The sequence below is a fragment of the Callospermophilus lateralis genome (assembly GCF_048772815.1).
Source record: "Callospermophilus lateralis isolate mCalLat2 chromosome 11 unlocalized genomic scaffold, mCalLat2.hap1 SUPER_11_unloc_2, whole genome shotgun sequence".
Lineage (NCBI taxonomy): Eukaryota > Metazoa > Chordata > Mammalia > Rodentia > Sciuridae > Callospermophilus > Callospermophilus lateralis.
In genome coordinates, this window is record NW_027510154.1 from 455,804 (window position 1) to 744,161 (window position 288,358).

At 40.5% G+C, this 288,358-nt stretch overlaps 1 pseudogene; it reads right to left on the bottom strand.

The window, feature by feature from the left end:
• Positions 1–9,420: 9,420 nt before the first annotated feature.
• Positions 9,421–209,823, bottom strand: LOC143388539 (uncharacterized; annotated as a pseudogene).
• Between the last annotated feature and the right edge of the window lie 78,535 nt (positions 209,824–288,358).

Consider the following 288,358-nt stretch of genomic DNA (forward strand, 5'->3'; position numbering starts at 1 on the left):
TTGTTGTCCTGGAGAAGCCACGGTGGGGTGAACCAGTGTATCCCAGGTGAGAGGGAAAGCCCTTGGAGATAGGTGGCCAGTACCTTTGGAAACAAACAACAACCAAAACAAAAAACAAAAAAAAACCCCAGAATATCCTTTGCAGCCCCTCAGACAACTCTGCTGTGGGGAGAAGATGGCGAAGAGCACAAGCCTCAGGAGCAGGGCCTGGCTCACTGGCTCTGCACATCCTGAAGCCTTGGCTCCTTCTTCTGTAGCTTAGATTACAATCTGCTGTATTGAAGGGTCATGTGACACTCCAAGATTCTGGGCAGGAAGTCCCTGGGAGAGCACCCAATTGCTCACCAGTAGAAACTAAGGCCATATCATGGGAATCTTTTTGAACATTTAATCAAAAAAATACTTAAAAAACCCAGCACTAAGCCCCAGTGCTGTTCCTCTGCTCGCCGTCAACACTTTCATGTGCAGCCATCTTGGCTTGGATAGTCACACAACACACCAGGTTGACCATGTTGTATGTCCTATTTCATAATTTGCCCTCCTCTGGGACATCTCTCATGCCGGGGCACACTTTTCATGTTTGGAGTTCTGTGTGGAATTCCACAGACACAGGATGGCCATGGTTTATTTGGCGATTCCCTACTTGGTGAGAAGACAGTTGGTTCCAGTTCTCCTTTATTACAGAGCAGCCTCAAAGATACCCCCCTGTGTACACCCAGGCACACCTGTGTTTCCAGAGCTGAGGTTCCTAGAAGTGAAGAATTGAAGACTTAGAGGGGCACCATTTCATTTCTGCAGCAGGAGAACTGAATGCATCTCCCACACCTCAGCAAGTGGGCCAATGTGGCCAGTGACAGGGATGAGCTCTGTCCCCTGCATTTCCAACCCATGTGCTTTTCTCTTCCTCTTCAGGTATGAAATGATCTGACAAAGCTCAGAGCTGGCCAAGGACATCCTGGAGCCCTCCTATGACCCCAAGAGCAATCACTGTGTGTTTCAAGGGGACCTTCTGCTCTTGAGCTGTGCAGGCGCCCACCCCAGGCACCAGAGGATCTGCCCCTGCTGGGACTTCATCAAAGGCCAAGTGGCCCTCTGTAAAGACTGCCTATAGCAGCTGCCAGCTCAGCCCCACATGAAGTCTGCTGGGGAAGATGGTGGCTCCACTGGGCAGAGACAGGGGGGCAGAAATCATTCAGGGACTCTGGCCAGAGCCTGAATTTTTTGTCTAAGGTTTGGACTTGGGATTGCTTCCGCTGAGGTTAATGCCTCCCCCAGGGAGTTTTCACCAAAACAAACACAAGAGAAGTTGTGAGGCAAGGAGCCTGGCTTCTTGTGGTTCAAGGAACATCCTTCCTATTTTGTGAGGAGCAGCTGTAGGGAGATTGTCAATGAAGGTGCTCCAGGGTGGGGGAAAAAAATCTCATGATTCATTTAAAACAAAAGAGGAGAAATGAGCTGATTAGAAAGAACTTTGGGAACATTCCTAAACCCATTAACTTATTTATTTGGGAGGGAGGGAGGGGGACAGGGAGGGAGGAAGGGGATTGATCACACGTTTCTTCTTTTATTTCCCACTGTTAGTTATTCTCAATACTGCTGTTCCTCTGTCTGCCTCAGGCAGGTACAGTGGGGCCAATGGTGTGCTCAAGGGCAGCTATGGGGACCTGACTTCTGGAAGCAGGTGGCAGCAGAGCAAAAGAAACTGTTGCTTTGAAAACACAGGCAAACTGTCCAGGGCATTGTCATCAAGTGGAGGCATCCTGTGTGTACTTGGCAAATGGCAGCTAAAGGACATTTAACCCCTTTGGTAGGGGGGACATGGCTGTCATGTCCAGAGAACCCAGTCATGGACAGAAGACAGCCAGGGACATCTGCTTTATAGTCAAGAGAGACCCTTTCCTGTGTGTTCCCACCAACCCACCCACCTTGGCCCTAATTGGGCTAGAATGTCCTTAGAAAAGAAATGCAGGATTGTAGAATTTTTGTTAGCTAATTTATGGTAACTTGGCCCTCTCTGATATGCTACTATAAGGAGAGTAGAGGTGTGGGACTCAAAGAACTAAACTACCTTTGGACTTGGAGGGATGGCCTTCTAGCATTCAGACAGCTGAGCTTCGGAAAGAATGAATTCGGCTCTTAAGATTAGTGGAATTATCGAAGAACACCTCACAGGTGTTCTGGTGTTATATTCCTTCTGAAGTCTGATATCACCAAAGTCCAGGGAATGGGGCTCTCAGTGAACATTTGATGTTTGCTGGGAGAGCAGGAACAGCTCAGGATGAGTGCCCTGCACTGCCCTGACCACTCTCCCATTGGTGTCACTTGCAAAGGGTGAAAGTGTTGGGCAGACTTTACTCCAGGCAGAGTTATTCTGAGAGGGCTGAGCAACCCCACTGAATGAGCTCACCAGCAGGCTGGGCAGACATGTTGCAACCACCTTCCACACACCCTGGAGCCCTGTTTTTTTGTGCTCTGTTTTTTTGTAAGTTCCCATATCTGCTGAAGCACTGCTTCCATGCTCTACAAATGTTTGTGGGTTTCTCATGAGGCCCCTGGCACCTCCATGCCTGTGAGAGTGAGCCATCTTCTTTTTCTGTTTAGGAGCTGCCAGCATCATCCACTCAGCTCTGACTGGTGGTTTGGTGTACTGAAAAGCCTGCAGTACACACCAGAAACCGTTTCCTAGCACCCTGCTTGTGGGGGTGAAGCCAGGTGGAGCCTCTGCCAGGTTGAACAGCTGGGCGAGGCTAATGATGGAGTAGGCCTTCAGGAAATGAGGGAAGGGAAAAATTCTGCTTTCGGGGGAGCAGGGAGCCTCTACATCTGGAAAATTGAATTGCCTACTTCTCAGTTTCTACCATGGTGCATAAATAACAACTGCACATGCAACCTTCTTTTTTTTCCCCTTAGACCCTCAGATCACTGCTCAGTGGATCTGAATTTCACCTCCAGTTCCAGAGACAGAGAGAGAGTGGGGAGGGGCAGCCAAGGTCTCCACCCCTCAGGTGTTCCCTGAGCACATCTGCCAGGGAAAGTACCAGTGAGAACACCTCTGCCTAGAGCACTGATGCAGGGGACTTGCTGGAAATAGCCTTTGCCTGGGCCCAGCACCAAGGGTGGAAGTCCAGATAAAACCCAGTTTGCTATGGTAGCTAGTGCACGGGCTTTAAGCTTTGAAATGGCAGTTTCTGCAGTAGGAAGGGGAAGAACTGGCATCCTTACTCTGAGGAAGGACATTTTCCCTGTGAGTGGACCTCTTGGCTGCTCCCTAGCAAGTGGAAGTTTACTTGGGTTACCACACCTGTTATTCTAGGCCAGCTCCGCCCTCTCCTGGGCTCTTCAGGGAATTTCCCAGGCTGCTGATGACCATGTGGTAATCCCACCAGCAGGGGGCGCCTGCAGGCTGAGCTTGCTTTCCCAGGCAGGGCTATGTCAACCACCTTAGCAGACAACTGTTTCAAGAAGCCTGGGAGTTCAGAAAGCAGAAAACCTTGTAAAGCAACATTGTCCCTGGCAGAAGCTTCAAGCATCACTCCCTATCTGTCCCTGGACTCGGGGGGTCTCTTCACCTTTCTGATCCTCTTATCAGGCAGCCCAGAAGAGCACTTTCTCCCATTTAAAAATTCCTCTAACTTCCTAAGTCTAGTCTCAGCTGGAAGTAAACCTAAGTTCCCTGGCTGGGGCTGCTGCTCTTGGGGCCAAGTAACCCATACTCCTGTTGTTAAGGGCATTGTTGATGGAGTTGGTGACACCTGAATGTGTACCAGCCTCGAGACCTCCTATGACTTGTTCCAAGTTGGGTTCTCCAGGGCAAACTGGGGAGGGGTTTCCATTGGCCCAGTGTGGGGTGTGAAGAAGAAAAAGGATGGTGCCTCTGATAGTGTGGGCTGGGCGCCTGCAGCAGTTTTACCATTGCTATTTTTATATGGAAACCTAAACTGATTTGTAATTGATAACCAATCCACAGGGAGAGATCCGAAATCAGGATTGATGTTTTCCTGTGCTATAATCATATCTTGCCTGGCCTTTGGAATTATTTTTCCCATTGTGATCTTGAGACAAAAACTTAAGGGAAAAACATCTAATTTATTAAGAGAAAGCTTTCCTTTGTAAGGTAAATACTTTCCAGAGTAAACACTCCAGAAAGGGAAAATACACTTCTTTGAATGCCAGTAAACACCTCATTAATTTTGTGTATGCAATTTGATTTGCACATGTACAAATGGAGATGCTTTTTGCATTTTTGCTTTGATTGGGTTTTTGTCAGTGCTTATTATAGTTTACTTTTTGTGTTTGCTGTGTGTTTGGAATGTTAGAGTCTGTCACTTGGTGATGTTTATTTTTCTGCTGTGACTTTTCACTTTTCTTTGGGGTTGGTTTTTGGAATCTGGGTGCTGTTGAGGAGTGTTAGGTCCTTGAGTGACTACAGATGTTCCGGCTGTGCACCAGAAATGGCCCCTAGGCCACAGTCTGTGTATCAGGCACATTCACCCCCCCACCCCTGAGGAGGGTATGAAATCATGAGAAGTCCAAGGGAAGGGCTGGCTTCCTCCAGACTGGGCCGCAATGTGGGTATGTCTTGGGACTGCTAGTTACCAAGCTGCCTGCTACCCTGTCACTTGCTGAGATGTGACTGAGGCAGGAGGCCAGCCCAGGGAGGGATTGCATTGAACTCATTGGAAGCAGTAGCCCGGTAATACTTGGGCTAGTTAGTATCACAAAAGGGGAAGACTCTGTGCCCCTCTCCCTCTTTTTTATTTCCTTGGTGGATGAATGAATGATGGATTTAATGAAGGTGAATAATTACTCCTTTGGGAGTACAGCTGCAGTATATTTCACTGGAAGTGCAAGTGTCAATGAAATGGATTTGACTGAAGCTGTAGTTTATAGGTGAGTGTGTGCTTTTTAGATCAGACCAAGGTGGTTTACCTAGACTGTGTATAGTTAGACACCACTACCTTCTCCTATGCCCCTCAATTTTTTTTTAATTAAGTACTGGGGATTGACCTAGAACCTTGTACGTGCTAGGCAAGTGCTCTACCACTGAGCTACATCCCCATTTCCCCCCATCTCTTTTTAATTATTTTTTGAGACAGGGTCTCGCTAAGTTGCCCAGGTCGGCCTTGAACTTGGTGATCTTCCTGCCTCAACCTCCCAAGTAGCTGGGATTACAGGCATGTACCACTATACCCGGCTTCAAAAATTCTTGATTAAAAGAAAAAAAAAAGATATTTTGTTAACGACAGGCCATGTTGTATGTGTTACTATCCCAAGCCTGGATTGTTTTATTTATTTGAAAAGGTTTAATTTCCATATTGGCTTTATTCTAAATCCTATCCTTCCCTATGAGGTTGCAGAGCATCTTCATGTAACTAAGTGGGTGAACATAAATAGATCCATACTCATTTAGGAAGCTGACAGTTCTGTAAAGCTGAGGGTGAGTTCCTTTCATTCTTGTTGGCTTCAACAAAAAATGGAACACCAAGTTTTTACATATAGCAAAAGACCAAATTAGCTGTATAGTCCTGGATGCAGAAAAAAGTTACCCTAGCTTTCTTAGCACTTAGGGTTTTGTGAGGATTCAGTGTTTTAGCACAGTGTCTGGCACCTAGTAAGCCCTAGTAAATGTTAAAATATTGTTATTAGCAATTCATAAAGCCTGAGAAATAAAGAGCTCACTCCCTATCTGTTGATTCAAAATAACACCTACATAAAAATATTATTCCAAGTTGACCAAGTATTGTAGGAATTACTGGTTTAGATTGTCCAAGTTCTGTGCCTACCCTGATAGTTGTAATCATACTGTATTCCTGAATGCACTGATTTGAAAATATGCCAGACTTCAGCTCCCAATGAAACAAGGCTGCAAGACTTTATTAACTGGGATTGAAAAAGGTGAAAGTGACCTTTGGCCACATACTGGACCTCACCCCACTGATGTCTTCTGGAACATTCCAGGGCTTTCTTTGAAGAACTTTTTGAGTTGGAAATTTAAAGGAGATCTCAGATAGATTGTACACTTTGAATTAAAGTTAATCCTATGCCTCTGCAATGCAATAATGGAGACTTTCCTGGGTCATTTAAGAGGAAAGAATGACCAATGAAATTTATACATTCCCCAGAAAATCCCTTTGCTGCCCCCTGCTGGTCAGGGTGGCTCTTAACAGGCTGGTTACCCCATATTTCCACCAAATAAAGGTTAATTCCAGGGCCTGGTCCCAGAGAAAGCCCACCTCCCAGGGAAAGCCACCTGATGCCCAGGGCACAGATTTTGGCCCTTTACAGAACATTCCCCCAGAGGCTACTCTTGGTTTAATGATGTTTTCCCAACTCACTTAAATATCAGTTTTCTGTTTGTTTGGGGGCTGGGGAGTGGATTTAGCCTCTTGCTTCCCTGGTGAATTGTAAGGTTTTATCTCCTGTCTGTCCATGTCGACTCAACTCTGGATAGATTGTGATTATGGAATATGGGGGAATTTTCTGGAGTTTGGTATCTTTTTCAAATTCCTTTGGTTTCTCTTCAACTGATCGGCAGTCTTACAGTTCTATGGTTGCGATGATTGGAATTTACCTCCTTCAAAGCCTCACTATCTAACCAAGATTCTGCCACGCCTTAAGACTGTCCCTCACCCCTTCCCTGACCCCCACAGCAGGAAAGGCATGTGCCCATTTCGCAGGCAGGGTCATTGACTATGGAGGATCGATGGGAGGGGGAGAGTGGTAGTGGGCACTCAGATGCAGTGGTGGGTCAGGAACCTTTCATCTGTCGTGTCTGCCAAAGCTGAGATGGTACAAACGTGAGATGCATCTTGCTCACTGTCCTGCCCAAGTATTAACAGGACCATAGCATAACAATTGATGCCAAAGGAGATGGTGTATCCCTTCTACTGTAGTTGCTGTCACAACCTTGATGTTGTTAGCTAATGGTCATTAGCATCTGTGTCTTCAAACAAATCCTGGTACAACTGTTTTCTACTATTCACTTCTGGGGTTAAGTCGTGCAGGATTCTGCAAATAAGGTGTCACTGTCCAAATGTTACTGTACTGGCATAGAGAGCTCTGCTTTGTTTTCCACTGTTTTAGAGGAAACTAGGGAGAACTTTATTTTTCAATAAACTTTTCTTGTGTGACAGGTGGGAGTGGTGTTTGTGAGAGCTGGCTGGGTACAGGGTCAGCCACAGATGCATGCTGTCCAGCTGCATCTCACAGTTTACAAACTCAAAAAGGCTGATAGAAAAGAAGTTGTGGAGGGAATCGTTTCAGAACTAAGCATTCTCTCCTTTATAGCATATCTACCAATCAGGTCAGACCACTCTTCCTGCCCTGTACTCACTTAGCAAGGAGCTGAATTAGTTAACTGCTAGACTTTTCTTTTCTTTTTCTTTTTTTTTTTTTTGAGACAACTGTCAATCACTGCACCAAACATTTAAAAATCTTTCCAAATGGGCTAGTAAAATGGCCCTAAAAAGACTACCTAAGTGCAAGAACTTGCTGGACCTATACCACATTTCTCCCTTCAAAAACAGCATTGTTTGAACCAGGAATCAGTGGACCTTGAGGGCTTGGTCAGGCAGATGTCTTGGAAGCACAAGGCCACATCAAGGAGCTGGACCTAGCCTGGACTCTAAAACCCAGGCACTGCCTGGTGACTGGCTACAACAGAGAGGCTACACAAATCCTTAAAAAAAAATGCCAAGGAAATACAGAGAACCTCAGTTTGGGGATCGCTACCTCGTCATCTACTTTCCCTAAACTTCTACAATGTGTATTAGCAATTAGCTACAGTGAGAAAATCTACAGAAAAGAAAAATATTAAATCCTGCATCTATCACACTTGCTCACAGAATTTTTCTGTGCTATGTGCAAACATCTCGCAGAAGGCCCATCTGAATGCTGTGTGACTTGGCAGAACAAGCTACAGTTAAGTGTCCCTTAACTGAAATGTTTGGTACAAGTGTTTCAGATTTGAGATTGTGGGATATTTACATGTACATAATGAGACCCCTCCCGGGTGGGACCCAAGTCTGATGAAACTCACTTGTTTCTTGTATATCTTAGACACAGCCTGAGGGTCATTTTGTGCAGTACCTTCAGTGCACTTGTATTTTGCACATGGGGTCAAAAGAAATTCTCTACTTGTGGTATCATATTGGCTCTCGAAGTATTGTGGATTTCAGAGCATTTTGATTCCAGGGTTTATGGATTAGGGGTGCTTAAGCCATACCTTCCTTTAACCAGCCCAGGGGGAGACAGGGCACTGAAGGTTGGAGTGGAGGACCCAGGAATCAGCCATGCTCTGGTCCAGGAAATTGAATGTGCAGTGGTCATGCCTTGTAGAAGCAAAAACAGCAGTTCAAGGTCTCTGCTCTCCCACTAGAAGCAAAAGCAACCATTCCCATATCATCCTTCAGCTGCAACGGAAAACCTGCCCATAATGGCAAGCCCTGATTTTGTTGGTGTCGCATGATGATGACTCTCAAAGATTGCCTCGCCGTGCCGTACAAAACAGGTAAAGATCTTTATTGGGCAGACAGTTCTGTGAGAGGTACAGAACACTGCAGGGTAAAAGGAATGGAGTCTACAGAATCTATACCTAATGTTACATAAACGGAGAACATCTTGTTCCTTACAGAGGAGTAAACCATCTCTCACAGTCTGTAATGTATCATTACCACTTGACACAGCATATAGATATACGCATATACGGATAGATTATATAATTATTTATTACAAATAAACTAGTTTCACATCTCTCAAAAATGGATCCTGTTTTACATGGATGTGCAGGTTCTGAGTGTATGAGAAAGGGTCATGTGCTTATTTACCTCGTCCATGCAATGCTCATACATATGTCACTAAGTACTTTAAAAAATAGAATGGTCTTCTTTAGAACAAATCTGTTTAGATTTAGGATTAGTAAAACAGTATGAAACTAATAAAACACACTGAGAGAAATTAGTGATACACTGATGGTTCTGGTTACGTAAGGGGATGAGGGACTAAAGGGCCCAGTCTTCCATTAAAACCTACCAGGAGAGAAGAATCCTTAGAACTAGGAGGTGGCTGGGGCCACACACAGTCCAGAGGAGAGGGACCTGCTTGCTATCTGTTTCAGGCTTAGAGCACCACAGTTGGGCTTTCTGCCAAGCAGAGATCTTTTCCTACCCCCAAGAACTGTTTTACTCCAGAAAACAGAAAATGTCAGTTCCAGCTTGAGATGGGGAAGTGTGTCCCCTCCTGCAGGCATTGTCCTAAGTGTGTGATGGGGGGCAGCGGAGTGAGGGTACAGGGCAGATGCACCCACTGGGCAGACCTTGTCCTGTGATGACAAACTGTATGAAAGAAGACTTTCCAAAAAAAAGAAACTGATGTTCAGTTAAATATTGGCACAGTCTGCCTATTTGGAAACTTGTCGTCATCCTGAAGGTCTTCATGTGGAGCAGCCCTCCCTGGTTGCCAGGGCCACCTTCACTCAAACATCTCATAGTGACACATCTGCCTCACCCTTGGCACCATGTTGATGAGAAGCCTGCAAAGAGGAAGACAGACACCGTCACCGCAACACCGGGCCCACTGCAATTTGGGGAAGCACAGAAGAGACTCATTTTCTGAGGTCATTCATGTACCATAGGTGTCCAGTCAGTGGTTTCTAATATATCCATGAATTCGTGTAATCATGTCCATTATCTTAATTCCAGAATGTTTTTATCCCAAAAAGAAACCCATTCCCACTAGCAGTCCTTCACCCCATTAGCAACCAATACTCCACTTTGGGCTGAAATATCCAGAGTAGGCAAATCCAAAGAAATCATCATATAGTATATGGCCACCTTTATCTGGCTTCTTTCTTTTGGTATAATGTTTAAAGTTCATCTAAGTCATACTGTGTACCAGTTCTCCATTCCCTTTTAGGTATAAATAATAGCCCCCTGTATTCTTCAGGTAATGGGTGGTTTCTACTTGTGCCCATAATAAAAAACACTGCCATGAACTTTTGGGTACAAGTTCTGGCATGGATTTGGCTTCAGTCTTCCAGAGCACAACCCAAGGAGCAGAATTTCGGGGTCGAGTGATAGCTCTATGTTTAACATTTTGAAGAACTACCAAATTACTCTTCAAAGCAGGCTCACCATTCATGTTCCCATCCTCCCGCTCCTCACCAACACTTGTAACTGCTCCTGGTTTTGAGTATAGAGGTCCTAGTGGGAGCTGGTAAGGGTTTTAACATTTAAAACACAGTGCCTTTCAGAAACAAATGCTGGATCCAGAGTTGGCCATGCCAGTGTGCCACTTCTTCAGTGAGTGCCCTCCATGTGGGTTTTTCCTCAGCATGCACTGACCATCCCTTTTAACAAAGGGTTCTCTAAATCTACAGCCCAGCCTCTGGCCCAATGGTGCTACCTGCCCTCTCCCAACTCATTTAGAGCAGGAGGCTGCATGGGTAAGGAAGCCACCCCAAGATGCTAGCCTGGGCATCAGCATTATAGAGAAAGAAAGTCTCTACTTCCAAGTCATGAAGGACCATAAAGACATCAGACAAAAGCAAAGGAGACCCTTTGTGGTTTTAAACACTTTAATGCTCTTGTTGCGATCTTTGCCTCCTGTGCCAACCCCTAGGAGAACTGATCCCTGGTAGGGGCTTTTCCAACCACTTGACAGTTCAGGATCAGGAGAAGCCTTATCTATCATTTTCTGGCTAGGGAAGCAGGTGGCAAGAGTGGCTCTCCTCCTGGCCACCAGGAAAACAAATATAAAAGAAAAAACATACTTGACCCCGTAGGCAAATATGGTGAGGCCGATCAGCACGCCTATGCTGCCATCCAGGTACCAGACTGCCGCATTGTGCTTGAACACCTCCGCACTCAGAAGAATGGAGAAGCCCATCATACCACCCACGAGGGAGTTAAACCCTGCAAAAGGAGGAGAGATGCTGGATGGTGGTGCTCAGATATCTGTCTTAGCCACTAGCCTGCCTCAATATCCTGGAGTACACGCAGAAAGGATGTGGCCCAGAGCTTTCTCATCACCTAGGACACCAACATGGCTCAAGTCCCTCCTCAATTGTCACCAGGGACCTCCCTGGAGATAACAATCCCCAGTCTCCACCCTTAACCTGCTTTCATCTCTAAGCACTTATGCCCCTATGAGACAGTGAGCAGGGGAGTGGGGCTCAGCATTGGTACCTACTAGAATGCAGACCTCAGGAGAAAAGCAGGAGCTCAGTTCCCTGTTGAATCCAAAGAGCCCAAGACAATGCCTGGCACACAATAGACATTCAAATCCTGGCTTAAACACACATCTGTTGAGTGTATGCTGAGCCAGGTACCCATCTGGGTGTTATAGATACATACAAACTTTGTCAATTTGAGGGTATATATATGCACTTTACTGATGAAATCACTAAGTAAGGGAGGTTCAAGAATTAGACCAAAGTTATCTAGAGCAAGAAGGGAAGGGATGGATTCTATCTGAGGCTGTCTGTTCCCTCCAGCGTCTGCACTAACATCCCAGAAGAGGAATGCAAAGTTTTGAACTGATGACATAACTGAAGAAATGTCAATAAAAACCAGAATGGAAAGAAACACAACTTTTACAACTTGAACATCACACTTCCATTTTACCTATGAGTTGTCACAAGCCACACAGAAAGGGAATGATTTAGGGCAGTTTCTGGAATTTCCCCATGACATAAACCACAAGGGTCCTCACCTGTTTTACCATCATGGTATCCCTGAGAGGAGCTCCAAGCTCCACCTCCTTCCTGGGGTAGCCTCCCCCCAACCCCGTTGTGTAACAGAGCCATGTGTCAAAAGCCCTCATTCTGGCTACAAGTTAGAAAATTGAGATAATACATTCATGCAGTCTGTACTCCTAGGAGAGAGGAGGCAGGTGGGGGACAGGGATGATCTGTGCAAAGCCTGGGTCAGTCCTATTCAGGGGCCCCTAGGACGGACCTCCAGGAGCTGCTCCCCATTCGTGAGAATGAGACAGCTAAACCTGAGGCCTGCGAGGGCTTCTCAAGGACTGGCCTGGGACACAATGCAATGACCTTACCATCACTCAAAGCGTCAGCTGGTGACTCAGCTGAGCACACAGATTTAGACAAGAATACCTCATCTCACCAGCACGAAGCCCGACACTCACCTGGAACAGCAGCTTCTCTGTGCAAGGCCCACCCCCATTCACCTGGGTCACTATAGCTGGGGTGAACCCCATTCATGCCCCCCACCCAACCTCTTCCTTGATTCCCATTTATGTCCTCCTCCTCAACCTCCATGAATTATTGCCCTTTATGAAATCTGCTCAAAGTTGCCTTCTTAAGCCAGTTTCATTTTTGTGCCTCCTATTTTGCTCATAAAACCCTTGCTGAGATCATCCGTGGCTCCATATTTCCTCATAGATAGGTAAGTCCCCCTCCCTCTGTAAACTGACTTCTTCAGCCTCCATCTCCTGGTTTTCCTGCTTCCTCTCCAGCAATTTCTTCTCAGCTTCCTTTTCTGCTCCTCCTCCGCATGCCTACTGGAGTCACTTGGGCTCTTCCTCTGAACTCTCCCTCCATCTAAACTCTCCTCCTATCTCCTAGGCCAGTTCTCTAAAAGTTCTATTTTTTTTAACAACCCTTCCCTTTAGCTACAGACACACATGCTTCTCAAACTGAAAATGCACACATCTCAATTCTTGCCCCTAAACATCTCACCCTCCAACCACCACCTTCTCTGTGTTCAGTGCCACCCTCTTCCCAGGTAAGGAGAACAGAAATTCAAGAGCCCATTCTTGACCTATCCCACACCTAAAGTCCAACCATCAGGTGAGTCTTGCTGTTACCTCCCCAGTGCATTTTCAAATCTCCCCCACCTCTTGCCACCTCCAAACTCATCTGCACCCACTCCCCTCCTGCCCAGAGTTCCCATAAACCATGGTCCTGCCAGCAACCACTTGGAGAAGTGGACAAAGCTAAAACTTTCTAAGGAAAGCCAACCATTACCTATTTCAAATCTCACCCAAACTTTTCACAGCTGACACCACCAGCTCCCTTCTGCCTGTCCCATGCCACCTCTACTGCTCCTCTCTCACTTCACTCTAGCCACCCTGGTCCCCTCAGTGTCTTAGAACTCACTGAGACCCCTTATATTTGGGGCTCCTTCCCAGGTAGCCACTCAGAGCCCCTAAAGTACTTTGTCTACCTACTGTGCCTACTTACCTCTTCACCCATGCCTGGTATTTTCTCATAATCCTTGACCACTTGCTATTTTTGCCATTTTTCTTTTACCATCTTTCTCTCTTCATTAAAAACTAAGCTTAAGGACAGGAAATTTGTCCTTCAAACTTGCTATCTATATTCCAATACAGTCTGGCATTTATCAGAGGTGCAAATGTTAGCTGCATTAATTAAGTATCAGGGAAGGTGTGGAAGATGACGGTAGCTTTGCTGTCCCCTGTGTAGAGGAGACAGCCCTTGCCTAGACCAGTCACCTGTGGTCCTGACAATTTGAACCCCAATGATGCTTAGAAAAGATGCAGAGGCCTGAGGTTCCCCAGATGGCCACTAGATGTCCACTTAGCTCCACCAAGTCAGACCTGCTCTGCCCACCAGGATCAAGAACAGCCCAGGGGCCAGGGTGTGACCACAGGTATCTGATTCATGCTGATGATTTCACCTCCTTTGCCCACATCTTCTAGGAGGGAGCTGCTCTCTGCTCTGTTTGGCCCACTGTTTTGTGATTACAAAGCCTCACATCTTAGGATCCTGCAGGAGAACACTGGGACAGGCACACAGGAACTGGGGACAGATTCCATGTCTGCTGCCACATCCCTTAATCTTGGAGGCTTCCCATTCACCCAAAGGGAAGAGCCTGGGAACCAGCCCTCTCACCAACAGCAGCACACCAGGCTCTAGCAGTCACTCACTTGAGCTTGGCCCTGTCCCCTCAGAGCTGTTTTAAAGAATTCTGCTAATGATGTAGAGTGGCACAAAACAATGGTGGGGACCATCTTGGTTAGAAGCTTTAATAACAAGATCAGAATCTGTAATTAGGCACATTAACTTGATGCAGAATATTCTAATAGTTTTTCATATGCTTGAAAAATTATCAGAGACTCTTGTTAAGAGTTGGAAGAGAACAGTCACTAGAGGCCCCTAGGTCAGAGGGGTTTCCTGCCTTGCCACAACTGCTCCTATGGACAGGACCAAAGCTGGGGCTCTTGTTCAGAGTTTTCCCCCAGGTGCCCACTCACAGTCTTCATCCATCTGATTTGGCTACAAACCCATTTTACTCCTAGTCCTGATAGGCACCATATGCATATTGACTAAATATCAAGCAACAAAAACAGACAAGACCACACAACACAGAGTGAGCTAGTCTGGAACTTACCATGGTCTCCCTCATCCACACCTTGCAGTCCCCTTTCCTTAAAGACCCACTTCCAGGTGTAAGAATGTGTGGGTCACAAAGGACCTGGAAGAGTCAGTCTGACCCAGTTCACACAGCTTCAGCACAGGATCTAGACACCCACCAGGTGACAGGTAAGGGCCACCCTCCCTCTCTCCCTGCAAGGAAAGCAGTTTGCCAACTTGCTTCCCCTGGAGAGAAAGTGCTGGGCTCAGCTCTGACAGGGTAGCAGTCCTGGGGTATGTGTTCCAGACCCATCCTTCAGGGAATACCCAACATTAATGATAGCCATGGCTCCCCACAGCCACCCTGCCCACCTCCCAAAGGGAGGGAAGAACAGAGAGGAGGTAATTAAAGATTGCTCTCCAGTTCTGCTAATCAACAAATGAGTAAAGCCCAGATCCCAGACAATACAATTAGCCAGAGGCTGTAATTACTACTGCATATTTTGCCAGAGACACCTACTCCCACCAAGCTAACCAGGGGGCCCCATCTGGTTAATAGCTTGGACAGCTTCTGGGACAGCACTCATCTCTCTGTATCCTCTCTTGTTAAACCCCCATGGACATTTTTTCCCAAGCCCTACCCATTTTAAACCACTTTCCTCTACCAGGGCCAAGGTCTCATCTCTGCAGAGACTTTCCTGCTTCCATCTCACCTCCTTCAATTGTTCTCCACCACAGACATCCAGAGGGCTCTTTAGAACATGCCAGTGATGTCACGCCCTGTGCCCTAAAGACCTGGACCAGCACTATGTACTTCAGAGAGACATAAAGGGACTGCAACAGAGGCTGGAAAATCCAAACCCAGACATATGGCCACGCCCACTCATTCTTCCACTGGCTCACAAGTCCCTCTGTGCTGTTCCTTCTTAAGAAAAGCGGGACTCTGGAACAGAGGGAGGCATTTTCTTTTTCACATTATAAAACACCAGACCACAAAAATCACCCTTGGGTGAACACTTGACCCAAGTTCTGGATCTGCCCCAGGTAGGAAAGGGCACAGTTCATCCCAGGTCTTATAGGACACTGTATATTAGGGTCAACTTGATACCACTAATGCCATGACGTCTGGGTGGGTGACAGACCTCCTGGGTCTGCTTCTGTCCTTCCCATGAAATGAGAAACATAGGGGTTATTTAACTAGGTTGCAACCCTAGTTGGAGTCCAGGGAAGGACACCTGAAGGGCAGACACCTGAAAGGCATGACTCTGCATGGTGAGCTGGTCTCCCCAGCTCACACAGCACCTAGCACAGCTCCAGACACAAGACACCAGCGTTAATCCTCAGGATCCTCACTTTTTCCCACCCTATCGCTGACGAAGGCAGTATCAGGGGCTCATCTGGGCACAGGGAGAACAAAAGCAAGGCACTGGCAACTCAATGAGATCCTGTCACTAAATAAAATACAAGGGTTAGGAATATGGCTCAGTGGTTGAGTGCCCCCAATGGGTTCAATACCCAGTACCACCCACCCCCCCCAAAAAAAGACAATTTAAATTAATATGAATTTTGAACATATGAAAGATGTTCAAACTCACTTATAAAAGCAATGAAACAATCAAAACTACAATAAGATATCATTTTTTACCTAAACAAAACTATTGTAAGACTATGGAAAACAGGCTCTCATACAACTCTGATGTCAGTGCAAAATGGTTGAATCTATCAGGTAAACAATTTGGTAATTTCTCTGAAAAGTTCAAGTATATCTACCTTTTGACCAAGCCATCCATATTGTGAGTTTATCTTACTACTATTAAAAAGACAATATATACAGCAGCATTCACTGATAGAACTGAAGAGAAAATGAAAAATTTCAAAATTGATTGTTTCACCACTTAGCCACATCAGTGGTAGCATGCTTGCCTCTAGATAGAGATGAAGATTCTAAAGAGTCACTCTGAGTAACTGATGAAGTAAATAAACAGAAAATCAGTAAGCATATAGAAGACTTCAACAACACTGTCAACCAACTTGACATGACAAAGGATCCATCTTCCCTACCAGAGCAAAATACACATTTGTTTCAACAGCACATGGAATATTAATAAATGGAAAACACATTCTGTTCCAGAAAACAGAACACAGCCAATGAAAAAATTCAAATTATATGAAGTATATTCTCTGACAATATTGGAATTAAGCTAGAAATTAGCAACAGAATCATATACCTAATAGCACCATATTCAGAAATATAGAACAAAACAACTCACTTTTTAAAAGCTCATAATTCAAAGAAGGAAGCACCAACTTTCTAGAAAGTTATAAAATATTCTAAAGTAAAAGAAAAAAACAGCATATTAAAATTAGTGGGGCAAAGCAAAAACAATTGGTTTAGAGGGAAGTTTATACTAAATAGTTCATAAGAAAATATTCAAAGGCCTCAAATAAATGATCTAAGCTTTCCCTCTAAGAAAGGATTAAAAGAAAGTCAACTAAATCCCAAAATAAGAGCAGAAATCAATGAAACAGAGCTGAAGGTATAGCTCAATGGTAGACATTTGCTTAGCATGAACAAGACCCTGGATTTGATCCCAGGAAATAAGGAAGGAGAAAAAAGAAATCAATGACACAGAAAATGGGTAAACAATAGAAAAAAATCAATAATACAAAATCTGATACTTTGTAAAGACCAATGTAGAAAAGTTTATTCATAGAGTAATCTGTCATCTTGATCCTTATCTTTGTCCATTCGATTGTTACAACAACATACAAGCTAGGTGGATTATCAACAACAGAAATTTATCGCTCATGGTTCTGGAAACTGGACTGTCCAAGGGGGCAGCAGATTCAGTGTCTGATAAGGGCCCATCTTCTTCTCAGAGACATATGTTCTAGCCGTGTGGTAGAAAGGGCAAGGAGCACTATCCCCCTCACAAGAGCTCTGCCCTCACAACCTAATCACTTCCCAGAGATCCCACCTCTTAGTGACATCATGCTGCAGGTTAGGATTGCAACTGATGAATTTGGGGACATAAGCATTCAGAGGATAGAGAATGCTCAGTAGAAGTTAGGATTCTAAGGTTGCACACCTACCTCAGGAAAAGCTCTTAGGGACAGGGAAAGGAGAGGCCTCACTTGTATCCCAAGATACCAGACAAGAGCTGGGTATGAACATGTCCCTTCCCTCCCCTCTCTGCCAGTCAAGACATGGGCAGACAAGGCTTGACAGCAATAGCCCTCCCCATGCCCATCACAGGGCTGCTGAGCTCCCCATGCCCTTTGTGAACAGCAGCCCAAGGTCCCTGCTAGAGAGTCAAAGCCCAAAATTCATTTCTTAAGCCAGGCTCAGTGGCACACATCTATAATCCCAACTACTCAAGAGACTGGGGCAGGATCATAAGTTTGAGACCAGCATGGGCAACTCGGTAAAAACCCTGTCTCAAAATTGAATTTTGCAAAGGGCTGTATGGCTTAGTGGTAGAGTGCTTGCCTAGCACATGCAAGGACCTGGGTTTAATACCTGGAAGGAAGGAAGGAAGGAAGGAAGGAAGGAAGGAAGGAAGGAACGAAGGAACGAAGAAAGGAAGGAAGGAAGGAAGAAAGGAAGGAAGGACTTCCTATGTTGAAGCCTAATACCCAAGGCAATTTGATACAAGGAGGGAGAGTACCTGAGAGGTGACTAGGTCATGCAGATAAAACCCTGATAAATGCAATTAGAGACCTTCCTTATAAGGTCTCCTTCCCCATGTGAGGACACAGCAAGAAAATGGCCATTTATGAACCAGGAAATTGACCCTCAAAAACACCAAACCCACTGAAGCCTTGACCTTGGACTTCCCCACCTCCAGAACTGTGAGAATGCCTGTTGTTTAGGAGCCCCCTCAGTTTATAGGATTCAGTTACACCTCGAATGCTCTAAGATGGTCCCCCGAACCCAAACATGAGGACATAGAAGTAGCCACCTCACCTATTCCCAATCTGCTTTCTGCTTTACAGATGGCAAGCAACAGGGGCCACTGATAAGTCCACCTATGAACTAATGAAGCTTGGACTCAAATTTCCCAACTTCATTGGTCCATATGAAAAACAACATCCTATTCTGATGGAATAAATTGTTCATAAAGGAATACCAAGAACCTGACAGACCCCAGTGGTAAAAAAAATTTCACATCCCAAAATCTTTGGTCTATGTCAAGAATAATTCTGTCTTACCTTGGAGAATAAGTCACAGAGACACACTTCTGGGACTCTGAATCTGACTACCACCAAACAAGGAAGAGTATAGCTTCTGCATAAACAAAGGGCGATCTTAAAATCACATAAGAAGAGAAATGCAAATCAAAACCACCCTAAGATACCATCTCACTCCAGTAAGATTGCAGCCATTATGAAGTCAAACAACAACAAGTGCTGGAGAGGTTGTGGGGAAAAGGGTACTCTTGTACACTGCTGGTGGGACTGCAAATTGGTGGGGCCAATTTGAAAAGCAGTATGGAGATTCCTTGGAAAGCTGGAAATGGAACCACCATTTGACCCAGCTATTCCGTTTCTTGGACTATTCCCTGAAGACCTTAAAAGAGCATGCTATAGGGACACTGTTACAACAATGTTCATAGCAGCACAATTCACAATAGCTAGACTGTGGAATAACCTAGATGCCCTTCAATAGATGAATGGACAAAAAAAAATGTGGCATTTATACACAATGGAGTATTACTCTGCACTAAAAAATGACAAAATCATGGAATTCGCAGGGAAATGGATGGCACTAGAGCAGATTATGCTTAGTGAAGCTAGCCAATCCCTAAAAAATAAATACCAAATGTCTTCTTTGATATAATGAGAGCAACTAAGAACAGAGCAGGGAGGAATAGCAGGAAGAAAAGATTAACATTAAACAGAGACATGAGGTGGGAGGGAAAGGGAGAGAAAAGGGAAATTGCATGGAAATGGAAGGAGACCCTCAATGTTATACAAAATTACATATTAGAGGTTGTGAGGGGAAGGGGAAAATAAACAAGGAGGGAAATGAATTACAGTAGATGGGGTAGAGAGAGAAGATGGGAGGGGAGGGGAGGGGAGGGGAGGGGGGATAGTAGAGGATAGGAAAGGTAGCAGAATACAACAGTTACTAATAGGGCATTTTGTAAAAATGTGGATGTGTAAATACTGCAATCTGTATTTGGGGTAAAAATGGGAGTTAATAATCCACTTGAATCTAATGTATGAAATATGATATGTCAAGATCTTTGTAATGTTTTGAACAACCAATTAAAAAAATATTAAAGTGGGGAAAAGGCTTAGGAAGCATGTAATTGATGCTTCAATTAGGAAACTAAACCTTTAAAAGAGACCATGTCTCCCCAGAAAGCAAAGAGGTATATGATGGCAGGGCCATATTCCAAGCCAAGGATCCTGTCCTCTCCAGCTCTGCTGTGAAGCCTGACAGTATCCATCCTTTCCAGTTCTCTCAGCCCAGGCTGGAATGTGGTGAGAACCAGAGGCTAATTTTAGAACTCAAAGGCAATTAGGGGAGAGCTGAAAAAACCTGATCTGGGTGAGGATTCTTGTGCTGATGTGTGGTATTTGTTGTTGTAAGCTAGCTCAGGAGACCTTGGTCAGCCAGACCAGGGCCTCTGTCAGCTTTTCTCTTGGAAGATGGAAGACACATGACCTATGCACTTTCCCATATGCAGTCTAGTGAGCTGGTGAAGAGTTCCCATGACCTGTTATACAACAATAGGATGATATATTTTCCAGTTTTTCACAGAATAGTCAAACACAATCAATCTGACTGGATGTCCTTTGTGTCTTATCACTATGCCCTTCATTTATTCTGCTTCAGCTATCCTGGTCTCTTCCCTGATCCTCAATAATGACTGGCATGCTCCTACCTCAGGGCCTTTGCATGTGCTATATTCCCTGTCTCTGGAGTCTCTATACATCTACATGGCTTACTACCTTGCCTCTGCTAACTTTTTCTGCTCAAATATCAGCTTCTCAGGGAGAAGCATAAACCCCCTTCATACCCTGATTTTTAAAAAGTATGATTGAATTTAAAATGAACTAGATGTGTGCTTAAATTTAAAATTAACTAGAATGAAAAATTAATGCAACTGAAAACTCAGTTCCTCATTTGACTAATCACATTCAAATATTTAACATGGCTCTGGGCTATCATGTCAGAGTGCAGTTCTAGAACTTTTCTATTGTCACTGAAGGTCACATTGGATAGTGCTAATACAGAAACAAGCTGGGCTTCCCTCAAAACTTTACATAAAGCAAAGCAGTAAGTACCTAGAGAGAGGTGCAGAAAAGAGCAGGACAGGAGCAGTTAGTGATCATGACCTGGGAAATGGCCAAAAAGTAGCAAACAAGGTAGGTCCTTAAATTCAGCAAACCACAGGGCTAACCTCATCCTGACAGAACAACACCACAGATGGTTCCCTCATTCCTTCTCAGCCTTCTGCAACCACTTTCTGACTTCAATAACCATGGGTTCATTTCTCCAGAAGGTATGTATTAGTTTTCTAAATTTGGCTTCTTTAGGAACATGTTCTGAAATTCATCCATGATGGTGCAGGTATAAATGGTTTGTTCTGTGTGGTCCTGGGGTCTAACTCTAGTGATTTGTTTCACAGCCCTCCCCATGAAAGGCTTCTCATAATTCAATCTAAATGCCTTCTACTGACATTATTTAGGTTCCCAATGGAGTTGGGCAATCACTGATGCCAGGTTCCCAATGGAGTTGGGCAATCACTGATGCCAGGAGCAGAAAATTAAATAGGAGGGAGGCTGATAGGGTCTAATCATTTCCCCTGATTTGGGAGACCATCTGCCTTCAGAAGAGATGTACCTTCAGGTCAAAAGATCAGAGTGAAATGTCAGGAGGTGAAGAATCTTCTAGAACAACCTCCCATCCGGGCCTACAGCAGTCTCTAAAAGGGCCAGTCCAATCACTGAGGAAGACCTCAGCTCTCAGGACATCTCAGTGCAATCCCTCTCCCCTTTCCAACCTGCTCTGCCCATCACTCCCACCCAATGCCCTCTACACCCCAAAATAGGTGGGGGTGTGAGTTAATATCTGTAAAGCTGATTCATCTTCTCATCCATTATCATCCTCATGCAGAGCAGGGGGTCTTTGTTTCCAGCAGTTGTCAGTCTGCATTAGTTTCTAACATAGTAATGCCAAGTTTCTCTGTCCTACTGGCTTCCACTCTCATCTTCCCATACAGCCTCATCTCAAAATATTTGTATTCATGGTATTATTCACTGGAAAATCTTGGATAGATTCCCCCCCCCGATCAGTACCAGTTGTCACCTCCTATGTTGAGCTTAAGTTGCAATTCCAGATCACAATGAACTGTGGCCTCTGACACCAGACAGAGACCAAGAATGAAAAAACAACAGGCCTTTCGTCCACACACCCACATGTTTCTTTTCATAAGCTGTGAGACAGCAGGTGGGTAGTTCAGAGGACTCACTTGCTTATGCCTGCAAAAAGGCATCCTTTACCTTCCTAATGAGAACAAATTTCAAACCATCCTGACACTACATGTGCTTGAGTATCATCCAGGGAAATGCTAGTGCTGGCTGAATAATAAATGAATATTGATTCACAGCCCCAGGTGAAATTAAAACAGTCACTCTCGTCCCCGCATCTTTTCATCACCCCCCTGCCCCACCCCCATCCATGAGAAAAGCTGGCAGATGTAGAGAAAATTATACCAAGCACCAGCCCCCAATTTCCCCTGGTTATTAAATTATATTGACAAATTGCAATGGACTCATATTCAATGACTTCAAAATTTTGAATTAGCATCAGACCATTTGGATGAAGGGGATGGCAAGCACTAATGCTTTGACAAGCAGGTATGCAGACTGGTCACTGGGGGGGGGTGCTAATGGGCATACTGGGGAGCCCCAGCCCCATGTCTCTCCTGGCCAGCTGGCTAACCTGAGAGGTGAGGCCCTGCACAGTGTCAGGAAAGGAGCAGATGCCAGCTCCCCGGGCACCACGAAGCTGAGGTTGATGGTAAGGTCATGGGAAGCCACAAGGAAGGGTGCAGCACTGTCAGCCATGCCCTGACTGGCCAGGGACATGGAGGGCACCTTGAGGCACATGGCTGCTACTCCAAGATGCAGCCTGACTTCTGTCAATTAAGGCATTTGTCAGATTGCTGTTTTCTAATGCAGGACAAGTACTGCAAGAGTCTCTGAGGTGAGTGCTCTGATCCCTGAATGTGGCCAGCAAATCTGAGAAGAGCCACGCTGGTGATCCCACCTTCCTCCCCTTTAAATGACCATAGGTATTTAAAGCAAGTGTTACCTTTGGGGTTCACTGAAACCATGACATCCCCTCAGCAAAGCCCTCATTAACACAGAGGCACTGCCATCCCTGAATAACTCTGCTCTTCGACAAAGTGGAACCTCCTGGCTGTTGGTAGGAACACCACGTGGATGCCCTAGTATCAAACTAGAGAATTCCTTAAATAACAGTAGTAACAAGATAATACCATCTGTTAATTCCCATTACAAATGGGGCTCTTTTCCAAATGCTCAATGCACAATTCAATTTTATTTTTATCTAACCATCGCAAGATCCCTGTTATGTGGAAATGATGGACCTTAAACAGAGTGGTTCAGTAATCTTCTCCAGGGTCAGGTCCCACAGCTATCCAGGGATGTTGAAGGCATTAAAAGCCCTATCTACCCAATCTAAAATCCACTGCTTTTTAAACCTTAAAAAAAAGAATTTTTTTTTTTGCTCTAAAATGGCCATCAGGGCTGAATTTCAGTTTTAGCTAAATAAAAGAAACTCAATCTACAACATTAGAACATTTGAAAGTGCATGTGCATTCAGCTTTTGCAAGTCGATTAAATGATAGCAGTGTTTGTTGTTTGTTTGGTTGGTTGGTTTTGATTTTTTTTTAAGGGATGAACTCACAAGGACAAAGAAAACAAGAGAAGGACAACAGCCACAAAATTATGTGAGGCCGGAAGGTAGATAGCAAGAGTGGTAGCTGCCTTCATGGAGCAGGGCAGAGAGGGGTGGTCAAGAAGCACCATGTCAAAGCATACCCCCAAATTCCCTGAGGCTCAGGAAGAAATGCCACAAGTCATTCCCTAAATGAGGAAGGCACTAAAAGCCAAAGGATTTATTGACAAAATCTTAAGAAGCCCAGACCTGCTCCACCACTACTCAGGGTATATTCATGCTGGTCTCAGTAGAGGAGAGAGTACACTCATCACAGAGAGAAAAAGAAAGACACCCCCACCCTTACCCAGTCCCCTACCCTCTGCTCACACCCCACACAGGACATATTAGGTTCAGCTGAGGGTGGGGTTACTGCCTAGTGTAGAGGGGGACCAGGGGACCTGCTGCCCAGGGGATTCCTCTAACTTGAGAGAACAACAACAAAAAAACAATAATAAAAATAAAAATAACTGAGAGTATAAAATACATAGATTCTCAAAGAAAACCAATTATATTAACATACAGTTAAAAAAACATAAAAAATTGTGCCTTAGTAACTAAGTATTTCTAGATGTGTTAAATTGTAAAATCTAATAGCAGATCTAATAAGTTCATAATTTTGAGTTATAACCAGCACAAACATTTTGAGATATCCACCGAAACTAATTTCAGATGAAGATTCATAATTTATTAGTGACAAATAATAATGCTCTAGTATATTACTGTGTTTTATTGTCTAGTTTTAGGACTGAAGAGATTGCTAAATTTCCAAGAGGTTAAATGAAAGTAAAGACATTTTCTTCTCTATTCAAATTCACATATCTCTAAATTCCATCCAAATCCAAATGCCAGCTTAAAAACCCTGCCCTACAATTAAGATCACATTTAAAAAGCATCACCCATACACACACAATATAATCAAATAATAATATAATCAAAATAATAATCTAAATATTTAAGAGGATGGAATAACACTATATATATATATATATATATATATATATATATATATATATATATATATATACACACACACACACATATATTCATCCATTTCCAATAATTCCTAGAATTTGGGAAGTCATCTAATATGGAAAAAAAAGAGACGAAAACAAATAGAAAAATGTCACTAGGTAAAGTGATATCCAGGAGAAGAAAATGTTTTAAAATATTATCATTAAACATCATCAGATATAGGTGATATTCTAAATATCAGGAAAATTTAAAATATTTTTAATATTATCTTGCAAATACTATTTTAAAAAAGAATAAACACAAAATAAAGTTCTTAGAATTTAAAAAAAAGAAATAAACAATTCAATAAAAGCATCAAAAAAACCAGCTGGGTTTTGTTTTAAATAAAGTATTAGTTATTTAAATAGCATTAGACATCGCTAAAGCCACAGTGGAAATGAAACAACAACATATGAAAGACTTTAAAATTCTAAGAATAAACTCATTTCCATCCAAAATTCTACATAAAATATGAGAACAGAACATTTTCAGATATTCAAAGTTGAATAAAAAAAATTGTTTTCTTATATCTGTTCCCAGGAAGCTACCAGAGGGTATGTTCCTCCAAAACAAGGGAGTAAATCATGAAAGACAAAAACACAGGATTGAGTGAGACACATCCCAAGAGAAAAGTAAAATGAATTCCCAGGATTGAAATGGATGGGATCCCAAGATGACAACCATGGAGTTGATTGGAACATGCTCAGCTCAGGAACACCCATTTATATCACATACTTATTTATTAGTACCAGGAAACACAAAACAGAATGCAAGAAAGGAATAAAAGACTTAAGAGCTCAGCTATGAATAACATTTATAGTCATAATAACAACATTGAATGCTGATATAATCTAAATATACCAGGAGGATGGAATAATTAGGCAATAGCGGTCACCCAGAGTAGATAGTCAATAAATCATGCTTATAACTGAAAAATCAAGAAGCAGAAACATCTACATGTTGCTGAGAAATTCAGAGGTTGAAGGAGCTATGGTTAAAGGCTTAGTGGTAGAGAGCTTGCCTAGCACAGGTGAAGCCCTGAGCTCAATCCCCACTATGGCAAAAATTAAAATAATTTAAAAATTAAAACAAGGGATGTGGAGGTTGAAAGATTTTAAGTGGTTGCCCTGAAGAGGGGGTTGTTTTTTTTTTTTAGTTTTTTTTTAATATGAGCCTTGAAGAACAATCATCTATTTAAATCACATACATGTCAAACAAGGATAAAAATTAAAAGCAAACAAAATACTTCAGGGCAGTAATTTCTGGTATATCTGTCAGGTTCAAGCAGAGAAAAAAAGAATCATGGGAGATATATATATTTATAGCAAGGAAGTGGTTAATGTGATCGTGCGGCTCACCAAGCACAGCTGGATGCTCAAGCCCTAACAAAGGGCAAGGCTAACTTTACCAGGGCTGCTTGCTTCACCCAGCAGAAAGGAGAACTGTCAAACACCCGGCTCCTCAAGGCTGTTTCCTCTTCTAACCTTCCCTGGAGACAACCCACCTCTTTCAAACAGTCAACTTTCCAGAAAATAAAGAGGATGGAGACCCCTCCTCACACAGCTCACCTTCACAAGCACCCACAGCCACCCTGGTTTCCTGTTCAACCTGTACTTGGAAAGGGTCTTGGGGGAAAAGAGGCTGTATTTAGCCATGCTGGTCTCAGAATTTCTTTACCCCCCCCCCAAGGAACCAGAATGATCAAAAAGCTCATTTTAAGAGGATTATTCAAGGCTTAAGAAATTCTACTTGAGTGCCTCAAAACAATATCTCCGAAACATATCCAGTGTTTCCCTATCGACCCAGTAACAAATATTTACATGTTGATCACCAGGCAGAACATTCCAAAGTAACAGAAGAAAGGAGGATGGAGTGCAAGTCACTTATAGGAGGAGCCCTTGTCATGGGGAAGAACCTATTCTCCACCACTCTGCTGTACTAGGATGTATTGTGTGCACCATATACACAGGCATATTTTAGTCTGAGTTTGGGAAATAAAAAAAGCATTCACTATGATTTCTTCACTATCCAAACAATAAACAAAAAGTCTAGAACTATTATGAGGATGGTGTTCTTCATTATATTTAGAGAAGTGAATAAAAAAAAACCATTTACATTAAACTGTTAAATAAATACCCTTTGAAATAATTTCTTTTTCTTCTCTGAAAGAAAGCACTCTCAAAACCTCACACAGAGGGGGAAAAAAGTGCTACGTTAGTTTGTTCTCACATTCCAGATGGGAAAAAAAGTACCAAGAGATTAAAGAAGTTTCCCAAGGTCAAGTACAGAGGTATTTGAATAGCAAAGTACTCAACCTTCATACAGCAACACCCATCTTGGATAAACACTCCTGTCCTTAAATACACAGATGCCCCTAGTATAGGCTGGGGGTGAAGAGAGGGAGCAGAGTGAATATTGTAATGATATTTTCACACCCATGCTTTGTGCAAACTTAGAGGCAGGAGGACAAGACTCCCTCCTCCATTTTGTTCCTCTATTCCTGAAGCCCCCTAAGATGGATCTTCATGGTACCAGCCAAGGCAGAACCACCATAGCTACTGTAAACAGGAGGGTTCAGGGGGCTCATTCCCATAGAGTAGAATGTAGGAAAGTCCTGGGCTTGTAATGTATTCAGAATCTTCTGTGAGACTAAGTGTCTAGGCCATATTTCCTCCATTGGAAAACAGTGGTAAAAGCTTTTCATGAAGGCTCAAATTCTGTGGTAGTACAGGAGGGCAATTTGTAGACCAGAAAGAACCCTCAACTATTTATCAAGAGATCTAATCCCACCTGCCATGTATCTCTGACACTGGTATTATGTAGTCTAGACCGAGATGTTTTCTTTCTTTATCTGAGGATTTGTTTCCTTGTTATAAAATGGCGGTGGGTCTAACGCCTCTGCCTACTTCAGAAACATCATGAAGGTCTAATGGGACATCAAACAAAATGTTTAAAAAAGACACTTTTTTGAGGTGGAAAATACAAAGAGGTATAACAGACAACATATCCTGATTAGAATTCAAGCTTTCTAGACGGAGGAAAAGAACCAATCAATCAGACTCCTGTACAGTCATGTGCTAGGTAGCACTTAACTGATGAACATATTGTACGCAATAGACCAAAAGGATTAACTGCCCAGGCTTCTAGAGGTTTACTAGGGTTAATGGCCTCAGGAGCCTGAACCACCCACAGGCACTTCATGGGTGTTTCTGGCAACTGGGTGGATCAGTCATGTTTTCACAAAAGCTCCTCTTAATATCTGCCTCTGGTGACAGCTATTATATTTAGCCTACTATTTACATTTGCCCCTCTAATTGTACACTTTGTCTTCTTATATTATCTATTTATAATATAACTTAACAGTGCTGTCAACATCCCAGGTACTAAATGTTCAGCTCACACTCAGGAAAATAAAACCTTCCTTCACAGAAAATATAGGACTCTCCACATGATTCCTATCTGGCTTAGCAACATAAGGTTCTTTGGGGCCAGGCACAGCCCCCGGATGTACTTGAACTGAATGTATTTAAAGTGTATGCTTTGATCAACATTAACATATTTTATACCTGTAAAATTATGGCCCAAACCAAATATTTCCATCACTCCTAAAGTATCCTTATGATTCCTTAATAATTCCTCCCTCACTCTACCTATATCCTCAGACAACTGCTTTCTGCTTTCTGTCATACAGATAAACTTGTATCTAAATTTTTTTGCTGGTGCATATTTATCCATACTAGTGAGATTATTATACTATATTCATAATGCAGCTAACTTGTTCACTCTCCTTCCTCAGTGACTTTTCTTTGCTTTCCCCACCCAATTTTTCTACTAATTTGCTTTCTATTATTGTTTTATTCCTTTTTCTTATTCTCTCTCTCTCTCTTTCTCTCTCTCTCTCTCTCTCTCTCTCTCTCTCTCTCTCTCTCATAAGAGGAAACATTCCATCCTTGACTTTCCGAGTCTGGCTTATTTCACTTAGCATGATGTTTTCTAGTTCCATTTACCAGCAGATGACATAATTTCATTCTATTTTATGGCTGAGTAAAATTCCATTGTGTTTACATACCATATTTTGTTTATCCATTCATCTGTTGAAAGGCACCTATGTTGGTTCCACAACTTGGCTCTTGGGAATTGTGCTGATATAAGCATGGGTATGAAGGTATTATTACAGTATTCATTGGGATAAATACCAAGGACTGAGATGGCTGGGAAATACATGGTGGTTCATTCCTAGTCTTCAGAGGAATCTCCATAGTGTTTTCCAGAATGGTTGTACTAATTGGTCCCACCAACAATATATAAATGTACCATTTTTTCTTATACCTTCACCAGCATTTATTATTATTTGTATTCTCAGTGATTGTTATTCTAAATGGAGATGAAATTTCAGTATAGTTTTGATTTGCATTTCCCTGCTAAGGATGTTGAACATTTTTTCATGTTTGTTGGTCATTTGTATTTCTTCTGCTCATTTGCCCAACTATTGATTGGATATTCTGGGATTTTTTTTTTGGTATTAAGTTTTTTGAGTTCTTAATATATTAAGAGTTCTTAATATATTAATCCCCTGTAGGAAGAGTAGTAAAGATTCTCTCTCATTCTATTGTCTTTTTCTTCACTTCCTTATTGTTTCCTTTATTGTGCAGAAGCTTTTAAATTTGATGCCATCCCAGTCACTGAATTTTGGTTTTATTTCTTGAGCTTTAGGGGTTTTGTTAAGGAAGTTGGTGTCTGTGCCAATGTTTTGGAATCTTGACCCTATATTTTCATCTAGCAGTTAGTGTTTTTGGTCAAATTCCTAGGTCTTTGATCCATAGAGTTGACTTTTAGGCAGAGTGAGAGAAAGAGATCTAGTTTCACTCTTCTACATATGAATATCCAGTTTGCCCAGCATATTTGCTAAAAAGGCTATCTTCTCCTACGTATCTTTTTGGCACCCTTGTCAAGGATAAGATGACTGTGCTTATATGGCTTTGTCTCTGTGTCTTCCTTTTTATGCCACTGTCTTTGGGTCTGTGTTTATTCCAGTACCACACTATTTCTGTGACCACAGCTTTGTAGCTTAATTTGAGATTAGGTATTGTGGTGTCCCCAGCATAGTTCTTATTACTCAGGCTTGCTTTGGCTATTCTGGGTTTTTTATTCTTCCATATGAATTTTAGGACTTATTTATGCTAGTTTTGTGAAGAATGACATTGTCATTGGTATTCTGATATTGCATTGATTCTGTAGCTTACTTTTGGTAATACAGCCATTTTGATAATATTAATTCTGCCTATCCAAGAACATGGAAAGTCTTCCCATCTTCTAGTGTCTTCTACAATTTCTTTCTTCATTGTTCTATAATTTTCATTGTAGAGGTCTTTTACCTCTTCAGATTCATTCCCAAATATTTTTGAGATTATTGATAATTGTTTTAAATAAATGGAGTCACATAGTACTTACTTTTTTGCTTGCCTGGATACCCTCATTAATTATTTTGAGATTCACCTGTGCTGATTCATTCAATAGTAGTGCCTTTTTATTGCCAAGTAGCCCATGCTACAGATATACTGCAACTGGCTTGTCCATTCACCTGTTGATAAACCTCTAGGTTGTTTCCAACTTTTGACATAAATAAAACTACAACACACATCTGTGTAGTCTTTGTGCAGATATATTTTCATTTCACTTGCATAAATACCTAAAGATGGGATGACTAGGCTAGGCAGAAAATGGTTAGCTTTTAAAGAAAAATCTGAATTGTTTTCCAAACTGGATGTACCATTTTAATCTCTTATCAGTTTCTGAGAAGTCTAGATGCCCCACACATATTTGGTCTCTGGGAATTTTTGTTTTGTTTTGTTTTAGATATTCTGAATACATTTTTAATTTGTAATTCCATGATGACTAATAATGTTGAACATGTTTATATGGCTTATTAGACATTCATCTGTCTATTCTTATGAACTATTTGTTTACCTATTTTTCTAATTTTCTTATTGGTTAGTTATCTTCTTACAAAGTGGTTCTCCATAGACATATATGTTGTTTGTGCTACCTTGTTATCTTCTTCCTGGTATTTTGGAAGAACAAAGATTTCTGATTTTTAAGAAGCACAATTTTCATTGTTTTGTTTATGTTCATGCTTTGGGGGACATATCTAAGAAACTTTTGCCTACCTCAGTATTGTACCAATTTTCTCTCTTTTTTAATAGATATTTTACAGCTTTAGGTTTTACATTAAGGCTTATACTTTTGTATAAGAGTTAATGTCCTTTTTTGTCCATATGGCTATCCAGTTGGTCCAGGACTATGTGTCAAAGAGACTTTCCTTTCCCCCATTGAGTTACCTTGGCACCTTGCAACAACAATTGACCAGATATGTGTGGGTTTATTTCTGGGCTTTGTGTTCTCCATGAATTAATTCAAAACAATAATGATCTGCCTTTATCAGTGCTCAGTTCTCTTATCTCAGAAGTTTCTTGATTCTTGACACTAAGACAAATAAGAGGCCAATCTTGCTGAGGTGATGGAATTATTCTGTCTGAAGAAACAGGAATGGGATGTTGCTGACATTCTAATACCACAAATTGCTGCCTTTCTTTATGCAGTGATGGAAAGATAGAGGCAGGAGCATGCTAAGGGCCTTATTAAGTAGTAGTTAATACTATTTTTCTTAAGTACTAGTCAATACCACTCCTAAATTCAATTTAGAGTTATGTGCGATAGTATATCATACTGAAAAATAAGTCTCTATTGCTGATGGAAGATCCAGGAATTATAGGTTACTGCACCAGAAAGCATCTATAACATCACCAACCTGGGCTGAAAAGAGCATCAGGGAAGGCATTTCCTGGATGGCTCAATACAGCCTAATCTTGCAGCACTAAAGACATCAAAAAAGGTCAGCCAGTTTTCTTAGAAGCCTCTTCTCTAGCGCAACAATAATATTAGCCAACACTCATTCAATAGTTATATGCTGAGCAAATCCCTGTATCTTTTTAATTTTATTAACAATTGTACCATGAAGGTACCATTATTTGCATTTTACAACAGACAAACTGAGGTAGAGAAAAATCAAACAACCTGCCCAGGTTCCTTAAGGCAGAAAGTGGCTAAGTTGGTATCTGCCTTCCTGCCTTCAGCTCCCACTGGATTAAGAAATCCCAGTGCTATATAGCCTCAGAGCACTCACTTCTTATACAGCCTTTAGAAACTCAATCCAGGGATGAGACACTCGCTTCAGAAAACCCAGGGATGACAAGCTGACTGAGTAGGAAGCAATGCCAGGAAAACACTCACTTTGCCCAAACCTTTACTGCCCTCTACCTCGTTTCCTTTTTTTCTGTTAAATGTTTCCTCTCTCAAAAGGGATGCCATGAAGATCTACTGGCAGGGGCAGGCTGAGGGGAGGCAGAGCTGGAACTAGAAAAGAATGTGAAGACGGGAGTGTCTGCAGATAAACCACTATAAGAGTGGTCAAGGAGCTTGAAAGTCAACACCTAGGTAGGAAGTAGCAAGTAAAAAGTAACTGAAGATAGCAGGAAGAGAATGGATGAGTATAAGAGGGAGATTTCCAAGGACATGGGCAAGGAGAGACCTCAGAAGGCTGACTGTGTGGAGGGGAGAAGCCCTGTGTTCAAGAGATGGACCAGTGGGAGAAAGCAAGTGGAACCTTGCACTAAAGATAGGGGCATGGAAAAGAGGCAGGACAAGCCATTTCCATCCCCCTGCAAGCTGAAGAGTCACTAATAGCCAAGGTAATAATGGCTGAAGAACATGAAAAGAACTCCTACAAACCTGAGTTACAAGCCCAAACACCTGCAAACACAAGAGCCTATAGATCTAAGATTGACTGCCACTTCTACAGACAAGAAGATCCTTGAGGAAAGTTTTTTGACTACGGACTTACAGACCTAAAACACTTTTTACAAGAGTTCCATTTCCTCCTTTGTTCATGAGAGTACAGTCCCATCTCAGAGTCTTCTGGGAGCACATGCATCCCCACTGGAGAGCTCCCCAGTCTTCAAGAGTGGGACACTTCAGCAAGACCTGTTGGACAAGTCACCCCTGATAGAAAACTACTGCCCTGCTAGACACCACCCTCACAGTCTACAGGGCCTGGACACAAACAATATGAAGCTAGTGACAGTTGCCTGTAAGAAAATGAGCAATCAAGGGGCTCCCTGTTATTGCTGGAGTGAAGCTGCTTTGCTCTGGTGGGTGGGATGCATTATTATGCCAAAACAGTGGGGAGACAGACAAAGGGCATCTTGCAGGGCTCCCTTGGTATTCAAGGGAGAAGAAACAAAATTTTGCTAAGGAATTGTTCCTGATTTACAACACAGTTATTAAGCCTCTTGCTTCCTCTTCTTTTCCTTATTTTCCCCTTCTCTCTGTACTTCTTATACTCTGAGGCTCTTGTGTAAACAGAGAACAAAGATATGGGAGAAACAAGAGGTTTACCAGGAACCAGTGGCTCCTGCAGCCATTCTGCCTGGAATGGCCACCACCTCCCCCTCCTCCTGCTCCTGCTCCTTCCTCCCACCCTGCTATCACTGGTCTTGCCAACACCCACTTGTCCACTTGTCCTTCAGAAGAATGGAGATTCTGCCCTCCAGGAAGTTCCCAGCACAGATCCCCGCATCCCAGCTGATACAAAGTCTTCTCTCTGTTCTCATGTGACACTCTATCAAGAGACTTTTCACCTCAAACAGACTATATCAGCTTTTGGGGCTCTCCCCAACTGTGAGCTCCTTGGGAGCAAAAGGCAAGTCTTCTGAGAAGTACTCCACAGAGCAATGTAAAATCTTTAGCCATTACTGCTATTTAACTCTATATCTCCAGTGCCTAGAGATAAAGTGACATTCAAGTAGCAATTATTATTAGTAGCAACATGTGGCCATGTAGGACTACTGTAATTATCATGGGAATCAGCATAATTGACAACATGACCACTTCAGGAGGTTGGGCCCAGACACTGGCCAAGAGCTCAAGGCAAAGAAGTCATGGTCCTCCAAAGGCAGAAGAAGATAACAGGGTGGTCACAGATCAGAACAGTGAGCTCACAAGCAACAACTTGGATTCTAGAGCCTTGGAATCAAATACTACCATCTCCTTCCTGTGCAAAACATGTGACAGTTTATAAGACAATACCACATTCATTATGTCATTTGCTTTCTACAATCTCTGCTGTGATGTTGGTGGTACTATACCTATTTAACAAGTGAGGAAATGATTCTTACAGAGGAGAAATGGTTTCCTAAAAGTCACCCAGCTAAGGAGTGGTTGGTTAGGTTTCACAGTCAGGTATTCTGATAGTGCATTCTATGTTCTGTGAGTGTGGCCCAGAGTTAGCTATGGCCACCTGAAGACTGCAGGAGAGCACTTATCAACCCATCCAGGAAACCACAGCAAAATCCCCAAGGGTCAGGGTTTCACCAAAGTCAAGCATCAGAGTAGCTGCCATTGGGCAGTGTGCGGTCCTGAATAAGAGGAAGACCAGGAGACAAGAAAAAGGGACTGAAAGGCCCAGCCTGAAATTACCACAGATCTCAAAAGTTGGGGTAACTTTGATTAGCAATTCAGAAACCTCAAAAAGCAGAACCTGAAGAGCCAATTACAGAAGAAATGTCTCCCAGTGGCAGTTATTTCTAATTGCTCATCTGATCCTTATTATAAATCTCTAACCTAAGTATTAAGTTAAACACAAGGAAACGAAGGTTCATGGAGGGCATGTGATATGCCTGTGATCATACAGTAAATAGGGGAAAAGCAGAGAGGAAAGTCACAACTAGACAGAGTCTCAGCAGCCATGCTGGCTGTGCCTTCCACAGGGTCCAAGTTTCCTATGTCCCCCTGTTCTCTACTTGTCCTGCTGAATGTTCTAAGACTTCTTGGTTCACCCCAAATGGGTCTTTTAAGAGACAAGGTAGCAGAGGTGCCCTGGTCAGTGGTCTCAGGTGCAGAGGGTGATGCTGTGGGGTAAGGGGCAGGGGTGGCAAGAATAGCCAGAAAGACAGGGAAAGTATAGCTAGGGGCCTAGGCATCCTTCCTGTAGCATAGCCCTTGGCAGCATGGCCCTCTGGGAACATAAGGAGAAAGAGAACAGACAGGAGGACCAGGCCTCAAAAAGTACCAGGAGCCAAGACAGCCCTGGACCAGGGTTCAAATCCAGGCTGCTGCCTCAGAGCCTGTATGCTAGCAAAAAGGAGAAGCATAACCACCTGCCAGTTCTTATGAAAACAAGGCAGTATTGGAGTAAAAACAGAGAGAGCACCATGCTTCTTTTAAAGCAATCCGTATTAGACATCCACAACCTAGACTCATCAAAACAGCTTGTTATGTAACAAGTTTTATTTGTCAATAAATAAATGAAATAAATAAGGTGCAGTAAGTAAGGCAGTCAGAGGGTACCTGCTCATTTTGCTCATTTTTGTTTAGAAGTTGTTCTCTTTCATGCTATAAATAAATAAATAGGAATCCATTAACATAAGGCAAGTATTGACTACTCTATCACAGTACTGCCCAACTTTCGACTTCCAGAAGAACTACAGTCTGGGTATTTTCAGAAGCAGCTCTTTTGGAATCTGTTCCATTAACCAAACAAGGCACTGACTGCAGGCGGTAAGGCTTATCTTACTTGCTTATGAAGGCTCACAGCTGATGCCCCAGAGTCTGGTTTGGGGTTCCCCAGAGAGCCAGGATGACCTGATTCCTCCCCCAGCAAAGCCCTGAGGGGCTGGCATGGCTGTCAACGCCACAGAGGCTCAGAGCCAGCTGACTTCATGGTTGGGTAATTCCCAACTGCACAGCTCTCTTATTCAAAACTGACTCATTCTTCCATTTACTCTCAGAAAATTGTGCAGCTGAATTAAAAAGAAAGCAGCCCAGGGAACAGGGTTATAGGAGGGAAAACATGGCTTCAGACTAAATAGAAATCAAATGTGAAACTACAGCTCCACAGCCGGGGCAAAGGCCACAGGTATAACTGGGAAGGAAGTTCATGACATTAAGGCCCTAAGACCCTGGAGCCTGGTTTCATCCAGATCCTACTTACAGCCTGGCATCCACGAGAATTAGCAAACTCCCTGCATTCAGGCAAGAGCCATGTTTTATTTGACCTGCATGAAAGTATCCTCCCACTCCCAGGCAGGGTTTTCATTTTTATTTTTTTAATTAGTTGCCAATTTATTTCACAGTAGACACAGGTTTCTATTTTTTCCTCAAACCTTGCTGCTTGACCTGGCAACACTGGCTCATATTCTGATATAAAAACTCAGGGGGAGGACAGAAACTTCATATCTCCGGTAGCTACAGATCTGGTTGGCTTCTCCTGTTCTTGTTTGAGGACTGGGTTCTGCAGCATCTGAGTGTATAAATCTTAATTTACATAAAGCATTATGGAATAAATGCTCACTCTGATTTACTGCAGGCCAGAGGTTGGGGGCTTGTTGATAGCCTCTTGACATCCAGAAGCTTCTTGCACAGAGCAAAGAAATCAGAAGACCTGGTATTGAAAAATCTTTGGCCATGACCTGCATTTTATCTGGTCCCTGTGTGCCACTCAAATAGGAGGTCTCCTGCTATGCAGGAGGGAGCTTGTGCAGTTTGAAAGCCCCTTTTTAAACTGTTTATAGTGCTGAAGGATCAAATAAATAAATATAAATGTATATAATATATAAATGAAATAATATATATGTGTATATATACACACATATATATGTATGTATATATATGTATATATAAATGTATATATGTATATATATACATATATATGGATATAAATGTATATATGTATATATACATATATATGTATGTGTGTATATATACATATATATATATGAGACATTTTCATAATGTATAAAACACTGCAGTAAGTATGGGTTCCCCAAGGAAGGATTCGTTTTGGGCACAACCATGGAGCTCTTCACCCCCTGTGAACTCTACCTGGAGCAGGGCATCACGGTAGATATTTCTACCATGACATGGAATTTAAGTTGGTTAGCTTTGCTTAAGAGTACACACATGGGTCTGGCACCGTGGTACATACTTGTAATCCCAGTAGGACAGGAAGCTGAGGCAGGAGGATCACGAGTTCAAAGCCAGCCTCAGCAATAGAAAGGTGCTAAGCAATTCAGTGAGACTCTGTCTCTAACAAAATACAAAATAGGGCTGGGAATGTGGCTCACTGGTTGAGCACCCCATAGTTCAATCCCCAGTACCTGCCCCCCAAAAAGAAGAGTTGTACACATGGGATAATAAGAGAATGTTCCCTGTGAAAAGTGGTTCACCTACCAAGAAAAACACAAGGAGGCTCTCTACAAGAGCTGTGAACACAGTCATCCATCCAACATCAAGTTAGCCCTGCTGGAAATTGACTTTTAATGCCTAAGTAAATGAATGTGCTGACTGGTTAATGCTGAAAATTTCCACTAATAAACATTTCTTAAAGTTGAAGCATATTTTCCTGCCCTGAAAAATGCAAAAATGTTATCAGTCATTCAACATGTAAAGTTATCCTCAGTGACTTCATAACTTAGATTCAGAAAGACTGGAAAATGGGATAGCAAGCTTGATAGAGGAAAAAGATGAAAGAGTCCAAGGCCCTGGGCAACCAGAAGATCAGAGTGAGAGAATTCACTAATTAGGATGTGAAGAGCATAGGAGTATTACACTAATATCTGCTTGAGCCAGCTCTGTTCTGAGAAAGAGTGACTACCCTAAGTGTGCATTCCTACCCTGGCATCCATCTTTCCTCCCTGTCACTGAGTTATTAGAGAATAAGCCTTGGGCCAACTGTGGTAATGATAGTTAAAAGGGATGCTGTTATCTCAGCCTGAGAAGGAGGAAGACAATAACTGAACACAGGCATGTCAGTGTCTCTACTGTATCCAATAGAATTTTCCTGCTTCATTTACACCATCCCCATCAACACACATGTACACACACACACACACACACACACACACACACACACACACACAAATGCAATAGATCACCCCAAGAGGATTAGAATGTTCTTCCAAAAGTGAAATAAATGTCTGTCTGGGCCTCATATAAGATGATATATGTGGCCAAGTTCAAATCAAATCACATCCTGAGGAAAGAGCTGTATTTTGCATTCAAACTGCTTTGAACTTGTACACAGAGAATTATTGTAATGGCAGCATCTTCATCTTCTGGAAACCAAATCAGTTGCCTTCTATGAATATTGCCTGAAACAAGACTCTAAAAATATTTCTTTTCTTAGCATTCAAAAGGGGAAAAGGAAAAAAAAATGTCAAGAGTTTGGGTAATGACTCTCACATAGAGAACAAAGCAGTCAAGACACATTTAAATATGAAATTGTATCCTCCAGTTTCTATATTCAAATATCAGCTGTGCTAGAAAAACTCATGTGAATAGATTTATGCATTGAATTGAAGTGCAAAGGAAAAAATAAATAATTCTTATTACAGAAATCGTTGAATGAATACAGAACAACAGATATAAACAATACAGATTGGATCACTCTGCTACACAAAATAACTCAATTTTTCTTTATTAAAACAAAGACATCTTATTTTAAAACTAATCAGAAGACCTAAGGAGAAGAACATAGACCCAGTACCAGCTCAAATATTTGGAGTTTCTTCCTCCTGCCCAGTGCTTTGCTCTGCCAACTCATTTGCGTCCCCGAAACGAGTTCTTCCAGACCCCCCAAAATGTTGTACGTTCTCTCTGAACCTGCTAACCCCCACCAGTAAATCTGTGGTGAGAGGCAGCACAGGAGCTGGTACTACTGGGAAAGACTGTTAAGGAAGAAGAAGAACCTTACCACTTCTGGGAGCAGCCTAGTTGAGAGGTCATGGATGGCTTTGACCACTATACATATGGATGACAGAAGGAATATCACCCCCAAGATGACACAGGCTCTGAAAAAAACAAAACATTAAGAGTCTTAACTGGGAGAACTCCATACTGCTGAAGAGTTGGCACAGTTGACCACGATGAGCACACCATCTGAAAAGTAAATTTTGCCATAATTCACTGCACCCCCCCAGTCCCAGAATTGAAGCCAAGTTACTCTGGGAGAACACAGTTCAGGATTTTATCAACAAAGGCAACCTCACAGGTAAGGGGTTCACCATCCTACATCACCTTGCAGTACTCCATGAATGCTGGCAATGGAAGGGTCGGCCATAAAAGCGTCATGGAAGCCATCTCCCTTGCCTGGCAAATTTGCTGCTTCAATCCTGCTCAGGCTAAAGGGTGAAGAGTTTAATAACAGAGTGGAGACTGGCATGGGACATCCCAAGCTCGGCCATTTAACTTGTTGCAGGTTCTTGGTCAAGGAACTGAAACTCTTTTTAGCTTGTATTTTCTCACCTTTTGGATAGGAATAATATGTCCTACCTGAAGATGAAATGAAATGATGAAGTAAACCGTTGATGATTATAGCTGAGACAAAGGCAGGCAGCTCCCGATGCCTCTTCTGGATATGACTCAATAAAATACAAACCTTTGGATTTTCCCAGCCAAAAGAAGGAGAAATGATTTGATAATTAGAAAAGACAGAGTGTCTATGGTAAGAGAGAGGAAGGAAAGAAGGACAGGAAGGAGAGGACAGAGAGGATGACAAGAAAGAGAGAAGAAAAAATAGAAGAAAGGATGAGGTCAAGCAAAATACCCAGCCCAGGAGGAGGCAGGAGCCAATGATAAGAGTAGATGATACACAACTGGGAAGGTCAGGGGGAGAGGACTATAAGAAAATCTATGGGGTTCATGACAGAATCTGGCAATCCAGATACAATAAATCTCAGGAGACAGAAAATGAAAGTAAACAAGAGGAAATGCTAATCCTAATACAAGGGTCAAAATACCAAAATGGAGAGGAAGAATACAAGGACAACTACAATTAGTTTTAGATCATTCCTATCTCAACATGGTGCTACCATCATTTGGAAGCCTCTTCCACCAGGTAGCAAATAGAACCAATTTTCAGGGCTGGGGTTGTGGCTCAGTGATAGAGCACTTGCCTAGCATGTGTGAGGCCCTGGGTTCAATTCTCATCATCACATATAGATAAATAAATTAGAAAATCAAGGTCCATTGACAACTAAAAATATATCTTTTAAAAAAATGTTTTTTCATTATTCTTCTTGGATTCCCTCTTTTGACTAACAGCACATTCCCAAACTGTTCACCTAATTTTGAAGTGGAACATATGTACAATCCTAATAAACCCGTGGATAGATACAATCCCCCTAATTTAGAAGTGAGGAATATAAGCAGGTGAACCCACGGCATGGAATGCACTTAGGAGTCTTCTTACCCACCCTCTAGTGGTAGGTTTTATCCTTTCAAAGACACAGAATGAATCATTGCAGGCTGGAGCAAAAACACACAAAAAATGAACACATAGATAGAGGAAAAGGTAATGAATGGGCTAGGATCTTGGTGGAGACTTGAGCAAATGGATGAGTCACCATCAGTGCCATCCATTCTTGTAATGAGCCCCCACGGAAAAACATATGCTCGAGAGGGAGAAAAGAGAATGTGGGCAGTAAAAACACATGGCCATGGCTGACCAGCTCAGTTGAGATGGTGCACCTGGGGCAGGTGACCAAGTGCTCTCAGGCCCTTACTGGAGGGTCCTTTAGTAACTAGGGACTGGAACAAAGGCAGGGATTCCCCGAGTTTCAGGATCAGTTTTAAGCAAATACCAAGCACCTCCTTGGAAGATGGCCAGCTGTACTCAGTGCTTGGAATAACCATTTATACCTGAGAGCAAAGGGACTGGAAGGGGTCCCAGTACAGACAAAAAAATTGAAGTCAATTAGGCCTGCAACATAAGGTTTGTTTGTTTGTTTGCTTTTTTGGGGGGTTACTAGGAAAAGAACCCAGGGCCTTGCACGTGTAAGCTAGTGCTGTACCAATGAGCTACATCAGCAGCCTGCAAAATTTTCATTTGGTTTTCCAAGAGTGAAAAAAAAGTAGGATTTATTCAAGTGAAAAATAGAAACAGAAGTCTTGCAAGAGCAAGAGGTCAGTTTTGCAATGTGGCTTTTTTTTCCTCGATTCACAAAACTCCTGGGTGACTGGAAAAGACTCCTTTTTAGGTAAATTCAATCACAAACTAAGCACCTCCCAGCCACTGCACTCTTCCAGGGAACTTTTTTTTTCTGCCTGACTAACACCCCAGTTCGATATATCAGACTCTAGGGTAAACCTAGACGTCTGCATTTTTTATAAAAGCTTCCAGGCAATTCTAATGTGTACTGGCCTAGTTTAATTTTAATCTAATACTAATGCAAGGCCCAGACCCAAGTGAAGCCCTGTCACCAGGGAGCTCATTCTATGAGGCAAAGTCCATGACTCCCTGGAACAGAGGCAGGGAGAGAGTGGTCACTCAAGCTGGCAAGGAGGGAAAGACTGGTCTCATGGCCTTTCCAGGCCCCAGGCCCCACAGAACATGTGTTTACTGATTCGCTTTTTCTCCCTGAGAAACAAATAGGACAGCTAGACCTTCTCTAGGTAATTTGTCCACTATATCCTCTTCTCTATTCTCCTGGGGGAAAAAGGAAACAAATAGCCTTGGGTTATTCAGGACAGGGAACAGTGATGCACAGGAAATCTACTTCTGTGAGATCACTGCAGGCATGGCTTGATCATGCACAAAAAGTGGGTTTTTATTTTATTAAATTACTTAATATATGTACATTAGTTAAAGCATATGTATATTTTAATTTCATTACATTACTCAAGTACATATGCTTAAGACAAGTTTAAATACAGCAAGAGCCTCGATACATAATTTCTTGCTTACTTATTTTTAATCAAAGCTACACTATAAATTCCTTAGGTCAAAAAAATATTTTAAAATAAAATTTTAAAATGGACATTTAAAAACACATTTTTATTTCCTAATATCTATAGTAGCATGTAGCAGGATGTCTCAAATGTATCTGTAGAGTGGATATAAACATCAATGGATTAATTAATCACTAACTGATCTGTAAATTACTCCCTGTAGATTCTAAGGGGCATCAACTGTTAGGAAGAAAGAGACTCTTAACCCTTCAGTCAAATGCACATGGAGTAGCCCACACTGTAAAGTGATTCTGAAATATAACAAAAGTCAAAAGAAAATGTGTGATCTGGTTTAATAGACTTGAGTTTCACAGAACTTTAATCATTATTTTCTTCACCGAGACACCTGTGAAAATGCCCAAAAATGTTTTAAGAACTCACTATCAATTTCTTTTAAATGTGTTACAAATTCAAAAACCACAGTAACCCCTCCTTCAACACTGCTGGAGCCTGTGTCTTAGGACCCAGCCACTCTGACAGCCCGAAGCAGCTATTAATAGCAGAGTGTGTAATGCTATTTTTATGGCTTATTAATAATATATTGTGTTTACACAGCAGCTTTCTCCTCAGGCACTCAGAGTTCTGCACATCAGCTCACAAATCCCCTGGAGGCAACTCACCAGACCTAGGTTTTTGTTTTTCTCCTATTTTATTAATGAGGAGGAAGAAAGGTATGTTTCATAAATACAAGGAGTCAAAATCGCATGTTGAGGACTAAGAGGCCTACCCAAGGTCACCCAAGGAGTTTGAAGTCTACTCAGAAATAGAACCCAAATCAACTAATGACCTCCCAATGGCCACTCCCAGTCAATCATCCAACCACTGAAAGACTCTGGATGTTCAAATCACATGCTCAAACCAATAAAGATTTAGGTCAGGATCAAACATGGCTGCTTCTGCATCTGTGTGAGCTACTTCCAAGCTTAAGGATGGATGGCAAAGGGTGGAAAAGGATACCTACTCCCCTAGCACATGTGGCCTTCACCTGGATAGGTTGGCAAGACAATAGGACACTGAGGAGCCAGGTCACCAGAAAGCACATCAATATAGTCCCCCGATGAACCCAGACTGAAACTGATCTTAAATTCCCACTGGACCACATCAATGTTTATAGCAGCTCAATTTACAATAGCTAAACTGTGGAACCAATCTAGGTGCTCTTCAACAGATGAATGGATAAAGAAAATGTGGTACATAAACACAATGGAATATTAATCAGCCTTAAAGAAGATCGAAATTATGGCATTTGCCACTAAATGGGTGGAGCTAGAGAATATCATGCTAACGGAAATAAACCAATCCCCCCAAAAACAAAGGCCAAATGTTTTCTCTGATATGTGGATGCTATTTCACAATAAGGGGACTTGGGGCTAGGGAAGAATAGAGGTCCTTTGCATTAGATAGGGGGAGTCAAGGGACAGGATGGGTTATAGGGGTAGGAAAGATAACAGAATGAATCAGACCTTATGACGCTATGTGCATATATGATTACATAAACAGTGTAATCCTACATCATGTACAACAAGAAGAATGAGAAGTTATATTCCATTTATGTATGATGTGTCAAAATGTATTCTATTGTCATATGTAACTAATTAAAATAAATTAAAAAAATTCCCAAGGGACCAGCAGTTATCACAGTGTGAGCCACAGATCAGTAGCATCCACACCACCTATGAACTTGATAGAGAAACAAATTCTGAGTAAATCCTCCCCAGCCCTACTGAAGCAGAAGCTCTAGGATAGGGCCTTCCAGTTGATTCTAATGTGTGTTCAAATTTAAGGAACAGTATTAAGACACAATGTCCAAAAGAAACCTAGTGAAATCCAAAGAGATGGCCAAAGCCATTACAAAGAAATGATTAAAGGGGGTTAAACTCACCTTTTATTTTCCAGCTAAAAACTACGAATTGCTAACTGTGCATAACATTGGAAATCTATGAATAATCTAGAATCATTACTTTTTGCCTTTGAAATTATAAGGGCAAAAACCTACTGACAGGTATTCACATCCAAACTGAGGTCAGACTGAAAGTTCGGTCCCGTGTCAATTGCAGGTTTGAAGGTCTATAGCTCCTACTCATGAGGCCTAAGTCCTGGCATGCCAATTCTAAGTAACTTCCCCTCAGATCAAAAGAGCCACGCACCAGAAGCTTCTCCCATCACTCTAATTTACAACAAGCCTAAAACACAGTGTAGCCCTGGCAATTAACCAATTCAGGTCACAGTTTAAAGCACAATTATTTTGGTGATCATGTTTTATTATAGTCTCCAAAGCACTTGTAATCTGCGGCATTGTTCAAATGTCAAACAAATAATGAAAAATAAAAGACAGTGATATGAGCATGCTTAGCACTTAGGACTCCACCGTTGCGAATGTTCATTTATTCATAGCTCTTTCTCTCCATGAGTTCTGCCATTTCAAATAAAGCCACAAACCAAAATTGGTTTGGAGGCAGTATAAAAGGAAGGAGAAAGTCAGTAATGAATGGTGGTAAGACAGTCCCCCATTCTCTATGATAGCTATGCCCAACAAGCACCATTTTGCTTGAGATTCTGCCCCTCCCCTCACTCCATCATTATCACCTCCTGCCTCCTCTCTTCTTCAGCAGCTCCCTCTCTTCTTCTAATATTTTTATACTATCTTCATCTCTTTTCTTGACTCTCCTGGGCTCCAGGTCTCATTTCCTTTCTCTGTTCATGTTCCCATCTCCCCCTCTTCAACTTCATCCACCGGCTGTTTTGTGAATGGGTTGCAGCTAGGGTGAGGTTGAACTGGATTGGGTATGGTCCCTCAGAACAGAGCTCTCCAGGCAAGAGGTCCATCCCCCTGTTCATAGTTAGACCATCCGTATCTTCAGCATCCAACAACTAAAGATCTCTCCTTTCTCAACAAGTGTCCATTTGCTTTTATCTATAATAATTCACAAGCTGAACTGAACAAATAGAAATCCCATTCCCCACCCTCCACACCTCCAGGGATAGAAACTAGGGCCTCTAACATACTAGGTCTTTTCCTTAAGAAGTAGGGAGAGGAAGCTTTTAAATCACACAGAAATCTTTCCAGAGGAGCTCTGAGTTGACTTTGAATGAAGTCAAAAGTCAATCCAAAGGAGCTGACTTAGTAAAGAGGGATAAAAAGCAGATTCAAAGGCATATCAGATTCCTTAGTTCAGCACATTTATACTGTCTAATTACTTTGTGCCAAGCACCATTCTAGTGAGCAGGCCATGAAGATATCTGGTGGAAGAACCCTCCAGGCAGAGAGAAGAGCAAGACTCTGAGGCAGAAGGTCTGCCTGACATGAGGGAGATACATCAAGGCAACCACAAAGGGAATGAGAAAGAGGGAAAATGATGGAGGTGAATTCAAACAGTGAGGATCCTATAAGGTCTTGGAGCCGTTACAAGGATGAAGGCATTTACAATGATGAAAAGCCACAGGGGACTAGAACTTGGAAATGACTCTGTGTGGCATATTTTAACCAGATCACTGATGCTTGGCAACAGCAGAAATGAAGAGAAGAAACTGTTAAAGTATTCAGGTCAGCTGAGAGCATGACAAAGGATGTCTTAGGTCAGTATAATCACACTGAAGGAGTGAGGTTTTTGGTGATGGTCTGATTCTGAGTCTTGGTTTGTTCAGGGATATATTCCATTTTATTAATGCATGATATTCAACAAAAAAAGAGTCCAGATGATGTAAGCCTTGGGACCTAAGAAAAGGGAAAGATGGAGCTGCCATTTCCTGAGGTAGGAAGAATGTGGGAAAAGCATGTATTGAAGGGGAAAGATCAGGAGTTCAGTTTTGGACATGCTAGGTTTGAGATGTCTGTTAGACATCTGTTATGGTTTAGATGGGAGATGTTTCTGAAAAACTCATGTGTTAGACAAGGCAAGGAAGTTTAGAAGTGAAATGATTGGGTTTTGAGGGGCCTTCACCTAATCAGTGAATTAATTCCCTGATAGGGAATAACTGAGTGATAACTGAAGGCAGGTCAGGTGTGGCTGAAGGAGGTAGGTCACTGAGGGAGTGCCTTAGGGGTTTATATTTTGTCCCTGGAGAATGGAGTCTCTGTCTCTCTCTGCTTCCTGGTGCCAGGCTGTTTTCCTCCACACTTTTCCACCATTATATTCTGCCCCACCTCAGGCCCAGAGGAAAGAAGCCAGCCCTCTATGCACTAAGACCTCTGAAACTATAAGCCCCCAAATAAACTTCTTCTCTTCTAATTGTTCTTGTCAGGTATTTTTGGTCACAAGCAACGAAAAAGCTGATAAAATAACATCCAAGTGGAAGTGTTGAAAAGACAATTGGAGATGGGCACTTAGATTCAGAGATAAGTTTAAGTGGAGGACATAAATTGGGAGTCATCAGCACAAAGACTGCATTTAAGTCTCAGAAGTGGGTAAGATCATTACCCACTGCTAAGAAACCACAAATTCCCTAGTAAAGCTGGAGGACAGGTTTCATGAAGAGTCCCTGCTGGAAAGCTGAGTAGAAAGGTGGGAGTGGGCCATCCCTGAGAAGCCTCATGTGCTTAGCTGAGCTGCTTTAGCTTTCTTACAAAAACCAGAGCTCCAGACAACTTTGAAAATGATGATGATTAGATTAGTATTTTTTAAAGCTAACTCAGGCAAAAATATATTTTGTGAACAACTGCAGGGCCTGACATGCCCTGCTTCCTCCTCTCCATTCTTCTTTCAGGCTCTACTCCCAAGGGTAGGATTGACAGCCACCTCATCCGACCTTGAACCAAGGCACCTGACCCAAACTGAGGTGATCAGTCCCATTCCATGGACTTTGAGACCAAGATGAATGATAGTAAGGACTGAAAACCAAGATGATTCATCTCATAACAAGGATGAGAGAAGTCCGAGTTTGGCCAAGCTTTCCAACCCAAGTGCTTAACCAATATTCCTTGGGGAAGGTGGGCTTACCACGTGGTGGCTGATTCCCTCTTGAGCTAGTTAGGAAATCCCCCCAAATTAGGCAGAAGTTGCAAGGTCTTGGAAATCATACAGCATCCTACCAGAATATTCTGCTGTCTGGGAGTCATAGGCTTACTGAGATCAAAGTGGGGGAGGAATGAGATATCACTTTTGATGAGTGAGTGACAGGGTAAACATGTAGAAGAGCATATGAGAGGGAGGGATGATATTGCTGTGGTCATCCTCAGAAAACACCATCTGCCACAGCAATGAAGAGGCCCCAGTCTGCATCAGCCATGCGCTAGTTTGGCAAACATTTGTTTCCAGGTACTCTTTCCTACAAGGGTCAAAGCAGCTTAGACACAGCCTGGTGCTGAGGCTTCCGTGTTGCAGTAGACAAGGGGATGGACAGATGTCAGGAGGAAACAAAGAGGCCATTTCCCAATAGGCCACGGAATAAAGACATACAAGAACTGAAGCCCGCTTGTGATTTCTGGGACTGCCATGCTAGGTGGAGGAACCAGCACCAGCTGTATGGGAAACAATGAGCTCAGCACTTTACACAGGACTTCTTGGCATGACTTGGTTAATTTAGTCTATTATTCCTTTTTATCTCTACAAAAATATTCTAGCATTACCTTAGTAAACTATTCTCCAGTGTTTCAACTTAGTTGATTCCAGCATTTTAAGTAATTGGCTTAAATTGTTCATTTGCTTTGATCCACTTCTGGGAATCTATCCCTAAAGGAAAAGCTTCTTTTGCAGAAGAATGTTCACAGCAGCATTATTTATACTTAAAGATGGGAATTATCAATGTGCCACAAAAAGAGTGTTTAAGTTACTGTGATATATCAATTCAGTTGACAATTGGGTAACATTTAAATTGTTTTCAATAGATCACAAAAAAAAAACTGCCTAAAAATAAAAATAAAAAGTGAAAAAACAGGATTAAAATGATATCTACAGATTATAAATATGTACAAATAAATGTAAATCTGAGAGGAAATTGGAGGAAGGAAATAAACTTTAAAGTAAGAATGGTGAAAAGATAAACTTTTTCCCTTCTATTTTTCTGAATGCTGAATTTTTTTTTCTTCCTCACCTTCACCCCAGTACTGGAGATTGAACCCAGCTCTATCACTGAACTACTTCCCCAGTCCTTTTTACATTTTTTTAAAAATCATTTTAAGTTGCCAAGGCTGTCCCCGAATCTGCAATCCTCTTGCCTCAATCTCCTGAGGGGTTGGAAATACAGCCATGTGCTATCACATGTGGCCTAAATGCTGTATTTTTTGATAAAAGTTTCTAGAATGCCTTCTTTAGCTACATCTCTTTTTAACATTTCCATTTATTTATGTTCTCACATGACAGAAAAATGGTGGTCTTTATTAAGTCTCAAACCTGAAGATGTAAAATAATCAGGTTCTGTGAGCACCTATGAAATTGAGCGAGGGGCTCAAGTGTGTACGGTGTGGTTTTGTGGATTGTCATACTGTTTCTGGGTAATATGCAGTTGTTCCCCAGTATCTACAGTGAGTTGCAGCAGCCCATCATCTGTGCATGCTCAAGTCCTTTAAGTAAAATAGTATAGGTTTGCATGGAATCTATGTACATCTTACTGTATACTTTATATTATCTCTAGATTATTTATAATAGCTAATATGATGTAAATGCTATGTAAACAGTTGTTTACTGTATTGTTTAGGAAATAATGACAAGAAAAACATCTGTACATGTTCAGTACACTTTCTTTACCAAATATTTTCAATTCATAGGTTAGTAGATATAGAACTTGTGGGTAGGAAGGCCAAGTGCAGCAAGCATTCACCCAATCTCAATTGTTCATGTCTCCATTCCCAAGACCAGGTTTCCTGGCTGGGGCTGTAGCTTAGTGGTAGAGCACTCACCTTGCATGCATAAGACCCTGGGTTTGATCCCCAGGACCACATAAAAATAAACAAATAAAGATATTGTGTCCATCTATAATTAAAAAAATATTTTTTAAAAAAGACCTAGTTACCTTATAATGAAAATAGGAATGATTAAAAAAACAAAAACAAAAACAACAACAACAGTGTTTTCCCTCTCAGGATTGGTGTGAATATGCCAGTAAATGATATCGAGCAAATACCAAAGGTAATATTCAAATTTAATCCTTCTTTCATCACTGGGACTTCTGATAAACCCACCACAGACAGCCCTTTTTGAGGCCAAGTCTTATAGGGGAAAAATTCCTTGAGGCCAACACCCTGTGATCTGTGAGTAAGAATTTGTGGCTTATGGAGAACTTTCATGGCATTCTCCTGTGATTTTCATCTATGCTGCCAAGTGGAGGATGCTCTTTCTTCCTAATCTGACAAGTTATGAGGGCTGCAAGAGGGGTAATAGGAACAGAGAACTGGGGAAGGTCTCAAAAAAATTCATGACCTGTCCAGGTTATAAACATAACCAATAACTTGAATCCAAATCTGAAGCTTGCAACATAGGCAAACTGTGTCTTGGAGACTGTAATGGTTAATTTGAATTGTCAATCTGATTGGATTGAGATGCCAAGGATTAAGAGGCTGGTGGGTGTGTCAGTGAGGGTGTGTCTAGGACATGTGGGATAGCCAACTGAAATGAGACCTTCCCTAAGCATGGGCAGCAGCATCTAATAGGATGATGCCTTAGATGGAATAAAGTTGAAAGAACAAGGAAGCAACAGCAGATGCATGCTCCATTCCTCTTGAATGGGCTCTTCATTGCTGCTGTGATTGTCTGAAGATATTGGACTTGCACTTCTCTACTCTTCCAAAGTGGATTCTCTAGAAGCTTTTGGCCTCAGACTAGAATAGCACTGTTGATCTCTCTTGTTCTGGAACTTCAGCCTCTTGGACTGTGCAGCTACTGGTTCTTCCACCTCTCCAGCTTGCAGACAGCCATTGTAGACTATTCATCTTCTGGTCAGAGAAGTCAACCTAATAAGTCCCCATTTTATAATTATACTTCCTGTGGATTCTGTTCCTTTAGAGAACCCTGACTAATATAGAAACATTGGTGTTTTGTCTATCCAAACAAACACAAACAACTTTTGAATACAGTTTTATGCACAAATTTTCAAACCCAAACAGAAATGCTTCTGGAGTCGCTAAGCTGGGGTAGGACTTAGGAGTCCAAGGATCTAGATCTATACTTGTCATCAACTTAGAGAAACATAGGAAAACATCTCCAGACCCTGGTTTTCTCAGGTTGAAATTAACAAATTTCACTTAAACACCAAGGTTTTGAGACTTTAAAATTCCAGTGCAGATGTATCAATGGGAATTCCTGCTCATTAAAGATTTTTTTTTTTAAATTTTAAATCAACAGGCTTGAGGGACAGATTTATTTACATAACCAAAATCTAAAAACTTAACAGTAGGTATTAGTTACCCATTGGCAAGTTAGGGTAGAAAATATGAGTCTCCCAATGAGGGATCTGAAAACTCTAGGTTTCTTTTCATATATCACTACAAGTTTGTCAGATGGGAAAAAAGTGCACTATGCTTTTGGCTGGATCTTACTCATTTATGAAACATCTCTGTGACCTACAAGCTCTACTATTTTGAAGGGCTGACATTTTCTAGCATAAGAGAAGAAAAAAATAGATAACACGGAAAGGGAGCATTTTAGAAGAAAATGTTATTCATCCATTGAGTTGGGAAACTAGTTTTCTAAACAGAACAATGATTTAAAATTATTTGAAAAATTATCAATACCTTGGAGCCCCAAAAGGTTGCAATTTGGGAAAAGCACATAAATGATTAAACCTAGAACTTTCACCTGGAGGGGGCAAGTTCCGGTAAATTCTGTAACTTAAAGAAGTTTCATTGAAATCTATCACTGAATTCACAAAATACTAAAAGATGAAAATCTTCTGGTAAAGAGGCTATTAAGAATATCACTGATCATATCATCTGGAAAGGCAAATGCTGGGGTTTACTATCATATTGCCACTAGCATACTTCCCATCTCAGGAATGGAAAAAATTAAGGAATCTAACTGTAACTTGCTATAGTGTTGAATTAATACAGAGATATTATAGAATAAAGACATGTAGGGAAAAATGTTTTAAAGCACTTGGAATCACCTAAAATACTGCAGGGGCAATAAGGTGTAGATGGTGCTTTTGGTGCCACATCTTCTGCCAGCTCAGATTTCCTTCCAAGTCTTAGAAGACACATCCCTGTGTTCTTTAACACAGTTCCATCTCAGCACTCACTGCAGTGGCCTGTATATACTTCTCAGAGACAGAATCCAGCCCCTCTGCCTACAGAAAAGATCATGATAATGCCTCACACCTTAATTGGCTTTTCATCCATCCCTGTCTAACTTTCCCCACTCCCCGATTGGGTTTTCTGTGAATCCTTCCTGGAATCAGCATCAACTAATCAGCTACTTGCAACCAGGTCTTTGCTTCAGGCCCCAATCCCAGGCAGAAAAATTTCCAGAAGTATTTTTAAAAGGAACAGTTATAGTGCACTGTCAAAATAAAGAGAAAGCAAGACCATATGGAGATTAAATGTACAAACACCTCTGTGAACAAACCAAAGTAGATCCAGGACAGCACCTTCAACATTCTCTTGGTTTTGCAAGTTAAATCTATCCAGGATCCCCAAATTAGGACATTCTTCCAGACTCAAAAATCAAAACAAATGCAACAGTCCCTGGCACAATTGTTATAATAGCCTATGATTTCATATTGCCATTTAAGATACTCACAGATCCAAAAGCAAGAACATGACTAAACTAGACCAAATGAATCATGTGAGATAACCAAAGTTAGATTTTTTTCTCTTTCAATTAATACATTTTTTTCTGAAATCCATTGATATTCCCCTCCTTTGGAGGTAGTCTATAAACTCTTCTATATTATAGAAGGAGTCACTTCCAAGGTTTGTGTCTGCCTCAAATGAGTGCAGTTAACAAAGGTCACATCTAGATGTGATCTAGGAGGCAGGGACAACTTTGGAGCAGAAAAAGACATGAGCTTCTCTTGGAGCCAGATGGACTCAGAAAGGTTGTCATTAGTCCTTCTGAGGTCTGGCACTATCCAGAATGGAGCAGAGGGCCTGAGTTTTCTGTAATCTGTATCAACGCAATCAGAAAGACAGAAAAGGAGAAAGATGAGTGAGCTTTGAAACACAGAGATGTCCTCTAGAGGACATCTAGAGGGTGGATGTGAAGGAAGAGGGAAGAGTGGACAACCATGTATCAAAGGAGGAACAAAGATGGTTCAGATCTCCAGGCCTACCCTCAAGGTATTCATCCAGAAACCAAGCACTTGTGCCAATATAAAGGAAAAGGGGTATGGGGAAAAGAGACCCTTGTTATCAGTCACCTAACTCAACATACTACCTACCACCTTAGAGAAGCAAGGAAGGGAGGGACTATTTGACAACAAACTTGTCATTTTATATTTGATACACCCACACAGAATCAATGTCCTAAAAAGGACTCATTTGTCAATTCATTAATTACAGATGAGGATTGCTCTATAAGGAATCATCATGCACAATAAATTCTATGAAATACATCACAATGCCCTAATTTTTGCAGCAACAGTGGAAGCCCTGGGTGACTGTTCTTTCTTGCTGGGAAAAGAGGCAGAAACTAACTACTCAAAGGACAGGCTCTGGAACCAGAGTCTGGCTACATCCCAACAGCAGCACTCATCAGTGACCTCAGGAAAGCTATTAAGCTATTTAATCCCTCTCTGCCATAGTTTTGTTCTGTTTAATGAGTATAGTGGTACAATGTTGTTAGTTGATGTACAGAGGTTATTGGCAAAGTGACTGGCACAGAGTTTTTTTTTTTTTCTTTTTTTAGTGACCTATTTGGATGACACACAAATAAAACTGACCCAAACACATGAACATCCTTTATTTTCTTGGACTACAATCCTGTCTTCCTACAATATGACTTAACTCACCCACAGAAATCTAAAATGCCTTCTTAAAACTTCCTTCCCAATTACTAACCCTGTAACTCCACACAGGCAGATACCAACTCACCTTTAGAAGGAAATTGCAAGGGGCAAGTTCACCCAGAGTCACTGGCAAAAAGACCATGACAAGGATAGTCCCTTGATTCCCAAAGTGGTTGCACTTCAGAATCATCTCTGGGGGTCTTTAAAATTTTCACATTAGGAGGCTTCCCTTTGATAGCTTCAAGACTGAAAGATGGCCTGGGAAAATGTTGTTTGCTACTTCTGCTTTGCTTTTACATTTACAAAGTTCCTCCTGGTATTTTTCTCATGAAGCAAGAGACTTGGGAACTTTTTTTTAAAGAGAGAGGGAGAGAGAGAGAGAGAGAGAGAGAGAGAGAGAGAGAGAGAGAGAGAGAGAGAGAGAGAATTTTTTAATATTTATTTTTTAGTTATCGGCAGACACAACATCTTTGTTTGTACGTGGTGCTGAGAATTGAACCCCGGCCGCACGCATGCCAGGCGAGCACACTACCACTTGAGCCACATCCCCAGACCCGGGAACTTTGTTTTAAAGCACAGGAATGGCTAAAATCAATGGTTCTCAACCAGATGTGATTTCGCTCATAGAATAAGGGGACATTTGACAATATCTGAAGACATTTTCAACTATCACAATTTGGGGAGGGAACTAAGAGTATCTAATGGGTATAGGCCAGTGATGTTGGTAAACATGCAACACTGCACAGGACAGCCTCCATGACAAAGGATTATCTGGTCCACAGTGTTAACCATGCCAATGTTGAGAAATTCTGCTCTAAGTCATTAGAGGGCATGGCTTTCTCTAGGTTGGTGCCAGAGAATGGCCTTTAGCTTCCCAAGGTCATCAACTGGGATGATCCCATTAATCCCAGGGACTCGAATTGGGTAACATATGGACTGGTGACTGGGGAACAGCTTTGAAGGAACCATGATAAATTCATAGAAAGAGCAACACAATCTCTGTGCACACAAGATGAACATAAACTTAATTTTAAAAGGATATACCAATAATTCTCACATCAGAGACAGGTCAGAGGCAGAGCTTCTTCTCTGGACCAATAAATACCATGCCCACTTGCTGAACCCCTACTAAGTGATAAGCAGGGGATCCATTTAGGTGTTCAGCGGGTGGTAGAGAAGATACCTTGCCTACATTATTCCATTTATTCATCACAACTGTCTGATAGGGCAGATATTTTGGCAGTTAAGGAAGCATGAGTTGGAAGGAAATAAGAAACATGCCTAAGGCGGCCACTCTGGGCTACAGAGCTCATCTGCCCCTGCAGCTGGAGGACCATCCTCTGGGCACTTACCGTCCTGCTTCCCATCTAATCTTGGCATTTATTTCTCTGAAGTATGGCCTGAGACATCCTCAGCATTATAGGAGAAAGAAATAGGAAAGTCATTTATTATTCTCACAATAATTTTCTACTGGTTTATCCACTAATCATTCTCATTTACCCTACTGTTATACCCTGTTTACTCCACTGGCCCTGCCCCAGATCTGTAGAAAACTAGGAGGAAGCAGATTCAGATACCAGGGTCTTTATCAACTTCACTGGCAATTCCTGAGCACCCATAAGGCTGAGAACCAACCAGGCAGCCCACTGTGACAGCTTTTGTTTGGGCATACTAATGCCAGGGTGACTGCTGGGGACTGATTCCTTCAGAGAGGAGAGACTGGCTCTGAGACATAAAGACCACCATTTGATTATCCTTAAAACAAAACATGCTATCTCCATCCATCAAAGATAAGGAAAACATTTAAATCTGTTTCCCTTTATTGAGGGGAAGCCAGCTCCTAAGCAGCTCCTAAAAGGTGAAGCAAGCAGTTTAGTTGCCCAAAATAAACTAGTTTAACAGAGGTTCCTGCATTCTGGGACCTGTTATGTGCATAGACTGGATGATTCCTCTCATCTCCCAAAATCCCCACACCAAAAACTATGAGGGCATATTTGTAGGGAATCCACTGTGCTGGTATCGGAGCCACAGACATGATGGTAACTTTTTACCAACCACAGCCTTTATTTTGCCAACAAGACAAACAGCCTTATAAGGACAGGTTGCCAGCCACATGGGGAAAATAATTATGGGAGCAAGAAAGAGGAAAGTCATTTATTATTCTCATTATAATTATTCTACTGCCTTATCTATCAATCATTCCAATTTTCCCTACTTTTGCAAGTACCCATTTTGTTCTAATTTGTCTGCCCAATGATTTTGAATTAAAGTACTCTACCATTTGCTTTTTCAAAACAAGGTAGGGGGAGACAGGATGCCATGCATGCTGAAAGAAAAATGCCATGTGGTTTGGAGCAGCCCTTGGGATGCCCATTCCCTTCCTAATTACCAGCCCACTGGCTTTCTGACAGATGGAAAGAAGGACCCGCCCCTTACAGAACTCACATAATGAGGCGCTGCATAATCACAACTTCACATTCAATCTGCCCCATTAATGCCAGAGGTAGTTCAACCAAGTGAGAGAATTAGGGTCTTATGGATAAGACTGATGTGTGTGTACACAGTAATTTTATTAACCATTAACATGCTTTGTGGAACAAGGCCTTCCAGTTCAAAAGCGTGAAAGAGATATGCAATTTACAACCGCCACTGATTTAATAGCTTGTCAGCGGGTGAGTAGGTGGGGGTTGGAGTGTGTGTGCTACCATTGAACTGCAACTGACACTACAGAATAAAAACATCACCAGCCAGTCAATTAAGGAAATTATTCATGGGCTTGTTAAAAGGTCACATGCCAAAAACTTCACGTAACAGAAAAGAGGTGAGATATGGTGCTCAATTATTTTTCTTTTTAATCCAAAGGTGTCTAGAAATGGAGAAAGCCATTTCCAAATCTGATTTTGTATCTCTCTCTCTCTCTCTCTCTCTCTCTCTCTCTCTCTCTCTCTCTCACACACACACACACACACACACACACATATATATATATATATATATAAATGTGTATAAATACATGTAAATATAACCATATTATTTATTTACATATAAAGCTATTATTGATGGCTTTCAATATCCATCATTGAAAATACCTAGAAAGGCACTCTCTTTTCATTTTCTCAGGCCTCCACTACTTCGTCAACATCTTGATCCTTTCTCTGATTTAGACAAAGGAGCTGCTATTTAATTCATGTTGGTATGAATGACTCTAGTCATCTGCAGGCCTCTTTCAAGCATTTAGGACCAGTCTAGAGGTGGATAAATGATTTTTCTCTTGATCAAAGGAAGAAAGTTTCCATTAGACAGAGGATTGTGAAGAAGGTGGAAAGGTCCTACAATCCAGCCTCAGAAGGTGACAATACTCCAATGGTCCCTGCCCCCGCCCACAGGATATATTTGGCACTGTCTATAAACATTCTTTGCTGGGTGGGTGAGGTGTTGGTAGCATCTAATGGGTAGAGGCCAGGGATGCTATTGAATACTCCACAGTGCACAAGAGAGACCCAACAAAGAATTATCCAGCCCCAAATTCCCACAGAGCTGAGGTTGAGAGCCCTGTTCTACTCCAGTGTTTCAAAGGCTTGCCACCCAAAGTATGGTTCTTGGACCAGCTGTGATATAACCTGAAATCTCATTAGAATCTCAGGATCTTCCCCAAACCTCCAGAACCAGAAATCACATTCTAACAACCTAGAGTGACTTGTAAGTACGTTGAATTTTGAGCTGCACACTCTTCGAACAATGGTTCTCCAAGTGGCTATACACTGGAATCAGCCTAGGTGCCCATCAATGGAAGAATGGATAAAGAAAATGCAGAATATGTAAAAAAAATAGAGTTTTACACAGTAATGAAGAACAAAATTATATAATTTTCAGGAAAATGGATGTAATTTGACAGCATTATGTTAAGTGAAATAGGCCTGACTCAAACTCAAGGGTCATATGTTTTCTCTCATATTTGGAGGTTAGAGAGAAAAAAAGGAAAAGAAGCATGATGGGGATAGGAATCTCATGAAAACAGAAGGTAGATCAGTAGAGTTGGAGGAAGGGGGCCAGAGGCAAATAAGAGGGGAGAGAAAGAGGAGGTACTGGGAAACAAAATTGACCAAATTATGCACATGTACAAATATGTCACAATAAATCCTACTATTATGCATAAATATAATGCACCAATTTAAAAAAGAAAATTGAATTCTTAAGAGAACATAAAAGTTCAACAAGGGATCTTTGCTAAGAAACTCCTGGTCACTCCTACCTAGAGGGACCCAAATCCCAAACCCCATCAAATTAAATATTAAATCATAACTCCAATTGGTGTGGAAAAACTGCAGGCCATCTTTGAAAAAGAGTCAAGGCCAACAGAAAACTATTCTAGAAGTCGAGGAACAGGTCTCACTATTTATTTTTAAGTAGGTCTTATAAACTGAAGATTGATAAAAGGCTTACATCAAATTCTTTCATGACTTATTCAAAAGATTATAAACATTCCAAAATGAAAAAGATTTTTGTCCAGCTAACTTAGGTTTAAGAGAAATTAATGGGACTGTCCTAATTTCATTCTCTTTATCAATGGCTTCCCAGCCTGATAATTCAGGATGGTGCCTTGGATTATTTACTTTTATTTTATGAAGTCATTTGCCAAGAGTTTCGCATAACATTCTTAAGAATAATAGAATAGGATAGTGAGGGTACACCTAAGTGAACTGAACTCAGGTTGGACAAATATTCTGGAAGACCTTGATTAGTCAAACAATCAATTTGGAGCCAGGTCTGTATGGTCCGGTCAGAATGATGAAACTTTAGTTTTTAAATAGAAAATATATATTCATTTAAAAATAATAATGTATGTTTTTTACAATTACTTTTCAAGACCTCCAGAAAGGAGAAATCACCACAGGTATCCAAGCAGGGGTGTGCAGGGTAACTATGCAGGACTATGAGAGAAGCACCGTAGGGAAATTGGGGACCTTGGATACTCATAAAGGCCACTTCCAATCTGGCAGCCAGTGTGGGACTTCACAAGACAATCAGTCTTGCAGGTGTGGAGGCCCTGTGTCCTGTTTGAGACTGAAACCAACAACAAGAAATATGGGGTAGCATTAGCTACTTCCCAAGCCCAGCTCCCTTAAAAATTCATTCTACAAATGCTCTATTTTTTTTCAGATACAACCATCCTTCAGGTTGAATTTTCTCAGATTTACTCTCCAAAAGCCAACTGACAAAGAAAAAAATGTTCCATGATTGACTCTCCAATATAAAATGGACCTCAGAGATATTCAAAGAAGATCTTCTAATACATCTACCAAAACTATTTATATTCCACAGAACAATAAAAAAGCCTGAATGACTAGTTTAAGGCTTTTTCATTAACTCAGAAACATATGCCTTCTTTGGAACTAAATCTAATAACCTGGGCTTCCCTCAGGGGTTGGAGAGGGAATAAATCAAAGTAATTATTTCTAAAAGTAGGTAATGTGTAAATTTATTTTGTTCCTCAATAAATTCACCAAGACATACACACATATATGTGCACACACAATACACACTCTTCCTTTGAGGTGTTCCAATTCAAAATTATAAAGCTTAGAATCCAAGGACAAATTAAGTGTTTTGCACACTTTCACACATTTCTTCAATGATGCTTTCTTTCTGGCCTGAGCTCCAACCACTTTTTTACCATCAGTTTCTATCACAGTACAACTTTGATGAAGAGAAGGGAGTAAAGGGGTTTACATTTATTCTACTTTGCCATTAAAAAAGAAAAATCTACCTCTTAAAAAGCTTTATCTAATACCCTAAACTTGTTCCCAAAGATTTCCTGAGACTGGACCTACCCTCTTTGCTGTGCAGTGGGTGGTACCAGACAGAAGCTGACAATAATGAGATGGCATGAACACAGCACATTTCAAATCAAATTTCAGGTCTGTATGGTCAACACAAGTCCATGATCCTGTATCCCTGACAAATCAAAATAGAAAAGTCCAGCTCTTATATTTCTATGAGTCAGCCAGACTCATAGAAATACCAATCTGGCTTAAATCCTAGCTCAGTGATTAGAGCTAAATGCACCATAAACAAAAATCATTCCCCAAAATCTACTCCACAAATTCATGTCCAGATAACACACAGCAGCCCCAAGTGCACAGATTCACAGACACAGTTCCTCCCCAAACATCTCAGTGAGACCAGTCTTCTTGGAGTGTTTCAAGGGATTGGATGTAACAACAGATGCAAAAAAACTTACTCATAAGTCATTCTTTCTCTCAAGATCTTTTATTAGCCAAATCTGGCTCCCTAAACTCATTTGCTTCTGATAGATGTGATATTTGCAAAATGTAGATTTGAAAATAAGGGAATGTGTATCTGATGCTGAATGTGCTTGCTAATGCCTCAAACAACCACAGTTCTGGAAAGGCAGCATCATGGGTTAATTATGCAAAGGGCAAACCCAGTGTTGTGTAGTCTTTTGTTTGTGAGCCTGTCCCTGGCTTTAGTTACTCATGATATTAGGCAAAGCCACCTAATACAGACCTGCAGCTGTGCCCACACGCTGAAGAGTGCTTGGGGAATACTCCAGGCTTCGTGTGCATATGAAATAGGTGAGCTTACCATTCCCTACATATGTTCCTCATTCTTTAGCTTATTTATGGCTGGCAGCATTTCCAATCAGAGCAGTCAAACCATGAACAATCAAGATTACAGATCAGTGACAAACAAGGGCCCCGCCATACTTAGGGACTGACAGGTCTCTGGTATAATGCATACTCTTGCCAACAAACCAGCTTTTGCTCTCATTCAGAAAACAGACTGGTCTAGGACACACTAAGGGATTTTAAAACTCACAATTTAGTTGTCTCCTATGAAAAGAAAAAGTACCCCATATCTCAAACATAGGACCTAAAGGAATAAACAAAGGGGCATGCACAGATTCACAGACAAGCTGAAACAGCAAAAGCTGGAACAACTCAGGTTTCCTAATAGATAGTTAAATAAATTATGTTATGGCCAACAGCACAATTCCATGAAGTCATTAAAAAGAATGGGTTAGATATATGGGCAGAATATTTCTAAATAACCTTGATTTTGTGTTAGGAGAAAGAAGCATTTTCCAGAACAATATGTATAGAAAGATCCTATTTTTATTTTCACACCAAGCCGTGTGTGTGTGTGTGTGTGTGTGTGTGTGTGTGTGTGTGTGGTGTGTCTATAAAGCATACACATGCGTATCTTATTTAATTTCAAAGAAAATGTTCTGGAAGCAAAGGCACCGAGCTGTGTTCGTCATGGTTTTCTTTTACGGAGAAAGGCAAAAAAGGATGAGGATAGAGTGCATGAGAGAAAACTTTCACTTTCAAACTTATATTAATTTAAAGGTATTTGTTCTACATGTACATACCTTAATCACAATCACAAAATGAATAAAGTATTTTCATTTTTAAAGAGACAATGGAGGGCCTCACATATTCATAAGAATAGCAGATTTCTCTTACAACAAAGCATCTAAGCTCCCCTGTGTTAATTATACAACAAGGTCATTTCACCCCAAGGCTTAATAACTCAGCCCTGGCTTCCTACTGCTCTGATAATCAAAACTTCCTCCCGAGGCTTCCAAGGCTCCAGCTGTGTCTTCCCTTTTCCCTCACCACTTGGGTCCAGCCACAGCAACCCATTTTTCTGACTCTCAAACACAGCAAGCTGGTCCCACCTTAGGGACTTTGTTTGCAGTGATCCCTCTGTCTGGGGATACTTTTTTCCAGGCCCCTTTCTGCCTGGAAAAAAAAGGATTCATTCAATTATCACCTCTGCAGAGTGACCTCCCTTAACCCCCAACTTCAGAGAAGCCCTCCTCATGCACTCTGTCTCAGTATCCTGGTTTGTTTTACTTTCTTCACAGCTCTTACTACCTCTGCAATTACTTTATTGTCCATTTTCTCCTTTTAGGTATCTAAGACAGGGAGCTGATTTATCAGGTTTCTTCCTGGTTCCTCACAAAGTACCTGGCACACAGTAGGCCCTAAATAACTCACTGAATAAATGAATACACCTCAGAGTAGGGTATTTGGAAGTGCATCTCTTGATATGAAACTAATGAGTAAAACCGAACTTTTTCAAAATAAATTTTACCTTCTCATGTACAACACAAAAGGCATGCTTATTGACAGACATCTATTCAACCAGAAACCAATGATGAGTTAATCACTTACTCACCACTCCAGAAATGAGGAAGTAAACCTAGAAATTCAAAGTAAGCCAAAGCTACAATTTGCTTTCTGCTATAGTAACCTGGAAAAGGCCATTAGGACCCTGTGGCCACATTTTGTGGACTGTCAACTGAAACAGTCAAATCCAACCTGAAGAAGGAGCAGAGAGATAGCCAGATGGGTCTTAGCTGAAGACAACAAAATATCTTGCTCAAAATTAGGGGGTAATAAAAGATACTGAGATCAAGGATTAACTGTGTCATTTTCCAAATGTATATCCTTTCTCTCAGCCAGAATTTGCCCACAGACAGTGTACACAGCTACTGTTCTTTAAAGGCCATCAATTTCAGACTCCAACACATGTTTTCCTATTCTGGAAGAACTACACCTAGAATAACCTGGGTGACCCATGATCTCAGACTCAGTCTCCTTAGGGGAGGAAGAGAATTTGAACTTGAATTTAAGAGAAGGCAAGATCAGCATGTTGTTTATTTATGGGCAGCTTCCACATCACTGATGTATCATGCACTTGAGTTATCTCATTAAAAACAACATGTGCAAAAAGAGAAAATGATTTTCATGGCTGTAGATACCAGAGAAAAAAATTTAGTGTGTGATAACACCCAAACTAAACAAACCCTTTGTAGCAACAAATAACAGGAAGAAGCCCTGTTCAGTTGCCCCAGGAGAGCTATGGAAAGAAAGAGTGCTGTATTCTTCCATTTAAACCTTGGAGCAATCTTCTTATGGAAATCCTGAAGTCCTTTAAGAGGTTTCCCCTTGGGTTTTATGTTTAAGAATATCAGGCAAGGAAGTGGGGTAAAAAGCAATACTGATTAAAGAGCGTAAAGTCAGTTATACAAGATGAAGAAGCTCTGAGATCTCCTGTACAACAGTGTGCCTCTAGTTAATAATACTGCATTGTCTTTTAAGAGTATAGATCTATTGTTAGGTGTTCATACAATGATAAAATAGTATGTTAAAAAACAATTTAATTGAGGCTGGGGATGTGGCTCAAGTGGTAGCGCACTCGCCTGGCATGCGTGCGACCCCGGGTTCGATCCTCAGCACCACATACAAACAAAGATGTTGTGTCCGCCGAAAACTAAAAAATAAATATTAAAAATTCTCTCTCTCTCAAAAAAAATTTAATTGCATTTAGGGCTGGGATTATGGCTCAGTGGTAGAGCTCTTACCTAGCATGTGTGAGTCACCAGGTTCAATCAGAAGGAAGGAAAGAAGGAAGAAAGGAAGTTTAAAAAATACTTTCTTTAAAAAATAAGAATTTAATTGTATTTAAAAACATGATGATTTTATAGATATACATCATATACCTATTGATATGTTGTATTGGATGTGTGTGTGTGTTTGTGTGTGTGTATGTATTTTCTTGGCTGAATATATATATATATATTATTTAAAATATTTACTTAAAATATATAAATATATATATGTATTTGTATATATTAATAATTATAGAGAGAGGGAAAGAGCTTACATGCCCACATTCCAAGTCTTTAGAACATATTCTATTTTAATGCTGTTTTTTTAAAAGAGAGAGAGGGAGAGAGAAAGAGAGAGAGAGAGAGAGAGAGAGAGAATTTCAATATTTATTTTTCAGTTTTTGGTGTACACAACATCTTTGTTTGTATGTGGTGCTGAGGATCGAACCCAGGCCACACGCATGCCAGGCAAGTGCGCTACCGCTTGAGTCACATCCCCAGCCCCAAAATTTTAATGCTTTTTATAAGATACCTCCAAGGCAAGTAAGATGAGAAGTTTCAGCCTTAACCTAACAGATGGGAAAATGAAAACAAAGGGTAGTGACATTATGTATATCAGAAACAGACTGAAAAGAAAGAAATTGTTTTCAAACTGGGAAAATAACTTCTCTCTGGCTACAGGAAAAAGAAAAACAGCACCCTCAGCAGCCCCCCGGGATCCCCTTCCAGCTGTCCATAAGGCTGTGAGACGCTCCTGTGGGGCCTGCTAAGGATTGGGGTGGCTCACAGCTGTTCTCCCCTCCGCTTTCCATGTTCACTGTCACACATGTCCTCAGCACATGATGAATCCCTGGGGCCTCTCCTGAGCCGGATGGGCACAGTACCGTTTAGAGATGAAGGCTACACATGCCTTGGGTCATGCAGACATGGTGCCCATCCTGGATCCACCAGCAGAATTCCAGTTCTACACTCTGGGCAAGCTGCTGTACCTCACTAAGCCTGCATTTCCTCTCCTGTAAAACCTTAACGGTGAAATCTTGGTCTTATAGGATGGTTCTGATGCTTAAAGGAGACAAAACATAGAAATTACTCAGCAGAGTGCCCAAAGCGTAATAAGAAACTGTTAACTCTGAGAGAGTAGTCTTAACTACCACAGATCAGAGCAGGAACTGTATTTCAACCCCTCGACTCTCAGGCCATTGTTCCCTGCCAAACCGTAAGCACCATGACTCTGTCGAGAGCCAACAGGCACTCAAAAAATATGATTTTTTTAAAAAAGATAGAAGCCTCAGTTGTCAGCAGATGGTGATAATATCAACATAACTGGAAAAAAAGCTCATAGAATAGAAAAAAGAGGGGGGAAGCCACAGAAACAAAAAGTATGCTAATAAAGTGTGGTGCCCAAAGATGGAACCTTAGCCTATCTCAAAGGTGGCTCCTTTCAGACTCAAACAGCACTGCTAGTATACAGCCCCATGTCTCACCAGATAGTGAATTCCTCCAACCCCTGCTTGTTCCAATGGCCAGGATTCGTAAGTGGTTCTATCTATAGGGAGGAAAATGAAATAAACCACACATATACTTTCTTAATTGGGGCTGCCATAGCAAAATACCACAAACTGAGGGGGCTTAAAGGACAATTGTTTTCTCACAGCTCTGGAGGTAAAGTCATATGAGGGTCCAGTATGGTCAGGTTCTGATTAGGGTTTTCTTCCTAGCTTGCAGACAGGGGCCTTCTCACTATGTCCTCACGTGGGGTAGGAAGTGAGCTCTTTGTCTTCCTCACTTCTTCTCTTCTTAGAAGGGCATTTATGAATTCATCTAACCCTAATTACCTCCCTAAATCCTGATACTTCATAACACAATCATACTGGAAGTTAGGGCTCCAACCTACAAATTTGGAGGTTGGGGGTCACAGCATACAGGCTAAAACAGACACCAGACAATGTCTTGTGAAGGATATCTTGTCACTAACAAATGGGAATCCTGTTCTTACATGTCAATTCTGTGACTTTATTCTGAGTCCCTGACTTTTGTGCCATTAAAATCAAGCCTCAGCCTGCAGACCTCAAGAGGCCAGGAGGACAAACTTCAGTAAGGTAGAGGCCTCTTGGCGAAAACTTCTCCAGCCAATGACATGCTACTTTAATAGCACAGGTAACAGGATTTTTTTTTTTATGGTACTGGGGATTGAACCCAGGGGCACTACCACTGAGCTACATACCTAGCCCTTTTTTATTTTTTATTTTGAGACAGGATCTCACTAAGTTGTTGAGGCTGGCTTTGAATTCTCAATCTTCCTGCTTTAGCCTCCTGAGCCACTGGGATTACAGGCATGTGCCACGATGCCTAGCTGGGTAACGGAAGTTCTAAAAGGTGGTGGAAACTAAAAAAATCAGAAAAGGAAAAGAAAGGCATTTTTTTTCAAAGGCATAAAAATCCTCAAGTATAAATCAAAACCACAATCAGATGCCACTTATACTCACTAGATAGGTTAGAATTAAGAGGCAGATAACAAGAGTTGACAAGGATGTGAAGAAACTGGAAACCTCATACCCTGCTGGTAGGAATACAAAATGGCATAAGCACTTTGGAAAATATTTTGGCAGTTTCTTAAAAGTTCAACATAGTTATCACACAACCTAGTGCTACAGTCTGAATGTTGGTTCTCTTTCCACAATTGGAATCCCAATCCTTAAAAGGCTACGAGGTAGGGCCTTTGGGAGGTGATTAGATCATGGGGAGGAGACCTCATGAATGGGATTAGTGCCCTTATAAAAGGGGCCCTAGAGAGCTCCTTGGTTTTCCTACCATAGAAGGACACAGAAAGAAAATGCCATCTATAAACCAGGAAATGATCTCTCATGGGAACATTGTATCTGCCTTGATCTTGGGCTTCCCAACCCCCATAACTGTCAGAAATAAATTACTGTTGTTTACCAGCCATCCAATCTATAGCATTTGGTTATAGTAGCCTAAATGGACTAACAATTTCAGCAATTCCACTCTTAGCTCTACACTCACCAAAAGTCCATACTTCCACAAAAACACTTGTAGGCAAATGTTCATAGTTGCATTCTTCCTAAAAGCCCAAAGATGGAAACAACTCAAATGCCCATCAAATGATGAATGGATAAATAAAACGTGACATGTCCATGTAATAGACAATGGGACAACAGAAAGACATGAAGAACTGACTTGACAACACAGGTGAATACTAAAAACATCACACTGAGTGAATGACTAGGTGAAGGAAGGCCACAATGGACCACATGGTGTGATTCCATTTTTGTGAAATATTCAAAAGAGTCCACACTCTCCAAAAAGAAAGTAGATTTTTGGTTGCCTAAGCTGGGAGGGTTTACTGATGAAGGGTAAAGAAACTTGGGACTATTTTCTGTGGTAATGGCAATGTTCTAAAATTGATTGAGAGTTACGGATACATAACTCTGAAAATACTAAAAGCCACACTAGCCTCAAGCAAGCCTCCTCTTGTTCTAGTCTCTCAAGTAGCTGGGGCTTTAAGCATACACCACTGTGCCCATATGTGAACTATGTTTTAATAAAGTTATTTAAAAAAAACTATCTCTATTTTGCATGGAAAACCTATCGTTAAAAATAACACCAATTTATCAGATCCCTAGCATAAGTCAAATATGGTTCCAAGCAACTTTCCTGTACTATCTCATTTGTTTCTCGTAACAATTTTATGAGGTAGGTAGCAACAATGAAAAATGGCCCAAGTATTCCTTTAAATGCCTCCTATCTCACAATTTAGCTATATGAAAAAGCTGACTCAAGATGCAGAGAGACACTGATAAAACCTAAGCTGACTCCATGCTGAAAGGGTACAACACTTAAAGAAAAGCAGGAGAGATGGAGGAAAATAATGATCCCCAGAATTCCATCCCATGCAACTTCACAGACCCAAAAGAGGTCACAATGCACAGAGAGGACTTCCTTTCTAAAAGTAGCAGTCCTATGTGAAAACACCCAGTAGGGCTGATGGCTTAAAACCAATTGCACAATAGAGGATAAAGAAAGCAGTTTCAATGGGGAGGAGATGAAAGCTTTATTCTTTGTCCCCAGATTCATTTCCTCTATTTTATTCCTCAAAAGTATGATTGATAGAATTATAAAACTAACATATGTACCTTGCAAAAGTGTTTTTCAGGAAATTCCAAAAGTATAAAGTAAATGACAACTATAACCCACATCAGCATTTTGGTGTTGGTCAACAGTCAATGTCAAGTGCTATGTTAAGTCAGATTGGATTAAGAACATCTAATAGCAAACACACAGAACAAAATATGGGGCAAAGTGAGAAAAAAATACATGCCATAAAAACTGATTCTAAAATTTCAAATATGGCTGTGGAGTAAGCAGGCTCAAAAAATTCTGGGTGAAAAAATGGGACAGCTCAGAGAAGGGAAAGAGCCTGCCCAAACCCCGCTTTAACAAAGGTGGTCATAGCAGAGAGCGGCAAATTCTGATCTCTACCAGGAGGGTGCCTGACTAAGGCCATCATCTCTAAACACCAGCAGCAATTCCCACCAGGGCAGCACAGAGCAGAGGAAGGAAAGAGAACAAGCAATGACACAGCAAGCTCAGGTTTCCAAAAGAGTGGCAGTCCTCAGGGTGAAAGAAAGCCACAGTGCTGGGCACTGGTACTCTCAGGAATAGAGCACTTCTCATGCAGTGAATACCATGGCAGCAAGTGCCAGAGGATAAGCAATATCTGTGGACAAAGGCTGGCTCCTCTTCCTTGATGGCAAAGCTAGAAAGCTGAGCATCAGCCCTGTGTCATGAAAACGGGGCTGTTTCAAAGACCATGGAAGAAGTCCGGGTTGCAGGTGAGACTAATGAGCCTCATTTGGAAGGCCTTTGAGACACTGGAGGTGCTTGCCATGACAGCTATTTGCCATGAAACCCAGGACATAAATGCCAGCTCCTAGTAATGTCTACCAGGCACCTAGGCTGCCCTGTAGTGGCCCAGGCAGTTTGTCTCTGTCTGGCCAATTCCAACCATTTTCCCACCTTACACAGTAGCACCAAAGCCCAGGGCTGCATTTCAAGTTCAATGATGTTATAATTTTTAATTCTTCTGAATTAACTCCTGCTAAATTAATTGTGGATTCAGCTAATTACCATAAAAAGTGCTTTTTTTGTTTTTTGTTTTTTTAGGGAGGGGAGGCATATACTGGGAATTGAATCCAGGAGTAGTGCTCTACCACTGTGATACATCCCCAGGCCTTTCTTTTTCTTTTTTTTTTTTTTTTCATTTTTCTCACAAATTGCTTAGGGCTTCACTAAGTTGCTGAGACTGGCCTCAAAGTGGAGATCCTCCTGCCTCAGCCTCCTGAGTCACTGAGATTATAGGCATGCACCACCATGCCCATTAGGAAAAGCTAGTTCAAAAGGGAAGAATGAGAAACTGGTAAAACCAAGACCTACAAATGATCATTTGGAGAGATAGTGTCGCATAGTGGTAAGAAGCAAACTTCAGGGCCATCAAGAGCTGGGTTTAAAGCCCAGTTCTATCCATTACTAGCCATGAACCTTCAAGAACAATACTTACCTTCTCTATTGGGTATTAACACCTTTAAGCCAGAGCCCAGCATGATACATGGCATAAATCAGGTGCTCAGTGAATGGTTATTACTAGAATCTTAATAAGGGTTACCAAAAGTTTACATAACTTCAAGGGATCCTATAGTTCAATCTTTCATCTTGCAATTTTTTTTATTAGAGCTTTATAGTTACACATGGTATTTGGGTTCAACCCAACAAACTTATTCATTCTGCAATTCTTTAATGAGTACCTACTACATGCTAGGGACTAGTCTAGGGCCTGGGAATAAGATAGATAAAAGAAGACTTTTGCTCTGGTGAGTTTAAAGTGTTATGAGGAGCTGGACAAACAAATTTACCAATGCATAAGTGAAGTTCAGGTAATTAGATCTGTAACAGAAAAAAGTACAGTTGTGCAAAAAAAATAGAAAGAAAGAAGAAAAAAAAGAAGAAAAAAAGAATATAGGTGGTGAGAGGTAAGGTAAGAACTAGTTGATCAATTATGATGCTGTACTTCTTAGTCACCTGAGTTCTAGGAGTGTGAATCTGGGTTCCTTTCCAAAACATAAATGAGAGTCTTCTCATTCCCAATCAAAATTCTGGCAATATATTTCCCAAAAGAAATACAAATGCCCAAGAAGCATATGGGAATTTATTCAACTAGATTGGTAACTAAAGAAATGCATGTTAACATGAGGAATTCAATTTTCCACCTCGACAAATGGCAAATTCAAAAAGAATTATAACACTTGGTGCTGGCAAAGGTGAGTAAACAGACACCCTCAGCTGCTGCTAGTGAGAACATAAGTTAGAATGATATTTTTGGAGCATATTTTAACTCTGCTTGTCAATATTATGGTAGCCTAAACTTTGACCTCAAATTCTAGTACCAGATCCTAAAGAAATAAGAAAAGCATTAAAATACAAATGTATAAAGACAGTTATTTGGGGTTGTTTATAACACCAAGACATTGGAAATAACCCACTTCTTTAGTAGAAATATCCTGAAACAAAATAGACTAAATCCATAGATACCACATAGCTATCAAAAAATAAAAACCTCTATTTATTCTAAGGTGGAAGATGCTCAAAATACAGGAGAAAAACCACTTTGATGAACATCTCTATGTTAATACATACACACACGTATATATATACACATGCATGTGTGTATGTGTGTATATATATATTATATGTGTATATATACACATATATATGTGTATATATACATATTTAAAGATGTATGACCATGTGCTTGTATGTGTATGCATACATGTTACATATAAAGACCTTAGCTATAGTTTTCCCTGGGATGCTCTGTAACTAGTGAGTTTTAATACATTCTTTGTACCTTTATGAATTGCCTCAACTTTCTATAATATTATGAATTACTTTAACTTGCCACACACAAATCACATTTCTTTGAAGGGGAGTGAGATTAAGAAATCAAGGAACAACGTTTGTCACCTCCACTACTTACTCCCCCCCACACAATGTCCCCAAGTCAAAGCAACTTTGTAAGCATGCAAAAGTGTCTGCTTCAAATTTAAATTTTTTTTCTTGGTAAGTTCTTTTATTCTGTGCTCTTCAGAAGCAAAACAAAAATAATGGGGACAGATAATATCACACCACTTTAGTACAACAAATTAAAACATTTCCCAAACTCTAAGGATGGAAAATTATTCATCTAACATTTCTGAGCATATATTGAAGTCACATTCAGTGCCAGGCTTCATCTTAACCACAAAGCATCTGGCCACTGCCATAACTCTCCTCCCCTTTCACAGAAGGGAGAGCTGAGGTTTCAAAAGATTAATAAATTAGTGAAAGACAGAGCTGGTGAGAGACAGCATAGCCCTCATGGAGGACTCTTCTTGAGGACTGTATCAGTTTTCCAGAACAATCTTAATAGCACCACAAACTTGGTGGCTTAAAGAGAACTTCATTGTCTTATAGTTCTGGAAGCTGGAAGTTTGAAATCAAGGTGTCATTAGAGTCACACTCATTTTAAAACTATCCTTTTTGATTCCTTGGCTTATAAATGCACCACTCCAATCTCTGCCTGCATCTCACATAGCTGTCAACTCTGTGTGTCTCTCTTATCTCTTCTCTTGGGGCTACTAGTCACACTGGGTTAGGGCCACCCTCATAGAGCATGACCTCATCTTAATTTCATGACATCTGCAAAGGCCGTATTTCTAAATACAATCACATTCTGTAGTGCTGCAGGTTAGAACTTCAACATATCTTTTGGGGGGACATAGTTTAATTATTAATGAGACCAAGTCTACACTCCATCCTCTAATTCCCCGCCCATAATGCACAACCAGTTAGTGTCATGTCTGCACCCTGGCAGGTTTCACATGTCTTTTGGTGGATCAAAGGCTTTTGCCAGTTGGAGACCATTCCCTTCTACCCTTCAGGTAAGACAAAATCCAAACTATTTAAGGTAAATGAGCTCATGTCCTGCCATAAAGGCTCTACCTTCTGCCTCAGATCTCACTAGTCATTGAGGGCAGCTCTGAAGTTATTTATTCTTCTAGTTCAGGTTCTGCTCTTGAGCTAAAACACATTGAAGAGCTTTATAAAGCTAAGAGCACTAGAGAGATGTAGGGTAAATGGGATTTGCTTCCCCCAGAGTCTTTGATTTAGGGCCAGATCAAACACCCCATGAGAAGTCAGAGAGACTGATACTATTTTAATATGGTTCTTGGTATAAATCATTGCCTTTGCAGTCCATTTAGATTAGGCAACAGAAGCAAATTACCAATACATCATTCTCTTGACTGAATTGGTTACTTTTCTTTTTAAGTTTTGGACTTGTTTCCAAAAGCAGAAAGGGCACTGCGGAAGTCAGTCATCAAAAGGCGATCATCAAGCAATCCTGTCAACGGGTAGTTTTGAGGCCGAGGAGTTTGGATCAGCAAATTGGAAAAGAAAACAGAGCAAGTTCCCTGGGTAAGAACCAGGGTACCCCATTTATTTCATATGAGAAGACACACAAAGAATTTATGCGTCTCTAAGAGCATCCATTCCAGAGCTCTCAAACTCGCTTTCCAGCGTGCTAGAAATGCCATCTGCAGGTACATTTGAAACAGAAGATCATCATCTCCGGCTGTGTGGCTGACTCTGTTGCAGAATAAGTAAGCCTGGAAAGGTGAGCAACGCCTTCCATCTGCCTCCACCCCTCTGTCTCAATGAGCTGACAGATCACCCAAAGAGACAGCTGGGGAAAGGGCGTCTTCATGGGACCCCACCTGTGCTGCAACCATATGCAAAATGTCAGAGGCTCCCAAAGAGCATCAAGCTGTACCATCTGTGGCAAGCATCCCGATGGCCCTGGCAGCTGACAGCAGCAGGAGGCTGTCCTTCCTGTGGCCTTACATGGTACATGGGGCTGAGAATGGCTAAGAAGACAGGCGTAAAATTCCCTGTGTCATTCAACCTTGCCAAGTTCCTGGTACACTAATTTCTCCCCACACTCTCCACCTGCAGCATCACCCTGCTTCTCTCAATATCTTCCTCTCATTTCCAGGTTTTCTATGCTTTTTTTTTGGATTTTTTTTTTTTTTTTTGGATATTTTATTTTCTCCCAGTGCTGGGGATGGAACCCAGTGCCTTAGGAAGGCTAAGCAAGTGCTCTACCAAGGAACTAAAGCCCAGCCCCATGTTTTTGATTTATTAAAACTCTGTTTAAAAAATATACACTGAGGGCTGGGGATGTGGCTCAAGTGGTAGCGCGCTCGCCTGGCATGCGTGCGGCCCAGGTTCGATCCTCAGCACCACATACAAACAAAGATGTTGTGTCGGCCGAAAACTAAAATAAATAAATAAATAAATAAATAAATAAAATAAAAAGTATACATTGAAAGTGATCTATCTAAAGAAGCATTCGTTGTCCACTACATTAGCATCTAACCACACATGACTATTTAAATTCTTTAAAGTTAAAAATCCAGTTCCCCCATGGATATAGCCATATGTGACAAGCTCAATGGCCACATGTGGCTAGTGGCTCTGACTGTACGGCACAGATATAGAGCATGTCCACATCATAGTCTATTGGATAGCTTTGGTCTAAAGGACATAAAGAGAACATCTCCTTTCTGCCTCTGTCCCCAGTCCCTCTGCTAGAGGGAAGGCGATCCTGCTGCCAGTCTCCTTTGTGTCCCTGCAGGGATCTTTTATATGCCTGAGCAAGCATGCATGACTATGAACCCTTTATTTTAAAACCAGTGAGAAAAGACCACATATACTACTTTTCACCATGCTTTCTTTACTTAATGAACCTTGGTGTTCACAATGTAAGTATACAAATACTGCTTCATTCTTTTGAGTGGCTGCATAGCAATTCACTGGCACAGGGCCAATGCTACCACCCTGTCCCTGTCCCCAGGTTCTCTATACTCCCTCCTCTAGCATGGCCCTAAACCTTCCCACCAAGCAGTCTCCTCATACCCCAATCTCCACACCTTCGAGCTCTGTTCTGATTGTTCTCTTTACCTTCCTGCCCTGGTGATAACCTGGTTTTCCACTGAGGAAGCTATTGTTCCTACCTTCAAAGAAGAGACAGTTTTTCTCTTGCTCACTTTCAAAGTCTCTTTCTCCAGACATCAATTTCAAACCATTTCTCCAGCTTGCTTCCGCAACACTGCCTGTTGCCATCCAACTCAACCACTCAGTATACCTCCTTTATTTCATTATCTCCAACCTCCTGGCCCGCCTTCATTTACTAATGATGGTAGTACCTGTTTTACTGCTTGTATCTGCTCCCCAAATTGGAAACACTCCTGTTAACTTCCATTCCAGATGAAGCATCCATCCAACTCCTGGCCTCACTCAAACCTCTGACCTTTTATGACCACCCTAACTCAGCCACACTCTCATCCTGAATCTATACCAATGAAACAGCTACGAATTCTTGGCTTTTAACTTCTCATTCTCAGATTAGCATTCCCCTCCCACACACACCAACCATATTTATTTATTTATTTATTTAGTACCAGGAATTGAACCCAGGGACACTTAACCACTAAGCCACATCCTCAGTGCTCCCTTTCTAAATTTTTTTTTATTTAGAGGCAGGGTCTCTCTAAGTGGCCTGGGGCCTTGCCATTTTCCTGAGGCTAACTTTGAACCTTCAATCTTCCTGCTTCAGCCTCACAAGTCACTGGGATTACAGATGTATGTCACTACACTTGGCTCTACACCAACCATTCTTGACCTCATAGGGACTTCTAATCTATGAGGACTGTTCATTAACCTTGTCATTGTCATCCCATCCCTCCTGGCCCAGTTTGGATATTCTGGTCTATTTGATGACTCCTTCCCTTGCACATCTACGTGATTCCATTGCTCTTCCATCTATTATACTCATGTTGAAAACTCAGACCATGAGAAAACCTGATTCTCCATCTGTCCCATACCCGTTATTCACAGAAAAGTGACTGACAAAATTTGGAGCTTGAATAACTAGTAAATGGGATTATAAAATGGTGCAAGTGCTGTGGTAAACAGAATGGAAGTTCCTCAAAAATTTTAAGATATGACTTCCATGTGATTCAGGAATGCCACTTCTGGATATATATCCAAAAGAACTGAAAGCAAGTTCTCAAAGAGATATTTGCACACCCATTCATGGCAGCATTATCCCAATAAACAAGAGGTGGAAGCAATATAAATACCTATCAATGAATGAATGGATACACAAAATATGCTATATACGTACAGTGGAATATTATTCAATCTTTAGAGAAAGAAATTGTGTCACACAATGAAAGATGGATGAGCCTTGAAGACAGTGTACAAATTAAAATAAGCTGGTCACAAAAATCAAAGACTTCATGACCCCTTTATGAGGCATCTAGCATCTTCAAAGTCATAGAACCAGAAAGTGACTGCTGTTACAGAAGTGTTCAATGGGCATAGAATTTCAGTTTTGCAAAATAAAATAGGTCTGGGTATCTGCTTCACAACAATGTGAATAAAATTAATACAACTGAACTGCACACTTAAAAATGGCAAAGGGGAGGGAGAGGAGGGGAGGGGTTATGGGGATAGGAAAGATGGTGGAATGAGATAGACATCATTACCCTAAGTACATGTATGACTGCACATATGGTATAAAGCTATATCATATACAACCAGAGAAAAGAAAAGTTGTGCTGCAATGTGTATAATGACCCCAAAATGCATTCTGCTGTCATATATATCTAAAGAATAAATAAATAATGTTTTTAAAAATGTTAAAAATGGTTAAGAGGAAATTTTATGCTTTTTTATATTTTAATTTTTTATTTGTTCTAACTAATTATACATGGCAGCAGAATGGATTTCGATTCATTGCACACAAATGGAGCACAACTTTTCATTTATGTGGGGTTTTTAAACAAAAAAAACCCCATTTTAATGCAATAAATCAATTGGGGTTACCCTTCTGTGGTGGTGCAGAAGTGGTATCTCTCTTCCTCTAGCATCAAACACCCCAGCACATGCATAGTCAGGACAGTCAACAGAAAGCAAGATCAAAAAAAGTTTCTATTCTCTTTGCATTGGAAATTCAAACTCATTCAGTGGCTTTGAGTCCAGAACAGAAAAATAAGAAAGCTTAACCAAGGCCCACTTGGATATTTCCATTTCCATCTAATAATCTTCTCTAGCAACATCATGAAAACAAATGATTTTTCTAGTTATGCTGCTCATAATTCATTTATGCTCATTAATATGCAAACATCAGTTTCTCAGCTGGCAGTGATTTCATGAATTTTTAACTTACATGAGATAAGCCAGAGATTAAAACTTTAAAGCCAACAATACAGAAGACTGTGAATATAATTTTAATTCCTAGATTAGAAATCTCCAAGTGCATTCATTGGCATCTTCTAACGAACAACCACCTAGGAATTATAAAAGCATCATCTCTGAGTTCTGACTTTAGAATAATAATATAGACTTTCTGCAATGGTGTTTGTTTGGGTATCATTAAAAACAGTGAAACCAAAGATATTTCTTGTCTTTAAACTTGATCTGGGCAAACTTTACAGAGAAACTGACTCTCACAGAAAAGCCACAATAGCTGGGTATGGTGGTAGACAACTATAATCCCATTTTCTCAGGAGCCTGAGGCAGGAGGATTACAATTTTGTGAGACCCTGTCTCAAAAATAAAATTAAAAAGGGACGGGGTATATTTCAGAGATGAACACTTCCTGGGTGTAATCCTCAACACAGAGGGGGAAAAAAGGAAAAAATCTACAATAATTTATGACTATAACCAATAAACATGAAAATTATCTGGGCCAAAAGAAAATCAGAAAAAAAGGCAAATTAGAAAAGAGAAATTGGGACACTCTGAACTCAATTCCTTCTGGAACTGTAAATCAAATTCTTGATTAACTCTAAAATAAGAAAGAATAGGCAGAGAGAAGAGTTCTCTACTTAAAATCATTCTCATTTTTCCTATATATAGAAATAGAATGCAAGACACATAATTTTCAACACCTAGAAACCATATTTAAAAATAAACAGAAGAAAAAGTAGTTCTAATAGTTTAGTCCAATATATCTAAAGTATTCTGATACTAACATGTAATGCAATCAATATTCTCAATATTAATAAAACTTTCACATTCTTTTTTTCTTCCTATCTTGGGAATTTAGTAGGTATTTTACATTTCCAACACATCTCAGTTTGGACAAGCCACAGATCAAGTGCTAAAATATTGCATTAGTGGTAAGAATATTAGATAGTGCAACTATAGAACCAAAGATTATATGTTCTTCTGTCAAGACAGTGGCTAGTTCTTGAAATCCAAGAATTTCCCTAGATAATGCTATGGAGACTTCTTTTACTAAATTTTTCAAATACCCACATAACAGATTGGGTAGAAGCATTAGCTGCTCCTTCAGATAGACCAGTGTTAATACAATTTTGATCATTTCAGAACCGCTGCTTGTAATTTTACAAAATTAATTTGGTACTTACAATTGTTTTCTTGTTTTTTTTTCAGCCACAAATTAATGCACTTTTTAAAATTAACTTTCTCTAAAATGATCCATGACATCACAAACTCAATACTTAATATTTGTTAAAAGAGCTAATACACATAAAAAGTATTTAACACATAAAAGAAGTTTCTGTGTACTACCCAAAACCAACAATAAAGTAAACTAAAATTCATTAGTGAATTCATTATGGTGTCATCTTTGAATTTTCCATTAGACAAATTCAATCTCGAGTACATTACTGTCTGCATCTCCTGGCATCAAAGAGACCTCTCAACCTTTGAATGTTAAGAGTACAGCTTACCATCCCATTCAAGAGTACCTTCTAGAAACCAATAGAGTAGAGAAAAGGGATTGAGAGGAAGAGAAGAGGGCAGGGTATGGGGGAGTACTGGGAATAAAATCTACCAAATTATGCCATGCCTATATACAAATATACCACAATCAATACCACTTTTAAATATAATTAGATTATAATAATAATGGAAGAGAGATCAATTGAGTAAAGCAAGTAGATCAGAGGCAGGAAGGAGGGAAGGGAAAGGGAAGGTACTTGGAAATGAGATCGACCAAATTAGGTCATATGCATGTACAAAAATGTCATAATGAATCTCATTGTTATGTAAGATTATAATGCAACAAAAAAATAAATTAATTTTAAAAAATACCTTTTCTCCAGGCACTATCATAAATCTCAGCAGGGAGGCATTTTCTCACTTGTGTTGAACCATTCAAAAGCTGCAGAGGCAGGGCAAAACTCTTGCCCTGATACACACACATGCTCACACACATACATATAAACACACAAAAATTAATATATTTATGTACATGCATGTGTATGTATTCATCACAATGCATAGAGAAGGAATTATTTCCTGCTTTTCCAGATGAGGGAATGCAGTGTTGAGATAGCAAGTACTGATTCTCAAAACCCAAAATCTGACTCTGGGGGTTTGCAGGGTGTAGCTCGGTGGTAGAGTACTTGCCAAGCATGTGTGTGGTCCTGGGAAAGAAAAAGGAGGGGAAAGAGAGGGAAGGAGCAAGAGAGGGAGGGAGGGAGGAAGAAATGAAGGAAAGACAGACAGACAAGCAAATAAATATTCACTCCAGACTGAAGAGCAGGGAACAGAGAATTAAACAGATACACTCCATCTTTTTAACCATCCCAGGAGAGACTTTTCACGTGGTTAAAAATCACATCAGGTGCCTTCAAAGGCAGTCTGAGGACTTTCTCATTGCATGCCCTCAGAGTTCTGTAGTCTGCAAAAAAGATAAGAATCCACTTACATGTACTCTCTATGAGCAGAGTGTACCGCAGCCGCATTGCTATAACGCCACAGGACAATCGCTGATGACAGGACATCCAGGATGGCGTCAAACTAGAAGAAAGAGACATGACTTTAGTGGTTTTTCCAGAGTTAATGGGGCATGGCTATGAAGACACAGGATAACTATCCTGTGATTCAGAATATCTGAATGAGTGATTCGAAGCACTGTTTTTTAGACACTTTGATGCAGCCATTCAAGATCTTCATCGTAAAATCTTGGGAGACTGGAGACTCAGTACTCAAGTGCTGACCTGGTAGCAGCATCAGAGCCCCTGTGTTATTGGTGGGATCTGCTGCCACATCCCCTGACTCTTAGCACTCTGGAAATGTGGGACAGGGGTACACTGTTCTAGAAGATGTGGCCCTCATTTCCCCAAGGCCAGCAAGATAATTTCAACATTTTCCCGCATATCCCAAGCCAAAGATCTTGGGTAAGGATTCTTTTACTGGCTGTCAATGGAACTGCTTTACCTGGGTTCAGGGGTAAGGATAGGAGTCACCTAGAGGCTCCAGGAACTACACCAACACTTCAATATTGCATACAAAATTCAGCACTGTGTTTGAATAAGAGAAATGCAGAGAGAGAGAAAAATGGATGGAAGGAGATGGTGTTCAGGGAAAAGGTGAGGTCTTGCTAAAGTAAAGGAAGAAAGTGTGTGTGTATATATGTGGTGTGTGTGTGCAGTGATGCGCATTATTCTCGACAATCCACATCCTTCTTCAGATTCTGAAAAGAATCTGCATACCTGCCAAACATTAAATTCTTAACAACAAAGGGCAGAAGTGGGTTTAGGAACATGCACACATACCCGCAGGAACAGGAAACCCTACCTCTATGCAGAAGGGATGTGAAATGAGCTCTTTTGTGAGTCATCACACCATGTCACACTGCTCATCCAGAAAACTACAAGCACTGACACTTGAAGGGGCATGGGGAATTGTTATCCAATGCTTCAAAATATTAACCCTAATCCTGTAAAAAGAGACCTGCTTTCTCTGACCAACTTCCCTCAGGGGGCAGGCTGAGAATTCAGGCAGTCCTAGTTGGGCTACAGACTGGCTTATCCCAACGTGAGTAGTATCAATCCTAACTCTCAAACAGCTCTGTCGACACCAGCAAATGCATCACTCCAGTACAGGCCAGGTCTACACACAACCTGGAAGAGAAAAAAGAACTGAGATTCCTAAAACACCCTCTCAACTAACCACTTTGTTAAAAATGTGGTTCCCTCCCAGCTGTGCTGGAGAAATATAGTCTCATTGCAGTTTAATTCTACTGAATTATAATTTTTATAGAAGCTGTTTCCATAAAAGGTGTGTTACCCATTCCAATCACCCTCTTATTTGAGGGCTTAGGGTGAGACTCATGAGCTTAGAAAAATCGTGCAAAATTTCATGAAAGTACATTTCAGATTACTTACTGCAAACCCAAAAGCAGAGGTGCTGTACCTCATAATGGAGACAGCTAAAAAGAAAGAAAATATTATTCAGAATATTTTAAAACCTCATAGACAATTTCTCTCACTTGTGTGTATATCAATACATTTGATACAGCCTTTTAAACAGTGAAAAAGCTCCAAGAGAATAAAAGTAAAAATTAACTGTCCTTGTAAAAATCTGAGAATTTAAAAAAAATTGAGAGTGAAAGATTTCCAAACTCTACCTGCAAGAACTTCCCTCCCCAGCATGTTCAGAAGCACCCAATAGCCAACTTCAGGATAAGCGTGCTTAAGTAGTTGTCAATCAAATGACTTCAGAGACTTTGAGAATTTAGAAAGTAGTGTTGGGGAACTGGAAAATATGCTAAACTTTCAAAGTGAAACTTCAACCATCCAAACTCCTCCCATAATAAGGTAATTATTATCTAGTGATCTAATGATATCTAATGTGCACATTATTGCTAACATACAAAAAAAATTTTTTTTTGCCCACTGGAGTTTAATAGATATCAACACAGCTGTTTTTTTTTTTTAAAGTGACAAGTGATCTCAGATTAAACAATAGATGTCTGCAGTTACTTAAAACATTTTATCCATATTCAAAAATTAGAGGTACAAGTTAATTGGGTGGCACATTTGTCTAATTATATTTTGTGTCAAAGCAGAGGCAAGCTTCAAAAACTATCCTCAATTTGACTCAATAAAGGCAGATCATAAAACAAAAGCCATATTCAACAAGCAACGCCCACCCTTCAAGGAATGCAACCACCTCTGGGTCAGTAAAGCTTGGAAGCAGCTGGATCCTGAGCCTAGGAATTGCAAGAGAGCACAGGTGGGAGGCAGGCACAGAGGTCAGCACCTATATGGACTTCCATTCACCCCAATGTCTCTTTCTGGGGATCTATTTGCCATCCAACCCTCAAAAACAGACTCCAGAAAGTCAACTGCTTAAGCATTGTGCTGTGTACCCCTGCTCCCAGCCACAAAGGGGTCACTGGACCTAAAGTGGAGCAAACATACTGCATTTTCTGTGATTTAATGATTGCTACTACAAGACAGCCTCGTCGGTCAATTTATGTAGTTACAATTGAATTTTAAACACTGGAGCTTTCATCAACCCTTGTTTGCTATAAAAAGACTGAGGAGCAGAAAGACAAGCCTGGGGTACAATCAGTAATGGAGACTAAAACTAGGGTTCCTAATGTTTCTTAGTCCTCCCTGCAACTCAGCCACACTCCAGGGCTCAAACTATGAGTGGACAACGACCAACTAAACCCCTCACCTTTCTGTCTTTGTCAGGAATAGCTCCTGGTGTTCCTGCTGTTGCTCTTACTAGTTCAGGGAGGGTCTAGAGCCATCTGTGCAGTGCCATTCTCAGCAATGCAGTACTACAAGACAGTAGTTGGGTGGTATAAAAGGCTACTGGGCCTTCCCAAAGAGCATTAATTCCAGGACCCTGTCAACATGTGTATAAGAGGTAGCTGATCCCCGGCAGCACTGTCCTGAGCATGGGAGAAATGCCCTATGAAACTGGCTTACAGTAAGTGCTCAGTCATTGTTAACTAAACTGAACAAAATTCCATCATAAAAGTCATAGAGGGTATTTGGGTTTTCCCTTTATGGTCTGTTTTTAAAACATCTCAGCTGTGCTTTCTTGTCAGCACAACTGATAAGAAAGATCCCTACTAAGATCTTGCACAGACATTATCTAAATGGGATTCAAAGAGAGGTGTCAGTCCAGAGCTCCCACTCTGTCTCCACTTGTGCTCTCCAGCCTGGGCACCAAGGACAACACACAAATAAAACAGAGCTCCCCTCACCTGTCATCACAGATCACCTGTTTTGTAAGTGGTAAGCCATGATTTTAAAATATCTGTATCTGAGCAATTTGTTTATACTAGACATTTATATAGTAGTCCACAGATTTCAAAAAGGTGGACGCTTACATAATTATAGTGAAATATGTAAGAAACTTATTTCATAAATCAGAAATCAAAGGACATGCCACTAAACAGCCAACTCCTTGACTCTAGGGGAGCTCAATGTCCATGATTTTGAACACTCTAAATTATACTGGAGAGTTCTGCTGTGAGAATTATACCTGCCCAGTAGATGGATAACTGAAGCACAATGGAATATTAATATTCCTCTGTCCCCCGTGTATCATGGAAAATGCAAGAGTCCTTAAAAGATATGTATCATTTCCTTATAAATTGCCTCCATCTAATTTCTTTAATGACATGGAAAAGAAGAAATGCCAAAAAATTGCATGTGGAATCAAGAGTACACTGAAGGGCCCTTCACACAGCCTTGGCTCTGACGACTTCCATGTGGCCAGGTCCCCAGGTTTGCTGTTAAATAACAGCAAATAGTCATTAGCACAGGATTCAAATTGAAGAGTTCAGATGGCCTTTGAAGAATTTATGAAGAGTATCAAGTAATAACTTCATTTTCTTTGCTCCACAATTCATCACAATATATCCTAATTCTGGGTTATAAATAATCTCAACAGACAAACAAAGTCAGATTGATTAAAACAGTTCTGTTCTGTAAGACTGCAGGGTAATCCATGGGGCATTTTGTTTTTGTTGTTGTTGTTGTTGGGGAGCAGTGCTGGGGGCTCATATCCAGGGCCTCTTGTATGCTAGTTAAGTGCTGTACAATTGAACTATATCCCCACCCCCATGGGGTGCTGAGATATTTCCAGCTTCCCACATGCTACAAATGAGTTTCACCTGGGCCAGGAAGATCACCCAAGGCACATATGACTGAGCATAACCAAAAGCCATCATGGGGCCAACAAAGTTCAACATTGCCCATAAGGCAGGTGTTAGGTTCAACAGTGGACGACAGACATGGGACCTGTCAACCTTAAATAATAATGCTGCAAACTGGCAAGGTCAACAAAGAGAAGGGAAACCAGGAAACAGTGAAGCAGAGTTCTCCAGTGAAGGCTGTTCTTATCAAGATAGGGCCCACAGAGCCCACAGAAGTGATAATGATATCACCAAGGCCTTCACTATATAGGTCCAGGTCCTGTTTAATACACCCTGCAGCTGTTCTGGAATGAAGCCCTTGATATCAGCAACCTATCTTTATCTGGATAGTACTATTGCCAGAATTCCTTAGAGGAATCTCCAAGAATGTTTTTGATATTCACAATAGAACCTGTCTCCATGCCTCATAATTTGAACATGCACTTAGGCTAGTGACCACCAAGAGCATACAAGGCATGCTATTATAGGTTGGGGAACCTCATTCAATTCCCCAGCGAGCTGTGGCCTGGGCTTCCTCCTCTGCAGCTTTGCCATTGTTAGGCTGGAATTACAAAAATATAAATACATTCTTACCATGCATTGGGGTCCTTTCTCTTCCCCTCCCTTTCCGCTTCTCACTTTGGTATCAGGGATTGAACCCAGGGGCACCAAATCCCCAGCCCTTATTATTTTTCATTTTGAGACAGGGCCTAACTCAGTTGCTGAAGCTGGCCTTGAACTTGCAATCCTCCTGCATTGTCTCCCTAGCTGCTGGGATTACAGGGGTGTGTCACCATTCCCAGCCATCCCAGCTTTTCCTTTTTACTCAGAGTCTTTTAAATGTTCATAGTTATAATTTTTGGTGCCCTGCCCAACATCCAATCCTTCTCCTGGTGGGAGCATAGCAATTCTCATCTGGGGACCTGCACCCGCCCTACTCGAAGTGATATGGATAGGACGACATTTTGCCCACTCTGGTATATCCCATTAACTTGTCCCATGTACAAATTGAATGATTCAAAGCTGTCTAAATTTGATTTGAGGCAATAAGAATCTCTCCCAAGTTTGTCAAAAATTTTGGGAAGAGGATGACTAAGAGACAATTACATAGCTTATAAGACAAAACCAAGAGCTATAGGTGGTGAATTTGACATAAATGGGTAAAGACTGCCTCAGAATGAAACCAACACAGAGGAAAAGGAAATTAAAGATCAGAGACAGATGAAAGCCCCAAGGACATCAACTGAACCTCTGCAATCAGCCTTGTTGGAAATCTAACCCTCTATTCCTCAAATAGCCTCACTCAATAATTCCTCAAATACATCATCCAATGATTATTTCATTTTATTAAGCCAGTTGTTGAGTTTCTATGACTTGCAGCCAAATGAATCTTAATACAATATAATTTGACCTAATAATCCCATGTCCAAGAATTTCTTTTAATGCCTAAAAAATGCTTTATATTCAAAATATTCATAGCAGGTTCATATGATTTATAATAGCAAAACGCTAGATATGATGTAAATATCCAGCAGTATGGCAATGGTTCATGTATGGTCTATTCAAAGAATGGGCTACACATAGCTTAAATTGTATACAAAAGTTAATGCTTATAGTGGCATATTCAGCAAAATAATGAAGTTGATAATAAACAGACAGGTAGTATGTTGGGTGCCATACTTCCAGGTTGCTATGGGAAATGATGGGTCTTTTGGGACAGGGAATTCTGGCTAGTGCAGGTGAAAACTGAGCGAGGAGATCAGAAGAAGCTTTGCTGAAATTTAAGCAAAGACAAAGGAGAAGGGAGTCAGCCATGTAGTTATCTAGAGAAAGAACCTTGCAGATAATGGAAAGATAATGCAAAGACCCTGAGATAGCCCTCATGACCTCTGACTTGTCAGGTGCTCTAAGATGAAAGAGAACAGAAAGGCAGTTATGGGAGATTATTAGGATAAGATACAAAATGATGTGATATAACTAAATCTACAGCTGTGCCTTAAAAATGCACCGAAAACCAGGGGGCAGGAAATTCCCTCAAATGATAACAGTGGGTAATCTTAGATAGAAAGGTTTGAATAGATGCTTTTTTTTTCTACTTTTTGTATTTTCCAAATTTCCTATAGCCATCATATTTGACCATTCAAATTGGAAAAAAATAGTTTTATTTGCAGGAAAAAAAGTTATCCAACTCATAACAATACAACCCGAGGTCTAAAATAAAAATAGCAAAAATCAGAATTTTGATGGGCCTCCGGGAGTAGGTGCACTGTGTGCTTCGTGAATGCTTCTGGCTGATAGGAAAGTACATTACCATACACATCTTCATCACATCTAAGTTTCTAAAATCCATCTTCCTAGTCAAATGGCCTCCACAGTCAGGGAGCTAATGACCTGAACAGTTCAGGGGAGTGTGGTGGAGGGCCAGGCAAGCCAAGGTGTGGAACATAAGCAAAATGTCACTCCCAATCTGTGAGACATGGGAAGAGTTTCTCAGGTAGGAACATAAGTGAGTTTGAATGATGACTTCACAGCTATTTTTAGTGTATGAAGATTTATTAAGCTTCACAATTTTGATCTGTGACTCTTCTCTGGGTCTTTAATTTTTTATATGATATGTGCAAATTATTTTTTATAAAGCTCTTAGACTTTTTTGGTAATTTCATTAAAAGTCAAGAAACAGATGGCAAATTGAATAAAGAAGAAGATTAATTCCATTTCTACCTATGACAACAGTAGAAATAAAAGGAAATTTTAAATGCTGAGTGTTGGTGAAAGTATGGGGATGCAGTATCTTTTCTGTAGAGAAATCTCTTCATAAGACAAATTAGAAATATTTATCAAAATGTAGCATACACATTCTTTGCACTCAGCAATTATACTTTAAGAAATATATTCTGTACTTGTGTTGGCACAGATGCCAAAAGAAACATTCAAGTATGTTTATTATAGATACATAAAAGCAAAATATTAAATCACTCCATTGATAAAGGCAGTGCTTTAATGAAGTAGTACATATCCATACCTCAGAGGTTATTAAGCTCTTGAAACAGATAGATGTGTAATGCGCAAAATATAGTAAGTGAGCAAAGCAAGATCATTAGTAATTGTCAAAGCTCATATGTGTGGGTACATGGGTGTTCATGGAAATAAAATTATATAAATAAAATTTTAGAGAAGCTACAAAAAAAAAAACTGGGGGTGATGATTACTTTAAAGGAAAGGGAATAAGAGTGCAAGGTTGAAAGGATGTTCTCATTCCACTTCATAACCTATTGTATGCTTTGGATTCTCTTCCTGTGTATGTTGTACATGTACCTGCATGGATTTCCAAGGTGAAAATACAAGTCCATGCACCACAACCAAATAAAGCAGCCTAACCATGGGTCAGGGCACCGGCAATCAGCTTCTATGGAGTTGCTTGCCAACACAGACAAATTTTATTTGGCCAAAAATAGCTTGTACAGATAGGGATTTAAGTGGCTGACATCTTAGACTACCTAGGTCTGCTATCAATTTATAGGATTACAAATCAAATATGTTTTTCAATATCCACAAAGTAAAATTAAAATAGTCAGGAATTTCCCAAAATTAAAATCCCTAGGAGAACACCTTTCTCCTTTTGCAATAAAACTTTTCTTCCTAGTTGAGGACAATGTTAGTGGAGAATCAAGGAGGAGGAGAGAGAGGGACAAATGCAAATATTTTCAATTATATTACTGTCCAGGACATTTGATGAGGAGATATAAAACCCAGACAATATTCTGCAGTGACTAGGAAGGTCAGATCTCCATTTGGCTACATTATCTCTTTTATTAGGTGTTGAAAACCTATGTGGTCTCTTTTTTTCAAATTTGCCATCACATCCTAAGCAGTTAACTGCACAATCTTAGGATTATTCTAGATAAAAATATAAAACTAGACTCAAATAAAATTTATACTATAACTAAAATAATTTTCTCAACAAATATGCCTCAATTTATTTGAAATCATGTCAATGGGTGTATTTTAGGGTAACCTAGATTTATTTTATTTCAAGTATACTGTCAGCTTTCATTAACTTGAGCATGAGTCCTTATAGATTATACGAAAGTAAAAATGGGAATTAAAGAAAGAAATCTGAAGTATGGTTTCCAAATCAACAAATGCATTACCTATCCATATATCCTATGTATACTCTAAAGTGAGAAGAATACAACGACAAAGAAAAGACATCACCAGATCCATCAAATGACCAACCCAATATCACAAGAGAAGCCTGGGGAATCAGTTACAAGAGCAAGCATGAAATTCACAAAAGTGAAATTATAGATACTCTATGATGTCACTTTGTCAAATAACCCAGACTGAATTCTAATAGGATTTTATAGCTAAAGAGCTGTGTTTGGGGCATTTTACATGAGCCAGGACAATTTCCCAATGATACTGAGTTATAAATCAAAGATGAATCCGTATTGATGCTCCAAAGGAAAATAAAGAGAGTCATGGTTTTTCTTGATCCATTGACAATAATTCTTCCTTAGTAGCACTAGTTCTATTTCCACTCAGCACTAATAAATAACTCATAACTAGGTATCAGGTCAGAAAATTGAAAGTCTGCAAACTCTCTGCCATGGTTGAAGCATCTACCTCATGGCTCTTCAAAAAGAGTTTCTTAGACCCTGTAGATTTAAGTCTTCCCATCCTGGCCCCATTTCATTTCAATCACAGCAACTTCCTTATCTTCAGAATTAGAATTCTGTCAAAGATTTACCTGCAGAAATGTAGCAAAAAAGAACCCACTGTATACCATCCTTGTAAGAAGAATGAATAATGACAAACCAGAAACAAAGAGAAAAACAAAAGCATTCCTATGAAATATTTGGGTAAAGATCGAAGACATACAAGCAATATATAAGAGAAATATGATGGCAGTAATCAGGACAGTGGTTACCTCTGGAGTGGGACAGTGACTTGCAGAGGACATGAGAAGGACTTGTCAGGTGGGAAGATGAGTGAGTGTGAGTGTGGTTACACAGAAAAGCTCACTTTGTGAAAATTCATTAAGCCTCACAACCTACCCTCATTCCCTGGTCCACATCAAAACCCCTGCTACAATTACTATCCAATATCAAAATAAGGCTGATCTATTTCTATCCTCAAAGATAGTTCTCAGAGATATCTATCAATCACCACCATGCAATAGGTACCATGACTCTCAACTTCAACGCCAGGTAATCCTTAACTGTGAAGCACATATATGCAGAGAGTGGACAGTCATTAAGCATCTTTTTTCATTCATTCTTCCTTCCTTTTTCTGGTAAAAGAAGTTCCCCACTCCTTTTTTAAAATTCTTCTTCTTTGAGGCAGGGACTAGTCCTTCTCAGTAGCTAAAATGACCCCATCCTCCTCCATTAGAGGAAAGTACATGACCTGACTGCAGCATATCCCACCCCCTGGACACAGTGACTAGACAATCAGAATCTTTTTTTTTTTCAGAGAATGAGAGAAATGATGGGACAGAAAAAGTTTTTCTTCTCCTGATATATGGGAGACTTTTTTGGGGGACAATTCAAGGCCACTCATGTAGAAAGCCTGTCTAAGAATGATGCTGACACAGAAGAAAGAAGAAAAGAGAGGAAAGGAAGGAGGGAGTGAGAACTGAACTCTGATATCATTTGATCTCATGGATATGGCCAATTCTATTCTGTAATACATTCTCATTTATTTTGCTTATGCTAAGACGAGGGACTTTCACCGCTTATCCTGGAACTCTCAACTGCTACAACATACTTACATCTCTTTCAATCAGAGCGCCTGATGCTCAGACTCATACTACTCCCCTCTCATCTTGGCATCATCCAAAGATAAATTAAGAACCAATTCACATGACGGTTTCTTCAAATAAGCTCCCTTCAAATTATAGACACAGGATCAGTCTTAAAAATCCAATTACATCCAATTCAAAGGCATAGACACACCACCAATATGTAAAATCTACAGCTAACGGGATGATGGCTGAAATGGTATTGCCTAGTTAACCTCACTTTGTTTTGACCCTTTCTCACAATAAAAAGTTCATCCCTAAAGGCCAACTAGGCTGTGGTTTGACCATAGCACAGGAGCACTTCTGCTATCTCACCACCATTTGCCTCTTCCATGACCCTTCTTTCCTACCACTGTAAGGGGGACAAAAGTCCAAGATACTGAAATGATTTCTCCTTTGGAAAAAATATCCAAATAATTCTACTTACAAAATATATTTTCAGCAAGTTCTAGAGTATCTACGTCAGGAGTTCGCAAAACACCCCCAAGTTTTGTGAGTCACCAGAAAGACTCCCAAGACTTGGCATATAGTCATATCCATGGCTAAGATTCATTATAACAAAAAGATATAGAGCAAATTGAGCAAAGGGGAGAGGTCCATGGACAAAGTCTGGAGGAAACCAAATGGAAGCATCCAAGAGTCTTCTCCCAGAGGAGTCACAGAAGACAGGTTTAATTCCTCCACAGGTTATGACAACAACTTGTTCAAAACTTTAGTGATCAGGGATTTTAGGGACCCTTTTACATAGGTACCCTCCACCTAGTACCTACCAAAACTCCAAACTCCCAGGAGGAAAGCACGTGTTGCACATAAACCACATGGGTTGCACAAACAGTTTAGGCACAGTAAGCCACTTTTATTTGGAGAAAATTTATTTTCTGTGTAGGCAACTCTTTACTAGCCAAGCTCTCAAACACTACCAATAGCCAATAAAGCATGCAAGCACTTTTAGGATAGGCAATCTCCAGCCTGCTCCATTAGCCTTCTCTGCACAGGATCACAGCTAACTCCTCTCATTAAAAAGAGAATGGAACCCTGAGACAGAAGCAACTTATCCAAAAATCACATAGTAAGGCAAGAACTGGCACTCAGGTGTCCAGATTCACAGAGAGAAAATCACATTGTCACTCCTAGATATATCTTCCAGAGAAGTCAGTTCACTTCAGAGGCATAGACTAAAAGGAATGGAGATGCAAAAATGACTCTTCTCAGTCCACAAATTTTCCATGGCAACATTAATTAATTACATCCATTGCTTGAATGTTTCACGGATGGAATAAATATAATTTTTAATATCCTTCCACTATCCATCCTTTTAGGAAAAAAAAAAGTCTCAACTCTACTATATTTTAAAATACCCAGTTAATTACCACTTTAATTAAAATCATACACTTTCACTTAAAGCTGGAAGAGTCCTTAGAGATGGTCTATCTAATCCAACAGCCTTATGTAAAAGAAAAAGAAATGGTCCAGAGAGGGAAGCTACTTGACGGAAGCCTGGTCATCAATGTGTCCAAAACCAGGGCAAGAATCCTCCTGTCCTGACTTCCAGTCATATGCCCATCCTAGCACATGTTGCTTTCTCCCCCCCGCCCCCCAGGGCAGACTGTCTGAGAACAGAGGACTATAAGCTTATTATACACCCTTAAGAGCTTAGTGATCTAAAATGAATTCTCAGGAAGGAAGCCTGTACAGCCTTGCAAAGAACCAATAATCTTCAAAATGGATTGAAAAATTATTGTTATCATGGAGGAGATTTTATATGACATTTAGATGATATTTATATTCATCCCTTTTAAAATATACATGGTTACCCAGAAGCATAATGCCGTGCTGAGTCCGCAAAGATGCAACATGCCCCAGACATCCAGGCCCCACAAGCAAAGCTGCTGGACTGGCCACCAGGGACCTTTCACACCCTGTCTAACCTCTAAGCAATTTGTGATTCCTTCAAGCTCAATCAGCCTGAAAGAAAATTAAGGAGATTATTTAAATGGTCAGAGGAAACAGAGATTCAGTCTTCCCGGGACAACATCATCATGACACCATGCACAGAGAGCCACAGAAATACAGGACTACAGAGGACTAGTCATTTCTCTACAGAACAGATTCTCATTGTGTATGTAATCCAGCAACTAGAAAAACCTAAATGAGGACAATGTTTCCATTCTATTTTGAAATACATGTAAAATAATAATAATAATATTAATAATAATAATAATAATAATAATAATAATAATAATAATAAAAAGCTGACGGATGAAAGTCTAGAAGGTGAAATTTAAGTTGTACTACTACAAAGGTATAAATCAAGGTTTATCTACTGGGGACACTTTAGCCCCCCTACCCCAGGGCGCATTTGGCAAAGTCTGAGACATTGTTAGTTGTCATGGGGAGAGAAGATGACAGCTAATATCTAATGAGTAGAGGCCAGCTTTCCTGTTAAATGTCCTACAAGGATCATGACAGCCCCAACAAAGAATTATCCAGCGCAAAATATCACCAGCTGATGTGAACAGATAAAGACCAATCGACAGCTCCTGATGGTGTGTGGGAATAGATGTGATGCCCAGAGGTCTACACTGTTCTAGTATTGAATATGATGATGATGGAATCAAAACCATAATTCAAATAATCAGAGAATTCCATTTCCCAAAACATTTAGATAGAGTTTTAGTTGGAATATTTTACTGGGTTTTTAATTTTTTTCATTTGTGCATTAAAATTATACATAGTAGTGAAATCCATTATTCCATATTCATACATGCACATAATTGATCAATCTCATTCCTTAGTACCTTCCCATGCCCTCTACCCTACTCTCCCACTTACTCTACTATTACTGATCTCCCTTCTATAGTTACTATTTTAGTTAGTGCATTCCTTATGATATATTCACACATGAACATAGCACAGTTTGGTAGATTTCATTACTTCTCCAGGCCCTCCCTTCCTCCTGCCCCCTACTCTACTGGTCTCCCTTCTATTTTCATATTTCACTTTTTTAAGGCTTGTGTCCTTTCATTCTGCAAAACTTTGAATGTCTTTTAGCTCCAATTTAGCCATTATTCTTGGGATGAAGCTGCAGCTCTACCTCCATACTGGGGCCCAGGAAGCAATGGGACCCAGGGTAAACTTTGAAAAGGGACCCACAGTGCAGAGCTTGCCATCATTGATCATGTGGCCTACATTCCAGAGTCTCCAGTTTCCACTCAGCAGATTGTATTTTTAATTATGCTTCTAATAATTTAGAGTAAAATTTTATGAAAACACTGGTAAATCAAGACACTAATTAGGAAGAAATGAAACCTGTATTACCAGTGACACAGCAGATCCTGATATCCTAAGAAAGAGTAGGTGATGAAAGATCTGCAAAGCATGAATTTATAGAAAAATAAAATGCCCAAGCATTAAGAGTAAAACAGGACCATGGCACAGACAAATCCAAAAATTTAGGAAGATGTGTTCATTCGTCACTTTCTCTTACTTAGTTCTTGTCTTTTGGTGTCCTTTCTTGCACCAAACACACACACACACAAAACAAAAGAGACTGGGGCTATAGCTCAGTGGCAGAGCATTTGCTTAGCATGTGTGAGGCACTGGGTTCAATCTTCAGCACCACATAAAAATAAGCAAATGAAATAAAGGCATGCTGTCCATACACAACTACCAAAAATAACAAACAAACAAAAAGAAACCTCACAAATTTGGATGAAGAAATCACCTGAAGGTCAAATGGGAAGATAATTAATTAACAGGATTAGAGTGCCTTTAGGCGTCCATCTAGAGTCATTATCCAAAGGATATTGAGGCCAGATCTGATTGCACAAGCGGATAAGTTTTGGGAGCTTTAGGTCCCGGCTGAGAGAAAGAAACCCTAGGTTAGTCAGGAGGCCACCTAGGGGATTATGGGAGGGAATGACCAGGAACCACCCATGATGAGAGGAGGGAGGTGAGTTTAGAGATGGGTCCTCGCCAGTCTCTATCATCACCTGTTTGAGGGCAGTTGATGATAGACAACTCAGGGGAGTTGTCTCCACCACTGGGTAAGCATCAGGGCAGGAGCCCATAGAGGCACTTGTGTGCTTAGTGCTGGAGCTGCATAGAGAAGAGATAGAGTAACACAAGGCTGGGGTTCAGTCTCACCAGGAGTAGTTCCCTGATTGCCCTCAGAAGTCAAGACTCTGTAGCATTCCCAGACCTTACCTGCAATGGTGGGGGGAGGGCGTTCCACAGAATGGAGGGCCTGCTTCCAACATGGGATCCAGGTTGGGGTCTGGGGATGCTCAGTGACCCTCAAAGAGGGGAGCAGGCAGGCCAGGGAACTCGATTCCAGGTTTTGGCACCAAAAATAAAAGGAAAATGAGAAAGCGAGAGACGGGGTGGGTAAGAAATGAAGGACCTAGGCCACCTCACCCCCTCGTCTCTTATTCTCTCACTTTCCTTTCAGGCTTGGCCTCCAGGAGAGTCTCCAGGCTCATGGGGGGTCCTGGGATCCTCCCACACAGTGTTGAGTGGGGGATGGAGGAGTTTTCCAAAGAGGAGCAGGAAGGAGGCCCTGGGGCATGCCTGTGCATAAGAAGTGGGCAAGCACATGGAAGACAGCATAGGAAACAAAAATCTCAGTGAGCACAGTGAGGTGAGAACCAGAGGAAGAATGCTGACCGATCAAGGGAGGAGATTCAGGGTGGTGGGCTATAGAAGGTCTCCAAGAACAAGACCCTGAGGAAAGGGCAGCAGTGGAGAGAGGAGGCACAGGGAACACAGAGGAAGAATAGAGGGGATATGTGGATTTTGAAAACTCCTGGAGATTGTAGAGGAAAAGATGCTAAAAAACGAGGTTATGGATAGTGACCTGCCTGTGAAATTCTACAGTGTGGTTTTAATCCTCAGAAAAGCCTGGTCCTGCTGTATTTCTCACTAAATAAGGAAAATAAAAATGCCAATAGGGCCTGTTGCAGCTATGACTGGGAAAAACCTGCATCCCCAGTTGCAAGGGCTTGGTCCCACCTGGCCTACTTTTAGCTTGCAAAATAAGCTTCTCCAACACAAAAGGGCCACACACTAAGTGGCAGTAAGAATTTTAACCTTGTGCAAATGGCCCAGCAGGATTCCTTACCAATCAGACCAATGCCTCTGAGAGGCCAAGGCTTTCTTTTTCATAGAGAAAGGTCTCCCACACAAAAAGGAACCCGCAGGGGAGACAGATAATGGCCTGGCCTCTTTTGAGTCTCTCTGCTTACAAAGCTGAAGGCTCTAGGGCCAGCAGGGGTCACACCTTTCTCATGATCTAATGTATTGGCAAGTATTTTCAAGTCCCAAAGAGAAAGGGCAGACTTGGCACCTTGAAAACAAGCCCATCTCCCTCCCCTGATGCACAGCTGCCTTCCTGCCCATGCTATCATCACTGTCTCAGGAGGGAAGGTGGGGACAATCCTGTTAAACCTCCTAAATCAAGCTCACAGTAAACAAAGATGGTATTTACTCCCTGCTAATATGCTACAGAACCAACTCTTCCTAAACCCAAAAATATTTTTTATCTATGCATTATCCCATCCCATCCAAGAGACCATGTGTATGTCTCAATTCTCTGGCCTGGAAGCTCCCCACAGGTCATGCCCATCTTATTCCTATTTGTGAATCTCTGCTCCAACCTCACCCTAGCACTAAGCAAAGGGGACAGCACAAAATCCAACAGATTTTTCCTGAACTTGACGAAGGTGGCTGCCACTTTTGAGCATTTGGCACACTGACACACAGCTGTCATATATGCATGCATGTATACATACACACATAGAAATGTATGACCGGACTATAATTCAACTCCTCTCTGCAACCCAAATCTACCTTTTATCTCTGTGACATGCCTGTGTGCCAGCCAAGATCCCAGCAGGGAATAGAAATTACCCTCAATGGCAAAAATGAAGAGACCTTAACTTGCTTTAATTTGTGGTGTGAAGTCAGCAAAACTGGGATGTTAAGGCACCAGAAGAGCACAAAAGTCGGACTGGAGTGACAAAGGGAGGAAAGAGTGGCCCTGGGCCTGACAGGAGGTGGCATCCTGCAAGGGGTGCTGCCTAGGAAGGAAGTTATCCTGGAGCTGCTATGGTCAGAGGTGCAAGCCTAGCAGAGATCTCCCCTGCTGCTCCTCTTTCACCAGGAAATCCCAGCAGGTGTCCCTACTCTTCAGGCCATACCCCTCTCAACTAGAGGCCTTCCCCAGCCTCCATCACCTGCCCAGGCCAGCCAAGCCTAGTGCCCACAGAATTGTTTACTTCCATCATTAAGAAAAGGAAGGGGCTGGGGATGTGGCTCAAGGGGTAGCGCGCTCGCCTGGCATGCGTGCGGCCCGGGTTCGAACCTCAGCACCACATACAAACAGAGATGGTGTGTCTGCCAAAAACTCAAAAATAAATATTAAAAAATTCACTCTCTCTTTAAAAAAAAGGAAATTACAACCAAATGACTTTTTCAACCCTCTAACTGTTCTACTTTTGATAATTTGTATATTATTTTTATAATTTAAAAATAGAGAGAAAGTAAAGTTCTCCAATTAGCTATGCAGGATTCTGGCAGGCTTTCAGTGAAAAGTCACATAATTTGTTAACTCCAAAAGAAAACTCCACCAATAGGTTCTGTTCACATTATTTCCTGTTCTGGATTTGCCACATTTCAAAAAGATGACTCTCACCAAAGCCAAATAGAAGCACCCAGACATAACCACCTACGGAAGGGAGCAGTTTATTTATGTTAATACCACCACTATGCTGCTGGAGCCTTTCTAGAACCAGAAATGGAATGTGTGACTTTCCTGTTAGCCAGCTATATTTCCAGGTTGCTATCCATTTGAATAGTGAAGCTAAATGTTATGTAGTGGTTAGATTTTGCATGTGTAATGTTGCATGAAGCCATTTGGAAAAGATTAATTTGATAACAAATTGCAAAAGGCATCAGACAACACCTCCCCATGGCAAGTTAATATGAAGAATACTTGCACAACCAAAATAATACCAACATGCAGGTGTGATTACTCTCCTTTCAATATGTCCTGTAATCTGACACACAGCAAAGATTCAGTAATTCTGAGCATGTAAAACGTCACATTCTAATTGGATAAATAAACGTGTATGTGTGTGTGTATGTGCACGTGGATATAAAGCAACAATTTTTTTCTACAGCTAAGTGGAGCCCAACTATATTCTCTGGAAGGGAGGTAAAAGTGATTGCTCTATTCTCCAATAATCTAATTTATTCCCTCTGTCCCCAAATTCCCTACCTCCATCCTGGATGTATCTAATATGTAAATGTATATATATATATATATATATATATATATATATATATATATATATATATATATATATAACTGTTATGCTAAAAGCTTTCAATACAAGGATTACTGGTAAACTTTCTAGTTTATCAAAATATAGGTAGCATAGGATATGAAATTCTTTCACAAACCCATCTAGTTTTTTCCCCCTAAAATTATAAAGTGAAATTAAAATCACACACAAGGGCTGGAGCTGGGACTCAGCGGTAGAGCATTCGTCTCACTTGTGTGAGGCCCTTGATTCATTCCTCAGTACCACATAATTAAAATAAAGGTATTGTGTCCACCTACAACTAAAAAAATATTTAAAAAAAAAAAGAAAGCACACACAAGTATGACTCTAAAGCTACAACAGACTCTGGTAATTTTTCAGGATGATTGCTCCATAATTTTTTTAATTTTAATTTGAAATTTCTAACACCAAGAAGCTCTTTGGATTTCCAAATAAAATGGACAGACTCACAGAATTAAAAGTTCTATATTCATCCAAGTTCTAAATGATCCTCCTGCTATCACCTGAACCACATCCAACCCTTTCTTTTCCTAATTTCCCTTTAGCAAGGGAGCTGATGGGGAAAACACAAGCTATCTCTTGGGGTGGTGAATCAAGTTAGTGGTTACACAGGACTTTGGGCAGAATTACCCAAATCTGAATCCAAATGTTCTGTACCATCGTAAGGATGGGAAAATTGCTTAAGGTCTCAAAACCCCAAGTTGTGGTTAAAAACTGAAAGACTGTATGTAAGATATCAGTTGTGTAATTAACAATTTACTGCTTACTACAAGAGTATTTCTTGTCAACAACTTTGCTCTTGCACTAAGTAATGATTTCTTGTCTCATACCTAGCATGAAAAACCTCATAGGATACCAAATTGAGAGATCTAGTCTTACAAAAAATAAAATGATGAAAAAAAAAATCACCCCTATGTATCCAAGATCAATTATCAAACCAAGGTACTTGGTAAAATTAGTATTCAGATGAAATCCCAGTCCCAGGTTTTCATCATGCACTTTATTAAACAAAGCAAAAAGCATTTTACCTGCCCAATTACATGGCAATAAAGGAATTTTCTTAAATTGAAAAGATACATTTTCAGAGCATATTAAATGTTTGCTGTCTATACCTCAAAGACTTTTGTAGTGAAGGAATCAAAGGTGAAGAGAGTTAGAATTCATTAAGGGTTGAAAATTAATTAGACCATCTCAACTCAGTGAGTCATGGTCATCAATTTAAAAGACATAGCACCATATACTGGATTTTAATTAGGAGGGTGATAGAACTGTTTAAGAGCGAAAACCCAACTGTCAAGCCCAATTAAGCAAGTTGATAGAACATACTATATGGCATTATAAAATGTTCGTTTAACAACAGAAACATATAACAAAGTCCTTATTCAGGAGTTCGTCTACCCCACCAAAATATACAATATATGTACTAAAATTCATTCATTTATTGTGTAAAGGTTGTCAGTCTTTGAGACAAAAATTAATCTGGACTTGGATCCAAGGCCAACATATTTATAAGTCAAGTCATGGGCAAGATGTGGATGCAGATTCAGGGTCTTTCCAACTTTTGCTGACCAAAAGGCTCCATGAGATAACCTTTGAGGCTGGATCCAGTTCTAAAATCCTGTACAAAGACAAGTTTCCTGACCATCCAGCTTCTGGTTCCAGTGATAACAGAGTCAGAGAAGGAAGATTGTGAGTTAAGGGTAAAGGGAAATATTGGAGGAAAATAATTTAGAATCTATTGTGTACCATTAGAATCCTGAGATACCATTTCTGGGTAATCCTAATTTTCCCCTTCTTTTTCTTTCCTTTTTTCTTTCTTTCTTTCTTTCTTTTTTTTTAATTTTTAAGCCAAGCTTCTATCCCCAAAAGTAGTTATTTGAAAGAAAAAAAAACACATCTGCTTCCTCTTAAAAAAAGCCAATTAATATTTTTTTAAATTAACTAGAGAATACATACTACAGGAAAAATTTCACATCTTCTTCTTAAGTGTCTATATGCAAATAGCCTCAACAACATATGATGCTTGTCTCTTTCAGAATATAGCTGAAATTCCCTACTTCACTTTGCTGAGAGAAATTGAATGTCAGCATTCACATTTTATCTAAAACTGGGTGCTTTTCCTTCTAAATATCTAAGAGCAGCTGCCATCCCACTCTGGCTGCCCAGCTAACCTGACCCTCTTGGGCCCTCCCAGAACATTTTTCACACTCTCTAAAGGGGAGAGGTTTTATGAAGTTTCTGAGAAAACATGTCTGGCAGCCAGATCAGCTCATTTTTAGAGGAAACCAAACTACTTTTAGTTTTCCCATTGTATATGTCAGCACATTCATATACACATGTACACTAATCACACCATATTAACCAAAGAATACTAAAGAACAAAACTATACAAGAAGCAGTAGACCAAAAAGGCAACTCCCTCTTGCTCTTGGGCCACTGATCATTCATTTTAAAATATTTAGTCACTCAAATTGCAGCTACCTGTAATTGAAGACTGTGCTTCTCATGATGTCATGAAGCTGAACACTTTATAACACCATATAGTAAGTCAACATAGGTTCTGGTAGAGGTACCAAGAGGCACTTCAATCAGAACTGCCCTGGATCACACACAGACAGATATAGCAGAGGACCATGAGAAAGTATTAAACATACAAGAGCTTGAGAAAGTGTCCTAGAAAGTATGCTCATTTCAAAAAGGGGCAAAGATGGTCATGTGCTACAGGAAAGTACTTGATGAGCTATCCCACTCCTCAGTCTATACCCAAAGACTTAAAATCAGCATCCTATAGTGATACAGCCACATCAATGTTTATAGTAACTCAATTCACAATAGCTAAATTGTGGAAGCAACCCAGATGCCCTTCTATAGATGAACAGATAAAGAAATTGTGGTATATATACATTATGAAGTATTGCTCAGCATTGAAAGAGAATAAAATTATAGCATTTGCAGGTAAATGGATGGAGTTGGAGAATATTATGCTAAGCGAAGTAAGCCAATTCCAAAAAACCGAAGGTGGAATGTTCTCTCTGATAAGTGGCTGATGATCCATAACAGGGAGGAAGGAGGCATGGGGAAAATGGGAGAACTTTGGGAAAAGGGGAAGGAAAGGAGAGGAAGGGTGTATGGGGGCAGGAAAGATGGTGGAATGAGATAGACATTATTACCCTAGGTACATGTATGACTGCACATATGATACAATGCTACATTGGGTACAATCAGAGAAATGAAAAGTTGTGCTTCAATTGTGTACAATGAATCAAAATGCATTCTGCTTTCATATATACCCAATTAAATTAAATAAATAAATTTATTTTTTAAAAATATCTCAAAAAAAAAAAAGAAGAAGAAAGAAAGAAACTAAAGAGAGGTCAAAGGCTGGGGCAAAGAAGGTTAGGTTTTGCAAACACAAATCAAAGAGTCACCCTGCCTAATCAGAAACCCCAATCCAAGGTAAATGAAGATCCCAGATTGGATATATTGTGATCACAATGATTTGCATATAACCAATTATTTATAATATATGCTCATCTCTTTGAGAAGGAAGGAAAAAAGAAAAAACTAGTCTTGCATCCTGTCAACCCCACAGTTGTAGGTAAAAATGAAGTCATGGATCTGAAGATGAGATGGTGATAATGTCTCAAGTAGGGGTGTTGGACAGCCTCCACCCTGAGAGAAGGAAAGCAGAGGCAGAGGAACAGCTTCTGGGCTCAAGGGGACTACATACCCTTATGCCTACAATGAACAGAAAATAATCCACCATCTGGAACACACTCCACATATCTCCTAAGCAATCTTGACTTCTGGGACCATTTTTTTGCTATAAAAATGACACTAAAATACATTTCTCTATATTAAGAGGCATCTCTGCAATGATTAATTGGATAAAAAATGAACTAGGATAACTTTATTTCTTTTTACTCCTGTGGGAAGAGAGCTGTGGAGCTTCACTAGAAAGCTACCATCAGTATAGCAGTTACCAGTGCTGTCATTAGCTTGGGAACCCTGCTGCCCAGTTTGAATCCTCATCCCACCTTCTGAGCCATGTAAAACTGGACAATTTATTTAATATCTTTGTGCCTTGGTGTTGTGTGTGTGTGTGTGTGTGTGTGTGTGTGTGTGTGTGTGTGTGTGTTGCTGAGCTTTAAATCCAGGAACTTATGTATGCTAGGCAAGCGGTCTAACCCTGAGCTATACCCCCTAGGACCCTTCCCCCATTTTCCTTATTCCTACAATGGAAGCATTAGTCTCTAGCTCAGGGAATTACTGTGGAGCTGATATTCATAAAGCATTTGGAGCACATGGCAAGAGCCTGCTGGTATCTGAGTTTCACTAAGTAGATCCCATCATTACCCTCATAACTCTCATATATGTCATTTACAGTGATAAAACCTTCAGAAGACCACAATCTAAAAAGAGACTCACCAAGTTTGAATAATAAAAAGCAATTAAGCCAAGTCCAAAGCTAATGAGGCCTCTCAGTCAAAATCCTATGGAGAAGGCATCACTCCCAGAAATGACAGGTTGCTTGATCTACCATTGAAACAGAACTGAGGAATGGAAGCCAAATATGGAATATGGAATATGGAATATTCCAATATATTACATATATTCCAAATATGGAATCCAATATGGAAGCCAAAGCTGACAGAATTCTTGGGAAACGGGTCTCTCACATCAATGGAGATCCCTTCAGGACAACCTTTAAATATTTTAACATTTAACATGAAACAGCCCAGTCTCAGACACTCAGTCACCTCATGGCCTCCTCCCATTCCCTCTCTCTGCTGGAGCAGCACTGGCCTGGGCACCAGGCAGCTGTGATAAGCCTCCCCCCATGTCCTTTCTCTTCCATCTGTGGATACTCTCCTCCCAGATATTTCTACGTGGTTCCCTCATTCTCCCCATCTTTGTAACCTTCGCAGTGAAGTTTTCTATGACTGCATTATTTACTGTATAACTGCCATTTCTGTCCTTCTGGCTTCATCTTCCTCCATAGCATCCCTTGCAGCCTGACACATATTTTTTTCTCTCTCTCAAGCTCCATAAAGTCTGTCTTGCTCACTGCTGGACTCTTAGCACCCAACACAAAAAGAAGGTGCTTAATAGACCACCTACGGGATTTCTACACAGGAAATGCACACTACTGCTTGGGTAAATATAAAAAATAAAGGGTAAATGATAAAGCAAGCACATCACTAAACTCTCCTTCCCCTTTTCCTAGGATGAAGTCATATTCTGGATACCATAATTGATATCCAAGTAAAACTTCTTAATGGATGACAGGAACAGAACTAAGAAACAATGCAAACCCTTGAAATGAAAAACATAAATATATTATATTGGCAAGAGAGGACTGGATCAGGGAAGGTCATCAGTATCAAACAGAAACCTCAAACTCACTGCTACATCTAAAGAGCATGTGTCCATTGAGCTCCCACCAGGCGGGGGTCATGGAATAAAGTCCAGAGAACATTAATGGTTTATATAACCCTTCTACAATCACCCAGATGAAAAACCCTTCCCCACAAACTAAGTTTCAGGCAAAACATAACCATCAAAGTTTATTTGGAAGGTCAAGTACCCAGAATCACGGATTTGTTGACCATTTCACTTTAGAAGACCTCTCTGAAACTGTTTGTAAAAAGTATTTTAAAGGCACAGGATGAAGATCCAAGATTCTTGCTAAGGAAATAAGAGTCTGGGTAGCAAATTTTACTGGACTCAAACAAAATTGTCCATGATATGAAAGTAATGTCCAAGGTGCTGAGCACTGAGATTGGCCTCTAAACACAGAATACAATTTCACTTATAGCTAAGGAAGCTTAGGCCCCCAAGACAATGACTAGTTAGAATCACAGAACTGGGAGGCAGAAGAGTCCAATATCCAGCTCTGAACCCTGACTGTTCATGATGACCACCAACTACCCCACTGCTTTAGTCAGATTTTTCACCATTGTGACAAAAACAAAAAAAAAGAAAGAAAAGAAACCAACAACAACAACAACAAAACTTACAAAAACAATTAGAGGAGGAAAAGTTTATTTGGGGGTTCACAGTTTCAGAGGTTTCAGTCCACAGAAAGATAGTTCTATTCCTCAGGGCTCAAGGTGAGGTAGAACATCATAGCAGAAAGGTGTGGCAGAGGAAAGCAGCTCAGGACCCAGCACCAGGAAGCAGAGAGATTCTCATCATGAACAAAATAAATACCCCAAAAGTACACCCCAATGACCCAGCTCTCCCAGCCACACCCTACCAGCCTACAGTTAGCACCCAGTCAATCCCTATCAGAGGATCAATGCATTGATTAGGTTAAAGGTCTCATAACCCAATCATTTCACCTCTAAACTTTTCTGCATTTTTTCACACATGAGCTTTTGGGGGACACTTAATATCTAAACCATAACACCCATAGACACTTCATGGCCAAGATACTTCATGACTTTTGGATATTCTTTAATTAGAACTTGAGAGGCCCTAAAACCATGAGCTCAATGGAAAACATTTACATTCTATTATCACCACATCACAGGTAAAGGTGTCTATTAAATTTATCCATTAAATTTCTATTTCCCTAGAAACAGAGGTTTTTATAAGGCGTCTTTTATAAGGACACCAATCACATTGGATTAGGGGTATCCTACTCTATCATCTTAACTAATGATATCTACAACAACCCTATTTCCTAGCAAGGCCATGCCCTGAAATACTGAGACTTTGATATGTAGAACCTATAACAGAGTTATTAGAGTCCAGTGCTGGTCTCCTGGAGCCACCAGTAGGAATGGCTCAGGAACAAGAATTTCTGACCCAGTCACAGGGTAATCCTAAGCACCAGTGCTGGCTTCCTGTGGACTTTAATTAACTATGGAAATGGAATAAGTGGCAAGGGTTATTAGAGCAAGCCATTTTAAGCCTATGGTCCTCTCCACACCTATAAACAGTAAATACAATATTATTCTCTTCCCATGAGACCCAGGGAAAATAAGAAGATGGGGAACAGGGGGTTCTCATAAGGACCACTCATTGACTTAAGATCAAGGTCTCTGCATCCTGAGATGATCTTTAAAGTCCTAAAAACAAAAATGAAACAAACAAACAAAAAGGACCTACAAAAGGTCTACCTTTGACTTTGGACCATGAATCACTCCCATCTGGGCAGCTGGATTGAGAACCACTGTATGACTCATAGTCCCCTGAGCCAGCCTTTGCCCATGACCAGGAGTACAGGCCATGCCAAAGGCCAAGGAAGATCCAAAAGAAATGGGACATATGGCTAAATCACACAGGGATCAAGGAACTCTGTCTCCCAAGTATTCTAAAACTGGAATACTAAGACTAAATAAGAAAGTAGTTCCTGAACCAAACAAGACCGAAGCTACCCCAGGGCTTCTGCCGGAAGGGATTTCTCTCATTGCTAACAATTCAGTTTAGCCACATGATGTCAAAAACCTGGAAAGCTCCAGACACATCCTCCTGGGGACTGATGAAGAGGTATTCAAACAAAATAACAAGAAGGGATGCACTTCAAATGCAATTACTGCAGAGTGTTCATATTTAATTTACTTTTAGGAGGAAAGCAACTTCATAGTGTTCCCTATTGTGTGGTGTGAAAAATAACCCTGTCAGTTATAATCTCTTGGTAAATCACCACATCCAAAGGGAAGTGAAGTATTACAAAAGCCCAGGAAAAATTTGAATATGAGTCCTGTCAACGTCAGCCACATTCCTCTCTAACTTACAACATCTCCATTAACCAAGGTCTACTTATTTTTTTGGTCCTGGAATTGACATATCTGGAACCAAGAGGATTCACAATGTGAATATGAGGACTGTTAGTGTCTTTCCAAAACTTCTACTCCTTAGAGCTCTGAGAAGACCTGGAAAATCGACCAGGCCTCGTGCTTGGAAAGCTGTTGTGTTTGTTGTTAATCAACTCTAAAAAAAAAAAAAGAAATTATCTGGCAACTTCAAATGATTACAGAGAATAAGAAAGAAGGGGAAATAATATGTGATTCTGCTTTGGAGGCATCTTCCACCATTAATGTATGCCAATCATGCCTTGTCAACTTATCATTCAGGGCAGAGAAACAAAGCCAAACAAAAGACACAATGGTCACTTGGAGTCCAATCTGTAGTTCCAATATCAGATGAAAGTGGAATGGCATCACCCCTAAGAAGGAACAAGAGGCCATCTTTGGGGAGAGAAGGGGGCACTAAAGTAATGTGCGTCATCAGCCAAGGAAACACTCCCCTGACTAAAAGGAGAGTCTTCCATTGGCACAGTCATTAGATACCTGCTGTGTACAAATGCTAGATGGGATAGAAGAGAACCAACAGGGAATCAGCATGACCCCTTACTCCCAGTGAAGCAAGTGCACTACAGAGCAGTTTCTGCCTCTCACAGGAGCACAGGACCAAAGGGCTTATTCCTTGATGACATGAGAAGCAAGAAGGGCTGGGTGAAAGAGGTGATACTTGAGCTGGTATGGAAGGGTGAAAAGAAGATTTGCAAAAATTGGGAGAGGAAGAGGCCGTTCCAGTGGAGAGAAGAGGACCAGTTACACTGAAACATGGGGTTCATGAAGGGTCTTAAATAGTGGACTAAAGGTAATGGACTTTATTTAGTAGGGAATGGGGGCCATTTAATGTTAGAGAGAGAATAAGAGTCATGATTTTAAAACTTTGTTATCTAACAATCCCCAGGATAAACAGGAAGGGGCAAAACTTAAGGCAGAGAGTGTAATAATGGGCCATCACCATAGTCCATGCACGAGGTCAGGACATCTGTGAGAGGCAGCAGAAAAACCATAGGGACTTGGGTGGTCTCTGAGGTACAGAGAGAATACACAAGACCCTGGCACTGAAAGAGAATAAGAGAAGGCAATAACTAAAGAAGAGACGAGCATTTGTTGAGTGACTATTGTTTATAACACACAGTGATGCGAAAATGAATAAGACATCCAACAATCTTCATATTCATGTGTGAATTTTTTGGGGGGTGTTCTAAATCACCAAGAAACCTGAGGGAGATAAAGAATCAGCAGGCACAGTTTTAATGGCAATAGCTACTAAATTTGGGCTTTGAGGATAAATACTCTTAGTCTTATTCATAAGTAACTTAGACTTAAAATTTCCATCATCTTTCAGGCTTTCTTCCATCCACTAGACTGAAGCCCCACTGATTTATGTTTGCTTGGGTTTTTTCTCCTAAGAGTTGTTGACAAGCTATACCCAACCAAGCTATTCTTATGAAGTTTAAGGTTGAGGTCCCCATTTTTAAGTGGAGATACAGAGAAGCTGAGTAACTTTCCCAAGGTCACCCACCCAGTCAGTGGCCAAACAGCTTGTTTGTCTCTAATTATGTGATGATACCTGCCTGCCCTCCCTAAAATCTTTCACTCAACTCTTCTTCCCAGTCTCAAAGCCCTTAGCCTGGCCTGACTGTCACTGGGTTGCTGAGCTGCTGTGACTACTCCTAATCATACTCCTCTCTTCTGGTTTCTCCCAGTTTCCACCTAAAGCTTGCAGACAAATCTGCCCCAAGTCAGGTTTGCATCATACCATTCTTCTACTTACAAATATTCATGCCTCAAATTCCTCAGCCTCACATCCAGGGACTACAAGCACTGGTCAAATGCCACCACTTACATATGCTGCTGCCTCCCATTTAGCTCTCAGAAGCAGAAGTCAATTTCTTTTCCTGCAACCTTCACAGCACATCAATGTGCAAGTATAAGGTAGTCATTTAGATAGAACTGTACATAGAGGTATGCAAATATAAAATACAGGCATAAATATAGATGCATGTATGAATGTGAACATATACAGACATATATCACAAATGTATAAACATATATATTCTTGGAAGTGAGAGAATAGGACAAGCATCATTGTTTATTTCACCTGTTCTCGTACACTGCTCTTCTCCACTTTTTACAAAGCTACATAGCATCATCAGGCCCCAGAAGCTTTTGTGCTATTCTGAGTACAGGATATGAAGTTTTTAGGAAGACAAGAGAGCAAGTGAGCAATACCTGGGTTATGTGGAACAGAGTAAGCTACTACAAGTTTAGAAGAGAGAGAAATAAATCATGAGAACTGATAGGACCTAGCATCAGAGGTGGATTTGAACCTGAGCTGACCTTGGAAAGTGAAGGCAGAATCAAGACCTGGAGGCAGAAGGAAGACCAGCACTTGCAGTCTCTCAGAAAACACACAGATTCCCTAAAAGTTCCAAATCCCCTAAGAGGGATTCCAATTTCATTCACTTAAGATTGTATTAGGAGCCCCTGGCCCTAGCACAGAGCCTGACAGTTGACAGGGAAACTGGACATAATGGCACACCATCCCCTGAGGCTGATGGAAGAAAAGAGCAGCCCAAGCACACAGTCCTTTCTCCCTGGGCCATTAACATCTTGCCGGAACTAAGCAGGATGGGTCATGACAGCACTCTGAAAAACTCACATGCCTGGTGCTGTCAGCAGTTCTATTTGGAGCAGATCTCCCGAGAACCGCTATGTTGAGAAGCTGTGCTATGCTCTGCTGGGCAGGAAGGATGAGAGGGCCAAAGGAGAAGAGAACAGCAAGCATTAGTAACGTAGGGACAGCGTGGAAGGGGTGTGGGGTAAGCCCAGAATTTTTACCTATTATTTCTCCAGTAGGTCTGTCTGGATCCAGGTCACTAGGAACACGGGCTACTGCGGAGTTAATCTTTTCTACTGCCTAAAAGCTTGATTCATAAAAAATTGAAGATGACTCTGACTCTGGGATTTTTTTTTACACACAGGTTTAACTCAATAAGATCCTGGCTGCCTGGTAGCAATTAACCCCTTGAAGGTGGCTGAGCCACCAGGCAGCCTTTCTGGAGCATTCCTGAAGGGGAGGCAAAGAAACTCCCATGCCATGCAGGGTAGGAGGTCGCTTAACTAAGCCTTCCGGTTCCCTGAGTGGAGAATTAAAGGTTGTGAGCAAGATTTAAATAAAGAGAAAAATCCAATTATAGGAAGGACCCTTGGACAGTGGGAGAACTACCATGGCCGACTTTCCCATCCTCACCTAGAAGCAGAAAACTCACTCCAGAAACACTTTTAATCTGCCTCATCCAGTTTATGAAACAGAAGGGGAGGACAGGGGAGATGGAGGGGGGAGGGATGGAGAGGAACACTCATGCAGGCGAAAGGTTACCTGTTTCATCACCAGACTTCATTTATTCCATGATAGATGGGCCTTAACTTTTCTGAGAGTTTAGTCAGTGTGATGCAGTCTGTCTCTGCTAGGTGGTAATTACATCCCATAACTTATTAAATAAGAAATCTCATTTCAAAACCAAGAAAGTCATTACCACTAAAAAAAAAGTGGGAGCTAGCTATTTATATGCTACCTGTCACCATGCCCTCTCATACACACACAGTGGGATAAAAACAAAGACACATGGGTCACAAAAAGCTACTCTCCTGTTCTCCGAGAGCCCAGGATGCAGCAGAACTGTAAATTGGGGAGGTTCACTCAGTGGCAAATATCCTGCCTGCTGAGTTTGTTAATTTAGGGCCATTTCCATCTATTAGTTTAGATGATCAGCAAGTAAATATCATTTCATGTAGCACACAAATAGCACTCAGAAGAAAGCATGGTGGCCAATTCTCTGAATCTCATAGAATCTGCAGAATATAAACTAAGGCACAACATGCTGCATAAATTCAAGGTTTCTTCCGCCTCTCCTTCCACCCTGCCTTCACCCCTTCTTTCTTTCTCAGGAAAGCAAGAATGACAAAGGTTTTAGCAAAGTAGCAAGTTAATTGGTTTCACTCAACAACAAAAAGCTAGAAAATCTATTTCCAGGCAGCTTGACGCGCATTCTCAATTACAGCAAAGGCATGATCAATTATACCCAAAGTATGAACTCCTAGACTGAGCTCCACTTACCCATTTGCCATAGCAGCAAACATTCTATTTCCTCTATAAAATGCCTGATTGGTCTAGACCACATCTCAGGAAGTTCAATCAGTAGTAGAACCAGCTTTCACTAGTTTTCAGTGGAGAAACGGTGTTGTCTGCTCTCAAATCTGCTATACCAGCTAGATTTGTTGAACTCATTACATAATACTAAATATTCATAGTAATAATTACAGCTATCCTTGACTATGCACCAGACATTGTTCTAAGGACTTTATTTATAAATGATATGATTCTTGCAACACTGCTTTGAGGCATGTAAAATCATTTTCTTATTTTAGCAGTGAAAATATGGAGGCCAAAGCCCAGTTTTAAGCCAGCAAGAAGCAGAGATCAGAAAAGAGTCCAAGCAGTCTGGCTTCATGGCCCATACTTTTAACTACTGAGTTTTTCTGACTAACTCTTACACAACCTTATATCTGTGAGGGCAAAACAAAACTGAGGGTCAACTTCTATTACTTAGGTACAATGCTTTGAGAAGAATCATGAAAGCCATTATGTTGAAAAATAGTGGAATTCACAGCAGGTGTGAGCAAGATAATTGTGAAACACTGGAAGGGGAAAAATTTTAAACTTTAGAATAATTCTTAGCTAAACACAATGTTACACACTTGAAATCCCATGAGTCAAGAGGATTCCCAGTTCAAGGCCAGCCTTGGCAACTTGCCAAGACTCTGTCTCAAAATAAAAATAAATACATCTTGAAAAATTTTTAACTTGGCTCATAAGATATTACCAGTACTTAATGTTCTTGCTCTGCTTTAACCTCAAGCAAATGGGAAATCTCAGGCAACATGCTTATTATAGGGTTCATAATAAGAAGTTCAATTCAGAATTCCTGTCACTGAATCCACATTCCAATAAAGGGTTCACATGATTTAGGTGTAGACATACAAACTTTAAACATATAAAGTGTTTGAACTGAATGTTTATGTCCTTCCCCCATAATTCATATGGAAATCCTGACACCATCACCGTCATTGTGATACTGGAGGAAGGGCCCTTGGTAGATGAACAGGTTATGAAAGTGGAGACTTCATGTCTGGATTAGTGCTCTCATAAAGGGCACCCCAGAGAGCTTTCTCACCCACTATCAGCCCATGTGAGGATATAACAAGAAAGTGGCAGTGAGCCTCCTAGAAGAGGAACCTGAATCACCAAAACCTGATCATACACCCTCAACTGGGGCCTCCAGCTTCTAGAACTGTTAGAAATTAATTTCTTTGGTTTATAAGCCACTCAGTCTATATTTACATCAGCCTGAACTAAGACATAAAGTTAAAATACAACATTAAAGCATTAAAGATCTCTATGTTCCCAGCTTTACCTTACCTTTTTTTATTAATTAATCCAACAACAATATCATGGAAAAAGCTGCTGCTTTTACACACACACACACACACACACACACACACACACACACACACACATTATCTATAACCACTAAGATTCTCAAAATAGGAAATACTAACTAAATAATTTTAGTGTTGCCCCAATGGAAAGCAAATTCCTTGACAGTAGGGGTTTGTCTTCTTTATTCACTTCTGAATCCCCAGACCTCAGAAAAAGCCCACCACATAAAAAGCAATCAATCAATATTTTTTTTGTTATAATGATTGCATCACTGAATGAACAAGAATTATGTTCAACCATGATACTGGTTCAGTGAAATGAGGTCTATAAAAGTAAAACAGCTTATAAAATTTGAAAAGTTTCTTAATCTTCAAAGGCATGAAGGCAGATGTGGTTTTAATGTGGTTTAACTGTTCGGTAGTGCGTTCTCCACTGTCTCTGATCCAACAGGGTAATTAGCAATCAATGGTACAAGATATTTGTGCAGAGGGCTAAAAATATTGTCTCATGAAAGCAAGGGAATAAATTAATACCTGAGGGACTGTGGAGTACCACATTTTTAAACAAATCATTCTAAAACCAAAAATCAGTGAAATAAGTCTTGGTTTATTAGTATCAGACAGTAAACCAGTAACCAGTAAGACTGAAAAATGGGATGCAAGTGTCACAGTTATTCAGAAGTGACCCCTTTAGTAGTGACCAGGGAATGGAGTGTCAGTAGGCATCTGTTGAATCACGAATATAACTGAAATATACTTAGAATCTATACTCATCGAAGTTACTTCTTCAGAAGGTTTTTCAAGGAAAGGAGCTTGGCATGTGTCAAAGAGCACCAGCAGGTGTTCAGAAGACCCAGCTATGACCATAACAGCTCATACTGTTTTCAGATGGACACCTGCTCTTTGAGCCTCAGCCTCCTCCTCCTCTGTGAGAGAGGGGACTACATCTGTCCCATGAACTCAAAGACAATTTGAAGTCTAAGCTCACCATATGGTAGGTGATCCGGGGCAAATCATAACCAGAGCTGCATTATGATTTCTCTGAGTCCTGAGCACTTCTGCCTTCATGGCAAATTAAAAACAAAATTAAATGTCCACTGGTAGGTCAAAAGCACTCTGTCTGCCATAGCTAAAGAATAAGTCATCTCTGGTCATGGTCTAAACCTACCTCATAGGACAAAAACACCAGCCTCCCCTCCTTCTAAAACTAAACAATGCATAAGAGGTATGTTCACAGAACACAGTCACAGGTCTGGCTTTGCAGGAAGACACATTCAATGGCATGTGCAAGAGAGGCTGGAGAAGGCAAGCCTGGAGCCCCTGGAGGCCAGTAAGGTAGAAATCAACCTGGCAGCCTAGCAGTCACTTAATGATGAGAGTGCTAGGAGACAGATGCCAGGCAACTACCCACGCAACTCTGCCAGGCTTGACCACCAACAGTGTCCTTCATGGCATCCAACCTCCTAAACTGGTTCCAAGATTTTCTGGTCTTAGTAATTCAGATCCAGTGCTTACTATATGCTAGACACTGTTCATGCAAATGAAAAGAGCACTGCCCTGAGAACATTCACTAACTCTCCAGTGAATCTAAAAAAAAAAGCCAGGATACAGAACATAGCATAAGGGATTAATGAGAAATGTGAGTGTGTAGGGGTGCCCTGGAGCTTGGGGTGATTACCACATATTAGGGAAAATCATTGAACTGAAGAACTTCTATATTGACTATAATTTCCACTACAAAACTATATCTTTTGAAAAAGAAAGGTCATCGGCATTAATTTGAATACCTAGCACACAAGATTCTGTATTCCAGTTGACAAATTAGTTAAAAATAATTGAAAGCAGATGCTTTTCACCCAAGCATTCTGAAAAACCAAAACAAACAAATGAAAGTAAAATTTAAAGGATAGCTATCCAAAATAGGTAGCAAAAAGTCAGTTACCATCTCTCTCCATTAAAGCAAGGATTTCCACCTAACAGAATCCTGACTGTTCTAAGATGTCAAGGATCACTGACCCATGCTTGGGTCTCACCTAATTTTCCCACTCATTCATTCAACACTGAAAAACTACTCAGTCTTCACGCATGGTGTTAGCGATACAAAATTAATGAGACAGAAATAATGGTCCCTACCTCTAATGGATTCATAGGTTAGAAATAAGAGACAAATATCTAAGCAACAAACAGAAAGAATAATGATGTGTTAAAAGTGCTGTGACTGCTGTTACTCAGAGTACAGTGCAGCCATGAAAGAAAGGATGTCATATTTATCTAGGAGAATAGGGAGTGTTAAAGTGTATGTCCACAAAGGCACAGATAACTGATGTAATCTTGACATATTCAGAGGCATTCTCTAGGAATGGGGGTAGGGAAGGTAGCAAGGAAAGGCATTTCAGAGAGAAAGTGCACAAGAACAAAGATAGATAGGCTAAAATAATAGGAATTACAATATTTGCCTGAAAATAACGATGTATTCAACCCATATAAAACTCTAACACTTTTTTTTTTCTGGAGGAGACCTAGACAATAAACTCTTCATTTTCAATTTACTCCAAGGTTTTCCAGAAAGAAAAATGCCAATCCACCAGAAACCACATGCAGATTCTTCAACTGACTTCCAGAGAAAGTAGTAAAGAGTGAGCACTATGTTGGAGTGAATGGGTATGAATGACAGACCTTTCCAGGGAAGTGATCCAAACAGTGCTGTAATGACAGCTTTGTAAATGGGCCTAGGAGTTTCCCCCAAAATACTAGCACACCAATTCCTACTCCCTTCTTCACAACAGGGGAAGTAAAGAAACACCAGAAACCTAACCCAGTGCCCATGGTTGGGAGACAGGACCTCCCCCAGCTACCATTTTGGGGCAGGCTGCTTAACAACCAGTACCCTTGAAGCCACCAAAGGACAGACTGGTTTTGGAGCTACTTAAAAAGCCCCATCCCCAAAGTGTTGTCACTATCTGACCTGTCTCAAAGCACCTGAAAAATCCTATTTCAAAGATACTGTGGACATTTGAGCTGACTCAGGAAAGATCCAATCTCCAGCTATTGAAATCAATTAGCAATAGTTGTTTAATACCATAACTTTAGAGACTACAACACTGGTTAAGGTATAAAAGATCTGAAAAGAAGAACTAGGAAATAAGATGTCTATAGGGAATTTTAGAAAGCTCTAACATATTTCTGAAGAAATAAAAGGCTACACACAGGTGCAGGACTGTGTATGTGCCCAGCTAAGACCCAAAAGAGCTCCAATCTCTCACCAAGACCTGATCTTAAGACCCTATACAAGTAGGAGGTAAAGGCAAAGCAGGATTATAAACTGATAGAACATTGAAGGTATACTCCAAACCCATACAGAGCTCCTTGCAAAGGTGGAAGACTTATTAGTTAAAGGTGTTTAAGGAAATCTCTGACCACTCATCATCTGACAACTAAACTGAGCAAACACCTAAGTAATCACATACTACAGGAAATAGAGCTTCTCCAGAATGAAAACAACCTAGGTGCCCTTCAATATATGAATGGATAAATATATAATATTACTGAGCCATCAAGAAGAATGAAATTATGGTATTTGCCAGTAAATGGATGGAACTAGAGGTTATCATGCCAAGTGAAATAAGCCAAACCCAAAAAAACAAAGACTAAATGTTCTCTCTGATATGTGGATGCTGATTCACAATATGCAGGGGAAAAGGGAGGAATTGAGGTTCATCAAATTGGAATTGGGGGAAAGGATGGGGCTGGGAATGGGAAAGAGTAGAATGAATTGGATATAACTGTCCTATGTTCATATATGAATACACAAGCAGTGTAACTCCACATCATGTACAACCACAAGAATGGGAAATTGTACTCCGTGTATGGATGACAGGTCAAAATACATTCTACTGTCATGTGTAACTAAAAAGAACAACAACAAAAAATATCTTTTGCTAAAAAAATGAATTTTAATACTGAAAAAAAGAAGAAGACTGTAATTCCAGCTATTCATTAGATTGAGGCAGGAGAGTCACAAGATCAAGGCCAGCCTGGGCAACTTAGTGAGACTCTACCTCAAAATAATTCTTTTTTTAAAGGACTCAGGAACCAGATGCAGTGGCATACACTTGTAATCCTAGTGAATCAGAAGGCTGAGGAAAGGAGGTTCACAAGTTCAAGGCCAGCCTCAGCAACTTGGGCCCTAAGCAACTTAGCAAGACCCTGTCTCAAAAAACAGACAAACAAACAAACAAACAAAAAAACAACCCGCTGGGAATATTGCTCAATGATTAAGCACTCCTAGGTTCAATCTCCAGAACAACAACAACAACAAAAAATTAGGCAGCAGGTTGTTGAAGACATAACTCAATAGTAGAATGCTTGCCTAGCATGCACAAGGCCCTGGGTCCAAGCCCCAGAATAGAAAATAAAAATGCAATAACACTTAATATACTCTGCAGAAAATGAATAACTAAGTATAAATTAACAAATTATTCACAAGGTCTACATGCTAAAAGTTACAAGGTTCTGATAAAAAAAAATCAAAAGGGCTTAATTGTAGAGACTACTATGTTTCTGGTTTAGAAGAATCAATATAGTAGAAATGAAAATATTCCAAAATTTATATGTAGGTTTAACTCTGAACAAAATCCAGGTAAGATTCTTTTGTAGACAAAGAAAAAAAAGTTATCCTAAAACTTAGATGAAAGAAAAATTTCCCCATTCTTAAGAGAGTGAAGGAAGAAGAATGAATTGCTTTTCCCTCCCTCTGTGTATGTACACCTGTGTATGTCCATGAGTACACATGTATGTATAAGTATGTATGTGCTTGTAAGTCTGCATTAGATTTTCTTCAGTCCTTCAAGCATGGATAAATTAGTACCTTATATTTTTATTTTTCAGGTACAGAATATTGATTAAAAACCTCAGCTACAATTGAATTGATGGCCTAAGGCTTATTCTAAAGCTGTCATAATCAAGACAGCAAGACAGACAAAGAGAGAAATTAAAGAGACGGGCAAAAAAAGACAGATAGAGCAATTGAACAATGAAACACAACAGAAAACTTAGAAATAGACCCACACACATATGCTCAGTTATCTTTGAGAAGTGTCCCTCAGTGGATAATGTGTAGCCTTTTCAAATGTGATGGCAGAAATGTCAGGCACCATGGGGCACAACAGGCCACAGGCAAGAACAGAGATCCAGTCACACACCTTACACAAAAGTTCATCAAAAGGGACAGTGATCTTTAATGCAAAATATACAACTATCAATCTTTTAAAATAAAAATGAAATTTTATTCAGCAATAAAAGAGAATGAAATCATGGCATTTGCAGGTAAATGGATCATGTTGGAGAAGATAAGGCTAGGTGAATTTAGCCAATCCCTCCAAAAACAAATGCTGAATGTTTTCTCTAATATAGTGGGGTAGGGAGGGGGAGCATGGGATGAAGAGATGAATTCTAGATAGGGCAGAGGGGTGGGAGGGGAAGGGAGGGGGCAGGGGATTAGCAAGAATGGTGGAATGTGATAGGCATTACTATCCAAAGTACATGTATGAAAACACGAATTGGTGTCAACATACATTATATACAACCAGAGATATGGAAAATTGTGCTGTATACATGTAATAAAATTGTAATGCATTCTGCTGTCCTTTATTTTTTAAAAAAATCAATAGAAAAGAAATTAAAAATAAGTAACTTTAAAAAATAAAAATAAAAAATATGTGAAATATTGAAGATCTGTGGGTAGGACATATATTCTTAGGCTTGAGACCAATAGCATGGTCAGTAAAAGTCTGTTAAATTGAACCTCACCAAAATTAAAAATGCAATTTGATCTTTGAAAGACTCTGCTAAAAGGATAAAAAGACAGATTACAAACTGGGAGAAAGTAACTGCAAACTGCATACCTGACAAAGGACTTATATCTAGAATATAAAAGGAACTATCAAAACTCAACATTAAAAACCAAACAATCCAGTTCAAAGGACAGCAAAACTCATTCATGTAGACCTACAAAAGCATACATACATACAAATGAGTGCACATATTACTGGCAAAATCTGAATGAGCTTTGTGGGTTGTGCCAACATAAATTCCCTGGTTCTGATATTGCATCAATGTCATATAAGACATTAACACTGGGGGTGGCTGGGCTAAAAGTTATGTGAGATTACCCTGTATATTATGCTGCAATTTCTTGTAAATTTACGATTATTTTAAAATATTATTTTTCCTAAAAGATATTGCTCTTTTTAAAATTAATTGTTTTATTTATATATGATAGCAGAATGCATTACAATTCTTATTACATATATAGAGCACATTTTTTTCATATCTTTGGTTGTATACATAGTAAATTCATACCAATTTGTGTCTTCATACATGTACTTTGGATATATTTAAAAATATATATATTTTTTTAAATTAAGGCAAAATAAAGTCATCCCCAGCCACAAGAAAACTGAAAAAGTTTGTAGTTAGGAGTAGACCTGCCTTACAAGAAACAGCAATGGAATCATAAAGGAAATGACTTCATGTGGTAGCATGATTGCACATCAAGAAATAAAAAGCACTAGAACTAGTAATGATTAAGGCAAAAATAAAAGACCATATGAGTACATATTTTCTCTTTTATAATTTTTAAATTTTTTTCAATGGCATAAGTTGTACAAGCATAATAATCTGTAGTTTGTTATAGATATAGATATAAAGCCACTGCATAATGAAAAAAAGAAAATGCTATTTGAAGCAGCTTATATATTTCACTAGAATTAAGTTAGTATTAATGTAGATTATGATGCATTAAAATGAATATTGTAATCCCTAGAGCAATCTCTCTCTCCCTATTTCTCACTCTCACAGACCTACTCCCGACTACCACCATTACCTCTACCACGTAGAGAAATTTAAACTCAAAAGAACTAAAATGTCACAGAAATAACACCAATTGTAGAAATCTCTTCTTGAAAAAATATAAAAGAAAGAAAAACTTTTCAATTTATTTTAAGAAGCCAATATTACTCTGATACCAAATCAAGACAGACAACACAAGAAATATGAACATCAATGTTCTTCATGCTTATAGAACCAAATGTAATAAGCAATCAAATCCACCAACATACAAACAGGATTATACATGATCACCAAATGAGATTTAGCATAGAAATGCAAGGTTGGTTTAATGTCCAAAATCAATTTAGCATACCACAGTACTAATAAGAATGAAAACCATATGGACATATCAATAGATAGAGAAAAGAGCACTTGACAATACCTACTCATGGAAAAAAATCTCAACAAAAGAGGATTAAAAACTACTTTTCTTGAGTTTATAAAGGGCATCTATGAAAAGCACACAGCTAAATAAAATATAATAGTGAAAAGACTGTTTTCCTCCAAGAACAGAAACTAGGATAAAAATTTTTCCACACCAATCCAACACTCAACTGTACACCTAGATAGAAAAGGGGGTAAAACTTGTCTTTATATAGAAAGAACTTGATTCCAATGAATTTGCAAAAACTGCTAAATTAAAAAACAAGTTTAGTGGGGTTGTAGAACACAAGATCATATACAAATATCAGTTATATGTAATGAATAATTAAACAATGAAACTAAAAAAACAACCCCATTCCCTATAACTCCAAAAAGGATAAAATACCTAGGAACAAAATTAACAAAAGAAGCACAAAACTGGGGCTGGGGTTGTGGCTCAGTGGTAGAGCACTTGCCTAGCATGTGTGAGGCACTGGGTTCAATTCTTAGCACCACATATAAATAAGTAAATAAAATAATTGTCCATCAACAACTAATAAAAAATATTAAAAAGAAAGAAGCACAAGACTTGTACACTAAAAAATACAAACATAACTGAAAGTATAAATCTAAACAAAAGGAGAGAAACGTCCATGTTAATTTCAAACAACTGACCTATAGATTCTATATACACATTACCAAGTCCCATCAGGTTTATTTGATTTTGTTTTTTGTAATAAACTGACAGGATAACCCTACAATTTATATGAAATGCAAAGAATCTAAAATAGACAAAACAGAAAAACAGAATATTTGGAGGATCTGATTTTAAAACTATAAAACTGTAGTAATCAAAACAGCATGGCATTGGTGTAAATACAGAAATATGTATGTGAATGCAGAAATATGTATGAATTAAAGAATTGAGAGTCCAGATGGGATTATATACCCATAAGGGTAGCTATAATTAAAAGCTAGACAGTAACAACTGTTGGCATATTGTATAGAAAAACTGGAACCCACATGCACCACTGGTGAAAACGAAAAATAGCATAGCCACTTTGGAAACCTATTTGACAGCTCCTTAAAAGATTAAGTATTAAGACTTACCATTAGATCCAACAAGTCCACACCTAAGTATATATCCAAGAGAAATGAAAATATACACCTACACAAAGTCCTGTATGTGAATATTCATAGCAGTGTTATTCATAACAGCCCTCAACTGGAAGGAATGCCATGCCATCAACTGAATAGATAAACCAAAGATAGTCTATCTGTACAATGGAGTACCATTTAATAATCAAAAGGATCCAACTACTTACACTTGCTAAAACACAGGTAAAATTCAAAAACTTTATGTTGATTAAAAGAGGAAAAAATACAAAAGGCTACATATTGCATGTTTCCACTTAAGGAACATTTTCATAGTAGGTAAATTTATAGGAACAGAATGCAGATCTATGGCTAGTTGGGCTCAACAGGGGGAATGAATGCAAATGGGCATCGGGGAACTTTTGGGGGTTTTGAAAATCCTTCACAACTAGATAGTGATGATGGCACAAGTTTAAAATTTTTACAACTGATAAATTTTATGATATGTAAATTGGATCTCAATAAAAATAATGACTTGGATGAATACAGCAAATATGTTTGCTTCCCATCCCCATATTGACTAATTACAATTCCACATCAGGGGGTCAATGGCTTCGCTTCACTACAGGGAAGATGATAATTGCTATAATGAAACATGCTAAGATTTTTTTTTTTTGCTAAATTTCACAAAAGGCTCTATCTTTGCATCACTAACAAACATACTGCAGTGAAACTGAGTGGTACTGAAGCATTTGGCTTCAAAGTGCAAAGGACGCCAAGAGAATGTGGTCTTGACATTCAGTATCCAAATTATAATGGTTTCTCCTAATCATAGACATTTGATTTCCCAGAGGAAAATATTATGAGAGAAATTCAAATGCAGCAGACAGCTCCATTTAAATTAGGGCATATGTTGATTTCCATCATATCAAGTCAAGTTGTTTTCTCAGGTCTCTAGAAACTCTCAGCCTGCTTGTTAAATGGGGTGTTGTCACATGGAAGCAGAGGCCATCCCTTGGTGTTTTTAAGCTGAATTCACTTTCCTAGAAATAAATAAAATATTCACTTCTCACTCTAGGAAGAACGTAGGAAGAGTGAAGAGGGCAAAAGCAGAGAGAAGGTATAAAACAACACAAATAAGTAAGCAACAGTCTCTAACTTCTAGTCAATGCACCATCAATTTCCTAAGGATTTCAGTGCACAGCACCAGTTCTTCCCTTTCATGCTATTTTTAAACTCTCTCTTCTGAAGGTTTTTAATGATACTTATAAAAAAAAAAGATAGAAATAAATGGGGACAGAAAAGAACAAGAACCATTTTCTCATCAACTTTGGCTTTGATTGTGTGTGTGTGTGTGTGTGTGTACATGTGTGTGTGTGTGTACCTGTGCATATTTTGTATACAAAATGCAGGCCTCAGATGAATTCTGATGGTATCCACTCAACAAAGACTATGCACGTAATATTACCAAGTACTCCATCTCAGAACTTCCATTTACAGGTTGTCAAGAATCACTTACACCTAAGGACTAGATTCAATTAAGAATTCTGAAATGTTAAACATGAGAAGGACCAGAAAGTTCACAATGTTCAAGGTCCCACAGCCAGGACTTGAACCCAGACTGTTAGACCAGAGCCAGCATTCCTAACCAACACCCCATGCTGCCTTTCCTCAGGTATGCAATTCTGTAAGCATATTTGTAATATAACTCAAAGTATTAATAGTAATTTATTCTTGGGAGTGAAATTATAGAAAGATGTGACTTTTACTAGAAATGTGTGCATGTACTACTGTATTTCTGATATAAAAAAGCATAATATTTTAATGATATAATTATTTTTTTTTACAGCTTAGTAGATCTCTCTTACCTCATGCTCAGTTTTTATAGATACATTGGCAGGGGCTGTTTTTGGTCTATTATCTTTCACTGACCAGCCATTTTACTATTCTATTTTGTTCTAACTTCTTCAATTTTAGCTTTTTATACTACTGATTATACTAGTCTTTTCTGACCAATATTTGTCCAAACTCTAAGTTATTTTGGTATGTTCGCTTTTCTAAATGAACTTTCACATCATTCTATCAAGTTTTCCAATAAAATTCCATTTGTATTATCAATTGAAGCAATGTGCATGGGTTTCACTGGAGAGTACCACCTCATTAACAAAGAAAATGCCATTTCAGCATTTGTGATTTAAATGTTCAAAGTTCACACTGCTGTTTGTGAAGAAAGGATTCATTGTTGACAAAGCATTGCAGACAGACATATGCACTGATGGGAATAGTTAAGTGATAGTCTCTTTTCTAATTAGAGAATGTGCTGAATTATAATTCAATACCTGACCAGGAGCAAATGAATTCATTCCCAAAACACACTTACTGAGTACCTATGACATGACATGTCAAGACTTTTCTCAGTGCTTGACTGAGTAGCATTCTGGGTTTAATGCCCGTCACTTAGAAGTTGTGTGATCTTAGATAAACTACCTAACCTCCCTGATCCTCATTTTACTCATCTATAAAATGGGAATAACTATCCACCTTCAGGGATTCCCATGAGGATCAAATGAGACAGCTCATGATAAGTTTCTAGGATGTGACAGGCACCTAAAAAATGGAAGGCATTTTCAGTCCTGATACCACTGCCACACAATCAGACTATATCAAAGTTGTAGCTCATTTCCAAAGAGTAAAAGATGACTCTTCATAATACTTCTATTTCCAGTATTGTCTAATCAGTGATGTCTTCATATATCTGAGTGTCCTCTAGCTGGTCCCTCGTCTCCAAAGCAGCACTGAGCAGAGAATAAGAGAAGCAGGAATAGAGAGGAGAGCCCCTGATACTAGCATGGGAATGAAAGGCGTGAGAAAACAGACATGGCATGAGCACAGACAACAAAGCCGTTCCTACACAGGCACACAATGTGCTCTTAGACAGAAAAATGTCATTCCGAAGAGTGTGGTAAGAAATAAGATGGTGCTGAGGGACTGAACAGGGGTCTGCCAGCCAAGTCCTCTCCCCAGACTGCCTCCCTCTCTACCCAGGTTTAGTTATCCTTCACCCGTTACCATGCCAATGTTCCATTAGAAGGCACAGCACCTCCAGTCTGTGGAGCAGGCAGCCTGTCCTCTTGAGCACTGTGAAATGTCTAGGATGCTTTTTTGAAACAGATTTCATTCTTGATGTGTTCTGAAGGGAGGTGTGTGAGGGGAGGGGATGTTCTGGCTGTTAATCTGTGGCTCAGCAGATTAAACAAAAACAAAACAAAATACACAACTCAGAGTGAAGACAGACTATGTTAATGATGGAAGGAAAACATTTTGACAGCTTCACTCAGCTAAGCATCAAACACTGTAGAAAAAGAAAAACTGGCTTTAAAAAAAATCGGCAACCCAGTACAATGGGAGCCTAAAAGCAATATATTGAAAGCAGCCCACACCCTCTTCAAGGCATTGAAAAGGACCTTCTGCTAAAAGGGAAAAAAGATGGCCCCAAAGAAGTTTACCAGAGCTTGGACTGGGGCGGGCTAGAGATACATCAAGGGGACACTGGAGTTCTGATTCTCACAGGCAGCTGAAAAGAGTCAATAGAGTCATAATAAAGTGTGTATAAGTGTGGCCAGGTTTGTGTGCACACCCCTCACAGCACAGTATGCAGCCCTGAAGCCAACACCTGTGTGGCCAGCACCACTTACCAGTTTCCACAGAACTGTCACCAAGCTCCATCCATTGGGGAACAGAACATTCTAGAAACACAGGCAACCTGGATGGCCAGATCATCTCTCCCTCACACAGCATCTTTCCATACACTCAACAACCTGAAAGTAGCAAGGGTTTGTATTCCTTGCTCTAGATTAAAAACTGCCCCCACATATTGTTGTATTGTGTATATGTACAAATCTGTGACAACAAATCCCATCATTATGTACAACTGTAATGCACCAATTAAAAAATGTGGAAAAAATTATGACCCTGTTCTTTGGCCTTTCTCAAGTGCTGCAGCATTAAAGGGCCTTTTAGCTAGATTAATGAACCAGAATAGGAAATAAAGACCTTAGTCCTGGCAGGGAAATCAAATGCAGGCTCAGTCTCCTTTATACAAAATACCTGGGAAGTGTTTTGGATTTGGGACATATTTAAATTTGGGATCATTTTAATATACATATGAGACCTCCTGGGAATGGGACCCAAGACTAAGCATGAAATTCATGTTTCATATACACTTTGTACACACAGTCAGAAGTTAATTTTATATAATATTTTCAATAATTTTGTGCATGAAACAAGGTTTCATGGTGTGGTATTTTCCATTTGTGGCATCATATCAGTTCTCAAAAAGATTCAGATTTTGGAGCACTTCAGATTTCCCGTATTTGGATTAGAAATGTTCAACCTGTATGCAGCACAATGCCTATACCAAAAGTCAGTTTTAATGTCTTTCTGGCAACAAAAAGGAATCACAATCCAAGACATCATATTTTAGCCCAGTAAGTCAAAGAAAAAAGCAATAGGAAAACACAACTCTACTTGTACAACTTTGGTTTTTCTAATCTACTTCTCTAAATCAACAAAGAAATTTATGATCCCTGAGAATGTCTATGGAATAACAGGCAAGAACACCAAGCTAAAGACACACCTGTTGCCTCCCTTATATCCATTCCCCTGACCCCTTGCCATTAGAACTCCAGTTCCAACAGAGCAGCAGTTGCCTTGTTAAGGATGCCTGATTCCCAGGCCCCCTTTCAACTAGAGGTGCACACATAAACTTGAGCTGGCCAAAGAGATGTCAGCTCTGTGTCCTCTGCCCTTGTGTACTTCTCTCTCCTTTCCTCCAGCAAGTGAGATATTGAAACAATTATCTCAGGAGCATGAAAATGAAATCCACATACCAGTAAGAATGGAGAAGCAAAAGTCAGAGAGCATGGATCCCTGAAAGGATAGGGATAGTAACCTTCCAGTTGACCAAGTTCCCCTTCATTAGGTTTTCTGCCCCCTGAAGCTCCAGGTCATCTCTAACTCAAGACCAGCAGAGGAAAACACTGCAGCGATTCTGTCAGGGAATCTCAAGAGTCTGAGAGGTCTCCCTCTGATCTACATTGCAGCTAATGGCACTGCAATGTAGATCAGTGTAGATGCCAAATTACCTAATTCTTTTAATTAGTAAGTATTTCCCACAGTTCCAATATATTTCAGAATTTTTTTTATAATTTTGCCAATCATTGCAATTCTGCCAGTGTCATACTTGGTTCTTAGAATGCAGTTCTGAGTTCATTCCAAAAAAGCAATTCCCTGTGAATTAAATTATATTTCTTTACGGGTAGTTTTTCCAAAACTTACCTGTGTATAGAAGGATGATGGAAGGGAAGAATCAAGAACAAATGATCTTGTTTTCCCAATTTGCTTCAAATGCACTCAAGGTAAAAGGTCCCTTTGGTGTCTGCCATTGGCAAGGGACCCAAGCTACATGGTTGGGATCCTAAAGAAACAAGTGCTGTACCTGCCACATTATCCACTTTTGTGTACTAAACCACTCATGCTATTTCTACCCCCAGCTTTACTTTTTGATTCTGGCGTTTTTAACAAGACAAACTCTCCAAACTATAATGTACCGATTACATAAGCTAGTCCCAAGCAATGGAAATATTATTACCTTCAAACTTTCCATGTTCTAATCTCACCAAGCTGCAGGAACTTTCCCAAAAAACACCTGTAACTTTGATTCTTAAGGAATTCAAAGAAAGGTTTACTTTAATTCACCTAGTTGTTTAAAGCCCATGTTAATTCCACATATACATGGTTTCCATTTCTTCTGAACTTCCTGCCTGCAAATTCTTTAAATGTACTAACATTAAGATAGAACTCTGAGAAGTGATGGGCCCAGTAAGATGAAGATGACTTTAAATTACACAGTTTTAGGGCCCCCTAATAATGTTCATTTTCCACTTTTCTTACACAATAATAAAACAAAAAAATTTAATATCAGGATAACTCTTGAGAAAGAATTAGTCATTACTAAATTAAATTATAATTTAAAATATCAGGCTTACAATAGTCTCTCGATTCATTAAAATAAGATTTTAAGTCATATATGCTATACTTTCAGGTTTCTCAAATATTAATGACATTTGTACCAGTAATTCTTTGTTGTGGGTGTCATTCTATGCAATAAGGATATTTAGAAGCATTCCTGGCCTAGAAGTACATACCTGCCAAGTAGGGACAAACAAAAATGTCTCTGGACACTGCCAAATATTCCCCGATAGCGGGGTGCAAAATCACTCCCTAGTGATGCTGCTCTATTTGAAAAGAATATTTTTCTAGATCCCTTTACAGATGAGAAAAGTAAAGCCCAGAAACACCAAGAGCCAAACTCAATGCCATAGACCTGAGTTAGTAACTGGTATGGTTTGGATGTGAGGGGTCCCCCAGAAGCTCAATGTGAGTCAATGCTAGAAGGTTCAGAGGAGAAATGACTGGGTTGTAAAAGTCTTAACCCAATCAGTGAATTAATCCTCTGAAGGGATTAACTGAGTGGTAATTAGAGGCAGGCAGGGTGTGGTTGACAGAAGTGGTTCACTGGGAGCATGACTATGGGGTATATGTTTTTATCTGGTGAGTGGAGTCTCTCTTTACTTTCTGATCATCATGTGAGCTGTTTCTCTCTGCCCCACTCTTCCACCATGATGTCCTGTATTACCCTGAGCCCCGAGGGATGGAGTCAGAGCTGGCTGTCTGTCCATGGATTGAGACCTCTGAAACCATGAGTCCCCAAATAAACTTCTACAATTGTCTGGTCAGATCCCTTAGTCACAGTAGTAAAATAGCTGACTAAAACAGTGACCCAGACAGGGCACCCCATGCCCAGAGCTATTCCTAGATTCGTTATGTTCCAACACACTGAGGCGGTATGTGTCAGGACTTTGGACAAAGATGATATTTAAAATTAAAATAAATGTTACTAAAGAACCACCCAATCAACAATATATTGGGGAAACCAGAATGAGACAACTGTTAAATTTCATGGGTAACCACTAAATGGCTAATTCTATTCAGAATAATTCAGCAAATATTCATGAAACATTTCCCAGGCATCTTAAATATCAGATTAGTTAAATCAGAGAAGAATTCCCCCTTTGGTGTATTAGTAGTGCAATGAACAAAGAAGTATATAGCAAGTTCACCAGTCATCACAGCTTTGTCTAAGGCCAAATGCCACAAGAGAAGTCCCACACAAGAAATGTAGTGACTCGGAGGGAGAAAATTCACATTGCCTCGAAATCAGTGATTCCACAGAGGTAACAGCAATTGAAACAAGCTTGCAGGATTGAAACCCCATTCTAAGCAGATGTAATAGTATGGAGGTGCTATTAAGACCACTTATTGAGAATACCAAAGTGCCTATTTTCCTAGAACTCAGGGAACATAGTCAATGATCCTCGCCAGAAAAAAAAAAAATGAGACCACATACAGGCCAGCTTTGTGTGCTAATCTAGATATTAATAGATTTTAACATTTAATGTGTTCATCAATAAGAAATTATAGAGTTTCTAAGCAGATAGAAGATAAAAATGAATACAATGACTTGATTATAACTGTATGAAATAAGAGAAGAAATGGATGGGCATGCCTGTACTGTGTTAAGAACACATCTTAATCCATTTCTGCTGTTAAAACAAACTACTTGAGACTGGGTAATGGCTATGGCTTGAATATGGGTAGTGCCCCCCAAGGATTCATTGTAATTGAAGGTTTGGTCCCTCAGGTGGCACTATTGGAAGGTGTGCTCTGAAGTAGGAAGTCTGTGAGTCACTGATAAAATACACACTCCTACCATGATGTGCTGCCTTTGTCAGAGGTCTAAAGAATAGGGACGCCTCATCTTGGACTATAACCTCCAGACCCATGTGTCAAAATAAACCCTTTGTCTTTATAAACCTAAATGACTCAGGTATTTCATTATAGTAATTTATTTCTCACAATCCTGGAGGTTGAGAAATCCAAGATCAAGGGGCCAGCAGATCTGGTGTTGAGGGTTCTCTCTCAGGCTCAAAGATGACACTTTGTTGCTACATCCTCATGAGGCAGAAATGGAGGGTAGCTCCCTTCAACCTCTTTAACAAGCATACCAATCTTGCTCATGAGAGCAGATCCTCATGTCTTACTCACTCCTAGTTCTTAATACCACCACAATGGGTATTAGATTCCCAATGAATTTTGTAAGGACACATTCAGACCATAACAGAAGGTCAAGAGGAGAGAGTACCCCAAGAGTCTGTCAATCCAAGCCTGGAGCAATAAGGACAGTTAGAAAGAAGCTATGATATCAAGTTAAGCAAAAGGCATTGTGAAAACTGCCAGGGTGAAGTGGCCAGAGTGGAACACAATGAGATGAAGACACAAGGTGTTACAGAATGAGTTATGGGAGGTGATGGAGAAAGAAAAAGGATACAAGACCACTTGTTCTGAATCTTAGCACATGAAGAATAAGGTGCCCTAAACAGAAACCCTGAGGTCAGGGGGAAACTTATTCTAGGGCAGAAATGAAAGTTCAGGGGGATAACTGAGAAAATCACAATGATCAATAAGAAAGACTGGGGCTGGGGATGTGGCTCAAGCGATAGTGTGCTCGCCTGGCATGCGTGCGGCCCGGGTTCGATCCTCAACACCACATACAAACAGAGATGTTGTGTCCGCCGAAAACTAAAAAATAAATATTAAAAATTCTCTCTCTCCCTCTCTCACTCTCTCTTTAAAAAAAAAATAAGAAAGACTGGGTGGGTGAAGCTCTGACAAAAATCAGTCCCATGATTTAGTTCACAAAGAAAAGAAGATTATGAATTAGTAGTCTTCTACATAAAGTTGGTTCTTCAAGGTTGAATCATGGTGAAGATTTCTACAGAAGAGAGGAATGAATAAGAAGAGTCTTAAATAATGCTATTTAAGATGTAAAAGTAAGAAGAAGGATAAGAAAAAGAAGCAACAAAGGAGTTTCTAGCTCTCCAGGTGGATGACACAGGGGAGCCAAACACAGACATTAGTTTGAGTGCAGCAGGGCTTGGCTTTGATGAGATATTGGCCCAATGGAGAAGTAAGAACTGACCTCTGGAGTCAGACAGACCTTGGTTATATCCAGACTTTCATACTGGCCAGTCATGAGATTTGAGACAAGTTAATGATCTATGTCTCCTTTTCTTCAATAAGGAAAAGACCATTTTCTGCTCTTAAGTTGCCAAGGGGTTGAGCAGATAATACACTTAACTTGATACCTGGTTACGATAACAAGATCATCTGGTCAACACCAGCTACCCCTCCACTGAAGGAGTAAAGGCAGAAACTCAGTGATCATCCACACTGAAAGCCAGGCAAGGGAATCACTGAGGAGGACAGGGCTGCACACATGCAGCTGGTGGGATGTGCTGAGTGATTGGGTCTGTCGTTACATAAACACTACAGAAGAATGAACCAAGAGGAAAATATGATTGTGGTGGGGGTTGAGAAAAAATATGAAGTGACAATTTAATATACACAGTAGGGATCCACATACTTTTCCTAAAAAGGGCTAGGCAGTGAATACTTTCAGCCTTACAGACAACATATGTTTTTGTTGAAACTACACAACTCCAACCTTGAGTAACATATATAAGTGAACAAACATGGCAGTGTACCAATAAAACTTTTTTTCCAAAAACACGCAGTGGTTGGCCTATAGGTCCTAGTGTGATGACCCCCTGAAATAAAAGTAGAATAAGGCAAAACAAGGCTGTTATGGTTTAAATAAAACTCCTTTGTTAATGCAGGAACATTCAGAGGTAAAATTGTTGGATTGTAAGAGTTGCGACCTTATCAGTCCGCCTTAGTTTGAATGAACTGACTGGGTGGTAAATATAGGAAAGAGGGCATAGCTGAAGGAGGTGAGTCACTGGGGGTGTACCCCAGAGGTTCACATCTTCCTGTGTTCCCTTCCTCTTCCCTCTTCATCTGCTTTCCTGATCCCACCATGAGCTGAGCAGCTTTTCTCCCCTGGACCACCACCATGATGTGCTGCCTCACCTTGGGTCCAGAGCAATGGAGTCAACCTCTAGGGACTGAAACTTGTGAAACCCAATAAACCCAATCAAGCCCCAAATAAACTTCTCCTCCTCTAAATTATTTTTTCATGTACTTGGTTAACAGTGACACAAAAGCTAACTAAAATAAAGGACAATGTTTTAAAACCTCTAACTCTAGAATAGCTGTTAAGTTTAGAGAAAAGGGTAATGGATATATATGAGAAATTCACACAAATATTAAAAACCTCAAGCCATAAGACTCCCACGTGACAACTGGCTTTTCATGTTTAATGTTTCATTATTTTTGATAGGAAAGAAAGAAAGAAGAAAGACAACAAACAGCTTGGTTGGAAAACATGGAGAATTCTGATGGGAAATATTAAGCAAGTCAGAGAAACATACAAGCAAAAATATTTAAGACAATATTTCTACATTGCAAATTGAGTGAACTCATCTCTGACTTCTTGCTCAGTTTCCTGTGCTAATCTGGAAAAAACAGGAATCCTCATTTCTTGGTCATAGGGACTTGTATCCAATGTCCATTGGAGGGCTCTCCCATGCCTTGGCTCTACTAATCCCTATGCTTCCCCCTCCCTCACTACACCCCAAAATTGCACTTTAAAATGCCTCCTACTTCCTTTGCTAAAACAACAGAAATTCATTCTTCTCAAGTGGTTTTCCTTCAATCATGTTATGGTTTAGATATTAGGTGTCCCACAAAAGCTCATGTGTAAGACAAGGAAAGAAGGCTAAATGGTGAAATAATTGAGAGACTTCAGTGAATTATCCCCTGATAGGGATTAACTAAGTGGTAACTGAAGGCAGGTAGGGTGTGGCTGGAAGAGATAAGGCATTGGGGGCATGCCTTTGGAGTATATATATTTTGTATCTGGAAAGTGGAGTCTCTGTCTGCTTTCTGATCATTATGGGAGCTGCTTCCTTCTATCATACTCCTCTGCCATGTTGTTCTGCCTCACCTGGAGCCCCAAGAAATACAGCCAGCTGTCAAGGACTGAAACAATGAGCTCTCCAAATAAACTTTTTCCTCCTTTAAAATTGTTCTTGTCAGGTCTTTAGTCACAGCAGTGAAAAAGCTGACTAAATCAAATCATTAGTTCAGTTAAAATTTTAAATATCTCAGAGCCATGAAATCTCAGATCACTGTACTGGCTATACTCAGAGATACCAGACCACACATTCAACGCTGACAGAACCCTGGAAAATCCTTTCACTGCAGTAGAGGAAAATAAAAAGACGAATGACTCTGGCCTTATCAGCATGTCATTAAAGTCTTTAGCAGGGGAGATAAGATGAGGAAAAAAATAATAAGCCCCAGTAGAAAGAGATAAATGGGGAAACCCAGATACAGATAAAGAGATCCCAGGAGTAAAGGGTGATTACAGTGTTCCTCCCTTATCTGTGGTTTTGCTTTCTATAGTTTCAGTTACCTGTGGTCAACCACAGTCCAAAAACATTAAATGGAGATTTTCGGAAATAAGTTTTAAATTGCACGCTGGTCCAAGTGGCATGATGTGGCCTCACTATTCATTCTGAGTAATGTGATGATTCAATGTCCCATTTCATCCTGCCAGGGATGTAAACCATTCAGTGTATCCATGCTGTATATGCTACCCCAGCCATTAGTCACTTAGTAGTACTCTTGGTTATCAGATGGACTGTTAGAGTATTGCTGTACTTATTTTACTTAATAGTGGTGGTCCCAAAACACAAGAGTAGTGATGCTGGCTTCTCAGATGTGCCAGAGAATGTGTTAACTGCTTCCTTTAAGTGAAAAGGTGAAACTCCTTAGAAAAGAAAAAAAAATGTGCCAAGATTGCTAAGAACTATTGTAAGAACTAATCTTCTATCTGTAAAATTGTGAGGAAGGAAAAAGAAATTCATGCTAATTTTGCTGTCACACCTCAAACTGTAAAAGTTACTGCCACCGTTTGTGATAAGGTTTTAGTTAAAATGGAAAATGCATTAAATCATAGTGTTCATAACTAGCCTTGATTTAATGTATCCACTGGGGTCTTAGAACATATCTCCTGTGGATATGGGGGGACTGCAGAACTGCTATGGTTGGAGCCACGAGCAAGAAAAGATGAATACTTCAACCACCTTTGAAGGAAAGGCAAGACAGGATAGCAGAGATTAGGAAATGGTACTGCAGTTAGAAAAGACCATATGGGCATGGGCACAAGCTCAAGGCAGCAAGCAGAAGCAAACAACAACAACAAAAAGCTCATCTAGGGTTGACATTCAAAAGGGAAATAGAATAGCCCTCCACAACCTCCATATTAGAAGGTATACAGCTGCCAGCCTGACCCTTACTCTCCTGCCTTCTATAATTTGTGGCCATAATCCTGGGCAACCTCTATCTCCCTACCTCCATGGAACTCTCCACAAGTCTACAACACAATAACTGAAGTGACAGCACACAGGATACCAGGATCCACCAGGTTCTCATCCAGCACTGAATTTAATGCATAACCTTTTGGGGCTATTGCCCACACCACATCATATCAATGGTTAGAAGTCTGTGCCTTTCTTTCCTGGGCTCATGGTGGCTATGTAGCTAGGCAAAGAAAAATAATAAAAACAAGGCAAGAAATGCCCATATGTGCCAAATCCAAACGTGCTAGTTCAGAAATCCAGAATTTTTCAATATTGTATAAGAAGATCCTGTAAGGTTTTATTTATGTATTATTATTCTTTAGGAAAAAATATAATACATATATGATTTGGTTTAGATATGGTGTCCCCCAAAAGCTAGACAATGCAAGAACATTTAGATGAGAGTCTTAACTTAATCAGTGCATTAATCCAGTTGAATGGATTATCTGGGTGGTAACCAAAGGCAGTAGGGTGTGGCTGGAGGAGGTGGGTCCTGGGGTGTGCCTTTGGGGTATAAATTTCCTGTCTCTCTCTTTCTGTTTCTCCATAGACTTCATTCTTCAGGGCCTAAGATGAAGCAGAATAACATGGCAGAGGATATGGCAGAAGAAAGTCTCTCAGGACATGACAATCAGGAAGCCAAGAGAGAGAGAGATTAAGCTCAGCTCAAATACCATATACCCCAAAAGCATACCCACATTGACTGACTTCTCCCAACACATCCTACAACCTATAGTTAACCACCCAGTTAATCTATTCAAGTGGATTAATGCACTGATTAGGTCAAGGCTCACATAACTCAACATTTCAATCTCTGAACTGTCTTGTATTATTTCACACATGAGCTTTTGGGGGACACATGGTATCTAAATTGTAACATGATTTTAAAAAGTAAAACAAACAGTTTAAAGAAACCTTCCACAAATATCTTATATATATTCAAGGGATGTGTAAAAAAAATTTCAACACAAGTAGAAACATATCAATATATATACTGTTGTGTTCCTTTAACTTTTTTCAACTTACACATCCTGGAGTTGTTCCATATCAGTAAATATTTATGTCTTGTTGTCATTTATAGCCATAGAATATTCTTTTTTACGTAGTTTTTTTTTATTTATATGAGACAGCAGAATGCATTACAATTCTTATTACACATATAGAGCACAATTTTTCATATCTCTAGGTATATGCATAGTATATTCACACCAGTTCATGTCTTCATACCTGCACTTTGGATAATAATGATCATTATATTCCACTATCATTAATAACCCCATACCCTCTCCCTTCCCCTCCAACCCCTCTGCTCTATCTACAGTTCATCTATTCCTCCCATGCTCCCGCTCCCTACCCACTATGAATCGATCTCCTTATATCAAAGAAAACATTCAGCATTTAGTTTTGTGGGATTGGCTAACTTCACTTAGCATTATCTTCTCTAACTCCATCCATTTACCTGAAAATGCCATGATCTGATTTTATTTTATTGCTGAGTAATATTCCATTGTGTATATATGCCACATTTTTTTTTTATCCATTCATATACTGAAGGGCATCTAGGTTGGCTCCACAGTTTAGCTATTGTGAATTGTGCTGCTATAAACATTGATGTGGCTGAGCCACAGGATATTCTAGTCATTAAATAACTCTGTCTTTACCCAGTGTCCAACTGGTAGACAGAGGTTATTACCCACTTTCACTATAATGAGCTACATGACAGTAAACACTACTGCTTGTCAGTTTGTGCACACACCTCTGCATCAGTCTACAAGATAAATCCTAGTAGAAATGGAAATGTTCTAAGAACGTGAGGAAACTAAGGTTTTCACAACAAGTGGGAAAGGCACAAAAAAGAGGTATCTGTGTTAAGGTGAGAAATCTGGACAGAACAATAAATCAGATTAAAGGAAGGGAGATAATAGAGAAAGACCACTTGGGAGGCTTGTGCAATGGGCAGGAAAGAGAATCTAAAGGAGGGTACAAGAATAATCGAGGGACTCAGGACCCATGCAGGAGAAACAGAAAAAAACTCAGTGAGTTCATGACTAGTGATGTTGGGACAAGGGCAAGGTACCGAGCAAGTAGGTCAGCAGAAAGGAAGGGGGAGAGTCAAAGGCTTATAGCACTTTCACGCCTGATATGGCAGGAAGATGAAGCACTCACCATGGGGGATGCTGGTCTGAACAAAGGAGAGGTCCTGTAGCTTGTGGTGACCTTAGATGTCTACAGAACACCTAGGGAAAGGAATGGGGATGGAAATGGCGATTTAGACATTACCACCAACCCCAACCCCCCACCCCCTGCCCAGAGGGGATGGCTATAGCCTGGGATGGAAACCAGGGAGGGAAGGGTACAGAGTACACGTGTCACCTCTCTCAGATCACTAACATTAAGGGAGCCAGGACTGGGCAAGCAGTCAGCCAGGGCAAGTAAAAGAGACAGTAGTGTGTCAACAGAGTGGCATGTAAGAGGCAGAGGTGGCCGGAAGGAAGATGAAAACCCCTTAGAGTGGAAGGAAGGGACAGTTAGACAGCCCAGCTCCACACTTGTCTTTCAACACAACTTGGTAAGTTCCCAAAGGAAACAAATCGGGGGCTGCATTCAATAGACCTGGCACCAAGCAGAATCATGGGAATAGAAGAGCAGAAATGTCAGAGCAGGTTTTTCCATAAGCTGGGACATCTACTTCGAGTGCAGAAACTGAGGAGAAGGCTTACATAGAGAAGGCAGAGGGCTAAAGAAAAGTCCAAGGATGCAGCTGAGAAAGCAAACTCTCAAGACAACTGGCCCCAAATGCCTCATTATCACAGCTGACAAGAGATGTCCATCATCTGAAAATCAATCCACTGTCATGGTCCCTTTTATTGTGATTTCTGTTCCCAACTCCAATTTTCCAGTTTCTAGGAGCTTTTGCTTCCACTGGCGATACCCTGAGCTACAAATCTTAATGGTGTGTTTTCAGGAAGAGGCTTCTCACAAAGGGACTCACTGAAAAATGTCACCAATGCAAGCTGCCGTCAAAATGTACAGTATCTTCATGATCTTGTCTATGGAGGACTGTTGTCTAGTTATACAACAAATCTGCTAAATCAGAAATAAAGAGCTAGAAAATGCCACAAAAGCAAGTGGTAATGTAAAAGATGATATCCAGCTCTTCCCAAGGCTCAGGGATTATACACTGTCCAAGCCACTGCTGAAAATGAAATGAAAGGTTTGTTTGTTTTCAGAATAAACCCCATTTCTCCCAAGAGAGATGTTAATGTCTTTCTGGCTCCTTTCTTTATTGTCAGGTCAGTAATAGCATAAAGTAAACAAATTACTTTTGTTTTTTCTTAAATCAGGGATAAAACCCAGGGACACTTTGCCACTAAGCCACATCCCCAGCCCTTTTCATTTTTTGTTTTGAGACAGGGTTTCACTAAGTTGCTCAGGGCCTCTCTAAGTTGTTGAATCTGGCTTTCAATTTGTGATCCTCCTGCCTCAGTCTCCTGAGCTGCTGGGATTACAAGTATGTGCCACCATGCCTGCAACAAGTTACTTTTAGATATTAAGTTTTCTTCTATTTACTTCTTTCCCAGACACAATGAGTACTTATAATTCAACTTCCCATTAAAAATCTAGTTTCCACCAGGTGTCATGGAGCATACCTGTAATTCCAGCTGCTGAGTCAGGAAGATTACAAATTCAAGGACAGCCTTTGCAACTTAGCAAGACTCTGTCTCAAAATTCTAAAGAAAAGAAAAAAGATTGGGTTTGTAGCTCGGTGGTAGAGAACCTCTGTGTTCAAACCCAGTATTACAACAACAAGAACAAGAAAAAAGGGCTGGGGTTGTGGCTCATTGGTACAGTGCTCTTGTAGCACGTGCAAGGTGCTGGGTTTGATCCTCAGCACCACATAAATAAATAAATAAATAAATAAAGGCATTGTGTTCAACTACAACTAAAAAAAACATTAAAAAAAGAATCTTCTTTAAAAAACAAACAAACAAACAAAACTGGTTTCCCCAGATTATAGTTTATCCAAGATTTTGATTCCCTATACTACCACTTGTATTTACCAGTTACAAAGCACTAATTTTGAAAGTACCAATCCTGCAATCTGTACTTAAAAAGGTTAAAATTCCAGTTAACAAGATGTAACATGAAATATAAAATCACCTCTGGTTCTAAAATTCTAAATAGTCCCAAGCTGATGAGAGTGCTGGTGGATATGATGATTCATTCTATGAGACCTGTGGGTTAAAGATGGCAGAGATCAAGGAATGGGGTCCCTCAATTACTACAGAACCAAATGATGAAAAAAAAAATAAAGCACTCACCTACAAAATATATAAAGAAACCTCAAATTAAAAAGAAATGGTCTTCGTAGTATGCCTACCTGCAGAAGACAACAACATATAGAAAGTTCTCACCATCACATTAGAGTTTAGAGATCAGCAACATGAGAAACTGGATAACAGCCTAGAAAAGTCAAGCAAAGTAGCATTGGTAGAAACGAGTTTCAATCATCTATGCCAGATCTCTAGACCTCAGTGGAGGCCAGAGAAACTGCTAAAGTGTTTTTCCTGGACAGCTCCAGGAGAACTAGGGAAATGCTTCAGGCCCAGGAGTAGCCCCCACCAGATGGGAACAGATGCCCTCCTAACTCTAGGGACACAAACCCTGGTTTAAGACCTTTATCCAAACCTCAGAAGACAAGACAAAGCTCAGATTATTCCAAACAGGCTGTACCCAGCCTCAGCCAGGCTCCCTTTTCCATACCTCTTTCACTACCATGCACCACTGAAAACTTAAATAAATGCAATATTCAATGTCCTCAAACTGCAACTCAGAGAGAAAGGCACACAGGTCTCATTTAAGCCATACAGGTTATCACACAGAAATCAGCTGCTCTTTATTAAAACAAAGGATTGATGTAGAGAGCACTGTCCATGGTAAGCCGAGAAACACGACAAACAGCAAGTCAACTTACTAATATACTACAAAATAGGAAAAGAAATTTTCATAGCTGCTTAAGAAATGAATGAAGGATGCAATCAGAAATAAAATATAATTAGAAGAACAAAAGGAAATTGCCCCTGAGTGCAAAATTTTAGTCATAACTAAAATTAATATAAGGATAGTGAAGTAAACAATGGCAAAGAATATTAAGTACCAAAATTTTAGTCATAATAAATTAATATAAGGATAGTGAAGTAAACCATGGCAAAGAATATTAAGTACCAAAATAGGCCCACATGTATATGGTCAATTGATTTTCAGTGAAGGTGCCAAAGTATTTCAAGGGCAAGAGAAAAATCTTTAAAACAAATATTGGTGGAAGAACTGGATATTCAACTGGAAGGGAAAATAAAAAGCCCTCACACTATACACAAAAATAACCTTGAAAACATACTGTAGCATAAGCATAAAAACTAAAACTATAAAACTTCTGTAAGAAAAGAGAAAATATCTAACTAAAATGAGAATAGACAATGATTTCTTAAGTACAATACAGAAAACAATACCATTCAAAAATGAAACTTCAAAATTTCTCAGAATAAAAAAGCATTTTGAGAAACAAAATAGCAAGGAACAGACTGGGCAAGTAAGTACGTTCAGCACATATATCTGACAGGAACCACCATTCACAGTGCATGCACACACACACAGACAGTCAAAACACAATAGTTAAATGAAAACTGGAATATTAAAATATATTAAAATAACTAAAAAAGGGCAGGAAAGGACAAGTAGAAGAACAAAAACATAACAAAATGGCATAGCACATAAGTCATTACATTAGACGTGAATGCACTACACATACTAATTGAAAAACTGAGATATCAAAATTAAATTTCTAAAATAACCCAACTTTGTGCTATCTACAGAAAACTCACTTCAAATATAGACATATCAATAGGTTAATAATAAAATGCAAAAATGATAAACCATATCAACACAAATCAAAAGAACATTGAAGTGACTAATTAATATCAAACAAACTACACTTCAGTGCAAAAATCACTACCAAGCTGATATAGGGACATTACATAACAGTGAATAGTCAATCCAACAAGAAAACATAACATTCTAAATACCTATGCAGCTAGTGGGAGAGCTTTAAATTGAACAAAGGACTGAAAAGAGAAATAAATCAATTACTATTATAGATGGAAATTTCGATGCTACTCTTTGTAATAAAACCAGTAAGAAAATCAGAAAGGAAATAGAATATCTTAACAATACCAATATCCAGCTAGAACTAATTGACATTTCTAGAATAACCCACAACAAGAGAACATACATCTATTCAAGTGTACATGGAACATTCACCAATACAGATCATATCCTACCAGTGCCAGCCACTTCCAGAAACATAAAACAAATCTTAATGTAAAATAATCAAAATTATATGAAGTATATTATATGACAAGAATTGTATTGAATGAGCAACCAATAATGGAGTGATAATAAGAAAACTTCTAAAATTTAGAAATTAAACACCAAAATTCTAAAAAGTGCAAGACTCAGAAGAGGATACCTCAAAAGAAACTGGAAAATATTTTGAAAGAAATAAAAATGAAAACATTTCAAAATTTGTGAGATGCAGACAGAGCAGTGCTTCAAGGGACATTTATATTATTAAATGCTTAGAGAAGAAGACGGGTCTCAAATAAATGACATTACTGTCTACCTTACAAAAATGAAGAGATAATTAAAATAAGCAAGGCAAGCAGAAGTAAAAACAAAAACAATAAAGATTAAAAAATGAATGAAATTTGGGCTGGGGTTGCAGCTCAGTGGTAGAACACATGCCTCTCAAGTGTGAGGCACTGGGTTCAATTCTCAACAGCATATATAAATAAATAAATAAATGAAGATCCATTGACAACTAAAAATATATTTTAAAAATAATAAAATAAATGAAATTTAAAACATTAAAAAGAAAAGATAAGTCCAACCAAAAGGTGCTTTTTTGAAAAATAAATTGATACATAAACCTTTAGCAAGGTTGACAGAGAGAAAGAGGGAGCAAGAGAGAGAAAGAGAGTGACAGACAGAGAGAGACGGAGACAAGAAGATACAAATTACTACTACAGGCAACAAAAGAGGAGACATCATCACAGAATCCATTACATTGAAAACAATAATAAGTAATATATGTAATTCATGTACATAGAACTTTTTGATTCAGATAAAATTGATCAATTCCCCCCAAATCTTAAACTACCAAATGTCACTCAAAATGAAACTCAAAGATGAAAAACAATAAACTGAATACTAATAGATCATAGAAACAGAATTCATAATAATCCTTCTGAAACATAAATCTCCAGTTCCAGAATTTTTTTACTGGAAAATTTTACCACACGTTTAAAAAAGAAATAATTTCAGCTCCACACAAAACCTTAAAGAAAGCAAAGCAAAACAAAACAAAACAAACAAACAAACAAACAAACAAAAAACAAAAAAAGAGGGAACACACTTCAAATTATTTCATGAGATCAATAGTATCCTGATTCACCAAAACCAGTGAAAGTATAAAAAGAGAAAATTGTAATCCAATATTCTTCATGAACATAGATGCAAAATGTTCAATAAATATTAGTAAAAGGAATCCAGCTCTAAATATAAAAGAATAATATGCCATTAACAAGTGGACAAGTGGAGTTTATTCCAGGAATGGAAAGCTGGTTCAATGTTCAAAAATCAACCAGTATGTCCTCCTCTGAGAAATGTCTGTTCAGGTCCTTGGCCCATTTGTTGATTGGGTTATTTGTTATCTTACTGTCTAATTTTTTTAGTTCTTTGTATATTCTGGATATTAGGGCTCTGTCTGAAGTGTGAGGAGTAAAAATTTGTTCCCAGGACGTAGGCTCCCTATTTACCTCTCTTATTGTTTCTTTTGCTGAGAAAAAACTTTTTAATTTGAGTATGTCCCATTTGTTGATTCTAGTTATTAACACTTGTGCTATGGGTGTCCTATTGAGGAATTTAGAGCCCGACCCCACAGTATGTAGATCATAGCCAACTTTTTCTTCTATCAGACGCCATGTCTCTGATTTGATATCAAGTTCTTTGATCCACTTTGAGTTAACTTTTTTGTATGGCGAGAGAAAGGGATTCAGTTTCATTTTGTTGCATATGGATTTCCAGTTTTCCCAGCACCATTTGTTGAAAATGCTGTCCTTCCTCCATTGCATGCTTTTAGCCCCTTTATCAAATATAAGATAATTGTAATTTTGTGGATTGGTTTCTGTGTCCTCTATTCTGTACCATTGGTCCACCCGCCTGTTTTGGTATCAGTACCATGCTGTCTTTGTTACTATTGCTCTGTAGTATAGTTTGAAGTCTGGTATAGCTATACCGCCTGATTCACACTTCCTGCTTAGCATTGTTTTTGCTATTCTGGGTCTTTTATTTTTCCATATGAATTTCATGATTGCTTTCTCTATTTCTACAAGAAATGCCGTTGGGATTTTGATTGGCATTGCATTAAACCTATAGAGAACTTTTGGTAATATCGCCATTTTGATGATGTTAGTTCTACCTATCCATGAACAGGGTATATTTTTCCATCTTCTAAGATCTTCTATTTCTCTCTTTAGGGTTCTGTAGTTTTCATTGTATAAGTCTTTCACCTCTTTTGTTAGGTTGATTCCCAAGTTTTTTTTTTTTTTTTTTTTTTGAGGATATTGTGAATGGGGTGACTAAAAAGTTTTTTCTCAGAAAGAGAAACAATAAGAGAGGTAAATAGAGAGCCTACATCCTGGGAACAAATTTTTTCCCCTCACACTTCAGATAGAGCCCTAATATCCAGAATTTACAAAGAACTCAAAAAATTAAACAATAAGATAACAAATAACCCAATCAACAAATGGGCCAAGGACCTTAACAGACACTTCTCAGAGGAGGACATACAATCAATCAACAAGTATATGAAAAAATGCTCACCATCTCTAGCAGTCAGAGAAATGCAAATCAAAACCACCCTAAGATACCATCTCACTCCAGTAAGATTGGCAGCCATTAGGAAGTCAAACAACAACAACTGCTGGCGAGGATGTGGGGAAAAGGGTACTCTTGTACATTGCTGGTGGGACTGCAAATTGGTGCGGCCAATTTGGAAAGCAGTATAGAGATTTCTTGGAAAGCTCGGAATGGAACCACCATTTGATCCAGCTATTCCCCTACTCGGTCTATTCCCTAAAGACCTAAAAAGAGCACACTATAGAGACACTGCTACATCCATGTTCATAGCAGCACAATTCACAATAGCAAGACTGTGGAACCAACCTAGATGCCCTTCAATAGACGAATGGATTTAAAAAATGTGGCATTTATACACAATGGAGTATTACTCTGCATTAAGAAATGACAAAATCATAGAATTTGGAGGGAAATGGATGGCATTAGAGCAGATTATGCTAAGTGAAGCTAGCCAATTCCTTAAAAACAAATGCCAAATGTCTTCTTTGATATAAGGAGAGTAACTAAGAACAGAGTAGGGATGAAGAGCATGAGAAGAAGATTGACATTAAACAGGGATGAGAGGTGGGAGGGAAAGGGAGAGAGAAGGGAAATTGCATGAAAATGGAAGGAGACCCTCAGGGGTATACAAAATTACATACAAGAGGAAGTGAGGGAAAAGGGGGAAAATTATAAGGGAGAGAAATGAATTACAGTAGAGGGGTTAGAGAGAGAAGAGAGGAGGGGAGGGGGGGAGGGGGGATAGTAGAGGATAGGAAAGGCAGCAGAATACAACAGACACCAGAATGGCAATATGTAAATCAATGGTTGTACAACTGATGTGATTCTGCAATCAGTATACGGGGTAAAACTGGGAGTTCATATCCCACTTGAATCAAAGTGTGAAATATGATACATCAAGAACTATGTAATGTTTTGAACAACCAACAATAAAAATTAATTAAGGGTATGTAAAAAAAAACAACCAGTATAATCCAACATATTAATGGTGTAAAAAATAAAAACTACACATTTGCATCAAATAACAATTCTCAAAACTCAACATCTATTAATGTTAAAAACTCTTAACAAACTACAAATAAAAGGGGACCTTGCCACTAAAATGGATGTTTGCTGTTGTAACTCCTATTCGACATTATACGAAATTTCAGCTGATGCAGCAAGAAAAAGAAAATAAAAGGCTGTATACAGCTTGGAAAGGAAGGAATAAAACTATTCCTATTTGCAGATTATGTAATTGTTTATACAGAAAAATCTCAAGAAATCCACAAAATAATACTAGAATTAGTATGTACAATTATTAATAAGTGTGCAGAATACAAGATCAATACCCAAAAATCAACCATGATGCTATACATTAATAAGTATACAGTGAAAAAATTAAAATCACTTGAAATACTTCTAAAAATTAAATACAGGGAAATTTAATAAAATATGTACAACCACAGTGTGCTAAAAACTCTAAAGTGCTGATCAAAAAAGTTGAAGGCCTAAATAAATGACAAGACATACTGTGTTTAGAGACTGAAAGATCAAACATAATAAATCTGCCAGTCCCTCCAAAAAAAAGTCCATAGACTTAAGTCCAATTAAATTCTGGTGGGATTCCTCTAGATATATACAAGTTGATTCTAAAATTTAGCTAAAGCATTTTTGAAAAAGAAAAAATAATGTTAAAGATATACACTATTCCATTTGCAGAGGTATTATAAAAATATAGTAATAAAGACATAAGGCAAAAGTGTAGGCTTGTGTATCAATGGAACAGAAAAAAAGTCCAGAAATGAAACAACACAAATATGGCCATATGACTTCTTACAAATGTACCAAAACAATTCAGTAATAAAAAGGTGATCTCTTCAACAAATGATGTTACAATAATTGGACATTCATATGCAAAAAGAAGACCTCTAATCTATACTCACATGTCATACAAAAACTAAAACACACACACAAAAATATCATAGATCTAAATGTAAAGCATAAAACTATCAAAGTTTTAGGGAAAAATATAGGGGAAATTGTTTAGGACCTGAAGTTGAGCAAAGAGTTCTTAGATATAACACCAAAGACATGCTCCCCAGAAGAAAAAACTAGAAAACTGAATTTATTAAAATTTTAAACATTTTTTTTCTGTATAAGATACTACAAAGAGCATGCAAAAAAGGGTAAAGATTTGGAGGTAATATTTTCAAGCCACATATCTGACAAAGGAGTTGTACCCAGAATATATTTTATAACCTGTCAGAACTCAACTATAAGTAAACAACAATCCAATTTTTAAAATATGGACAAAAGACTTGGAAACCCACTTCACTAAAGAAGATATATAGATGACAAATAAGCACTTGAAAATGTGCTTTACATCATTCACTATTCACTAAGAAAATACAAACAAAACTGTGATGTTACTCCACACTTATTAGTATGGCATAAATTAGAAGTACCACTTATATGGAGTACTTCCAAGACTGTGGAGAAATTAGAGCTCTCACACACTGATGGTAGGAATACAAAATAGTATAACCACTCTAGAAAACAGTTTGACAATTTCTTATGAATTTAAACATATACTTGACATATGACCCAGCTACTCCAAAGTATCTATCCTTGTGTAGGGTTCCATCACTCTATGTGTCCAAGTCAAATCCATCAGCAGCCCAAATTTTCCCAGTGTCCATTCATTTACAAATTATTGATGTCTGCTTCCTTGTACAATAGCATAATTAAATAGCTGTCAGCAAACCCCAATATATTTACCATGTTTCTGGTCCTTAAATAAAAACTTTGCTCTCAAGAGTCACACCTGCCATCAGGTGAGTGATCCTAGCCAAATAATCCAACTTCTACCTGCCACAATTTTCTCATTCATAAAAGAGAAAGATCCACAATATCCCTCACATTCCGTTCTAGGTCAAATTGAGTTTATGTTATTATTAGTCTACCAGCCCCTTAGTCAAAATACCTGTGAACAACATTTATTAAACATTAAGAATAAAGTGATATGGAGGAAACATTGATGCCCAAAGCAAATGAGAAAAAAATACTCTGAGCCTTTTTATGAAATGTAAACCAAAAAACTTAGTTTCTCCCAGTATCCTTCACCTCTCAGGAAGAACTGGAAACTAAGTCACTGGATGTCCTAACAATCTCTAAAATCATTTATAGAAGATTCTTGTTTTAATCATTTTTGTTTTGCTGTCACCAAAAGACCTGACAAGGACAACTTGAAGGAGGGAAAGTTTATTTTGGTTCACACTTTCAGAGGTTCAGTTCATGGTCAGCTGACTCCATAGCTCTGGGTCCAAGGTGAGGCAGAACATCTTGGCAAAAAGCTAAAGGATATGGCAACCAGAAAGTAGAGAGATCTCTCCTTGTCACCAGGAATAAAATATAAATGCCAAAGATACCTCCAGTGACCCACCTCCAACAGTCACACTCCACCTGACCAGTTACCACCAGTTAATCCATAGCAATGAATTAATCCACTGATTAGGTTACAACTCTCATCATCCAATCATTTCACCCTGAGTATTCCTGCATTGTCTCACTCATGAGCTTTTAGGGACATCTCATATCTAAACCATAACATTTTCCCTCAATTCCTGAGTACTTATGTACAGTGTTTAGACACTCATTCTGTCTGTATTACACATTAGTCAGTCAAGTTCACCATATGATGTCAAAATTATAGACTTGGTCTTTTTAGCACAACTGATAGATTTATATTCTCTGCACCTCACAAATATTAATAAAATAGCCAACAGACAAAAAACACATTATTAACCACCAGTTCTGAGCATCTGGAAAATTTTGCTGGTAAGTAGGCACACAGTAAAGATATAAAAAATCACCATGCAGCTAGATACAATAAAAAAATTATTGTATTTATATTTCCATTCGAATTGTATACACCAAGATCTAAAGGGAAAAGACAACAACCCCACATAGACTTATAACTAGTCAATCTATATAAGCACTGCCTGGTTCTAATTATGAGGCTTTCTGAGCTGGGTAGCATGATTCACAGTGCTAAGAACTGGCTTCCTGCCAATAGTATTAAATTGTAATATTTCTTATATCCATTTAGGCCTTGCTGATACAGGAGGAAAAACATTCACTTCAACCAGAAGTAAACACTTCCTCAGGGCACTGCTGTTGGCTGATGGCTAAAATCTTCCAAGGTGCTGAAGTATCATTTCAACAAGTCAGTAGTCATTAAGTATCTATTTATTTGGAGTTGGGGGAAAATAAACAAAGAGAAAGAACTGAACATCAGAACTCTGGAGACACAATTCTCTGACCTGTGATGTACCAAAAGAGAACTTTAATACATTTGCGTCTATCAAAGTAAAAATGTCTATGCAACAAAATAATAAACAAAAAGGCTGAAGAAAACATTTATATGAAATGTAACAAAGTATATCTAGAATATGTAAAAATTTCAAACTCACTAAAAAACAACATTTCAAAAGATGAAAAAAAAATATATACAATTACAGGAAAAAAATACACTAAAAATGCTTAGTCTGAAGTAATAATCAAACAAAATTTGAGCTCCTCATGCCTGGTAGGACACAAACAATTGTACCCGTGAACAGTGTCATCGACCAATGCCAGTGACCCACACACTCTGAGGGCTAGCTGCACCGGAAATGTCTACCAACTCTTTTGCAAACAATAATGTAATATATCCCAGGATGATGTAGGAATTTCATCTCCATAAAACTGTTTGTTTTTTAAGAATGAAGCATTCTTTATAGTAGTGAGAAGGAGGAATTCAGGAGCATAACAGTTGGGTTATTATTTACATGCTTATTGGCTGAAACATGTCTGTCTTAAACAACTGTGAAAGGAAAACATGGATAAATGTTTTTAATTGTTTAAAAATAGACTGAAGTTACATTTTAAAATGCATCCATATATACCTTAATAACCCCAAATTTAAAACCATTTAAATGTCAACAAGTATTGGAATGGGTAAAATAACACAAGGCCTTTCTAAAGAACACTATTCAGCCATGATAAAGGAGTTCTGCATGTTCTAGCATGTAATCATGTCCACAGCATACTGTTGGGTCATACAAAAGAATATTGATGTCAATATGCACAGTATAAACAAATTTTCATATAGCAAATAATTACACTATTTGACTAATTATATATATATATGTATGTGTCTTTTAAAAATCTAAAATTATATATTTCAAATTACCAATAAATTAAACAGGAGCTTATGAGCTCTAATATTAACTTCATACCTTTTTCATCATATGTTTAATAATCTGAATTTATATGTCAAGCTTCAAAAGTTTATTTCTAAGTAAAAGGTTTTTTGTTTGTTTGTTTATTGGGTTTGTTTGTTTGTTTTAAGAAATAGGGACAGTCAAGTATTTCTTAATGACTAGGAGACATTATATTCTGAGAAATGTGTCATTAGGTATTTTCATTGTGTGAACAAATGTACATACACAAACAAAAACAGCTACAACTTCACCTGGTGATGTAATCTTATGGGAACACTGTTGTACATGCAAATATGCAGACCAAAAGTATGTAGTTATGTGAAACATAACTATAACAGGTAGGCATGGAAATCAAATATGTCATTGCTGCCCTTATTGATTGGTAGGCTGGTCATAGCTATCCACATGCAGATTCCTATAGCTTTAGGTAAACTTCTACTCTGTAGTTAAAAGCCCTTGAGAACACAAAGCAGCATCCCCAAATACCAGCAGAAAACTCAGAAAGCAAGCAGCTTAAAAAAAATTCAGTATTGTACATTGTTCCCACTTAGCTCCAAGGTCACACAAAAAAGTCTAGTTTTTAATTCAGGATTCTATTTGTTTTGGAGAACAAAAGCAACATGCAAAGCATTTGTGAGGTTTCACTTAAGTGACAAATTCTCCCTGGTTCAGCACTATGTAGAAAGGTAATCAATATATAAATCAGAAAAATTATGAATTTTTCATGAATTTTTCAGAACATATATCCTGGCCTTATTCTGAGTATTTATATAAGCAAACAGCCTAATCCCCAATAGTCATTCTAATGGAGAAAAAGTGGAATGTATATTCCGAGGAAGTGGATAACATAAAAATCATTTTTAAAAAGTGAAGCTCTGCTTTACAAAGGAACTCAAAATACTTCAAAAAGAATGAGAAAGATTTAATGAGGATAACAAGCTTTGAAGTCCAAGAGTCCAGGGCTATATCAAGTCCCTACCTCCCCCTGCACATTGCCCATTGATACTGTAACAATATCTCAGGCTCTGGCAGGGATGACCCTGAGAGTGGCCCTGGGTGTGCCACCATCCATGTCACCCAGGAACAAGTGGGAATGGGCAGGGACTTCTCACCATTGGAATGGAAGGCAGCAATTCCTCTGACAGGTAGCTTATTCACTCTACAAATATTTGCCAAGTGCCCACCATTTGTTATAAGCTTTGAGGATGCAATGGCTAAAAAGAAAGAAAAGTCCCTGTCCCCATCCTCAAACAGTGCAAAAGTCAACAAAGACAAGAAAATAACTCCACATAATGTTTAGTTTATTTTTTTAAGGCAGGGAGTTTGATCAGTTGATACCGGAGCTATGATTGGGGAAGGAGGATTTTAAAGTAAGAGAATGGGAAGACTCACTTATAACTAAAAGATGACTCCATTATAGGAGAGTGCAGGCGACCACTGGAATGGTGCAGACAAGCAACGATGGTGGTCCAAAGCAGCAGAGATGAAGAGGAAGGGGTTTATTAGGGACACAGTTTGGATCATTGCTGATAAAATTCACAAATGGACTAGATATAATGATAGGAAAAGGGGTGATTTAAAGTCATATGTAGAAGCTAAGAGATTATTTTGAAAAGAATTATTTTTAAATAAAAAAAATTAGCTTCCTGATCCAAACATCAGTAGAGAATGCTTCAAGATGTCCCTCTGTGATGGGTACAGATTTGCCTCATCTTCGAAACATGCCCACCTGGTAACTTACAGCTGGCTTTAGAAAGTCTGTCATCTAGAACCACCACAATGAAGTCAGTCCATGGTTGAGAGAAGCAAGAGAAACAAGGCTATCAGACAAATTCAAATCAGACTCTCCTGCACATTAAACAGAGAAGTAGTCACATGCATACCCAGTGATGTTACTGAAGATCTCAGAAAAAAAGTGCTCAGTCACTTAAAAAGGGGGGTGGGCATAGGAAATGGTGTTGGTAGTATTTTTCTGATAGTTCAGAAATAAAGGAGGTCCTTGGGAAAAAAGCACTTTCCCAATGCTATGGTTTGAATGTGTGAACCAGAGTTCCTGTGTTGGCAACTTGACTCCTAATGCAGCAGTGTTGGGAGATGAGACTTTTAAGAAGCAATTGGGTCATCATTGTCATGAATGTCACAGGAGTGGGTTCCTTCTAAAAGAATGAGTTCAGTCACCTCTTGCAAATTGTGTACTATCTTCTACACATGTGCTCTCTCACTTTCATTCATGTTCTCACTCTCTCTCTCTCTCTCTCTCTCTCTCTCTCTCTCTCTCTCTCTCACACACACACACACACACACACACACACACACACACACATATATGATCCCTCTCTGCCATGATGTTATGATAGCAAAAAGTCCTTCACCAGATGCCAGTGCCTTGATCTTGGCCATCCCAGTCTCCAAAACTGTGAGGAAATAAATATCTCTTCTTTGTAAATTACCCTAACTTAGGTATTCTGTTATAGCAGCACAAAATACCACATACAAATGCATAATTTCACCAGGTACTACTAAAAAGGAGAATTTATATAAACAGACAAAAGAAATCTGTACCCATAATCATGTTTCAAAGCACTATATATCCAAGCATTGTATCCAAGTATTCTTTTGCAACAGATCTACATGAAGTTTATGCTACCCTATTCAAAGAATTTGAAACTTTATGGCTCCTTAACCTTCCAGATGGGATATGGCAACATTTGTTAAATTCAAAGAGTTTAAGATGACCTCACGAAGCCATTCACTATAGACAGCCCATTTAAACTCTATAGATAAAGATTATTACAAATTTTTCATTCATGTGTTAAGAATTAAGCAAATGTACACGAAACTCAGACATGCACATTCTTGAGAAGACATTTTGCTGATCCACAGTTAGGAATTTGAAGGCTCTAGCTTTGCATAATTTCTGGAGATTTACAAGATTTTCAAAAGGGGAGTTTTAATGGAATCAGAGTTGGAAATAAATAACAAAATTGTACAGTCTTAAAAGGAGGTAGTAATAGGTATATTAGTTTTTAGTTTCCACCCGTGGGACCAATAAACAATTTATATATATATATATATATATATATATATATATATATATATATATATATATATATACTCTCTCTCACACACACACACACACATATATACAGTTTCGCCTTAAGATAAACATTTTAAACTGGGTAAAAAGTGATCCCCTTATACACAAAGATGTAAGGTAAGACATAATAAAAGGACAAAAAAAATATATGCCATACTCATAAAAGCAAATACCTTTAGACCTGATGGAGGCAAGGCCAGAATGGGATGTTAGTCAAAAAAGTGTAGCCTCTCTGTGCATAGTGGTACATGCCTATAATCCCAGCAGTTTGGAAGGCTGAGACAGGAGGATTGCAAGTAAAAGGACAGCTGAGACAGGAGGATTGCAAGTAAAAGGACAGAGAATTGGTGAGTCCCTAAGTAAATTAGCAAGACCCTGTCTAAAAAAAAAAAAAAAAAAAAAAAAACGGGCTGGGGATGTGGGTCCATGGTTAAGTGCCTCTGGGTTAAATCTCCAATAAAAAAAAATTCTACCCTTATCTGTAATGCTATATAAATATAACTGAAATGTTAATAGTGATTCATACTGGGATTTAGGAGGTAATTATTATTCTCCACTTTGTATTTTTTCTTCTAGAAGTGGAAAAGGAAGGGAGAGCTGAATATGTTTGTTTTAATCTTTTGGTATCACTGACCTGGTATCCAACAGTATTCCCAAGATCATGGGCTTCAAAAGAGAGAGGAAGATAAAGAAGCTTTCTGCCTGAGACAGAGTTGAATTGGGCCTACAGGATTATTGGCTCTCTTTGTATGACCACCCTTTACCACAGGTAGCCATACTTTACTGTATGGTCTGAGGAATGAAGGCTGACTCCAGAGAATGAAGAACTAAACAGACCTGCAGAGAGGCACAGATGTGAAGACAATGGTCAGAATCCCACGCCTTAGAAATAACTTTAGGATTAAGTCCTGATTATGGCTTAAGGCAGCTCAGGCTGGTTTCTCTTATTTACATATTCTGTTAGATCTGCTATTTCAAAGCTTGTCAGGTGGCCCCCCAAGGTCCTAGACCCAGCAAATGAGGCAACTCTCAGGACAGAATTCCACAGAAGCCCAGAGGCTCATCAGATTTCTCATCAATTTCATGCTACTTCTAAAAAAAAAAAAACAAAGATAATAAATCCTTTGTGGGAGACCCATACATTGGCCGTTTGCACCAGTACTTCATTTGATTCTGGGACAAGTCTGAAAAGTGACATCTTGTGAGCCATGCTCAAGTGTTGTAGGTGAACATTCCACAGCTCCCCATCTGCCTGATCCCTGCCATGTCCTCCTTTAGTCGTATCCTCAGGTCTATGTTGATCTCCATGTTGGACACAGATACTGGATGCTCTTGTACGCATCCTGCAAGGCAGAGGACCTCCATCCCATGGGTGAGGACAGGGAGATGCTATGAGTGAGGCAAAACACCTAGGATGCCCAGCTACTAGGTGGCAAAACCAGGACTACACATGCAACTTCTGCCCATTCCAACATGCCTGTCTCCTCTCAGATGCTCCCAAACCTGCTAGTGAAGATTTCATTTTTCCCAAACACCTCAAGGCCTCTCTGACAGGTGAGGACCATACCTGGCCAGCCTGCTGATCCTCAGTAACCCCACAGGAATGGGCTCATCCAGAGGATCCAAGCAAAATGTCATGTCTCCCATTGTTTTTCCATGGCTCTCCTCTTGTCCCATATGTATCATAGCATTTTCACTGAGACCAAGTGCCCATTTCCTCCTTCATAAATTCCAGGTCTGGATTTCTCAGACCAGTTTTCCTCATGAGCAGCAAAGACAAGCTTCCATCATGGCTTGTGATAAAGCTTTTGGGTTCTTGTTACTACTTTATATCCTTGTAGAAAGATTAAGATGCCCATACCTTTACATCACTTGCCCTGGCTCAGCTCAGTGAATGGTTTAATTATAGGCCGAGCATTGTGAGCTCAATGTCAACTTCAGAGTGCATCAGAATCACCTGGAGGCTTATTAAAACTGCTACAGTTTGAATCCTGAAAGTCATCCAAAACCCCATATTTTACAGGCCTATTCTCAAGGGTGGCACTATTAGGAGGTAGTAGAACCCTCAAGAGATGGAGCCATAGCAAGTCTTTAGGTCATTGAGGGGATCCCCTTACTCCAAAGAAGCAGGGCCAACTGATCATACACTGTAACCTCCAAAACTAGAGTCAAAATTTTTTTTTTCTTTGATTATCTCAGATATTTCATTATAGTGATTGAAAGCTAACACAAAAACAAAGAATTCTGGCCCTATAATCTCTGATTTTGTAGGTCTAGGGTAGGGTCTAAGAGTTAATGTTTCTAACAAATTCCCAGGTGTGGTAGGCTGAATAATAGTCCCCAAAAACTATTCTATCTAGGTCTAAATTCTTAGAACCTGTAAATGTTATCTTGTATGTCAAAAAGGACTTTTCAGATGTGATTTGGTTAAGGATCTGGAGATAGGGAAATTACCCTGAATTGTTGGGTGGGTCATAAATAGGAAGGGTCTTTATGAGAGAAAGGCAGAAACATTAGATGACTGAAGATGAGAGGGCAATGTGACATTAAGAAGTAGAATCTGTAATGATATAGTCACAAACTGAGGAATGCTGACAATCATCAGAAGCTGGAAGGGGCAAGGAATGAATTCTCAGATGGAACTTGTACAAGGAATCAACCGTGCTAACATCTTTACTTTCACCCCGTAAGATTCATCTTAGGCTTCTCAGCTTCAGAATGATAAGAGAATAAGTAGTTTTAAGCCACTAAATTTGTGGTGGTTTGTAAAAACAGTCACAGGCAACTACATCAACAGAGGATGATGCTGATATTGCTCGTCAGGGCACACACTTCAGAACCACTTTGCTATATCTGTCCCTGGGCACACCAAATGCCACTTGGAGGACCAGAGTCTGTGGGAATGGTTCTCTTGAAGATCTGATGATGATTCTTAACAGTGTGCTACAAGGTGGGTACACACTACACACCTCACCCCTCTCTTCCCTTGAACTCATACAGTGGAAAGCACAAGGGTCAGTGGCTCCATTGCTCACTGAATCTCTCTATACTCAGTTTCTGCATCTGTAACTCAGATATAATACCCCCATCCTCAAAGTACCATCAAGAGTTTTAAATGTGATAGTGTGTCTAAGCTCTGCCTGGCTCATTGAAAGCACTCTCCAAATGTCTGCTACTATAGTATTTTTATTTTGTTGATTAAAAACTGCTTTTAAAATAACTGAATGCACATTTCCCATAGATCAACAGAAAGTGGAAAGCTAACAAAAAAGTAGGCTGATCAGATGTAGTTCAATGGCAGAGGGCTTGCCTAGCATGTGCAAGATCCTGGGTTTACCCCAGCACCATAAAAAAAAATAGTAGAAGTAAAAAAAAATCATATCCTCTACCCTGTTTAACACACACAGCTATTAAGACTAAATCCTGGCCACCACTACCATCCACCAGAAAATCACAAGGGTCAACTTCTGTCTGCTCATTCCCTTCTTCTCATCTCTACCATCCCATTCTCCACTTGATATCACATCTCTAATCATACTTTTTCTATAACACCCAACTGCATACAGAATGAATCAAGTTCCTAGAAATACCTCCACCACCAGTCACCTGCCCATGTCTCCAGTCAAATTTCTCATTGCTCTTCGTCACCCACAGAGACCATCTACTTCAAGCTTATCAGATGCCTTCCAATTCCTCAGGATCTATTCTTCTTTCTGCCTCCACATACACCACCTCCTCTACCTTTAAAGCCCTTCAACACCATCTCCACCTTTGGCACAATCATGATGGCCTGAATTTCTCCAGAGAGGAATCCTCCATGTTCCTGCATGTGGGGAGGGGACAGGGATAAGCCCAGCTATCCCTATTCTGGAACAAATTGGGAGAAAGTGACTTGGGGGATTGGGAGTTTCACCATCTGGGGGTAGACTTTCACTTAAGGCTAAAAGCAGTAATGCTGAAGTTCAAAACCTAGTTCCACCAATTCCTCATTTTATGACCTTGGGCAATTTGCTCCAATATCCTTATCTATAAAAAAGGATCATAATGGTATCTGTCTGCCAACCAAATATTTTCTGTGTATTCAGTGACATAACCTCCTACATAATAAATGATGTCTAGCATATAATAAGTGTTCAACAAACTGCAAAGTGACTTCTTCCCTTGAAAACATCAAGACTGTCTTCTTTCCCATCGACATTTGCCACTCCTCAGAACATCACAGAAGCCCCTCTGTGATGCTGTGGCTTTCAGAACCAGTTGTGTGAGCCACACTAGAAAAACCTGTTCATCACTCATGATTGGTCCTTGTTTATCCTGGCAGGAGTGTGGCCTAGTGCTTGAACATCCTTATTCACCAGTCCCAACTGGCTCAAATTGTCCAATGATACTCAAGTTGAACCCACACCCAACTAAGTGCTCCTTCCAGGAATTGTCAAAGGCAATATTTTGGCAGAAGCTGCTGGTTATCCTCTGATATAGAGTCTTTGGAGACCCTGAATGTTCCCTAAAGGTCCACATGTTGAAAATCTTTTTCCCCAGCCTGTGGCACTATTGGGATGTGGTGGGACTTTAAGGAGGTGGGGCCTAGTGGGAGGAAGTTAGGTCATCACAGCACATTCTTGAAGAAGAAGAAGCTGGGACCCTTGACCTGCTTTTCTCTCTTTGCTTCCCAGCCACTGTGAAGTGAGCAGCTTCTTCCACCACTGCTCCTGCCATGATGGGCTACTTCACACAGGCCCAAAGCAACAGAGTCAATTAATCATGAACTGCAACCTCCAAAGTTATGAGTCCAAATAAACTGTCTCTGGATAAGTTGTTTATCTCAGTTTTTTATCTTTATGTTACAAAAACATAAAACTTATTAACACATTTCTCCTTTCTTCTATAGTAACAGCACTCCCCAGTTTTCGGCTGAGCACATGGTATCCAGAATAGTCACTTGATTTTCAGCTTTCTAAGCAGCGAGGGATGGGCATCTGATGAAGTTGTAGTTGATAGGAACTGGGTGTGGACTGCATTTTTCAAGTGATCCCTGTGTAGAGAAAGGGCATGTTTTTTTTCTCTTCTCCCTGATTGGCATGTGTCATGGTAGACAGGGAATGTAGAATACAGAAGAAATGGAAAAAAATATTGTCTAAATTCACCAATATCACCTAAACACATTCTGTGACATTTATGATGCTTTCTTCTAGGAAACTTTTGAACGCCACAATTAGAACTATACTATAGGCCATTTTAATTGATAAATCTCTGGGCCAGTTGCTAAGAGAACTGGTGTGTGAACCAGACCTGTCAAGGCCAGCAAGGTCTCTTCTATTCTGTAAATATTAAAACTGTGGGATTTAGAAGGAGTCAGAGGTCAAATCAGAGAAAGAAATGCCCCCAAAGTAGTAACTTGAAGAAGAAAACAAAACTACTAAAGACAAACCTGAAATTGGAAAAACCTGAAATTGAGAGATATGTCCATCTAACCTATAAGTCACTGTGACATTACTGCCCCTTGTTCCCAATAACACACAGTCTTCTGCTGGAAAAGATGAGTCTGTGTTCACCTCCTCTCTCCAATGTGACCAAGTTGGTGCCAAGGGGCTGGAAGGGGAAGGACTGAGGGTATGTTTGGATGGATAAAATATTATTTCTTGCTTATTGGCCTTAATACTCCCCCAAATTTTCAGACCCCAAACACAAGTTACTGAGGCCCAGAGATCCAGCCCTCATATTAGGGGTGGGGGAGGTCTTCTCTACTATTTTGTGTTCCTCTTCCACTTGGCTTATAACACAGGTCTTATAAACAATAGGCTCTCTGGTGCCTTTCTCTTCTCCATGCCATAATGTGGGCTAATGCATAGTAAGCACATAGTTAATTGAATAGATTTTTTTTAAACAAGTGTCTGATCCGTTAAGAACCCAACCACCAAAAAAAAGCTACAATGGAGGCTAAGTGTGCAGAGCACTTTCCTTTGGAGACAGGGTGGGCCAGTGCTTAGGTGTGGCCCTTTCTCCACTTCAGTTACTGAACATCCACATTTCCTAAAGTAACTCTCACAGGAAATACACACTGGCTCATAGCCTCCAGCTCGTGCTACATGAAAGGGACCACCACCAAGGAGTGAATCAAACAGGAGGCCCGGCACCCCGTGGCCACTTCCTAACCAGAGTAACATCCGCAAGAGCAGAGCCTGGGGCTGCTCCCCTTTGCTTCTGAGGAAGGGGAGGGTAAATGAAAAGTCTTTTGATCACTTCCAGGATATGCCAGCACTATAAAAACCAAAGTCCCTTCCCTAGGCAAATACCTATCCCTTTGGAAGCCTGCTCCAAAAAGGAAAGTCTTCCTAACCATTTTCTCTTGGGTGATTCTTCCTACCTTGCTCAATGGCCTACTCTTTCTCTCTAGGCCTAGTTCCATTCTCCAGGCACATGGAAAAGAAAAAAAAATTATAATTATATCACAATGGATTCTGCTGTCATGACATCTAAAAAGAACCAATAAATTAACAAATAAATAAATAAAGAGTCAAGAGCCCCTGCTTCTTCCCCTCTTTCTTTTTCACTTTCATTTCTGATTACCTCCAGATGGAACAAAGAAACAAGATTCTGAATGAGGGTTCCCTAACCCTCTAGTTCCAAAGCTTGTCATCCTTATCAAATACATTGCAATGAAATCCCCCATCCCAGTGTGCAGCAGATTGTTTTTTGGAAATTGCTACACCAATATCTTTCCCAACACACGTGCATCTTTCACAATGTGACACTGACCTTCTCCTATTGAGAGGTGGGTCTAGGGACCTTCCTTTGAACCTGGACTGCCATTTATGACTTCTTTGACAAGTAAATGTGGTCAAAAGGATGCAGCACAACTTCTGAGGCCAAGTTCCATGGGGCAAATCAGTTTCTGCCTGGTTCTCTCTGGGGACACGTGCCTTCAGAGCCCTCAGCCATCCTTAAAGAAGCCACTTTGCGGGAGAGACAATGTGGTGAGACTACACAGGGATGTTTGTGGGGACTATTTGTTCTAGTCCCCAGCTGTCCATACTGTTCTAACCAAACACCAGACCTGGAGAAAAGAAGCCTGTGAGATGACATTGGTCATAGTGCCCTCTGACAGCAACCTGGGCCAGAGCACCCAGCTGAGTGGATCCCAAATTCCTGATAACAATGATAACTATTGTTTTAAGCCACTGTGTTGGGGAGATTTGCTATACAGCCATAGTGGCTGAATCACAGTATCTTTAGTAGAAATGGCCCTGGTCCCAAGACAGCAATTTTCCACCTCTGGGTAGGTTTAAAACATCTTGTCAGTGTTTAATGTCACAACCCTCCTTCCTAGTAAAGCAAATGGCACCCTTTAAAAAATAAAATGAAATAAGGGTTTTAAGTTTCTACTTCAAGATCTTGAGAATGTCACAATACCACTTTCAAGGTCACTTGAGAGGCCTTACAGCATCTCAAGCAGGGTTGGTCCATCAGCACAGCTAGAAGTATATGACCCTGTGAGTGTTTAAAGGGATAGACTTCTAAGGTGGGGGGCCAGGGAGCTGGGTGAGATTTGGGCTTCCACTCCCTGAGCATTCTAGCCCTGACCTCTGCTGTCCTTGGCCTTGATAGCCACACCAAAGTGCAGGCCTCTGAAAGCACAGAATCAGGCACACTTATGAATAAGCAAAACAGAACTACTAATATCATGTGAAGTGGCTGGAGAGTGGATGGAATGCAAGGCCCTGGGGAAGGGGAAAAAAGGTGGAGTAATGAGCTAAGGTGAGAGCTGAGAAGGGGAAGGGGCATGTCATGGGAGTGGGAGCTTACATTTCAGAAAGCCAAAGCCTTGCTCTTTTAACTGTTTGGCTGGAATCTGAGATCACCTGCTCCCCATTTGTAACTGGAAACTTTTCCATAAAGAGCCAATTACTTGACATTAAAGTCCCTGATTTTAAAGGACTTTGAAACCAACACCACATAAGTGCTTGAATAAACAAAAATCCATCTGTGATATTCTAGCTCATTTCTTTTCTTCCACGTTCTTTCCACCATTCCTTAGATCCTATTAGTTGGTATGTCTCCACAGGACTATAGGAACTCAGTCTCTGTTCAGTAGAAGGCCTGCCTTCTGCACACTGTGCTGCTTTCAAAAGTTTTCCTCTGGAGATGTCTGCTCCCATATGGCCACATCAGTAGCCCTGCATTTAAGACTGTGTCCCTTCTCCTTCCACACTAGCAATGCTGGCCCTCCACTAAAACTAATGTAAGCAAATAATGCAAAGCCTAGCATCTGGCCCACAGTGCTCGGGGTTCCCAGAGGCTGTGAATCCAAGCCTGCAATTCAGAATCTTCCTCAGCAGCATCAGCAATCCAGCAGTTCCAGTGGTAACAAGCTAATTCTTATGGCACATGTATCCCTCAGAGGCAGGCCCAGCCTACTCCCCAACTCCTGGCTCCTGAAGTCTCTAGGACCAGTCACTAACTTCTTCCCAAACTACATGGATCCATCCAGAAATGTTCAAGGAAACACACTTGCTTTACCAGATCCAGTATCCCTCTCTTCAACCTGGCTATGCAAGTACAGCAAACTCTCTGGGTTAAAGCCCAACACAGACTCCTCTGCCCAAGGCTGGTGACCCAGGCACCTTCCATCATCCTGTAGCTATGTAGATGCCATAGCTCTCTGGTTGTGCTGACACTACTCCCAAACACTCTCTTCTGGGATCCATTTCTTCCCACCATGGGATTCGAAACAGAAATACCACTGTCATCCACTCTGATGTGGCTGACTCAATTGCACACCTCCATGGAGGGAGAACAAGGCAAAATGGAAGGGACACAAAAACTGAGGGTAAGTGTGATTGTAAGCTAAGTCACACCATTGATGGGTCAGACACACGCTCAAGAGCCCAATTGAGTTCTAAGGCTCATTCTACCTCTCACTGGCTATGTGACATAGGGAACCCTACTCATCCTCTCTGGAACCTGGCTGCCTTAGGTATAATAATAAAAACAACTCTCTCATAGGGCTACTTTGAGGAAAAATTGAGCTTTGCCTAGGTACAAAGTGCTCAGAACCTAGTCTGCCATGATAAATGTTTACTGTGTATTACATACAGTTGTTATTTGTTCATTATCATCCTCATGTCAATTACAGTTCATCCACCACCTCTCACCAGAGTGCCATGAGGATAAAAGAGAATTTGGTTTGTCAAAAGTGTACTATAAATGTTAAAAGTAATTAGCTATTACTACTCTGTCAAAAAAAATCCTACTCACATCCTGCACAGTTTAAGGATTGAGCATTATTGCAAAGGAATGTAGTGTAGGGTATAAGGTAAGGGAAAATGAAAATATAGAATGATGGCTAGTTTATTTCTATCTCTCTGGACTGTAGAAATTGCTGTGCTATATACTGTGTACTATTCATCTCCATTTGAATGTCCCTGAGACCCTATAACATGAATATTCACAATACTGAATTTTTCAACCTTCCTCATGTCCCATTGTAACCTCAAACCTACTCACTTTCCTAGATGCTTAAGTCCACTAATATGGCCCTTGTCCTTCAGTACTCTGGTCAATTGTTCTCTACCGTGTTCATTCATGAAGTCATTCAAGGTAAGTTCTACTTACCTATCTTAGACCCAGTTTCATTGCTCTGCTCCTATTGTCTGCCACACCATCATCTTCTTGGGTTCTCATTACTCTACTAATACTCCTACCCTAGGATAAGAAGCCCTGGTACACAACAGACAGTCCCATTCCATAAACTCACACAAGAACTTATTGGTATGGCTTGGACTTGTCCAATAACTTCACTTCTAGCCACCTCGCACCTTGTACCTGAAGCTCAGCCACTATGAATGACCTGCAGAGCCTCTGATACCCACTTTCTTTCACAAATCCTCCTCTCCCTTCAAGGCTATAACCCCCTGAAAAGCAGAACTTGTGCCATTCATCTTTGTTTCCCTAGAACTTACTGCTCAGACATGGACATAGGTTAAACAAAATAGGAAAGTTTACTACAAGATAGCAGTTTACTTAATTATGCAGTTAACAAAATAACGTTCCCCAAAGATATCCACATCATAACCCCCAGGACCTTTGAATATGCAGACTTGCACGCCTAAAGAAATTTTGCAGATGTTAAGAATTTTTGAGAAGGAGAAACTATGCTGAATTATGGGGGACAGTGTGCTTGGAATTTCAAAGGTCTTTACAAAAGAAATAGGAAGTAGGAGAGTCAGGGAATATGACAAGGTAAGCAGAGGCTAGAGTGAAGTAATTGCTGGATGAATGGAGGACAGGAGCCAAGGAACAAAGGTAGCCTCCAGAGGTTGGAAAAGGCCAGAAACAGATTCTCCCCAGAGCCTCCAGAAGGAACACAAGCCTGCTGACACCTTTATTTTTGCCCACTGAGACTCTGGACTTCTGACCTCCAGAACTATAAGGTAATACGTTTGTGTTGTTTTAAGTTTGTGGTCAACTCTCAGAGCAGCAATAGGAAACAAATATAAATTATTATACATAACCACATTGTTTTATATCCTCATTACATGACTTTAAAATTCTAAAAGTATAATATCCTGAGCATCTATCAATAGGGGACTGGTTAAATAAATTATGGTACACATACACAATGCAGCCATTAGGAAGGAAAAGGTCACTATTTGTATTTTGCTCATTGAAATGCGCACACTAATTCACACTTTTGTCAAGGGTATACCTTCTTCCATATTTGAAGATATACTTTCAGTACATAAATGGGATCATGCTATACTGCTCTCTCACCAGCCTTTTGCACTTAATACATCATATCATATCAAGGTACCACCCCAAGTTAGTATAAAAGTATCTCTTATCTCTAGAGGATAGGATTGAGCATCGACTTTCACTTTCTATCTACTAATTGAATTTCACAGTATGGATTCTCAAAAATAAATCTGTAGATATATTTCCATTTGGAGGGAAAAGACCCATTCTCAAAAAAGTTTCATGTCAAAATTTAATTTTGACCATTACAGAGAAAAATGTCAGGCCAAATACTAGTAAAAATTTAATGAAATAGACCATCCACCCATTTTCTTTTAAATAAAAAATAATCAACTAATATAAGAAATCTGAACCATGCAGGCATAAAGAGAATTATATATGAGTTTAAACTTTAGCCACTGGTATTACCTGAGGGTTTTTATTTTTTCCAAAATTCTATTATGTCTATAACTTCCAGGGTGGCTATCTAATTTACTAATCTCACTGAGAAATGTTGACAAACTAACACCTAGGAACAGCAGTAAGATGTGTAGCAGTGATTTCTCCAGGGACCAATATGGCTGGCTCATGATGGGAAGGATATGAATAATTCAGATATTTCCTGTCTGGGAAAAAAATGACTTTTAGATATCCAAGCCTAAATCAGATTGAATTAATTAAAGAAGATGAATAAGAAGTAAAGTGGGTTCTGTTGCTTAGTTTCAGAAATTTGCATTGCAAATTTCATCTAGAATTCACAATAGGGCAGACTTCAAGTGAAAGAGCAGTACTAATTAACAAATCTAGCCTCAGGATCTGGGAATCATTTTTTTTTCTTTTTCAAAAGCAGAATGGCCATATAAAAGCAATCACTGATGACTGGCAGAAATTCCACAAAGCATAGCTCCCACAAAAAGAGAAGACCTCTCAGGTTAGCCTCCAGACCCTAAAGAGATATGTTAGCTTGATGCCTTCTGACAAAAGAAATGTGAGAACCTAATAGATTGCCCATCAATCCTCCTCAGTCCCATTGAGACAAGTCTCCTAAATTCAGTTATTAAATCTATATCCAGGAGGAATGCCTACTTTCTATGATGCAGCATACTGTATGAGGCAATGCTAAATGAGAAAATTAACTACTCTCCCTTCCATAGAGGGGAGGGGGCAGGAATATGAAGGGAAATGGCCCCCTAGCTCTTCAGGATGATAAAAAGGTACTGACTTGAAACTTCTACCAATTTTCATGGTAAAAATGTACCACCTCATTGCTGATTTAAAGCCACTGACTTGATATAAACTAGCTTTTAAAAATCCTGAGAAATTTAACAATCAGTTTTCATGAGGCAAACCACTCTAGTTATAGCACTTTATCTCCTTTATCTCTGCTCAAAAAATGAATAACCTTCTGATGCCTGAATCTCCACTCATTCTTATAGGTAAAGCATTGTGGTTTTGTGTGTTCTTTCTTTAAGGGACATGCCCTTCCAATGGATCATAGATTAACTGTTCAGAACTGTAGTGGATATACATATATTCATAGAGACCTGTTCTAAAGGCTTGAGATATCACTTACATACCATCAATTCAGAGATATAGAGTGTATAATTCAATGATTTATTGTGTATTCAGAGTTGCACAACCATCACATTTAATTTTAGAACACTGTCATTACCCTAAAAAGAAACTCCCTACTCCTTAGACGTGACCTCTCATTCCCACCAACACCCAAGTCCTACACAACAATTAAACTATTTTTTGCCTCTATATATTTACCTACTGTGGATAGTTCACATTCATGGAATCATACAATATTATACATTTATTTTTAAATATAAAAATACTTAAGATAAATAAATCACAATCATACTGTATAAGGCAGTGCTAAATGCAAAAACTACCCTCCTTGTCATTTTACTGATAAAACTCCATCAATAGGATTGGAAAAAATGCACAAGGGTCTAATACATGTTTGGTTTCTGCTGGTAATTTTTTCTTATTCAAGTTCTCTGAAGAAAGCAGATGGCACAGGAAAAAGATGTGTAAAATATCATTAAAATGTCCACATTTCACTAGTGTACCTTGTGACACTTCAAAATCAAAGAAGACCAGCTTCTAATGACCTTGCTCTTCTCTCTTCCTCCTGCGAACAGTGATGCTTTGACTGCACAAAAATAAGGCTTTAAAGATGATCCAGATCCACAGTGGGATAGAGTGCAGGACAAGAGTGAGGCCCTGCGGACTGTGATGATGGGGCTATTTTTAAAGGTGTCTCTGAAGTGTCAGCAACAGTGCTTGCCATCCCCTCACCCTCAACATGAAATCCCATTGCTGAAAGACACACACCACAGACAAAAAGCTGCTGCAATTTAAAGGTGTGGGAAAGACAAAAATAAAAGTAGCAGTGGCTTGTTGAATTGAGAAGAAACTACTGACTTTTTAAATAGTTGGATTTGTGTAAAAGTCATACTATGTATAACTTTTATAAGCAAAAGTAAAAAGCCCCAGCAGCTCAGGAGGTGGAGGCAGGAGGATTAAGAGTTCAAAGCCAGCCTCAGCAACTTAGTGAGACCCTAAATAACTCAGTGAGATCCTGTCTCTAAATAAAATAAAAAGGGGCTAGGGATGTGGCTCAGTGGTTAAGAACCCCTGGGTTAAATCCCCAGTACCAAAAAAAAAAAAAGAAGAAGAAAAAGCCAATTTCATCTTGGGGATGGAGAAGTAGTTTAAATTTCTGAAAGATCTTTTTTGTAACGAAGTCACCCAAAACCAGCAGAAAAAAAAAAAAAAAAAAAACTATATTTGTAATATGACCACAGCTTTATGTTTCTTAACATAGATTAGAAAATATGTATTGATGAACAAAAAATATTAATATGTTTCTCCGTGGGATATGGAAAAGGATTATTGTCCTTTTTTTTCAAAATGATATATTACTTATATAACATAATTTTGCAATGAGTACCTTAGTAATCTTTACCTTTTTAACTAAGTGCAACTGTGTCACCAGTTCATCATGAAATGGATAACAGTTCTCCCACTGTCCCTGGATAGGTAGGAAGGAAGGAACTCACAAGGCCATTCATTATCCATGCATAGTTTAAACCAGAAGAGAATCTGGACATAAGAGCCCCTCCCCTGCCAGGGAAATCCTCTGCAGCCAGGCACAGAAAAAAAAAAAGGTAGCCTGGCGGTGTCCCAACCCAGCTGCAGTTCCCTCTTTGCTTGGTTAAACTTTAATCTAGCTTCTAAACCTTTTCCCAGTCCCATCTATGTACTTTCTTATAAAGCCTAGCTTCAGCAGAGTCCTCACATAGGTCAGTTAAGCCAGAACCTCCACCCTCGAAATCTGATCATCATCAATATCTGATCAGGTTCTTCACCCTCTGCTATCCCAAGGCAACACCTGATCACACAGCCATATTTATAGCAAGAACCCTGAAAAGTCAAGTTAGCCAGGAGACCCTGTAACCCAGTGTTTCCTCTTACTAGTTTTCCATCCACTGACCCCCACCCTGCTCCTTGGCTATCAATCCCCACTTGTCTACACAAGTGTCTATTCACAGTCAAGCACCTCTCCCCCAACTGCAAAACCATGCTTCAGTTGTCCCCATACCTATCTCCATGGTCCTGAATAAATTTTCCCCAGGGCTTTAGCAAGGGGTAGTGAATATTATGTTTCTTTAACACCAGCACAGTAATAAACACCCACGGATCAAGGGAACTACAGAGTGACTCTAGAAGCTCTGAAGCTTAACATCCAAAAGCTGGGTCCAGTCAGGAAGAATCTCACTGTTAAATTCAGACAGATGTCAGTGGAACCTGAAGGCCAAGCAGTAGCATAAGTCCTGCCCTGCCTCATTCTCATGCTCACAGGAACACAGGAGTTGTTACTCATTGGCTCCCTTTGTCAGACTTTATGAGTTGAAAATGGTTCCAGAGAAGAAAAGGTTAAGGTTTTGTCTTTTTAAAGTAGCATAGGATTGTGGGAACTATTCCTATTTGCAAATACCTCCTTTCTACTAGAATGAGGAAAGGACAGTGGCAGGCTGGTCTTACTCTCCTTTTCCTTGGACATCTCCAGTGGGAGCAAAGAGGAAGGTCAGAGCAGAGACTCTGCAATCTTCAGACGTGGGTTCAAGCCCAACCTCTGGTACTCACAAACTGTGTCACCAAAGGGACCTCTTTCACATCCTAGAACTTATAAAACAGGAACCAAAACACAAACTAGGTGCCAGAAGTACCAGAAACAAAACAGCAAGCTCTGGCACTCTGACATAATGTTTGAGATAAGCAGGTGATGAACAAATGTCTGCTAAATAAATTAGTCATTTCAAATTGCTTGTATTTAGTTGCTTTAATGTGAATTTTTGAGATATTTTGTTCTAACTTCAAGTAAATAAGCTACATTTTAACAAGGCTTCTGTATTTGAGAACAACTGTTAATTAAACTGTTGAAATGTCAGTCTTTCACCAAGCAAAAAAAAAAAAAACTCTCCCAATATCCATTTATGTACATGAAAATAAGGGATTCGTACACAGAGGTGACAAACAACACATTTAAGAGCTAACAGAACTCTGGCTTCCATCAGGTATAAGAGACAGTGTTTGCTCCTTAGCTGGGGCAGGCCCTGGAGCCCACATCTGGCATTAGCCCTTTCAGCTACTAGCTAGTGGATATATCCAGAGGCCCCAGGGATGAGGTGAGCAAAAGGGTGGAGATGGGGTCCATGAGCAGTGGCTGATTCCCAAGTGGTGTTTTAACAACCCAGAGCCACCTTGGCAGGTCCATACTTTACACCAGCCCTGTGGTTACTGTGTATGTACATATACATGTATACCCAGACTCTTCTCTTTCCATCCATCGACTTTAGGTCAAATTCATTCACTTTCAGTCACATATCAAAACATGAGGAGAGGTTTTCTTCAATCAGAGCAAAATTGTAGGGGACAGGCAGGTGGAAGGCCTATGCCATTCATTTCAACCATTTTCATACCTGCTTAGTCTCTGTGAAAATCTGCACTTAGAGCAATTTCACCCCAGTGGCACAGGGAATGACACAGGGTTGAAAAGAAATCAAAAGATGAGGAACTGCAGACTGATTCACTCTCTACCAGGGGCGTTTGACAGATTTTAGGTGAGTTTTACACCTATCATGGAAAGAACCTAAGATAAGGTCCTTAATATTGAGAGTCACAGTGGAAGGGGCCCCAGCAAACTTCCAGCTGATTGGCTCACAGTGGCCCCAGCAAACTTCCAGCTGATTGGCTCACTGTGGCCCCAGCAAACTTCCAGCTGCCAGCTGATTGGTTCCTCTGTGGTGATGCTCATTGGGCTGTTTCCCCGCCCTTTCTGACCACGAAGCTGCTCATTGGGGGACTCTTTTGGCTCCGCCCACACTACCCAGGCAATCGGCCTCAAGAGCGGGAGGAGTGGGGGGTTGAGAGGCTGTCCTAAGCCGGTGGTGGCAGTTGGGCTCTGAGGGAATTCCTGAAGAGCTCCTGTGGTACAGCCGTGTGTTCATTTCTGCTTGATAAGTGGCTAGTGAATTGTGCCCAGCCAGACTGTGTCACCTTAAGGTAAGGATCATTACACTGCTTCTAAAAATGACCAGAGAGGCTCACAGAGACTCAATGTCCTACACATGATCACAAAGCTAGTAAGTGGGTACTGCCTAAAAACAAACTTCTAACCCTTACTCTCTCACCCCACCTCCCTAACAACTGGGAGTCAGGTAGGTTACATTGCTCTGGGCCATAAAGAAGGTTACTGACTGTTCAGAAGTCTTAACTATGTAAAGTGTTACATAGGAAAATAAGTTTCTCTACAAAATATTTTGGAATAAAAAATTTAAAAACAAGGCCTTAAAATAACTTTTCATCATTTTAAAAAATGATAATTACTATTTAATTTTCATGGAATGGATATTTACCCTCAGGGGATAAATAAAAGAATCAAATATAAAAACAAAAATCAAAGGAAGGATTGATTTCACTTACAACAATGAAATTTATAAAAACTAATCTTTTACAGTCACGGGTCAAATTTAGCTGAACATCACCCTCCACAAATTTTTCATTTTTTTTTTAACCCAGTCCCAAAACTTTATAACTCTCCTCTGGTGTTATATTGCCAGAGCTCATACATACTCCCAGACAGCCTCCCTGTCCTTGCTCAGAAGGTCAGGGAATGTTTGGGGAAGTCAGGGTTTATCCCTAGTAGAAGAGGATGGACTGTGCTCTGGAACCAGGAATCTGTGTTCAAACCCAGCTGCACCGTATGTCAGTTATGTGACCTTGAGGCATCCCTGCTTGTTTCCATTTCTTCATGGAGTTGTCATGAGTTTTAGACAAAACACACAGGGTTTAGCAGACTGCTGGCACATAGTAAGGGCTCAATAAAAGTTAGCTTTACAACCTCTATAGACTATCTGAATAAAAACAGTTCAACATATCACATTTGATGACCTTAAATAGAAAGATAATGGAAACTGTAGCTTTATTATATTTTTGCTTTTGAAATTAGTTCTTCCTTGTATGCTACTTATTATATTGATCAATGTTTTTGCCCTTCCTTAATGTTACTTCATTTCTTCCCTTCTATTAATATGTTTTATTTCCTATTGTGGCTTCACAAAAATGAATTATGCAAATGAAAGATTAAGTCTAAAGTTATCCAGCACCTCTTTTTTTTCCCCAGTAACTGAACAATTTTTAAATGTTTTAATCCTCTAGCCTTTTCCTGTGCAAATGTTATTATAGTATGATGGATCTATCTTTTTGAGTTTTTTTTAAACACACACATATCAATAAGAATAGGACTTTACCTTGTTTTAATATACCCTTGCAGTTACTCATTACTTATGAAATCAAGACATTCAGTGTATGCCCTGTGTATTTATCTAAGCATGTTTGTATTTCAGACACCCTTGATGATAGCTTAGCTGGGAATCAAATTCTAGTTTGATTACTTTCGCACAGTTTAAGGATAAAATATAATTGTATTCTGGTTTCTACTACTGATATTGAATAATAAATAATACATTTATGAAAGAAAGAAAGAAAGAAAGAAAGAAAGAAAGAAAGAAAGAAAGAAAGAAAGAAAGAAAGAAAGAAAGAAAATAAATTGTAATTGTATGCCTTCATCCATCTTTAGGACCATTTGAATCAACTGCTAAGGTTCTTGGGTCACCAAAGGTGACTTGACAGTTACCATTATTTCTTAAATTATCCTCTTCTCTCCAGCCAACTTACACTACACTCTCACTGAAACCACCCTTTCTGCAAATGCTGGACACAACCATCCAGCAGGATGCCCTGCTCCATTTTCCAGAGGGTCACCCTAACAATCCAGACATGCACACACATTATGCCACAATTTAGTCTGACTTCTTTTGGTGACTATGCTCAGTACTGGACAGAGTCTCAACTCCATGCCAGGCAGTCTGGCCCTTTATCTCCAGGTCCCCAGGCTTTTCTGCAGTTTAACTCCTTGGAGCTCCTCCCACACAAACACTCCCCTGTGTTCCTGCCAAACTGAACTAATCACCTGCAATTCCTCAAAGGCACTAGGCTTTGGAGAACCCTGACTCCTTGGCCCCCACCATGACATATACACACTCATTACCAACCATCCATATCTCTTTCTCCCCACCCGCTCCTCTTTATCTACTTCCCTCTGTTCCTCCCTCTTTCTTGCTTTCTTTGCCCCTCTCCTTCATACACACAGAAGCAGAAGACAACATCTGTAAGTTCCACTACTAAGCTTCCACAACTAAGGGCAGTCATCGTGCCTCTTTTAGCAAAGCATCACCCACAGTACACAGGTTTCTCCTGGTTTACAGATTATCTGGCCCTACATACCTCCTAACAAACTCTGGCATTCTGCACACAGAGGCTTCTCACTAGTTATCTATCATCCATTCCACACACTAGTACCTGTTATCCATTCCACAGATTGTGTGGAATGGATGACAGGTAACTAGTGAGCACCATCTTCTTCTAGGAACAAATCAATCCAATGTCCATATATTACCATATATTTGGTTTTCATGTACCCCAAACACGATGGCAGTAGGCATATTTTCAGAAGTGTAAATTCAGAACCCAAAGTTTTACAAAGAAAACTTTTATGATATGGGGGAAGGGCACCAATTATACATGGAAATTAACCTTAGTTCATCAAATACTTATTTAATAAGAGATACTTAAGAAAACAAATATAGAATATCTATGCAATTAACACAAAGGATTCTATTTAGTCTTGTAACTTCTCTCAACCAGGATTTCTCATCTGAATCACAGAACATAGAAAATGAGCATACCAAGCATGGTTCATGGCTACTACTAGTCTGGATGCATGAGAGAGAAGTTCTTTCATTGCATACAACATTCTGCTCAGGGCAATGGAGCTTAATTCTCTTGCAGAATCCAGGAGGAGAAAGGCTAAAGGGAGAGTTTCTTGCAATTTTTAAATTCACTTTCCTTCTAACATTTCACTAAAACATTTCACATCTCTCCCAGCACAGGGAGAGGCCAGAAACACACACCTGTTCATGACCAGTTAATTCTGAGGGGTCAAAGATATGGCTCAGGCAGTTGCCTATTTCGTGCCTCAGTAGCAGCAGCAGTAGTAAACTGAGGTAAACAATGCTCATCTTTTAATGAGAAATATAAGGGAAAAAAATTAATGAGAAAGTAGGTTCAAGTCCTCAGAACCACAGAAGAGCTGGAAGAGCTTCAGAGAGTTCTTGGAGCTACAGTCTTTCATTCTTACATGCCTGTTAGAAAGGCCAAAATCCAGAATACTGACAACACCAAAGGCTGAAAAGGATGTAGAGGAACAGAAATTCTCATTCATTGCTGATGGGAACACAAACTGGTCCAGCCACTTCACCAGCAGCCACACTCCTAGGTATCTACCCAAAGAAGCTGAAAATTCACATCCCCACAAAAACCTGCACAGTGATGTTTTTGCAGCTTTATTAATAATTGCCAAGACTTGGAAGCAACCAAGATGTCCTTCGGTTGGTGAATAGATAATTAAACTGGTACAGCCAGACAACAGAATATTTTTCAGCACTAAAAAGAAACAAGCTATCAAGCCATGAAATGATGCAGAGGAAACTTAAATGCATATTTTCAGAGTGAATGAAGCCAATCTGAAAAACAACATTCTGTACCTCTTCAATGAAATGATATTTTGGGAAAGGCAAAACTGTCAGCAAAAAGATTGATATTTATGAGGGGTTTGTGGGGAGAAAGGGATCAATGGTAGAATCAGAGGACTTTTAGGGCAGTGAAGCTACTTTGTATATTATAATGTGCATACATGTCATTGTGCATTCATCTAAACCCATAGAATATAAAGCATCCAGTATGGGCCCTAAGGTAAACAATGGACTTTGGGTAATAATGAAATGTCAATATGGGTTATTAATTTTAATAGTACCACTCTGATGAAGGATGGTGGTAATGGGTAAGGCTACTGCACATGTAAGGGCAGTGAGTATGTGAAAATTCCCTGTATCAAAATTCCTGTGAACCTAAACTCCTCTAAAAAAAATTAAAACAGTATTAAAAAAAAAGAATTTGGAAACCAAATCTCAAGGATCTGAAATTATTTCCAGTGCACCAAAGCTGGGACCTCAAATCACCTGACTGCTCTACTGAACACAATTTCTTAATTTAAGAATTGTTAAGCCATAAACAACCAGAGCAACTTTCCTGATCACAGAGTAAACAACAGGGATAACAATTATAAAGTATGAATAACTTGACCCTCAAACTTGAATTGTTTAATATTCTGTCAGTCAACTGGTTAAATCTGTAATGAGTCATGCTAATTTCTGGGCATGCTGAATGACAGGTAGCATGTCACACTCATCCCTATTCCCAAGGCACAGCCCATGGTTAACAGCAGGTATTTGGTAATACAGGGAGACAGGGAGGAGGCAGTTTATCAGATTTTGCTATGAAAACAAATATAGCCAGCCACAAGCAAAAGAACAATGAAGGCTTCAGTGTGACTTGTTTTCAGCAGTCCCCTAATCTTCACACCACCAGTGGGAAACACACTGGTGTTTTATGACACTGAGTGACTATAGCAAACCTATGGGCTATAAGTTTGCCCTCAACTTCTAGCATCTCCAAAGAAATTGGTTTAACTTATGGTAAATTCAAACCAGTAAAGTAGCAATGACTGATGATAATCATTGCCATTTTTTTGTACCACAATGACCTAAGTAGCTGAATGTGTTGGCTCCTACACAGGCCACATCTCTGAGGTAAGTACTATATTATCTTGCTTTACAGATGAGGAAAGAAAGACCTATAAAAAGTAACTTCTGATTGGGATCCAACATGGCGGCCGGCGAGGAAGCTGCACTTTCAATATCTCCACATTAACGGGATCAGAAACACCAATTAAAACAGCTACATTCTACCTACTGAGGATCTTCTAGCAAAATTCCGTTGAAAGGAGACCTGCCGAGAATTAGTAAGTTTATTAGACGTGACAGTTTGCCCCAAACAAGTGAAACTTGACTGGCAGCGCGGGCTCAGAGTCCAATCCCGCGGCCACCCGCCGCTTCTGCAAGCGGCAGGCGGCCCAGAGCAGCGCGGCAGAAGGGTCCCCGCCCAGCCAGCAGACAGCGCCCGCCATCCCGGCTACCCTGGCGGCCCTGCTTTCGCCCGGCGAACAGCCACCCCACCCGGCTGGTCCTTAGCCACGCCGCTGCAGACACCCGGCTTTACAAGCACCCCCGGCGGCCCTGCTCGGCGAGAAGGGTCCCCGCCCTGCCGGCAGACAGCTCCCGCCATTCCGCTCTTGTTCTGCAAGCAGCTACCCCGCCCGCTTGGTTCTTAGCCACGAGGCTGCAGCCGCCCGGCTTTACAAGCGCCCCCGGCGACCCTGCTCGGCGAGAAGGGTCCCCGCCCTGCCGGCAGACAGCTCCCGCCATTCCGCTCTTGTTCTGCAAACAGCTAGCCCGCCCGCTTGGTTCTTAGCCACGAGGCTGCAGCCGCCCGGCTTTACAAGCGCCCCCGGCGACCCTGCTCGGCGAGAAGGGTCCCCACCCTGCCGGCAGACAGCTCCCGCCATTCCACTCTTGTTCTGCAAGCAGCCACCCCGCCCGCTTGGTTCTTAGCCACGAGGCTGCAGCCGCCCGGCATTACAAGCGCCCCCGGCGACCCTGCTCGGCGAGAAGGGTCCCCGCCCTGCCGGCAGACAGCTCCCGCCATTCCGCTCTTGTTCTGCAAGCAGCTACCCCGCCCGCTTGGTTCTTAGCCACGAGGCTGCAGCCGCCCGGCTTTACAAGCGCCCCCGGCGACCCTGCTCGGCGAGAAGGGTCCCCGCCCTGCCGGCAGACAGCTCCCGCCATTCCGCTCTTGTTCTGCAAACAGCTAGCCCGCCCGCTTGGTTCTTAGCCACGAGGCTGCAGCCGCCCGGCTTTACAAGCGCCCCCGGCGACCCTGCTCGGCGAGAAGGGTCCCCGCCCTGCCGGCAGACAGCTCCCGCCATTCCGCTCTTGTTCTGCAAGCAGCCACCCCGCCCGCTTGGTTCTTAGCCACGAGGCTGCAGCCGCCCGGCTTTACAAGCGCCCCCGGCGACCCTGCTCGGCGAGAAGGGTCCCCGCCCTGCCGGCAGACAGCTCCCGCCATTCCGCTCTTGTTCTGCAAGCAGCCACCCCGCCCGCTTGGTTCTTAGCCACGAGGCTGCAGCCGCCCGGCTTTACAAACGCCCCCGGCGACCCTGCTCGGCGAGAAGGGTCCCCGCCCTGCCGGCAGACAGCTCCCGCCATTCCGCTCTTGTTCTGCAAGCAGCCACCCCGCCCGCTTGGTTCTTAGCCACGAGGCTGCAGCCGCCCGGCTTTACAAGCGCCCCCGGCGACCCTGCTCGGCGAGAAGGGTCCCTGCCCTGCCGGCAGACAGCTCCCGCCATTCCGCTCTTGTTCTGCAAGCAGCCACCCCGCCCGCTTGGTTCTTAGCCACGAGGCTGCAGCCGCCCGGCTTTACAAGCGCCCCCGGCGACCCTGCTCGGCGAGAAGGGTCCCCGCCCTGCCGGCAGACAGCTCCCGCCATTCCCCTCTTGTTCTGCAAACAGCTAGCCCGCCCGCTTGGTTCTTAGCCACGAGGCTGCAGCCGCCCGGCTTTACAAGCGCCCCCGGCGACCCTCCTCGGCGAGAAGGGTCCCCGCCCTGCTGGCAGACAGCTCCCGCCATTCCGCTCTTGTTCTGCAAACAGCCACCCCGCCCGCTTGGTTCTTAGCCACGAGGCTGCAGCCGCCCGGCTTTACAAGCGCCCCCGGCGACCCTGCTCTGCGAGAAGGGTCCCTGCCCGGCCAACAGACAGTTTCCGCCATCCCGGCTACCCTGCCGGTCCCGCTCTTGCCCTGCAAACAGCCACCCCGCCCGCCTGGGTCTTAGACACGCGGCGGCAGCCACCCGGCTTTACAAGCGCCCCCGGCGACCCTCCTCGGCGAGAAGGGTCCCCGCCCTGCCGGCAGACAGCTCCCGCCATTCCGCTCTCGTTCTGCAAACAGCCACCCCGCCCGCTTGGTTCTTAGCCACGAGGCTGCAGCCGCCCGGCTTTACAAGCGCCCCCGGCGACCCTGCTTGGCGAGAAGGGTCCCTGCCCGGCCAACAGACAGTTTCCGCCATCCCGGCTACCTTGCCGGTCCCGCTCTTGCCCTGCAAACAGCCACCCCGCCCGCCTGGGTCTTAGACACGCGGCGGCAGCCGCCCGGCTTTACAAGCGCCCCCAGCGGCCCTGCTCGTCGAGAAGGGTCCCTGCCCGGCCGGCAGACAGCTCCCACCATCCCGGCACTCCTGGCGGCCCGCCCGCTCTGCGAAGGGTTACCCCACCCGGCTCTTAGCCACGCGGGCGCCATCTGCCTGGCGCTGAGGGAGCCCCCGGCGGCCCAGCGCAGCCAGAAGGGTCCCCGCCTGGCCCGACAGAAGGCACGTGCCCTTCCGGCTCTGCTAACGGCCCTGCCCACCCAGGAAAGGGCTCCCCACCTTGAGAGGATGGGAAGGAAATCTAACCAAGCCTCTATGAATTAGCGAACTGGGATCTAAAACCAGAGATTATATCAGACCAGAGACAAGCCAGTTCCACCTCTCCCTTCGGTCACTCCTGCAAGGAGCCAGGGGCCCGCCATAGCAGAGAGGGGAAGTCACCAAAGATCGGCCAAAGAGATTCCTTCCCAGCGGACTCTAAATTAGCAGGAGCGGCGAGGGAGCCGGACGGAGCTGGCGGGAACCGCGGCAGCGGCACGGGAACCGGCGGGAGCTGAGGCGGCGCTGACGCAGGAGCCGGCGGGAGCCGCGCGGCGCGGGTCTCCCAGCTACAGCCCCCACCAGTGCTGACAACTGAGGTCTCTTGCACCAGATACGGGGGCATGGCTACCAGAAGAACGAAACGCGATCAGTATGAAAAGACAAGGAAAGAAAGGACCACAAGCAATGCAGGTCAACTCAACTTTAGAAGAGGTAATATCTGCAGCAGATGGAATGTCAGATAAAGAATTCAGGATATACATGCTTCAGATGATCTGGAGTCTCAAGGAAGACATTAGACAGCAAAATCAGACAATGAAAGACCACTTCGACCACTTCGACAATAAATTACACAAACAAATCCAAGAAGCAAAAGATCAATTATACAGGGAGATAGAGGTTATAAAAAACAAACAAACAGAAATCCTGGAAATGCAGGAAACAATAAACCAACTTAAAAACTCAATTGAGAATACTACCAGCAGAGTAGAACACTTAGAAGATAGAACATCAGACAATGAAGACAAAGTATTTCAACTGGAGAAGAACATAGACAGCTCAGCAAAGCTGTTAAGAAACCATGAGCAGAACATTCAAGAAATATGGGATAACATAAAGAGACCCAACTTAAGGGTCATGGGGATACAGGAAGGTATTGAGGTCCAAACCAAAGGAATGACCAATCTATTCAACGAAATAATACGAGAAAACTTCCCAGACTTGAAGAATGAGACAGAATCCCAAATCCTAGAAGCCTACAGGACGCCGAATGTGCAAAATCATAAGAGAGCCACACCTAGACACATTATAATGAAGATGCCCAACATACAGAATAAGGAGAGAATTTTAAAAGCTACAAGAGAAAGGAAGCAGATTACATTTAGGGGTAAACCAATCAGGATAACAGCTGATCTTTCAACACAGACTCTGAAAGCTAGAAGATCCTGGAATAACATATTTCAAACGTTGAAAGAAAAGGGGTTCCAACCAAGAATTGTGTATCCCGCGAAATTAAGCTTCAGGATGGAAGATGAAATTAAAACCTTCCATGATAAACAAAAGTTAAAAGAATTTGCAGCTAGAAAACCAGCTCTTCAAAACATCCTCGGCAAAATATTACAGGAAGAGGAAATGGAAAATATCAATGAAAACCAACAGCGGGAGGTAGTACAGTAAAGGTGGGGGGGAATAATCAAAGAGGAAAACAAACCATGTTTAGTAACATAAATAAACAAATATGGCTGGAAGAACAAACCATATCTCAATAATAACTCTAAATGTTAATGGCTTAAACTCACCAATTAAGAGACACAGGCTAGCAGAATGGATCACTAAACAAGACCCAACAATATGCTGCCTTCAGGAGACACATCTGATAGGAAAAGACATACATAGACTGAAGGTGAAAGGTTGGGAAAAATCATATCACTCATATGGACTTCGCAAACAAGCAGGAGTGTCCATACTCATTTCAAATAAAATAGATTTCAAGCCAAAGTTAATCAAAAGGGATGAAGAGGGACACTACATACTTCTCAAGGGAACCATACACCAACAAGACATAACAATTATAAATATATATGCCCCAAACAATGGTGCAGCTATGTTCATCAAACAAACTCTTCTCAAGTTCAAGAGTCTAATAGACCACCATACAATAATCATGGGAGACTTCAACACACCTCTCTCACCACTGGACAGATCTTCCAAACAAAAGTTGAATAAGGAAACTATAGAGCTTAATAACACAATTAATAACCTAGACTTAATTGACATATATAGAATATACCACCCAACATCAAGCAGTTACACTTTTTTCTCAGCAGCACATGGATCCTTCTCAAAAATAGATCATATATTATGTCACAGGGCAACTATTAGACAATATAAAGGAGTAGAGATAATACCATGCATATTATCTGATCATAATGGAATGAAATTGAAAATCAACAATAAAAGAAGTAAGGAAAAATCATGCATCACTTGGAGAATGAACAATAGGTTACTGAATGATCAATGGGTTATAGAAGACATCAAGGAGGAAATTAAAAAATTCTTAGAGATAAATGAAAACACAGACACAACATATCGGAATCTATGGGACACATTGAAAGCAGTTCTAAGAGGAAAATTTATTGCTTGGAGTTCATTCCTTAAAAAAAGAAAAAACCAACAAATAAATGATCTAATACTTCAACTCAAAATCCTAGAAAAAGAAGAGCAAAAAAACAGCAAAAGAAGTAGAAGACAAGAAATAATTAAAATCAGAGCTGAAATTAATGAAATCGAAACGAAAGAAACAATTGAAAAAATTGACAAAACTAAAAGTTGGTTCTTTGAAAAAATAAATAAAATTGACAGACCCTTAGCCACGCTAACAAAGAGAAGAAGAGAGAGAACTCAAATTACCAGCATACGGGATGAAAAAGGCAATATCACAACAGACACTTCAGAAATACAGAAGATTATCAGAAATTATTTTGAATCCTTATACTCCAATAAAATAGAAGATAGTGAAGGCATCGATAAATTTCTTAAGTCATATGATTTGCCCAGATTGAGCCAAGAGGATATTGACAACCTAAACAGACCAATATCAATTGAGGAAATAGAAGATACCATCAAAAGACTACCAACTAAGAAAAGCCCAGGACTGGATGGGTATACAGCAGAGTTTTTCAAAACCTTTAAAGAGGAATTAACACCAATACTTTTCAAGCTATTTAAGGAAATAGAAAAAGAGGGAGAACTTCCAAATTCATTCTATGAGGCCAACATCACCCTGATTCCTAAACCAGACAAAGACACTTCAAAGAAAGAAAACTACAGACCAATATCTCTAATGAACCTAGATGCAAAAATCCTCAATAAACTTCTTGCGAACCGGATACAAAAACATATAAAAAAAATTGTGCACCATGATCAGGTAGGATTTATCCCTGGGATGCAAGGTTGGTTCAATATACGGAAATCAATAAATGTTATTCACCACATCAACAGGCTTAAAAATAAGAACCATATGGTCATCTCGATAGATGCGGAAAAAGCATTCGACAAAGTACAGCATCCCTTTATGTTCAAAACTCTAGAAAAACTAGGGATAACAGGAACATACCTCAACATTGTAAAAGCAATCTATGCTAAGCCTCAGGCTAGCATCATTCTGAATGGAGAAAAACTGAAGGCGTTCCCTCTAAAATCTGGAACAAGACAGGGATGCCCTCTCTCACCACTTCTGTTCAACATAGTTCTCGAATCACTGGCCAGAGCAATTAGACAGACGAAAGAAATTAAAGGCATAAAAATAGGAAAAGAAGAACTCAAATTATCACTATTTGCAGATGACATGATTCTATACCTAGCAGACCCAAAAGGGTCTACAAAGAAACTATTAGAGCTAATAAATGAATTCAGCAAAGTGGCAGGCTATAAGATCAACACGCATAAATCAAAGGCATTCCTGTATATCAGCAACAAATCCTCTGAAATGGAAATGAGGACAACCACCCCATTCACAATATCCTCAAAGAAAATAAAATACTTGGGAATCAACCTAACAAAAGAGGTGAAAGACTTATACAATGAAAACTACAGAACCCTAAAGAGAGAAATAGAAGAAGATCTTAGAAGATGGAAAAATATACCCTGTTCATGGATAGGTAGAAGTAACATCATCAAAATGGCGATATTACCAAAAGTTCTCTATAGGTTTAATGCAATGCCAATCAAAATCCCAACGGCATTTCTTGTAGAAATAGAGAAAGCAATCATGAAATTCATATGGAAAAATAAAAGACCCAGAATAGCAAAAACAATTCTAAGCAGGAAATGTGAATCAGGCGGCATAGCTATACCAGACTTCAAACTAAACTACAGAGCAATAGTAACAAAAACAGCATGGTACTGGTACCAAAACAGGCAGGTGGACCAATGGTACAGAATAGAGGACACAGAAACCAATCCACAAAACTACAACTATCTTATATTTGATAAAGGGGCTAAAAGCATGAAATGGAAGAAGGATAGCATCTTCAACAAATGGTGTTGGGAAAACTGGAAATCCATATGCAACAAAATGAAACTGAATCCCTTTCTCTCGCCATGCACAAAAGTTAACTCAAAGTGGATCAAGGAACTTGATATCAAATCAGAGACATGGCGTCTGATAGAAGAAAAAGTTGGCTATGATCTACATACTGTGGGGTCGGGCTCCAAATTCCTCAATAGGACACCCATAGCACAACAGTTAATAACTAGAATCAACAAATGGGACTTACTAAAACTAAAAAGTTTTTTCTCAGCAAAAGAAACAATAAGAGAGGTGAATAGGGAGCCTACGTCCTGGGAACAAATCTTTACTCCTCACACTTCAGACAGAGCCCTAATATCCAGAATATACAAAGAACTAAAAAAATTAGACAATGAGATAACGAATAACCCAATCAACAAATGGGCCAAGGACCTGAACAGAAATTTCTCAGAGGAGGACATACAATCAATCAACAAGTATACGAAAAAATGCTCACCATCTCTAGCAGTCAGAGAAATGCAAATCAAAACCACCCTAAGATACCATCTCACTCCAGTAAGATTGGCAGCCATTAGGAAGTCAAACAGCAACAAGTGCTGGCGAGGATGTGGAGAAAAGGGTACTCTTGTACATTGCTGGTGGGACTGCAAATTGGTGCGGCCAATTTGGAAAGCAGTATGGAGATTTCTTGGAAAGCTCGGAATGGAAACACCATTTGATCCAGCTATTCCACTACTCGGTCTATTCCCTAAAGACCTAAAAAGAGCACACTATAGGGACACTGCTACATCCATGTTCATAGCAGCACAATTCACAATAGCAAGACTGTGGAACCAACCTAGATGCCCTTCAATAGACGAATGGATAAAAAAAATGTGGCATTTATACACAATGGAGTATTACTCTGCATTAAGAAATGACAAAATCATAGAATTTGGAGGGAAATGGATGGCATTAGAGCAGATTATGCTAAGTGAAGCTAGCCAATCCCTTAAAAACAAATGCCAAATGTCTTCTTTGATATAAGGAGAGTTACTAAGAACAGAGTAGGGAAGAAGAGCATGAGAAGAAGATTAACATTAAACAGGGATGAGAGGTGGGAGGGAAAGGGAGAGAGAAGGGAAATTGCATGTAAATGGAAGGAGACCCTCAGGGGTATACAAAATTACATACAAGAGGAAGTGAGGGGAAAGGAGGGAAAATATAAGGGGGAGAAATGAAGTACAGTAGAGGGGGTAGAGAGAGAAGAGGGGAGGGGAGGGGGGAGGGGGGATAGCGGAGGATGGGAAAGGCAGCAGAATACAACAGACTCCAGAATGGCAATATGTAAATCAATGTGCAACTGATGTGATTCTGCAATCTGTATATGGGGTAAAAATGGGAGTTCATATCCCACTTGAATCAAAGTGTGAATTATGATATATCAAAAACTATGTAATGTTTTGAACAACCTACAATAAAAATTAATTAAAAAAAAAAAAAGTAACTTCTTCAAGATCACAGAGAAGAGAAGCAGCACTTGGTCTCTAACACTTGTGATATATACCACTATTCATGCATTCCCTTGACAAATGTTGAACTGATCAACTTCTATCTACTAATAATCGAAAAGATTCATCAAGCACCAGCTTTACCATCCAAAGGTTTCTTTAGTAAAGAATTACAGATTCATCTACCTACCACCCACAAGGCAAAATAAAATACGGCCCAACTAAAACCCTAAGCAGTAGTGCTGGAGGGAAGTGATTAATTCCATAAGCATGAGAGAAGGCTCAGTTGGGACCTTGAAGAAGCTTAACCTTCTCCCAAGGCCAAGGACAGTGGGAACAGTGATTCCTTCTGAGGGATATCCATTAGCATGGGGCACCCTTAGGACTGAGCTACCTGGTGAGGTTGGTCTCCAGAGGGTCCAAACAAAAAGGTACCATAGCAAGATAGAGCCCTCCAACTTCAGTATTCTGGAAACAGAAGGAGACATTATGAGAAGAATGAATCAAAGTCTCCAAAACAAGGTCCACACAAAACATGGCACTTATGAGCTGGCACTTGCCTCAAATGCTTGAGGCCCTGGATTCCATCCTCAGCTCTGCAAAAACAAAAACCGCAGCACTCCACAAATATCCACTCTCTCCTACCTACCTCTCAACCTTCATGTCCTCACCTGGCTAATGTCATAACTAAAATATCATAGAAGCTGCTTCTTCAAACCCTCGCTTGGGTGCTGAGGTGACAAGGAAATTGGTAGAATGTGTGTCTTTCTAAAGCCAACAGAATTACATCTAAATATCCTGACTGAATCTGCTCCTAAAGCCAGATTACTACACCTTAAAAATGTTTGACCCTCAAACAAAATTGTTTTCAATTTAATTGCTCTAGGTTTCCACGTCATCAAAATATACTAAATATCACATCAATTCTAATCCAGAAAGAGCTGTGAATATGTTGGCAACAATGGACCAACAATCCAATCACCTACTAGAAGTCTTTTATCTTGAGCAGGTTGGGGGAGCAATGTTTCTCTTTGTTAAGAGCAGCAGCTCAGAATGTGAGGAATGTCAAATTATGTAAATGAATTATTTATGAGTAATAAATCATAACTTAGCATCATGTTACACCATCTGAGTTATAAAGTAAGGAGTTTTCCAGAAAGTCACTGTGAGGTCCAAGCAATAGTTTCATTAGGTCTTGAGCCTTGCTACCTCAACCTTACTCTTCCACCTGTCTCCATCAGCATTTCATGCTAAAAGGCACAGAGTTTATAAATAACAGATGGAACACTGGGAAGGGTTGTCTCTAGGGTAAGAAATAACTATATAAGATGGAGGAAGGGAAAGGGATCCATAGAAGACACTGTTTGTTACTTAAAACTTTAGCGCTATTTGACTTAAATAATGAGCATATATTATTTTGATAAACAGTTGGTCTTAAAATGCAATCAAATTTACAACAAAATACAACTAATGTGCATTCATCTCTAGCTACAATTTCAACAAGGTCATTCACATGCCCAATGAAAAGTGAGTGACTCACCAGAGACAGAGATTCAACCAAGAGATTCTATTGGGGGGCTGCTGGAAGGGGAAGAAAAGGAGAGGCAGAGAGTAGAGAGAAAGAGAAAGAGAGTAGAGGGAGAAGAGAAAGAGGAAGTGGGCAAAAAGCAGAGAAGAAGAGGGCAGAGAGCGTGAGCTCACAAGCTTCACTTAAGAAGGGTTGCATAGGTGACTTGGCCAGTGCCGATTGGCAGAGTGACCCAGGAACAGCGAGCGGACACTGTGTTCTGCAGAGATTGGTCAAGAAAACTTTAAATTTGGCGCCCTTCATCCTTGGCTTGGCACCCTTCGGAGAGGAGGGGGAGTGGTCAGGGATTCTGTGATGTTCTTACTAGATGTAAACTTAACTTCAGTGGGGAGTCTCCTACACACCCAACAACCCAACACTAGAGATCTCTATAAAAGCAATATACTGTGGCTATGACAACATGCATGTAGCAGATATGGCAATACTCATATTTAAATGGCATTCAACTGTGAGATGCATGACCCAGGTGACCATCAAGTAAAGCTATTTTAATTGGAGGTCAATTCTTTATAAAACACACACTCCATGATTAACATTCCATTTAGGTACCCTGTGCTGTTTTCATCTGAAAAAAAAATGGATCACTGGTAAAAAAGCAAAACTTAGTTTATTAACCGAATAACATAAAACTATATACAAAGCACCAGGGGATGAAACACAGAAGTTGTCAAAACAATTCTCAAACTTAAGGCACTCAGTTCTTCATTGCCAACAACACACACCAATTCTGATTAACAGAGAAGAGATTCACATAGGAGTTCAGAATTCACTGAACTGACAAGAGGACTGGCAAAATGAGCTTCAGAAGCTGGCAGACCCAAGTGAGGCTGAATGCTGAAAACAGAGCTGTGGGCTAAGGCCATCTCACTCCAGGGACAATGCCACCACTGGCTGCCCGACACCAAGCCACCTGACTCCTGACCGAGCTTCTACCAAGAACAAAATCAGATGCTGTTGTCATCTCCAATGCCATGGGGAACCTCAAAAATGCACTCTCACCAGGCTCAAAGCCCTAAGCAAGAATTGCAAATTGGTTTTGCTTCAGATATGTGCCTTAGTCCTGGCTGCAAGCATCCAGTTTCCTCTAGCCTTTCAGAGCTAGAACTCCACTCCCACCAAGATGTAAATGGTGCAGGTGTTTCCAAACATATGATTTCAAAGCTTGGAAGGCAGAAAATAAAACAAAACAAATGTTCACCATGGTGGAAATATAGAATTCATATGAAAAGTCAGCAGTCAAACCAATGAAAAAAAAATTAAATCTAAAAATCCCTATTCCTTATAAATTTCCTTTTTGTATAAATTCCTAGATTCTTTCAGTCATCCTATGTAAAAGTATATTAATCCTCAAAATAATTTTAAACACGTAAAAATAAAGAGGTCATATAACAGTGAGTTTGGAAAAGAAACAATTTCAGTTCTCTCATCACCCAAAACACTCAGCTATAACTAAATTTTCACTGGAAGAATTCATAGTCTCTTCTTTATATATTTCCAAGAAAGCAGCAGTGGAAAAAAATGACCTTCAATTTTAACCAAAATATTAAAGATATTCAATTATCTAATTAATGGTGAGCAATGGAACACTCTCAGGACATAAAAACACGCTCACTCTCTCTATAGAACTATGCTGTACATATGGTAACCACTAGCCACATGCTGTTACCCACAACTGAAACATGGCAGGTCCAAACTGAAATGTTTTATAAGTGTAAAGTACATATTGGATTTCAAAGATTGCACATGATAAATAGAATGTAATATATCGCAATAATTCTTATATTTTCATTACCAAATGTTGATAGACCATTTTGGATATATTAGGGTAGATGAAATATATCAATAAAATTAATGCAGTTCCTTCTTACTTTTTAATGTAGTTTTTAAAAATTTTTGATTCTATATATGGCTCACATGTGTGCCTAGAATTATTTCATTTCTATTAGATAACACTGGTCTAGAGACCCAGGTTTCATCCAGCTCACTCCCCCTAAATGATTAGCCTGGTGACATCCCTGCTCCCTCTCAAGAAGATTGCCACCACTCAAGGAAACTCCAGGGCTTGGAAACTTCCAGACAGTTTTTCTCTAGGTCTGGAGTCCAGAAGGCAATAGAGCCAAGAGAGGTGAGGGAAAAGTTTGCAGATCATCTTCCTGGTACAAAGGAATGATTTCAGAGGTAAAGATACAGCTAGAAAAACTAATAGTTTGCCTTTAATGACCAAATATTGTGACTTCCTCTCAACAGCTCTGTGTACCATAAAGTTACTATATAGGTACTTTATTTCAAATGAATGTCCAAGCAAATATAGACCTCCCTCCAAAATGTGGTTTCTCCAAAGCATTGCATGCATAGCCTAAAAGTAAAGTTCACCCTGGCCTTCTGTTTTTACATACACCAGATAGCCCATTGATTTGTCAAATTTAAGTTATATCAGCAATTACGAAAACATAGATCAATAATCAGTTTTTATGGATGGATTTAATCAATCACAGGAAAAAACACTGAATTCTTCAGAGCCTTGAGCAAACTATGAGACAACCCTCTGACTTCACCTCAACACAATTAAAAACATTATGATCTTTGCTCTCTTTACACTGTTTTCTCAAGGCTATAACTAATTAGCCCTTGTATAATCAAAATTATGGCTGCTTCCACCAGTGTAAAGACAAATACCGGCAAAATGCAAATACCAATGAAACTCAAATACACTACCAAAATAAATACACAGCCCTGAATCACAACTCGAATAGGCAATGGTACTCACTACTTTATTCACAAACCTTGACTGCCCATCTACCTGCTCCAAGCAGGCAGTGCCCTGGGTGCTGGTGATACAAAACAGAACAGACAGTCAATGCTTATGATGGGATCACAGTGTGGCTGGAGGAGATAGTAAAGGGGAGAGACAATTGCAATCAAGGGGAAGACAGGAGGGTGGCAAGATATCCACACAAACAGGGAACTTTTGACTCCTTCAGAGTCAGACTTCAGGAACAGCAGCCAAGCAACTGAAAGGCTTGGTGGTTCCAAGCACAAGTGGACCAAAGGCCCTTCCTCATCCCTCAACAGTCAGACCCCAGAAGAAAAGTTGCCCCTCATGAGCTGAGCAGGACAGCCTGCATCCCAGAATTGAGAAGCTACCAAGTTGCAAGGTCTTTGAATTTAGGTAACAAAGGTGAAGAATTCTGTGTGTTGCATCAACTGCCCCATTCTGCAATCTGGGCTATCATCAATAAAGCTAATATTTTGCTTTCTGTTTGATCTCTCTCTCTCTCTCTCTCTCTCTCTCTCTCTCTCTCTCTCTCAAATGGGAGTTATTCATTGCATCCTACCTCCCCCCAAAAAACCATAAACACACTTGCATTCATGTGTGCACACAGGCATGCACAAATGGGCACACATCCTAAACCCTGGAGAGTCCCAAGTTCCTCCAAGAAACAACATTATGCTGTTATTCCCTTTCCTTCTCCAATGCTCATTCCCACCTCTGGGCAACTTGACTCTAGGGCTCACCACTCTGACACAATGTTCTCTGCAAGTTCACAGGTGACACCTGAACACGGACTCCTATAGCAGTCTCTCCTACTTTGACCCTGTGTGGTGGATAAGATCACTGGCCAAACCTGCTTAAAGTGTTTTCTTTGGCTTTCCATATCCCTGTACAGTGCTTGCTCCCTGGGCAGACTGAGAAATAGCCTCAAAAAAGAAATCCACACCCTCACACCTGGGAAACAGTGCAAGTTACCTCATATGGCAACAAATGGGGACAGGAGAAGAGTCTTTGCAGATGTGATTTGTTTTAGAACCTTAGATGGGGAGATTATCCTGGATTATCCAAGGAGCCCTAAATGCCATTACAGGTGTTCTTATAAAAGACATGTGGAGGGAAATCTGACACATAAGGAGACAATGATATGAAGATGGAGCAGAGAGAGATTTGCAGATGCTGGCTTTGAAGACCCCAGCACTGCAATGACAAGCCAAGGAATCCTAGAAACCACCAGAAACTGATGGAGGCAAACAGCAGATTCTTCCCTAGAGCCTCTGAGGAAATAGTACAGTCTATGATACTTGACTTCAGCCCAGTGATACGGATTTTGGACTTCCAGCCTCTAGAACCATAAGAGAATAAATTCTAAATTTCTCCTGAAGAACTGTTTGTAGTAATTGGTTACAGTAGTCACACACACAAACACACACACACACACACACACACAAAAAAAAAAACAACTAATGCATTCCCTTTGATTCTCCTACCTTCTCAGTCTTCTGTTAGTTCTTTTTCATATTCCCTCCCAAAATGAGATTCCAAATTCTGTCCTCTGCCTGGTCCCCTCCTGTCTTAGTCTTCTCAGGCTGCCATAACAAAATATCAGACTGTGTGACTTAAACAACAAGAATTTATTTCTCACTGTTCTAGAGTCTGGAAATTCCAGATCAAGGTACCTCATTAAGGATAACGAGATGTGCTTGAGGGCTCTCTGCTTGCTGTGTCTACACACAACCATTCCTCAGTGTATGTAACTGGAGAGAGGAAGCAATCCTCTGATGTCTCCTCTTATGAGGGCCCATAATGACACCCCCCCTCCTTAAACCTAATTACTTTTGAAAGGCCACCAGACTCTCACCTCCAGGGGTTAGGGCTTCAACACATGAATTTGGGGTTGGGGGACAATTCAGCTCACTGAACTTCCTCTTCTCCTATCATGATCCTAGGCAGTCTTTCCTACTGCCCACTACTGCCCTCATGCAGAATGCTAAATCCATCTTTCTTCCTGTACCGATGTCACTCTCCAATCCATATTCCCATTGTCCGCCAGTTTTACTTTCAAGCCATAAACTTGGCATCAGGAAACCAAACCCATCTCTGGTCCCTGTTCTACCTCACTCTCAGTGCAGCCACCAGAATTTGGGTGTTTTCTGTAATCCCTTAGTTCTATTGGAGATTCTGTCCCTGCCCCATACTCCAGGCTCTGGATCTCCTGATCCTTTCAACCAGGTACCTTGAGTATTAGCAGGCAGTGATATGAGCCCCGCTTGAAGAGTAAAACACAAACAATAAAATAAATTTAAAAAATAAGCCGGAAGTACTAGCACAAACCTTTAATCCTAGCAACTCAGAAACCAAGGCAGGAATATCATAAGTTCAAGATTAGCCTGTACAATACAGCAAGAACCCTACCTTAAAATAAAATAAAAATTTTTATAGCAGACCATTTGCCTAGCATGCACATGGTCTTGTTATTCCCAACACTGAAAGAAAAAAAAGAATGTGAAATTTTCAGCAATTTTAGGCGATAAAACCTACACCAGAGTCAAAAGCATGATGGAGTTTCTGAAAAACAGTGCAACCTTCCCCACACTATGTGAATCCAGCAACAGGTGCTTTCCATTCCCTGATGATAACTTAACTTAGACGACACCTCTGCACATTGCTTTTAACAGGATACCTATGGGTCAGGCAAGGTTGGCTGAGATAGTGTGTTCCAGAAATAAGCTTACACAAGGAACATGTAGAAAGGCCAGGGATACTCAATCTTCAGAAGAGGCAACAAGACAAAATGATAAGCTCACACTGAAGATATGCCTTATAGGGAATGGAGATCAGGCCCTTGTTGACAGCACAGATGCCACAGTTCAAGAAGACCAGGATATGAATATATATTCTACCTCCTCTTAGCTGGGGGACCTCAGAAAAGTCCTACAACTTTTCTTAAAACTCCTGTGTACAAAATGAGAACAATAACATGACCTCAGAGCACAGTGATGAGGATTAAGTGTAACCATTTTTATGAACCCTTTAGTTAGCACTGCACCTGGCATCTCCATGTTGGCTAAATATTCACCAAGAACATAATAACTAAGAAGAATTCATTAGAAAAAGTCAAATTTCAGCTGGCCATTAAAAACATGCTTTTTAAATTTAGGATTGGGCAATATAAACTGGGTCTCACTAAATTACTAAAATCCCAGTTCTAGGTAAATTCAAACAAAGGCTGGAGAAATATTAGAACTGACCTAAAGCTGATAGAAATCACTTATGATGGCAATTTAGACATAGTGGTATCTGGAAAGAAGGACCCTTCCCTCTGTCCAGTGGCACTGCCAATATGATAGAACTGAAGAAAGGACTAGTGTCACTGTCATGGTAATCTTACCACTCAAAGGTCTTCACCTAAGGATCTACTCTTATTTTATCAGAAATAAATCACATGTGTCCTCCCAAAGACCAAAAAACAACAACAAAAAAAAATAGCCATCTTTGGTCATTAAAAAGTCGTTGCTTAAGAATATTCTCTTTATGGGACACACAAGAGTTCCGGCTTCTGCTTTGAGGAGACTGGCACATCAATTACTCTACAATAAACATCTATTCACTGCTGATACCCTATCTTCTTGTTCACACTAAAGATAACTGGGATTAGATCCAAACTCTCACAAAATGACTACATCTACACATTAGTCTTTTCCAGAAAAAAAAATCAGAAAGTCTCCATTTTGAAAATGAACTCCTCAAGTAAATAAGGGTTACTTGCCCCCTTAAAATGCTACAATGTTTCTAAGTGCCATTAATAAATAAAGGCATAATGGAGAAGGTACCCAGGTGTAGAAATACAAATTATTTTTGTAAATAGAAAAGATGGTGAACTAATTTTTTAATCTCCTTAAATTATCCCATAAAAACATCATAGAAAGTGGAATAGCAAAACCAAAAACTCATGCATTCACAACAAAGCTACGTGAAAGGTACTGCCATAAAACAAAAGAGAGGAGCCAATATAGCTACAAGGCCTGCATACTACCAGCAAAGATCAGCAGAAGCCAAGGAAAGAAAAAAGAATCCCCAACACTTTCTAGAACGGACAATAGGTCAACTTGAGAAAGGCAGTCAAAACTGACATGAAGTGGTACAAGCACCAGTTGCCAGGCAAAGACATAGGAAAAACCATACAGTGTAATGGTATGACACCATGTGCACTCCATGCACTAGTAAGCCAAAACTCCTTTCCAAGAAGAACTCACAATGAGAAGAAAGGGTTACTGGAAACAGGATCCAAACTGAATAGGCCAGAGACAACTAGGGAAAAGGAAACCTTGATTATAATGAAAAATGGGAGACCCAAAGGCAGGGGAGCAGAGCATTTTTTTTTAAAATCATTTTGTTGGCGGGGAGAAAGAGCAAGAAAAGGGAGCTTTAGAGCTACAATGCTCAAAAATATCTCCAGACTTACTCTTTATTGTAAAAGAACAGGAAGACTCATTTCACCTGAATAACAGAAAGACTGTACCCAAATACCCAGTGTTAAGTAAAAAAGAATGAGAAGCAACATATAAAGAAAGAACGCCATGCAAACAAAAATGATATAAACCTAATGCAGCATCTTGAAGCAAATGAAAAGAAAACATGAAAATGATACAAGTATAGAAATCATAATTTAAAACTTAAGAAATGACTGACTGAAAAAATGAAACTTTTAAAAACTGAAAAAAAGACTCAGAAAGGGCTTTTAATTTCCTTTTCAGCAATGAAGAGAGAACTAGAAGGAGTAAAAGAGCAAAAAAGTAATTAGTACTTTTAAAGAATTAGGTGTTGGAAGGAAGTAAAAATTTCAAATAAAAAAATAAATGAAAGGTTAAAAGGATTTTAGGGGAAGTGACAGATATAGATTACAAAGAAGATACAATATACATACATTAGAAATGTCTAAGGAATATAATTAAAGTAATAAAACAGAACAAATACTAAAAACTACAGTTCAAGAAAACTTTCATAAAGTAAAAAAACACCTTAGATCTGGAAAATGTTCACTCACAATAGGCACAATAAAGACACGGTTTGGCAAAACTCTTGGACATTATAAAAAGAAAAATAATGTGGGTGCCCAAGAGAAAGGTCAAGTAACTTTTTAGTAAAAGAAAATAGAATTGCCATCAAACACTGACAGCAATGCTTTTCTCCATCATATTTAAAATATTTGGAAAAGAAAATGGAAACCAAGGATTTTCTATTCAGCCAAAATTCAAGAACAAAGGACACAGAGAAAATATTATAAACATACAAGAGCTCTTGCTCAGTGAGCTCTTGAATAATACAGTGGAGAAAGTGCTGCAATGAAGCATCATTATAAGAATTGGCAGTGATGATTAAAAATGTTTATTCATAGAACTAAGACTAACTGATGGGTCTAAGGAAAATAGTAGAATACATAATGTCAACCTGATCTGACAATGTAGATACTGTGGAATATTTTAAAAGGTAAGAGGCACTGGAAAAAGCATACAAAAATGACAAATAATATATGAAAGTATATGAAAAATTCATAAGAAGTATATGAAAAATAATAAATCCACTTATTTCCTTATAGGTAGACTATTGAGTAAAAGGATATTATTTAAGATTAGATGCTGCATGAAAAAGAGGAAAAAGGAAAGAAAAGGTTATTAAATCATTGTAAAGAACCATTAGAAAACAGCATAAAAAAAGAAAAAAAAGTGAAGGAGGCAAAGGTGTCATTCAAAGGTACAGATACAATAATAACCTTTAAATGAGCTAATCTTTTTTAAAATTTTTATTTGTTCTTTTTTTGTAATACATGACAGTAGAATGTATTTTGACGTTATCATACATACATAGAGTATAGCTTCCCATTCTTGTGGTTGTACATGATGTGGAGTTACACTGGTTGTGTATTCATACATGAACATAGGAAAGTTATATCCAATTCATTCTACTGTCTTTCCTATTCCCGTTGCCCTCTCTTCCCTTCATTCCCTTTGCCTAATCCAATGAACTTCTATTCTTCCCTCCCCTCCTTATTGTGTATTAGCATCCGCATATTAAAGAGAACATTCAGCCTTTGTTTTTGTTTTTGTTTTGTTTTTTGAGAATGGCTTATTTTACATAGGAAGACAGTCTCCATTTCCATCCATTTACTGGCAAATACCATAATTTCATTCTTCTTTATGGCCAAGTAAAATTCCATTGTGTATATATACTACATTTTATTTCTCCATTTATCTGTCAGAGGGTGCCTAGGTTGGTTCCATAACTTAGTTATTGTGAATTGAGCTGCCACAAATATTGATGTGGCTGCATCACTATACTATGCTGGTGGGAGCAAAGATACACTCATACATTGCTGGTGGAACTGCAAATTGGAAAGTAGCATAAAGATTCCTCAGAAAATTTGGAATGGAACCACCATCTGACCCATTACCCCACTTCTCGGTACATACCCAAATAAACTTATCTTATTCAGCCTCGTGCTTTGTCGTAAGGTTTTAAGCATATGAGGAGCTATAGGGTAATAAAAACAAAACAAAAACAACAACAATAAAACAACATCAATAAGTTGCCCATCCTGACAGCTTTTACAATTATAGTTGAAGCATATGGTTGAAGCTTCCTGCACATTCTCCATGGATCCCTTGTCTTTGACCATCCCAAGATAGTCACTCTTTGGAGTTCAATTCATCATTCTCATCCAAAAGCAATAGGTTGTATTAAGATAATTAAATTGGTAGTCTTACAACTTCTTTTATTCCTAACATAGGCTTTCAGATTCATCCATGTTAATTGCGCTACTTCCCCAGCTCTCAGTGGACACTGCTGTCCTTGGGTGCATGTTGGACATTGGTAGGGTTGTCACTGTTTGTTACAATTTCAGACTACAGATATTATGGCATTTAGTGGGTGGGAGGGAGCCGAGCATCTTAATATCTCAAAATATTCAAGACAGTCATGAAAAGTGAAGATCCGGGATGGAGATGTGGCTCAAGCAGTAGCATGCTCACCTGGCATGCGTGTGGCCCAGGTTCAATCCTCAGCACCATATACAAACAAAGATGTTGAGTCCACCAAAAACTAAAAGATAAATATTAAAAATCCTCTCTCTTTAAAAAAAAGAGTGAAGATCCTTCTCTTGTTCCACAGAACTTTCAGATAACTCAAAAGATATTAATTTATACAAAAAAAAAAATCTGAGTGTAGAACTCTAAATTGAAGAGTTTGTTTTGTTTCATTCTGACAAGTTTTAAAGGGTCATCGATTTTTCCCCCAGGAATTTAACTACCACATAAATCATGAGAAAAGTAGGTTTAGTTTTATTCAGATCTTGACAGTTATAAACCAATTCAAAAAATTAAGTCATCAATGGCAACTCCACTCAAGGTAATGAAAACAGACAACAAAACATTCATATTAGTGTGTTCTTGTAGCTGCTGCGTTCATAATGATTCCATATACGCCTACCAATATGACTACTTAGCCCTGTTTCAAAATGTTGTGCAGAGGAAAATGTCATCAGGGATGACTCTTCTTGCCTCTTAAATCCAAACCTATTCATCTTATGCAGGTGTCAACAGCTAAGCTGTGTCTATCAATATTGTCATACTATGCATGTACATATTTAATTATACTTTTTACCCAAATTACCTTCCTTTATTTCTCCATTATATTACATTTAGGATACAATACTATTTTTATAAGTGATGTGTATAGATAGTTCAAGACTGTAAAAAAAGGAAGGATAAAATATTGGTTGTAAAAAAGGTACATTAGGTTTGATAGAGCAGAAAACTACTGCTAAATATAGATTCACTATATTAAGACAATGCAATATGTCTTTCAAATTTCCTTTTAATGGAATCTGTCACCCTCTTAGTTTTTTTTTCCTGTTACAAACAAAAGTGCTACAACAGACTTGTCTGTTTTGTCACTCATACAAAAGTCAATGCTTTGTAAATATCTTGAGTATTATTTAATACAATGCTTCCCAATGCACAAAGTTGTTGGTGTGCTTAATAAATCGTATTGATGTTTTCCTTCATACTTCAAGCTTTCAGTGTCTTAAGAAAACTTTCTTTACATCCAGGTCATATGTATAGTCTCTTATTTTTCTCTATTTAAGTTTTAAATCCTTGCTGTCAGGTTTCGTTTCTGTGTGTGTGTGTGTGTGTGTGTGTGTGTGTGTGTGTGTGTGTGTATTTCTGACAATTGATCATAGGGGTGCTCTTCCACTGAGTTACTGCCTCCCAACCCCAGGCCTCTTTATTTTTGCTTTGGATAAGTCTCACTAAGGTGTCCATGCTGACCTCCTGAGTAGCTGGAATGTGTCACCAAGCCCAGCTCAAATTTGGTTTCTTAATTCACATGGATTTTATATTTGTATACATGGGAAGTTGAAATTTATTTTCTTTATTTCTAGAGAGACAATCAATTATCCTGGTACCATCATTCCCAACCTAATGTACGATGCAGCCTCGTATATATCCAATTTCCATATCTGAGTGGTCTATTTCTAGACTCCCTAGTCAACTTCCTTGGTCTATATGTCCCTAAAAATATCACAATCTCTACTGCTCTAGTTTTAGAAGTTCTGACAAGGGCATGTACAGTGTTCTGAAAAATTACCTTATCTATTCTTAGTATTTTATTCCTCCATATATATTTTAGAGCTCACCAAAAAAAATTAGAATTATTAGTGAAACTGCAGGTTAATCTAAGGAGAAATGGTATCTTTATTACATTGCTTTCCTAACTGTGAGCATGAGAGTAGGGTTTCTCAACCATGGCACTAATGGCTTTTGGAGTCACAGAACTCTTTGTTCTGAGAGACTCTCCTGTGCATCTTAAGATGTTTAGCATCAGTCCTGTCCTCTACCCATGAGATTCCAGGAGCACCTTCACTCCTAAATATGACAACCAAAATGTCTCCAGACGCTGCCAGATGTCACCTAGGAAGGGAGGGAAGTACAGAAGCACACTTGATAGAGAACCACTGCAGAGAATAAATACTTTCATGGTCTGTGACCACTTTAGTGATTTTTCTTTAGTGATTACATACCACTCAGATCAATTTTCTTTTCCCTTTAGCCAATCAGAGAAGGTAATTATTTTACAAAACTGTGTATTTTACATAAGTTTTCAAATTTATAGGCATAAAATTATGAAAAATAATCTCAGTTCCTAAAGTTTTCTTCATTATGTATTACACCTATCATTTCATTTCTAATTACCTTTCATTCGTTTTCTTTTTAAATCAATCTTACCAGAATTCAGATTCATTTACCAGTTTTAAAACAATGGCTTTGCTTTTAATGATTTTCTTGTATATTTTTTCTTTCTTAAATGTATTGTTTAAATGTATTCTTAAATGTATTTCCTTGTAGCTGTTACAATCATGATGTCTACTATTTTTTCTGCTTCTTAGCTTCCTAGTTTTGACAGTTTATCAACTTTCAATTTCTCATTTTAAATTATAAGTAATTCTTTTTTCATTTATTTTTTTATTTGTTATAACTAGTTATACATGACAGTATAATGCATTTATGCACTTTGATATAACATACATAAATATAGTATAATTTCTCATTTTTCTGGTTGTACATGATATAGGATTACACTGGTCATGTAATCATATATGCATATAGGTTCAAAATGTCTGATTCATTCTATTATCTTTCCCACCCCAAGACCCCCTTCCCTCCCTTCACTCCCTTCTATCTAATCCAAATTACCTCTATTCTTCTCTAGCCTGCTCTTCACCCTCTTGTTGTACATAAACATCCACATATTAGAGAAAACAACCAGCCTTTGTTTCTTTGGAATTGGATTATTTGTGTTAGCATGATATTCTCCAGCTCCATCCATTTACCTGCAAATGCCATAATTTCATTCTTCTTTAAGGCAGAGTAATATTCCATTGTGAATATATACAACATTTTCTTTATCCATTTGTCTGTTGAAGGGCACCTAGTGATAGTTTGAGTTGTTCTTTACCTATTTCTAAATAATTCTTAATATTTAAATTAACTTTCATCCATGTGCTACTCAGAAATGTGTTGCTTTATTTCCCATTATATATAATTATATACAGGAGTATTTTAGCTAAATTCGACTTCAAATTATCATTTTAACATGTTCAAGGATCTTTGCAAAATACAGATTCCTAGAAATTTTAATGAGATTTCTGCTCTGATGATGGAAGTGGTGACACTGTATACAAGTTCATGATGTTGAAGCAAATTTGTTGTGTGTGTGGTTTCATAGTGACACATTGAGTCAGTGTTCTTTAAACTGAGAGTTCCAAATCACTATTGGGGCATGAAGTCAATTTGATAGGTTATGACCAGCAGTTTTAAACTAAGAGAGAATAGAAATTATCAAAGTGAATTTTTTTTTCACATTTTAACAACTCTGACATTGAGTAGCTCACACAATGAACAGCATGATATCATTTAATGACAGTATTTTTGTTTCCTAGTGGCACCAAGAAATAATGTCATATCATAATCAAAAGTGTCTTAGTTATGATAACATACAGTATGTATACACATAATACATTTTCTAGGTCACATATGCATTTCTTACTATGGAGAGCAGTCAAAATGTTGAAAAATACTGAAGTACATAAGTCAAATCTTTCATGTCTTCACTAAATTTTTGGTTCTTTCTATCAACTAGCAGAAGGGGATCTATAAAAGTCTACCATTAAAATTATGATCTGTCAATTTCTACCAAAAATTCCATCCATTTTTGATTGGGTGCTTTGAGGTTTGTTATTTGATATTGACAAGTGTTTTATATTCTCAGTAAAATGAACCTTTTATTTCTATAGTACCACTCTTTATGCCTAATAATGCTTTTGGTCTTCATGTGGTTTTGTTTTCTTGATTGTATATAGCTACAAAAACTTTTTACTAGTATCTGTTTCAGACTTTTTAATTTAATTTAATTTAATTTTTATTTTTTGAAACTGCTGGGACTTGAACCCCAAGGCTTCAAATCCAGGATCTCATGCATGCTAGGCAAGCACTCTACCACTGAGCTACACCCCCAAATCCCCTTCTCTAACTTTTACCTGGTTTATGAAACACATTTATACTTTCTGTAACTGAAGAAATGTTGGTTTTGTTCCTACATTTTATTTTGCAGAGTATATACTTTTTTTCTGTGTCATTTACTTCACTTTTGTCATCTACTGAATAAGGTAAGTGCTCTAATTCTTTTTTTCTCTGCCATGGTTTGAATCATATGTCCTCAATCTCTCCCATCAGCTCCCAAACAGTTTTAGACACCTCTAAAACATTGACTATTTTCTGTTTCCTCTCTTTCTGCTTTTGGAATTCTTAATTGTTCACAATGGAACTTATCCTGTCTTCCATGTCTCCAACTAAACATGAGAGACATGAACCACTTTGTCATACATTCTATATTTTGGTTCACTAGCTACTTCTGGTTTCTGGTTAGCTTAGCATATTTTTCACTACAAACTGTTCTCTGACACTTCCAGAAAAATATGACAGGGTGGTTCCTCACATTTACTTTTGTTTCTTCTAAACATCCCACTAAACTAGGAGACCAGGAATTTTTTAAGAAGAAAAACCCATTAGGAAAAAAATGAATGAGGCAACAAAAACAATTTTTAGAAGCTAGAAACATATGGGCAAGTGGGAATTGATTTAACAGACTCCAGAAAGCAAATGCCTAACAAAGCAGTGTGAAAGCAAAAAGGCACCCCATTTATACCTTAGGACACCCAGAAAAGGGGGGAATTGGTAAGACAATAAAATAATGAGAAGAGGAGAGTGTTCAAAGTCTATTTTAAAACAAAAATTTTCCAAACCTGAATACCCCTATGTAGAAGAATGAAGCTGAAGCTAGATCCCTATCTCTCACCCTACACAAAAGTCAAATCACAATGGATCAAAATCTTAGGAATTAGACCAGAAACCTTGCAACTGAAAGAAGAAAACATAAGGTCAAGTCTCCATCATATTGGTGCTGGCACTGACTTCCTTAACAAGACCCCTAAAACTCAAAAAAAGTAAAACCAAAAATCAATAAATGGAATGCCATCAAATTAAAAAGCTTTAGAAAAGCAAATGAAAGGATTAAGAGAGTAAAGAGAGAGCCTACAGAATGGGAAAAAAAAAATCTTTGCTAGCTAATCTTCCTACAGGAGATTAATATACAGAAAAAAGAAACTCAAAAATCTTTACACCCAAAAAAACAAGTAACTGAACCAATAAATGGGCAAAAAAACTAAACTGAATTTTTTTTTAAATTTTAATATTTATTTTTTTAGTTGTACACAATACCTTAATTTTGTTTATTTTTTTTATGTGGTGCTGAGGATCGAACCCAGGGCCTCACACATGCTAGATGAGCATTCTACCACTGAGCCACAACCTCAGCCCAAACAGAAATTTTTCAAAAAAAGAAGTGCAAAGGACCAACAAATTCATGAAAAAATGTTTAACATCTCTAACAATCAGGAAAATGAAAATCAATCAAAACTACACTAAGATTTTACCTCACTACAGCAAGAATGGCAATGATCAAGAACATGAATAATAATAAATGCTGGGGAGGTTATGGGGGAAAAGGTACACTCATACACTGTTGGTAGGTTTGCAAAGTTGTACAACCATCTGGAAAGCAGTATAGAGATACTTCAAAAAAACTAAGAATGATACAACCATAGGACCCAGCTATAACACTCCTTGGTATTCATCCAAAGGAACTAAAATCAGCATACTATAGAGATATATCCATTTCTCTTTTATAGCAGCACAATTCACAATAGTAAAATTATGCTATCTACTCAGATGCTCATCAATAGATGAATGGCTCAAGAAAATGTTATATGTATGTGTGTGTGTGCACATGCTACTTTTATTCAGATATAAGAAAAGTGAAATAACAGCATTTTAAAGTAAATGGATGGAAATGGTGAAGATCATGCTAAGTGAAATAAGACAGAATCAGAAAATCAAGGGTCGAATGTTTTCTCTCCTATGAAGCAAGAGCAAAATAACAGAAAGAAAGCAGTGGGGGGGAATCAGATATCATACATATATAAGGAAGATCAGTGGAGTAGAACAAGGGGGAAGGAGGAAGAAAGGGAAAATTATGGAATAAATTTAACAAAATTAAGTTACAAACATATATAAATGTACCAAGGGGAATTTCACCTTCATGTACTAATTGAAAATAAAGAAGGAGTGAAAGGAAGATCAATAGAGTAGATGAGGGGGAAAAAAAAAGGGGAGGGAGAAGGGGAGGAAAAGTGAGGGGGAATGGAGATCATAATCAAATTCCTTACATTTTGTCAAAAAGAACCCAAATACAATGTACAATTAAAATGCTCTAATTTTAAAAATCCAAAATTTTTTGCAGTTTTCCAGATTCCCTCCCCAACTCTCCACAGAAGGACAATACCCACTCAGCCACAATTCCCCTACCAGACACTTAGAGAAAAAAATGCAAGATTAGGGCCTAGATGCACCAAAATGGAATTTACCAACAAAAGAGACCAGCTACATCATCCTACAGTAGACACCAACCACAGCTCATAGCTCCCATCAGCATTTTAATTGCTCTTTTTTTGTGGGGGCAATACCCAAGATTGAACCCAGGGGTACTTAACCACTGAGCCACTTCTCCATCCCCCCACTTTTTTTTCTTAAGTGCCTTGCTAAGTTGCTGAGGCTGGTTTTGAACTCATGGTCCTCCTTCCTCAGCTTCCTGAGTCACTAGAATTACAGGAATGCTCGACCACACCCAGCAACCCATTCTTAATATAAGCAGATATCTAAGATCACCACTCACAGGATTCATCTTCTAACAAGAACTAAATCTTAGAGGAAGACAGTGCAAGAAATAGAAAAGTTTCTTTAAAAAAATCAAAAAATTTCCAGAATATAAGAAAGGATCTATTTTAAAAATCCATATATTAAGAGATGTACAATTTTTTAAATGAGCACACTCATGCAATTAGAAGAAAAAACAAAACTCAATGGTGAAAATTAAAAACTCAATAGAAAAACAGGAGGAGTTGAGGAAATTTCATAGGAAGAAAAAACAGAACCTAGGGGTACCTCTGGAAAAGAGATCGCCAGCACAGCAAGGCCCAGGAAAAGGATTAGGATTCAGAATAGTTTAGGACTTAGACAGCAACACTAGAAATTATAGGAAAATAGAGTAAAACCTTCAGACCTCGTAAGGACTATTATTTCCTCCCCAAGAATTTTTTATCCAGCCATTAATCAAATGTCAGGATTTTTAAAGACATTTCAGGCCTTGCACAGCTTGAAAGTTACATTTCCCATGGGCCTGTTTCTAGGGAGCTAAGAGAAAATATGTACCCCCCTCCACCATCAAGAGCGAACCGAAGAGAAAAACCTGATATCCAGAAAAACGGCAGCCCAACAAGAAAGAAAAATAAAGGTAAATCCTCAAAAAACATAGTAAAGAGAAATGCAAGGATACAGCTGTGCAGTAGAAAGGGCAACCAGAATGGATCAGCAGTACTCAAATGGATCCAAATGATCATTCTGCAAGAAGAAACAAGTAGAATTATCTGTGCATCTGTAAGTATCTCAGAGAAGTTGAGATTAGAACAGAAAATAAGAAGTAGAGCTTAACAAGAAATAAATACACAGAAAAGTAAACACAGGAATAAACATATTAAATCCAGAGTAAAAAAAAAAAAACTGTGCAAGAAAGAAGTAATCATGCTCCACTGATGGCTCAATGAGTAGGAGTCATAATAATAAAAAAAAATAGTTATTTTGCATGAAAATAACTTCATAAAATTAGTGTGATTGTGTGAGTCCAGGAGAATATAAGAATAAATCACCTTCTTTCATCTTAGGAAGCCAACAAATATTGTTTAACCTTAAAAAAAGAATCAAGAATTAGCATTAGTAGCCTGTTATTGTACACATACAAGTAAACAAAGAATTAACTACATAAGTAAAGTGGTTTCTAGTAAAAGGACTAGAGGGAAACAGGAGAAAGAATGGAGATTGTTATAGTTCTTAATTTTTTTTGTGACTACATCCAGGTTAAACCTCAATAAAAATATCAAAAATACATTGATTATTTTCCAATTGCTCTGTTCAGTCTTCTTTAGTATGCTTAATTCATTTTAATTGTCTATCATATTAAACATACTTATTTTCAGATTTTGTCAGACAATTCTCTCATCTGGAATTCATTTCTTATCATGCTGTTTATATGGCTGTCAATCATGGGAGACCCTTTTCCTGGGAACTCTCTAATATTGGCTTGTGAGCTTATCTTTGGTGTGGTTACATCTGTGGAACACCTGCAGGCCTTTGGTCAGTGTTCTGCACCTGCTTCTTTCACATGCTCCAGTTGTATTTACAAACTAGGACCACATCCATGTTAATAGCTCAACAACATTAACTGAGATAGCATTATGGGTTTCCAGGTAAAATAGAGTGTATAAGCCTAGAATGTGCTGGGGTAGAGCACTTGCCTAGCATGAGTGAGATGTTGGGTTCCATTCCCAGCTCTGGGGTTCCAGGGGGATCTTTAAGGGAAAAAAACCTGGAGTGAATGCCTTGACATGTCTCCCTGACCCTTCTTCAAGGTGTAGGCACTCATTCCCTCAGCTGCACGGAGTGAGTTCTGTGACAACTGCATCCCTCTCTTGGAATGTGGAACAGTCCTCTGCTAAAGGAAGTTGCCTCCCAAGGTTATACGTGTCCCTGGAGCAGCCTATACCTAGGACCAGTCTGGTCTCCCGGCATCTATGGACATCTCCAGAGGAGCATCCCAGCTTGCAAGTCCCTACAGGATGAGCTCCAAGGCAATGGCATTGCAGTTCAACTCTTCCCTCTGTCCTCCTGCTCCCGGCTCCCTTCCCAGGGTTATTCTTTTTTACTTTTTAAAAAAGTTGTAGATGGTTATAATACGTTTATTTTATTTGTTTGTTTTCATGAGGTGCTGAGAATCAAACTCAGTGCCTCTCACATGCTAGGCAAGCACTCTACCCCTGAGCTACAGCCCCAGCCCCCAAGCTTATAAGAGTTCCTCTCAGCCCTTAGAACCCACCCCCAATAAACCTCCTCCAGTACATCTCAGAGTCTCCAGGTTTATTTCCCAAGGAATCCACCTTGGAAAATTCCAACCATAAATTTATATGAGTTCTTCCTCATGGTTATGAATTCTAGTGAAAAGTCCCATACCCCCACCCCATCCGCACCTCATGCAGAGCTATTAAACAGAGAGCTTCCTCATTGTCCTCCCGGGCTGGTGCATGTGATTATTTCAGTCTGCCCTTTCATTGAAAGTGATGTTTTTTTTTTTTTTTTTTAGGAATTTATTGAGTTTAAATTTATTAAATTTAAATCTGTTTACAAATTCCTTGTTGCCTTTAGAAAAAAAAAATAAAACAAATTTCAGTGGAAGGCCCTTGACTTAGTTTCTAATGTCCTCAAATAATGTTTTTTGTTTTTTTTTAAGGAATTTACTTTACTCTGGGATCTTAGCTTCCTCCAACTGCCTGGTGCTGGGCAAGGATATTGCTATGGGCTAAAACTTATCTTCCCCCAAATTCATAAGCTGAAACTCTAAACTCCGGTACTGCAGAATGTTGTCTGTATTTGGAGACAGGGTCTTTAAGGAGGTGAATAATTTAAAATGAAGTCATGACAGTGGGCCCTAATCCAACATAACTGGTGCCTCTAGAGAAGGAAGAAATTAGGGCACAGACACACAGGGAAGATGGTGTGAAGACATGGAGAGAGGACAAACAGCTATGAGTCACGCAAAGAGTCTCAAAAGGAAACAACCCCACAGACACCTTGATCTCCAACTTCTGGCCTCCAGAATTATGAGAAAGTAATTTCTGTTGTTTAAGTCACTGAATTTGTGGTACTTTGTTGCTGCCGCCTGGGCACACTAAAACAGCCATATGGACATCATAACCCAAGCTCCTCTTACTGAGACTAGCAATCTTTCCCCACTCCTTCCACCCCAGGTCAGCCTTAGCTTCTACACAGATAGCATTAATTCACTTTCTATCCTTTGGAAGGTTGGGTAGCTGCTGGGGGTGGCAGACAATCTGTACAAGATCAGTGATGCCCTCTCCTGAGCACTCCCGTACAACCAATGTAGGAGGTCTGGATTTATTGTCCTATCCTGCTGCCTGGTCATCACCTGCCCACTTAGACCCAAATTCTTCAAGGGGACAGACTGTTCAAATTCTTGACATCCTGTGTGGATGTCACACAAGAAGAGTGTTCTTCACAGACAGGCAGAGGTAATCACTAATGATTGGATGAATATGTTCCCCCGCTGGAAGGAGGGATGGGTGTCAGGCATGGAGAAAGGTGGAAATGAGAAACAGCTTATTTTATTGGAATGAAAGAAGGTTCTCTCCTTCCCTCTGACTTCATCTGCTCCTTCCAAATCTCAGTGCTCCTATATCTCAGAACATGGCACAGGACCCAGCAAAGTCATCTCCTGTCCAGGAGGGCCTCCTACAGACATTCACCTTACAAAGGCAGTACCCAGAGGATCAAATCAGAGTTTAGCACAGGAGCAGACCAGAAAACCCCTTCTCATTCAACTGGCTCATAAATATGATTGGAAAGAGACTGAGAGGCAAAAGGGAAAGACCTCACAGATCTCCCAAGAAGCCTCCACCCTTTTGGACCCAAACAAAAAGGCAGTATGCCTCACGTGGAATCTAGCCAGGTTTGTCACCCAACTCCCCTATGCCCCCACCATGGCTGTGAGGCAAGGACACCCTCCTGCTAATGTGCCCTGGTCACATTTTTAATTATATGCTGTGTGCAGAATTCAACAAGAAAGGAGGCAGAAGAGGCAGGCAGCTGCTGAGACCACGCCTCCACTCCTGGCTGGATACAGCAGCTCTTTGTGAGCTTGGAGACTAGGGAAGATGTGCCTCCAACAAAGGCAGGCAGGTGAGACCCTGTTAATGGAAGCCTGGATCTTTCAGTCCAAGTGGCAGTGAAAGGAGAGGGAAACACCAGGGAGCCAGTAGGGAGCAGAAAGGAGAGAGAAGGAGTTCCTGCAACATAGCCATTTACAAAGTTGAAAATTCCATCTTGCAGTTTCCATCTTTGCTTCTACTCACCTGAGAAAGCTGCTATTCCTTTGAATGCCACCTCTATTTGCAAACATCAATCCTCAAACTGATGCACCCAGGGTAGCTGAGGAATTCATCAAAATTGACTCCATTCTGGGCAATATCTGCAGGCCAACTGTGTTAGGACTGAGAACACTGACAGAAAGCAGAGGCCCCAGCACTGAGGAGTGTATATTAGTACAGAAAGCAATATTGAGACAATCCAAGTATTGTGCATCGAGTGTCTAATCTATGGTGTCTGTGGGGCTATAAGGGAAAGGGGGCTTCCAGGAAGAGGTGATCTTTCATCTTAATTTTGAGAAATAAGTAAAATTTGCCTAGAAAATGAGGGTGGGAGTCAGGAGGCAAAGATGTCTGAGACCAAGGAAAGAGAAGGCATGAATAAAAGGGCAAAGAGCAGAGTGTATATTTGGGGACCACGAGATGCATGTGTGAGCTGGAGTAGCCATAAGTTGGGGGGATGGGAGGAGATGAGTCCAACCAGGAAGAAGCAGGCAAGATAATGATGGGCCTCACAGGAAGCAAAGGGCCAGACCAAAACAACTGCTTCAATCCCCAGCACCATAACAACAACAACAACAACAACACCGCTCCTCATTTCATGATGTGCTGTCAGTAGCTAGCAGCACAGAGGGTGGCCAGCACAGGATCTTTGATGACTTGACCACAAGGGTATAAAGAAGGAACCCAGAAGTGCAGAAAATTTTCATGGTGAGGTTCTCAAACCTCATTTCTGCCTGGTCCTCCCTCTTGTTTCCACCTCTCAGAAACCGCCTCCTTAGTTATCATTCGAAGAACACACTTACAGGGAGCAAGTTATCCCTCTAAACATCACCAGGATGTGGTTCACAACTTCCTGGCCACATCCCCCAACCCGCTCCCTCATCACCCGGATCAGCAGCAGCAGGCCGACATTCATGGGGAGGTTATTCCTGAAGATTTTTCACTTCCATTACACTTCATACAAAACAGCAAAAGCAGTCACTTGTGAAGAAGCCCAGGCTGTTTAAAAGACCAGAAAAGATAAGATACTACATCTAGGACTAGAATGGCAGCCCAATGGTAGAACACTCACTTTGCACATGTGATGCACTGGGTTCAATCCTCAGCACCACATAAAAACAAATGAACAAAATAAAGGTATTGTGTACATGTGCAACTAAAAAAGATTTTTTAAAAAAGGATACTATATCTAACAGTAGGAAAAACTGGAATGTATATATAGGAACCACACCTGGACTTCTGTGTTTACAGAAAATGTCTTGCAGACCCCATAGGGCACTGATGAGAAAGGTTGTCTGTGTGGAGCAGGAACTGAGAAACAGAGATGAGCACCAAGTATTCATGGTCTTGTGAGGTTTTTATCACACGTATACACTGCTTTTTAAAATAAACAGTAAATATGAGACCAGCAAACAACACAAAGGATCATTCTACAAGCAGAATGTATGCTGCAGACTTAAGTCTTTGGTTCATGGCAGCATTTCAGAGGTAGAAGCTCTCAGGCATAATAGATCAGGGGGCTTCACAAACTTCATTACCAAATGGAGGAAGGAACAAAAAGGGAAGAACTGTGAGGAAGAAAACAGGCAGTGTAATAGATGAAAATCACTCCGAGGCCTGAGGCCACATGGATGGGGAGGCCTCTTTAAGGAGAAATTCATGATGTGAGACCCTGGAGATGCAGAGCTGTATCAAAGGACATGGGCTGCAGTCCTGACAAGAAGTAAAGGTTCCCCAAAAGAGAGGGCCAGGTCAGGTTGAACCTTTAAGTCCACTATAACTATATTCAGATGTTACACTTGGGGTCTCAGAAAAACCCCGGGAGGTCTTGGGCTTTTTTCTACCTGACAATGTGTCTGCCAGGTGAAAGAACCCTTTCGAAAGTTGCCATGCATTTTTTGCTGCATGTATGAACAAGTCATGTAATTTCATTTTATCCACATATCAACTCTTGGCCTCACATTTTAGAATAAATGAACATTATTCTATCATTTTTAAAGGTTAAGAATTTATACTAAAATTGAATAAATTATTTATATCCCCACATATAAAAAGAAAATCACACCTTTCAAAGATTTTTTTTCTAATTCTTAAATCCACTGATGCACTCAATTTTTGAGTGGGTTTTTTTCTGAGATGATTTTGGTCTAGAGTGCTTTTCTTTAATGGAGCTATGTATTTTAGAAAAGCATTCCCCTGAGAATATTTCAAATATATCTTCATTTCCCACAGAACAAGCTCTGAGTGCCTAAAAATTAACTTGTACTCAAACCTCAAAAATTGAATCAGAATATATTTTCCTCAATCATTCTAATAAAGACATCAATAATGTCAAAACCCTGAGTTTTGAAACTGAACTTCTGTTCTCTCTCTAGCCTCATTATTAAAACAGATATTTTCCACAGTTGTTCATAACAGGATTGCCATTTTCCATGCTGCCTGCCAATTATAAGCAGAATCAATTTTAAAACCAAACTAGGCCCTGTCTGAAATATTCCAAGATGCATTACCATCTGGTTTTATATCAGCATTCAAACAGGCCAAAATCACTGTATTACCCAGGCTTATCAAAATTAGTTCACATATCATTCAATGCACTTTCAAGTCACAAACTTTGAAAGTCCTCCTAATTTTTCAAATGATTTATCACAAATTAACTAGCAATAGGTCTTTTAGTAATTATTCTTTTGAGGAAACACAGCATACTAAAAACATTTACAAATAAATAGAAAGTGGCAATTCAGTAGGTAAGATAACAATTCCCACTGATCCGAGTAGATGCGGTTGCCAGACACTGTCCTGAGCAAGATAATTTCCACAGGATGACCTGAATGTCTTCAAAAACTGTAACTGAGACCTAAGCCTGGCACCTAAATGTACATTTAGGTACAGTTTATCATTTTCCAAAAAATATTTTCCTTCCAAACAAGTCTTTAAAAAAGATTTTTTAATATCTCTCTCAATTCATTTATTTAACAGTCTGGACTATAGATTCCACGCAAAGATAGACACTGGGCATGCCCCCAACTTTTTATCATCCAACAGTAGAAAGAAGCCATGAACATAAATACTACCCACTTCTCTTCATCATGATTAACACTCCCAACCAGCCACACACAAACACACACACATGACATACACACATGTATGTGCATCCACAGTAGCACACACTCCAAAGACATTTCTGACACACTGAAGCATCACCTACAGTAATCTGTAGTAATTCTCTTATTAATGCTATTTGGTTCAACCTGATAATTTTACTGGATAGGACAGGGATTCACCAAGCCAGTTTTCCATTTCATTTACCTCTCTGTCAACCATTCCCTTGGAAAATAAAAGATTGGGGGGCTCTCTGGGACACTTAAAAAATATAGATATTATTGTCACTTCTGAAATGTAGAATTTTTCTTTAGACACTGACTCAAATATAACTTCAAAAGTCAGTTACATTGCTTAATCCCTATTTATTTTCTTTCCATTCTAAACTATGAAGAGGATTACAAAAAAAAAAAAAATGATCAACAAGTAAATTATTTTAAACATTTCACATTACAAATACATTTAGGAATCTAGAATGAAACTAACAACTCTAACAACATAGAGATCATACACACACACACACACACACACACACACACACACACGCAGAGAAGCTACTCTGTAATGCAAGTGGGGGAAAACTTTATCTTCTTAATTTTTTGGTTTAACTAAACCAGAAGTTGAAGACAACTTAAATGTACTATAGAAAATAACACAGCTCATGACATTATATACCAATGCCCATATGTTCTAGGCAAGAAGTTAGAGATTTAAATACTTGCTGTACCAAAGGGGTGATATCCAGTTTAAAAGAAAAGGAAAAGGAAACTCTTTGCCCAAAGCAACATCCTAACTCTGTAGGCACTATGCAAGTTTTTTTCCTAAAGGAAATGGACCAACATTTTTAAGATAACACAACTGATCAAGTATAACAAGTGAAAACAAAATTTCCTCATAATTTTTCTCTATTGTGAGATTTAAGTATATCAAATATAACAATATTCTCCCCAAGGAAAGACTTGCTTTTGATTTCTTCACACTCAGGTCTTCATTCAAACACCCACAAAAGTAATAACAGCTCTACTGGGCACATGCACAAGTCTGAGTAACTATTATTTCATCTGTAAATCACCTCCCTTCATTCCATTCCTCTTCCTTTACATATGTAAATTATGGTGTCTGATCCAGAGCTCCCTACCAGCCACCACAACCAAATTACCCTCCAGGGACATCAATGGGCTTGTTATTCTTGTTTCAGTATTTTTATTTAAAGGGAGGGAAGAGGAAAGAGTGGCTGTTTTCAGGAATCAGAATTCCTCTTGATTAAATTTCTGGCTCACTGATATTTCCTGAAATGCACTACCCTCTGCTTCTAAATGTTTGGCTTTTCTAGAGCCAAGATACAATGTTTTAAATATAAATTGTTTCAAGTAATATATGTCTAGTTTTGCAGGGAGCATTTGGTCAAATTCTAATATTTCCTCTTGGGAGCCAATCCCTTTCAACAGCAGATCCAATCTGACAGAATAGAATTTTAAACAACACACACAGAGCTATAGTTTCTGATGTACACAATTCTTTTTTTCTCCTACTCTGAGACAACTTGTATGATGCTGATCACTTGGAATACAGATCTTATTAGGTAATAAATTTATCATAAAATGTACAAAATACCTACTTCTTCTCCCCATCATTAAAAAAATACAAAACAGAAAGCATGGATTCTACTAAGGTTGAGCGGTAGCTGTCACTACTTGGGTTTGTGAATCATTGCATGATTAATAAGAACAAATAGCACATGCACATTTTCATAGGCTGCAAATGTTGATTGAGAATACACATACCACAGGGCTTCCTAGTCCCCAAATGAGATTATCTGTAGGCATAAATTGTTCCATTTTCATAGTTTTCCTTGATTTTAATAAAGGATTATATTTCTGTGGCCACTGAAAACTTGAGAGAAGACCCTCCTATTTTTTTCTTTCATTAAAATGTAATATGATCTTATTCCAAATTTTATGCAAGATATAATTGGTGGGGGCAGAGAGAGGGCTCACTGCTATATTGCACTCATCTTGTTGCATCAGACTCAAAAGCTCAAGGATATATATTTGTCACATGTCAGTCCAAGCTAAAGGCATCCACCAAGAGAATATATATTTTCACTCTTCAGCTGGCAGCCAGAATCTACTTCCACAAACCAGCATACTGATGAAAGCCAAGGTTCTCAGCTTTGCTTTCCATTTCTTTGTCATAATACCTCTTCCCTCTGCAGAGAAGAGAAGCCATTTTACTAATTTATAAGTACCCTGACGATCCAAACATCTAAAAAAAATTTACTCATCAATAACAGTCAAGTAAAAGAAAAACTACATCCCACAGGGTTAGAGACAGGCAACACCAGCATGTATTGATCAGCAGACTCCTGATACTCACTGAAGGCAGCTACTGCAAGGACCAGTGTGACAATAATGGAGAACCAGGATACCCACAATGCCTTCTTTCTGTAGTTCTGAGCTTCATGAGGTTTCAGCCGGGTGCTGCTTTCTAGTAAGCCTGACAAAAACAAGGAGAAAGGATTCCTTATTAAGAAACCCACAGCCAGAGCTACAATTTCTTATCCAAAGATTGCAAACTGACAGCCCATGGGCCAAGATGCGTTTTGTTTGGCCCACACTGTGTTTTCACAATTAGGAGATTTCACATGAAAAAATCAAGCATTCTGGCATCTCTTGAGAAATCACAGGCATTTGCAATATGAGGCATGTATTTTCTGCAAGGTGATAGCAGCTGTCCTTTTTAGAAAAACTCCACAGACCCCTAACACTCCCTGATATCACACCAGATCATTTCCTTGCCCTGCATCAACTCATGTCTCTCAGGCAGATGCTGCTCCATCCAACCAGGTCCTTCCATCAGAAAAACAGTACAACATTCAATCATTCAGGCTCCTGGGCCTGTGGGTACTGATTTGCCCTGACCCAACAGCACAATCCCATCTGGAGGACTGGTTTTACCCAAAGCAAAGAATCCTGTACTACAAAAGCCCTTACCACACCTTCTGACAATTAACAGAAAGAAATACCGAATTTGTTTTTCTTTAACTACAACCAACATCAACCCAAATTACATGTCACATTTTTTGTCCTCCTTCCTTTGGACCAAAAACACATCAAAAATTCTCAGAATGTTTAAGTGGAGTAAAACTGTTCCACTTAAATTAAGGAGGGAACTTCTTAGGTAGGACATGTGTAAGACAGATTTTATTTTTGTCTCCTGTTTTGCACATTGAGAGTCCTTGACAACAGACATCTGTGACAAATCCCAGGCAGTGCCCAAGCTTCACCTGCCTTGGTTCAAAGATTAAAACATCCTCAGTGTGATCCTGATTTATATTTCTTTGTTCTCCTTTGAAATAAGTCATAAGTGGCATCTCTTAGTTACACAAACAATCAAATTTTCAGTCATGTGTTCTACCCAAGCACAAGCTTGTTTAAGCCATTCTTGGCTAAATAACCCACAATATTCCTTTTAGAGATTGAGCAGCCTTATCACACCAATTCCAAATAATGAAGGAATTGGTAGCCAAAGCTCAGGCCTATTTGTAAAATATCACAGTGTGAGATATATCAGTCCCACACATCGCCTCTTATGTCTGACCAGCCATCACATGAAACCTTTAGCTGCTATGGGGACAGGAAGGGTGTGAGACTTTACCTTACCTATGATAAAGGGCATGGCCTACTTGCCAACAAGAAGACAGGTTAACGGGGAAAAAATGCATAACAAATGTATTTATTCAGAGTTCTAAATGACATAGGAGCCTGCAGAAATGAAGACTCAAGGATTGGGGGAAAGCTAGTATTTTTATGCTTAGATTGGGTGAAAAACAACCATAAAAAATGTGATTACACAAAATAATATGAGCTAATGGTAGTAAACCAAGTATGGAACTCAGCAAGGACTGTCCAGATTCTTCTTGGTATCTCTCCATGGCATTTCTTCCTCTTGGGTGTGGGGCAGGACCCCTTCTGGAATGAAGGTCATATGATCTGCTATCATAAGACAAGGTACATCTTGTGGCCACATTGAATTTCGGTTATGATCAGCTGTGATGCAGAAAGGTGGTGTGTGACACGGAAAGGTGGCAGGCAGAAATTAGAGTAATACTGCTTGGTGTTATGGCTGAGTTTAGGGAAGAGGAATCTAGTTTCTGTGACCTGCCTTGGGGAAAAAAAATAATTTTGCCTTGGAAGAGAAGGGGAAACAGGAGGAAGAAGGGCAGAAGATGGTCAGAAGATATTTTGCTTCTAAAGGTCCTTCAGAGGACTCAGCATGCCAAAGTGCCATATTTGGGGTATCATTTTTCTGAGCCCAAATATTGCCCAAAACCACATCCTGTTCAAAAATTATACCAAGGACCCTGCTAACACTTCTTTTCTGTTCCATTTATTTCCCAGACCCAAGTATCAACACTCAGCAAAGCAAGTGGCAGTGTCGAAAAGGCTGCTTAATGACAGCCCAGAGGATGTTTAAATGATTGAAACCTGTGGGCTTATGTATGATCAAAAGATAGATGAGAATACAAATGGCAAGTATAGGCACCATTGCCATCATCTCACTGTAAAAGTCTCCCCAAAACCTCCTTTACAAATGCACTTGGATGGGAAAAAGACAAACCTTCACTCTTGTCAAATTCCACCCTAGGTATAGGTGATTACAAATGAAAAGACAGCATATCCCTTTGTCTCTTCTTCCTTAGCTACTGGAAAAACACCCAATTCTAATTGTTAACTATAAACACCCTGGTCTCCAGGTGAAGTCATAACCTAAAATAAGCAAATCCCACATACCCCAATAATTTCTTTTCCTTTTCTCGAATGATGGAAAGATCTTCCTCTCCTCCAAGCCAATTGATTTTCAGGAGAAGTAAAGCTATAATGTTTAAGTATTGACTGAAATAAGCAGGTCATTTGGTAGGTATATGGACAGGAATGATTTCAAGATGCTGATCCACTGGGGGCAAAAACAAGGTTTCTTTTCAAAGCAAATTTAGTTTTACAAGAGGCACAATCATGATCTGAGTTTTCCATTCTGCCATATAACATTTTTTTTTTCTTCCAAAGCAAGTTGGACTCAATAATATACCTAATTGGACCACACATATGGACCCATCCAAATACCTCACCCACCAGTGCTCCCCTGAAAGGAATTTCAGATGACAGTGATATGGGCTGAACTGCCTGCCAAGGTGGCAGTTGGGTGTTCTTATCAGTAGGTCTGGAGGTCCCTCCCGAGATCTGATTCTTGGTGTGCGTTCCCCACAAGATTTAAAAAAAAAAATTAAAGATTATATATATTTATTGTATACATGGTGGAATGGTTCAATCATACTAATTTACAATTGCATTAACTACTTCATAGATTTTTTTAAAGAGAGAGAGAGAGAGAGAGAGAGAGAATTTTAATATTTATTTATTTATTTTTTTAGTTTTTGGTGGACACAACATCTTTGTTTGTATGTGGTGCTGAGAATCGAACCCGGTCCCCACGCATGCCAGGCAAGCGTGCTACCACTTGAGTCACATACCCAGCCCCTTTTAAAAATTTTTAATTGAAGTAATTGCAATGGGAACACTAACCAAAAGAGGAAAGACTTCCCCCATTTCTGGCCAAGTTTTCTTTATTTCAAGCTTATTTTTCCCTTTAAAAATGTAGCCAAAACCAAAAATGGAAAACTTTGTACTACTCAAAGAGAAGTGGAACATGAAAACTTAACAACCTGGCTCATAAGTGAATAGTCCACTCAGGTTCCTGGACACCATGTTGGATGCATATGCACTCACAAGTTACAAAGATGTGGTGAGAATTCCTAAAGTGCTCAGGAAGCTGTGCTTCAGAGGTCTTCAGAGGTAGAAGAAGGCTAGTGTGGAAAGGCAGAATGGGCCAGCAGAGCAAGCAGGGCTGGATTCTCCCTACTCATGCTTGGCCTCCACATCAGAATTTCTAACTCCATTTAAATTTCACATATTTGGAATTTGGTGTTCTCTTCATGCTAAGCATAGGTCTTTATTAATGAAGAACCAATTTCTTTGCCGAGGTGGATACAAATATAAGTGGGAGGTTTAAGCCATACTAGTATCAATTAGTTCCCATTGCTTTCTTCTAAGAGTCTATCAAACTTTAATTATCTGCAGGAAGGGGAATTTTTATTAAATAGGAAACTAATGAGAAATAATAAAATATATTACTCTTTGGTTAAACCACACCCTAAAGTTTGGGACAGAATGATGGGAAAACACTAATGGAGAGAAAACTGAGCATTCAAAGTGGGAGGTAGAAATGTTTTAAACAAACTTGGCCTATTTTTTTGTGTGTGTATTTAATTCCTTTGAGGTCTTAAACCACAGAGCTCTTGCTCTCTCAACCACAAGCTCAACCAAATGGCACTACAGTACTGACATTCTGAGATGGCAAGGTGTCTAGGAACTAGCCCATGTCACTTCTAAAGGCAAAATGTCTTCAAAATTCCAACACAGAGATTATAAAGCAATGCTTTTATTTCAGTGTGAAGTGGTCCCCAACAGGGTCCAAATAGCTCAGAAGAAAGTTAGGATAAAAGAGAATACCAAATATAGGTACACATCAAGAGTATTCATCCCCTCAGATTCTACAGGTATGTAGGCCCAGAAGAAAGCCAACCTGGCAGGGCTGAGAGCTGCAAAGCTACCAACTGCCCAGACTTCTTCTTTCCAATCCTCTCACCATTAGGAAAAAGTAGCAGCACTGGAACCATTCCCAAGGGATAACAAAAATTGATATTGGAAAGATGAAACCCCACATGAAAAAAAGTAACACAAATACAAAATATCACAATAATCCTCCCCAGGTAACCTTCTGATTTATTTATCTGAAATGACTCACTTATCATTAACTCTTTGCTGTCGGGAGTGTGTCAAACAAAAGAATGTCACATTGACTTTCAGTTAGCTCTCAATGGCACACGACACTGGGTTCTTGGGGGGACAGGATTCATTCTAACAGAGAGGCTGTGTGTGATATCTAATGCTGTCACACAGTGATAGTTTATGAACAGTGCATGCTTTCAGGCTACAATATAATAGAAAATAAAATTCAGTTGACCACTGTCAAATAACCTTGAGAATAAATTCAGAAAGGCTTTTTACACTTGAGCATGTGCTGCAAAATTATGCTAAATATTAACTCACCCTAGCACTCCCTCCACCATAATTTTGTGGGGTGGGGAGAAACAGGCCTGGTGGGAAGAAACAGGCCATTTCTTACAGATGACCCACCTTGCTACAAAATTAAGCTCAACACAGATTTTTGTGTTTCTTCAAAATAAAAAAAAAATAATCCTACACTATTAATTACAGAGGGGCAAAGGTAATTTAACACACCCTGTGGTAAAATGTTAAGTTTTGCAGGGTGCTGGTAATTCACCAGTCGTCAGGTCTCAAAGGATATCTAGTTCTGTGAGAAGAGGGAGAGAGACCACAATCTAGGTGCTGAACTCATTGCAACCGGAGCAGCTCCAGTTCCTGCAGAGCATTTCTAGGGATTCCACGGAAATCACTGTTTCCATGTCACTATTTCACATGCTATAGTTTAGAATTTCTAACGGAGAAAGATCGTGCATCCCAACACAAAACGGAATAAAAATGTACATGAGATACTAAGAATAGGACAGAAACCTGCTAAGACTAAAATATATAAACCCTCCAGAGCCGACAAAATAAAGCTTCCAAGAAAAGGGGGTGGAGGTGCAAAGCGCTGGCTCCCCATGGAGGACCTGGCTGCAAGAATCCGATTTCGGCCACTGCGGTTTAACCGTTGATTCTTTTCAAGGGGTCCAATTTGAAAGCAGCAAGAAACAGAAAAGGTGTAAATTCAGCCAAGAGCTGGACATTCTCCGCAAGGAATCCAAGTCGAAGGAAACGAAAAAGGGATGGAGGAAGACGAAAGAAACGCGCGAATGAACAGGAGAGTCCTGGCGTTCCATGCGGGCAACTCAAAAAGGACATTGGTTGTAGGTCAGAGGTAGAGCTCGGCCTCTCAGGGTGTTTGCGGAGTGTAAGGCCAGTGTCCTGGGAAGGATTCTGAAAGGGCTGGAAAGGCGCTCTGCGGAAATTAGATTCGATGGCTTCCATTCAGATGAGGTTAGTGACCCAAACCCCCGCAAATATCTCAACCCTCTGCCCCCTCTCCACACAGCAGGGCTGACTACGGAAACCGGGGTCCCGTTGAGGGCGCCGGAGTCCAACGGCAGTCCTGGCCGAGATTCGCTTCCCTAGTCCCGGGGGTCACCGAGAAAACACCTCGAGGCCAAATCCGCAGGAGGAAGTTTTCCCAGGTAGCCGGCGGGGGCAGGATAAGGATCTGGAAAGGGGACGTAAGGAACCCAGGTCCCTCCGAGATAAGCGGGCCCTGCAGTCCCCCGGGAGCGCTCAACGACGAAGGCAAAAAGAAAAAAAAAATGAGAGAAAGAAACCGGCTACAGCAAACTTTTCCAGCGGGCGTCGGAGGGGCTGGGGTTGGCTGAGAGAAGGGAGCTCGCCCAGGCGGGGTGGGCCTGCAGCCGGCTTCTCAGGGTTGCAAAAAGGAGTCGCTACCGAGGCAGCACGGGCCGCGGAGGTGGGGATGCAGCCCTCAGCTCTCAGCGCCTTTCCAGGGAAGTCCTGGTTCCGTGCCCCTGCACGCTCTGAGGCGCCCGCCCAGGTTCAACCCAGAAGTAGGGAGAAGCAGGCCCTGAGCACGCTCCCCATCAAACGAGCCCCGTGCGGGGTAGGGGTCCGGGAGGCCCTGGGCGGTGCCCACTCACCTTGATCCTCCAGTCCGTAGGTGAACTGGCCGCTTTCGCTGATCCGCGCCTGCCGCTCCTTCTCGGGTGCGGCGGCTCGCGAGCCGAGTTGCTCAGCTGGCCCGGGCTGGGGGCGGCAACCAGAGGCGCTTGGCCCCGCGGCGGCGGGGGGACTGCTGGGCCCGAGGGGCTGCGGAGCTCGCTGCCCGAGGCCGGTTCCGTGGCGTGGGGCTCCAGATCCCAGCGGCAGAGGCGGCAGCGGCGGTGGCGGAGATGAGCACAGCAGAGACTAGAGTCAGAAATGCGACGCACCGAGGCTCTGGTGGGCGGAGAGACGGACAGACAGACCGCGTGGAGAGGAAGGGAGGGCAGGGACCACGGAGTGGAGGTGCACGGGGGCGGGAATGGGGGGCAGGTCCGCAAGCGGCAGGGCTAGCGCGACCGGCGGCGGAGGCTGGGGCCACGCTGTCGCCGCTGCGCTCCGCCCCTGGGGGCAGGCGTGGGTGACTGGGACCCGCCCCAAGGCGCTGCGCCTGAGCTGGTGCACGGAGGTCGGTGCACAAAGCAAGGGACCGGTTCTGGTCAGAAGAGCGGAAGATAGAGGGGCTACTGGTATCTTTGGAAGAGGCAGGCGGCTTGGGTAGTACTTAGCGAGGTCGTGACAGGGGATGCGACCCTCCCGTGCGACGGATTGGTACCCAAAAGGACCCTTCAGACCCAATTCCTCTGCCGTCCGCAAAGCCAGCTGCAGCTCGGGGACAGGAGAATGAGCAGCGCCCCACATTTGGCATCTTTCTTTTCTGGAGCCTTACAGGCTTCGGAGACGAACCGGGTTCCTGCCTGCCTGGGCCACCACACTCGCCATCCATCCCGAGAAAACGGGGTTCACCTGCCCGAAAGCCTGTTTGTCTCCTGCTTTTAACTCCCCCTCTCAGTTTCTCTCGAGCACCAACTTAGCCAAGAGGTGGAGAGAGTCTGATGGACCAACAGCGCTGTAGAAAACACTTGGACCCCACTGCTTCCCCACTGCGACCTGTCACTCTGTCTTTCTCAACCTGTTCCCTCACCAGCTCATTTCTCCCTCTCAAAATCCTCCTAAAAGTCTCTCCAGCCTGCCCCAGTCCCATCCCTGTTTTCCACCTCCTATCACCCGGAGCTGGTACCCCTGCGCGGTCGCACTGGTCTCCCCAGCAAAGCCATAGTCTAGTCCACGCCCCGCGGACACCTGCTCTCTTGGAGACCGGAGAGGCGCAGAGGAGAGCCGGCGGCTGAACAGATTGAGCTTGCATTTAATGGTATCAACATCCAAGCTCTAGAGTCTAGATTTCATCTTTAGGTTGATATCAGTCTCCAAATTTAATCTGAGTACTCTAAATTGCGAATTCCTCTTTTAAAGGAATGTGCCCTGTTTTTTTTTTTTTTGTTTTGTTTTGTTTTTGTTTTTTTTTTTTTAAGAGTAACCGGTTTCCTTTCTCATTTCAGCTTTACTTGTGATCGAAATCAGGGTGGAATTTAAATGCCTTTGTGATGAAGTGGAAAAATCACAGAAATGAGGAGAGTCTCATTTTATTGTTGTTAATCAGTATCAGTTAGGAGTTGATTTTGGTTTCCTTTATCTTTTGACCACTAATTTCTTCAACTACAAACTAAGAGTTGATCTAGGTCATTTCAAATGTCCCTCTTGCCCCAAAAGAAAAAGGAAAACGCTATGATTGTTTGACTTTAAAACATTAAAAATTTCTACCCACTAATCCTTGTTCTGTCCTCTGAAGTAGACAATCCTTCAGATATATTTGCAGACACACTTCTCTCTCTTTCTCTCTCTCTCTCTCTCTCTCTCTCTCTCTCTCTCTCACACACACACACACACACACACACACTTGATTTTATTTCTTTATATAAATTATTGAGAGGAGTTTTATAGAGGTTCCCTTTGGTCATGTAGTCAATGACTTTCAAAGAAACGCTTGGAGACTAAACAAAAATGTCCAGGCCTCCACAACTGCTAGAGATTCTGATATCATATTTGATATCATATTGATGTGAAAGATCTGGGCTGAAATCTTGACATGAGTATTTTGTAAAGCTCCTCTCCCCATTCTGACAGACATCTGTTTTTTTCTTTTGTTGGAGGATGGAACCAGGATTCAACATCCCTTCAGCATGCTAAGCACAGGCTTTACCACTGCTACATCCCCAGCCTTCATGTGTTTGTGAGTTTATCGTTTGTTTATTTAAATACCCATTTCTTCCTGACTCTTGGAAATTCTAGTTCAGCAGATGAAGTCTAGTCAGAAATCTTTGAAACACATACACACACACACACACACACACACACTCACATTCTGGTGTAGATTATTCTGGAACTACTACTACTGTCATTCTCACTACTTAACTACTCTCCACAGTGTGGACCCTGTAGCTCTTCTGCATTCATACACACACACACACACACACACACACACACACACACCAGGTCTACAGCAGGCTCTCACAAAAAATGAAACAGTATTATTGTTCATTCTTCTGGTTCCTCATTATAGTCCAGTGAAACTCAAACTTGAATTTACAGATGCACATGTTGGATCTCAGAATACAATACCCCAAAGTCTTTGCATGCTTAGTACTTTGAACTGAAGAAAAAAACATTTAGAAATAAGATCTTTCTGAACTTCTCCCCTACTTTCTCCTGCTTTCCTTCCCTGTCCCTCTCCCCTAGGCATTCCAGAGACAATAGAATTCCTCTTCCCCCAAGGTGGTTCAGAGAAACTGGAACAGTTCTCCAATCTTTCAAAACCAGTCACAAGGCTGGAGTTGTGGCTCAGTGGTAAAGCACTTCCCTAGCATGTGTGAGGCACTGGGTTCAATTCTCAGCACTGCATATAAAATAAAATAAACAAAATAATGTTCCATCAACAACTAAAAAATATTTAAAGCTATAAAACCTAGAAATGTTATTCTAACTTTTCAGCCCTTCTGGGTAGGAGCTACCAAATATAAATTCCCTGACCTACCTTGTCTGATAGTTCATAAAACCCTATTCCAGAAGGAGTCCTGCTCTGTACCCAGGAGGAAGGAATAACATGGAGAGAAGCCAAGAAAAATGCAAACAGAAAGCTCTTGCTGGGTTTCCCCAGTCGATTACCATTAGCTCATGCCCTTTTGTCCAATTACATTCAAACACGGCTGTCCATTCATCATTAAATCTAAGCATAAAAATCAACAGTTCCCCTAGGCTTTGGGGTTTATATTTCTGAAGGCTCCTGTGTCACATAAAATGTTGATTAAATAAATTTGTTGTGTTTTTCTCCTATTAACCTGTCTTTTGTTATAGGGGTGTCAGTCTTGACCCTTATGTTGGACGGGGAAACATACCACACCCTTTCTGCTCCTATGAACACTTGGGATTCTTGCTAAAATGCTGAGTCTGAATCAGTGTGAGTGAGATAGAGGCTGAGATTTTGAGATTTCTAACAACCCCAAGGTGCTGCCAGTGCTACTGGTCTGAAAAACACATTTTGAGAAGTAAGGGTCTAGGAGCTATATTTTTTATTCATGGGGTAAAAGTATATTTCCTTAATGTTCCAGTTTCCCTGGTTCAATAAGCTACTATTGTCCTCTCCAGAAAGATTTCTTTGACTCTGGCTCACTCCTGCGAGCTCCCTTTTCCAAATGTAAGTGATTAATAATTCATTGCTTATTTCATGTGTGAGTCAGGGATGGCAGAACTTGTCTGATCTGCATTCCCCACTCACACACATCTACCTGGATGCCAAGGATACTATGTTCTCCCAAACAACCCTACTGATTAACTGGAAGAAATTAACTACATTCTTGGAAAACATACAAAGTACCAGGCACCTTGGTAAGTGTTTTTTGTGTGCCTTGTCTCTGGCACTCAGCAACTGCTGAACTCTTTTCACAAAGAAACCAACACTTCCTGTTAAACTGTCTAGCACCACAATCCACAGCAGTACCACCCCCTAGGGGACATTTTGGAAAACTGCAGGTGCTTTCATTGGTTATGACAATGATAGGAGGAGGGGACCACTGGCATTTAGTGGAAGGTGGCCCAGAATGTAAGACCATTATGTACAAACCATGTGGCCTTCATATGTCACATTGAACCTTTAGGTTCTGGTTAAAATGCATTTCAGATTGCATTAGGACTTTAACTCTATTTTACACATAAATGTGAAAAATGTTCTTACCTTTTGAATATACACAGAATTTTCTGGAAATACATCTACTATAAAAGTCTACAAAAGATGGTACTGTTTTCCACTTAAGAAAATCAAGACACTGAAGCTACTTCCATTCATGACATCTGAGACAGTAACCAACACATCTGTGCCTGTCACATGCATAACTGCCTAGTAATTCCATGTGTATCTAAATACGTTTATTCAGTTCTTGTTGCAAAATGTTAAAAATGAAGGAAAGTGTCAATAATATTGCAGAGTTTTGTCATCTTTCTAAAGTTATAAGTAGGTACAAATACCTAACTACTTCTTTATAACTTTTGAGTGAACATTTAAAATAAAAGCAAAATGCATATTAATTATGTATAGCCTTTTATTCCTCCTCTGTTATAATTTAGATCATTACATTGAGTTTTAAATTGAGTGTGAATATTATCCGTGAATTCATTTCATAATCACAATAGTGGATAATCCAAAGGAATTATTATAAAAAGAGAGATGATCATTACAGGAAGAAGATTCTAAAGAGACACAAAAAGTAAAAGTAATATGGCATTCTGAATAATATCCTGGAACAGGAAAAAGACCTTAGGTAAAAATTAAGGAACACTGAATAAAGCATGGGTTTGAGTTATCAATAATTTATCAAGTATGGTTCATTGATTGTAATAAATATACATTAATAGAAGATACTATTAATAGGAAAAACCTGATGTGGTAAATACTAAAATATGTAGTGTCTTCTCAATTTAACAAGAATCTAAAACAATTCTGAGAAAATTAAGTGTGCTTTTAATAAGTAAAAAAAAATTAAAATGTGGGAAGATGCTAGGTCGACTTTAGAATGAGATAGACATTATAACCTTGAACTTTGCCTATTGCAGAAGAGACACAATGAAGGACAAACTGCTTACAAACTTTAATATGATTGTGGGGAGTAAAATATTCATCATCATTAGTAATAAAGATGGACTATTACAAGAATTAAACTTGTCAGTCAAGAATTCATAATTTCAAACCAGTTCCACCGACTTTTATTAGGTCTTATTTTTTGTGTATATAAGATTTTCACAATTTTGTTAATTTCATGAAATCTTAAATTCTCAAAATTGTGGGCTTCTATCAGGACATTTTAGAAAGTCATATATGGGTAACAGCATGTGAACAGAAAACCTGAGTATTGAAAGATTATAAATTGAGTTGTGTCTTCTTTTGTCCTCAACTATTCCTTCTTTCATTTTCAGTAATGTCCCAAATCTCCAATCCCAGAGATGCACAAAATAAAGGAAGAAAGACCAAGAGGTCAAAGAAAACAAAGTAGACAGGAGGAGAATTAAAGTCACAGTTACCTCTGGTGGAGCCACCTGCTAAGACTCAAGCGTATTCTAAAGATAGTGTACATAAGAATCCACTTAGTTCTCACAAGCTTATAAAACAGGTATGGTATCTTTAGTATCCCCATTTTAAAGATAAGAAAACTGAGGCCTAGATTAAAGAACATTGGTAATGAACTCAGGAATTGATCTTGAGGCTTACTTTTAAATATTGCATTGTATGTTGTCTGTCATGTGTCCTCTGCACATAATACTGCTACATCAGATTTCAGACTAAAGTATACTTACTTTTACTTTGCATATGTGTGGAATTTGGGAAACTGAATATAAACACATTAGTCATCTCTTCCAAGTCTTGAAGAAACACAAGCAAAACCTGAGAGCTAGTGTCCCCATTCAGACATGAGCTCCAGGGCTGAGCTGGGTACATGGAGCTATCTAGGAGTAGAGTGTCTCAGTTGGCTGACAAAGTCAACTTCAACAGCATTTATTGGGAGAACTCTAAGATCTCCTGGAGAGTGAGATGTGTGTTTATGTACTTTTGCCTCCAGATATAAGTGTCAAATTTATAAACTCCCTTTCCCATTAAAAAAAATTGTAAACTAGGATCTGAATACAGAACATTTGGAGAAACACCATGTTGGTGATAAGCATTATTTAGAGACTTGGTAAGAAAATATTGTACAGTCATCCTCAATATTCATGTGTTCTGCATCCGTGTTGCAACCAACCACAAAGCACAAATACATATTTTAAAAATCACATTTAGACTGAACATGATTAGACTTTTTTTCTTGATATTATTCCCTGAACAACACAGAATAACAACTATTTGAATAACACACATTGTATTGGGTATCACTGAATAAACTAGAGAAGATGAAACATACAGTAGGAATTGTATGAGTTATATGCAAATACTATACTATACCATTTTAAATAAGAGACTTGAACATCCTTGGATTCTGGTATCCACAATGGGGTCCTGGAATCAATCCCCCTAGACTGCCAAGAGACAACTATAAGACATGTCAAAAGAATTTTTTTACAGTACTGAGGACTGAACCCAGAGGTGCTCTGTCACTAGGTCACATCTCCCAGCCTTTGATTTTTTATTTTTAGACAGAGTCTCATCTGAATTGCTCAGGCTGGCCTCAAACTTGCAATCTTCCTGCCTTGGCCTCCTGAATACGTAGGATTATAGACCTGCCCCATTGAACCTTGCCCCAAAAGAATTTTTAAATGCCATTTCTGCCCTTAAGGGACTTGCAATATAAACAGGATAGTAGAATTATATATTGTCATCCTTTGCCATGCACTCTCTGGAGCAGCAGGCTTCAACTTTGTCTACAACTTACCATTATCAGGGATACAACAAATTACTCATTCTTCTCAGCTAACTATGTTCTTTTGGCATTGAAGATTCAGTGTCTTGGGACTCTCCCCCAATCTCAGAAAAACGACTACAGTCACCCTATGTGGATACTTTTCAAAATCTTGATATCCAACCCCCTCTTCCCCAGGTAAATTGCATCAGAATCCCTGGGGTTGGGGACCCGGACATAAGTGTTTAGGAAAGATTTCCAGCTGATTCCAATGTACAACCAACCATGAGAAAGTAGTGCTTGAGGGCAGGGTTCCTCAGCTTGAATGTGCACAAGAATCACCTGACGATCATGGTAAAAATGCAGAGTTTAATTCAGGTCTGGCTGGGGCCCAATTTTCTGCAGTTCTAACAAGCTTCCTGTTGATACTAGGGCTACTGGGTAATGAACCACCCTCTAAGTGGCAAAGGTCTGAAAGACATGAGTAGAAGGGTTTGTTTCTTCTTTGATAGTCTCTGTAATAGGGTCAGTGAGGGGTAGGAGATGTGGGGAAAAAATAACAAAAGACTGGGGTCCCAATATCCCCTTCAAGAGTGTGCCCAGAGTGGCCTAACTTCCTCCCATTATGCACCACCTCCTAACAGCACAAGAGGCTCAAGACCAAGACTTAAACACATCAGCCTGTGGAAGATATTTTATATCCAAACTATAGCACAAATCTCTGCTGATCTCACCACCATAACAGCCCTTGCTCCTTGATTCTAGTCAAGTTCCCATTGCTCTGTTGCAGACCCCCACACACCTGTTATAGGTATTGTTGCAGAGGTCCCCTTGGCTAGTCTGTGTTCCCCAGTCTAATTCTCTTCAACACTCTAAAGATTTCTGTTATAGTGCTCTCTCCAAGAAATTACTCTAATGATGATGCTCTTCTATTCAACATTATTTATAGAATAAGGCCCTTAAATATTTTAGGTTGCTAGGAGAAGCCATCATAATCTATGTCCTCCAACCCCCATCTTTCCAACTGGGCAAAATATCTTTGTTTCCCAAACTTGCCTGAATAATTCAGTCATACCTCTGTGCTTTTGCCCTTGATATTCTCTCATTCTGGAAGAACCTTCTGGGTTGTCCCTCAGTTCTAGCCAAATGCAACCCTGGTAGCTTCTGCTCTTTCAAGAGTACCATTCTCTACACGTCTTTCCTATACACCACCCACTAAGGGGCCCTGATCTCTCCCTCTGTTTCTTACTCATAATTTATACTCTATGCATATTTCTGTTACAGCCCCTATAACATTTTATTTCTGTAATTTTGTTAACATGCCAATTTCTTTCTGTTTGATGGAAAATTTCTTGAGGCATAAATACAGTATATTCACCCTAGTGTTTCAGGCATTTGCAACAATAGAGGCATAAAGTAAGTGCTCAGGAAAAAAAAAAGAAAAGATTCTGCAAGAAATAAATGGATAAACTCTTAATCGCTCCCATATCATCCCTTAGAACTGACGAGATCATTTGTGACTGACTTTACAGCCAGCCACTGAAGCAGATTAGAGATCACATCTCCCTCCCAGCCCCTTCTTTTCCCCCTCTTTCATTAGGAAAAGAAAAAGAAAACTTATGAAATGCTAAGAAGGGGCACCTTTATGAAAAAACATGTAGATATTAACCACTCAGAGACAAGAGACAACCTCTTTTCCCATATAGCATGTACTTGGCAGATGCTGTTGAGACTGAACGACTTTAAACTTGACAGCTCCTTTAGCTCCTTCCCAAAATATGCAACATTTTCATGTAAATGTTTTATTGAAGTTAAAGATACATGTAGGACAATGTACAAACCCTAAGGTTATAGTTCAATAAATTTTCACAAAGTGATCACATGTGCCACAGTCTGGCTGGGCACAAAATCATGAGCCACTTACAGACTTGTAGATTTAAACAGCAATTCTTTATTCCCGAACTCACACTGGCACTCTACACACACGTTGTGGGCAAAATCCACCGGCACTCTACAAGCACGTTCTGGGGAAATCCACACTCTCCACTGGGGTCTGAATCCCAAATACTCTCTGAATCCCCGAGAACTCAATGGGAACTCAAGGAGAGGGTGGGCGCTTGAGGCAGCAGGATACGCCCTATTCTCAGCAGGGTGCACCTTAAACCTGGAACCGCCCTAAACCCGAACCCCCTAAACCCCAATCTGCCCTGGTCCTTGAGCAAGGTCACCTTTCATGCAAAGTCACTGCAAATGACCTGGGTCCACTATGGAGAGTCCTTCCTCTAAGCAACATGGGGTAGACTGACAAAGAAATTGCCATGTGTCATTCCTACTTGGCAATGGCTTTCAGCACACAAACATGGAACCATTTCAATATAAAATGTTATTAGTATCTGCAAAAGCTTCTCCTTTATTCTTCTAGTCACTAACACCTCCCCCAAAGGAGGCTGAAATATTTCCAACATTGCTTTGACACAAACTATTTTTTCCAATATTTCTTTGTTTTCCAACACAATTTACTTAAAAATCAAATTTTAATAATAAAAGAAAGCAACACGTGCTCATTTGCTGCAGTCTGGCTGGGCACAAGATCACGAGCCACTCAAGCAGGAACAAACTTTATTTTTTAAATAGCCGCCAATACCCCGTATGCGCCTGGGAAGATTGCCGATCCACACACGCTGCGTTCTCCTGGTCTCCTCCCGGAACCCAAGAGCAAGTTCCTCCCCCAGAATTCCCTCCTACTGCACTTTCCCAACCAATGGAAACTCTCCAGAAGTCCCTCAGCAGGCCGAGGTGAACAGCAGGAGTCCGGTATCCATATGTATGTAATTTTTAACATAATCATTTCATCTCAATGGCTAGCTGGCATCACCTTTCAATCAAAAATGCCATGCATCATATTAATTGGCTGTGGCTCTTAGCACTCATTGTAATGAATCACAGCTATAATCCCAGCTACACAGGATGCTGAAGCAGGAGAATCACAATTTGAGGCAAGTCTGGGCAATTTAGGCCCTATCTCAAAATAAAATAAAAAAGGGCTGGGGATGTAGTTCAGCAGTAGACCACTTTCCCGGCATGTATGAGGGCCTTTGGGAATGAGCTAAAGGAATTGTCAAGTCTAAAGGGTTTGATCCAGCTGGGTTTGATCTCCAGGGCCACAAAGATAAACAAATAAACAAACAGAAGCACAAAAGTGTAGAAGGCAAGAGAGTTTCCCTATCCAACTTTGACCACCCTCCCCCATATACATGCAGGCGCACACACACATTATTCCAAGGGTTGAACACATAACAATATGGTACATGTATAAATTAAGACTACATAACAAGTAAGGAAAAAAAAACAATTCAAAGTGGACAAAACAATAAGAGAATATATTAGCTCACTTTAGTTATTTGATTGTTTTTCTGAGAGAACCTTTAGGTTGTTTCCAGTGTTTTGCTTTTATAAACAATGTCACATTGATCCTTTTATTTTGAACATATTAAACAGCAAGCATAAAGAGTACTGAAAGTCCAGAGGCAGGGTTGGTTTAGAGATTTGTTTAGTTAAATCATGCAACCATGTCATCAAAGACTCAGTTTCTTCCTAGTTTTTTGCTCTGCCTTTTGAGTTATCAGTTTCACCCTAACACTGGCTTAGCTCATAGTTGTAAAATAGCTGCCAACAGTATAATATATTTCATCAGAGAGAGGTAGGGAGGGAATGAAAAGGAAATTGGGGAAGAGAAAGAAAGAAATGCAACCATGGTGGAGTGAACATCCTAGTCTTCATTATGAGTGATCCAACTTTGGTCATGTGCCTACTTAGAGCCAGCATGAAAGTCTCAGGAGTGCTAAGTTCAGATTACATCAGGTTCCATCCTCAAATCAGTCTCTGTAACAGAAAGTGTGTTATTATCCTAATTGGCTCCATGAATAGGGTCAATCTCTGGAGCTGGATGTGGGATCAACTCTAACTAAAACACAGAATTGGCTGCTACACAAGGAGTTACAGTTGTAATGAATGCTGGGAAAACCACCATATTATGCATTACTTTGAATATCCTTTGAGAGCATTTTTTTGGTTGAAGCACATATTCACATATACATGAACATATACATTTAATTTGAACTAAAATAGAATCACATTACTCTACCATTTTATGTACTTATAAATCTCATTTTTTGCAAGATATCCTATTATGTTAGTAAACAATAATTTATCTATTTTTAGAAGTGATGAATGCTTAGCTTGTTTTAAAATTGCCTCTACAAAAATTTTATGTTGACCATTTCATTTTGAACAATATCTTTGTGATACAACCTAGGGCCTCACACTTGCTAGGCAAGTGCTCTACCTCTGAGCTACATCCCTAGCCCACTGAACAATATCTTAAAACAGAAAACATAAAGTAGTTTTGGGAAAAGATATTTTTAAATGAGTCTGCTGTACCTAAAGTTCATGGATACAAGAGAACATCACGTTCTTTAAAAGCTAACTAGAAAGCCAGTGTGGTAGCTCATGCCTTGTATTCTCATGGACTTGGGTGGCTGAGGCAGAAGAATCACAAATTCCAGGCCAGTCTCAGCAAGTTAGTGAGACCCTCAGAAACTTAGTCAAATCCAAAATAATAATTTTAAAAAATCCCTAAATAACTGGGGTTGTAGCTCAGTGGTAAAATGCCTCTGGGTTCAATCCTCAACACAAATAAACAAAAAGTTGGCTAGATACCACTCTATCTAGTCTATCTAAAGAATGTCCTTTTCCTTTATCTTTCATTTAATATAGATATGAGTTACACTGTCTCTGTCAAGAAAGCAATTGATAGTTCATTGTCACTTTAGATTGAAAGGAAATAAGAGCCAGTTATAGTAATAGAATTCAGATTGAGAGATGTGAAAATGTTATCTGGTCAAGGAGATATGTGAAATTGATGGAATCACAGAACTAAAATGAAGCCTAGAGGTCCCCGAGCCTATTCCCCTGCCTTCAAGCCCCAATTAATTCAAATATATGTAGACTCTTAGTTAGAAAGTCACCTGGGAATGATCTAGACTCTTACTACAAAATATTGATATGTGGAATTTTCCATTAAATAACCAAACTACTGCATTCAACCATAAATACTATTTTTTATTTTCTCTCTATAATATTGCTCCTAGTTTTTATTATTATAACTATTGTCCCTTTTACTCATCTTCCTAATAGTTTACTCAGTCCCTGAAGAAGGGGTTCCAGCATCCTGTTCTTTCCTGTTCCAGGGTTTCTGAAATCTTATCTAAAACTCCCTTGCTGTAGTTAAGGGTGGTGTCCCTCACCTGTCCTGGATGGAAATGTTCTGTGTGCTAGTGTATTCCACCTTGACTGTGCCTAGGGTCACCTGGGGAGTTTTACATAAACACCAATGCCCCACAAAAATAATTTTAATAGCACATAAAAAGCAAAAAGTAGACAAATAGGAGTTCATTAAACTAAAAACAAAATCTGCACAGCAAAGGAAATAATCAACAGAGTGAAGAAACAATCTACCGAATGAGAAAATACATTTACAATCTGTATATTTGATAAGGATATATAATTAATACCTAAAATATTTAAGAAAATCAAACAACTCAATATCAATAATAGTAATACAAATAACCCGACTAAAAAATGAGCAAAAGGCCAGGAATGGTGTCACATGCTTATAATCCTAGGCAGAGGTTAGAGGATTGCAAATTTGGGCCAGCCTCAGCAACTTAGACAGGCCCTAAGCAAGCAAAGAAGAGCCTGTCTCAAAATTTTAAAAGGAATGGGGATATAGCTCAGTGCTAAATCTGATTGAACTTTTGGGTTCAATCCCCAGTACCCACCCCAACCCACCCTCACTCCACCCCCCAAAAAACAAGGCAAAAGATCTAAATGAACATTTCTCAAAGGAAGAAACACAAATGGCCAACACCAATATGAAAAAAAAATAAACAACATGACTCCTCAGGGCAATGCAAATGAAAACCATAATGAAATATCACCTCACTTCTGTTAGAATTGCTATATAGCTATTGTTTAAAAAAAAGATAACTGTTGGCAAGAAAGTTGGGAAAAGGGAACCCTTACACACTGTTGATGGGATTATAAGTTAGATTAGCCATTATGGGAAACTATTTGGAAAATTCTTTTTAAAAAAGTAAAAAGAAAACTACCATACGATCCATCAATCCCACTTCTGGGTATATATCCAAAGGAAATGAACTCAGTATATAAAAGACACATCTCCACTTCCACATTTATTGTAGCACTATGCACAATTGCTAGGATTGTAAACTGAGTGTCCATCAAGTGATGAATGGATAAAGAAAATACGGTACATAACTTACAATGGAATACTATTTATCCACCAATAGAATGAAATATATTAAAATATCACATTGTACCCTATAAATATATAGAATTATTATATCAATTATTGATCAATCGATTATTCACGGTCAGGCCTTGCCTAATCAGGATGAATTAGTTTGGAATGGAGCCTGGGCACCAGTATTGTGTAAAACTGTCATTGGCCCAGCCCTCTTGCCATTTTCCCTGAGTTAGGAAGATATGGCGTGAGAAGGGTGAGAAAGTGCCTCCTATTGGCTCACTCTGCCTCCACCTTTAGTGCTCTTCCAGTCCCTCTCATCCTCCATGTTGAAGCAAGACTGATATTGCTAAAAATGAATTTAGTCTTGTCTTTTTCATTCTAAAATAAAGCTCTTCATTATGTCAGGTAAACTCATTAGCCTGACATCCAAAGCCATCCACATTCTGGCCTCTGAGGATCTATTTACCTTCACACCTTCCACCTTGATTCTAAACTCTAGTCACTCACATCTTAGTTCCCAAACAACGAAGCCTTCATCCCTGCTTTCCCTCCTGTGTAAACACCCTTCTACTGAGCTAATGCCTTCTGTTCAGGGATGTTCTGGGAAAGCTTCTCTGATGCTCTGCATGCCCAGCCTGCAAGATGGGCTCCCTCCTTTTCCAGAAGCCCATCAATACATTTCTTTCTCAGAGTATGTGTCTCATTGCATTGTATTGGTTTATACCTGTCTCCTTTTCCTGATGCCAGTCTTTTCTTCCAGCCTCCTGGGTCCCAGAGCAGTGCCTGGCATGCACACAGCAAGCCTTGGTGAACAATTTGTTCAATGTGTGAATGAATACCATGCCCTCTTCCTACCAATGCCCAGTACCTGCTGTCTGGTTATAACTCACAAATGGGCTTAGATCTCCCTGCTCTGAAATTCCCTTAGCACTAACTTCCACATCTGCTTAAACCTCAGAGTAACTGTTTATACCAGAGTTGCTCCAGTCCATAATTAGGAGTGAGAACAGATGGGACTCATAGCTACTCTGAGCCAGCCACTTCCCATTCTTTAACACTCAAAAGAGGAATACAAAGTAATACTCATCTACATTTAATTGAAGAAAAAACCTGAGGTTTCAGAGAGGTTGAAAGTAGCTTTTCTGAGGTCACACTGCCAGGAAGCACCTGAGCCAAAATTGGAACCATATAATATGGATCCACAGGCTGCAGCCTTTCCTGCTCAGCCTTGTACTCATCAATTGAAAGGAGATGGGGATGAGTGCTGGTGAGGGTCAGGGGGTGCTCTGTGTTCTGCTACATGATGGTCAGTCAAGTGAGGCCACATGAGAGGACACAGAACAGGCTTAGGAAGGCAAAAAGTATTATATGCATAAGACCTGAGGACAGGAGGCTCACCACAAAAGGCCACATGGGGAAGATACCAGGATGCCTGGAAAGCAGAAGATAGGAACAAGGAAAGGTTTAGGCTGCCTTTACTGGGGTTTCCTAAGCAGGGAAGAGCAAATAAGTTACAACTGAGTAGTTTGAATTATTTTGGTCAGCTCTGCGCTACAGCATTGGATCCTAGTTGCTTGACACCTGGTTCTTTGACAATTAAGACCCAAGAATGTTGCCTCCCAGTGTGTGGGGGTTAGAGAGGAGCTAGAGCTCTAGATTGACTAGTTAGAATGCCAAAGACAGGTCCCTAGGGCTGAAATCTTTGTCTAAGAAGGCTCCCCAGCTAACCCCCAGGAGGCAGTCTCTTTCCAGCCAGAAAAGTTTTTTAAGAGTTAAAGACATAATATATACAAAGAAAATTTTAAACTTATTTCAGGGGGGAGGAGCTTCAAACTACTGAAGATTCAGGCTGACAAATTGGCTCAGTTTCCTGGAAGAGATCCTGGGCAGTCTCCTAATTCTACAGTTATCAGTGTTTCCAGAATGGATCATGTTGTTTTCCAATGACCTATTCACAATGCCACACACTGTCAAATATATTTTGAATGATGACCCACAAGGACAAGGGAATTGACCAGTTTTATTCACTAGTATAACACAAGTTGCCAAGAGCAATGCTTGTTATAAGGTTGATAAACATTTACAAAGTAGAAAAACATTTGTTGGTTTAAGGAAATAAATAGTGAATTAACAATTATTCTACTTAAAGAACTCAGTGCAGTCTTCTCCCTGCTGGACAGGCTTTTAGAACCCAATATTTCAAGGAACCCATTCATAAGGGCTGAACATTTTTTCACATGTGGAGACTGGAAATTATAGGTATCCATTAGGTAGACATGCACAGCAAAATCTTCAGATGAAAATCCCCTTAATAGATAAAAAATAAAGTTTTGATAGTACTTTAATTCTAAAATAGTAATCTAGGGTGACACCTGCTTGGGTGACCGTGAAGTTTTGTGCTGTTTATAAACTTGAAAATTGGTTCTAATTCATCACTGCCCATTAGAGGAAGAGTTGTTGCTCATCACCTTGATTCTGAATTTCAAGTCTTCTCTGCGTCTGAATTGGAGTTCTTCTCTTGTGATGCCAACACCATTGGAATAGGCTGAAAATGTTCTATGTTCAAACAAAACATAAACAAGAAAGGTCCCTTCTATGACTTTCTAAGCTAATGGAGATGGAGAATTGAGTGCCAGATTCTAGTTTGTCCCTGCCATATCTGCGTGTCCTTACTAAACCTCTCTGGACCACAATTTCTTTTCTTTTCTTTCTTTCTTTCTTTCTTTCTTTCTTTCTTTCTTTCTTTCTTTCTTTCTTTCTTTCTTTCTTTCTTCTGTCTTTCTCTTTCTTTTTTTTTGGTACTGAGGATTGAACTCAGGAGCACTCAGCCACTGAGCCATATTCCCAGTCCTTTTTCGTATTTTATTTAGAGACAGGTTCTCACTGAGTTCCTTAGCACCTTGCTTTTTGCTGAGGCTAGCTTTGAACTCAAGCCTCCTGTCTCAGCCTCCCAAGTGCTAGGGTTACAGGTATGTGCCACCGAGCCTGGCCTCAATTTCTTAATGTCTAAAAAAAAAACAATCAGTTCATAGAAACCTATTCTACCTAGCCCAAAAGAAAGCTAAGAAAATAATTACTGAATGCAAACATGAGAAAGGGAGTTATATGGGGGTATCAGAGGCTTTACTTTACAGAGGAGGAACTTGAGTCATATCAGCGTCTATCAGTTTCATTTGGCCACCATAACAAAATTACCACAGATTTGGTGCCTCAAAAAAATGCAGATCTATTCCATGAGTCAGAAGTCTGAAATGAGTCTTAAGGGGCTAAAAGTGAGGTTTCCAAGGGGCTGAGGAGACTCCAGGGGGAGATGCACTTTCTTGCCTCTTCCAGCTCATAGAGGCAGCTGTCACTCCTTGGCCCCCAGATGCATCTCTTCATCTCTGCTTCCATCACATTTTTCTCTCTGATTCTCCTGCTTCCCTCTTATAAAGATTTGCACAATTAAAACCATCAGGATAATCATTCCATCTCAAGACCCTTAATTTAATCACATTTACAAAGTACATTTTGCCATATAAAGTTACATCCAAAGGACCTGGAGATTTGACATGGATTTCTTTGCGGGCTGTTATCTGGCCTACCACATGAGATAAAGAGATTTGCGTTAATTGATACCATATGGGAGGGCCAAGGGGACCCTAGGACAAGGTCTCTCCACTGTACCTCTCTGCCTACTGCCTGGATATCTGTTGAGGCCTCTCTGTTGAGACTAAGTAAAATGAAAATGAGTTCCCCTCCCAGGTTCTATGAGAAGTTTGTGTGCTACACAAGATTCAGCTAATGTCCAGATATACCTCTCAGGTCACCTCTCTCCCATGCCCCCTGAGCCCCTACTACCATGAAACTACTAAGTTTATTGGCTTCTCAGCTCCTACAGCAGTTCTCTTCTCTCTGTCCCTTGTCTTCTCCCACTCTGCACTGATCTAGGAATTGGACTCAGCTCTTTCTCTGATCTACCTCAATTACTCAGAGGCCATTGCTTTTATTCAATGCATTCAGAGTTCTCCAAGGGGTTGGAATCGAAGTTGCCCACAGAGTAGCTGACTTGATGAAGTGCTATACGATTGCTTCCATCCCTTCTCTGTCTTGTTTTCCTACTCAGTCTGTGTTTCCTGATGTCACTTTTCAAATGAATTTATTCCCTTTAGATCCTCATCAAGGCTCTACGTCTGGGGCAACTCAGAACCATGCAGAGTCAGTCCATCAGAACTGACGAGATCAGTGAGGATAGAGTTTCCAAAAGGCATCTGTGATCATAGCTTTGAACTTCCAGAAAGAGGACAAAGATATCCACAGCACATTTAACCAACCATACCCTTATATACATAAATAAGTACTTATGGAAGGATCCTATTTTTTCCCCAGTCCCACCAAGAATACCCATTACTCCCTCTCATGGACTGAATGTTTGTGTTCCCCTGCCGTGAAATTCAAATATTATAGTTCTAGCCCCCAGAATGATGGCATTAGTGGCTAGGGCCCCTACTACATATTAGGCCCGAGATAGTTCTCTCACCCCTTCAACTATGTAAAGACACAGTGAGAAAGTGCCAAAAAGCAAACTTTCACCCAACACCAAATCTGTGCCTTGATCCTGGATTTCCTGATATCCAGAACTGGAAGAAACAAATTCCTATAGTTTGTAAGTCACTAAGATTATAGTAATTATTTATAGTATCTTGATAGGGATAAGACACTTCCTGAAATCTTTCAATGAGGAACAGTATATTAATTACCAAAATAAATATCTGGCTTTCAAATTCACTTAGAGAAAGTATGCAATACTTCAAATATGCATAAAGGTGTAGTTGACTGATTGATCTCAGATCCTCTCCTGAGAATAGACTTTAATGAGGGGGAAGAACATAATATGCAGGTCACACAATGTGGAGGAAGGCGAGCAGAGAAAGAAAACTGGAATTCTCTACTTCACCCTGTAGCACTGTAGCCATCTCCCATCAGCACAGATTCACTGATCAGAACCTCATCCTGAGCAGACTGTTAAAATTTCCCCAAAGGTGTAAACATAGAAGAAAAAATAAAATAGGACAGAAAGCACCACGAGGATGCTGTTCCTGGATGAGGTTGACAAAGATCAAAAATATCTCTGGGACATGCCTTTTATCTGCCCCCTTGCAGCTTCAGCTCCTGACTTTGGCTGCTGAGAAGACATCTCTGCCATTTAGTTCATCCCCATCCTAGTCATTCACCACCCATCTGCAATATCTGATTATTATTCCCTGGAAAAGCTGGAAAAATAGGACCCCTGAATCTGAAGTCCTGCTTTCTCCTCCTAATTCTCACCTTTCAACAATGGAGGTGCTGATATCCCTTTGGAGATGATAGCCTGACTCCTGGAATTCTTTCAGCTGGAAGCTACATCTAGCTCAGAGTATTCAGAACTCTCTCAGGTGCTAGACAGAGGGTAAGGAAAGTCCTCTCTCACTTGTGTGAGTTGGAAGAACAGGGTGGTTAGGGGTGACAGACAGGTCTGCCTTGCTGTTGTCAAGATGGCTGTGATCTCTCTCCACTTTTCGGCACTTTTGCTCCATGGGTGTTGACTTTAATGTTCCATTACCCCAGGAGAGCTTTTTCCATAGGGAGAAGGAAGATGGCCCCATAGCCCCAGATTGGAATACTTTCAGCACCTCAGAGGCAGGAGTCCATCTTGACACTTGAATGGCTCCAATCATCCTGGGTCAATCATGTGCACAAAAGTTTCTAAGTCTGGCAGAATGTTTTGCACAAACCCAGCTTCCAGAGTTCTGCAAAGGTTTTAACTTTGTCAGAGATTCAAGGCAGCCCCAGCTGCTATAGCAGGCTCAATACCATGAGAGCAACTGTAGCCCCAAACCTCTACTATTCTCAGGCTTTCTTAGGTCTAATCCAGTGAGACAAAAACACATGTACAACTGTCAAAAAAATATAACTTTATTGCTGGGAGCCATCAGCCAAGTAGGTATGACAAATTCCTTGCCAGCTTACTCCCATGCTGTCTAGTGGAAGGACTTCTGAAAGGTGACCTTGCTCAAGGACCAGGGCAGGATCCGTGTTTAGGGTGTTCCCCCTTTAGAATAGGGCAGTTTAGCATAATAGGAGAGTAGGGTGTTTCCCCTTTAGAATAGGGCAGTTTAGCATAATAGGAGAGTAGGGTGTTTCCCCTTTAGAATAGGGCGGTTTAGTATAATAGGAGATTAGGGTGTTCCTCTTTTGGAATAGGGCGTATCCTGCTGCTGAGTTCCTCTTGAGTGCTTAGGGTCAAACAGTATATTTTGGGAGACAGAAGCCCATGCGGAGTGGATTTGGGAGAGAGTGGATTAGGGCAGAGTGGAGATTTGGGAAGAGACCGTGGATTCCCCCAGAACGTGTTTGTAGACGGCCGGTGTGAGTTCGGGAATAAAGAATTGCTGTTTGAATCTACAAGCTGTGTGGAGACTCGTGATTTGTGCCCAGCCAGAGACTGCGGCACTTTATCATGACAGAGAGGCATCAAGAATCAACAGAAGCCCAGGGTGTATGGCAAGCCAGTCTTTCAAAGCTCAGGAAAACTGACCAGAGTAAATGGAATCTCATTTGCAGATGCCCCACAATATTATTATGGTTGAGGAGTCCTGGAAGTGCTCCACCGTGAGTTCTTGTGTAATCATTGTAAGTAAGTATTACAGAACACCCTCCTCTGGAAAGAATAAGAACTCATCCCAGGTTGCTCTGGACACGTCATCATTATCTCTGAATGTTGCATTTGTCTTATGTTCTGCCCAGAAATTGTTAGAAAGAAAGGAAGGAGCTGGGCTGACCAAGGTCATCCAGGATTCAATTTCTGTAATCAGCAAGGATGGTCCTTGGTCCATCCTGGATCATGTGTTTACCTGTGGCTAATGATTGTCAAGGGGGAATGGGATGTGCTATCAGAAGAAGGGACAGGAGGAAAATAATTCCGACCAACCAAACTCAATAGCTACCTCAGCCTCCAGCTTCTCTGTGAGTATCCAGTAGTCCATGGTAGGTGATATATAATGATAAGACAGAAGCCAGGGAAGGAATGAGAACCCAAAAATGTGAGTCCAGAGATAGATATCCTGTGAAATTGCTCCTGTAATCCTTGGGAGGCAGGGGCTTCAGTGAGGGAAAGTAAGGAAGAATGCTGCCCACATGGGCAGGGAGCCCAGAGACATATCACACCTTGGGTAGAAGGAGAGAGTGCCTTGGTTTTTTTTTAATATTTTTTATTGGTTGTTCAAAACATTACAAAGCTCATGACATATCATCTTCCATACATTTGATTCAAGTGGGTTATGAACTCCCATTTTTACCCCAAATACAAGTTGCAGAATCACATCGGTAACACATCCACATTTTTACATAATACCATATTAATGACTGTTGTATTCTGCTACCTTTCCTATCCCCAACTATCCCCCCTCCCCTTCCCTCTCATCTTCCCTCTCTACCCCATCTGCTGATGTTTAATTCTCTCCCTTGTTTTTTTCCCTTTCCCCTCACAAACTCTTATGTAATTTTGTGTAACAATGAGGGTCTCCTTCCATTTCCATACAGTTTCCCTTCTCTGTCCCTCTCTCCCACCCCATTCATCTCTGTTAAATGTTAATCTTTTCCTCATGCTCTTCTTCCCTGTTCTGATCATAGTTGCTCTCTTTATATCAAAGAAGACATTTGGCATTTGTTTTCTAAGGATTGGCTAGCTTCACTTAGCATTATCTGCTCTAATGCCATCCATTTCCCTGCAAAAATCCATGATTTTGTCATTTTTTAGTGCTGCATAATACTCCATTGTGTATAGATGACACAGTTTTTTAATCCATTCATCTATTGAAGGGCATATAGGTTGATTCCAAAGTCTAGCTATTGTGAATTGTGTTGCTATGATCATTGATGTGGCAGTATCCCTATAGTATGCTCTTTTAAGGTCCTCAGGGAATAGACCGAGAAGGGTGATAGCTGGGTCAAATGGTGGTTCCATTCCCAGCTTTCCTAGCAATCTCCATACTGCTTTCCATATTGGCCGCACCAATTTGCAGAGTGTGCCTTTGAGCAGACAACCATCTCCCCCTTCAGATTCCTGTCTGTGAAAGACAGAGAGTATTTCTGGACTAGGGGCTTGCTAGAAGTTCTATGACCCAAGGCAGAGATTCTTCTTGTGAGTGAGGGAAGGAGGGAACTGTGATAGAACAGAAGGGTAGTGGGGACAAGAAAAATGTAGACTCATTTGAGTGCTAAGCTCAATCTGATCCCACAGGGAGTTCTGCAGCACAGAGGGCAGAGTTTCACAGCCTTGAGATATGAGACCAGCCTTTTGCACGCCTCATCTCTCTGTCTTTTGCTGGGGCCACACCCACAGGGAAAGCAGTCATTCCTAGACAAGGTGGCTCTTGTTAGCTCAGAGCTCAGAACAAGGAAGCAGCTGAACTGCGAGCAGCCAATAGGCACAGCAGCTAAAGGGTGGGTATCTGTATTAAAGGGGATATGGGTGGGGCCCAACAAGGCTACTATGATGTAATATATTTCATGGCAATCCAAATGCTGGGAGTTATCATTGTCAGCATCATGATTTTTTGTCAGTTGCAGAAGTTATAGTAAGCATCATAGAATGCATGACTCTGGCCCAAATTCTGCATAGGCATGCACAGGCATTAGGAGTTGTCAGCTATATTCATCCCCTATGTCAGCCCTGCTCTTAACTAGTTATGTCATTTGGGGTGCATAATTTAACCCGTTTGAGCTGTAGGGTTCTCATTCACAAAATGGGCTACTGACCATAGCTTCATCTTGGCACCTTTGCAAGGAAGACACGAGATGAGGCAGTACTTGGAAAAAAGGAAGTACTTAAGTGATTCTGGGTTATTATTAGCTTCTGTGGTCAAACTGTCTAAACCAGTCAGTGCTTTAGCTGATATACACATGGAGGTCATGGGCACACTAGTTTCATAAAAGACAGTAATAAGGATTTGCATTATGTAAAAGATGAAGCCAACTGTGTTTAAGGAAGCAAATTCAATTTCAAAAAGAGGATATGAAAACTCTACCTCTGAAGATAGATGTGATTCATCAAGATAGTGTGCAGAGCCTTCACTTGGTGGCAGCCCTGAAAGCCGTCACAGATCTCTACCAAGGGCCTTGCCCTGGGCTTCCACAAAGATTTATTAGCCTGAGGTCACTACCTTCAATTTGGTGGATCTTCCTGCCTGTTAACCAAAGGGCGAGAGATGTGTGTCAAGACTGAGGCGCTGACATTAGATGAACACAGGGCTGCCCTGCTCTGCGCCCTAACAGCTGTGTGGCAGGGAACATATTTCACATCTCTGAGCTTCATTTCCTTCTTGGTTAATAGGGGAAATAATATCTGGATTTAGGGTTATTTTAGAGAACTAAAATGATATTTGTAAACACTTCAATCAGTAGCTGGTTCTTAAATCAGTGCATTTAAGTCTGCCTGCTCCCAAAGAGCAGCTATTATTGTTGCTAATGATGTTGATTTGTTCAACCACTACTTATCAATCACTTACTCCATGTCAACACTATTTCTGGCCATGGGAAGGCACTAGCAAGAGAAAACACAAGGTTCTTGCTCATCAGAAGCTTATATTCAAATGAAGAGAGATACTTAACAAATAAACAAGAAAAACTCTATGATATGATTTAGTGTGATGCAGAAAATTAAAATAGGGTGATGAGACAGAGTGATGAATTGGATCCTTCCTCTTTAGAAAGGCCTTTCTGAGGAGGTGAGGTTCAGGCTGAGATCTGAAAAGGCAAGTTATTAGTGTCATGACTGAGAAGAGAGAGCATGAGTGTTAGTTAAAGGGCACAGAGGGAAGGGAGCTTGTTGTTATTGTTAATATGATAGCCTGGGGGAAAGAGAGAGTAGAGAAGTAGGATTTTCAGACCACACTGTCCAGGGCCAAGTCTAGGTCTCATCATTCACACCGCACTGTTAATAAAAGTGTCACCCCTGCAGCTGTGCAATGTAGTACCCAAGCACCCAAGAAGGGAGTGACTTCTTGGGAGAGTAATAGAAGGCTCCACATAGAGCACAGGTTGGCTGTTCCAGGTGGTTGCCCTTCGAGACTCGACAAGAGGAGATATTAGGGTTAAGGTGGAAGACAGAAAATTAGGGCATTTTCAGGCCCAATGATCTGATCTTTAGGTTATCTAGGAGATGAAGTCATCTGGTTATAGGAGGGCTGGTGTGTGAGGGCTTGAGGTATATGAGGAGGGTTTGAAGGGGGAAAAGAGTTGAGTAGAAAAAAATAAAAGGATGTAACTAAATCACATGGTATGTCCTAGGACTACAGACAGGGTCCAGGAGACTTGAGAATCTTCAGAGGGAAAGGAAGTGAGGCTGGAAATGAAGGGGGGAAGTGGTGAAGCTGGAAGGATGTCTTCCATTCACGACCTCCAACTCACAAGTGGTTACATAACTCTTTCATTTTTAAATATTTTTATTTTCTTGTGTGTTTGTGTTTGATGCTGAGGATCAAACTTAGGGCCTCACACATGCTAGGCAAGCACTCTACTGCTATGCAATATCCTCAACCCACAAAATTCATATTTTAGTTAATTGTTTGGACTTAGCATTGTCTTAGGGATGTGGATATAGCTCAGTGGTAGAGTGCTTTCTTAATCTGTGTGAGGCCTTGGGTTTGAGCTCCAGTACTGGAAACAAAACAAAACAAAACAAAACAAACAAACAAAACACCACAGTCTTATCAGAATTATTGCTTACAGTGGTTACATTGTCAAAGCCTGTTTATTTTTTAAAATCCCTGAAGTCTTGAGTTAATGCTGTACTATTAATATATATTATTAATGCCACCTACCATTATTATTAATTATAACTTTCATATGGGGAAATATATTCCAAGTTTTTCTAAACTTTCAGTGCCAGCCCCATGGGTGGGACCAAGACTCTCTGCAACCAGACCTTGTTAATTTCATTCACTCATCCAAGGACTGGACCTATAAGCATTTCTAAATGGATTGAGAACTCCCCCAGGACTCCTGAGTTCTAGATAAATGGCAGCAGCCACCATTTGGGCCTGGGGATGATAGTACTTGAGAGGGGGACATTCTCAGACAAATTGCTCTTTGATGGAGAGCCCATTTCTATATCATGATACTTCATCATTGAAAGAACTTTTGACTTTGACCCAATTGTCCTATTTCCTGGAATTTATGTAGTTGAGATATCTGCAACAGGTTATCCCAAACAGCATTATTTATAATTAAGTAAAACTGGAGAAATGAAGAAAATATTCATCCAGGGGAAATGGGTAAATTAGTTGTGGTATCCCAATTTTCCCATACAGTGGGCCATAATGTGATCTTCAAGAGTAAGGTAGATCGTCAGGGATTGACGATCTGGGTTAGAAATGGTTTGTTATATAAAGTTAGAAATAGCTATATAACAAAAGATCTGCCTGCAAAGATGTATGTGCATACATGTACACAAATGTAATTATTAAATTCACCTTAAGAGCAACAACACCTCAATATTAACAGGGGGTTGTCTCTAAGGGAAGAGTTAGAAGGGAAAAAAATGGGACTTTTGTACTCTACCTCACACATTACAGAATTGCCAGAATTTTTGTTTTTTGGCAGTGAACATGTATTACATTTATAATAAAATGACATTTTAAACCAATTTAAAAGGCTATATGAGCACTGTGAATATGTTAGTGTACCATAAATTAATCTATAAATACAATGTTTCCCAGTGAAAATACCAACAGGGAACAGGGGCTTTTTTTTTTAGAATATAACAAGCTGATTCTGAAGTTTGTATGGAAAAATAAACATCCTAAAATAAACAGCAATTTTCCAAAAAGAAAGAAATGAGAGAAGACAAATCCTAGCAGGCAATAAAATGCACTGTTAAAACCACAATAATTAACAAAATTACATGAGTAGTGAATTGGGTAGTAGACAGGCAGTTCAATTCAATTTAATAGAAAAGAGCCCCAAAGTAGACACAAAAACTTCTGAAAATTTTGTTTTTCAATAAAGATGGCACCTCAACCTGGGGGAGGAGAGGACAAATCTTCCAATAATGTTTTGGGACAACTGGGTGCCAATATTGGGGCAAAAGAACTGAATCCCTCAAGTAATGATATTCCAGGTGAGCATGGATTTAAACATACAAGATCATAATTATAAAAACATTAGAACAGAGAATAACAGAATATAAGACTTTTGTAACACATGAACATAGAGTGCTATTTGAAGCAATATGCAAAGGCCAGAAGCCATAAAGGAAGTTATTGATGTATTTGACTTGATGAAATTAAAGTTTTACATGGTTACAAATATCATGAGTAAAATAAAACAGACAAACTGCAGACTGGAATATATGTACATAGTAACTCTAAGGAGGTTAACTTTCTTAATGTAGAGATTATTTCTAAGTCAATTTTAAGAAGAATTCAAGGAACCAACAACAACAAAAAGTAAGCAAAAACATGAATAGAAATTTCTTATAAATAGAAATATAGTGTGAGGGCGGTCTCATGAAAATTGAAGAGAGATTGGTAGAGGAAAAGGACCAGGGAGGTGGCGGGGGGAATACTGGGGACTTTATTGGCCAAATTATATTGTTATATTTTGTGTATGTACCAATGAATTTCACCTTACAATTATAAAACACCAATAAAAACATGGGAAAAAAGAAATATAAATACATAGGACTCATGACCACATAAAAGGCAGTGATCCTCAAAATTTCACAGTGTCATTTTGCATCTATTAGGTTGACAAATAATAAAAAATTTGTAATAAAATTTTGGTAAGACCATGAGATAACAGACTCCTATAGTGTTGGTAAGAGTAAGTACATGCTCTTTGGAAGATAATTTAGCAATATTATAATAAAATGTGTATCTATCCCTTGACCCTGCATTCCACTTCTAAGAGTTCATCCTTCAGATATGCATGCATGCATGTATTTACATTCAAAGGCTGTAGAACTAAATAGACTAAATACAACCTAACTTCTATCACCAGAGAAGTGAATAAACAGATTAAGGCACTGCTGTACTAGGAATGGAACATTATACAGCTACAAACAAAATGATTGCTCCTTCTATATGCTGATAAAGAATAATCTTCACATATCTTTTACTGACAAAAGCAATGAGCAAAACAATGTGCATAATAGACTTCTATTTATGGACAAAGAGGGCAACCATATGTATATTCATAGAATCTCTGAAAGCATGCCCAATAAACTGGCATCTGCTTGCAGCTGAGCAGGGAGACCAAGGACAGCAAGTCTGAGGTAGAAGAGAAACTTACTTTATCATACACTTTATTCAAGCTATGAATTGTTTACCAAGTACATTCTTTTTTTTAGTACAAGGCATTGAACCCAGGGGTGCTTTACCATTGAACTATAACCCCAGCCTACCTTGTTTGCTTTTTTTTTTTTTGAGACAGGGTCTTACTGCATTGCTTAGGGCCTTGCTAAGTTGCTGAGGCTGCTGAAAGAAAAAAAAAGTTTGCCTTCATTTCTTGGCTCATGGCCTCTTCCAACAATCCCATAATTCCAACCTTGCTTTTATCCTCACATCTCCATCTCTGCTCTGACCCTCAGGCCGATCCTCTTACAAGGACATTTTGATTATGTTGGATCTATCTAGATAATCTTTCTATCCCCAAATCCTTATTTTAGTCACATCTGAAAAGTCCCTTTTGCTGTGTAAGGTAACATAATCACAGGCTTTGGGGATTAGGATGCAGACTTTTGGGGGAAACATCATCCTGCCTATAAGTACCCTCCTTGGTCTGGTGCCTACTCTGACCCAGACACAGAGCATACAGCAGTGTCAACAGACACACCATCCCTCACTCATAAAGTTCCCAACCAATTAGAGCAAGAGATGATAAACAACATACATCAATCAAATCAATAATGTTAGATAATTATTAGTGCTATAGCAAGATAGTAGGAAAGGGGATGAAAGAGAGCTGGATTTGGGGTGGAAGGATTTCAAACCAGGAAGCCTTCACTGGGAAGGGGGCATTGGTAGGAAAAGCTAGAAGAGGTAAGGAAGTGGTCATGCAGACATTTAGAATAAGAGCAGTCCAGGAAGAGGGAACAGCAAGTACAAAGGCCCTGAGGCTATAGTGCATCTGATGTATTCATGGAGCCTGAGATGATAAGTGTGACTGGAAAAGAGGGAGGGATGTGGTAGGGGATGAGGTCAGAGAGAGCTGGGAAGGAGCACGTGGTGTAGAATCTTATAGGCCACTGTAAACTTGCTGGATCCTCTGGAGGAAGTTTGAGCAGACATCAAAAGATCTCTATTTATTAGAATTACATTAAAATGCAAGGGAGCAAGCCAGGAAATGGCTGCAGAAATCCAGGCAGTAGAGGGTGGTTGCATGGTTCCTAGTAGCAGGGGCAATGAAGAGAACTACTGGATTTTATGAGATGACAAGCTATGAGATATATATGCCAGCCAGATTTACAGACAGGCTGGATGTAACATGTGAGAGAAAGTGGCAAGTTGAGAATAACACCAAAGGTTTTGGTCTGAACAGTTGGAAAGATGGAACTTCCATTGGAGAAGGGGAAGAGCTTCAAAAGAAGCAGATTTGGTCTGAGGGTTGTAGCGATGATTAGGAACTATGTTGGAGGCATGTTAACTTAGAGAATCTGTAAAATATCCAAGTGGAGATGAATATACAGTTGTAAATCCAAATCTTGAGTTCAGGAGAGTGGGCCAACTAAAGATAAAAATTGGAAGTTAGAGGAATGGCACTTAAAACTTGAGCTTTAGGTTGGGCATGGTGGCTCATGCCTATTATTTCAGCAACTTGGGAGGCTGAGGCAGGAGGATCACAAATTTAAGGCCAGCCAGAGAAATTTGCCAAGACCCTGTCTCAAAAATAGACCAAGGCCTGGGAATGTAGCTCAGTGGTAGAGTGGCTCTGAGTTCAATCCCCAGTACCACAAAAACAAAACAAAACATGAGCTTGAACATGGTCACTCGTTGACAAAGCCAAATTTCGCTCCTGCACTTCTTTCTTGATGATTTGCTCTGGAGAACTGACTGCATATCTTATTCATTATCTAGTTTTGTTTACCATGGGCATGCATTCATTTGTTTACTTAAAAATTTAACTTAATTATAATGCACCAATAAAAATCATGGAAAAGATGAACTTATTTCACAATTTAGAGACCTTGGAGAAAATAAACATCAAAAATAAAAATTTCCTCTAATTTCATCCATTGCAAATAATCACTTGTAACCCTTTGACATATTTACTTTCAGACTCTTGCCAAGGTAGAGTGCCTATTTGGTATGTTGTCCAACATTCAAAAACCATTAGTTGATGTTGCTTTTTTATTTTATGAAGGAACTTGAGAAGGGAGGTTGGTGGCCCCCTGGAATGCTTACCACTATCCTGTCACTATTCCAAATGCAGGGATTCTGCCCAGAGATGCTCTATTTTGCCCAGGGATGGTCAGGGCTCTGTCCCTGGTGTGTGACCACTTGACTGTGCCAGCTAGTGAGTAGATGATTTGTGTCTGATTTGTGCATGCACCTTGGGCACATGGTGCATAAACAAGTAACAGGCTCTTGGCTGGTGTGACTTCCTCATCCTCACAGACCTGAGCCAGATTTTCACCCTGCCTCTTATTGGGTAAGTGAGAGGCGTTGCTGTGGCAGCAAGTAATTTGCTTCCTCACCCAAACTGTGAGGTTCAGAAAAGGTGATTCTGCAGTGGTTTCACAGTGGAAAGAGAAAATCATCTCAGACAAAAGGGAGAAAAAAATCTCCGGGAATTCATTGTGTCTTTTCAGCTCGCAGAACATCTCATTCAGAGGGGAGCTGTCATCTTCTTATTCCTGATCTAGTTTGAAGCTCAGAACTCACAGCCTGCCTGCCTTTAGCCTGAATTTCTCTGCAAATGTGAATCCCAAAGGGAGAGTCCCCAGGGAGCAACTGCTCCAAATACTGAATAGCAAGGAGATCAAAGGTGTGCAGCAAAACTTACTTGTAGGTCCCTCTGCCACCAACATCCCTACCACTACACCACATACACACAGCCTGCCCTGCCCTCCCAGTTGCTTCCACCAAGATAAGGTAAGACTATGACAGCAACAGAGGCCCCAGACTCAGGGGTTTCATTAACATGGAGGTCAGTCACCTTTTAGCACAAGGACTTTAGGACAATTAGCCTTATTCACCTCTGCAAGATCTTGGCATTATGCACTGGTAAAAGCTTAGATTTTTAGAGGCAGCATGCATGGGCTCAAATCCCACTTAGAGAAAGTTCCTCAACCTTCTTTGAAACTCAGTTTCCACACCTGCAAAATGGCGGATGTTATGAACCCAAGTGTCAATTCTGTGGAACAGACTAAAGATATGGCTGCAGAACCCCTGGCCTGCAGTAGGCTCACAACAAATTCTATTTCCCTCCCCTGTGCAGGGCAGCCAGCCTGGTCTATGTGGACACCCTCTCTCTATATGTTTCTCTTGGAGACCTCAAAAGGTTAGCTGGTCATACACTTCTCTTTTAGCATCTTCAAGAGTGCTCCAGACAAGGAATCCCACGACACTACCTTGGAATTTCCAGTCCATACTAAAATAGAAAGTAATGTGAAGTGCAAAGACTACAAGTCACAGTGCAAGCATCTAATACTTGTTCAAAATAAAAATTACCAGGGGCAAGATTACTTTGGGAAAATGCGAGTAACTCTCTTTGGGGGAGGATGTATATGCCTCCTGAAGCTGCCTGGATTTCCAGCAATACTCAGCAATGAAAGCAACCTGCAGGTGGCCTGGGATAAGACGGGGAGTCCCCAGCCCCTGGCTCTAGGATTTCCTGGATCAGGACCCTGCTCAGGTCCAGTTGTGGCCTCCTGAAGAAGCATGCACCTGAGTCCCTAAGAAGCGCCTGAGCCCTGCTGTTATAAGTGGTTCCATCAGACAATCTTGCTGACACCCCATAGAGTCTTTCCCAGAGGAAACAGGAAGATAAGTGATCTTATCCTTTTCACTTAGGCATCCTTAGGAGATACACAGTAGAAAGCAATGGTAAATGAAAAACGGTTTCAGTTTAAAGTACAGATTCTAGTTTCAAGACTATTACTGAGTACATATAGTGTGACAGATGAAATGAAGACCAACTCCTCAACAAAGCACAGTGTGCCCCTGTCCCACTTCTGCATTGTCCACACCAGCCACCTACATCTCAGGTGACCACAGAAACCCTTTCTTCTTGGACATCTCAGCTCCAAGGGTGAATGTTGGTATTGCCTCAAGCCAATCCAATTGTCCCAATTCCTTTGTGGGTGGATCTGAGCATGGGCATAAAATTGAGTTCTGGAAAAAAAAACAGAAGGAAAATGGGGAATAAGAGAAGAAAGGGGAACCAAAAAGCATGTTAAACAAAAATTCCTCTTATCTATTAGGCATTGTCATGTCTGCATAGGAAGCCTGGAATGCTGGCAGCCCTTTTGTAATGGGAAGGGAGCTAAGCTTTTATGACAGGATGGTGAAGTGAAAGGGTGGGAAGAATCTGGTTCTGCTTTTGTTTTCTGCACTGGCAATAAAACCCAGGACCCTATGCATGCTAGGCAATTGCTCTCTGACTGAGCTAACTCCAGCCCTAGAATCTAGTTTTTTGATAATATTGTTTGAGCCACTATTCAGCCCCACAGTTGTCCTACATCAGGACTTCTTGCTAAGTAAGATAAAATATTCTCATTCTATCTGTTCCATTTTAACCTGTGTTTTCTGTTCATTGACACTAAACACATCTAAATTGATAAGGGCCTCATGCACTTGATTTTTTATGTTCAAATTTTTTATGTTCAAACTTGTTATCATACAACAAGTCACAAGACAAACCTGTCTTACTCTGAATTTTCCATTTTGCTTTTCAAGAGAGTAGGAGAAATAGGGGGAATAAGGAGGGGAAGAACAATTTTTCTTAGCTATCCATAAAGTGAGACCAGCCTGCTCCTCAATGATTGATTCTGCAGATAGGTGATTGCTTCTTTTCGTGTGTGTGTGTGTGTGTGTGTGTGTGTGTGTGTGTGTGTGTGTGTTTTGGAGGAGAGAATGAATGCAGAGATAGTTTGCAAAAGATGGGGATATAAAAGAAAAATTTAAGGATTGTAGGGACTGTTTTTTATGAGAGGTTTTATGGAAGTCTATACATGGACATTTGGGCTGGCTAGGGGAGTGAGTGGGGTACTCACACACAGCCCACTTGCTACTCACTGAGCTGCCACTGGCTCCACCTACCTGGAGGAAAGATCTAAGATGCACAAAGATCCTCTAAAGATTAGTAGTATTCTTATGAGCAATGTTGCTTCAAGGCCAGGCCACAAACTGTGGCATAGAGATCAGGGTCCTATCTCCATTTCTAGCTCAAGACTGTTCTAAAGTCCATTCCAGAAGCTGAAACTTTGGCAATAGCAAGACAGCTCCTTGGAACAGATGTTCTCAAGATCTTGAAGCACATTCTCCTGTGTCTGCAAATTGCTTTAAACATGTCATCACAAATCAGAGTGATTACATATAGGCTCTTTGGTTCAAACATCATCTCTAAGTATGTCCATTGTCCTAGTCAAGAATGTGTGTTTCAGAGGTGATCATCTTGGTTTTACATCAGACAGGCCATGACAAACATTCTAATATCTGTGTTTTTATCAACACCATGCTAATTAGAGTAGTGAATATCAGAAATGGCTTCTTCATGATAAAATCAGTAACCTATCAATCAACATGATTTGTGGTTAGAGATGCATTCCCTTTGGTAGAATTGGTGTGTTAGTCAGCTTTCTTTCCCTGTGACCAAGATACCTGATGCGGACAATTTAAGGGAAGGATGGTTTATTTGGGGTTTGTGGTTTCAGAGGTGCTAGTGTTGGCTGGCTGACCCCATTGCTCTGGGTTTGAGGTATGGGGGAGCCTCACAGCAGCAAGGCATTGTAGAAGAAAGCTGCTTAACTTGTGGCAGCTAGGAGCAGAGAAAAAGTGTCCAGCAGGAGTTCAGACCCTGGGGAAAGGGTTATATAAGTGAACAAGTACTCATAAGCAGATATGTATGACCTTTAGTACATATGCTAAATCAGGATATTTATGAACATGATTACATACCAAATCAGAGTGACCTAACCATAGCCATCTTGAGCCTACCCCACAGAAAGAGAGAAAGAGAGACAGACAGAGACAGAGAGAGGGGAGCCAGGGACAAGATATAGTTCAAGGCCACACCCCAGTGACCTATTTTCTCCAGCCAAGCCCCACTTTCCTACAGTTACCACCCTTGGATGATGGCCGCTGCATTATTAACCCATCAAATGGCTTAATCCACTGATGAGGTTACAACTCTTGTAATCTAATCACTTTACCTCTGAATATTCTTGCATTGCCTAATATTTGAGCTTTTGGGGGGAAATTTTATATTCAAACCATAATAAATGGTATTTAAGATATGTGGACTAGATAAAATATTTTAGAGATAAACAGACAACTGAAACCCAGATTACTGAATACTAGGATACAGAGTCACCAGCCAGTTTAGAGGAAAAACATCAAGATACAGAGGCTGCAAGGCTGACGCAACTCAGCTGGGTCTTGAAGGCTAGGCTGCAAAGGCAAGGTGAAGGAACAGGATGAAAGGCCTTGAGAAAGGTTGGTAACTGTGCAGGGAACTGCTGCGTGTCTGCAGGACCCCAGGGCGACTCCATGTAATTGGGCTTTTTGGCAACAGGGCACAGGGTGACCTGGGAGATGAAGGTGGAGGGTCTGGCAACCCCTGATAAAGCTGAAGCTTCAGGCACAGAGGATATTGAACTTGATGCTGAAAGTGATAAGAAATTGAAGCATTTAAAACAGAGAAGAAACTTTTTACAAAATAAACTTGTAAAAATTATTTGACAGGAAACAAAGCTATAGTAGTCATTTATGGTGTGATTTTTTTAAAGTTGGGTATATGTAGATTTATTTACCTCTAATATCCATCTCTTCCTGTAAGTCATCTATAATTAAGGTGTTTTTTTAAAGCTGAAGGCTCATTATCCTCTTATACTAGTATTTAAATCAAGGAATGCTCTTTATCTTCTTAGTAAATCATGTTGCTGAGGACTCCCCACCTGTTGAAGAAGAGGCTTTCTTTGCTTCTGAGGAAGGCAGACCCCACTGAGATCAAAGAAATCAGAGTCCAGCTTGAAGATTCAAATAGATTTGAAGTCCATGGTGAAGACAATAATCTTGAAAGCAGGGCTTTAAAGATAAAAGTGTTTTCTAAATTCTGAACCCTTTCCTTCAAATAAGAAGCAGCAAAACTTAGATCATAGAGAAGGGAAGACTAGGATAAGGAGGAACATTTGAAAGGGGAAAGAGGGAGGGTCAAAAGATCACATGCAAATGTCTTGATTAGTCCTGTGGGTAGAAACTTCCAGAATAGGCAGGCATAAGGAACTCATTCTCATGTTTTGAGAAACTTGAGAACACTGGGAGGTCTATGCCAGAGGAGACCGCAGGACACTCAAAGGTGTCCCACATTAGACAGTGGTCCTCACTCAATGGTACAGGAGAGTAAAGGAACTTAATTCAAGTGGAGTTAGAGGTCCCAATGGACCACAGTGTATGACTCATGCAGGGCTCTAGGAGGATCTACAAGTACCAGTATGGGATCAGAAGTGCTACAAGGACTGGTATGCCAGAGGAAACATGGATTTCCAAAGAGGAGGCCACGGAGCACAGGGCTCGTGACTGAAAGAACCCTCAACTTTTGCAGTGACATCCAAAATTCCAACCAGGACCCCTTACTCAATGACCCACAGGAGTCACAGGATGAGGGCCATCTAGTGGACAGTTGGAGGAATCCCAAGGACTTAGGCCTCTACCCAGGTGCCCACAGAGAGCAGCTCTCTTCAGCTTGAAGAGAGAAAGAATCAGTTTGAATCCATAGATCTACAGTTTACCCCCAACTGACAGCTTTTTCCATCTAATGAATGTTGAGGGGTGCAGCACTCCAAGGTCAGGGTCAGTGATTGGCCTCAGGTTCAGTGGTCAGTCACACCCCCACATAGACAGGCTCTCGCACCAGGAGAGGGTCGGGAAAGCTCTGACACAGTTTAGCCAGAGAGCCTCACACTCAATCCGGGAGTTGCCCAATCACGTGTGAGAATGACTCCCCACAGTCTGCTCTCCCCTCCACTTCCCTAATCCCTGCCCACACTCTTATTTCACAACTCAGATACTGCCTCTTTCAAATTGCCAAGGGGACCACAAGGGCCCCAATTGATTTCTTTCCTCTGAGAAGCTCCAGAACTGAAGACCTACCCAAATGCTGACACTTCATCACCAGTGTGTTTATCAAGCATTTTCATGGGGCACAGTGCACCCTTTTACAGGGAAGAAAATCCCATCTCAAAGAGGTTAGGAACCTGTTCCTGAGTCTCTAGAAACCTCAGCATCAGTGCTGCCCAGTCACATCCTCCCCCTCATGCCCAAAATATCATAAAAAACTAGGTCTTCATATTTTACAAGAAAACTTTGAAGGTATATATCTATTCACCCTTTAGTCCCGGTAAACTGCTTGAAGGTGGAGATCATTTATTTATGCAAAGTACAGCAAACATATATTGAGTTCCTGCTATTTGCCAGACACTGTGCTCAGCACTAGATATAAGGATAAACCAATACAATTCTTACCACCAAAGTTTGTAGAGTCTGGGACAGAACAGAAAAGAAAACCTGCACTGCAGAGTGGAAAGCGTCCTAATAAGGAAAATGTGGGGGTGGCCCAGATGGGAAAGCCTTTCCAAAGAAAAAGTCCTTGAACTGAGCCTTGAAAGGAAAAAAAGGCAGAAGAGAGGGGAACTTGCTTGTATTCAGCAGGTACTATGTGCTCAGCATGAACCAAGTGCCTTTTTAACACTCATAGCCACCCTCTGAAATATGCAGCAAGGGCAGAGGATGGCAGGCTTTTCAATTCATGCTGTGTTTCACCATCCATTACCAAGGACAACAAACTCTTAAGTACTATTTATGTGGCAGTACCATTCTAGATACTTCATGTATGTCACCTAATCATTACAACAATAGTGCTACAAGGTAAGCACTGTTTTACAAATCAGTAATACAGGCACAGAAAGGTAAAGAAAGCAACTTTCCCGCAGTCACATAGCAAGTGGATGAACTGGATTTAAACAAGGTATACTTGAGCAATGCCAATCAAAATCCCAACGGCATTTCTTGTAGAAATAGAGAAAGCAATAATGAAATTCATATGGAAAAATAAAAGACCCAGAATAGCAAAAACAATTCTAAGCAGGAAATGTGAATCAGGCGGTATAGCTATACCAGACTTCAAACTATACTACAGAGCAATAGTAACAAAAACAGCATGGTACTGGTACCAAAACAGGCAGGTGGACCAATGGTACAGAATAGAGGACACAGAAACCAATCCACAAAACTACAACTATCTTATATTTGATAAAGGGGCTAAAAGCATGAAATGGAAGAAGGATAGCATCTTCAACAAATGGTGTTGGGAAAACTGGAAATCCATATGCAACAAAATAAAACTGAATCCCTTTCTCTCGCCATGCACAAAAGTTAACTCAAAGTGGATCAAGGAACTTGATATCAAATCAGAGACATGGCGTCTGATAGAAGAAAAAGTTGGCTATGATCTACATACTGTGGGGTCGGGCTCCAAATTCCTCAATAGGACACCCATAGCACAACAGTTAATAACTAGAATCAACAAATGGGACTTACTCAAACTAAAAAGTTTTTTCTCAGCAAAAGAAACAATAAGAGAGGTAAATAGGGAGCCTACGTCCTGGGAACAAATCTTTACTCCTCACACTTCAGACAGAGCCCTAATATCCAGAATATACAAAGAACTAAAAAAATTAGACGATGAGATAACGAATAACCCAATCAACAAATGGGCCAAGGACCTGAACAGAAATTTCTCAGAGGAGGACATACAATCAATCAACAAGTATATGAAAAAATGCTCACCATCTCTAGCAGTCAGAGAAATGCAAATCAAAACCACCCTAAGATACCATCTCACTCCAGTGAGATTGGCAGCCATTAGGAAGTCAAACAGCAACAAGTGCTGGCGAGGATGTGGGGAAAAGGGTACTCTTGTACATTGCTGGTGGGACTGCAAATTGGTGCGGCCAATTTGGAAAGCAGTATGGAGATTTCTTGGAAAGCTAGGAATGGAACCACCATTTGATCCAGCTATTCCACTACTCGGTCTATTCCCTAAAGACCTAAAAAGAGCACACTATAGGGACACTGCTACATCCATGTTCATAGCAGCACAATTCACAATAGCAAGACTGTGGAACCAACCTAGATGCCCTTCAATAGACGAATGGATAAAAAAAATGTGGCATTTATACACAATGGATTATTACTCTGCATTAAGAAATGACAAAATCATAGAATTTGGAGGGAAATGGATGGCATTAGAGCAGATTATGCTAAGTGAAGCTAGCCAATCCCTTAAAAACAAATGCCAAATGTCTTCTTTGATATAAGGAGAGTAACTAAGAACAGTGTAGGGAAGAAGAGCATGAGAAGAAGATTAACATTAAACAGGGATGAGAGGTGGGAGGGAAAGGGAGAGAGAAGGGAAATTCATGTAAATGGAAGGAGACCCTCAGGGGTATACAAAATTACATACAAGAGGAAGTGAGGGGAAAGGAGGGAATATATAAGGGGGAGAAATGAATTACAGTAGAGGGGGTAGAGAGAGAAGAGGGGAGGGGAGGGGGGAAGGGGGATAGTAGAGGATAGGAAAGGCAGCAGAATACAACAGACTCCAGAATGGCAATATGTAAATCAATGGTTGTGCAACTGAAGTGATTCTGCAATCTGTATATGGGGTAAAAATGGGAGTTCATATCCCACTTGAATCAAAGTGTGAAATATGATATATCAAGAACTATGTAATGTTTTGAACAACCTACAATAAAAATTAATTAAAAAAAATAAAACTCAGGACAGCCATAAAAATAAATAAAATAAATTAAAACATATGGAGGAAAACAGTATTTCTACTTCAGTAGGAAATGCTGGAGTTTTTCCTGTATACAATAACCTATGGATAAGCAATCAGTTCAACAGATATACTTATTTCTCATTAAAAAAAAATGTTCCCCCTGATTTTAGAAGCCAAGTGCTAATTATACAAAACTGGGAAAAAGAGAAAAGTATAAAGAAAATAAAATGCCACCAATGACTATACTACTAAACATATTCATATTTGGACATATTTCCTTTCAATTAATATGAATATATACCTCTTTTAATTGTTAAGGAAAATTAAGATTTACACTGAATAGACAACTTATAGCATTTGCAAACATATCACCTATAATAGAATACTTAATAATTTTGTAATATGTCATTATATGGATGTGCTAAAAATGACTTAATATTCTCTATTATCCTATTCAAAATGCAATTGATTTCAATGTAACAAAGGAGGAAAAGACCACTATTTTGATTTTCAGCATCCATTCTGTGGCTAACTTTTAAGACACTATCCACTCTCCATGTTTAGTGGGATATCAAAAGGAACCATAAGGTAATTCAAATCTGAATTTCAGTTATCCTAAGCCTTTCCATTTACATATCTGTGTGAGGCTGAATCTTCTGCACATGCTGCAACCAAAACCACCCACCACATAGACTGAATACAGAAGAAGGTATGGGAAGACAACTATTTTTTATTAAACCTGATTATAATAAAACAGGCTTCCCGAAAGGAAAACAGTAGTACTTTTTTCACTAAATTCTTTTTGACTTGGAAAACAGTTTTCATTTTTTAAAAAACCTATTAAAGATCTGCACAAAAAAAATAAATAAATAAATAAATAAATAAACAAGGTATACTGACTCTAGAGTCTGAGCTTCTAGCCACCATCCTATGCCATGTCACCAGACATTTTTTCAACCTTTGAAACACCTTTATTGACAAAAGTAATGTACAGTCTTACTAAATGATTCCATAATTTAAATGTCTGAAACCTAAGTTTCTTCCTCATACTTTACCTCATTCTGTTTCTCAAAAGGAAATAGTATTAACAGTTTGGTAAGTATAAAAGCTAAATATTATTATTACCATTTTACAGATGGGAGAGTTGAGTCTTGGAAATGTCAAGTGACTCATCTGGGGTCACAGAGTTGGTAGATGGTAAAACTGGGATTCAGAACCAAATCTTTATGCCTCTAACAATTGTATGGAAACTACCAGACAAACAGGTAGCCTAGTAGAGGGACCCTCGAAGAAGCCTGGCATGTGCATTGCAGGCAGGATCAAGAAAGAGTGCAAGGGGTATGTGATCCCATTGGCCTTTTAGGAAAGTCTCTCTGGTGACAACTTTGGGGTGGAAAGTCAGAAACTAGAAGTACACAGTATCTCATGTTCCAGGTGATGCTATGCTATTTTATCATCATTTTACCTTGAAACAAAGCAAAATAGTTATCAAAAGAATTTCCTCCCAGATGTCTAGAAATGTAAACTTGTTTTAAATTGTCTCCATGGGCATAGTTCAGGAGCCTAGAAATGGGCTCCTCATGAGCTGAGTAGAAGATGGGACCTGAGTCCTTTTCCCTATCCCTGCTGTGTTGTTTTCTGTAACTTCCTTTCCCTCTAAATCTGCCCTTGATCTTTACTTTACCCTTTCACTGGGACCAGTGTAACACAGAAGACAGTGTATCATCAGATCCACCTCTGAAGAAGAGGCCTTTTACCTCCCAGGAGCCGCAGATTCATGTGCCCCATGCCCCTTAGCCAGGGAGGGAAGATAAATGTGTGAAGCAGTCAGCGGTAAACAACTGGGAGTGGTGGGAAATGTGGTAAGCTGGAGGAGGCATCAGCAATCTTGAACAGGCCAACACAATTTTTTTTTTGGCACCAACATGCTAGTCAAACAAAATACAGTCAAATTCTCATTGTTTGCAGGTTCTGTATTTGTGAATTTGCCTACTTGCTAAAATGTATTTGCAACTTCAAAAATCAATACTTGATCATTTTGGGGTCATTCACAGACATGCACAGAGTAACAAAAAATTCTAAGGCTTCCCCTCACCACAGTCCCCAGCTGTAGTGAAGCTGACATTCTGCCTTCTCATTTCATACTGTAAACGAGTATCCTTTCCATGATCTATATATTGGCACATTTTCATGTCCTGGATGATAATTTTGTTGCTTAAAACAGCCCCCAAATCATAGGGTTAAAGCACTCTTTAGTGTTCCTAAGGCTGAGAAGGCAGGGTTAGGCCTTATGAGAAAACACATGTGCTCTGTAAGCCTCATGTAGGTATGAGTCATGGTACTGATAGCTGTGAGTTCAACATTCATGAAACAACGATATATATTAAATGAGGTGCCTTTAAACAGAGAACAAGGTTGTGGATTGATTGGCAGACAAAAAGTGTTGTGACCAGACTCTAGAGGAGCCCAGCCTTTATACTCTTAGGAGAATCCACTGTTTGGGATTTGCCAATTCCGTATTAGCTGCAACTTAATTGAATATGACTACTGATAATAGCAGGAATCATCTGGATCTGAAAGACAGTCATTTGGTGTCAGTTTCTCCAAGTTCTCTATGGCAGGATGTCTAAGGTATGACAGGTTATCACTGGGTTCTATAATTAAGTATTGGAGTTTGTGTGTGGTTTTTCCAAATTATGAAAGGAAATTCCAGAATTCACATTTTGGAATGCCTTATAGAATTAAAGGATGCATCAATCACAGCCCCCAAAGAAAAAATGCTTTCCACTCTCCCAAGTGCTTCCCAGTGGTCCACCTCAACCAGAAGCCAACTGACAAGGAGCCCAGGTCCAACCTCCAGGGCACAGAGAAGGGCAAGGAGTGGGTCTGCAGGAGGGTGAAATGGAGAATTAAGTAGAAGTTGCACCCACTTTCTCCACAGAAAAGTTTTAACTGGGCTTCTCCAGAAATCTTCACCATGGCTGATTTTAGGACTATGAGCAAAAGAGTCTCTGCAAAAGAGTTCAATGTAGATAAACTTCCTATTTTCATGTCACCCTGTTTTACTTGGCTGCTGGCCAAGAAGATACCAGCACTACAGGAGCTGAACACCCCCTTACTAGTTTTTCACAAACATATCCAGTATAGTAGTTTGTAAAAATGTGCAAACTAGGCCTCTGGCCTTGAGCTGGGCTTCACAGAGATGTCTACATTTTTAAGATAAGAGAAGTTGCCAATTGGGCTCCATGGTAACAGCTGGCAGGGGGAGGGAAGAAAGGGGAGAAGAAGCTCTCCTCTTCTCAGGTGCTGTCCTTGAAGGGTTAACTTGCCCATAACAGTAAAAGAAAAAGCTGCTTTTGTGTGAATTCTGCAGACATGAACTTCTGAGCCCCTCCCCTTACATGCTACATATAAAACTCTAAAACTACCTGAAATCAGGGTTCAGAGGATTGATTGATTACAGCAAAAGCTGTGCCCTCTGAACCTGGATGAAGCTAAATAAAACTGTTTTCTGCTATCTTTGGTGCTTTGCCTCGTCAGTCCCTACAACAAAACCAACCCAGGAAGCTAAATATTAATGAAGCAATCCCATAATTAATGTATAGATACAGTTAATGCATTGACCAGCTTGATATTCTGACAGTATTGGATACAACAGCAGGAACTGATGAGGTGAGAAAGTCTCTACAAGGAAGCAAAGCTTGAGCTGATCTGAAAGATGAGTAAAGGTCAAGCAGCTCAATGAGAGGGATAACAAATGCAGAGGCCCTTAGAGAGGAAGGAGCAGGGTGCTCACAGCAGGTAAAAAGGTAAAAATTTGGTCTTTTGAGAGGCTATTTGGCAGTTGCTACAATTTTTCAAACATGTAAACATTACTACTCAGTAAAACTCTTTTAGACATTTATTCTAGAAAAACTACTTTCACGTGGGCCCAGAGTAGCATTAACCTGTTGTCAAGGGGAGTAAAACTGAGAGAAAACCTGAATAAACCCTCTAGCTTCACTTGCTTTTAGTTACTTGCCCTTATCCCACATAGCTAAGCAGTGTGCTCCTGTTAGCTTTTCGGAGCACCACACCTCTGCCATGGGGTTCACAATGGTAACAGTAGCCTCAGTTGATTTCAGGAACCTTGAGGTAGCCTTTGTCTCTCTCCAACTGGTTAAAGTCACCGACCCTTCCCTTGAGCCTGTTGAAGTATGGAGGGAGGACCTTTAGAAATCAGAAGGCCAAAAACGCGACCCTCAGAGTGCTAATGATGCCATTTTCTAACATTCATTCTAGGAAGTATCATGAGGTTTGATTACACATGTGCAGAAAACCAATTTTACTTTTCCTTACGTGTAAGCCCCTTTCCCTATGCCTTAGACCACCTGCTTCTTTATCCTATAACCCCCCCTAGGAGCCTATCCTTAGGGAGGCAGGTTTGAGTCTGGAATTCCTACTTCCTGGTGTTTGGTGGCCTTGTGAGTACTTTTTGTTTTTTTTTTTTTTTTTTTTCTTTTTACAAAACATCATTTCAGGCTTGGCAATGAGAAGCCAGGGGGCGACACAGGTCAGAATCTCGCTTACATTTTCTCAGATTGCCTCTACCACCCAATTGTCCCTTTCCAACCCATGAGGACCTGCCCTGGCAACTCCTCTCCGTTTAGTCCTTTCCTAGGATGAGAGGAGGCATCTTATGGAACCACTTGAAACCCATGCATCCCAACATTTGTCCTGTTGTTGAAACCTGGCCCAGTGTCTTTAAGTTGCAACATCCAAACCTTCCTTCCAGTGCCTCTGTATAATAAGTGATTCCACAAACGTGTTCTAGGACTTTAAAAACCTTAGAAATTCATGGTTCACAGGCCTGAGTGCCTGACCTAAAATAAGAGGAAAGTAAGACTTAAAATCTCTCTTTGTCTGTAAAAGGGCAGAGCTGCTTATGGGTGTGCTGTCTCCTCACAACTTGTGATTTTCCACTGACAGCTAAAGTGCAAGTACTGTGGGGCTTTTGGACACACTGCAAGAGCAGAAGTTGCCCCATCAAGTGCTGGGATGGTGCACTGGCCCCACAACCCTTGGGCCCAAAGAAGAAGAAGGAGAACCAGGCACCAAGCAAGCCTGAGAATTTCCAGAACACAGAGGGCTGTGAGCAGCCAGCCAAGGTCCAGGTGCAGAGGTGAGGGTTGGGGAAGGTGAGATCCAAGCCTCGGGGACAAAACTCCAGGGGGGTGGTGTCTCTCCTTCTCCACACAGTCATCTCTACACATCCACGTGCAGCTAATGACAGGGTCAATGGAGAGAGATAGACAAGGATTTTACATCACAAAGCCGCAGCCTGCAGCTCATTCTCCTGTGCATTCAATTCAGAAAGGGGAGGGAGTCAGGGCAGCACTAGTTACATGAACACAAAGGCAATGTGTCCACCTGGAACCACTAAGTGGGAAATGAGAAGGGCTGGCTGAACGTAGGGACTGGGTGTTGTAGGAGGAAAGGCACAGACTTGGGGGAGATCCCAGGGTAGCACAGGAGACACTAAGAAAACGGACACCTCTCATTTCACTCCCTCCTCTGCATCCATCCAAATACCATCATGTGTTCTGCAGGCAAGAAGAGGAACAGGGGAATGCTCTACTCCAGACATGGAATAGTAGAGTCTGTAAACAAGTCTGGATGGTGCCTGGCGAAATGCCAGAGGGAGTGGTTTGTGAAGTAACGCCAGTAAGCCATTAAGTGTGGAGATTCCTTATAGGTTGACTGCTGTATCTAGTTTATGTTAATTAGATAAGCTGTGTGGAATGTATAAATACCTCTGTTGTCTTACAATAAACGGCTTCCACTCCTGCTGTATCAATCTACACAAGTTGCTCATCACCCCCTGGTTATTTTGCTGCAGCCGGACTGTGGCAATGGAGTACCAATAGGAGACCCCAGGAGAGGCAGCAACACAAATGGAAGGAAGTGACAGAACCCAGTGCCTTTCTAAGGGTGAGTAAAACATGGTTGCCTGCTCTTTTGGTGTCCTGGATAAGCCTGATATGTTCTTCTCCGTGGCCCTTCTGCCTGAGGGATTTGCTATCAACATTTAAACCCAATGGGACACAAGCTTGGATGTTTTTCACATTTGCTCTTTCCAATTTTGTGTGGTATTTTTTTCATATTCCCCATGATGTGGTACATGGGCTCATGGAGGCAGAGTTGACTCCAACTTCTCAAAGGAGACAATGTCCAACGCAGTCATATTCCTACTGAAAGTGGGGCAACACTCTCAACTTCTGTGGGTCAACTCCTCTGTAGTCACACTCTGCTGAAAGGAGCATTAGCCATGGACATCCCATGGAAGAACACACAAAAGAGCCCTGTCCATCTCAATGCATGAGACCTCCAATTAAGAACGGGATATTTCCCAATATGCCCTGAAACATGTCAAGTCATTCTTGTAATGGAACTTTGGCTGATCGCCATGGAGGTGGAGCACCCCTTATCTTTTCCCGGGCTGATGACTTGTCTTCCTCTTCCACTCTATGTTCTATAGCCGAATTCCTGTTTAGGTGGGCCTTGTTGGTGCTTGAGAGAGAGCAGGGACTCAGGAAAGTTTCCTGTGTTTGTCTTTTCCTCCAGAAACCCAGCAGGCCATTGCCCATCCACACGACCAGGACGAAGTGTGTTCTGGGCTCTGTGTTTGAGCCACGTGTTCAGAACTCGGATGAGAGTCTTACCTTCACTAGCGAACATCCCTTTCAGAGACCCGAACTTGTACTCCACTCAGGTCCTGGGATCCAGAAAAAACAGGATGTGACCATCCCTGGCACCATCCATCCAGCATCAAGGCACTCAGGGCAGAACCCTGCCCTCTTTAGGAAGAAAGCTATTTAAACGCCAGAGATTGTCTCCTCTAAAACTGCCCAGACTTCTGCCAAAAGTCTCAGAGGGGGCCATGTTATCCACCCTCTGTCACTAGTCAGGTGTTCTGATGTGAGCAAAGAGCCCTGCCTGCAGCCTGCAGCATGTCCACAGAGCCAGGACTACAAACTCAGCTTCCAGGCCCCATGCAAGAGACAATCTCAGGTCCACATCCAGACTGGCCAGAATGCCCCAAAGAAACTCAGGCTGGGGCACAGTCTCACTCCACAGGGGAACACCTGTGGGCCAGGCTCAGAGGCTGGGAAGTCTCTGCCTGCTCGGCAAGATACAAGTGGTATTGGACTAAAAGGGTCATCCCAGGTGACCATAAAAACTCCAGGCCATGATTCCAGCATGGATCTTTGCCCTCCCAAGGAAAGCCCTTTCTTGAATCTAGTCAAGCCCTGCACCAAATCTAGTCCACCAGCACCCAGCTGTGTTCCCTGACAGCCCCTCCGAATGGTCTTCAAGAGAATGCACGAGGACTGGTGGGGGTAAAACGGGCCTCATTTGGTAACAGCTGCAGTGTCTGTTTCAACAAAACTCTGGAAACAGCGTGTGCCCATTAACTAGGAATGTAAAATGAACATTCCTATGGGACTCCCAATTTGGGAGATTAAGCAATTAAGAGGAATAAAGTAAACATAGATAGGGTAGCTTAGAAATATATAGAAGACTTAATGTCTAAGGAGAAAGAAAATTTGAAAACAATGTAAAAAGCATTACCAAATATATGTAAAAAAAATCTGTGTGTATATACACATATACAAATATATTAGGATAGGTCTGAATGGATATACCCCATGCTAACAATAGGTTTACTTCTGGAATAGGAGCAAGAAAGAATGATTTTTTGCTTTCAAAAAAAATTCTACCTATGAACTTTTAAACTTCTGAAGCTTTTCAAAGGTAATTTGTGTATAATTCTCATAATTAAAAATAAGTGCAGCTGGGCACTGTTGCTCAGGAGGCGGAGGCAGGAGGCTCATGAGTTCAAAGCCAGCCCCAGCAAAACCAAGGCACTAAGCAACTCAGTGAGACCCTGTCTCTAAGTTAAAAAAAAGGGCTGGGGATGTGGCTCAGTGATCAAGTACCCCTGAGTTCAATCCCTGGTACACATCCCCACCCCCCCAAAAGTACAGTATATGTTTAAAAACAGAAGGCAAGATTTTTTTAACTAAAGCAATGCTAGCATCTATGGGTTTTATACTGGGAAATATAAATTTTCCTAGAATCATTTATGTTCTGTAGCTCATCTTAGTCCTACACAATCCTTCAGGCCAGTAGTTTTCAATCTTGACTGAATGTAGGGGAAACCCAGGGAGACTTTTTAAATGCTTATGCTCAGCCCCCATCTCTAGAGATTCTGAGTTAATTTTTCAGGGTGGGCACCAACCATGGGAATTATTTTCAAATTCCTCAGTGATTCCATTTTGCAGCCATTGTTGAGAACCTCTGCTCTTTGGTGTCTGTATCTCCTGGGTCTCTAACGTAAAAACCTGGCTCTGAGATTTTAGCCAGCCAAGAACCACCAATCCCTTTGCAAAGAATGGTGTCTGGAAAGGGTGTGGGTGAAGATACTATCATACAGCCCTGATATTTTCATCAGAGGCAGCAGGATACATGTTGGCCTCAGAGTCGAGAAGGTACAGGCCTAGACTGTAAAAGATACACAGGCAAGGAAAGAGCTTTGAGGACAAATATAGTTAGACTATCCTTCTCATTATTTATTAAGCACCAACTGTGCTTTAGACCCTTTAGAACAGAACACAGACTGCTGACAAGAGGGTCAAGAAAGACTGTGAATCAGGTGAGTAATTCATCCTGGTTTACCTGGAACTTTCCTGGTTGAGGTGTGTTTGACACTGTGTTTACAAGATAGACAGGTCATTGGTTAATTACCTTAGATGCAAGCAGATAATTGTACATTTGATGCTTATCCAAATTGGGCTAGGACAATGAGAAAGTTAAAAGGAGAAAGGAAAAGGAAATACATCTGTATGTTGGAGAAGTGTATTCTCTATTTCTAAGAAAATATTACAAAGGTGACCAATGGGGAAGATGGGTCTTCCAGAGGTGACTAACTGTTCCAGTTTGCCTCATGTTATGGACTGTATGTGTTCCCCCAAATTCATATACTTTGGGAGGTAATCAGATGAGATTATGAGTACAGAATCCTCATGATGTGCTTATTATTTTTGTAAGAAGAAACCAGAGTGCTCTCAAAATCAACACCCCCCCCCATTCTTTCTTATGTAGGAAATACCAAAAAGGCAGCCATCTACAAGCCAAGACTAACCAGAGCCTAACCACAATGGTGCCTGATATCCTGATACTGGGCTCTTAATTAAGCTACCCAGTATATGGAATTTCATGACAGCCATCCAAATAGACTGAAATAATTGAGATGTGGGATTTTCCCTTTTAAAAGACAGGCAGTCCTGGCAAACTGTCCCAGGTTTCCTAGGATTTGGACGTTCAATGCTAAAACCAGGAAAGTTCCAGGTAAGCCAGGATGAATTACTCACCTGATCCACTACATATGGTGTTCCTCTTTCTAAATGAGAATTTCTTCTTTTCATTAGGCAAAGGCAAAATTATTGGCAACTGCTTCCAGAATGTATCTCACATTTACCATCTCCATGGTTTGACCCCCAGGTAGAGGCATCTGCAAACAAGGCTAATCTTTCCTTGGCATTGGACATGCTGCTTTAAGAAAATTAAAGTGGAAGGCTCTTTTATGAGCAAAACCTTTATTGCTCTCATAACTAGTCAGACTGAGGAAGGTCCAGTGAGGGATGCCTAAAATTATATTTATTTATTTTCTATTAATAAATCTGGGCTTCTCTTAAAGCATCAACGTAAGCTTGATTAAAGTTCTCTTGCAAATGATCCCCAAGTGATTTGTTCCGTGCCTGTAATTCAATGTCAAGAGCAGCTCCTTGTCAAATGGTTGAAAGGAGATAGCCCAGAATGCAACTCCCCATCTCCTCTGCCATGGCAACATGTTGCTAGTTCTTCCTTTGTCTTCTATCTGTGGAAGTCTAGATTTCTGAGAGTAGTATTCTTTCCTTGATTATCTAGTTAATCTTGCAGAGAGAAAAGAACCCTTCTAACATTCCTCCTGCACAAAGAGACATTACCAGTCTATCACTGACTGCTCCTTTGTGACCTTGAACTGTGGCTGCCATCATTCTTTCTTATCCTCTCAAGGCTTCCTTGAGACTCTTCTGCAAGCACTGTTAACCCTTAAAAATACAATAACCCACTTAAATGATGGCTTCTCAAATAGCATGTGTGATCTTTATAACATTGTCCTGATCTAACAACAGGAAGTATTTTGAAGCTGGGGTTGATGGAAATGGGGCTAAGTGCAGTTTCTTCATTTGTGAAATAGGGAAATACTTGTAGGTTATTATGAGGATAAAATACCTTTAAAAATGTATTTAATGTAAGCTTTTAAAACAGTCACTGTCACATAGTTGGTATTCAATAAATGTTAGATCTTATTATCTGAGAATCATTCAATTTGATTTTTTGCCAAATTTAGAGAAAAAATATAAACTCTCACACAATTGCATTTATAAGTGACTACTCAAGTTGGCCTATGTAAAGATATTGTACTGGCTCTAAGTAGAGTCACCTGAACAAAATTGGTCCTGAGGGTTTAAAGAAAGTCACCAGAACTTGCCCTGTCTCTTTATTACTTGGATTTGATTTTTCCTGTAAGCTTCACCCCAATAGATTCTCTTACAGCCCCAGACTGACCTCCTTTTATCTGGCCATGCAGATAGAAAGAGCACTTCTATTTCCCAAAACATCCTTCAAGGATTTTGGGAAGGAGTCACATTGGACTAATGGATATAATGTGTGCATCTGTGAGTCAAACTGTGTGGCTTGGGGATAGGACACATATAAGGGCCAGAGAAGGCTGTCAGTTCCACTGGTGGGACCAGTACTGGCCAGAGGATATGTGGCCAGACATGGGGTCAGTCCTACACAAACCACTTCAACTGAGAATGGAACAGGTGTTCCCAAAGAGAATTCACTTGTTATTGTTGTAGGGACAGATGAGGCAAGGCACTGAAGGTAGCAGGAAACAGTTTATTTGGCTGAAGCCAGGTTCAGAGGGCACAGCTTTTCTGTAATCAATCAATCCCCTGAAGCTCGATTTCACGTAGTTTCAGAGTTTTAAACCCAGCATGTAAGGAAGTTTACAGTCTGCAGAAGTTCACATGAATGCAGCTTTTTCTTTCACAGTTTTGGGCAAGTTAACCCTTCAAGTACAACACCTGAGAAGGGGAGAGCTTCTTCTCCCCTTTCTTTACTCCCCCTGCCAGTTGTTATTATGGATCCCAATTGGTAACTTATTTAAAAAATGTAAACATCTCTGTGAAGCCCAGCTCAAGGCCAGAGGCCTTGTTTGCATATTTCTACAAATTACTATACTTCATATGTTTGTGAAAAACTAGTAAGGAGGTGTCCAGCACCTGGAGTGCTGGTATCTTCTTGGCCAGTGGCCAAGTAAAACAAGGCAACATGAAAATAGGAAGTTTATCTACATTGAACTCTTTTGCAGAGACTCTTTTGCTCATAGTCCTAAAATCAGCCATGGTGAAGATTTCTGTAGAAGCCTAGTTAAGACTTTTCTGTGGAGAAAGGGAGTGTCACTTTAATTCCCCCCTTTAATGATGACATAATTTAATCTATTTAATTTAAGAGCATCATTACTATTATCTTGGCTTAAAGCCTTATATAATGCCAAAACATTAGTTGTTTTCATCCTTTCAACAGTAGCTTCTATAGTGGACCCATTAGTTTTAATGCACAGTGGAGCCAAATATGGGAGCAATAAATAGGTTAACAGAAGAATATCCACAATACAAGTTAAGCTTTTAAATCTACCAAGAGTTGACCACCATCTCCCAAAATCGTTTTTGGGACCAAAAGTTTAATGCCCTTTCAAGTATGAACTAGCACGTGTGCTAGTTCTCTTGTGTTGTTGGCTATATTCTTAATTGTTTGTCTATTGTAATCCATTTGAATGCAACAATCTGAGCTGTTGAAGTTCCCACATATTTTTCTTTCCTCAGCCAGTAAGTAATCTAATTTCAAGTGATTTTGATAGTTAGCCACTCGCATCTGGTCTATTGGGTGGCTAAGAGGTGGAAGGCTGTGGCAATCTAATTTATAATAATTTTTAGTACAGCTTGTAAGTGGATAATTCTGTTTAACATGTAAATAGGAGTTCTATGGCTCCAACTGCCATTTTTTGCCTAGGAAGTGAGACCATAAGTGGCATTAATCCTTTGGGGTGGCCCAAAATTGGTGAACTCCTAAATCAAGTTCCTTCCCAATGGACCTCTTTTGTCTTTCCAAACAGTCAGCCAACTATAGCATTCCTCTGGCAGGACAGGTCCTAAATATATTTTACCACCTCTTGGTTATAAGATAATGTATGTGAGGTTATAGTGGATTGTCTTGACACATGATTCACATGATCTCCATGGTTGGAATACGAGTAAGCCAGAACCCCTTGAGGTTATCAAAGTAATCCAAACTAAATAATAGACTGACATTTGGTTAGCATAGGTTAAAACAAAGTAAATTAACAAAGCCAAACTAATAACATCAAACAAATCCTATAAAACTTATATAAGCATAATAAAAATGTATAAATGAAATTTTGTTACCCAGAGTCCAGTCAGTAGAAGTTACTGTTTTCAAACCAGTAGCAAAAAACAAACAGAGATCCATGTATATATCTAGAAGCAAAGGATGGCAATGCATCACAGTATAAAAACTATCTTAGAGGTTGAAAGAGTTCATTAGTTTTGGGGGAAGTTTATCTTTCACTGTGCATTGATCAGCCAGTCCCTCCCATGTGACTGAAACAGTACCATAGTCTGCTCAAGACCAATCAGCTTCTGGAGTGACTGGAGCAGGGCTGTAGTCCTTCTGATCATCAAGCTTCCTTCATGCTCTTTTTTTTTTCTTTTTATGGTCAGCTTTAAGGGCATAGCAGTGTCTGGAGAGCACTCCCAGTCTTCATCTGCAGGCTTCAGTCTGGTGTAATGAATCCAGGGACCTATTTCTGCAAACTTGACTGCAATTGGGGTGGACAAAATAACAGTGAAAAGGCCCTTCCAAATAAGTTTAGGTGTTGAATATTCCATTCTTTGACCCAGACTCAACTCCAGGCTTGAAGGAGTGTGTATCTGTGGTCAAACTTACTGGCAATTTTTTAACCCATTGGCTGAGAACTTGTAAAGTTTCCCCTAAGGCCTGAAGCTGTCATTTCAGGGTTAATTCTCCTATCTCTCTTAAGTCTCCCTGTAGTCCCCTAATAAGAGGGAGGGCCTCGAATACATTATCTTATAAAGAGAGAATCTAGTCCTCCTTAACAGTGTAATAGGGAGAAGTTCATCACAATGTGAGTCTCCTGAGACAGCATACCCAATTGAGCCTTAAAGTCCTGTTCATCCTTTCAACTTTACCAGAATTCAGCGGCCTATAGGCAGTATGTAACTTTCATCTGATATTTGAACTCTTGTTCAGTAATCATGATACCTCTGCCCAAAAGCTGGCACATTGTCTTTGCCAGTAGTTATGGGGATACCAAGTCAGGGAATAATTGTCCAGAGAAGCATCCTGGTTATCTCCTTAACCTTTTCAGTGCAGTTGGAAAAGACCTCTACCCAGCCAGATTATGAGCACATAAAAACCCAAAGTTATTTATAGCCCTATGAGTGTGGTAGTTCAGTGAAGTCTAATTCCAAGTCTTCAAAAGGTGCTTATCCTATAGTTTAGATTCCTAGTGGAAGCTTTTGCCCCTGACAAGGATTTCTACAGATCATCCAGGTGATGCTTGTGAGCCAGGGAACATAGAAATGTTGACTCAGAACTGTCTCAAGTGCTATATGTCCAATGTGTTTTCCTGTGGAACTGTCTGATAAAGGCTGGGGCTAGAATCTCTGGGATGGCAATGCCGACCATCAGAAACTCTCCATCATCATCCTGGGAGAAAATTTTCTTTTGCAGTCTTAAACCACTTACTTTCATGTTGGGAATATGTCGGCTCCCATTCTGTTAGAAAGTTGGTCAGGCAGAAGGTCAGCATTTAAACCTGGAACTGGATTTTCTTCTCGTTTCTTGCAGGCAGCTAATCTGGACTCTCTGTTAGCTCTCCAATTGCCCTAAGCAAACACAGTGTTTCCCTTTTGATGGCATTGGCAATATATAATCACAACGTTTCTGGGAGCCCACACAGTGTCCAAAAGTTTAAGAATTTCTTGCCCATACATTTTGCTTTTTTTTTTTCCCTCCTGAGTTAATTAGCCCCCTTTCCTTACATAAAGCCCCATGAACATGAAGGATAGTGAAAACATATTTTGAGTCTATGTAAATTTCCACACAGACTCCTGCTGTCAACTGAGGTGCTTGAGTCAAAGCAATGAGTTTTGCTTTGTGTGCTAAAATTCCCTGAAGCAGAGGTTCTGCCTCGAGACTGGAGTCCAGAGTGACCACTGCATATCCAGCAAAGCATACCTCATATTTTATAAAACTGCTTCCTTCTGTGAAGTACTCCACATCAGAGTCCCTGAGGGCTGGATGGCCAGGTGTGGTCTGCTGGAGAACATTTCATCCATGACTTCAATACAGTTGTGATCAGGTTGTGCAGGTCCAAAGGACAGCTAAGTTGCTGGGTTTAGAATCAGGATAACTTCAACATGGACATGTGGGTTGTCACATAACATGTCCTGGTATTGACCAATGTCTCATTAGTCAACCAATATTGTCCTTTGTACTCTAACAATGTCAAAATTGAATGAGGAACCCTAAAAACCAATTTTTGTTCCATAGCCAGTTTATCAATTTCCAACACCAGAATATCTGTGGCTACAAGGGCTCACAAACAAGGTGGCCAGCCTTGGGCTATAAAGTTCAGCTATTTGAATACCTGAGTCAAGACTCCTACAGTAACTCCAGACTATTCATGGATGTATAGAAAGAAAAGTTTCTTTGAGATCAGGGGGCCCTGTCCAGATGCACTGGGAGTGCTTGTTTAATGTCCTCAAAGGCCTTTTGTTTTGTTAGTTGGCCCCCATATTAGAGGATTCCATTCTCCCCCCTTTGTGACTTCATAGAAGGGTTTTGCCATACTGAAAGTTGGGGAACTGTATATGGCTGAATCTAGTAGCCCCCAATAATTTTCTAGTCTGATGGCAGGTTGAAGGCACTATAATTGAGCAGATCTCCTGTTTCTTTTGAGGCCCAGTTCTGTTGTCTGTTCTGTTGCTGAATCAGATGATAACCAAGTTATGTTACTTTTTCCTTGAAAAATGTGGGCTTTTAAGTCAGAGTCCAGTGCTGTCCCAAAAAATGATGTACTCAAGCACCTGGGAGGAACTGTCATTTTTGGAAACGAAGTATACACAGAGCCTCAGACACTTTAAGATGCAGGATTTTTTGTTGTTGTTGTTATCTCCCAGTGGAGGATGTTGGCTGATGAAATTCTCCAACTCTTAAATCTAATGTAATCTCTTAGCAGAGATTGATGACCTAGGGCATCATTTGTATAAAAAGCACCTATGTAAATCTCACCATGGGATATCTGCAAAGGTTGGAGGGCAGTGGTGTTGTCCTGTGCAGATCTTGGTGTGGTAGCCACATTGTGCCCACCTAGATGTGAAGGTGTGACTTTCTCCTCCTGCCAGGTGGGAGCCTGCTCTAATTTTATATAGTAGCTGCCTTGCTTGTGTTTTTGTTTGCTATGCCTGGGTGCATGGGGCTCTGTGGCCCTTCCTGCTGGTGGCTCACAGCTTGTGGCTTGGGGCCAGGGTGCCATGTCTTTTTGGAGTGTGCACCCTATGACCCACTATTGGCTGTTAACTTGAACTTATTCCCAGTGTATTCTTGGGCTTGCAGCAACTGAGCCCTCTTGAGGCCCTGGGTTCCATGCATCAGATACAGCTGTGTGTGTGTGTCTATAGGACCCCTGCCATTTTTAGCAATCATCAACTTATGAGCAAGTGGGAAGAAACTGAAAATAGGGGCTGGGGCAAACGGCTGGAAGAAAACATTTGCTCCTTCTCAGTTCAAGGCTTAATTTTTGAGCATGGTATTAGGTGCTTGCCTGCCAGGACCATGGAGACTTTTTTGTCCTTTATAAATGTTTGGGTCATTGGCTTTGTTCTGTTGAGACCCCCCTTTGAGTGACCTCTGGGTTTGTGGTGAGGGCAGTTGTAAGGAGATCCATCTCCTCTTATCTTTTTGGTCTGCCTGTCTTTGAGCCTCTGGGTCTCGACTGATGAAAACAGTAGTGGCCATTTTATTCAGCTCTCTGGCACACTTATCAGTAAAGCCCTCTAGGTTTGTAATTTTTGGCAAATGGCTCTCTGAGCCTGTCCCACAAAGGCTGCATTGATAACCTGTTGCTTGAGTCTCTGCATCTTTTAGCTGACAAACTTGCATTGCAGCTTCTACACATGTATAGTGTCCCTCCTCCCCCAGGTGCCCCTAGGCAGGGAAAGGGGTGGCAGCAGCGGTGACCCAGACACATAGCTCTGAGTCAGTTGGGCACATGTATTTTGATTATTTCTGCCAATTTCATAAGGCAAAAGAGCCTTAGGCAGATGTGGGGCCCAGAGAAATATTCAGTGCTCTCAAGGGTGCAAGAGGGGAGATCCTGGAGCAGAAGGAGGCTTTGCACAGCTCTGCTTGTCTGCAGATGCACTCTGGCTTAAGGCTAGGGCTTAGGGCTGGCTCTGATTTCTTCTATCTCTTGGGCACAGTATTTTTTCCCTTTCTCTTAGACTTCCTATGAGGACTTCTTGATATCTCTTTATCTTTAGATCTTCTATGTTGGGGCCCCATCCTAGGTCTGGATAATGGGCTGCATCGGATCAGTCATGGCACAGGGTTTCTCCATTTAGGAGGGAGTGTGATTTTTCCATCTTATAAACACATTGGTGGTGAAAGACTGACACATAAATCTACCCCAACATGGGCAGATCCTTTAGTCCCTTGCATCTGGAGAGTTCTCATCTGAATTGTGGCTCTGGTCTTAAGACAAATCTCCCACCTTAATCTTGAGAGGTGAAAGAGTCTTTGGTTCTAAGAAGCCCTTGGCTCTGAGGGCATCCTGGAGGAGAGAATAGCCAGTATTGGGGGGCCATCATTTGTTGCCTCTGAGGATGACAGGCTGAGGAGACAGTCTGTTTTTCCAATGGTCTTGGCAAAGTTGGGTAGAGTGGCTTATAAGGTAGTAGATCCTCTTCTGACTGGGGTGTGGGGGGCAGTTTCCCTTCCTGTCTTTTCTGTGTCAGGTTCTCTGTTTAGCTGCTTTATGCTGGGTCTTAGAGACCGCTATGTTCCTGGGTAACATCAACTTGATCTGCCCATATAGACAAGGTCTCAACTAAGAGTGCTGTTTCTGTATTTCTCTTGCCAGCAATCAATATAAGAGAATTGGTTCAGGGGATCCAACAACAATCAAAAGGACCTCAGCAATGACTCTCTTATCTAAAGATCCTTCTTGTGGCCAGCCCACTCTTGGGTGGGCTATTCTAACTCACAGAGAGTATGCAACCTTTGTGGAGTGAGTTTCATCCCACAGTTACCAGGAAAACCTTCCTAAAGGTTTTTAACACACATTTCAAAAGGATCAGTTTCCTTTGTGTTCCTCCCATGTTCCACTTTGCATTGATGTGGCACATCTGGCCATTCCCCTTTCAGGGACTTAGGGTCCTTTTAATCTTGCAGGTCAGTTTCAACCCATGACCTGAAGCTTTCACTTAGAAATTGGTTGGTGAAATTCCTCCATAGACTGTATGAGGTGCAGGGAACTGCAGATCAGAACTCTGCACTCACTTAGGCCCTTGGATTTTTTTGGAACCTTGGTCCATCTCATTCACGCACTTTCACACAGACATGGCCAGAACAAAATTTCTAAAATGCCCAAATTCCAACAATTCCAAACCAAATAAAAAGGGAGTCAAGATTTCCTCTCTGCTTGCTGACCCCAAACAGAGACTATCGGGTGACTCCCTGGGTCCATTTTAGCTCCAACCACTTTGGAGGGTACTCAGAACCCAACAGAGGTTGTTGATCAAGCCTCTCTTTCATCTGCTTAGGCCAATTAGGGGAAGTCAGGTGGGCTGCCAAAACAAATGGACCCAGGTCCCACATTTTCAATTGGGCTGTATTGCAAAACCCTAAATCTGGTTCCTGCTTCCTTGGGATTCTCTTGTGCTCAGGGTCCTGGGTGAATTGATCCTCCTTCAGACCAATAGGGGGCCTGCATGTGCCAAGGGGAACTCTGTCCCCCACTGCCCCAGGGAAGCTGGTCCCTGGAGACAAGTGAGGCAGAATAGACTTCCTTACCTGCTCTGACCATCTGGGTCACCAAAATCGCTATAGGCACAGACAAGACAAGGCACCAAAGATAGCAGAAAACAGTTTTATTTGGCTGGAGCCAGGTTCATAGGGCACAGCTTTTACTGTAATCAATTAATCCCCTGAACCCCGTTTTCAGGTAGTTTTAGAGTTTTATACCCAGCATGTAAGGGGAGGGGCTCAGAAGTTCACAATCTGCAGAAGTTCACATAAAATCAGCCTTTTCTCTTACTGTCCTGGGCAAGTTAACCCTTCAAGGTCAGCACCTGAGAATGGGAGAGCTTCTTCTCCCCTTCTTCCCTCCCCCTGCCAGCTGTTACCATGGGGCCCAATTGGCAACTTCTCTTATCTTAAAAATGTAGACATCTCTGTGATGCCCAGCTCAAGGCCAGAGGCCTAGTTTGCACATTTCTACAAACTACTATACTGGATATGTTTGTGAAAAACTAGTCAGGGGGTGTTCCTCTCCTGGAGTGCTGATATCTTCTCAGACAGTGACCAAGTAAAACAGGGTGACATGAAAATAGAAAGTTTATCTACATTGAACCATTTGTAGAGACTCTTTTGCTGATAGTCCTAAAATTAGCCATAGTAAAGATTTCTGGAGAAACCTAGTTAAGACTTTTCTGTGGAGAAAGGAGGTGTTACTTCATTATTACTAGAACAAGGGGAAAGTGTCACTTTATTATAACTAGGACAAGCTAGGAAGAAAAAACCCAAAAGATATGTGCTGCAATATCACTTCTTCTTCAGTTCTTATCTACATTAATAAATTTGTAAACATGTTACCTTGAATAATAAAGAGTTTTAATAAAGAGTAAACAACATAATTATTTATGGAGTATTACAATTTCAGATATCCAGATACAGGAAGTCTGATTTAGTATTCCTAGAGTGAAGTCCAGCTATCTGCATTTTAAAGACAACTTCCCAGGCAAGCCTGATATAATGTGTAATGTGTAAAGTGGTAAGTATATAAGTGCTAGTTTGTGTTCTATTTTTATCTTATATTTGACAAAGGTGACATGCATGTCACACATACTTCCAGAACTTTTAATTCCATTCCCATGAATCTACAGAAAGATAAAATACTATAGAGCAATCTTAAATACCTAAGAGCGCCTTCCTCTTGCTGCCACTGCACCATCTATGAGGATCAATTATAGCCTTTTCCATATTCATGTGTTCGTTCCTCTTTTCTTCTTTGCTTGGGGTAAGGGATCCTGTGATCAGAGAATACATCCTGACCTCAAGGAGCTCCTAAATGAGGGAGCCTCCTTCTGGTAAGGAGGAAGGCAGATGCTGACAGGACAAATATGACAAATACCGTGGTGGAGAACACTTGCATGAGGTGTGCAGGACACAGAACACTGCCATGTGGTGACTATGGGGATGGTGCCACTGTTTGCTCATCTGTATCCCCTCACTAGACCTAAGTCCCTTGAGGACAGAGATTGCATTTTCATTTAAGTTTCTCACAAGTTCGAGGGAAGGTGGAGAGTGAGTGAGGTTGAGGCAAACCCAGGGTTTCTGAAGCCCAAAGCTAATACAAATTTGGAGGCACTCTCTAAGAAACATACAGAATCACCAATACATAATTAGATGTATTTATGACTATTTATTTAAAATGAGTAAAGAAATCAGAGCAAACTACAGAAGCCTTAGTGATTCCTGTCCATATAGTCTGACTCTCTTTAGATAACTTATCAAAAACACTTAAAGGGAAATGCTTCCAATTGCTGACTGGTTTTAATTTCTCACACACAACCCTTTATAACCCAGGAGCAATTGGAACCCTAGAGGCCCGTGTGACCATATGACCACAGCAATGCCACAGTGAAGCTGAGAAGAAGTGAATTTGTAGGAGAAAGCTACACATGGACACCAATGGACAACATTTGGCAGTTCAGTCTGTCAAAAAATATAAAACAGTTGGCCAGGTGCATTAACATATGCCTGTAATCCCAGCAGTTTAGGAGACTGAGGCAGGAGGATCTCAAGTTCAAAGCCAGCCTCAGCAAAATCAAGGCACTAAGCAACTCAGTGAGGCCCTATCTCTAAATAAAATACAAAATAAGGCTAAGGATGTGGCTCAGTGTTCAAGGGCCCCTGAGTTGAATCCCTGGGACCTCCTTCCCCAAAAAAGTTAATAAATGAAACCCTTGATACCAGACAGCAATTGAATTTGGTTTGTTATTTCAGCAAAATATCCATCAACACAACTGCTTCATTTTCTGTAGAAATCAGCAACTCCAATTAGAACAGACCCCACTCAGCCCCTGAGGCCTGGGATGAAATCTTTGCTGCCTGATCTAGAGCTGGAAGTGGGGAATGAGTAGCAGATTTTGCCTTATGGTTTCAATTTTGTTTCTGTCAAGTGGGTGATAAAATCAGGAAACAGAACAAGAATGTTTAGACAATGACTTGTTTACTGGTTTCTGGTTTGTTGAGAGCCACAGCCGAAGGGGCTCCAGCAAACTTTCAGACTGCCAGCTGATGATTGGCTCACAGTGGCCCCAGCAACACCTAGCTGATTGGCTCCTCTGTGGAGATGCTCATTGGGCTGTTTCCCTGCCCTTTCAGACCACGGAGCTGCTCATTGGGGGACTTTTTTGGCTCCGCCCATGCAACCCAGCCAATCGGCCTCAAGAGCAGGAGGATTGTGGGAAGAAGAGGTTGTTGGGTGTGTGTGGCTTGTGGGAAGCCGGTGGTGGCAGTTGGGCTCTGAGGGTTTTTCCTGAGGAGCTGTTTTGTTTATCTTGTGTGGTTCTAAAAATAAAGTTAGTTTCTTTTGACAAGTGGCTCCTGAATTGTGCCCAGCCAGACTGCGGCACTGGTTCAATTTATTGTCTGCTTAGTTACCAAGGGAATCCACTACACATGATTTAAGTGTATTTGTTAAATGCTGTCCACCAATAATGAAACAGATCTTCACTTAAATCCTCTCTTCCTGCTCTAAGGTTACTCTGACTTTCTAGGTAAGTTACAGCATCTGTTTTGTTTTACATCAGTGATTCTCCACCTTTTTGGTTTCAGGACCACTTTACACACTTAAAAATTAATGAGGAAACCAAAGAACATTTTTTATAATGTAGGTTAGTTCTATGAATATTTATCATTATAGGAATGAAAACTGAAAACTATTTAAAAATATTTACTAACTCACGAAAATAATCCCATTTTATAGTAATATAACTTCTTATGAAAAGTAAAAATGTTTTCCAAAACAAAAAAAAAAAAAAAAAGAGAAAGAATGATAATAATTAATGTCTCTCAGTTTTCCAAATCTTTTTAATGTCTGGTTTATTAGAAGACTGCAGATTTGCACACCTGCTTCTTTAATCAATCTCATGATATGTTGTTTTGGTTGAGGATATGAAGATTATTTGCATAACACAGAGATATATAGTTAGAAAGGTAAAAACCATTATAATAGCATATTCAGATAGTTATGAATATTCTTTGATTCTATGCCAAAACTTGATAAGTGGTAGTTTCTGCTTTGCTTTAGATTTGAGGTATCCCCCAAAGGCTTATGTGTGAGACAATGCAACAAAGTTTATAGGTGAAATGTTTGGGTTTTGAGAACTTTAACCTAACCAGTTCATTTATCCACTGATAGGGATTAACTGGATGGTAACTGTAGGCAGGTGGGGAGTGGATGGAGACGGTGGGTCACTGGGGATATGATTATGGATTTTTTATTTTGTCTCTGTTGAATGAAACTCTCTCTGCCTCCTGCTTGCCATGTCCTGAGCTTCTCTCCTCTACCATGCCTTTCTGCCATGATGTTCTGAGCACCTTAGGCCTTAAAGTGGAGTTGGCTGTCCATGGACTCAGACCTCTGAAACCATGAGTCCCAAGTAAACTTTTTCTCCTCTATGTTGTTTTTGTCTGGCCTTTTGGTCACAGTTTCATAAAAGTTAGTTGCAATGTGGAATCTGAAACCATGTCAATGGACATGATCTATCTTGCATTTTGAGTGATTTTGTAAAAATTATCATACTTTAACCAACATTGTGACCAATATCTGACACATAGAAAGTATTATTTCACTGACTTATGCAGATTTTCCAAATGATGACACTTTACATTACCCAAAATTTAAAAAGTCATATTTATTATATCACTAACAAAAAAAGTATTTTAAGTATTGGGAAGCTGATGAGATCATAGAGAAGGATGTAAGTTTTCTAAAATTTTCATTTTTGCTTAGCAAATATATTGGTTGTTTTCATTGAAGTCACAAATTCATTTTGTTAATTTTCAAAAAGCTGGTGAAATACACAAAACCAATAGCCATAGTTTGTCATTCTTTTAAGTGAAAGAATGGAAAAGATGGCTAGTTGAGCTCATTACTCAAATAATCACATGAGTACTTCCTCAGGATATGCATTCTTCAATTGGTTGCATTTCTTGACGCAGAATCCCATTTTTCTACACAGAATATTAAAAAGATATATGATCAAGAGTTTAGATTTAATAAAATTGAGTAATTTTTTTTACTGTTTTAGGAAGGACACTTTTTTTTCTGAGAGAGAGAGAGAGAAAGAGAGAGAGAGAGAGAGAGAGAGAGAGAGAGAGAGAGAGAGAGAGAATTTCAATATCCATTTTCTGGTCTTTCAGCGGACACAACATCTTTGTATGTGGTGCTGAGGATCGAACCCAGGCCGCACGCATGCCAGGCTAGCGTGCTACCACTTGAGCCACATCCCCAGCCCAGGAAGGACATTTTTTAAATGACACTTTTTTGTAAGTGTATAATGGTGAAGATAAAATCACTGCTAGTATAGCCCAATTCTATTGTTTAATTCCTACTAAAGCATTATAAGTTTCACCAACCATTCAAAGAAGCAGATCCAACCCCAGCAGCAGTGACCCAGCTGCAGGTCTCTGTATCCCAGTTCTCCAGCAGGCAGGCACTTGACAATGAAGATCTCAATGGAGGGTCCTGTTCAAGGGTGGACCCAGAAATCCAAGGTAAAAAGTAGACTTAACCAGAAGGCACTTGGAAGAGTGAAAAGCTGGAAATATTGCCCAAGGAAAATCTCATCAAGTTTCCCAAAAGGAAAATGATGCTTATTACAGAAAGCTAATTAAAGGTGTTCAGAATTGTGAGAAATGGAAGAACTCAAGTCAAAACCTGTTGATGGAAAAAGTGATGAGATCACTAATATCTGGCTGAGTTTCTAAATCTTCAAATTGGGCTTGAAAAGTTCTGTTTTCTACTCTTATCATTGGACTGAGAGTAGGGCCATCTTGCCCACAACATACTCAGTCCTCCCTAGGAGCAGAGAGAGAAGTGCTCTCAGGACCACACTCCTTACCTGGCCTTGAGGATAGCCCTATTGGTGTGGCACCTCAAGCCATGGAAAAGTCCCACTCACCACTATTACCTGGGATTTGGGATATAGGGGACTTGTCAGGAAGGAGTATTTAGGGAATGAAAAAGACAACTGAATATTTGTATGGAAATAAAAAACATGTTTACTGCACAGGTATGGTGGTGCATGCCTGTAATCCTAGTGGTTCAGGAAGCTGAGAGAGGAGAATCATGATTTCAAAGCCAGTCTCAGCAAAAGTGAGGTGCTAAGCAACTCAGTGAGACCCTGTCTCTAAATAAAAATACAAAATAGGGCTGGGGATGTGGCTCAGTAGTTGAATGTGCCTGAGTTCATTCCCTGGTACCCCTCCAAAATTATGTTTATTTATTGGAATGGGACAATAATTATTTATAAATAGAAAGTGCTAGAATTCAATATTGTATTAAAATCCTGCTTCTTCTACTACAAAAAATAAAAGTAGTTTCACCAACCATTGCCTTTATACTATCAGTGCAAATGCCAATAAATGAAAAAGGCAAATAGTAGCTTAGTATTTAAATAATTTTGACATGCACTGATGTGTAACTTTCTCCATTTGCTGTTAACAGCTTAAGTCCTGGGATAAACAAGTAGCTGGGTTTAAAAAAGATTAGGGTTCTTCCAGGCAGATACAAAAAACAATACCAAGGAAGTCAAAGGTGTTAAAGGAGAGTACAGTTTGTGCTTGAGAATCTAAATTGGGAAAGAAAGAAAGTGAGAATTGAGGGCAATAGATAGTGAGAAAGTGGCATGCTCATCAGAAATATGGAGGGAAAGGTCCAAGTTGTACGGTACCATGGAGATGACAGAGAAAGTATAATTATTGATTTCAAATGCTGGGTTTGACTCTGGGACAGATAATAAGAATGACTCATTATAACAAGAACAGTAGCTGGCTTTCTTTGTGACACTATGCTGGGAACTTGACAAATGGTATATCAGTTAATCTCTGTCAGTTCTATGAAAGAGGTACTACTATTATTTACTGACAAAAACTGGGGGGGCAGATTTAGGAAATTTAAATACTTTAGTATTGGAATTGAATTTCAAACCCAGGTCTATACAGAGCCCATCTTTTTTATTATGCAATGTTTTCCTATACCTCCCAAAACCAGGTAACATGGAGTCAGGCTTGGTCAGGTACAAGAAAGTTTGTATTAGTAAAGTGACCCCCAAAATAAAAGAAAAGAAAAAAGAAAAGAAAACCCCTCAGTGAAGACCTAGATAGACAGGTAAGAAGTGGGAGCACATGGCTTTTTTCCTAGCTGTCACCTCAAATTTTTCTTGCTTCCCTTCAATACACAGATACTGAGTTCTTCCCTGCTTGTGTATTCTTAGTTTTATTTCTGTCTGTTCCTTGGGTCCATAGATATGTGACTCAGTGACATGAGCCTGGAAAAAGTGAGGTAGACTATTTCCACATTAATTTGAAATTGAAAAAAAAAATTATTTTCAGATACAGGCAGATGCATTTTGCTTCATTGAGATATAAAGCATATGTTTTGGATAAGAACAGATTGTATTACTGATTCCCCCAAATTGACAAAATAATGGCTCAAGAATTTATGGTTGTCTTACTCTCTGTTTCTGTTTACTGAGATAAGCTTTCTTTCCAACTGAGATATAGATCCCCTTTTAAAAAAATAAACTATTTTTGTATGATTTTTAATATTTCTCAAAGAATTTAATTAATTCCTTCATACATTAAAGTTTCAAATATATAGAGGGCCTACTCTGACTAGGTGGTATCAGTCATAGACAGAGAATAATGAGCTGAACCAAACACAGCACTCTTATCCTTCTAGTCTCCTTGGGGAGAAACAAGGGCACAGCAAACTGTATGCCTTTCCTTAATAATTCCTCTGTCTTGATTTTCATAACATTCTGTGCGGCAGGCAATTGTAGTGGGTAGACAATGGCTCCCCAAAGACATCTACCTCCTAAACCTGTGACTATGTTCTGTAACAGCAGATGAGACTCCGCAGATGTCATTAAGTTAAAGATCTTGAGATGAGGACATTCTGAATTATCTGAGTGGGCCCATTGAAATCACAATAGTCTGCTAAGAGGGCTATAGGAGAATCAGTGAGAGGAGATGTGACAACAGAAACCAAAGTCAGAGTGTTGGGGGACCATGGACCAAGGAACAGCAAGGATGCCCATTCTCCCCTAGAGAGTCCAAAAGGAATGCAAACCTGCCAACATTTTTTATTTTACCCCACTGAAACCCATCTTGGACTTCTGACTTCCAGAATTATGAAATAAAAAAATCATGTTGTTTAAAACAGCCAAGTTTGTGGTAACACAGTATAGCAGCAGTAGGAAGCTAATACAACTGGGCACTGTTTTTGGACCTATGTAGCAGATAAATAATCTGAGTGAAAAGCTCACAAGAATTAAATTTCAAACAATGCAAAATGGTGCAACCACCACAGACACGTTGGCATTATCTATCAAAATTGTCAATGTATTTGCTCCACTTACTCCTGTCCTACAGATATGCCTGATTTGAATGAAATGGCACATGTTCAAGTTCATTCACAACAGCCTTGTTTATTAGAGTAAAATACCAGAAATATCCAATTGTTTATCTCTGGTGGAGTAGTGAAATAAACTTCACAGTGGAACAGGTTACAGCTATAAAAAAGAATGAGGAAGTTCTCTACCTACTGAGAGAGTAAGAGCCTCAAGATATACTGTTAAGCCAGGTATGTACCACATGCCTGTAATCCCAGCAATTTAGGAAGCTGAGGCAGGAGGATCTCCAAAGTTTGAGGCCAGCCTCAGCAATTTAGCAAAGCCCTAAGTAACTTAACAAGACCCTATCTCAAAATAAAATATAAAAAGGGCTGGGGATGTGGCTCAGTGTTTAAGCAGCCCTGAGTTCAATTCCTGGTGCAAGCACATGCACACACTCACATACACACACATACACACACACTTATATTGTTAAGTGAAAAAAGGATAGTAAAAAACATTACACATTGAGTGTGCTAGCTTTTTTATATGAAAAGGGATTAAATAAGTACATTCATATTTTCTTATATATGAGGAAAGAAGCACTAGAAGGGTGTACCAACAACCACCAAAATTAGGTGAAATGAGGTGGATAGGGATGGGGAGGAAGGTGAGAAATATTTTTCAAAGTACAAATTTTTGTATCTAACTTTTAACAATGTGAATGTGCTCTGTATTTTACTTTATTTATTTATTTAATTTTGGTATAGGGGATTGAACTCAGGGCCACTTGACGATTGAGCCACATCCCTAGCTCTTTTTTATTTTTTGAGACAAAGTCTCATTAAGTTGCTTGGTACCTTGTTAAGTTGCTGAGGATGGCTATGAACTTGTGATCCTCCTGCCTCAACCTCCCAAGCTGTTGGGATTACAGGGTTGTGTCACCACAACTAGCTGAAGTTAAAATTCTTAAACCTCAGAAGTTCTGAGCCCTGGCCCAAGAACTATGTTCCTTGATTTCCCACCCCGAATCCCCTTCATGCCACAATGGGCCTCAAAAATTCCAGCCTAAAAAAATCCCAGCCTACATGTTCAATTTCCATCATTAAACCCACAAACAGACACTCGTGGCCACCCTTTGTACCTAGGGGTTTTCATGGACTGGCATATTCTGTCTGTCATAAGATGAACCCAGAGATTCATGCAGATTCTACAGCAGTCTTAGGGCTATTGGGAATTCCAGAACAATGGATCACAAGGTAAGAGGGATGGTTCTAAGTGGGTATAACCTTTTGGCCTCTGGAACTCCTTGCCTTAGGGGGAGGGCAGAGATCAAAAGAGAGCCAGAGCCAAAGTCCACTAATGCATGAAGCCTAGAGAAAGAATTCTTCTTTATCCATTCCAAAAGAATCCTGCCTTCTCCAGAAGTGTCCACAAAAGGGATCCTGGAAGATAGATAAGCAGGATTTGAGCTCAATCAATCACTTAATGAACAGAGAGAACAGGGATAAGAAAGAATCATGGTGAACTCAAAGTGTCAGATAGTGAGGGAAAGCACCTAGTTCAGAACCAACACAGTGGTGATTATTTAGACATGTCTAAGCTGAAAGTTAAATGATTGGCAGTTGAATAATGATGAAAATTACCATTCTCTTTTCCATTGTTAGTGTTGTCAGAATATTTGAGCCTCCCTAGCCAACTAAATTTCTTCCCTTAGAATTCATTTGCTCTTGACATGAGTCTTTTTATGAGTTGCTTATGCTCTCTTGATGATCAGACCCCATGGGTGAAGGCTTCACCAACTTTCAGGTGTATGTAGAAATAATGATGCTTGGAATCTCCTAGGAACATGGGAAAAGCTACATGAGTGCCTCCCATGGTGACCAGAATTTAGTACAACAAACTTACATGTGTTTAAGAACAAAAGCAGTTTCAACAACCATCATATCATAAACTCACAGCATAATTTGGTCAACACCCACATACACACACACACACACACACACACACACACACACACACACACACACCTCCTACCATTAGATGACTCTGCTCCTCTATGCCTCTGCTTCTACTACTCACCAACCTACCAGCATCTTCCTAAATTTGTGACTCCCATGTTCTCATGGCCAGCATGCTGCTCTTTTTCTGTGTGTCATTTTTTATTTCATCCCTATGTGGTCATTGGAGTAGTTCTCAAATTTTCTGGCCCTCTCTCCCTCCAAGCAAATGGTAATATCTATCCTATGTCCCTGATCCACTAGAAACTAGGTGTGGCATATGATTTTCTTTGGCCAATGAAATAGAGTAGAAGATACCCATGTCACTTTCAAGGGGAATCTTTAGGGGACAAGGTATGCTTCACCAAAATCTATCTTTTTCCTTCATTTGGGAGTCCAAAACAAGTTCAAAGGCAGCCACAGCAAAAGCAAGGTGCTAAGTAACTCAGTGAGTCCCTGTCTCTAAATAAAATTCAAAATCAGTCTGGGGATGTGGCTCAATGTTTGAGTGCCCCTGAGTTCAATCTCCAGTACCCTCCCAGATACTATTAAAATAGTATATCTTTTTAAATGTATTATAAAATTTTATATTTTGATATTATGAGAATATTATAAAATACACTATAAAATATTTTGGTATAAATATATCCCATGTGATATTTGAAATATGTTTATACTGAAAATACTATTCATGGTTTATTTGAAGTTCAACTTTAACTAAGCATTACTAGGTAACTGTGGGAATATTGGGAGAGGGTTTCGCCAGCAGAGATAGATATCAGTATTTTTAAAATTTCCCTATTTGGTATTTAAAATAAAAAACTCTAATTTTGCACAACTGTCCTCAACCCCACAGATAAAATAAGTATTATTTTCTGTCATCAGAGATCTATGTATAGAGTGGCATTCATTCTGTTTGAAATCATATGAGATGATGGATTTCATAATCACTTATTTTTTATACTTCTCTCCTTTATAGTATTGTAAGGAGATGCAATAATTGACAACCCTAGCATTGTCTTTGTGTGAATAGCACACGATTTTCCATTCTGTAAATGCCCACCATTTTTTTATGAATTAATCATTGATTATAATGAATGAAGTGAATAAAGAGGCTTAGTCAGAGGAAAGCTAACATCTGAGTCAAAGTCACAATAAAAAAAAGATGAATAAAATTTTAGGGTACCATAGTTTTAGGGAGCACTCATATATCTGAATTAAATTGAGCCAATCATTGTTTCTGAGTTCTAACAGGTATAGCTCTTTCTACAAGTGAAGAACCTTATTAGGTTACTCTGATCCAGCAAAAGCTAATACAATCAGAGAAACCCTGGATAGAATCTCAATTCTTGGTCACTGCAATTGATTGAAAAGATTTCAGAGGCAATTAGAGTAGAAAAAAAAACAGAGCTGTGGGGTTACTGACTCACTTAGCTAGGCAAACAGGTAAGTGATACCATGTATAGGTTTTCAGAGAGTGGATGAGAACATTGGATTAAATGATGACTAAACAACTCAGAGGTAAACCATTGTGTTCCCGGTCAAGGATGACATTAGTGATGGTGACTTGTGAACATTGACAGCGTGAAACATTCTAAATTTTCTTTAAAATACACTTCAATAAACCTTTCAAATAATTAGACTGTTATAACTTTGTTATAAAATATTTAGAAAATATAGAGAAAGTCTTTCATAATCTTGCTTCTCTAATAGAACTATAGTGTATATTTGGCTGCACTTTCCTCTAAATTTTGAAAAAGAGTTCTTTTGCATGTTTCCAAGTGGTGGTCCATTAAACATTCTGAAAGTCTGGCTACACTATACCCCTGATGCTACTGTTTATCACTGAGCAAGCAACCCAATTTCCATTTTAAAGCTGTTCCTTTCTTTTTAATCTCTGTTTCAGTGGATGACCTTGCTTCCTATCCCAGAGGGACCATAAGTAATTGCAGCTCTCCATTGTTGATTGCCTTCAGCTCAATACATCATGGTCCTTTCAAATCCTTTTATCTTTTTCCTTCACCATCAAAAGAACAGTCTAGGGCTGGGGACATTGCTCAGTAGAGTGCTTGCCTTTCATGTACAAGGTCCTGGGTTCAACCCCCAGCACAACACACACACACACACACACACACACACACACACAAACAAACAAAAAACAAAAACAAACAAACAAACAGGCTAGTCAGGTGTGGTGGCAGATGCCTGTAATCATATTGAATTGGGAGGCTAAGGGGAAAGAGGATCACAAGTCCAAAGCCAGCCTCAGCAACTTAGCAAGGCCCTAAGCAACTTAGGAAGACCCTGTCTCAAAATGAAAAATAAGAAGATCTTGGGATGTGGCACAGTGGTCAAGGACCCCTGGGTTCAACCCCTATTACCACCCCCCTCAAAAAAACAAACAAACAAACAAATAAAAACTAGAGGCTCCTTCCTCTTCAAAGCATAGCCATCACCTGGTGTCCCTCACTCCTTTCCACCTGACCTAAACTTATACATGATCCCTAGTCCCCCATAGTTCCATGCCTCCTCAGAGAGATTACATCTGTTGATAACATGGCCTCTGACAGTGATATTACTCCTAAACCCCCCTAACACTTCTAGGCATATAATAATGTCTAGAATTCCTAGGTGAGCAAACAAACATTGTAGGTGTATCAATGAATGCAAAAATGTTACTTTCTCTACTTCCCTATAATTCTGCTCAATTTTTAATTAAACCTTATGACAGCAGATGGCAGAAACTTAATCTTAGTTATTTAAGGATTGGATTTCTTTTATTCATGTATATATTTTCCTGGAGGTTCTATCTAAATTCTGGCAGGCTAAAGTGACAATAGCAATATGAAAAATATGTACCACTTTACTCTATGCTGGCCATTGTTTTTATGCCTCCCTTGTCTTAACTCACCTAATTCTCACAACAGCCCCAAAGTAGATTCTAATATCATGTCCTATTTTATGTGCAGGGTAAAGATAGATAGAGAATTAACTAAATTTACCCAAAGAATCAAAAGTCATATGTACTAGAATTGGCACTCCCCCAGACTCCCAGGTTAGAGGGGCACTCCGACCTGAAAGGAGGAGTGCACCACTACCTTGGGCGAAATGCTGGTATCCGAGCTCCCACCAGCACCCAGGGTAGAGGGGCACTCCCCACACTGGAGGGGGGAGTGTTCCTCTACCTTGGGTGTCATGGGGAACTCGGATACAAGCAAGGCACCCAGGTTAGAGGGGCACTCCCACCTCCAGTGGATATCCTGGGTGTCAGGGGAGCTAGGATACCCGTATGGCACCCAAGGTAGAGGGCACTCTCCCCTCCAGGTCAGAGTGCCCCGCTAACCTTGGTGTAAGGGGGAGCTAGGATACCATCATGGCACCCTCTAACTTGGGTGTCCAGAGGAGCTTGGATACCAGCAAGGCGCCCATGTAGAGGGGCACTACCCCTACATGCGGGAGTGCCCCTCTAACGTAAGTGTCTAGGTGAGCTGGGATACCAGCCCGGCACCCAGGGTAGTGGAACACTCCACACTCCAGGCGAAAGTGCCCCTCTAACCTGGGTGTGTGTGGGGGGCACTCGGATACAAGCAAGGCACCCAGGGTAGACTGGTACTCCACCTTCCAGACAAAAGTGCCCTTGTAACCTTGGTGTGTGTGTGGGGAGCCCAGATACCAGCAAAGCACCCAGGGTAGAGGAGAACTCCCCGCTCCAGGTGGGAATGCCCATCTAACCTGAGTATGGGGGCAGCACGGATACCCACATGGCACCCAGGGTAGAGGAGCACTCCCCCCTCTAGGCGGGAGTGCCCCTCTAACCTGGGTGTGTGCAGGAGCTCGGATACCAGCAGGGAACCCAGGGTAGAGCGGCACTCCCCCTCCAGGCAGGAGTGCCCCTCTATCCTGGATGTCTGTGGGAGCTTGGATACCAGCAGGACTCCCAGGGTAGAAGGGCACTCCCACTCCACATGGGAGTGCCCCTCTCTCCTGAGTGTAGGTGGGAGCTTGGATACCAGAAAGGCACCCAGGTTTGAGGGGCACTCCCCCCTCCAGGATGGAGAGTGCCCCTCTTCCCTGGATTTCGGGGGAGCTCGGATACCTCCCAAGATCCCAGGTAGAGGGGCACTGTCAACTCCAGGTGAAAGGACTCTTCTAACCTGGGTGTGGGGGCAGTGCAGATACCCACATGGCACCCAGGGTAGAGGAGCACTCCCCCCTCTAGGTGTGAGTGCCCCTCTAACCTGGGTGTCAGGGGAGCTCGGATACCAGAAGGCACCCAGATTAGAGGGGCAGTCCCACCTCCAGAGGGGAGTGCCCCTCTAACCTGAATGTCGGTGTTAGCTTGGATACCATCAGGGCACCCAGAATTGAGGGACACTCCTCCCTCCGGGTGGTGGTGCCCCTGTAAACTGGGTGTCCTCTGGAACTGGGATACCAGCCCGGCACACAGGGTAGAGGGGTACTCCCCTCTCAAGGTGGGAGTGTCCCACTACCCTGGGTGCCGGGCTGGTATCCCAGCTCACCTAGACACTTAGGTTAGAGGGGCACACCTCCTGGAGGGGGGAGTGCCCCTCTACCTAGGTGCCTTGCTGGTATCCAACTTCTTCTGCACACCCATGTCAGAGGGGCACTCCCGCCTGGAGGGGGGAGTGCCCCTCAATTCTGAGTGCCCTGATGGTATCCAAGCTGCCTCTGACACCCAGGTTAGAGGGGGCACTCCCACCTCCAGGGGGAAATGCCCCCTCTAACCTGGGTGCCCTGCTGTTATAGGAGCTCCCCCTGATATCCAGATTAAATGGGCACTGCCACCTGGAGGGGGGGAGTGCCCATCTACCCTTGGTGCCTTCTGGTATCCGAGCTCCCCACAACACCCAGGTTAGAGGGGCACTCCCGCCTGGAGGGGGGAATGCCCCTCTACCCTGGTTGCCATGCTGTATCTGAGCTCCTGAGACATCCAGGTTAGAGGGGCACTCCCGCCTGGAGGGGTGAGTGCCAGTCTGCCCTGGGTTCCTTGCTGGTATCCAAGCTCCCCCCAACACACAGGATAGAGGGTCACTCCTGCCTGGAGGGGTAGTGCCCGTCTATTTTGGGTGCCGTGCTGGTAAGGGAGCTCCCACCACACACTCAGGTTAGAGCGGCACACCCGCCTGGAAGGGGAAGTGCACCTCTAACCTGGGTGCCACCCTGGTATCTGAGCTCCCCCCGACACACATATTAGAGGGGCACACCCCCTGGAGTTGGGAGTGCCCCTCTTCCCTGGGTGACAGGCTGGTATCCCAGCTCCCAGGGACACACAGGATAGCGGGGCACTCTGCCATGGAAAGGGGAGTGCCCCTCTACCTTGGGTTCCTGGCAGATATCCGAGCTCCCCTGAAACCCAGGGAAGAGGGGCACTCTCCAGCCTGAAGTGAGCAGTGCCCCTCTACCCTGGGTGCCTTGCTTGGTATCCAAGCTCCTTGGGAGACCCAAGTTAGAGGGGCACTCCCGTCTGGAGGGGGAGGGCCCCTCTACTCTGGGTGCCATGATGGCATCCTAGATCCCCTTTCACCAAGTTTAGTGGGGCACTATGACCTGGAGGGGGGAGTGCCCTTCTACCCTGGGTGCCATATGGGTATCCTAGCTTCCACTGACACCCAGGGTAGAGGGGCACTCCCCCCACTGGGTGCCCCTCTAACCTGGGTGCCTTGCTTGTTTCTGAGTTCCCCACTCCCTGACACCCAGGTTAGAGGGGCACTTTTGCCTGGAATGGAGAGTGCCCCCTCTACCCTGGGTGCCAGGCTTGAATCCCAGCTCACCTAGACACTTAGGTTAGAGGGACACTCCCCCCTCCAGGCGAGAGAAGATGTCTAGGTTTGAGAAGGTGTCTCGAATGTGTCCCTTTTCTATATATGGTTGTGCCTGAAATTTTGAAAGGATGGGGGGCCCTCTCATGAGGTGCCTGTCCTCTAGGGATAGGTCACATGCTCCAACTTCCCAGAGATATATTTTCCCTCTTAAGGTGTGCCCCTTCTTTAGGGCATGGGGTTCCCCTCCTCTAGGGATTGGGTCACCTAATTGAGAGGTGCCCCTTTACTTTGGGTTGGGGTTCCCAATCAATAAGAATAGTGTCACTTTTCCAAGCAAGCGACGTATCTAGGAAATATGGGCATGGCTCCTCCACGAAGGATGAGGTCCAAGGGTGTGCCCTCTTCTAGGGAATGGTGTACCCCTCATTTAGATATGGTGACTCTCTCTGGAGCAGTGCTCCTCTAGTAGGGAATTGGGGCTCCCATCCCTCATTAACAATTAAATCCTTCGCTCATGAAGTGCCAATCCTCTAAAGGATCAGGTGTTCCTCCTCTACAGAGTGGGTCCCCCTAAAGAGGGGTACCCTTCCTCTACAAACTGAGTCCTCATACAGAGGGGTGCCCTATTATAAGAAAAGTATTGCTCCTCCACAAGAAATTAGGTTCCCATCTAAAAGGGTGCTCCTCCTGTACAAAAAAGGGCCTTCCCTTTCCAGGGTTCCGCCTCCTCTAGTGGGATGGGCCCTGGTGCTCCTGGCCCCAGAACTAATGGGGCTCCCCCTTTCGGGGTTGCAGTCTCAAAGGGGGCCCCGCCTGTAAAAAACAGGGGTCCCTCTCTCGGGGGTTGCCCATCCTATAGGAAGATGAGCCTGCCCCTTGCCCCTTGAGGGATGGGGCTCCCCCACTCTGGTGTCCCTCTTTTACTGAATGGTTGATGCTCTCCTATTTCCATTTTGGAAGCCTTTTCTCTAGGGATGAATTTCTATTGTCAGGGATGCTCATCTCTAGGGGATTCGAGCACCCTTCTTTCTCTAGAGATGTGGTGCATCTCTTGGGGTATTCTGCTTTGTGGGATTTGGACAGCCCTTCTCTAGCATGTGGTCCCCCTCTCCAGGAGACCCACCTTGAAGGGATGGGGGCCTGGGCCCTGCCTGCTCGAGGGATGGAGAAAACTTCTCGGGGTGGTGTCCCTCTTTTATATAAGGTTATATCTGAAAGGATGGGGTGCCTTCTCACTGGGTGCCCCTCCTCTAGAGAACTGGGCATGGCACCCCTCATCCTGCAAAGGATGGGGCTCCCCATCTCGGGGATTATCCCCTCCTCTAGAGGGATGGGCCCTGGCGCCATTCACCACCTTGAGGGAGGGGACCTGCCACCTCGAGGGTGGCTCATCTCTTTAGGGGCAATCCTGGCACCCTTATCGCTACAAGGGATGTGGCTCCCCTTCTTTGGAGTTATCCCTCTTTTACTGGATGGTTGCCGCTCTATTGTCAGAGTCCCCTTCTTTTTGGAAGTCTTTTCTCTAGGGATGGGTTACCTATTGGCAGGGGTGCCCTATCCTTAGGGGATTCCAGACCCATCTTTCTCTAGAGATGTGGTGCATGGCTTGGGGTCTTCTTCTTTGTGGGATTTGGATAGCCCTTCTTTAGCATGTGGTTCTCCTCCTCTAGGGAGACCCACCTCAAGGGGATGGGGCCTGTTCTCTGCCTCCTAGAGGGATGAGGTCAACTTTTTGGGGGTTCCCCCACTTCTCTATTTGGTTGTGCCTGAAATTTTGGAAGGATGGGGGGGGCCCTCCCATGGGGTGCCCTCCTCAAGCGATGAGTCACATGCCCCCAACCTTTTAGAGATACATTTCTTTTCTTAGGTATGCCACTTCTTTAGGGCATGGAGTGCCCCTCCAATAGGGATAGGGGCACTTACTGGAGTGGTGACCCTTTACTTAGGTTGGGGTTCCCAATCAATAAGGATGGTGTTACTTTTCTAATCATGCAGCTGGAGGAAATAAGAAGCACTGATTCTCCACCAAGGATGGAGTCCAAGGGGTTGCTCCTCTTTGAGGGAATGGTATGCCCCTTAATTAGAAATGGTGACTCTCTCTGGAGTGGTGCTCCTCTAGTAGGGAATTGGGGGGACACCCTTCTCCTCTGGTTGTCGAGCGAGCTACCGTCACACCCAGAAGAGAGGGGACTCCCCCCCTACAGGGGGAAAGACCCCTCTCCCCTGGGTGTGGTGTAGAATTTCCATCACACTTAAGGGTGAGGGGATTCCCCCCTACATGAAGAAGATCCCTCTCCCATTACTGGGAGGGGAACCTGGAACCACTGCAACCAGGGGTGAGGGGAATCCCCCTACAGGGAGGTAACCAATCACCCCTGGGTGTCAAGGGGAGCTTGGAACCATCGCACCCAAAAGTGAGGGGACTCCCCGCTACAGGTGGGAGACACCTCTGCTGTGGTCTGGCTGGGCACAAATCACGAGCCACTGAAGCAGGAACAAACTTTATTTTTGAACTCCACCAGCAACTCCTCCCGAACGCCACATGGCTCGTCCAGGAACCAGCCATGGGAAATATCTCTTCTGGAAATTTACCTCCTCCTGCACTTCCCCAACCAATGGGAACTCATGGGGAATCCCCGGGAATCCCCACGAGAATTCAAAGTAGCGCAAGACCTCAAAAGTAGCGGTGGAGGAAGATAGTAATGCCTCGCCTGTCAACCAATACTGTTGGCAAAATGCGAGGGGCCATACCAACTTGGCTGTGGCTCTCAGCATCTCCCCCCTTCTGTTTAATTAAACAACAAGCAATGTGGCTTAGGGACCATGCCTGTTATGTTGTCCAATACAACATATGGTTCTTACCCGTCATCGGATGAGCTGACCTCTAGGCGTCAGCCTCCTGTCTTATGTTGGTACCACTGCAATTGGATCATACCCGTCACTGACTACCAGTCCAGCATATAGCCATACTTGTGGATAGGCCTTTGGACCAGTGGGGGGGTGAGGTTCTTTGCCTCACCTCTGTTGACCCCCAAATTTGGCCTTGGTGCCGGGGGGGGCATGAGGTTCTTTGCCTCACCTCTGTTGGCCCCCAAATTTTAGACCATCACTAGTAGAAGGGAGGAGGATGAAAAATGCCATGACACTCAGCCAATTGAGGGCTCCTTTGAAAAATTGTACTACCAGTGACATCATCAGCAAAGATACTCCAGCACTACCACAATTCGCTGCACCAACAGATAGATCACAATGCATACAAGTGATACATAGTCCAGGCAAGTTCTGCAAGCAGTTCAAAGCAGAGGAATCCATCAATATGTCCATTTCCTCCCAAAGTAAATCAACTTCTTGATTGAGCATCATTTGTTGAGTTATTATTCATTGGTGCATCGGTTTATACAGTTTGTTGTGATAACTATCGAAGAAGCTGTAGTTAGGTTTTATCTTTGTCTTCACTGGCATTGGGATGAAGTTAGGAACTCTGGCAATGATGCTAAAAATATGTAACATTCCAACAGGCACTAAGAAAACAATTTTTTGAACAATTTACATTATCCTGAACAGAATTATTAAATATAATGAAATGGAAAGGTGAAAGTAAACAAACAGATCTGTTAACCTCCTTATTTGTACACATATTAAAACAATCCTCAATAGCTGTTTACCCAGTTTAAATTAAAACATTTAAATCACGTGAATAAAAAAATTCTGATCCATTGTTTCATGACCACTCCTCATATATGATATATGAACATACGCACATACAGACATACAACACCAAACACAAGTGTGCACACAAACGTACAACACATAAGACAATAGTAAAGGCCTTGTAGCTTTACACAGGTGAAATTTCCATTGCAATGTTTAAAAACTCCATAGTCAAAAAATAAAACTGATCAGGAAAACATTAACCTAGGTCTGTAGGAACTCAAAAAATAAAATAGAACTTTATGATGTGGGAAAAGGCAATAATAAAATAGATATTGAAAAAGCAGCCTGGTTAATCACTGTCACAGATGTAAGAATAGCCAAGCTGGAACTCTGGATATCAGCTGTTTATGGATTTGAGTCAAATCATCTTTTTTTTGGTCTGTAGAAATTGCTTTGGTTAGCCTCTCTGGAATCCAAATCGGCTGCTGTTCTCCCTGTGGAAACACACAAACAGAACCCCGACTCTAGACAATCATTGGGTCAGGACCTTTCCATTTTCCTGTTAGAGTATCCTTCCAAAGTACCTTAGGCTTATGTACATTTTTTGGACACATATGCCTTTCCGCAGCACTAAGCCCTGATGAATCCAAATTTAAAAAAAAATTAGAGTAAAAAGCGTTATTTTAAGTTCATCTTTGGGGGATATATACCCCTTTTCAATTCCCTCTTTTTGCTTAAATAAGTACATTTTAATAGTTTGATGAGCTCTTTCAACTACGCCTTGTTCCTGTGAATTGTATGGGTTTCCTGTTATATGAGTAATGCAAAATGATGAGCAAAATTGTTAAAAAGAGGTAGAAGAATAACCAGGACCATTATCTGTTTTTAACTGTTTTGGAACGCCCTCAGTGGCAAAATTATGCAAGCCATGGGCTATAATATCTTTAGTTTTCTCTCTGGCATGAAGGGAGCCCATCAAAAATCCTGAAGATGTATCAACTGTAACATGCAAATATTTTAATTTTCCAAATTCTGGCAAGTGTGTGACGTCCATCTGCCAAATATGGTTAGGTATCAATCCTCTAGGATTGACTCCAAGGTTAACTTGTGGTAAAATGTTCACACAATTTTGACATTGTTTTATTATTTGTCTAGCTTGTTCCTTATTTATTTTAAAATGCTTTTGTAAAGTATTAGCATTGACATGGAACCTTTTATGAAAATTTGTTGCTTCTTGTAGTGTAGAGAAAATATGTATGTCATGTGTAGTTTTATCTGCCAAATCGTTGCCCAAACTAAGGGCTCCAGGCAATCCTATATGTGCCCTGATATGTCCTATAAAGAATGAATCTTTTCTATCCCAGATTCAACTTTGAATAGTGGAAAACAAAGAGAAAACATTTGATGAAGGAGAAATCCTACCAGCATCTTCAAGGGATACTATAGCATTAACTATATACTGTCTATCAGAAAATAAATTAAATACAGAATCTTTAAACATCACAAAAGCTTGTAAAACTGCATTAAGCTCTACCTTTTGAGTTGATTTTTTGGGTACTAAAAATGTAAAATTTGATCAAGTATAACTACTACTGCTGTAACATTATTTGATCCATCAGTGAATACATTTGGAGCATTCATGATAGGGGTTTTTCTTGTCATTTTTGGAAAAACTACAGAATGCTAAGACCAAAAAGACACAAAGGATTAGATGGTAAGTGATTATCAAATGAAACATTAGATTTACACATGATTATTGCCCAAGTATTTAACTAATTAGCTAACTCATCAATTTGATCCATAGTATATGGAGTAATAATTTTATTGGGAAAAATTCCAAACACTCCCTTCGCTGCTTTTATTCCTTTGAGTATTAATTGTCCTACAGCCTCAGGATGCCTAGTAAGAATAGTGTTAGGAGAATAAGATAAATGTATCCACAATAATGGACTTTCTTGCCAAAATACTCCTGTAGGAATATTTTTGTTGGTATTACAATAAATAATAAAGGCAAACTTTTATCAATTCTATACAAATGCATATTTTCCATATATGTTTCAATAATTTTTAATGCCTTTCTTGTTTCAGGCATTAACATGCAGGGTAAATTTGGATCTGATGGACCTTTTTAGGATATCAAATAAAGGTCCCAACTCTCCTGTCGGTATGCCTAGATAAGGCCTTATGCAATTTATGTCTCCTAATAACTTTTGAAAGTTGTTAAGTGATTTGAGTTGATCTACTCGTATTTGTATTTTTGGTGGACGGATCATGTTTGAGGATAATAGAACTCCTAAATAATTAATTGGAAAATTTAATTATACTTTATCTATTGCTATCTCTAGATTATAATTTTTAATAAATTTGTAAGTGTGGCATAACAAATTTATGTGTTTTTATCTTTGTGTGCTAACAATACATCACCCTTATAGTGAAATATTTGTAGTTCAGGATTTTGATTTTTAACTGGCTGGATTGATTTGTTAACATAAATTTGACACATAGTTGGGCTGTTAGCCATCCCTTGACACAGTACTTTCCATTCATATCTCTGATCAGGACCTTCATGATTCAGTGCAGGGATAGTAAATGCAAAACATGGACTATCCTCAGGATGAATTGGAATTGAAAAAAAAAAAGTCTTTAATATCTATAGCTAAAACGTACCAGGTTTTTGCAAAGCAGACAATTGAGGAATCCCCGATTGAGTAGGTCCCATAATAACCATCTCATTATTAATGGCTCTTAAATCTTGCAATAATCTCCATTTAGGGCTAGACAAGGTTTTAGGAAAGAAAAATGGGAGTATTATAGGGAGATAGGGAAGGTTGTATATGTCCCTCAGCTAATTGTTGTTTGACCAGGTCATGGGCTGCTTGTATCTTTTCTTTAGTCAGTGGCCACTGAGGAACCCATACTGGTCTATCTGATTTCCAAGTAATTTTTATTGTCTCAGTGGCCCTTTCTGAAAATCCAACCCATGTCTGTCTGTTCCTTGATCTATTTGAATTGGTGCTGCTATACCTTGTTCTCCTAATCTTTTTTCTTTCCTAAAACCTTGTCTAGCCCTAATAGTGGGTGCATTTGGATTGATGTTATTTGTTAATGTCAAACCTAATTGATCGAGGACATCTCGTCCCCATAAATTCATAGGAAGATGACCCAAAACATATGGCTGTATAGTTTCTCCACATTGTTCAGGATCCTTCCAATCTAATACTATTGCACTTCTATGGGGATTAGGTGCCACTCCTAGGCCTCGAAGCGTTTGAGTGGCTTGTTGTAACAGCCACTGTTTTGGTCATTCTTGACGAGATATGATGCTAAGGTCTGCACCTGTATCCAGTAGCCCATTAAATTCATGTCCTTGAATATTTAGTTTTATCATTGAGCGAGAATCTACATTTAAAGAGAGCATAGCCCATTCTACACCTATGGAGCCTAATCCCCTGGAACCTCTTTCTATACTACTACTGGAAAATTTCTCATGTAGGCTGGGTATTATTAGTATCTATTCTATTCTATCTCCTGGTGAAATTACTGATATACCCTTTGGAGAACTAGCTATAATTTTTATTTCACCTTCATAATCGAGATCAATTACCCTGGGACTTATCATAAGAGTAGAAGAGCTGTGTCCTAACAATAAGCCTACTGTTCCTTGGGGAAAAGGTCCTTTTACTCCTGTGGGACTGATATGAACTCCCATCTCTGGTGTTAGTACTGCTCTGGCGGAGGCACAGATGTCCAACCCTGTGCTCCCTCTGGTTCATCTGATGAGAGATCTGATGGATAATGTGTACTGGGCACTACCCTGATGGTGTTGCTTGGTTCCTCCATGGTGTTTCTGGTTTCCTCCAGTGCCCCATATATTTGTGGTTGTGGGCCCCGGAGCTTGGGCCCTTCTGTCCGTTTTTTGGCAATGGAGCCCGATGCCTTTCTCCATGATATTGTGGGTAAACACCTGGTCCTTGTCTGTTTTTTGATAATCGAGTACCCTCTATGGTGGTTTGAGAATGGCATTTATTAGCCCAATGTCTCCCTCTACAGCATGGTGGGCAAATACCCAGTATTCTACTCCTTTGATATCTAGCTTTGTTAAACCCTCCTCCTATGGGGCAATTCCTTTTAAAATGTCCTGTTTGTTCACAATTATAGCATGTTTTTGGCCTGGAATCTAAAGCATGTTGTACTGCAGCTGCCAAGACTTGCCCTTATTCATTAATGTCTCTACATAATTTAATATATGTGTTTAACTCTCCATGCTTCCATGGTCTAATGACCTCTCTGCACCAATGATTTGATTGCTTATAAGCCAGTTTTCATTTAATGGCATTGCTTGTTCTGTATCCCCAAAAACTCTCGTAGCTATTTGAATAAACCTATCTATAAATTCAGCGTAAGGTTCATTAGCTCCCTGTATTACCTTAGATAATTGAGCTTGTAAATCTCCATGTACTTGTAAAGTCTTCTATGCCCTAACTGCATCTGCAGCATTTTGTGCATATATAGCAGGATCATATTCAATTTGTTGCCATTGACCCTCATAAAGTCCTTTTCCTAACAACAT